The sequence below is a fragment of the Hoplias malabaricus genome, chromosome 10 (genome assembly GCF_029633855.1).
Source record: "Hoplias malabaricus isolate fHopMal1 chromosome 10, fHopMal1.hap1, whole genome shotgun sequence".
Taxonomy (NCBI): Eukaryota; Metazoa; Chordata; class Actinopteri; order Characiformes; family Erythrinidae; genus Hoplias; species Hoplias malabaricus.
Genome location: NC_089809.1, coordinates 16,474,837 through 16,751,976, shown reverse-complemented (window position 1 = coordinate 16,751,976; position 277,140 = coordinate 16,474,837). Strand labels below are relative to the sequence as shown.

The 277,140-nt window shown below is 38.5% G+C and overlaps 1 protein-coding gene across 5 annotated transcripts; it reads right to left on the bottom strand.

Annotated features, from left to right (window-relative positions):
- Positions 1–38,433: 38,433 nt before the first annotated feature.
- Positions 38,434–143,068, bottom strand: sugct (succinyl-CoA:glutarate-CoA transferase). 5 transcript variants are annotated; one of them, XM_066683955.1, is made up of 15 exons: positions 142,723–143,068; positions 142,311–142,362; positions 142,140–142,213; positions 140,822–140,907; positions 138,461–138,511; positions 138,211–138,331; positions 129,035–129,126; positions 128,520–128,663; positions 120,198–120,293; positions 105,956–106,027; positions 105,712–105,809; positions 103,635–103,737; positions 59,670–59,733; positions 58,850–58,938; positions 39,635–39,757 (listed from the first exon to the last, which is right to left on the bottom strand). In XM_066683955.1, exons 1-14 carry the CDS (start codon positions 142,841–142,843, stop codon positions 58,898–58,900), a joined length of 1,215 nt encoding a protein of 404 aa, XP_066540052.1. In that variant the 5' UTR covers positions 142,844–143,068; the 3' UTR covers positions 39,635–39,757; positions 58,850–58,897. The 5 variants fall into 5 exon arrangements, with proteins under 5 accessions (XP_066540050.1, XP_066540053.1, XP_066540051.1 ...); XM_066683953.1 differs by lacking the exon at positions 58,850–58,938 and having other exon boundaries at positions 38,434–39,757; XM_066683956.1 differs by lacking the exon at positions 58,850–58,938 and having other exon boundaries at positions 38,434–39,757; positions 142,953–143,050.
- Between the last annotated feature and the right edge of the window lie 134,072 nt (positions 143,069–277,140).

Sequence of the window (277,140 nt, the reverse complement as noted above, 5' to 3'; positions counted from 1 at the left end):
TACAATGTTTCCTCACCATTTGCTAGCTGTACATTCTGTTTGCATGCTTGAAACTGGTCTAATGTGTTTACGAAGGCCCGCATATCTCAGTATGATATGTTAGGCTCTCTATCACTCTCAGTGCTAATAACTGAGGTATCTGGAGTTTTTTTAGACATTAGAGAGAACTCCAAATGTTGAAAATAATGACTCTACATGAGGATATTGCTATATTCCTGCTCCAGACTTGGGTAATTATTTTTGTTTTGAATAAATTAAGGTGGAATTTCTTCAGACAGCTAACTGGATAAAAGTAAACACAGACACAAAATGCTACAAAACTAAACAAATCTATTTAAAAATGAGTTTCTGTGTTCAAATAGTGAATAAAATATTTCAGAAAACTTAAACTTCATTCATTCTCTGTAACTGTTTATCCAGTTCAGGGTCCCAGTGGTTCTAGAGCCTACCTGGAATCACTAATGGACACTTTTGAGTAGCCAATCTACCTAACCAATGTGTAGTTTTGGACTGAAGGAGAAAGCAAAGCTTCTGAATGTAAAAAAACAGGGAGAACAGTGTAGACATCACCTATAAAACACACAAATGTATGTGAGGTCAGGTACCAATTTGGTTTTTTAGTTCTGGATCAAAATAAAACACTCCAACTCGAACTCTGGAAAACACAGTTCCATTTTTATAGGCATTAAGTATAATGATTTTAGGAACATGTGCAGTTACTTGAGAGGGTGTTGCACATAAAGTTAATTTTCATGTTGATTTTATTTTTTTTATGTTTCTACCGAAACATTTGCAAAATATTGCTTTGTGAAAAGTGTCTGTGCAGTTAAAGAGGTTGTAACCCTATAATTAATTGGAAGAAGTTAAGTAGGCTGGAGAAAGGCAAAACCTATAGGAATTGCAAATTAGAGAGAGGAATAAGAAAGTATGAAGGAAAAGAAAAAGGAATAGAAAAATAAATTGTGATAGATAGATACCATTGAAAGGGATCTAACTGAGGTCATTATTAATAATATCACTATTAGCCACTGAGGAACCATGATGGCTGTAGTATGAATGCAATTATCAAAGGTAAACTAAAGTAACTGATCTGATATTTTATGGTGTTCTGGGAGGCTAAGGATCAGGAAAAACTGCAGAGAATGGAAAGAACTTTCCTGCTGTTAAATTGCTGTTTAATGACAGAGATTTGAGGTTTGGGACTTCAGGTTTTGCCATAAATGGCTTTTCCAAAAAGCATTTTGAAACTCTCAATGGCTATTATGGTTAAGAGTATGAATAAAGATTATGGCTAAGTATTGTAAAATATAAAGTATTCCAAGTGCTTAGAGAATGATTATGCAACCTTTGATGGCCTTCACCCTTCAGGCCTGTGAGTACTGAGGCAATTAGTAAATGAATGCAAATAGTTAACCATAATGATATTTTGATTTATTACTCATAATAGCCATTCCTATATCATGCAGATTCTGGTCTGTTTTGATGTACAGGTTCGTTGCAAGGTCAAATATGATTTTCCATCTGATTCTGAAACTTTTATTTTTAATATTTCAATTAATAAGATGTAAACAGTCATTCACACTGATTTGATATCAAATGCTTCATTCTAGAAAAATATCACAGTGACGTCTAGAAAAGTAATAACGCCTTCCACCAGAGGCTTTGTCACATGACTGCATCTCACCAATCAAATGTAGCCACTCATGACGTTTGACTCAGTTTCACCAAACAAACAAAGCCAAGCTATCACATGACCACACACAAAATCAAACAGGCAGAAAAGAACACTGAAGGACAATACAATGGCAGAGACTGTGTGCATTTCGCAACAACCCAAAAAGAAACAGGACACCTGGCCCAACATAGAATAAGTTATTGTGGTTAAATTTAATTTATGTTACTTTATAAAGATTTAATGTATTATTAATTTTGTTTTTTAAGAGATATTCTCTAGCTCTGAATTTGTTCATTTGTTCATGTCTGTGGGGCTGTCCGAGAAGCCAGCCTGGGCACAGCTCTAGGGATCGGCCCCAAAGTCCTCGGGGCTGACCTACGTACACGACTTGAAGCGGCCGGGGCCACAGTCATGGGTGCAGAAGCGGACGGGGGAGCCACCATCACAGGAACTGGAGTGGTGGTTGCCGCCAACACGGGGACAGAAGGGTCCGTGGAAGTCGCCAACACGGGGACAGGAGCAGCCGTGGAAGCTGCCTTCTCGTGTACAGGAGCGGCCTTGGAAGCCGCCTTCTCGGGAACAGGAGCGTCCATGGAAGCCGCCTTCATGGGGACAGGAGCGGCCTGGGTGGCCGCCTTCACGAGGACAGGAGATCCTGCAGCGACATCCTCAAAAGCAGGGGGACCTGCAACGACTTCCACGGAGGCAGGAGCTTGTGCTGCTCGCAGGGCACATGCTGGAGCTGTAGAGGGTTTAGGGGGTCTGATGGGTGCACTCTTGAGAGCTTGAGAGATTTCTTCAACCATGGATCCCCCAGAGTTGCGCACCTGTTAGCCTCACCTCCGTTGTCCTGAGGTTGGAGGCTAACAGCCCCTACCCTTAACACCCCCCCCCCAAAAAAAAAAATTTCACTCATCAGTGATTCACTGAATAAAGCCCATTAAGCTTCTTCCTTTCAAATGCTTTGTCTACTGCATCCTCAAATGGAACGGTTAACTATATGAAATAAACTATCAATTTACTTTCAGAGTACAGCACCATATCTAGCCTCAGTGTAGTTAATGCAGTGCACTCTGGGACCTGCAGTTTTTTACTTACGTCCACCAGCAATTTCCGATCACATGCTTTGCCCCATCTACCAATATTTATAGCCTGTGTACGCTCTCAAATACATTCACCCTCATGCACAAACCTAATCACTTTCCTACTACAACCACTCGTTAATGCATTTACCTCAAAGCGTTTGCTGTCCAACAAGCATGATAAAACACTTTGCACCTGATTATGTCTCCATGTATACCTTCCCTGGGACAAACTAATCTTACAAGCTGATAGAATATGCATCAGCATGCCAACCCCTATACATAATCTACAACTAGGGTCTTCACCTACCCACTGTCCAAGATTTTGTGGAGTTGGAAGGACATCATATGTTGCTCCAAGCAAAAACATAATACGACTTGCCTCCATCACCCACACTTCTTGCCAAGTGATCTTCCGCTTCTCTAGTTTCTCCCAGCAAAGACACTGGCCTTGTTTTACCTGTGATGCTGCTGTTGCGCAGCATGCCTCTTCTTCCTGACTGTGAATAAATCTAGTCATCATTTGCCGTCTCTCTGGTGATGTAGCCTTGCTAAATGCTTTCCACAAATCACCTGACCCAAGGCCCGTTCTTCCACGTTGCACTTAGCCATTAGTTTCCCTTAACTCTAATGAGCTTCTGGCTACCATCACTGCCACTCGTAGTGCCACAACTTGGTCAGTGTCATTTAGCGCTGCACTATACCATCTACCTAAACTCTTCACTTGTCTCTCTAGTACTGTAGGAATCATTTCTCCTTTCATCCTAAAAATTTCCTTTACAAGTTTTCCTTTGACAATTGACAGACTTCAAGACTTGCTCAATTTAACTTTCAGCCTAGCCAATCTTAGATTATCATTTAATATCCCCAGCAACTGCAAAGCAGAGTACTCATGAGATGCTTAGATGCTCTGATTACTACCTCCATCACCATTGTCAATGCTAATGGTGAAATCATACAGCCAGACATTATACCTATTTCTAGCCGCGGCCAAGATGTAACAAATTCCCCTGTACAAAAGCAAAACTGAATGTCCTCAAAATATGCTTTAATAAGCCTAGTAACCTTATCTGGCACCTGGAAAAATTCAAAGGCTTTCCACATAAGTGTATGTGGCACTGAACCAAATGCATTCTCTAAATCTAGAAAAACGACATGTAGATCTCTACCCTCTTTCTTTTCTAATGCCATATCATGCTGCTATGTTCCAAACATCCTGCAAAGCCAGAAACCCCTGCCTTTTGTACTGATATATCAATTAATTTGTTTGCTTTCAAATAATCAGCAAGTCACGTTAACACACTAAAGAAAATCTGCTCATTAAGAAGACTAATAGGCTAAAAATAATTTGTACCCACAGCATCTTTCTCCTTAGGGATAACAATAGTGCCTGCTCTTCTCCACTCTTTTGGAATGATCCCTTTCTACCAAACTATGACCATCAACCTCAAAAACCTTAAGACCTTAGATGCATACTTGTACACCCAATACGGCATACAATTAGGCCCTGGAGGAGAACCTGCCTTTTGCGTGATGCACCACATCTTGAATCTCACTCCATTTTGGTGGGCTAGCCTCCATTTGCCACTCTAGTGGTGGAAAATCTTGTGGCAACTTTAGCTCTTTTGCTTTATCCTTATCAGTGTACACATGATTGAAATGCTCCTCTAATTTCCTCTTTCCAAATTTTAAACTCCCAGACTTACCAATAAAGGTCCTCACAAAATAAAAATTTACAGGAGAAGGAAAAAACCTTCTTAACTTTCAATGGAAGAGAATGTAAAAATATTTTTTCCCATGATTATTCACACGACAGCTGCTATGTTCAAATGATGTAGTAAACTAAAAACTGACAAAAATTGAGATATATGTTTTTAATGGGAAAACACTGATATACTGCTTGATTAATAATAAATTGCTAAATTGTGCTGGACTTTTATTTACAGTATTCTAGTAAATGGTGTAAGGGTGCATCTTTAATAGTAATTTAGCCTACCACATCACATGGTTCATTTCTATATAGTGAGAGGTTTCAGTTTTAGATGAATTTCCTCAGTAGTCTAAAAAAAGACTTCAAACTTGCTTACAGTCATGTTTTGGACTATAATGGTTACCTCTAGCATGTTTGATTTAACATGCAAGCAGAAAAACAAGGTTGCACAATACTATTGACCTTGCACGATTGTAAAAGCTCTTCCTGAGCCAACACAGTGATCAAAACCCACCACAAATGATTTTAACATGAGCAAGAAACAGTTACAGTCAACAAAATGAGAGTCCTCTTTAAAGGAATGTAGACTTGTGCTCAATGCTATGGCATTATTTACCTGTTGCCATGGTGATCTAGGGTTTGCCATCTCAAAATATCAGTAAAAGAAACCCTGCTTAACTCATTACAGGCCTTGTGTAATTCAATTAAAATATGTAAGTTTGTATGAGGTCTTTGAGGGCACTTTCTACACCAGATGGAGTGATCAGGACAGCAGCATTAAATTATAATGCTTCATTAATTTAGACTTTAAAAAAGAGTTTATCTGAAACACAAGCAGAATACCTTGGGTCTCCAAAATTTGGAGATCACTTTACTTAATTTCCAGTCAAAAGAGCCTTTGTGTACAAGTTATTCATTTGTATCATTAAAAAAAGAGATTCATAGATTTACCAGAAAATTAAACAACAAATATATTTAACTATACAAGAAACATACACAAATAGGTCATAACCTTAAAACCACATGCCTAGTAGTCTGTAGGTCTCCTGATACCAACAAAAAGACCTCTATATTTATTCTGTAGTATGTGGCACACAGACATTAGCAGCGGCCTCAGTGGGTCTGACTTGTTTGCCGAAATATCCCACAGATGGATTGAGATCTGGGGAAGATTTGGAGGCCAAGTCAATACCTTGAACTCTTTGTCATGTTTCTTAAACTATTTCTGAACATTTTCTGCAGTGTGGCATGGAGCATGGTGTACTTGGTCTGCAACAATGTTTAGATAGTTGGTACACTATGTGTCCGTGTAACATCCATATGGACCCATGGTTTCCTAGCAGAACATATCCAGAACCCTACACTGCCTCTGCTAGCTTGCCTTCTTCCCATGGTACGTCCTTGTGACATCAGTTCCTGGGCCATTCGCATGGTATAAAATACAATTACTCAATTTTTGTGGATTTAGTGAAACAGCATCACCAGTGGATGGGAGCTCACTTAGTAAATGTAATTAGTCATAAACTGCAAATATTAGGGGTGTTGGGGAAAAAAAACTACAACAATATTCTACATTAACCCGAGAGACAGATCAGATTTAGCCTTGTCAATTTTTTTTTCAATTTTTTCACCTACATAGTCTCAATCAGATTTAGATGTTTGCTATTTGTCCCTGAGTTAATATGATATGATATGATATGATATGATGTGTTAATGCTGGTTTTCATTTGGCTTTTTCTAATCTGTTTTTTTTTTTTTTTTTTGCATAAATACCATTTCTTTAACTGATTGCTTATAGTTTTGTCACAAACAATAACTCTTAATTCTGCTTGTTTGCTTGTCACGCCCGGGCCTTGTCCTGTGTCTGTTTCCACCATGTGCTCACATAGTCCCGCATTTGTTCCTCCTCCTCGTCAGTGTTATTTGTAATTCTGCCCCCTCGTTATCAGTTTCAGGTGTCCCTTGTCTGTGTTAAGTATTTAAGTTCCCATACGTCACTTCCTGTTTGTTGGACATTTGTTTCCACTGTCATTGTAGCAAGTCTGTCTGTTTCTCTACACCGTTGTTTTGTTGCTCTCAAGTCTTTGAGACACATTAGCATTTTTAGAGTTGTGTCAATATTTGTTTTAGAAAAGCTAATTATTTGGTAAAAAAATTCTCTGCTTTATTATATTTATATTTATATATAGAGTAATTATGCAAATATTTCAAATTGTTTAATAAATATGTTTAATTTTCATATATGCTTGACATAAGTTTTAAAACGTCAGAATATTCAGCCTGTTTAACAAGTATTTCTATTACATTTTTTATGATATATAATTAATTTGTTACAAAGTGGAAATACCTGGATGTACATCGTCTTAGAGTAATGATTTAATAAGTTTTGCCAGCACAAGTAATCAGTGTTGCAGTGATCGAATGAGGTGGTCGTTCTCATGTTCTCTGATCACCAGCAGAGGATCACTGGTTCCTCCATGGTTGTTAACTGTGCCATTTTGAATATAACATTGTCTTCTGACTTTCCCTTTTGCAAGTGCATGACTTCTGAAATCTGTGAAATCATCTCAGAAAAATGAAAAACTTCTGCTTTTGAATAGAAATTAAATTAATGAATGGGAGTCTCAACATTTTGCACAGTACACACTCTGGAATAAACATTTCCCAGAGAACAGATTTTAACTGGTTATGAGTCATAATAAAAAGAGTGGAGAGTGTCAGGAAGGAAAAGGAGAAGTCAACCCAATGCGTACATTTTCTGTGAGTATCTGTTGAGCAGGTATATTCCTCCTGTGTTCCTCTTTCTCTGAGTGGCAGCTGCCCTGATAAGCTCTTAAAAAGCATAAATGGGCTCTTCATTGGAAGGGCAATGATGTCTCTGTATTTGCATAACTACACAGTGCCTCATCTTTGAGGCCAGCTTCAAACGCATTATGAATATAAAATGTGTAGCATTATTTTAAATTATGTTTCTGGTAGAAGATAATGGCTAAGGATGGCAAATATCAGAGAGCTAAATCTTCCAACATATTACCATTGAGTTACAGTAAATGTTTTGTGCATGTTTATATGATAAAACCACAGATAAAATACAGTATTGATCTGCCATAAAGCAGTACGTGTTCACACACAAAGTACTGTAAAATTGACCTTAACTAACAATTAATAAAATGAAAATGTTAAAGAAATGGACTGGGTTTTCCAAAATCACCTTAGATCACAGAAGATTCCTTAGCGGTAAAATGAGAATCACACGGAACATCCTCTCTCCTTGTTAAGATAATCTTGACACTAATGCACATTCGGATTCGAATCAGTTCCAGTGAAAAACTAGAGGAAGCTGGAGTTCCTGAACTATGTCTCATGATCACACGCAAATTTCAAGCTTTTGTATTATATTAAATGAATGTAAAAATAACACTATATATTTGCAGCTGTTATTTTAATCACTCTTTTTTTCATCACTCCTGCATGATATCCCTTATTGATTGTTTTCTAGGTGAAGTGCAGAAAATTTTAACACCTAAACCAAGTAACTGTTTAATTTTTGTATTGTTTCGCTGCTCTGGAAATATTTTCTGGGGGTATCTATAGAAATGACTAAGTACCCAATGCCCAATGTTTTATTTTATCCAATACTAGGTGGGATCTGTCTGTTACAACGCGGAGATTTGCATCCGGACAAAATTACAATTATCAGACGACAGCTGAGTTCAGTGAAAATAGTAGGTAGCTCGTCCTGTAATTTTCTAAGAGGACATTGGGGAAAAACACAGACATGGTCAATTTGAACAGAAATAAAACTACAGAGAACCTACCGTAAAAAAGAGAATGATCCCAGGACACCATGGGAATTTAATTCCATCCGGATAGGGCTTAAGATGTTTTTCGGAAACTAGGCCATGCTTTGTAAGTCGTATCATATTGATGCTTGCTGGGACACGTCCTCAGTGAGGTTCCTTGGGTCACTTACACCCAGGTGAACCAGCCAGGACCTTCTAGAAGAAGTAGGCCAAAAGTGTTCCTTCTTAACCACAAGAGTCACCTTTGAATGAACTGATCTAATGTTCTTAATGTTAATCTTAACTTTGTTTGAATGCAGAATGCAAATTTATAATTAAATACATTTTCAATAATTCATTGTGATATACATTTTAAACCATTTTTAACATTTTTAACAGTTTTAACCATTCGAAAAACAGATATTTTTAGTGTGTAAGCCAAGCTCCTTCAGCTGAAATCAGAGCCATCCTTACAGGAAAGTTAGGCTTATTTTTTAGGGCACTGACCGATCTCTCTTCATTGTGTGTGGGTCATTACCTGGTAGCAATTAATAGCTGGTAGAGAAGATTCTGCAGTCCAGATGTGGTTGGCAATTTACTTTGGATACAAGTATGCATTCCCATGAATCATTTGCATCAGCAGTGGCCAGGCTGGAGAGTGAATGACGTAGGTAGTCTGGTTCCTGGCGAGCCTGATTCTCTTTGGACACAACAGCAGTTTTAACACACGAGGAGAGATGAGTTCATACTAACAGTAACACAAAGACTGATTATAATAACTGCCATGATGCAAGGCCTCAGAGCATCCTCCTGATCAGACCAGAATTCTGGATGAGTGTAAGGAGAGAATGAGAAAAAGAGGTGGAATGAGCACATGGGAAAAATTTTTGTTTATCAGTGATGAATAAGGGATGATGTCTCTCACTGCTTCTTGCTTAAAATGACCCTTAAAGTGAGAAACAAATAAAAGGCCTTAAGTCAATGTCAAAACAAAGTTTAATTGTATGATAGGCAATGAGGTGAGAATATAATTATTTATTCTCTCTCTCTCTCTCTCTCTCTCACACACACACACACACACACACACACATCTATGTGAACAGGAGGTAATTTGCTGGATGATAACAAGGTTTTGTAAACATATATAGTGACAAAGAACATGTGTTTAAGTCCATTCACAAGCTGAGACGTGTGTTCATAGGGATATGTGAACAAATCTCAGGAATGTTAAATATGTTCCAGAAATGACAAGTGTATCCATTTCCCAATGCCAGGGGCTGGAAAACAAACACAAACACACACACACAAATGTATAACACCCATGCATTTTTGAGTTATTCAATTTGTGGAGAATTACCCTTACCTAAAATTAAATGAGTTTCATTGTAGAGACCAGCTTGTATTTGTATTTGAGTTCATATACAATATGTACTGTATATTTTCTGAAATTCCATTGTACATGAACTGTATTATTTAGCCTTATTTTTACCTAAAATTAAACTTCATTTAAACCTGACGCCAACTTTTTTAATTGTTTGAAAATTATTTTTATTTAAATTTTTCTTATGGTAAATCAGATAATAATAGGAAATTATTTTCCTATTATATTATACATTTCCTATTATTTCTTATTAATAATGTCATCACTTTTAATTTTTCAAATAATAGTAGTCGTAATTTGTATAGTTGAATTTATGTAAGAATATTGTTTTTCTTGTGGTTTAAAATACTTTTACATGGCATTATTAAAAACCACTAGACCAGATGAACCAATGAATCCAAACTTTTTTCCCATCTGCTCAAGGGCTTTGCAGTACAGAACAAACTACAAACTACATTTACAACTGACATCTGTGATCTCCTAACCAGTTTATTTTGATATTGGAGCTGCAGACAGTCTTGATCTCATCAAAACAGCCACTTGAAAAGAGCAGCTGAATTTCACAATTAACACTTCATTCTATTACAACATAAGACTTTAAGCATACCCAGTAATACAGGGAGTAACACACTTTAACCCTTTAATAAAAACAAAAACCCTGCTGTATTTCTTTTGTTTAATCTGGTCTTTTTGTAAACAATATAATTTTTGAAATGGAAAGAATGTCACATTTGACTTTTTTACATTTTATGTGACATTTACTGTGTGTCTATCATCAACTTTCCTTTTAGGCAAGATATATATGAACAGAAATTCAAGTCACTCCCCTTTTAATCTTACTCTGATGAAACAAATAAGAAGCATTTATGCAGTTTAAAACACTCAAACATTCACTTTACAATCTTGTGCATAGTTTATATAGTATAACAGAAATAAAGCAGCTCACAAAAGACTCCAGTTTTACATGCTAACCCATTTTGGTATAACCAAGGACAGGCACCAAATACTCTGTAGACTTTAAGATTTTCAAAGGGGCCAAATACAAAGTCCTTGAGAAAGAGATTTTTGAAGTCTAAAATTTCAATGATGATGATAATGATGGCTTTGATTTTACTATTTTTCTTGCTAACTACTAAGAAACTTGCATTTATTTATGCAGTTAGTAGATTGAAATAAATGTTATCTGTTATACTTCTTATTGATGTGAACTGCCTTCTGAATAAATTTACATGATCAAAAAATACATAAATAAACCACAGTGCATCCAATCATAAAGAAGCTTTGTGCACTGCATTTAAGGGTGTTTAAACCAAATTCAAGTCTCTTGGTTGGATGTTACTATAGACACCTTCTGTCTGAATGAAATAATTGTGCCTCTATAGCCCATATAAGGGCCTTTTACTGTAAATGCTGTAATAAATAATTACACAATTAACCTCTAATAATAACACAACTAACCTCTTAAACAATTAATTAATCAAACTGACATAACTCTTCTTGTCTCTCTGTTGGTGAGCTAAGTGGGCCGCCAGTGTGGATTGTGATTAATACATTGGGAGAGTGTATCAGCTCACTGTCAGGCAGCCTGTCAGAGTCAGTCCTTCCAGAGATCCGAAAGTTCCCTCCCTGGGGACAAATATTCTGACAGCACTAAGGGCTGTGAGTTAATCGCTCATTTGTCTGAGCCACGCGCTTATGGCTATATTTGGCTTAATAGATGGGTGTGTGTCAGTGAGAGGTGTGTGTCAGCACTCGAAATGGTGGGGGGCATTGGCCTAGGATCCTCGCTGACCCATCATCACTGGGATGAGCACACGACTGCTTGAGTACGTCAAGCTATTCTGTATGTTTGTAAGTGTGCAAGAGTGTGACTCAACTTGCCCACTGGATATGACTTCTTGCCCCACCCAGCTACTGTCTGGAGGAAAAGGGAAAAGAAACAGAAAAATCCTGCATTTCCTCAAAAAGAAAATGGAGCAGATCCTGCACTAAATCTACCATGATGTGGTGTAGAGGTCAGTCATTACAAATGATATGTGAGAAAAAGCATAGACAGGCAGTGTTCTTTAAAGTGGGAGCAAACAGTCAAAACAGATGTTATTTGCTTTGACTGAAATCTTGCAGTGACAAGATAAATACAGGCCTCGCAAATATAAACAAACATTTAGAATGAAATCAACAGTGAACGCCTGGAACATGAGCCACTGGCAAGACACACGTGTGTTATGTCAGACTGTCTACTGTCTAGTTAAAAATGTGCCTATAAAACCAAAGGAATATTAAATAATAAAAATACAACATGGATTGTGTTTGGGGAGAAAAATGTATGCAGAATTCATATTTAAAATATATGTTTACATTATGATGCCCTGCATCGATGTCTCCACTCTACGCTGTACAACGTCTTATTAACAAAATACAATTTATATTAGACTGGCGTCCCCTCCAGGGTGTATTCCCGCCTTGCGCCCGATGATTCCAGGTAGGCTCTGGACCCCCCGCGACCCTAAATTGGATAAGCGGTTACAGATAATGAATGAATGATAATGAATTTATATTACATCAGGCAAAACAGCCATAAACATTTCATATGAAATCATTTGAATATTAGATTTTGTACATTTTTACATATTAACGTTATACATGTAATTATAATCATACACAAGTTAAGATGTAAAATAGGGCAATCCATTAGAGATTCACAGGGCCTACCACTCTTCCTACCTGCAGCCACCAAAATTCCTGTTGAAGCATACACCTCAACACTAAGTGTGCTGTGGCTGTTTATGAGCCGATCAGCAACCTGGTATTCCTAACAACCACGGTTATTCAATGAGCCCAGCCCATGAGTACACAAACCACCCACTGTATCACTAGCTCTTCACAGGGGTCATCAGGTAGGCACCTCCTCTTGCTGATTTAAGCCCACAACACCTCCAGATGGCTAAGCAGTGAAGTCTGGTGTCCCAGACCCACCCACATCCAAGCCAGCTTTACAGTCCTACCTTATCCTTTACCATCAACAACCATAAATCCACACTGGCCTCCTTGGTGACTAAGGCTGTACCTAGCCCCACTGGTACCGTTAATGCATGCTCAGTGCCACCAGTTCCATGTGAACTTTACATGCTACATCACCAATAATCACAATATCTCTATTGAATAATAATAAAAATAATAATTACAAAAGAGGATTATGACAAATATATTAATAATAAAAAAGGGAAACAGTGAAACTATCACCACAAAATAACAACATTGATAGAACCATCATATCCAGCACTGTCAAATATTCCTGTTCTCACACAGCTGATAAACTGTAAACAATGGATTAAGCCAGCTCAAACACAAACACACACACACACTTACACACTTCCTTGCTTCTAGCAGACAGACAAATTTTAAGACTCTTAGACAATGCCACCTTGTGTCTGAAAAAAAAAGCCATTCCAGTTGAGATTTCCCAACCAACCATCCATCAGGTCTGAGCCAGCACCCACACACCTATTTGTTATGATGAGGACATCAAGAGAGACCTAATATGGTAACATAGTTGGGATAAGGACCATATGATTCATTCCCAGGGAAAGCCTAATAGTGGATCACTCAGGAATGGCTGGATTTGTCTGGAGAATGCTTCCTTTACAGTTGTCAAGGTAGAGGTTCCAAAACAAACATAGAATAGATGGGATCACAGTTGCTCAGCATGCCTTTACCTGTTCACTCCAGGATTCAGACACCTGCCAAGGTGTGTAGAGATGAGCTCATGTTTACAAATCACACTCATATAGGCCTCACTGTGATGATAAACTGCAAGACTGACTGAAGCATGTCTGGTAATGGTGCATTTGTGGAGTAGGCAATGGAGCGATGGGGTCATTATGATTTTGTAGAGTAACTTTTTTATGCCTGTCATGTACAAAACAATTTGATACGGAGAGGTACTGATAATACTACACCTGTGGGCATCATCCAAACTGTAGCATTTATTAATATACCAATGTATTGGTACACAGTTAGGTCCTCAAATCTGTGGCCTAAAGATAAGAGAAGCAGGCTTGTGATCTTGGGAATTATCACCAGATTGCTCTCCTCCTTTTAATATTAATACATGCAACATAACTAGAGAAGAATGTGACAACTAATATAAGCGAGTTATATAAAACCACAGTCCTTGTTCTTGTATACATTTTTAAGTCCAATTAGGAATCTGATTCTAATCACAGCAATCAAAAAAAAAAAAAAAATTAAATTAAATAAATTCTATTTAAAATTTTGGACTGCACTGATTTCTGTAGGGGTGACACAGTGGCGCAGCAGGTAGTGTCGCAGTCACACAGCTCCAGGGACCTTGAGGTTGTGAGTTCGATTCCATCTCCGGGTGACTGTCTGTGAGGAGTTTGATGTGTTCTCCCTGTATCCATGTGGGTTTCCTCCGGGTGCTCCGATTTCCTCCCACAGTCCAAAAACACATGTTGGTAGGTGGATTGGCGACTCAAAAAGTGTCTGTAGGTGTGTCTGTGTTGCCCTGTGAAGGACTGGCACCCCATCCAGGGTGTATTCCCGCCTTGCGCCCAATTATTCCAGGTAGGCTCTGGACCCACTGCGACCCTGAACTGGATAAGCGCTTACAAATAATGAATGAATAAATGATTTCTGTAATAAAAATGACTGAAGTGACAAGGTCAATGCAAAATGTGTGATAGGGGAGTACCCCAGCAGTTTTAAATCTCTCTCCCTCTCTCTCTCTCTCTCTCCATTCTGTGTTAATGTCGAGGTCTGGCACCTCCCCTGATTCTCCATGTATTTGATCAAAAGCTTCAGGCGTCTGATTCCGTCCAGTAGAGTTCAACGCTGGAAGTTTGCTGTTTACAAGGTTGCACCAGTCCAAGACAGAACAATGCATCTGTTGTTTACAGAGATCCCTTTAATAAGCGCCACATTGAGACAAAGAGGTCTGGCCAAATAAAAAACCCCAGCCTTCTATTCCATAACCTTTGCTACCTCACTGTAGAATCCATGGTGAGAATGTTTCAACATTTAGAGAGTGGTAATGAAGCTGGGCAAGACTATGATGTGACGGGTTGTTTTAAAGATTTTAATATTGCAAATGTATTCATCTTTCCCCTGGAAATATAAAAGGGCAAACATGAACCGGGAAAACTAATGTACTTTAAGATTCTTAAATATTTAAAAAATATTTGTGATGCCCAAGTCCACACAAAGACTGTGTGAATTAAGATGCCAGGTTCATTTTCCATTCTATATCAAGTTCTTTTATTTAAAATATTACAAGTTGCTTACTATGTTGCAGAATGTAATTCACTTTTACAGCACTGTCCTAGAATCAATGTGAAGGGAAGAGGGAGGGGGTGGTTTTCTTTCCTCCTTCAAAAGTTACATATTATAGTCTCTGAGCACAGAGTAGCAATGACAGAGGATCTGTTCTTCCTTTTTCAGGTCAGTGTACAATCACTTTGGTGTAATTTTAAGGTGAAAATACTACTAGTGATGCTTTAATGATTGAACCTGATGGATAAATACATTTTACACAGAGTGGATTTTTGGATTTTTTCTTAAAAAGAAAAAATGAATATACACAATATTTTCCTTTTCTGTCTAACTTTATCCTCCCTGTTCAGACTGAAGTTGAAGAGTGTTTCTGCCTGGACTGCTTTTAAATGAGGCACAATTCAGGGAATTAGAACAAAGGTCATTTAAGGCACAGCAACAAGAACAGTCTGTTTTATATAACAGGAGTTAAGCATGTTTAAATATGTTTTCATAAAATGAATGGTTGTTGTTTTTGGGAAACAAAACCACAAAAATAAAGCTTGAAAACATGAAAATTATTGGAAATTTTTGTTTAAGGTACATTTTGTCAGTAATTTTTTTAGAAATCTGAAGTCTAATGGCTTTTTCAGACTGTCAAATTTGTTTGTTGTGACACTATTGGAAGAATGATCTTTATCTTTCATTCTTCAGTATATCCTTAAATCTTATGCTAACATGAGAGCTCATGCTGAAAACTCAGTTCTCTGCACATGCTAATGCAATGTGGATGAATGGAGATTTGCAATGTACTGTACAGACCTAGGCCTTGTGGGGAGGAAATGCTTTTTATTGTAGATTAATGCTTGTGTTTTTGTTTCCTTCTTTCTTTCTTTTTTTTTCAAAATAACTGGAATACAAAAACTCATATGCTGACATCAACTAAGTGACTAGACAGGGATTAGCCATGGGTGTAACCTTAGCAAGTCTGATTTGAAGGATTTGGGTCTGATTTGAGTACTACATGGTTAACAGGAGGATATGGTGGATGTTACTTAGCCTGGCCTTCACTTTCCTGTAGCCTGTTTTAAAGGGCCGGAGGCGCTTGTGAATCAGATGATAGGCTGAGGGTGGTTTCCTCCTGTTTGTGGCCATTTTTTGTGTGTGCGCACACTTAATCTCCGGCCTTTAAAACGTCTAGACTTTGCTGAGTGGGATCCAAGTTTGGCCCACTCACCACTGACCCAACTGCTGTGATGAGGGGTGACTTCACAGAGGTTCAGTGAACTTGAGACCTGAAGGTCTGTTAGCACTAAATGACATCCTGAAAGCTTGTATTCCCAACCCAATAGACTAAAGTCAAAAAGGATGGATTTCCGATTTTCAGGGGAGGAACAAAATCATTTGGTGTCATATGCAGAGCAGATTTAGACAAGAGAAACCATATCTGTATGAATTTTGTCTCTGCTGGCCTTCAGCATAGTGTCACTCTGTGAAGATTGTTAAAAGGCAAATATTGTATATTACATTGGACCATTTGAAGTTCAACATGGAAGACATTAGTGCCTTTGGAATATTCACATAAGATAAAGAAGCATAACTGTTTGAAGTACTTTTGAAGCTACTTGTTTTGGCAACACTATCTCTACTGCAAAACAGCATGGGAACAATGAGGTATACACCATTAAATTATTTTATTGGTTTTGCAGTGATTTGGTATTGTGCTGCCATTCTCAGAGACTAAAACTCTCCCATGGCAAAAAAAAAACAAACTTCCTTTTGTCATCAAAATTCTTTTGAAAGGAAAAATAAAAACAAAAGCTAAAACATGGCCTGCATACATGTTCCATCAAGCAGACAAGGACATCTGACCGAACGAATAAACATGAATGTTTGATCGAAATCAAAACTATACATAGACCATTTCATTTCAGGGATTTTACTGAAGCATTCCTAAAGCTCATTAGGTGCTCACCTGGAGGCTGTATGTTAAACAGTCAAGAACCCATTCTGTTTTCAAATTAACTGAAACACACACACACACACACAGAGAGAGAGAGAGAGAGAGAGAGAGAGAGAGAGAGAGACTACAGCGTCTACAGTCAAAGACTCTAAACACCTTGACTAATGATTCTATTTTGGGATCATCAACTCTGAAACATTCAAACATTCTCCATCCACTTTGACCTCACTTTCCACAGCTCTGCACTCACTCACTTTAGATATGAACCTAATACTAACATATAAAAGCCCTTAAACACAAGCTAGCACTTGACTTACTTACATTAGAGAACTCCACTGGCCCTCACACCATGCTAAGTCATGCTCGAGGCTTTTGAGAAGCTGGTTGGACTCTTCCAACCAGAGAGAGAGAGAGAGAGAGAGGAAAAAAGATGGTAACATCTAATACATTGCATTAAATAACAAGCATTGTGGGTTCACTAGAGGGACAGAGGGTCACTTTGTAAAATTAAGTGCTGTGTCCATAAACATACTTCTGCCAATTTAGCTTTCACTACACAAGCTTGTTTGAGTAACAAGCCAAAACACATTGCAGTTTATCACTCCCAGTAGGTTTATATATGTGTTTATGTGGGGACACATTGAACTAGATCTGTGAACCAATGATTCATTCATTGGGAGCCCCTAAGAGAACAAACACTGCATTTACTAAACTCATTAGTAATTGCTTGATGACATTGGGGGATGCTGTGCTAAAGCAAATGTCAAACAATCCTGAAGGATGCCTCTGGCTAAAGCAAGAGGTGCTGGCTTGTTAGGCCACTCGCAAGAAATACTACAGGGAGAGATCCAAGTGTATGGCACTGTCATCATAACAGATCATATTTTATTGATTCCTAGGACTACTCATGGATAAATACTTGGAATGCCACTGTGTTGCTCTCTCCCAGAGAGTTATGCTTTATATTGTAGGTATTAACACTGGACGCTGCAGCACAAGGCTGAGGGGAGGAGGGGAGGAAAAGCATGAGGATTTTCCATCCTCTCTCGAGCAGGAAGCAGAGAAAATCCAACTCCGAAGCAGCAGACAGCAACTAATGCAGGAGCTTGTTCATGATGAAACTAATCTATCCCTCTGTTTGAGTTCTTGGTAACCGTAAAATAGATTGGCTATAGTCTATTTCAGATTTTGCATTTTTTATATAGGAACAGTTATAATGTTTTTACACACAACAAAATGATTCATGATTCATTTTCAAAACCTCTCTTCACTCACAAGAATACAAACTAATGGATGTAATTAAATGTTACTATTTTTTAAGGCTGATACACACCCCTTTAGAGAGTTCTACTACTTTAACAATATTTTTGGGAGTGGCTTTTGATTGTGATCCAGAATTAATAGCCCAACATCAGTTCCTGACCTTATTCATGTTCACAGGAATTTTGCAACATCTAGCCAAAAGCCTGCTTAGAATAGCTACTGTTCCTGCAGCAGAAAATCTTTTAACTTCAATATTTATGACACAGTTTAAGTTAGCACACAGTACAGAAGGCATATTTTGTAGACCTAATTCCCTTATGACTGTTCAAAAGCAGATGAGAGAAACAACAAGCACAAAGTAATGTCAGTGTTTCATCACGTAGTTACAATGTGTTCTTTGTGTTGTGTTCACATTGCTGGAAAATGAGCACAAGATGGAACCAATGGCCATTAATATTCAAAAATACTTAACCTTCAAAAGATGTGCGTCCTGTCAAGGATGAAAGCCCTCAGGTTATGATGCACCGGAACACAACAAAGGCAAAGGAATTTGGTTGGAAGCGGACAATGAGGTTTTTAGTCACCTACGGCTAGATCTATTGGGAGCAATCTGGGCAGATGACAGGTAAAGTGTAGACGCACAGCGGTTGATGACGCAAAAAAAAAAAAAAAAAAAGTAAAAATAGTAAGTCATCCTATCACCCTATGAACCCAGAGAAGTTGTGGGATCTCATCTGCGTTCTTTATGCCATTCATCTTTTGTGTCATCTGACCCTTAATCCCATCTGCTTAAAGAAACGGAAAGCAATTGTGTGCATATTTAGAAGATAATTGTTTTAATATACAAAAGGCATCGTTGAGAATAAGAAAAAGAAAGAGGCTTTTATCAAATGCTCTTTCGTGCAATTGTTCTTTCCTGGGATGAGTCATGTTATGCACCTGTCCATGTGCTGGGAATGGTGTAGAGCAGCATTTAACGCCACAGCATTCAGCTTTGACACTTTTAGCACAAAGTGACCTTTCTGATGTAAAGGCACTGACCCGAATGCAACGTGCCATGGAACAGTATTAACGTGAGGCCAACTTGTTCACATCACTGGGGCCTCAAAGGTTAATGCTCACATTAGAGTCATGCATCATAAGTTTCAATGCCAGTGTGACGCATACAAATGTATTGTTATATTTTGTGTTAAAGTTAAAAGGGGGGCGGGGGGTATAATTTTGCCATGTGATACACTTGCATATGCAGTTTTCCAACTGTGCCACTAGAGGGGGTTGTGTAAAAAAGGGAGTGTAAGTAGTTAATAGAGACATTGAATGAATTTTATAAATTGACAATACATGATTGCTGATATAACTTCACAAAATGTCCGTCAACTATAAACATGTATCTAAGTGGTAGATGCTAAATTGCACTTGCAGGGAGTGAGGAGAATGGCCTTTACCAGAGACAGGATACAGAGATGCATGTATCGAGTTAATGGGAGATAATGCATGAACCCTCCTACGTATTGGCCAATTCTAGCTCTGGCTCCACCCACTCATTACAACACACACATATATATGCTAAGTATATATGTAAATAAGTTTTGGAAACGGCCCATGGGTGTGAAGGAATGTGTGGGTGGAGCACAACAGCAAGAAAGACTGCTGTTAACTGGGAGAGTCCATAAGTGCATCCTGCCTGAAAGACGTTATTATTATAGGGCCAGTTTATCACATTAAGTGGGATGGAACATCATAATGAGAAAATTAGATGAAGATCAATGGAAAAAAAATGGGTAAATTAAATGAACAAGTATGCATGTAATCACAGTCAGATAACCAAAATAGTACATGTTAATTTGAGTTAATGCAACTAATTTTCATGTTTTTAATTGGAGAAAACCCATTAGTGACATAATTTTGCTTCCAAAAAGCAGTGTACTTTCAAAACCCAGTGGAGGGTTCTCTTGTATTTCCAAGAATAAAGGTGATGAAGAGAAAGCATAGCAGGGAGTTCACCTTCCCTTTGGACAGCCAGGTGTTTACAGCCATTGGCAGTGTTTTGATTGACCTCAGTTTTCATCTCTCAGGACGTGAATGAGAAAATGAAGACACACATCTCTTTAGAAACACGAACACACACACACACACACACACATAGAAACACACATCCATAAAACCCACACTGTGAGTGCTGAGTGACAGTGGAGTGATATTCAGAGGTATGACTGGGGAATCCAGATGTTTGTGAGAAAGTATGTGTGCTGTGTTCTTGAACTTGCTGTCTGTGGGTGTGTGTGTCAAGAGTGATAATGTAATCAGAATTTCTGAGCTAGTCTCAGTAGCATTTGCATTGAGCTCCACAAGGACATGTGATCACTGGAAAATGTTACTGTGGAACTGAATATAATGATACCTGGTTGGCCGTGATGACTCCCTTTGCTTGTCTGTCAATCCTGAAGTCAAAAAAGTACCTGAGAAGCAACAACAATAGATATTAAATTAAATGGACAGTTTGTATCTGAGCCATACTAATTCAAATGCCTAAGTAAACATCTGTTTAAGGTGTAGTTCACATTATTATATATGAATAATGGTAAAACTTGACCTATTTTGTATGACCTATGCTGTACGTAATTTTGGACTAACAATCTGGGCTAAATTCTCTTAAATCCCAGACCTAAAAAGACAATGCTTCCATGTATACATCATCATTATCATCATCTTTTCTGCTTGTTCATTTCAGGGTTGTGGTGTTCCATTTATGCAGTGCAATACAAATAACTGACTCAGAGCCAAAACATGAGAACAACTGAATGGTGCGTAGTTAGCAGCAGACCCTATAGGGGATAAATGAATAACATTTTTTACAATGCAAACCGTTTTATTATTTAAATCATTTAATTAATTATTTAATCATTTTTATGTTTATTTTATGCAACTTACAGCCTTGCAGTATGAAATAATTAAATTTGTCAACATCATCCATCAGTGGGCGGGCCTAACTCTGATCCAGTCAGATTGATTGGCTAGATTGTGTAGTAAGGCAAGACAAATCGATTGATTCATATTTCCATCTACTCATGATAGTTTTAAGAGGACAAAATGTCATAATAAACTGTCCTGAACTCTTAAGTGAGGCTGCAAATTTAATTGATGAGGCATTAAGAAGACCCCAGCTGCTCCGTTATCTTCCACTCCATCAGGTTCCACCCCAGCACCCAACAGACAGTAAGTTAGTTAGCGCTAGCTATGTTAGCCAACAGCAGGCTATTGATCTGACTGCACATTTATATAACAATTACCTATTGCAAAATGTAATTTATTGCAAAATGTAATTATTAAATGAAACATTTAATTATTAAATGAAACATTTAAATAACTATTTCTTTATTCATTAAATTATATAATATTGTCAGAAAAAAAACACTCAATTTTATGAAGGGTGAGTGTGTTCCGGTTGAAAAGTCAGCTCCAAATTGGACCTCCTCCCCTTGTATTGTGGGTGGCCACTTGTGTTACAGAGGTACTATGTATTTCTGAATGGTCAGTGGAAGTGGGAGAGGGCAAGTGAAAATCATAAATGTAACGCAGGGCTCATGTTTTGATTAGTAGCTTAGTAGATGGTGCTGTACTTTGCAATGATCCAAAAACATGGATGATTTTCAGGATCAAAATAAAGTATTTCCATTTTGGCTGACATTTACTAACATTTCAAAGTCAGATGTTTAACTATTTACTCCACTACATTATGAAAATCTGCCGTTATTTTTGGTTTATGTTTGGGTAAAACCCTAACATGTCTGAACATATCTCCCGGCTCCGCACAGCTCTCCACACAGCACCATTGCCCAGAAATGGATGGATACAGTCGGATTGCTAAAACAAGCAAACTTCATGGTTCGCCGCCTAAAACCAAGTAATAAGAAAGGCAGTCATTTTTATTTTAACTGTTATGCATAAGTGGGCGGCACGGTGGCGCAGCAGGTAGTGTCGCAGTCACACAGCTCCAGGGACCTGGAGGTTGTGGGTTCGATTCCTGCTCCGGGTGACTGTCTGTGAGGAGTTGGTGTGTTCTCCCCGTGTCCGCGTGGGTTTCCTCCGGGTGCTCCGGTTTCCTCCCACAGTCCAAAAACACACGTTGCAGGTGGATTGGCGACTCGAAAGTGTCCGTAGGTGTGAGTGAATGTGTGTGTGTGTGTTGCCCTGTGAAGGACTGGCGTCCCCTCCAGGGTGTATTCCCGCCTTGCGCCCAATGATTCCAGGTAGGCTCTGGACCCCCCGCGACCCTAAATTGGATAAGCGGTTACAGATAATGGATGGATGGATGTTATGCATAAGTAATCACTTGTTTCAGTTCTTAGAAACATTATGTGACAGCAGTGACTACTATTCATTCATATCACATGGTTTACGGATCTGTAGATGTCATTAATCACTCCAATCAAATGGTCAGAATAAGTTGCATGTTTAGTTAACCGTGTTTAACCATTTACAGTGTAAATTAACACCATAATTGAAGCAAAATCATATCCAGAAACATCCCAAAACCTGAAAATCAGTACAGCGAGATAATAATCAAGTCCAAAAGGAAAATCCAGTAAAACAAAACCGAGCATCAGACAAAAAGTCAGAAAGACTAAAAACGTATTTAAGAAAAAGAGAGCCCAGAATTGCAGCAATAGCTCGAACAGTAGGTCTACTTTGCAATGAAGACAAAACAAAGTTTAAAAGAACAGTTTGTAATATTTTTTACCCTAAAATTACAGCAGAAACTGAAGTTTTTTGTTTTTTTTTCCTGAGACGTCCGTATTTTTCCTTTGTTTAACATTTTTATTTATTCTGTGATGTCCCAACCAATGTCTGAGGAAATCTCTGGTGGTGAATTTGTTGCGGTCTGCAGTCTCTGTAGTGTGGAGTAGTTCATATTTTTGGACTTCCACTTGACCCATCTTCATCTGAATGCGGACCAGTCGCGGACCATTGTGGTCTGCGTCGATACGACGCAAAGTTAGTTATATTTTATGAAGCACTGTTAATGACAAAAGACACAAGAGAGTGAAACTGCGCGCAAGAAAGTTAAAGCAAAAAGAGTGAGCAAATGTATGCGTGAAACCAAGTGGAAATGTACCAGTGAGTGAAAGTGCATGCGAGACCGAGTGAAAGTGCTAAGACAACCACTTGTGCCAGAATAGGTTTTGAAGGCATTAAAAATACACAAGTGTTTAGAACTCAAAAATTATTTGTACATCACTACAGTTAATCATGTAAAAAGAACAAAAACTGACCAAAATAAAGCATAAAAATATCTTTTGTACTCCCATGTTGACAACAGTTTATAATGACAATGGATGACATGTGTGTTTATAGATCAGATTTCACTACGCTACTTTAAGTCCACCCATCTTCTATGCTCTTCAAAATGAATTACATGAATTACATCTGAATCAGGATGAAATATTCACACATAACATGACAACATGAAGCTCCTCCCCATGTCAAAACCTTCTCGTTGCTTTTCATAAAGTCTATGGGGATTTCCAGCCACTACTTGCAAAGGACATTAATTTTAGTTTAATATAAGATTATTAATTTGTCCCCTGATATTAAATCATGATAGCAAGAGATAAGACACGAGAAATATTTTACATGTTTACACTCTTCACACCTCCTCAGAGATCTCCCTCAGTTCAAGAGGTCAAAGGTGTATGAAATGCATTGCATTATGTCTCAGAGACCCCCTCAGCCCACCCCATCACCATGGGGAGCACAAATCAATGACAGGCTCTTTTTCTTCTTTTTTCATCTCTGTTCCTTTGTGATGTTAAATTCACCTTCAGTCAGATCAAGGTGTTCTTTTTATCTCCATCTCCATCTCTTTCTCTCTTTGCTCTCTCGACGTCTCCCGGTTTTATTCTGACACACCGCCTCATGGCTTCTCATGTGCGCCTATATATGTGCAACACATTTGCTCACACACTTCTTCAGCGAGCGCGTTTGTGATTATGCGCTGCCATCAACGTATACCCACACCACCAATGCACTCGTTCACCTCGCTCCATAGCTCTCTCCTCTCTCTCTCACTCTCTTTTGCTCTCTACATCCTCCAGCTTACGATAAGCCTGGGTGCATGCCACTCTCCTCCCTCTCCTCTGTCATCAGCATGCCTGAGGTGACAGCTCCTCCATGAGAGCTGCTCTCCAGTTAATTAACTAATTAGCGGGTCCACTAGGCCTGGCCGGTGCACCGTGACTCACCGCCATAGGACTGCCACTGTCGCTACAAAAGAGAGGAGCTGGGCAGAATGCGCCCAAGCCACAAATTACCTCCCAACACTAGGGATAAAAAATGAGTGTGTGACTGGTTGAATGTGTGTGTGTGCGTGTGTATGGGATGCACTCACCATACAATGGTGGGTCGCGGATGGGCTGAAAGGTCACTGGGAGGTAGCACTTAATGAGCTGCACTCAGAGGGGCCAGTGAGTTCTCAGCTAAATGCTTTTCATTCATAACATCGCCTACATATGCATGCCCTCCTCAAACTCATGCATGCAAATAAGGCAGTGTTTTAATTAACCCCTCCACCTGACAGTGTTGAAAAGCAGCCCACGGGAACGCAACCATACGAGGGGTTTCTGCCATTTTTCACGAACCTAGGCCCATCTGCAAGGTCCGCTGCAAAAGAACTTGAACGATGCCTGAAAAAAGCCCTGATGCACTGAGTAGGCTTGGTCAGCTTTTGTTTCTGCCCAGGGGGCAAAGGGGAGTTTCATTCATGGAAAGTGCAGCCATCCATCACAGCATGAGCAAATGTCTCTGCCACGTGATTGAGCCACAGAAATGATGTATGGAGTCGGGCTACAGAAGCAGCCATGATGCTGGAAAAACAAGGATGTTCACTTATTTCAAAAAGACGCAGTGTTTTTCGTTCACTTGGATCGAGGGGCAGCCAAGTGTACCTTCACTTTAGAGCTTTCTCTTTCCTTTGTAAATTATATTGCCATGTTTGCTGCACTTCAATCTCCTTTGAGCAAACCAATATGTTAAGTGTGAGCTATTCTCTTTTGCTTAAGTTGCTCCTCAATGAACAATGAATGGACCATTTATTAAAGTGATAAAAGAATTAGACATTCGTTAGAAACCAGATTAACTTACTCTAAGCGTTATGACAAGACACAAAATTAAACGTCTAGTAAATAGACAGGGTAAGAGTCACTTGGCTGACACCAACTCATATTTTTCCTGGAATACTCAACCTAATGATGTATATACACTGCATCCACTTCATTACAAAAATAATTAAACAAATCTAAATACCTTTTCACTGTGTGCCCAATTCATCAAGAGGTGCATCCTCTTGTTTGACAGGCCACACTGCTTGGCTTGGACAGGTTTGGAAGCTCAAGCTGTCAGGTGGAGAGACGAGTGGCCCATTGGAGGCAAGCATTATCCGTCCTGGCTGGGCTTAAAGACCACACAAGACAAAGACATATCCCTCCACCCAGGGGAAACAGTGTCATACTGAGTCACTGTAATGAGGAATAGGATTTTCCTCAAGAGGTGGATGTTATTTCGCTTTGGAGCCAAGAAATAGAGGGATGTTTCCTTATGGTGGATGTCCATGTAAAAAACAAACAAATAAATAAATAAATGCACCAACCGTGAAGATGTACCAGTGGTTGAAAATGAAGGAATATAAGTATACTAAATATTAAGGATGCATGTTGGAATCAATATTTGCCAGTTTGGGTTTTGCATTTACCTGTAAATATCTTTCATCAGTTGTCTGTGAGTATACCATAACTGTCCAAAAATAAACATGTATCCCCAAAATAGTAATTTTATAGAAAGAAAAAAAGTATTTTATTCCCATTCATTTTGGAGCATTTCTATTGGACAGTTCATCATGAATATTTCACACAATGTGAAAGACAGATGCTGTATTCACATGATGTAGCAAACAAAAAATCTACAAAAATGGAGATACATGTTTTTCTTTGGACCTTGATGATATTATGCAAAACATACACAGCAGACATAGGAACCATGGGGAAAAATAGGAAGCCCCTGCTGCAGCTGGAAAAGGAACAGTTTGTAATCACGTCTGCGCCACGACACATCAGGAATGCAAGGCTAAAATCACTTTAGGTCCCAGAGCCTCAGAGAGTTCCCCTCGTGGAAGCAGAAGCAATAAAAGTCCTCATAGGAAGTGCTGTCGGCTGACAGAAACGCTCAGGCCGACGGCCCTCATTGCCCTTCCCCCTGTTACAGCACTCAGGGGGTATCCGGTCTCTGTCCTAATCTGGCTCCTGCCTCTGATCGGAAACACACATGAGCGCACAAACACATACAAACGACCCTTTGGAACTTAAGTTTTCCGCATTTTTTTGACAACAAAAAAAAAAGCCCAGCCTCATTAGTTTCAGTGACGCTGCTACACATTCCCCCGAGAGTTCTACAGGGAAGGCTGATGAAACTATTTAATAAATGAGCATATCCATCATTAACCAACAGGGAACGGCTTCATTGCGGTGATATTCACTTCTGTAAGTGGAGAAGCCTTTTGGTTCATTCACAGCGCAGGCAGAGACCCTGTGACAGCCTCCCACGGAACGCTGATGAGTTCGTGACCCCGGCAAACAAATGTTCAGCCTGCTGCTGTGTGCACATGCAGGAGAGTGAGTGAGGAGTGTCAGAACGTGGGAAGGCAGCAGTGCGGGATGCTGCATGATGTAACACTACGCCTTTTGGCCCGTGCAGCGCCCCTGCAGCAGCTGGGCTGGGTGTTTAGACTGCAGCCGCTCCTCTGCTGTCCGAAAAGAACTGTTCCCGGTCCCGGCCCACCCCTCATTTCCCTCATCTCCCAGTAAACAAAACACACCCAATGGCGGGACTTCAGAGGGATTGAAACAGACAGCCTCACACACACTCACAGACACATGCACATACATTCCCTGACTTGCTCTCTCACACATACACACACACGCGGGTGGAAGACTCAAGAATCATCGCTGCAGTGTGAGGTCCAGTGAGACCCAGACTGCAACCACACAACATTTTATTTTTCCAAACCATTTTTTCCCTCTTTTATCATTCTACAACACCACAAGGCAGTTATTCATCCTCTAAAGCTACAGCACTTTTACCCTAATGTAAGCAGGGGATATCTCCTCCATTAGTGGAGACATTAGGGAATTTAAAATGTTTACAGGACATGGTGGAGGAATTTTTATGGAACCACCTTTGGAGGCGCTTCAGAGTTTGGGGGTGGGGGAGGGGGGTTGAAAGAGTTGGACTGAACATGTGGGGTTCACTAGCCACTATCTTCCATTTAAGCCCACTCCACATACCTTGATTAACCTTAACATGCCAATAACATTCACAAAAGAATTAAGTAGCTGGAACATTACGTTCAGCCTCACTTGTAAAACAAACCCAAGGGGGAACGTTTAGATTATAACAAATTTGGATGAAAGTGAATCAGGAGAGAGAGAGAGAGAGAGAGAGAGAGAGAGAATATAAGAGAACAAGACATGCTGTGCCCATACCCTTGTAAAACTTTCAAAATAGGCATTTCACTGTGTAAATGCATGCATGCAAGAAATACTGAGTTGCTAAAGATGTAGTAAAGGATAAATGCCTTCTAGAAATCTAGGTGTCCTTGAATAAAACATTCTTTTCTATTTGTCAGATTTTTAAAGATATCTGTCATTGAGTATAATATATCAGTATATAGATGAGGTAACCATGTGCCGTTTATTTGAAACCCATTTAGCTATGCACAGTGTATTGGAAAATGGCTCAGGTGAAAAGAAAAAACCTCTCTGTAAATTACCTTTCAGTGCCAAGAGTTGATTGCATCCTAGGGCAACTAAAACTAAAAAACTATTAAATAACCATCTCTATATCAACAAGCTATTTAAAAATCCTGACAAAAGAAAAATCTGCTTTGATGAGCCTATAAACATAACAGATCAGAACTCAGCTAACATTACTGGAACTTTGGAATCAGGTCCTATTCAGAAGCTAGGAAAACAGGTTCTTGGAAATAATTTACAATGGCTCCAGGTGTTTTTTATTTTATTTATTTATTAACACATTCCAAATGCCCTGGGAATCATGTTACACTACATATCATTATAGCTGCTTCTACCAGAAAATGGGTCATGGCTGGATCACTACGCAGGATTCATTGATCCAAATTTACACAGAAATGGTTCACTGACTACAGAATCAAACTTTAGCAGCAGCCATTCAATCCCTTGGCTTTGACCCCACTGGAAAAAAAAATGTGGTGAAATCTAAATCTAAAAAGACAACCGCAACATTAAATTTATGGATAATCTGGAGAGATTTTGGATGAAATGATGTGTTCCCATCTCTCAGAGCATAATAAGAAACAACTCTGTGTTGTTATCTTGGTAAACATGAAAGTGTATACTTTTTAAGGCACATATCTTCGCTGTTCAGTGAAAAACATGTAACACATGTACTTACAAACATCATGTGAACACAGCAGCTGTCCTTCACATTGTGTTAAAGTTTCATTATGAATGGACCAATAGAAATTCTCCAAAATAAGAGCAAAAAATTACTTGGAATGTTGACACCCATTATAAAGACTTTTTTTCCTTTCCACTTTTTGTATGAGAGAGACAGCAAGAGAGAAAGCAAGAGGGAGATTTCTTTGACCCTTTTCGTGTTTCTTAGTCTCCAGTGAGACACATCTGGCCTGTTTTACAGTGACATCGCCTGCCATGCATGTGTCGCTGTGAATCATGAAAAGCGGTCTGTAAATCCAGCCTATATCACAATTATGTAATGGGATCTGTTCATACAAAAAAGAAGCAAAGTGCTTGCCCCAGGCTACTCCTTAGCTCACTTCAGATGGCTTTGAAACACCCTGCATGGTCTACGATTACACTGACCACAACATGCCTGGGAGGTGTTAGTCAGGAGAGATTAATTATAAGCAAGCTTCATCTGTGTCTTGAAAACAAATTCATTGTTTAAATAAAAAGGAGTGATTTAACAACAGTTGGAGGGCCTATGGAAACACCTGTGTACAATTCGATTGTGAAATAACATTGATTCGTCCAGATCAAGTTTCTGAGTGACTGCACCGTGGCAGTGGATGATCAAGGACAGCTGCGGAAAAGCTCACTGAATGTGTTTTGGAGGAGTTGGCTCTTTTATGTATGTATATGTGGGACCGGTGACCAGATGTTCATATCACAAGAAAGGGCTGCACATGCCAGAGTGGCTGGGTGGACCTTGTGTTAGCGCATGTTATGGGGCTAAGACTGAGACCGATGGCAGCTGGCACGTGTTTCCAAAGACTTTCATGTTCACATGTCAGATCTGTGGAATTCCTAATATTTTAGTATTATATCACTCTGTAACCAATATGGCTAGGAATAACAATGAATGCAACTGATAAACTGACAAAAAAAAAATGTAGTCAGTCAAACTAACATAAAAGGTCATCCAGTACTGCCACTGACCTTGAATACATAGGCCTTCTGCCTGAAGATGGAGATAGGAATCATGCAAATATTAGCTCTATTCAGCAGAACTGCTTCTCGAATGTGGGTTAATAACCATAAATCACTAAACTGTTCAGAGATACAATTATCAATGTCTAATGTCTACAACTGATTTTGTTAATTATATCTTTATTTGACAGATTCACAAGTTGCCTTAAACATATCACATACACTAGTCAGCCATGACATTAAATCAGCCTACTTGTATATAAACACATTGTTCATTTTATCAGCATGAAGTAGCACTTAAAGACTGTAAAGGCAGAATATGAACATGCCACCACACTCAGTATTACTGCAGTGCTGAGAATGATCCACCACCCTGATCATACCTGCCCTGTGGTGGTCCTGACCAATGAGGAACAGAATGAATGGGGTCTAATAAAATATGCAGAGCAATCGATGGACTACACTCTGTAACTGTAGAATTAGCAAGTACACCATTATGGTAATTGGCAGTTAATAACCATAAATCACTAAACTTTTTAGAGGCACAATTATCAATAAATATTCCATAACATCTAGAAAAAAACTATTACTATATTAATAGTGTATTAATATTCTAGAAGTACCAATTTATTACCAATCTGCACATGATCTCTAAAATATTTGTAAATGAGAAACCAACTCAAAATTTTAATGTTTTATACATTTAATTTTGTATAATACATTTCTATTCATTTAAGTTGTTCACAGTTTAAAAAAATAAATCATCAATAATCTGTTATTTTCTTGTTTGTTTTACCACTGTAAGGCAATTTATTTTCACGTGTATTAATATACAGCATTTAAAGTTATTATGTTAAAAAATGAGTAAAAAATGTAAATACGCATCACTCTGAGATTTTCAAAAGAATTCAAAATGTCCACAGATTTTAAACCTATGTTATTCCAGGTAAGAAATAAAGCATTTTATCGATGTCCTACCGTCTCTTTGTTGTTTTTTTTCCCTCTTTGTCTCTACCTTTTTCTCTCTCATTTGACCTCTGTCTAATGTCTGCTGAGTTGAGAACCTGTTACCCAGACGTTCTGCACCCAAGGGAGCCCTTAGAGCTCTAAAGTCAACTTCTTTTTCCTGTTTAACCAAATAATGACCTCCTCTCCAGACAAAAGAGGAACAAAGCTTGGCCACAGAGGCTCGGGTGAGAGGGAGTCCATTTAATGAAAGGCCACACTTGTTGCATATCTCTTGGTTTCCTAATGACCAGTGCAAAGGAGGACGTATACAGGAACTGCAGGACACCGTGAAAACAAAACAAGCACAAAACAACATGCCTGTTTCATTATATGATATCAGAGGGAACCACCACAACAAGGAAACAATGCCTTTTAAAGCAATGAAAAATAGAGGAAGGACTTGGCCTGCAAGAATGGATGGAGGTAAAAAGTCCCAGCTTGCGGCGTTTCATGAGCACACTGGGTTTTGCGGCCATGCTCAACGCTATCCCAGTAAACAGCTGGATCAGTGCAAGGTCAATGCTGCTGAACCACTCAGAACATGGAAGTGCCATTCATCAAAAGGATGACAAGCAGGTGATGTCGGATTCTAAGTAAATGAGCATTTGTGCCCGTAATCTTTTCAAAACAACGGAGTGACAATAACAACAAAACATTCCAAGGAAGGTATTAGGTTGGGCTTGTATATGTATCATGTGATTATCCAGCCACTAAGAGAAGATGTGACCTAGATCATTGAAACAACATTCTTAATCTATATCCTGGGCTAGGATATAAGAGAGGATTCAAGAGTAAACCACCTCAGGTGAGAAAAAATTATAACCAGTAGAAAAAAGAGGGCCATTTATTTAGCTGCTATCCTTCCTTAGAATTCATTCATTATGTGATGTCTAGTGTCTACAACTGACTTTATTAATTATATATGTATTTGACAGATTCACAAGTTGCCTTGAACATGTCACATACACTAGACAGCCATGACATGAAATCAGCCTACTTGTATATAAACACATTGTTCATTTTATCAGCATGAAGTAGCACGTAATGACTGTAAACACAGCCGTATCTGATCCATTCTTACCAGAGCAAAGCCCACTAACATGCCACCACACTGTCAGTGTCACTGCGGTGCTGAGAATGATCCACCACCCAGATCATACCTGCATATATGCAGAGCAACTGATGGACTACACTCTGTAACTGTAGAATTAGAAAGTGCACCATTATGGTAATTGGCGCTAATAAAATGGACAATGAATGTTGAACCAAGTAGGTGGAGACTAGTTGGCACAGGAGTAGCATCTATCTTGCTTCAAGCTCCTAAGGTTAAGTATGATACTTTATTTAAGGGGACACATTATAGCCATTTTCACAAGGAACACTTTGTAGTATTTTAATCCTTATTATACTTATTTGGTACTACCCTGTGCTTTTTTGTACTCTCTGTGCATTATTTTGTCTATTATAGTTTTCTGTTTTTATATTTGTACTTCAATATTAAAATCTATTGTTTCATAACAAAAAAAAAAATAAATACAATAATAAAAAATGTATTGCTTCACTGACCTGTAATAGGGAGAATGAGCTCCCAGAAGACACATTTTGTTGTATGTTGTATAATGGCAAAAAATATTAATGCACATTAAAACGCTTTCATAGTTTATGCCCAGTACATTTATTTATCTGAGCTATTTGTATATTTTACTCCTTTAAAAAAAGATGAAAAATTCTTACTATATTAGTTTGGGGTGGTTTGGAGTAACGTCTCACTTGCACGGTTCTTGTACTTTCTGAACATTTACAGAAATGGCTCCCTAATCACTTATTAGTATTGTGCTATTTAGTGATGCACTATTTAGTTCACTAAATAGCGCTAAGAAAAACAAATGAATTCGGACACCTGCCCTGTCCATAGATGTCAAAGATAGATTATATTAATTAACAGATTTTATATATATAGATAGATACATACATAGATTAAATTGTATTAAAATATTGATTAATTATGTGTGCATTTTGGGAAATTGTTGTTCCATCAGAATCATGGACTCTCAGAAATCAAGAAAAATGGCAATGCACTAAATAGTGCACTAAAATGTAAATAGGGAGCCATTTTGGACACAGCCAAGGTCTGTCACATCCTGAGAAAAATCTAATGACAATACCAGAAGTCATTAACCTGTGATATCAATACACCATAAATCACAAACCTAGACACTACCTATTACTCTTCAATATTGTCACTGTTCAAAAAAAATAAAAAATAAAAAAAAAGCATCTCTAAAATAGCAACTTTATAGGAAGTGATAAATATATTAATAGTTAATAGTTAAGAACTAGCTAGTCACATTCTCATTTGCCCCATCCTTCCTTCAACTTCAAGAGTGTGCTTTAGTAGGTGGATTAAAACAAAGAAATTTCTAACGTATTTGGTGAGATGCTATGAGGATGAATGACATGGAGAATTGTGCAAAACTTTCCATTCTGCCTTTGTTTAAGTCAAATTTATTGTAACCTCTGGCACTAAACTAGTTCTTTTGAAATTAGTGGGTTGAAGCATTTTAATTTGTATGTTAAATGAAAAAAGCTGGTGTTTTTTTTTTCCATATAATGCTGCATATATTTCATATGACGTGCAGTACAAAATGGGTCTGGCATGTGTTTGGGAAAACGGGCATCAAAACGTTCAGTAGAGCTGATCTTAATGCAAATTAATCCATCAAATATCCAATCAGGAGGTGGCTGGTGTGTGCGATTATACAGTCTGATGTAGCAGTGAAGCATGGAAGGGAAATGTTCATCAGGTATATCCTCTTTGACCCATCTCTGACAAATTACTCTGAGCAACAAAACAATGTTAAATAGAGTAAGAGAAACCATAAAGCATACCATTTTCTTAGAACACCGAGCTAGTGTCTTCCATTATGCTGTCCAATAACCTAGCGTATATGATGAAGTGTAGTCAAATTTTTGGCACTATAAAATTTAAAATATTCACAGCATCACTTAAAAATAACAATAATAAAAAATTGTATATCAAGACTTTTGAGCAGGCCTTTGTTAATTTTCTGGTTGCGAAGTTAATATGACAGATGCATTTACCTCTGTTGCTGTAGGATGAATATAAATGTAGTGTCTTCCCTTTGAAATTAATAATAAAAAAATATATGAATATGTGACTGACTACTTTTTTTGGGGTACTGTACATCCAGTGAAGCTATTCATTTCAAACGCATGCTTTTGACATCTAAACTCTAGACAGAAAGGATGGTCCTATTTAGTTTTTGAAGCAAATCCAAAACACAGTCCTCTGCAACAGCTGTTGTCTGTCTGGAACGTTCTGCACACCTCACCCATCAGTGGACATGAAGTTACACTTACCAGACATTTTTCAATATCAAATACATCCAGGTTACTGTGGTTAGAGGCCAAATAATGTTCATCACATCCAGATCTTATTGTGCACAGTTCACACCTGCCTTTCCTCATTAGAGAACCACCCCCTGTGGTTCTGGGGTGGCTTCTCCCATGAATGAGTTTGTCATCAAGGTTGATGCCGTCCGGGCCGTAACCATTTCCTCTCAGCACTCCCACACTCTCCTCTTATATTACACACTCACACAGACTCAAACACTTTGTCACTTGACTTCTTTTCACTTGTTTCATCTGTCTCTCCAGAGCTGAGCTAAAGGATTCCAGTGCATTAGCAACTGAATGAGAACAATATGTTACAGGATAAATCGGCTTTACAACAAATTATTATATATTTTTTTCTTAGGCTAGCATTATACTTGATGTTATATATGAGATCAAGTACGCATGAACGGGTATCCCACATCCATTTGATACGTTGGTTGTTCATGTCCTCAGAAATTAATGCTAGACATACAAAAGGTGCAGTACATATAAAAAACAACAGAGGCAGTGCAGACACTGAGCAGCATCCAAATGGCAGAAAACACTGAAGGAATCCATGGGTTGCAGTCACATGATTATTATTATTATTATTATTTTGGCATGGGCACCATATTGAGATTGTCTGGTTTCAGAATGCAGTACTAATGTAAACAAATGGGAAAGACTGATAAATTTCTCATACACAGCTCCCTGTGCTGGAGAGATTCTAAACACTCAGAAATAGAACCCACTGACTCTTTGCATCACAGGCATAAAGGATCCCACAGTGTGGCATACTTAAGAGGAAAAAAAAACATTGCCAAATTGCATTAGCCACATTAGCATTTTCATCATAAGATCTAATGGAAAAGTGTAAGCACGTTAGACTCCAATGCATTTCTGCTTTTTGTGACTGCTTTTTTTATTCATAAACATATCATGTATACAAGTTTCAGTAGTTGTGTTATTTCACTCGTGTTTTGTTTTAGTCTGTAAGAGACTACAGAGAGCCAAGTATATTTTTTTCTCATGTTCTCCCCATGTTTACTGGGTAAAAAATCTGATCCCACTGTCCCAACGCTCTGAGTGTAGAACAGATTTTCGAGGAAAATGTTTTATTAAGGCTGTCTACTTAATTTATTTCTCTGGTTTGGCTTAAAGTTCAATATAGTAGTTCTCCTTGTCTTAACAAATGTGAGTCATCAGTGATAGATGTTTCCACTCTGCAGCGAAGCCAAGGTAGAATCACAAATATCTCCCTACACCCTCTGTAGGGCAGAATGTCTTCTGCACTCATGTATTGGGTTGTATGCTGAAAACAATTTTAATGAGCTACAAGGTTCAAGTTTCCCTCTCAAATTAGAGTCTAATTACTGTGTGGGTGCAAGAAAATTAGCTTTATTATCTGGGATGTGCACTGTGTAGGGATTATGGCACTATTTAGGGATGTGGGCTGTACTGAAAAACAGAGCTGTTTACTAACATGATGTGGAAAATGGGGCAGGGATCCATATTTTATTTAAACAAAATTTGAACGTAAAAGTTTTTATTTGATTTGTGTGATTGAGTAATGAGTAAGTCCCCATTACGGCGGCTAGCAATGTGACGTCAGAAACACATACACGCCATTGTGACAATGCCATTGATTTAGCAGCCTTTTCTATGTAGGTGCCACTATTATTGCTTTTTTTTAAGGAATAGAATTATCCAAAGGCTAATCTCATTGAGTGTGGCGATGTTTACATGGCATAAATCTGAAAGTTCTTTATGGTCAGTGTTCAAAAGTCTGGCCTCTAGTGGAAGCCTCCATTAAATATTGTAGTACATAGGAAAATATGTAAACAGTTATGTTAACAACGCAGCCAGTTACCCATGCAAACAAATGACCAAACAGTAAGTACATATCTAGCCTTGGGGAGATTATTGTACTTGGCCACTTAACCCCACCTACCAAAACTCAGGATGTTCCTGATTTGAGAAAACGAGGGGCACAACCTCGTCTTTTGCTTCCCATTTGTCATAATAAACACTGTATAGTGGCCATGTGGTTTATTGTACGAGCTGGGTCCAAATGGCAGAACTCTCCAAGCTGAGTAACTAAGCCGGACCTTTTACATAACCTAATTTATGCAACTGTATACAGCTGTCAGAAAATGTCAAACAAAGACATTGTGTGCTTGTGGAATAATCAAGTGACATGGTGCAGTTTATGCAAAAGCAATTTCAAGTTTGAAATACAGCAGTCACAGTAATGAGATCAAAATCCAGAAAGATGTTCCAAGCTTCACTGTATTATCATATTGGTTAATGACCCCCCCCCCACCCTTGATGTTGTAAAATGCAACAAAAGTCTAAGATTTGTAATGTGTTGAAAAATATGTCTTTATAAGAAAATGCAGGATCTATAACCAAAGGTGGATGCATGAAATACTTAACTTTTAAAATCTAATTTAACTGTTAAGGCATCTGTGGAATTTTCTGTTAAACCTGTTGCTTTTTTTGCGGGATGCTACGCAATAAATAACCTAATGAATATTTTACTGGAAAGTAAATAAATGAAGGGTGGTCCTTCATTTTTGAATTGTACTGTAGGTGATGATGGGTCCCCCCTCAAAAAGAGGAAGTGCTTTATAGAAGTTATGACCCCCATATGTTAGAGATGCACAATAAAACTTTAGGCCTCTTAGGTCCTGTTAACACAGCACCGGTAACTGGGTTTGGGTTTAAGCTGGAAGGCTCTTACCTCTCCTTGTGCAAAGCACTGTGTGAAGGAAAACCCAGAGACTGCCACAGACACTTCAGCAGCAATGCAGATGGCTTTCCCATCCCTCCTCTGCCTGCTTCACACACACTCACTCTTTCTCTAAAACTCTGCTTATTTCATCTCCTCGCTTCACCGGTCTCTCCTCCGGAAACTCTAAGTTGCCATGGCAACAGCGTACACACGCACAACTGGAAGTGACGGTGGTATGGGTCACCTCCCATTGGCTGGAGCTGGAGAGATACAGCGTGGGACGCAGGGAGGGGGTTAATGTCAAGTGCAGCTGGCTGTGCTGGATAAACCGTTTCCTTCTCTGAACGTGTCAGCGGAACCCAAACTGAAAACAGGAAAGCACTTCCCAGTGCTCTCCCAGGACTCCATATTTCTGCATCCTGAAATCCCTCACAGAAAACAAGCAAGCAAGGACCTGTAAACATAAACAAGTGTCTCCCAAGTAGCTGATTAGGAGCAGTTATCAAAGTCAGACACATCTCCTCATTTCTTCCAGGGGACTCATACTGACATTTACACTCAGTTGGCAGACCACATATTTGACTGTCAGATTGATTTGTTTATTTAGAAGATTTTTTTTTTGCCAGTGCTCTCTGGGGAGAGCAGCTGAAGGCAGACACAGACCTAAAACGTTGTCTGTGTTCACACAGGCTCCACTCACACAGAAAGAAATATTTCAGGTACTGCTCACTGTCACTTTGTAGATTCACATGTGTTATTGATGCCAATATCTCAAAGTCTCAGTATATTATATCATATATGCCATATATAGCAGGGTCTGTCTCTAAAAGCATTTTTCATATGGTTATAATCTCTAAGGAAGCTGAGAATATCTTTTCTCTGGTATATCACAGACACTTTGTCACAACACATTTAGCAAATCAGACCTTAAATCCCAAAATATACCTGGGCCAGCAACAGCTTAGACACTTGACACCTGAATGCTTTAACTGCCCGATTTGAGAAAAGTAAAAGACCTTAGGGCTAAAAACCCCATGTAAGAAAGCAGATTATGATTTGAGCTTTACTTCATCCAGGAGACTTATTTGAAAAATGTCTCCAGCGACATGAACTGGAACCGTATAAACAGATGACTCATTCAGGAAAACTCCCTTTAACTCAGAAGTGAGCTGAGCAAATTCTCATGGAGTATCAAAAGCAAGCCACAGATCCTCAGAGCGCTCGGCTTCATATCTGAAGAAGACAAAGTCTCTAAGAAAACAACCTGCTACAGCCAATCATGTCCAGTACTTAATAAAATCACATGACAGGCGTGATCCTGATGGACTTTTTCCACTAATAAACAATCAAAAGCAGTTGGGTTTCCTCTGTTGCAGTCAAAGGCATGATGCTGTCCTTCCATGACCTAGTCTGTGTTTGACATCAAGTCATTTGTGCAGAGCAGACGGGAGGAAATCAGACATGAAAAATCTGGCAATTACTGACATCCGAAACAATGCTTATTCCACTGAGGGGCTAAATAACTCCACTGTGGGCTACTGGAGACTCAAACTCACAGATCAGACTGAGCTGTGACCTTGGACCCTGCACCTGTACATATTCATCCATTCATAGTGAGGTGGAGTCAAACAATGTTCATTCAGTACATAAACATCTGGGTGTACCAAGAGTGCAAAAATAAGGCACAGTGAAATTTTATTTCATTGACATTCCTTACATAAATGTTACACCCGTTGTTCACTCTTGTTGTGCAATGAGCCCACACAACTGCAATTGTTATCCTTCAGGGAAAGCAATCAGAACAAAATCATCAGACATTACATGCACTATGTTTAGTTTGGTCTGGGTGTGGCTGAGATGTACTTGGAGACTTCTGCATGTTCAGATAAGCTATTTGTCACTGTCAGATAAAAATCTTCAATCTTCATTTTTAATTTTGACATACATTGAAAATTATTTATACAGTATTTTTTTATGAACAAATTATTCCGGAAATTTATAAAAAAAATAATAATAAGCCTACCTAAATGTTAAGAAACTAAATTACCTCCTGTTAAATTACCTTCTTGGCAAGACAAGTTTTGCTCTTACTCTGATGAACTGTAATTCTGTTTTAGGCTTAAGATCAGAACAAAGAATAAATCTGCTATTAATTGTAAAGCAAGTGCCAACATGTAGTAAGTCTTTCAAATTAATTTAATCCCATTTTACCAGTATTTGAGGCTACTGAAATGAGTCTAGTGAAATGAAAAGGAAATGTTTTGCTCAACTGACTGTGGGTCAGTTAGGTAAGAAAATGAATAATTCTGATGCTTAAAGAAAGGATATGATTAGTGATGGTCTTCTAGAGGGCATGTGCTGTGGGGTATTTCCCCACTATTCTGCATCCAGTAAAGACAAATATTTTGCCAATATGGTGATGGAAACTGTACTTGAAATTTTAAGGGGCTGCCTGAAGTGTTCAGAAATGGATTTTCCTTATTCCCATTACTGGGCCGACAGACCTGAAACACTTGAAACTTTATCTGGCGGTAAGCCTGGGTGCATTATTGATCAATCAAATGGTGAAAGGTGTCTGAGGTGATGTGACTGCAGGTCGGAAATTCAGACAGTGCTACACTGGACCCGCCAACTGGCAGCACAGGACCCCAGAGTCCGAACCGCATGCGTCATTATGTCGTTACTATTACATTTGCGGCCTGGTCTCAGTTGGATATTCAACAGATTAATTACAAAAACATAACCACTGAATCTGGGAGGTAGCACAGTATTTCTTTCATAGTATCATGGTAGTCTCTGTGTGTATTTTAAAGTATTTACTTGGTTAGACTCGTATTTGGGGACTTATTAGTGCACTGCATTTTGAAAGACAGTCTGTGAAGACAGAAGGTTGTTGATGACATCACTGCTATATCCCAGGGTGTCCCTCAGAACTTCAGTTGTATGCTGACCAATCACAGGGGGTGGAGTAGGCTTGTCAAATTCAAAACTGTTGAACCGGACTGCAGGACCTGCATGAAAAATATAATCAACAATTTTATAAAAATGTTCTTGCAAAAGTCATAGCAAAATATTAGCAATACATATAAAAAACCCCATTTCTTTACATTTTTGTGTAAAATTCAATCAAAACAACAAATTGTAATGTGCAAATTCTTTTGAACATTTATTTAACTGAATAAATATTTTAACTGAGCATGCCTGCAACATCCCACAATAAGCAGGTGAATTTTAAAGTTATAAAATGAGCATCCAGCAGTCCGTCAATGGTTGGGACCCCCACAGGACCACCACAGAGGAGGTATGATTTGGGTGGTGGATAATTCTCAGCACTGCAGTGACACTGATGTGGTGTTGTTGTGTTAGTGTGTGTTGCACTGAAATGAATGGATCAGACACAGCAGGACTGCTCAAGTTTTTAAACCCCCGCAATATCACTGCTGGACTGAGAATCGTCCACCAATACAAACTATACAACCAAAAGCATCCTGTGGGCAATGTGCTGATGAAGGACTAGAGGATGACCAACATAAACTATGCAGCAACAGAGCTACTGTCTCTGACTTTACATCTACAAGGTGGACCAATGATGCTCGTCTAACAAAAAAAAAAAAGCAGAAAAACTCTTATTAACACGTCAGTGTCACTGAAGAGCTGAAAATGGCCCATTTTGAAAATAAATGGCAATTAACACAGTCGGATGGCCACTGCATCGACAGTTGCATATGATAAATAAATGCTGCTAAATTCTCTGGGTCCAAGCTTATCTCTGATGACCCTAAAGACAGTGGAAACATATTGTGGTCAGATGAGGTCACATTTTAGCTTGTTTTCAGGAAAAACAGACATCAGGTTTCACCTGCATATGTGAGAATGTACCACTGATTTAAAGTTGTATATTGAGATTTTATATATTCTAAGGAAGTCCATGGCTAGTTCAGTAAGCCATGCCACATTCTGCACATGCTACAATAACCTGTCTGTGTAGACACCAGAGATGTTCAAAAGTCATTTTTTGCAAGCCCAAATCAAGTCTCACATCTTTGAGCTACAGTCCAAGTCAAGTCTCAAATCTCTCATCATGAGTCCAAGTCGAATCACAAGTCTGTTATGGTTGAAAAACAGAAGACATCTCTTCTGGCCCATACCACTGTATTGCTATTTCTTATGAGTTTAAACCATGTACTGTACAGACAATTTTGGCACACACTAAAGTATCAAAACTGATCAGCTGTATGATCACTTTTAAAAGTGCATTTCAATGCTATGTGAGGAAACCCAAAAAGCTTTAGGTTTACAACTGTAGTTTTGCAATATTTCAGCAGTTTTTCTTTCTGCACTTCAGCATCTTTGGAGCCCAGGCATCTCATGCATAACAGTAGTATGCTAAATTAACCAGATAATTACAAATAAATATACTGCCTGAAGTTTAAATCCAAGTAATACTATAAAAAAATGTAAATGTTTAATCTTTAATAATGGTTAATAAAGAAGTACCACAAAACCTCTAATATGCTATTTAAAACATTTACAAACCGTTTTACTTAATTCCGATGTCTGAAGAATGCTTTTAAAAACATTTAGTGGCAATAAATACACTTTAAAACGTTCTGTAACAAATTCCAGTCTGATGGTGCACCATAACTAAAAGCTTCTTTTTGTATTTCAGTATATACTGTACGAAGAATAATATAAATGACATCGTGTGTGGTTATTTTGTAAAGAAAACACAGGTGAGCTTAGATAAAGAAATGGTTATGTGGAAATGTTAATGCTGAAAGAGATTCAAAATGCTTATGAGCAAGTGAAAGAGAAAAAAACCCAGAGCATTAGAGGTGTATGAAGTTTATGCAGTACATATATTGACAAAACATTCGGTTCAGTAGTTAGTTTGTTGCTGGCAGGTCTAAGTGTCTGCCTGAATTAGCATTGCGGCTAAGTGCACTAATATACAAATTTAAGGCTCAAATACTGTCATGTATTGAGCCTTAAATACTGTCATGTATTGAGCCAAAAAAAAAAAAATTAATAAATTGGCCAAAGTAAAAGGAACTGGGAAATGTTTCTATTGCAGTTGTTTATGCATATTGTTTTTCTTGCTGTTCTGATTCAACTGTCTGATTCAAGCATTTGTCGGCCACATACGAAGGAGTCTTTGAAATAGGACAGCATAATCGCACTGCTAGGATGTAATCAACCTATAAATGTGTCCTTAGAAGTATGCAGTCCCTGAATTGAACTGGCATCCCTGCTCAAATCAAACCCAGACTTGCCCACCTATTATGTTTTACTCCAACACCAACCAAAGAAGTCTGGAACAGTGCCTGATACTTAAACAAAATTAGTATCAATCTGCTAGCTAAAGTGTGATGCAACATGTGATGTTTCACCATTTCCGGGTCCAATTGCGTCTTCGGTGAGTAAGACCTTGTCTGCAGTTTTAGGACCGTAGTTTTATTACCCTGGGTTTAGTGTATATACATATTTACACTGTTGTGCTATTTAAGTAAGTTTAAGGTGTCTATTCAAACTGTCCAGACTGTCCCTTTAACCCCCCAAAATGTGGTTTACTCATTTTTAAAAGTGGTTATATCCAAATGTTCAATTTAACTTATTAACCTCTCTTTTTTTTAATATAACAATTCAGAAGGGAGATCCCAGCCAGAATTAAAACAGTGCCCAACATGCTGCAAAGACTTTCACTGCCTGTTCTGCTGCTCTGCTTTTTTTCACCCAACAAAGTTAAGCAAATTCAAAATTAACTTAGACAACCATTTCAAGCAGGCAGCTCTCTATGATTGTAAAGTTTGCAAACGTTCTCTTGTAAAATGCATAATATGTCTTTGCATTAAAACAGCCTGAATATTATGATCAACTTCACCAGAAAAATGTAACTCAAACAAGCCCCCATCTGACTGTGTTGTTGTTCATAATTTACACTTTTAGGTAAGATGATCAAAAACATTCATACTACACTTCTTTGTTTTTATGTTTTAGGGTATGCCATTCATAGGTGTGGGTTAAAATGCAGACCACAATTACATTTTCAATGCATCCACTGACAGTCAATGCTTTTGCATAAAGTGGATTTCAAGGAATTTAATTTGATGGTTGTTATTGTTGACATAAAAAAAAGTTTGAGGCCATAATATATATTTTATGTGTCAAATATCTGCCTTTATTTTACACAAGTACACAACATGCTGCAACTCTTAGCAAAAACGTTGTACTCCCAATGTACAATGCCATATTTGGACAGAAAAAGCCTTTAAAATTAAACAGTTAGATAAATTGATATGTGAGCGAAATAAGCCCTTGTAATAAACTATAAGCAATTTAGGTTGAATAAGCTTTTACAACTAAACTATAAGCAGTTATATAGAGTATTTGGGTTAAATTACCTCTTAAAACTAAACTATAAGCAACTATAAGCTTTTAAAACTAAATTATAGGAATTTAGATAAAGTAGTAGGTGGTGGAATAAGGATTTAAAAGTAAACTATAAGCAGTTATATAGGTGGAATAAGCCTTTAAACCAAGTAGATAAAGTCTTATTTGGGCAGAATAAGCTTTTACAACAGCTATACAATTAGATAAAGTAGTATTTGTCAGAATAATATTTAAACTACAAGCTTATTCATGGGTGGAATAAGCCTAAAAAACTAAATTTTAAGAAGTTATGTCCATATAATTTATGTTTATAGGGTCCTAGAACTGTGGTCCTAAAACTGCAGTTTTCTTGCCTCCTGTACCATTAGGGGGCAGTGTCACAAAAACACAGGGTCTTAGAATTACAGTCCTGGAACTGCGGTCCTAAAACTGCACACTCCAGTACTGCAGGAATATAGTATTTTTTGGGGTGTGTGGCGTGCCTTCGGACTCTTGCCATACATTCATAAGACGTGTGTTTACTGTTTAAATCTGAATGTCTCAATCGATTATGCAATCTCAGTTCAGGACTTCAGAAAAGGGACAAAATTAAACTTAAAAAAAAACTTTGTATAAAAAGTGTCTTCGGCAGCACAATTGGTACATTCGCAGCTCATTCTGATGTGTGTGAGCTGCCGTGCGGACTGACTGGGTCGCACAGGGGCCGTGGAGAGAAAGAGCTGCATTTGTTCCGTCACTGGGAGCAGAGAACTGCGTAGAGAGAGCTGTGCCTCCCGCAGCTCTGTGTGTAGGAGCAGAGGTACCTCAGGGAGAGAGCTCTGTCTTCCGTCATTCTATCTCTGGAAGCCTAAGTACTGCGTAGGGAGAGCTGTATCTCCCATTGCACGGTCTCTGGGAGCAGAAGTATTTCAGAGGGAGCTGTATCTCCTGCTCACAGTCTGTCCCGGTCTAATGAGTCCTACTAGCAATATCTTTTATAACAATATCAAAGATTTGTACAGAAAGTCTATAGATTTGGTACTAGTCTGTTTTTTATTTTATTTAATTGAAAAAAAAAAAAAACTCTCCAGAAGGTCTGAAAAGTCACTAAATCTAGTGGCAAAATCAATAAGTTGGCCATACTGAGCAACAGTTTAGACCAGGACCTAACGTTTCACAAGGTCGATACATCACGACTTAACAAGCGTATAGAGACAGCAGAATTGTAAATGGCACTTATTGCCACACCATAAAAGTATGTTTGGAGGAAACAATCTCCTCTTTTCTACACAAAAGCACCAGGGTTTTCAAAACATCAATGGACCATGTTGATCAGAAATAGAGCCTGTTTGTTATTATTAAATGGCACACTGGAATGAAGTGTGTTTGAACCATGTGAATTGAGATGGGGCTCAGACAGGAACTTAAATGAAATTTGAGTTAGAAGCCAGTCAAGGAGAAGGAGCAACATCTTTTTGTCTCTGGCCTGGTCAATTCTAACTGATCCCTGATGTTCTTTTGTGATTGACTGTGCTTCTTATTTGACATAGGGAAGCATACTTTCTGGTCTAAATCTTAGGATGGTGCTGTTTGTGATTCTTAAATGGGGTGGGTGCCAGGAAGAAGAAATTGCTGGTAGCATTTTATTCAAACATTCAGTCAAGCAAGGGACTGTTCAAATAAATCAAGATGTCTAGCAGCTATGTGTACTCGAGTGGAATCATCTAAAGGAGTGCTCATCAACTGGTGGAAGGTGGTCTGGATTTAGACCCAGCAAACTGGTGAATGTGAATTGATGGAGAATGTGCTATAGATGTCTCTCTATAGAACCATTTCCTTGAATACAAAAACCTTAAGGAACCATAAATTCTAAGAGTGCAATAATAGAACACGAGCCAATAGTCCGATCATTTTGAGGACACCCATTGTGTCAATTCATTATGCTTGAAAAAAGTTTTTAGGTGATATCGATTTTCCTCTGATGATTTTTCAATTAAAAATTGTGAAGCATGTTTTTAGATTCAGAAAAAGAAAATAACAAAAAATCTGACAAAGGATTGTTGCATTTCAACTGATGCATATACAACTTAGCCCCCTGCAGCATTGGGTGTTTTCTAGTCATTTTTCATTGGTGTGATTTTTTTTGTTTATTTAATGTTTGTTTATTTATACATTGAAAAACAAAAAACTTTCAAAGCTTTTAAAAATATCCATATGCATGTGGACAAGACCAGAACAAAGTATCTCCTATAATTCATACCACCAGTTCCCATGTGCTGTAACCAGCTCCTGGTCTCTTCCACTGTGCTCACAATTCATAATTCAATATATTGTAGAGTTCGCCAATTAAAAAAAAAGTACTGTTTTGCAAAAGCAGGTGTTCTATGTTTTTTAGCTGTTGTTGGCCACAGGCATGCTTTAAACTCATGGAGTTTCCATGCAAACATGGTTCTCTGTCTCCCTTTCTCTCTCTCATGCAGGCCGGCTCCCATCTCCCCCCTTAGCCAATTAGAATCCAAGAAAATTAAACCACTTCTAAAATGCTCAGACCTCAACCCAAAAGTAATAAACTGAAAACATTTTCAAATGATGATACAATGTTGTACAAAAAATAAGAGTCAACATCATATTGCGAGAGTGTAAGATTTTTTATGGACAATCAAACTGTCATATGTTTTGAGACACGTGTATTTCCACCAGTATATTTTGTAATAAAACGCTAAATTGAAATGGCACAAAAACAATATATATATATTCCAGACAGTTGATCATGTCACGCACACTGGAAAGTACTGTGTTTCAAACACGTGAACTGAGATGAAGAACAGACAGAAAGACTAGAGAAGCCATTCAAGGAGAAAGAGCCACAATTCTCTGTCTCTGGCCTGGTTATGCCATTTATAACTGTTTCCTGATGCACCATGAATCAATAAGACTGGGCTAAGCAGCCGACTGAATGCAATCCTAAAAAGTATGCTACATTAAGTATCTTATTAATGATGTTTTACATAAAACCAAACTATTGATATGAGCAAAATTGGTAACAAATACACCTTCAGACAAAACCAGAGGCTGCTGGGCGATGCAGATGAGGATGAGACAGCCATTAAAATAGAAGACAGAAAAAGGAAGGGAGATGCCAAACTCGAACATGATTGTGTGCGTGTGTGCGGTTTCGCAGCCTCAGCAGTTAGGAGCGATGCCTTAACCACATCCTCCATTTTCTCCCTCCCTCTCTCCTCCCCTGCTCCTCGTTACTCTGCTTCTGCTCACAGCGCCACGGGCTCTTCATTGTCTCCAGCACTAACATCTGCTTCTCCTCAGCCCAAAGCCTGGCAAGGGAGGGAGACACTCCTCTCTCCTCCGCAGGCATGGTTCAAGGGTTTCCTTTCCTTTCCTTCTTCCGTAACAAAGCCTTCTCTGTCCTCTCCACCAGCTCGGTGCTGGATTCGTCCACTGTCACCGGTGTTATTTTCTACACCATAACACCTAACCTAAATATGCAAATCACTAAGGCCTACAGACTACAGTTATTGAATATTTTCTCCCCATGTTTGTCAGATTTATAGAGTATGCTGAACCAGCCTATATATTTATTTTTCATTTTTATAAAATGGATATTCATTAGTTCATTCGTGTGATTTTATGTTACTTATTTACTTATTTTTGGAGTGATATGGAGACTTGCATTCTGTGGGCCTCTGATTATATGTAAATATTCTAATTCAACCATGAAGCACATTCAACTGCTTCCTGAATGGAAATGCCATGAGTGTAGTTTTCCGGTGTTTCCATGGTGATTCCCTGTGGCAGTAGGGAAGCCATTACTGGACTTTTTCCTGAAACACTGGCAAACACCAGTAAAGACTTAATCTGGTGGAGGTCACCACCATTTTCCTTTGCCTAATCTTCCTACTGCCCATCAAATCTCGACAAATACCTGATGCCCAATCCTGATGTCTCGCAACCTGGAATCCTTGGGTCATGCTTGGCTCAGCCAACAATATGGATAGCATCCAAAATAACATAAAGAGGCAAACTAGAGTTTAAGCCAGGACAGATCATACCTATTTCAAACTTGAGAGAGAGAGAGCAAGAACATGAGATGTTTACTTTCCATTAGAATAATTCATACCTGATAGTTTTGGGTATTCATGGAACATTAACAAGGCTGAAGACCATCAAAAGTGAAGAAAATTGTGAGGAAATTATTCTTGGAAGTGATTGAAATGAATTCCCCTACCATTATGTTTGCTGGCTGGTGCAAGTAGGTGCACAGATACCACAGATACAGACTCACCTCCACTTCTGTGGAGTGTGAGGGGATCATCAAGAAATTGGCCGAAATTTTGACTAAGGCAAAAAAACCAGAGTATCAGGATCATTTACATGAATTTACATGAATTGAATATATAAATGGTGGCAGGGTGGTGCAGCAGGTAGTGTGGCAGTCACAAAGCTCCAGGGACCTGGAGGTTGTGGGTTCAAGTCCCACTCCGAGTGAGTAACTATGAGGAGTTTGGTGTGTTCTCCCCGTGGGTTTCTTCCGGGTGCTCCGGTTTCCTCCCACGGTCCAAAAACACACATTGGTAGGTGGATTGGCAATATTCAAAAATATCCATAGGCGCAAGTGTCTGAGTGAATGTGTGTGTCGCCCTGTGAAGGACCAGCACCCCTCCAGGGTGTGTTCTTTGGCCTTGCGTCCAATGATTCCGGGTAGGCTCCGGAACCACCATGACCCTGAACTGGATAAGCAGTTACAGACAATAAATTAATTAATGAATTAAGATATAAACCCAGGGAATATCTTAAAGAGAAAAAAAAAATAAACTCTTTCAATAAATACTAGTACCCTGAAATATGTTGAGGAGGGTAAAATTGCCAGAAAAATATGAACACATCATTTAACATTTAAGCCATAAGACTGAGGTCATTTTTCCATGTAATGTGTCCTTACATTCCACAGAGTCCTAATCCTTAGATAATTCTCTTACTCAGCCCATTGGTTAGGATTTAGACTTTTGTTTGTCTATCTTACAAAAGGTTTACAGTCAGTATGCTACTTTGATTCAATCTCTGGAAGTGCTGAGGATTACTGTCCTACAGGAAAATTCAACACTGACTAAGTTTTAGGCTCATGCTGCAGAGTGTAGTTTTTGTTCTACAATCTTCTGGAAGTTCAAGGAGTCCATGATATCATGTGTCCCAACAAACCACGGCATTTGGAAACAAAACAACCCAAGAACCGCTTATAACCGTCATCGTTCTTCACAGCAGGGATTAAGGGCTTTCGGCACGACCATATTTCTTTTTGTGCCAAACCCACCTCTAGTTTTTGTGGCCAAACAGCTCTATTTTGGTCTCATTTTATCATAGAACCAAGTTGCAATCAAAGTTCCAATGACGTTTAGCAAACTCCAGGTGTTTACGTTTGTGGTTTGAAAGAAAAGGCTTTTTTCGGCCAAGGCTTCCAAATAGGTGGTTGGCATGGAGGTGGTGTCATAATAGATTTAGAAGTTTGTTGTTTTTGTAGTGCATATACTCTGCACCAAAGGTAATCACATTTTTTAAACAAAGGGCCAGCTCACTGTTTTTCATTCTTTCAGAGAGGGTGGACTGCAGCTGGAAAAAAAAGATAATATATAAATTATTTACAAATTAAAGTTATATATTTTTTAATTGACCTGGACTCAAGTGGCCATAAAATGCTGTTGTGCACCATGATCAAATGTGTTTTTTTTTTTTTAACATTTTTTTTTTTTATCCAATATAGCTAACATTAATACTGTTAGTTCAAAGCTGTACAGTGGCCAGACAACATGCATTGCTGCTGTAGATTCAAGGGGTCACTGAAATGAAACAGGTGGAGGTCACCACCATTTTCCTTTGCCTAATCTTCCTACTGCCCATCAAATCTCGACAAATACCTGATGCCCAATCCTGATGTCTCGCAACCTGGAATCCTTGGGTCATGCTTGGCTCAGCCAACAATATGGATAGCATCCAAAATAACATAAAGAGGCAAACTAGAGTTTAAGCCAGGACAGATCATACCTATTTCAAACTTGAGAGAGAGAGAGCAAGAACATGAGATGTTTACTTTCCATTAGAATAATTCATACCTGATAGTTTTGGGTATTCATGGAACATTAACAAGGCTGAAGACCATCAAAAGTGAAGAAAATTGTGAGGAAATTATTCTTGGAAGTGATTGAAATGAATTCCCCCACCATTATGTTTGCTGGCTGGTGCAAGTAGGTGCACAGATACCACAGATACAGACTCACCTCCACTTCTGTGGAGTGTGAGGGGATCATCAAGAAATTGGCCGAAATTTTGACTAAGGCAAAGAAACCAGAGTATGCATTGCTGCTGTAGATTCAAGGGGTCACTGAAATGAAAGCAGAAGGCCATATTTGGAGAACCTACAGGGAACAGGGGGAAATTAGGGGAATAAGCTGAGATCATATCTCAGCTAATGCATTCATTTGAGTGTTTAAATAGATCAATAATTGTGACATTTTCATAAAAAGCTGAAGGTCAGAAATCCCTAGATTAGATTTATTCCATTAAGTATTCAATTTTGTCATTTTTATGTTAAAGCACTACAAATACATTTATATTAAAATTAAATAAATAAACAAATAAAGGACACCTAAATATCAAGACCTACATAAAATGTTCTCCACTACAAGGCAACGAAAACAGCATTTCAGAATATTCTGCACTAGATGTCTTTTTCTTCTTTTCACTGGCTCTTTTCCCAGCATCAAACAGCAGAGGGACAGGAGAAGGGGAGGGGAGTGTGTGTGAAGCTACACCGCGATCCCCCCACAGCCTTCGGTGATGACTAGAGCCGTCAGTCCAGGGTGAACATCTTCATCAGAGGTGCTTTGAGCCCACGCAACAAGTCGCCCCTCTAAGTCTCTTTAATCAGCTACCCTCTCTTTTTAACTGCTCACTGGATCTTTAATGGGCGCAAGTGAGTGCAAGATGAAGAGTATGAGAAAGACAAGTGCGGAAATGGATCAAAGGGGCAACAGAGGCGTAAAGAAATAAAGAAAAAGAAGAAAAGACTGGGGGCTTTCAAAAAGTCAATTAAATGATGCTGTTCAACACATCAGTTTAATTTAGCATTGGAAGATTAAAGTATCCGTGTGTTATTTTTTGTGAACCAGGTTCCAAAGTAAAGTATATGTGTAGGTGTTGAGGATGTAAAAATTAGAACCACATGAGTTCATTCATGATCTGGAAATGGTGAGTCACTGATACTTTTTCACAAAGGTTAAAACAGAACTCCATTCATTCAAGCTTATGTTTGTGTGTAATGACTCCAGAAATGTGTGCCAAATGAGAAATAGATGGAATCAAACATTTCCACAAGAGTAAAGTCCAAAATAACTCTAACACCCCTTTTAAGCTTTGTGAAGGAAAAGCGCTGAATGGAAAGTCAATATGGAGCACTGTAGCCCTCAATACAGGGAGAAAAGAAACAAAAGGTGTTTTATATCTCAGACAGATTAATCCAAAATGATCTTTGCCGAACCATTCAAGTTAGAACTGTTTTTTATTCCTATAATACACATAGAAACATAGAAAACGGAAAGTAAATAGAAACTAGTGGAAATAAAAAAGCAAAACAAAAACATTAAAAGCTAGACAACACCGTATCATTGTATGTCTGAGACCCTGTATCATGACTAATACATTTCCTGTGAGAAGTAGATGTGGGATGACCTAAATTCTCCTAAAATGAAAATAGCCAAAGGGGAAAATGAAAATGGAATTATAGTGAGTCTCTACATTGGATCAGCTGCTCGTATTTGGTGACATCAAGATGTCTACATGAAGATAGGAATATCTTCTATAGGAAGATAGAGTTTTTGTGGTTGGGCACAGGGTTCATTAATAATTCTTGTCAAGAAAAGCCTTTCTTGAGGCGTATAAATTACTACACTGCCTTGTTACAACAGAACAATGCTGTGATCCAGAAAACTGACAGCCAAATCAGTTACAGGTCATCACTTAACATTTTAAACTAAAATGCAGGTTCTATATATACTGAATGATCACTCATTGTCCATTTTATCATCCCCAGTGACCATACAGGAGCATATAGTAGTTCTACAATTACAGACTAAAGTCCATCTGTCTCTCTGAATACTGTCCTATCCCACTTCACTCTGCTCTTCAATAGTAAAGACTCCCACAAGACCACCACAGAGGAGGTATGATTTGAGTTGTGGATTATTCTCAGTGCTGCAGTAACACTGATGGGGTGGTGATGTGTTAGTGTGTGTTGCACTGATAGAAGTGGATCAGACACAGGGCTACTGCTCGACTTTTTAAACACTCTGGCACTCGCAGTCCACTCTCAGACACAACTACCTCGTTGGTCCGCTGGGTAGATGTACATTCAGAGACAGCAGCTCATCTGTTGCTGCATAGTTTGTGTTAGCCATCCTCTAGTCCTTCATTAGTGGACACATGACACAGGATGCTGTTGCCTGGATATTTATGGTTGGCGGGCTATTTCCAGTCCAGCACTGACACTAAAGGCTTTATTGAATAACTCTAGCAGCCCTGCTGCATCTGATCCGGTCTCTGATTTTACATCTACAAGGTGGCCCACTAGGCGTGTCTAACAACGTAGGTGTGGACAGTGAGTGGACACTAGAGGTGGGTGGTATACACATTTTTCAAAATGTTATACTGTATTACAGTGGGGAGTTGGGCTGTGTGAACCTTCTATCTGTGAGCACAAAGTCGACTGAAGGGTTTACTGAGAGTTTGTGTTTTGCAGTTCAGTTCAGCCCAGCCGCACAGCGCACAATGACACGTGTTGACAATAAAAATCTGAGAGAGTAAATTTCAGCGACTGGTGCTGGAGGAAGAGAAAAGTTTGAAAATAAGAGGAAAAAGAGGGACTCTACACTGTTTAGAAGCATAGCTGGCCAACTATCAGGCACTTGTGGTTTAGCACACCACAGCAGATAGTTTTCCAGTGAACTCCAGTTCAAATGACACATATTTACAAGAGAAAGCCTCATGAGCAGAAACTCGAGTGAAGTGTCTTTTGAATATTTTGTCCATTTTCAGCTTCCTTACCAATTTTTTTGAATTAATGCATAAATGCATAGACAAGTTTAGCTTCAGCCACGTACAAACAACAGTTGTTTTTCTCCTCAAACATACTGTTTTACCTTTTGTGGGCGACACGGTTGCTTAGTGGTTAGCACGTTCGCCTCTCAGCGCTGGGATCTTGGGTTCAAGTCCCATCTGGGTGGAGTTTCCATGTTCTCCCCGTGTCTGTGTGGGTTTCCTCCGGGGTCTCCGGTTTCCTCCCACAGTCCAAAAACATGGAGGTTAGGTGAATTGGCTTCTCTCATAACTGTCCTGGTGTGAGTGAATGAATGTCTGTGTGAGTGAATGTGTGTGTGCCCAGATATGAATTGGCGCTCTATCCTAGGTGAGACCCTAGTGCCCGAAGCAGTCCTCCAGGTGGACAGTCATTCCTGGTTGTGAGTACGCTGTCCGTTTTTGGCTGCCACTTCTTGCCAGTGTGTGTGTGGATTGAATGTTGTGTTGATTGTAAAACGTCCTTGGGTCTCTAGAAAGGCACTATATAAGTGTAACGTTAAATAAAAATAAAATAAAATAGATGTTCCCTTTAATAATCCATTCTAAACATATTTCTGCAGTTATCTGATTATTCATTTGGTCAACAGCACAGGTTCTCGCAATCATATTATGACGATAATCAGAGAAATCATGTATAATCAAACCCTAAGTTCTTTTGGATTTCACAGCCTGCGCATACACACAAATGTAACTGAACTAAATGTAGATCCATCTCCGGCCCACATTTTGAAGTTCTACCACTATTCTATATCTGAAAATTCACAAAGTAACACTAGTCCTTACTGCAAACACTACTTGTCCAACACCTCAGGTCTCTCACTGTAACTGAGGGACATGCAATGTGTCCAAGAACAGATGCTCGTTTAAAAAAGTTTGACACATTCTGAGCAACATTAGGGCTGTCAGAAGAGCAGCACTCCAGTGGGTCCATGTTTACCAAAGCCCACAGCAGGAAGTTAATGTCATGTCTTTTTGTGATTTGTAAACTTTTGAGTTTTCCCATTATCTGATTACCAAAGTGCATTTAAATGTGTTGATCGGATTACTCAAAAAATATGATTATGATTTAATTATTATAACGTGCATGTAAATGCTTTCACTGTGACAATGATTGTAACAGACACGTTCTACTGGGAAAAACATGAGTACTTGCTTGACATCTAAAAATGATCTTATTGAAAGAGGAGAGAGATAAGACAATGAACAACTAATACTTGCCCATTCCAACAGTAATATGTTTTGGGATGTGTCTCACTGACTGCATTGATTTATAATTTAGTTGTGTTACTTTTTTTAGTTGTGTTTTTTAGTCCTCGTGAGGCTTAAAGTTATGTAAGTGAAAAAGTAGATTGGATCGGGTTTCCTTGAATCTCCTCTCTGACTGCGCGCCTACTCCATTTTCAGCTACCCACTTGTATCATCACAGGCAGACCCATGTGACGTACAGTGAGCCAAACCGGCACAGTGCTGACACTTTGAATGCTGAATACCTGATGAGAGTATGAACTGTGCTGACAAGTGCTGCAACTTCCCTGTTTGTTTCTTGTTTCTAAATGAGAAAAAAAAATCCCTTGTCTATTTACATGACATCCCAGCGTGCAACAGGGGAGAATGCCCATGACTTCTGGCTCTCTGACGTCAGTTATGATATTCTCTACCCAAAGTTTTTGTTTTTTTTTTTTTTTTTTTGCCACCTTAAGACTTTCCAGTCTTCCTCCTGACAATTTCCCATAGGAACAGATTAATTTAGTCCAACTTTGAGGTCTTCTGCTAAAAACAAGGTGGTTGCTGCCTCCTTGACTCCATGAAAAGGATAAGAACAAATTTGTTGAATACTTATTTTTGTTAAATCATGGCAAAAAAAGTAAAATAAAATAAAAATTCAATCACTAATAATAAGCAAAATGAATAAATCTGGCTGCTACATAAAATAAAAACTGAATGCACCTGTGGTATATTTAACACTCCTGAAAAATACAGCTCAATTATTGATGAGGTTATTCATGTCGGTCTGAGCAGATTAATGTCTCATCTTTAATTCATTGTCAGATCGTCCTGGATGAACATTTTTCAAACTAAAATGGATTTGATTTGTCAAAGACATCTCTCACTAATAATAGATCTCGGTCTAGATTTCAGTTTATTCTGCTTAAGTTTTAACTTCCATGTTATTTTTCTTCTATACCTGTATTACCTAAACAATTAATTATGCTGGCATAGTTCTTACTGAAGCAGCATTATGTAATTTATCTCATAACGAACCTCAGCAATGTTGTTCAAGGCGAATGTCTGATAAAAGCATATGGCATTGTGTAATTTAAGCTTGTTTTTTCTTGGACAGCTGCTTGTTGGGTTAAGTTTCAATTGTTTAAAAACAGCTATTATTGTTGTGAGGCTAAGACGTATTATCAGCTGGCACTTTAAAAATGTGTTGTATGGATCATGAATTCATTCTTTCACCAATAAAGTCTTTTTAATGCCTTGACAAAATGCTCTGCTTCATCATTTAGCTCACAACTAGCAACATCTAAGTAATATTCTGCGATACTTTATTTTATATTTGGATTTTTGACTTTGTTAGTTGGAAGAAACTGAGTGAAGCTTTTTCATTAATACTCTGTGAAACACTTTTTTAAAGTTGGTTCAATGTTTAGGGGTGGAGTGGCTAAATGAGTGCATCAAGAGAATTTCTGGTGGGCTCAGAATTTTGGACTGGTTGCTACAATCTAACAAATGTATTTATAAAAATAACTCAGCATGGCTGACCATTCTTTTCCCCTATTATTAAAAACAAAAGAAGAATATATTCTGAGTATGTAAGCAATGACAAATATGAGTTTGACTAGCATGTTTTCTGTACTGATTGTTAGATTTCACCGAAAAAAAAAAACAGTAATATGTGTTTGTCTGCTGGTTTGTGTGTTTCTGGTTATGATGCAAGTAGCCTGGTCATGTACAAGTCCTAATATCCTGCCTTTTCCTGTATGCTTGTGACAATAATACAAGGCCACAAAATAAAAAATAAAAATAAAAAAAAAGTCAGAATATCAGCCTCACACTATCCATGACTGTGGTGCACAAGGCTCAAATGGTCAAATTAAAGCCAGTTAATAAGCATTTGCTTGGTAAATTAATTGAGGCAGGAGTGACAAGCAAACAAACAAGCAAAAACCGACAAACAAAAGTGTATTTACAGCAAAGCTGCTGTAAATATGTACAGACATACAAATACTAAACATTAAACTTGCTGCAGTCATGGCACGCTCACCTTAGCTGTGCACATTACAAGCAGGCCTCACACGGAGCTGCAAACCCAGTTAACAAGGTGGCTTCTGCCAAGGCCCTTCTGTTAAAATAAAAGGGGTTTATTTTGGGAAATGCCTCACAATAAACTGTTTTGCACACTCACTAATGAGGAAGCTTCTCGTAATCAATGGCCCAAAACATCTTCGGAGAGCTTAATTTTTTTTTTTCTCAAGCCATTTCCCCACCGCAGACTGATTAAAAAAAAAAAAAAAAAAAAAAAAGATAGAAAATCACACTGTCTTCAACAGGTATTGCCTGTTCCCTTGAAAGTTTATCTGGCTCACTTATTATTTCCATTGTAACATAATCAGCAAATCCGCTTTTGGAAATGAATGGGTTAAACAAGTGATTATGTAAACAAATATTGAATTATCAAACTGTCCTGGATAAATATATTCACTCTTATTAAATCTAAGCGTCTGCCCCTTTACACCCATTACATCATGTTAACAAACGTATTCCCTCAGGCAGCTAATGGCCAACTTTGATGTGTTTTTGTTTGCTTTTGTTGTGATTCGATTACTAGGTTCTGGCTTCCGAAAGACAATGAAAGTGTTCTTTGAGAATACATGTTTTTTTTTTTTTTCTTTGAGAAAGAATGAATGCAATTCACATTGTCTTGCTCATGAGACTGAAAGTGACAGATGACAGAGAGAGAGAGAGAGAGAGAGAGAGAGAGAGAGAGAGAGAGAAAGAGAAAACACCAAGCCAATTACATTGGGAAGGCTCTCAAATGAACAGAGGCATGCTTTTCTGGGGTTTCATCCTGGCTGTGTGCTTGAAAAACAACTCGCTGCCAACATGTGCAACAGGCCTGAACTTCAGCTGCACTAAGAGCAGTGACAAAGGAGACATGATTGGCTGTTTGCTCCTATACAAATAGCTATGGAAGATTAGAGGCTCTGCGTAGGTACTGGAGTGTGATGTATATGTTGGTGGGATGATGGATCAGAGCCTCTGGGAAGGAAAAAGGTGTTTGTTGTGGTTTGTGCCCATTACTTTGTAGGCCATTCTTCACAATCACTCTGGAATCTGTCTGGAGAACAACAACATTGTGCAAACTTCCGAAATAGTAAACAGAAGGATCACTGCCATCAAAGAGCCCAATTGATTGCTCAGGATATAATTCTAGAGACCTGTTGACGCACAGTGCATGTGCCTTGTACTTCTGGAAGCAGTTGGAATTCATTGGACCGCTCTTTTCATTAAACAACTCTAAGGGCTATTTTGGTACAGAGAGGAAGGGCAACGACTCAGAAAAGGTGAAGGGGGTACGGTTTGGGCATGAGGCTAATCTAAAAGATAAGTCAATGCTTCAGAGAAAATCAGGAACCAAAGAGTACTTGAACAAGGAATGATGCAAGTAGCCATGGCAAACAATTAAAGGTTTTTCCTGTCAGTGTTTGCTATTGAGTCACACAGATCATTAGCACAGTTCAACCCATGGCATCTGCGCAAGTACTATATGTTTGTGTGTTTGCAGTTTCCAAACGTTCACTCAATCTGTGTTATTAGTAAAACCACCTGTCTGCATGGAAGATTTACACTGGAGTGCTCAACAGAGCGATTCCTTAGGAAGCTCTATGTCTTTCAGGTTACTAAATTAAATGCATTAAAGGTGACCTTCACAATGTTAATAATAATGAAAAAAAAAAAACACTTTTAATAAAATCCTGAGGATGTTTCCTCAACATTTGCTAGCTCTCCTGTCTGGTTGCACACTGGAAACCAGTCTTGTCCGTTATTATAGGTATTATAGGGTTTCTCTCTGCTCATTACAGGTAAACATTGTTTAGATGGCTAAGAGGTCACCAAATGTTGAAAAGCAAGACACAAGTAGAGGATATTGCTCTATTCATGCTCCACAGGAGTTCTGCACTTTCCATGTTTTGCTCTTTCTAGGTATCAGCCTTGGCCCTTGTTCTAGCAGTGTCTGTGCTCAAGGGAATTTTGGACCCAAACCTATTTCTACTAGCTACATTCTGTCTGGACACTAAGCACATTTGTGAGTCGCACTGGATAAGAGCATCTGCTAAATGCTGTAAATGTAAAATGTAATTTGTTTGTTGTTTTTTGTTTGCTGTTTAAGATTGCATAAGGTAGCTAAGAAAGTGCTACAAAACTAAACTCACAAAACAACAGTCACAAATGATTTTCTGTGGTAGTTCACACAGTGAATAAAAACTTATTAATCTTCAGCCACATACAAATATTTCGATTTTTCCTCCAATTAACTGACAGAGCTTCGGAATGTAAACAAACCAAATTGAACAATGTTTCCCCAGAATTGTAGACGTTACCTTTAATTCTAGTGCTGAAGCTTAAGCTGCATATCCATATTCAAGCAGCAGATGTCACTGAGTATAGTGACCTGCATATTGGAGACTTACTCATTACTAAAACTGTACAAAAACTGTAATATTAAAAATGTTTTATTATTTCTTTCAACACTTTTAGTCCTCATTTAGACATTTAAAGAAATCTGTCAGTAGGTAGAAAAGCATGGGATATGCCCAATAAAAATGTCCACCATAGACTATACATAGTGCATCACAAATAATACAATTAAAAACACTGCACCCAATGCCTTAATTTGACAAAGAAACTTGAACCATACAGCTGAATAAAAAATTATTTGTGACATGCAATGCACTATGTGAGCGCAGGACCATTATTTAACAGAAACTGTGCCCTACAGAGTGTGTAGGGATAAAACATCTGATAAAACATTATCTGTCACACTCTCAGTGTGTAGGGACTGTGGGATCCGATTATTACTACTATAAAGAATGGGAAATCAGTGAGGCAAAAAAGTGTCTTGTGCCTGTAGGGTCTTACATGCTCAAAAGTACTAGTGAAATAGCGAGATTACTGAAGCTTCTACATGACCTGTGTATGAATAACACACAGATTCTGTCACAAGTGCAGAGAAATGCATTCTAACGAGTCTAATGTGCTGGCAGTTTTTCATTAGATCCATGACAAAAATGCTAATGTGGCTAATGGAAGATAACAGTCTTTCTCCTCATTATGCAACACAGTGTAGGTTATTTTACAGCCCTGACACAAAGAGGTAGTGGGCTTCTGTGCTTATGAGTGTTGTGAGACTCTCTAATCAAAGGGAGAAGAGCTGTGTATGAGAACTTCATCCATCTGTCCTATATGTTTTTCATTAGTGCTGTGCTATGAAACCAAACTATTGGTCCCCAATATGATGCCCAGGCCAAAAAAAAAACAACATAAATAAATACAATAAATAAACAACAAAAATGCATATCAATGAATACCTTATGTTTTCTTTGTGCTTGTCAGTGTCGCTAGTTCAAATGTAAATATTAGCACAGATTCCAGGTAGGCTCTGGACCCCCCCGCGACCCTAAATTGGATAAGCGGTTACAGATAATGGATGGATGGATATTAGCACAGAGTTACCAGCATCGACAATAAGCCAAAGATATTAAAAGTTTATCTAATCATCTGTGAAATCTGTTGTATCTATTACCAATATGAACCTATCGGCATGACCCACATCTTTCCCGATGGCAGATGCAAAGTATATTCGAAAGCCTAAATGCCATTTCAACATTCTCAACTGTCCTCTGACTGCCCTTACTCCTGGGGGTCACTTGTTAGAGAAATTAATGTTAGAAAAGCCACAGACCAATAATGCTTATTTGGCATATGTGAATGGCAGGAATGAAAAGGGTAACTTCACATAACTGTCTCACTGGGACTACTAAATCCAAGTAATCCTTGGCTTGACATACTTGCTAATAGGAAATGCAGTTCACTTCCACAGAAAAAAACAAAACAAAACAAAAAACACTCTATTGTTCTGGACATGAAAGATAAAACGTGGTAATACATCACACATTCAACCGAACAAAGCAAAGGATGACAAAAATCCTTTGAAGTAAGAAGTTCATGGGTGATTGGGAGGTGATACAGCATGTTCGAAGAATGGCTGCTAAAGGAGTTAAAGGGATCTCAACATTCCAATGCTGAACAGAGATTTCACACAGTTATTGACTGACCAAAGTAGGCCAAAGTGGAAAAAATGAAAATTACCTGATATAGAGGATGCTGCATACTACAGTCTTTACTAACCTGGCACTGCAATCCTTCCTGATGTTGGGTGGTCCATCTCCAAAATGAGACCATTATAAGCAACCTGAGGGCAGAGGGAAAAAGTTATATATAGGATGGTGTTAGTGAAAGGTGTCATGAACGACAAAGTGACAAAATACACACACACACACACACTTATACATACACAGATCAACCACCCCCTTGTTTCTACACTCTCTGTCCATTTTCTCTGCTCCACTGTCCACAGGGGCACTTTATAGTTCTAAAATTACAGAATGGAGCCCATCTTTACCTTTGCTTTGTTTGCCCCTTTCACCCTGTGCTTCAATGGTCAGGACACTAACAAAACAGCTTTGATTTGGGTGGTTGATCATTCTCAGTGCTGCAGTGACTCTGATGTGTTGTGCTGTTGAACCTGATCAGGCACAGCAGGGCTGCTAGAGCTTTTAAAGCCCTTATAGTCACCGCTAGACTCAGAATTGTCCACCAACTGAAAATGTTAAGCCAAAAGTGTCCTGTGGGTGGTGTGCAATGTCTAAAACACGACATACACGAACTGTTCAGCAACAGATGAGCTACTCTCTATGAATTTACATCTATAAGGTGGACCAATGAGGTAGGTGTGTCTAACAGAGTGGACAACGAGTGCAAACAGTGCTTAATAACTCAAACAGCACTGCTGTGTCTGATCCACTCATACCAGCCCAACACACACTAACACACCACCACCACATCAGTGTCACTGCAGGGCATAAAATGACACACAAACCAAAACAAACCTGCCCTGTGGGGGTCTGATCATTGAACAGCAGAATGAAACGGGGGAGAAGAAAGTATGCAGTATTACAGTCTGTAATTACAAAGTAGCTACAGTTACAGTCTGTAACTACAAAGTACTCCTGTATGGTCAGTGGAGCTTTTAAAATGGACAATGATTTTAGATCCCAGGTAGGTGTTCTTAATCCAGTGACTGTTCGGTATATACAGTATATGCGTGTGTGGGTGTGACAGACAGTTATTTTTATTTGTAGTGTGCTCCGGAAAGTTAAAGCACCTTTTCTCATATACAACGTAACATCTTAGCCCTGCTGTGATTTTATCCAAAGAAAACAGGGTCAAAATGACACAAATAATGACAGCTTCTGCAACAGCTAAGAGGTAAGATCCTTAAAAACTCTCATGTTTGTTCAAATCACTCTGACCTTGTTAAAAGTGCTTTTTATAGAAGCTTAGTTGACGTCAACATTACATTTCCACGTCATCATGTCTGATTTGAAGAATACAACACTGCATATCGTTTTTCTTCACCCTATGACAGTTATCTCTTCATGATCAGGGAGGAAGGAAAATTCATTAAATTACTAACAGCAAATTTATCACGAGAACAGATCCTTCATTAGATGACATGTGAAGGAGCAGAGAAACCGTGCAGCTCTGCGTTTCTAGAAATGGGAGGGGAGAACACAATCCAGGTATGTTCCATTATTGCTGACAATAACAAAAGTAATTTCTGGACAAAAAAACTTTGAAATCTGAAAAAATGCAGACCATGATGTGCCAAAGCAAATCTAAAATGTAATGCAATTCATTATGTAGTTCATTCATTCATTCATTCATTCATTCATAACAGTGGGACCAGAGCCACCAGGAATCAAATGGCACAAGGTTTGGGGTGCCAGTCCTCAAAGGCCTTCAAAGACTCATATATCCACACCAATGGACATAAGAATATGAATAGCCAACCCACCTACCAACATGTGTTTTTGGACTGTGGGAAGAAACCGTAACACCTGGAGGAAACCCATGCAGACTCAGGGAAAACAAACCAAACTTCATAGAGAGTGATCTGAAGCAGACTCTGGAGCTGTGTGATAGCTACAGTAGCTGTTGTACCATGTATTTAATTATTCATTTACATTTCAATAATAATAACCATATAAATACATGTGGATAAGGAGCAAGAGAAATAAGATCAATTTAGTTCAGAAATGTACTATTTAAATTTAAACTATTTAAACTAAAATTAAAACTATTTAAAGTTTTACTTTTCAATTATTTTCTTCCCTTTCAGAGATCCTGAATATAAAAGAAACAAATATTTGCAAACAAAGATGGGACATGGCTCTCAATTTGGGCCAATATTTTTAAGAGAAAACAACTATTTCAAACAGTCCACAAAGAACATTTCTCAAGGCAAGATTGTATAGAATTACAGCTTTCATTTTCTACCATAGAAGATGTTTGCGAAAGTATTCACGGAAGCTGGATCTCGTTGACCCTTCAAACAGCACTGCATCAAAGTCATGATACTGTAACAAACACAGCCAGATAGGCTCAGAAATCATTTGAAAAACTGCACACCAATGTATTAACAAAATAATCAGAAACTCTATTTGTCTAAGAAGAGAGCCATACGTCAAGCTCTATCAAAAGTTCTGTAAGCTCAAATCTGTCATGTTATGGCTGACCCTGAAGAAATCTGAGACTGGTGGAACAGGGAGGCCTTGCCCTTAAAGCAAGCTGATGCCTCTCACCCTGTGGAACCTCGAACTTGAGGAACAAGGCAACCAGGCCCTTGAGTGAGGGGATGCCTTGTACCTTGTTGAACCCGAAATCAGAAAAACAGGGTGACCTTGTCCTTAAGCAATGGGATGCCTCACACCCAGCAGAAGAAAGTGAGATAATTTTCAATCAACATGTTCATGTTCTATCCTTGAGTATGATTAAGTGAACTAAAGAGTAAGCGAAGAAAATAACATAGGTACAAAAATAAATAATTAAATAAATAAATTATATTTTTACATTTCCTATTTGAGATAGCTGAGAATATTAGATTTAGACCCCTAGCAACACAATTAGTTTCCAAACAAATTAGTTTTTACTACTACTACTACTACTAATAATAATAATAAAATAGCAAAAAAGTAGGGAAAAGATTTGTTTTTATTTTCTTATGAAAGATATGTTGTCACATCAATATAAAAAGTACAGGGTTCAAAAAGGTGAAAAACATTAATTTGCATGTGCACTGATAATCACGCTCTCAAATGGTCTTTTTCATTCTGAAATTACCCTCTTGATTTCCGGGAATTTCCAGGATCGCGTTTTGAAATGGGAGGGTTTTTGACATCTTGGGGACAGGGTCAGCGCCATTTCTCTCAGTAAATACTATTAGCTGATGTCTCCTGGTTCTGTGATTGCCTGCCTACAAGGAGAAACCTTCATGGTCCACAGAGCTGCTGTTTTCCTCAGGACAGCACTAGAGCCATAGATAAGTGTCGAGAGATGGTTATAATCCACTGTTTACAGTGGGTTCAAATCACTGTAATATGTGATATACATGTGGAAATGTTCTCTGCAAGAAGGCGTTAGAAAGTTTGAGTCGACTCTGAAGTTTGATTCGCTGAATCATTTGCCAAGTGTAGATTTGTTCGGGAGTCAACTCCTGTTCATCAGCTACATTGCAATCTGTTTACTGTGCATTCTACCAACTTTCACTGCAGAGAGATGGTTTCACATTTGTGCTCACGAGAGGGATATTTACATTGCTGTAACACCATAGAAAGTCCTCTATAGGCTGTAGCGAATGTTGACAGAAAGGATTGAGAGAAAAGATTGGTAACATGGGGAAAAAGTGATACACTGTCATTTTTAAACATTCAAGAGAAATGAACAGAGATGAGGGAGAAATATGAGGTGAGATTGAATAGATACAGACAGTAGACACAAGAGAGCAGGTTAGATGTTACAATGTGTCTTCAGCAACAGATGAGACCCCAGTGAAAAAATCTACTGGCTCTGTGTCCTTCAGGAAAGAAAAACAGCAATATCTCCAAAGCTTCATGCTGAGGAGGAATCGAGTCACAGACAGACCCCCAGAGGCAGTCTAACCAACACATGAAACACACCAACCCTCACAGGCTTTCAACATGGCTTTATCAACCATATGCTGGAACACTTAAACACTTCTAACTGTTCATAAACAGTATAGTGATGTTTGAATAGTCAGACAAGGTCACCATGCTTCAAGAGCAGTGTATTTATTCAAAATAAAATATGATACAGAACAGATTTAAATCTTAAATCTTGCAGAAAACATCACTGACACATTGAACATCAGATGTTTTTTTGTTTTTGTTTTTTTTTTAAACCCGGCAATGTTGAGAGAGAATTTGCACAGAAGCAGGCTTTGGACATTGATTAAAGACCGAAATTATTCATGCCACAGACAGGAGTGTGCCCAGGGGTTAAAGATAAATGGTGGCAAGCCCTCCCAAAAGCAGATCAACACCATGTTCACAAAGCAAACACTTCACATAAGAAAGAATGATGATTCTTTCCATCCTTCTCTCTTCTTGTGGATGCTGGAGAATATATTAGGACATGACCTGCTGAGTGATATCTCTTTCAGTGTAAATTATTTGGTCGGTCTGCCTCAGAATGGGGGACGTGCTGACCTGCAGTAAATCAAAAGCTTGGATGTTGCCTCAGTTGACCAACATTTGGTATGGGGGGAGGAGGAGGTGAAACTGCTTTCGTGGAATCTAATCAGAACACTGTCTGTTTTTTGAAAGAAGAATATGAAATAAATAAAGAAACAAAGCTTGTGTAAAGAGCAGGGTAGTTGGGTTCAAATACATCAACAGGAAAAAGGTATCTACATTACAACAGAGAATGATTTAAAAAGATAAAGAACTCCTCATGAGAGAGTCCTTGGCAAACAGCTGAACACAGCCTTAGCCTATATGAATACATCTGAGATTTCAAACTTACGTAACCCAATTGCCAGAAAGTTTATTAATTATTATACATTCTGTAACCACTCATCCAGTTCAGGGTTCAGAGCCTACTCAGTATCACTGGCACAAGGCAGTAACACATCCTGTATGAGGCTTCAGCACATCACAGGGCACAACACATTCACTAACACACTCACACCTATGTATAATTCAGCATGGTGAATCTACCTATCAGTGCCTGTTTCTGGACTGGGGAGGAAAAAACCACACCAACATGGGGAGAACACCTCATATCAATCAAGCTCCTCACAGACACCGAACCGAAATGGGGTTCGATTTGGGACAAACAAAATCTGTGATCTGGGTTATATCCCCAGGTACCATAGTCACAGAAGCAGAGAAGTATTCACCAATGCCAAATGAAAAGGTTCTTTGTTTAATATGAGAGATTAACCAATCAAGAGCCGAACTCTTGACTCCAACACAGTTTTCCAAATGCTCAGTGAGTATATCATGGTCAACAGTAATGAATGCAGCACTCAAATCCAGAATCAGTTTTAAATAAAAAGGTCATTATTTGCTTTGAAAAGATTCCCTAAAGTCAGAATGAAAAGCCTCCTAAATTTTGTTACTGTCAAGAAAAAAAATGCTAGTTAAGGTCAAAACATTATTTTCTAGAACTTCAGCCAAAAACAACTTTTGTGACATGAACCTGTATTAATTCATAAGTCCCATCTCCGGGTTATGATTCTTGAAGTATGGCTAAACAAATGCATGTTTAAAACAAGGCAGTAATTCTGCAGAAACAGACCATCTTCTGTTTATATACCCACACATATTCATTCACAGTGTGCACTTGAATACCTAGATTGGGTCAGTTATATATGAACACATTCTGATCACAAACACTATTACACTTTTCTTTTAATTGTGTATACTGACAACATCTGGATACAATATTAATTTAATGCCAAGTGCAAACTGCACCATCAAGTGCTTTACAGCCCCATTTGAATAAACATGCCTCCTTAAACACTTTTCAAACAAAACCAACTTTCAAAGCAAACAGTCTCTGCATTAAACACTGCTGTGTAATGACATAACTAGCAAGCACACACTCTTTAATGATTGAATGGGCTCTTTAGAGTAAGCTGAACAAGTCAAACATTTATGTTTTCTTTCTATACTTGGGCCGCCAATGTGAAGTTCTCCACAGCATAGAGAGGTACACCCTTACCCCACTACCTCCTCTGAGACAGAAACAAACAGTGGTCATAAGTTATAAGCCCAGGTTTGCATGTCATCGCTGTCCAATCAAAAACATCTCGCAAAATAATACATTTACAGGAGAAGGAAATCACTTGATGATGTAGTAAAATAAATTCAACAGAAATGGAAATGCATGTTTTTTTTGGAAAGCGACGATGTGGATGGTAGGAACATGTTCTTACCGATATTTGAGTGAAATCTTCGGAGTGGATAATTTCGCTCATGCCTTCTAGAGGCTCTGCCACAATGTGCTTTGAAGAGATTAAGCCAAAGCTGAATTATTTGGGCACAGTAACAGAAGACAACCAGCACAGCATTTGACCACAATATCCCATACCAACCGTGAAGCAGGAAGGTGGAATGTCATGGTTTGGGGCTGTTTTGCTGAAGCGGGACCTGGCAAGCTCTCCATCATAGAATCTACTATGAATTCTTCACTGTATCAGAGGGTGCTTGAGGAAAATTTGAGACTACCCTTCCAAAAACTGAAGCTGAAGTGAACCATGAAACATTCCACTAAATTCACAAGTAATGGCTCAAAAGTAAGAAATGCAGAGTTCTGGAATGGCCAAATTAGAGCCCGGATCTTAAACCTACTGAGATGCTGTGGGGTGATCTGTGCATTCAAGAAACTCCTCAAATATCACAAAGCTGAAGGAGTAATGGGGAAAAACTACCTCCCAGTCAATGTCGGATGGTTACAGGAAACGTCTAATTGAGGTTATTTCAGCCAAACAGGGAAATACCAGCTATTAGGGCAGAGGGTGGCCTAACTTTTTCCTCACAAGAAATGTGCATTTTTGTTCATTACATTTTACAACTTTATGAAGATTGAGTGTCTAACTACTAACTTTTTATAACACACGACTGTGTGTGTGTGTGTTTGTAAATATATATATATATATATATATATATATATATATATATATATATATATATATATATATATATTATAAACAGTTCTATATAAATAACATGGTTATACATATGAGGGACAAATAAATAAATACATAAACAGTGTGAAACCTACACATACAATATTTGCAGTTGTGTTTAAAAGGGTACAGAAAACTATATTAAACTGGAATAAAAATGTAAAATATGTATTCTTTAATACAGACATTTGGAAACAATTCAAAAGGTGTCTAAAATGTGTCCATAACCCCAAACACCAAAAAGAGAGACCTAATTAAGTAATATAGAAAGGGGTACTGAGGTAATAGCCTTGTAAATCGTTACATAATCATAACCTAATATAAAATGTGCCAGCAGCTTCCGACTTTTCTGGTGAACAGCATTAAACAATCAAGTGTAATCACTACAACCGCACAGTCAGACTGAATAAAACTTGAACGAGACATGTGGATAGCAAAACTGCAGCCTGGAGCCTGTGACTGTGTGTTAACCTCTTGTTCTGGAGAGCAATAAAAGCCCAAATGCCAACCAGCGACAGGCACAGCAGTAGCGCAGCCACATGTGTCCTGCCCAACAGCTTAAAAAACAGATTGCACTCAGGGCCTCAGCGTCTGTGTATGGTAAAGCTATGTTTATTTGCATTTCTTGCACGTTTTAATAGCTGCCTCTGAGAAGGCCTTCCATCCAACAAGTTGCACTATGCTCCCTATTCCGTAACAGCAGTAGAAGCTGGCAAGCTGTGCAGCTGCGTAGGTGGAAGAAGAGGGTTGAGGAAATTAATAAGGCCTCCACATTGATGGATGGCTTTAATTTTAATTCCATACATGTGGTGCTTAAAGAGATATATATATATATATATATATATAATTATTATTTTTTATGGCAGCTAATTCAGTACTTTGTCACCATAAGCAAGTTAAAGCTATTACAACAGTCATCATAGGTGGCTCTACACAAACAACACAATGTTTCTGTGGCAGGCGTCATATAGTAAGCCATGAATATCAACAAAAGCATGCAGTGGCATTTGGGAGGGTGCATGTGTCTCCAACACTGAAAGCACTGTGAATGTGACAGATTAATTGAACCCAGATGACCGTGTGACTCATGAGTTGAATGTGGTCTAGAAAACAAACTTCAGATCAAAAGTACGAATTCAAACATGAAAGACGTTGTATGGAAAGTTTGAAACCAGAAGTAGAAAAAGCGAACACAGTGAAGAACTGCTCTGTTTGACCATTCACTGGCAAGAGTTTAATTCCATGCTGTGAGATTGAAATGAATCCCAAATGAATAACTGAGTCAGAAATGTAAAAATTAAAATGAAGTATATAGGTTGTGGCATTATGTTTCTTACTTATGCTCAAATGCAAAATAGTCAGCAGCAACACACAGCAATTTAAAAACAAAATTGTGACTTTTATTTTTTTTTTTACATACACCTAAGCAATCATAGTATAACATCTTTTGATTAACCAAAAACTAATAGTTTCCATCCAACAGCATATGGTATTTAACTCCACTAATCTGGCTTTATGGTTAAATCTTGTGAAACATGTGGTTTGTCTTCTAGTGAAAACCTCAGCTTCCAAAGAAGATTAAAAATAGTACTTAGAAGTGCAACAATGGAAAATACAGCAGATTTTTTTCTTTAACAAATAATGTTCATCATCTCAACACAGTCACATGGAGCTTCTGGTTAAAAGACAGGTTAAATCAGGACACAGCAACCTGTTATTATACACACCATCAATTCCTCACAACATTTAGTCTAAAGCCTTCCAAGAAGAGCAGAGTCTCCTACTGCAAAAACGGATGGATGAACGCCCCATTAATACCCTTAATAACATACTGCAATGTTGCAATTCCCTTTGAGTTGATTTATTGATCTCTCTCTCTCTCTCTCTCTCTCTCTCTCTCTCTAATTTTAGAATAAACATTATATAAGTGTTTACTCACTTTTGGACATCCACACAGATCGGCCATAACATTATAACCACCTGCATCCTGCTGCCCAAACTGGCTTTGGCCATTCATGGCATGTGGACTCCACAAGACTTCTGAATGTAATCTTATGGTACCAGGGACCAAGACGTCACCATCAGCTTCTTTAAGTCCTGTAAGTTGTGAGATGAGGCCTACATGGACTGGACTTGTTTCTCCAGCACATCCCACAGACGCTCAATCAAATCAACACTGGTGAACATTGCCCAGAGCCTCATGCCGCCTATATGGCTTGCTTTCTTCAAGGCTCATTCTGTTGCCATCTTTAACCCATGTAAGCAATGCATGTGCATACAGTCATGTATATAATATTTATTAGTTTAATAAAAAACTGATTAATCAAATCATGCTATCATCCAAGGTTTCATTGTCCAGTTTTGTTGTTTACCGGCCAAACGTAGCTAATTTTAGCAGTGGACAAGTTTCAGCTTCGGCACTCTGACCAATCTGCCGCTACCCAGCAAGCTTCAATGCACTTAACTTTTTCAGCATTTTGTATAAGAGTAGACTTTCTGTGAGACTGGACCACACAAGCTAGCTTTCTCTTCCCTCATGTAAGCTTCAACTGCCACGGTTGACCCTAATGGAACATACCACAGTACCTGCAGTGTTGGGGATACCCTGACCCAGCTCTCTAGCCATCACTACTTGACCCTTGTTAAAAGTGGCTCAGCTCAGCTTACATTTGCCCATTTTTACTTCTTCCTATTTATCTAATTCTGCAAATGACTGTTCACTTGCTGCCTAATATATCCCACATCTTGATAGGTAATGTTATTCACTTCTACTGTCATTGATCAGTGTATATTGCATGCTCAATTCTTCAAAAATAGTTAGCGTACATGTATGAAACTACCCATAAATTTAATATGTCTCCATGACAGGAATAAGAGATCGAATAACAGAAAAATGAATTCAAGTCTTATTGCGGTATATGGAAGTCTACTGGCAGGCACACAATATCAGTCCTTACAATAACAATGCATATTCTGAAGGGTCAAGCACAAACTAGAAGATCATTCTAGAATGCATTGAGCGTGGCTTATTTAAGAGCAGCTCTTAAACTATGAGTTATAGTAATGAAAGTCTAATGCAACACAGATGCACTCTTTCACATTCCAGATCAGACATATTATACACAGCTTTTATTCATTGAGACAAAGCAGCAAAGGGGAGCTGTGTTTCCATATTGGTGTTCAAAGCACTTGATAATTATGGTAAGCTAAACATGATATGTTAAGATGTAGAGGTGATTTAGTTACTAAAATGAAAGGGCAGGCCTAATTTTATATTATTCATGATATGAGATGATTTCTATCCTTACTCTGCAAATAAAATCCAAATTTACATGAAGACACAGCTAAATAAATTATAGGTGAAAGCAGTTTCCATTAATCTCAAAACTCCACCTGATCCACCCCCCCCCCCCAAAGCACACACACACTGACACACGACAATTGTCACCTTAATGAACACAAACGAATCACATTTACAATAGTTTAGACTGTGATTACACTTTAATCCAAGCTGAAATTTGAAACAAATGCTTGTCTCGATGAGTCTTATTATATTTCTTGCAGATGGCCTATTTAAGCTCCTGTTGCACCTAATTGCAACCTTATGAATGTGTCATGAATGCATGTGTTCACGGTGCAAGTATTTGCTTTTACAATTTGTTTCAAAGCTTTACGCAAAAGCTTTGGGATGTGTGAGTTTCATGTCCTGCATCCAAATCTAAGGCTGCAATGCCCTCACTCTCCATCTTTGATGTCAGTTTCTCAATATGGGATACACCATCCTCAAAGAGAAACACAAACAGAAAACAACGAGGAAGGGAGTGCAGAAACATTGCTGTTAATATAATATGTAAATACAATTCAGCACAACCATTCAAGGGAATGTCTATGATTGTGGGGCCCTGCAGTTCTCTCTGATTTGTTTACGGTTATGTTTGAAAAGAAAAATGACTGTTGATTGTACGTGGCTGAAGGATAATTTTTAAGTCTTTATTAACTGTTTGAATTATCACAGAAACTAGTTTAACTCAAGCTGTTTAGTTTTGTAGCACTTTACTTTCATGTGAATTTCGAGTGACTTCCTACCTAAATAAAACAGCAAAAATAAGTAAATATTACCCAACAAAAAAAGTAATATCCTCAATCTCGTTTTATGATCTTCAACATTTGGAGGGTTCTTTGCCATTTATTTTTTACCCATGTACTGACACCACGGCTTTGTAAACACATGAGACCAGTTTACATTGCAAAAACAGAATGGAGAGCTTGCAAATTGTGAGGAAACATTACCTGAATTTTATAAAAAGTGTTTTTAACTACAATCATGAATGTCACATTTAATTAGACACCAACAAATAAAACAAGCAAATCAACAATTATACTTTTAGACAAAATCGTTAATAAGGCATTTGAAAAAGTGCAAAAAGGTAACACATCTGTGTTCTATACATGTGCATTAGGTGCGAAAAGTAGAGGTATACCAAATCCTGGTGTTCTCCCTCTCAACACTTCGTCTTCCACAAAGTGTCAGCACCCACTCCTGTGTAGAGGTCATACTGAGGTCCTCAACACGCTGCCTTAGATGAAAGTGGATAGTGGATAAGTATGTTGCAGCCTTGCAAGCACACTCATTGAGTTCCCTTTGATTTCTGCTCATTCCTCTGGCTTAGACGCCACCCGGGCTGGGTGCTGGCCTCATCAAGGAGTGTGTGTGGTGGGGGCTAGTTGGAAGGAGCAGGCCCAATCACCTCCAGGTCATTGCATAACTCTCTCTTTTGTACATCAAGGGTCTGGGCACACCATTGGTCTATGCTCCATGCAAGCTAATGAAGATGGGTGAAACCAGGGAGTTGTCATGAATAATAGAACACATGGAGGGAACATACAAGTATGAATTCACCTCATGCTGCCATGCTGGACACGAACAAATAAACACAGGCTGTTGTTTACTATGGCATAAAACCAAAAAGGAAATTCTTGTGGACGAATGTGTTGTTTCATATTTGGTCATGAATTATGAGAAGAGCATACAGGATTATGGAGCTGTAGCACATGCTCAGGGCCGCAACATGACTCACGGCTCACCCACTTTATGGCCAAACCATAACAGAGAGCAGACTATATGATGGGGTGTGTTTGTATATAAACTTTTTTCAAAGAAGTTTTAATATGCTAGGTTCACCATAAAAAAAAAATAATCAAAAATCACCATTTTTCGATCGTGTAAACCAAATCTCACATATACTTTGCAATATTATCTCAAAGAACAAAACAAATCGTTGCACATACTTTTGCAGCACTTTTTCCTTGACAGAACTCATAACAAAAGCAGTGACGAATAAAATTATTTTCTCACTTGCCATTTTTAAACTGCTTCAAATTTAGGGGTTTAGTTATTTTTTGTTTAATAAAATGACAATTAATTAATTCATTGTCTGTAACTGTTTGTCCTGTTCAGGGTCATGGTGGGTTACTATTTTTGGAGATACATGTTCCATTGAGATACATGATAACTCTACTAACGACCTAAAACTTTCAGTGAACATACATGTGTCATCTAAGTAGTTGCAGATCAGATAGATCCATTGTCTTTAGGTGCTATTTTGCCTTACATTGCCCTGCAGTAAATGTATGCCATTAATTAATAACATATGGACCAAAACATTATCTCAAAACTACAGAACTATCTCAGACATAAGGTGGTATGTTGTTAATTAATTCCTGCAATAATTTTTTGTCAAGAAGCATTAAACTGTTCAGGCATCTGGTTCCTATCACTTCCAATGAGGATAAAGGAAAAAAAAAGTATAAATACAAATAAGTATAAATAAGCAGCTCTACAACTAATCCTGCAAAATTTGTGAAAAAAATGGGGGTCCCTCCTTTAAATGAAAGGTATAAAACATGATTTCTACTGACATTGCTTTGGCTGAGGTAGTTCAGTTAGAGTGTCAACATGACATATCCACTTTCTGATGACAGCAAGCGATACTTCCCATTAGGTTTCTATGATGGCCTGTAGGTCTTGTGCGGTTCAGGTGTATATTAAGTCCTCGAGCTGCGGCTGAACTTTGACTCTGCGGTTAAAACTTCCCATGCACTAGACACATTCCTAACGCTTCTTGTTTCAAAAACAGCAATGGTGTTAGTAGCTTAGGGACTCGTGCTGTGACCTCAGCAGGACGTGCATGGGTGTGAGGCATCCGGGAAGTCCGACCCAGCTCTTGTGGGACATGGAGAGAGTATTTCACAGGGTTATTGTTATGGCTAAAATATGACTTAAAGAAAAGGGCAACTGCAAACAGAACTGGCTACTAGGTGTGTGTTTTTGGAGCATGGTATAGTACATATGGCTGACTGGGAGATGACTGCCTGCAGAAATGTCAGTTCAAAGGCACCAAGCTCCAAGAAAAGGAAGAGAAAAGGTGTGTGGGGGGAATTGAAGGCTACTGTTGACTAATGACTGCCAAAACATCATCTGATACTACTGCTGCCTTCCAGATGGTTAATGATCCATCATCAGTTAGGGCATCTGCTGAGCTAAGACTACGGAGAAAGCTCTGTAGTCGCAGGTTATATGAGGCATTGTGAAATCCGTCATCTACAATTTGACACACTGAGCAAGCATGTGTGGATGGATCTGAGCCATAATACACAAAATGAGATTTGACACTGAAGTTAATGATGCATGCGCTCCATTCTATAGAGAGCATGATAAATTTATATTAAATGTAGTCTGACTATATAAGAGAAGAGTATTAAGGCTATTAAAGTCCACTATGATCTGTCAGTCAAGGCTGAAAGATGTAAGAGAAGGGGTCATTGCTTATTAATATTATTCTTGATGAAAGAATGCACAGACATTCCTAAAGGAAATGAAGCAGTTATTCCTAGACATGATTCCGATATGAACTTAATTAAAATGAGCTAAAGAAAGAACATTTCTGAAGATAAATGTTCCTTAAGCTGGGCATATACATTTTGTGCAGCAGCAATGACAATAAAAATCATGTCATTGTGGACATTTTTTTAGTGCACTGGCATATAAATTTGGGAATCCAGAAATCTGCTTGAATCTGAACACATGGAAAAGAACAAGTTCTGATTTTGTCCTATATCTTACATAGATAGCACTTCAGAGTTTGATCTTTGGCTGATTCTCTCCAATCAGTTATGGACCTATCTAAGTCTCCCTAATAACAATGATGCTGAATGAGCTTAAAGAGAGCAAAACAAACAACGCAGGTTAATTCTTTCCTCCCATTGCTACCAGTAGACCACATAACTTACACATACATGCAATACATTTCTACAATATAAAATATTGCAGCATATCATATCATATATACCAATATGCAATTAACTTTTATATGGGCAGTATTATTGATTTTAGTTTCTATTAATATATATTGTTACTATTTTATTTGCTACCTATTTTTTGTGCCTTGCTATCACACTAAATTTCCATGCTAGGGGACTATTAAAATATTAATTTATCTTACAATGAGTACAGAGAAATACGTTTATTTAGCAAATATGGTGAAAGCGAGAATGGTGACTAAAGAAAACAAAGTGAAATGGCTAAAAAGCAAAGCTTCTATTCCACACACCTCACTGCTGGGTGCTTTGTGTTAGCGGAAAACAGACACTTGTTCTCAACAGACACAGAAACCGGACATTCTGAGCAGGGCTGTTTAGAAAGGGTCAGGAAAGTGCTGTGCTGTTTGATCCTTGTGGTATATTGACCAAATGCATTTTATAGATGTTTCATTAAGAGCACAAGGAACGGTATTAACCGTTAAAAAAATAGTTGGGGGGTATCATAGAAATTTGCCCTTTAAAACAATGTTGCAGATATCACTGTACCATGTTATTGAAAAAGAAACAGTTGATACACGTGAAACAGCAAACATGTGACAGCAAAACTGTCACAATCTGAAGGAGGTCTCCTAAAAAAAAAATTATGTGTTTTAAGGGGGCTCAACATTGCGGTATGCTGTATTACTGCCCCAAATGATTTCATTTATCCTGATTCTGGTGCTACACTCCAAACTGTCACCTGGAACTAACCTGAACTGTTCCTTTTGAGGCTGCTCCATGACTTTGTGCTGGTGAAGGCAGTTAGACTTTGACAACTGGATGATAGGTAGCTGGATGAGGTCTCAAATTCACATTTCCCCATTTCACAGCAACCTTTCTGGCACAAAAGTATGGAGTCAAAAAAGGGTCAAAAATATTTTGAGTTTGTAAAACAATATTTACAAATGTAATTTGTAACTGGGTTTGAGCAACTACATACACATAATATTAAAATCCACAATTATATTAGAATGCACAAATTTATAACAACAATTATATTAATTTAAAAATAACAAATGTGGAAAAAATATATGTAATGTATAGAAATAATCAGGAACGGAACTGATTCAAGAACCGGAGTTTGTTTGGTGGAAAATTGCTATGGTTGACAGCAACAAATCAATGTTCCGATTGGTTAGCAGACCTTGGGATCAGATTGGTCCAGCTAAAGTTTTCCTATTGGTCCAACAATTTGCCGTCAAAACAGGGTCTTAAATCTTCAAAAGCAAAAAGAAATTCGCACATGCAGCAGAGAAGGTGAATGTATGGGATTTTTCCACCACATTCAAAAACTCCCTCTGCCACATTTGGAACCTCAGATATGTTTGCTCTGGCACATTTTAAGCCATTTGAGAGGTACTGATTCACACATTCACAACATTTGATTACAAATGCCAATCTTTTTTACACATATAAACATTATTTCTATACATTACAAATATTTTTTTTCACATTTGTGAATTTAAATTATTATTATTGGTGTTGTTTTAAATTTGTGCATTCCAATACATTTGTGGGTTTGAATTTTACGTGTATGTAGTTGCTCAAACGCAGTTACAAATTCCGTTACATTTGTGAGTATTGTTTTACAAGCTCAAAATCTTTGTAACCCTTTTTGACTCCATACAAAAGTTGCATATTGACTTAAATTGATATTTAAATTGCCTGGTTCGCCGTCTTCATTTGGCTGAAACGTGAAATGCCCCCAAACTTGTGAAGTTGCATTTGGTTTTGCAGCTAGGTTTGCTGCCATTGTGTCCATTTTATAAAATAGCACTTAACTGTTCAGATGCAGCAATTCAGATGCCAACAGTTGGGAATTGTTATTATTTTTTATTATTATTATTTTTTTTTATAATATAATAATAAGAAGTGTAAAGAACAGTGATCTACAACAGATCCTTAATGAGCGGCAAAACCATTTGTATTGTCTATATGATAAAAGAAAGGGTGGGAACACCCTTAGTCAAGCTAAACTTCCTCAACTTAACCTGCCCAAGAAGACAGAAATGAGCAGTCATGTCAAAGAGGCCATAGCAGAGACAGGATCTACCTGGTATTTATACAGGTGGGCTTCCATTTAACCATATGGTTGGCAGAAACAAGAAGGGAAATCTGGGATGGAAAAGACCAAAAACAAGATGTCACAGTGAGCTAAAGCGAGATGGGAAGGTGAGAGACAAGGCCAGACAGTTACGGAATAAAAACGGAATGTAACTAGGAGCAGAACACAGGCAAGGCTTGGAAGTTGGGTGGAGGTAATGTCCCTGAAGAGAAGAACCCTGGCCTTTTAGCTCAGTCCACAAAAGTGGCTTTAGAGGTCTGCTCTAAAGCCAAAATGTGTGGGTTATTACATTTTTTTCTCTCTTTAACCATGATTGCACTAAAGGCATTGGAGACTTCATACTGACAGGAAAATGTGTTGGTATTTAAGATATGGACATCTTTGCATTCTACCACCGTCCCCACTGTGACCGCACTCCCACGCCAGGCTTTCAAAAGTGGGTGAGTGTAAGTGTTTAGGGGTTGCAAGCCAACGCCATGTGTCTGCAAGTTACTAGTGTGTGTTTGTGTGTGAGGGAGACTATGTCTCCTCATCGGTTGGCTGACTGTTAGTGCAGTCTCTAATTACTTATAGAGCATTTGGTTCACATAGCCAATTACAAGCAACCGTTGTCCATACATGTTATACTGTCCAAATCACATTGCTTCTACAGTTTCAATAATGGCAATTCTGGTACTCAACTGAAGAGCTCAAAATGAATATTGAATATGTTTAAAATACCCACTTAATACAAAAAATGCTTTTGAATCAAAATGATGTCATGCTATATACATAATTTATCCTAGAGATTAATGAGCTCACAGATTTGTGTAACACAATAACGACTGTACAGTTTACTCTAAAACTCAACGTAGGCTTTAAACAAACTTCAGGACAAGCCCTGTGTTCTATGGTTTCTCTCTGATAGAACCATGGGTGTTTCGTTTGTAATGTGCAATTCTGTAGGTCGCTGCATGGTGCATGCATTTAAAATGAATCCTGGTAATAAAGAACTGAGTGTGTCACTGTGCCTATAGTTCTGTGGTACAGAACTTCAAAATTACAACTGGAATCTTTAAACTTCAAAAAGTTTCTACACATAATTAAATAAATAAAAATAAATTAGAAAATATAGCCGCAAGCGGCAATTCCCGGGGTCCAAGCTGATATTCGCTGGTAGAAGAACAATGCGCTAGCATACGAGCTGTCCTGAGATAGAAGGGGATTTTTGGGGAAGTTTGTGTAGTGTTTGTAAGGCAGTCCTTGCTGTTCGGGCATCTCTTTGGAGATGTAGCATGAGATGGAGGAGTAGCGGATGACAGAGACAGCATAGAGCACAGAAGTCACTCTGGAGTGGCACCCTGGTTTCTCAACCTAATGTTCAGGACCCCCAAACAGCAGATATGATGTGGAGTTGCTTGTACTGGAGTCCATTATCAGTGGACACAGGACACTGTCTGCTGGATGTGTTTGATTGTGGACTATTCCCAGTCCAGCAGTGATGCTGAGGGATTTAAATCTCCAACACCTGAATCATACCTGCTGTATGGGTGTCCTGACCATTGAAGACCAGGTTGAAAGCAAGAAATCTGTTGCAGAGCAAGAGGTTAGCATATGACATTTCCTGATACAGAAGCCACAATTTAGGATAGATTTTGTAGTGCTTTTATGTATGATCCTTGGGGTTCTGGTGTCTCAGCAGAGCAGGATTTTAAGAGGGAATGGTAGTGAATGAGCATAGATGAGATGTAGCGGACATATATTTGATCAAGAACTAGTCCTTGGATCAAAACCCAATATAGACATATGTGGTATCAAGAGAATCGTAAAGAACCTGAAGTGTAATAATTATCAAAAAATGTGGAACTTCCATTATGCTGTGATTGCAGCCTCTGCTTAAATAGAGATGTGCAGCTTGCCTTCGAAAAATTGCATAAGAAACAGCTGTAACTCACAAATGCTTTAGTCATATGTTATGAGTATGCACAAGCTCCTTTCCCGTGGTCTTCAGAATATATCTACCTCATCCTGCTGGTACTGCATCTCTAGGTGGCGGTGTAATCAATTAATAACCTATATAACCAGTTGCTGTCGAATAGTAGCGCCCCCTTTCTGTGCAATGTGGTCACATTTGGCACACTACTTCAGAGTAATGAATTACACATGTGTACCAAGTTTTGTCTGATTTGGGTGAAGTTTGTTTTAGTTATAGCTCAAAGAGTGCATTGAGGCCCGCCCATGCATATTTGTTAAATAACTGCTGCAACAGCGTGTTAAAAGTTCCAACTTTTTTTGATAATTATTTACCTACAGTCTATAGAGATTTCAAAAATACCAGGGAATTACAAAAATTCCAGGGAGGATTTCGAAAAGCTCCATTTTCACATACCTGACTATTGTGAATAAACTATTGCAAAGTTGTAAGACTCTATGCAGAGTATGCAATAAAACTGCTTGTCGATGTTTTATTTTCGCTGAGATATTCCATATTTTCATGTTGAAATTTGAATTGCGCCCCCTAGTAGCTATCATTATGAAACTTTTTACGTGCTTAGGAAGTGCTGCCATGGACATACCATGCAAGTCTAATGATGATAAGACCTTGTTAAGTTCATGAAACAGCTACTGAAATTGACTGGCTGATGGTGGCCATGTTTATTCAAATATGACATCATCCTCATAGAATCTCATTCAGGACATCCCCCACTACATGCATAGCAATCGGCATGTCAATCAGACAATCCTGTGAAGCGTAACAATTTTTTTGTTATAGCGCCCTCTATGCTTGCAGTTGCACAACCAAGTACTTATGTCTTCCAATCCATATAGGGATCAAGCATGTGAAGTATCATATCATTCGAAGAAAGCGTTTGCGAGTTATAGCTGTATTTGTCTGATTTTTGGAACGCAAGATCCAGTCCTGTATTTGGGCGGAGTCTGGAAGCCGAGCAATGATAAAATTCTAACTTTTTTTTGAAATTATTAAAGTTCAGGTCCTTAGGATTCTGCTGATACCACATACGTCCGTATTGGGTACATTTCCAGAGACTAGTTTGCGTTCAAACATGTGTGCGATTTTGCATATTATGCAAATTAGCTCAAACTCTAAGTAGGCGGAGCTTATGGGTTCTTGAGGCTTTTTTGTAGGGTCTGACCTGAGGAATCAGGGAAAAAAAGAATTTTGTCTCTACACCACACAGGGTAGGAGATACAGGCAGCGACACGTTCTGCGTCGCTATAGCGCCACCATCAGGCTAATCAGGCTGATTCTTTGCGCCTGAGTAGCGGGAGGGTTTACTACCAGTTGACCAAACGGCAAGTCTGTAGGACCTATGGCTTGGGCTGCCCATCGCGTTTCATCGGAGAAAAAGAAGAAGAAGAAGAAGAAGAGGAAACAGACCAAAAACAATAGGGCTCCAGCACTTGCAGGGTCAATAGGGCTCCAGCATTTGCAGTGCTTGGACCCCTAATAAAAGAACAAAAAGGGGCACATTGATGTATAAAATATATCTTAGTGCATATATATATATATATATATATATATATATATATATATATATATATATATATATATATATATATATATATATATCAGTGGCGGATGTCATAACATAAATTCTACCCTCAAGAAAATGATCTGTGACCCTGTCGTACCAATAATGCGTCTTTTCCAGGGACTTGACTAGTGTCCTCTCAATGGCCAGTAGAGCTATGCTGCTTAAACGGCCTTGGCCCATGTGATGTGTGTCCGTCTGTGAGTGCTTTGTGACGGTGGAGGGGCTCAGCACCACTGGCTGGACAGAAACTGCGATAGAAAGTCAGAAAGAGTGATAGAAGTTGTCTCTTTTTTTTGTCGCTAGTCGTTTTTAACAAAGAAAATGCCGCTAAGAGGATTCAGAAATTCTCCGGTTCAACTCAGAACAGAATGAAAATGTAATGCTCCCACGGATCTCTACACCAAAGGATCGCTGATTCGCTCATTTTGCTGTCAATCAAAAAGGGATTCAGCCTCAGACAGATCATCCAATCACCATGCAGAAGCTGAGCGTCCGGGCCAGACGAGGCCAGCCCACTGCCCCATAGACCCCCAGAGACGCTGAGCGTCCGATGGGCGGGACAAAGCCCAGCATTTATCCAATGACTCGTTTCGTTTCGCTGCTTCGCTATTGAACTCTGTGGACACTGTTTAAAGCACTGTGAGGCTGCGGGAATGATTGAGAGGAAAGCCGTGTCTTTACCAGTGATAAGAAGCTGATTCTGAACAAAAGTTGAGCGCGTTGTAGTGCATATTTATTCAATGACATGTACACACAACAGTAAATATTTGATCACTTATTTTTTGACATTTTAGGGGAAGCTGAGCTTCCTTAGCAGTCTTAGAGCAATCACCTCTATATATATATATATATATATATATATATATATATTAATATGCTGTGTTAAATACGTACAGATAGAAAGCTCTAAGGAGTGGACTCTGCTAATAGAACAGAACTGAATATTTCCAGATAATTGAACACGCCACACCCCTTCTTAAGACCATGGTGTCATCTGTGCAAATTTACTAACTGTCCTTGATCTAAAGTTCTAAATTCCTTCTGCTGTTATAAATTCATATAAAATTTTGGCTAAACATAGTAAAATATTTAGATAAAAGGGTTACTAGATCCTATGTTTATTATTTAATCAGCATTTGATCTGATGAAAATGTTAATTATAAAAAAGTAACAAATTAAAAAATAGATAATAATAAAGTACTTGGTCCAAGAACTTGGATACAAAACTGATTTTTTAAATAATAAAATGTTATAACCAGAAATTCTATATTCTATATAAAATATAAGTATTTATGTTACACTTCTTAAATATTTTGTTCATATTTATAGTTAAAATATATACATATCCTTTACAGAAAGCACTTTTATTCATATCTATTTGCTGAATTTAACATTGGGAGAAACACACACCCACACAGACACACAAAATAAGATTCCAATATAGTAAACTTAAATTTAACACACAGACAAACGTAAAATCAGCACCAAAGTCCACATCAAGCAACTCTCACACACAGACAAGTACAAATTCATTCTCTCCACTGGCTCTTAGACAAGGTCAGCAGGCTGCTAGAGAGATTGACGACAGGGAATGTGAATGTGTAGCAGATCATGAAGGTGAGCTAAGGACAGAAGGCTGACCCAGATACAGATTAATGCTCTCTGTGAGGCCACTTCTTGCTGGGAGGCACTCCTGGAGTTTTCACTGACTGGCCCTTGTTCAATGCAAGAACTCTTTTTCTGAAATGAATGAGCTACCTTAACCTGTTGGGTATTGAATAAGCAGTACAAGAAAACACCAGAGATCCTGTTATGAAAGAAATTACCACAGATATTCTCTTACTTTCAGGAATGACATTACACCTGAAAAGCCCTGAGTTCCCAGGAGGGAAACCCAATTTGATGTATTTAAACTATTGAAATAAAAACACTTTAGGGAGTGTAGTGCAAAAACTACATTTTATATTCTTTCCTGGAGTCAGATATGCACACACACCTGTGGCAGTAAGACTTTGGCACTCACATCACATATCATCAAAATTCAAAGGAACAGCCACAATAAATTGCTTTCTTAAACATTCCATTGCCGGGCTCTCTTTTGACTCTGAACTGTGTGGGGGAGACCTGCTTCTGAGAGAGAGAGAGGGGCCCAGATAGGAAATGGCTAATTGCTCATAACTAGATAGGTTCTAAATGAAACCGTGTGGTGATATGCTGGGGTTTATGCAATAGGTCCAATTGGATAACGACTGAGGTTAGTAATCTCCAAGATCAGTCAGAGAGCGACCCATGAGGAGCCTTAGTGGTCTGAGCTGTGAGTGCAGGATCTGGCAACCGAGGCCCACATCTGCAGCACAGCACAAAGGCTAGGATGATAGCTAATGCCCCCAGTGTGAACTTAGAGTAACACTTTGAAAATCCATATATATGCTGTTGAATAATGTATGCTCATGCGATGCTGGAGAAAATATGGTAACCACTTTATGGCAGGGATAATAGATGAATATGCCAAAGGAGTTGCAAAGTAAAAATAAATAAACACACCATGAATCAGTGTGAATATCCCAAATGTATTACACTGTAAATTTCTGTACATTGAAGAACTAAAAGCAGGTTTTTCACATAATTCAGACTCTGAAGTAACACTTTATATGTTAATGTATGCATGCATGGTGCCACTTAAAAAGGGTTTGGTTTCTGCAATGCTTAGGCTTATAACAGGTCAGTGAAGCATCTCAATGATTTTGAAGCTGAAATGCTAAAATGCTACCTAGTGTTCCTTTAAATATTTAAAAAATGTGATAATGTATTTGAGGTTTCTTTGTAATTTTCCATTCAGTACTGTGCAAATTTTAGGCATCTGAGAAATTATAATATATATATATATATATATATATATATATATATATATATATATATATAGTGAAGACTATGATGATCAGGAAAGGAGGAGTGCTGTATGTCTTTAATAATGCAGTCCTAATTAAGGATGTCAAATGAACAAGCAGACCACCTATAACAGGATCATTATTATCATCATTCAAAGCCTTCTGGTGTTAAAATGGGAAGCACATTTTACTTTATAGTCAAGATATTAAAGACTTCTATTCCTGAATGTGAACTTTGCTAAAGCTCAAATGAGTAATCTGAGAGCCACGCATGGCTCACAAAATCCCAGAGTGGGCTGAGGTTTGAATGACTCATCCAGCAGAGTATATGGGGGCACCAGCCAGTCAGAAATCTGTTGAACAAAGTTGGTTTGCTGGCACAATAGATGCTGGTCTGATGAAGTAAACTGCAAAGGACTAGATCTACAAATAGCATGTGTCCACCAAAGCATGAAGCTAGATTACTCCATTTGATAATTAGAGCATGAACGTACTAGGACTCCATTTTAAGTAAACAGACATTGGAAGCTGCCTCTGCTCATAATTCTGGTTCAGACTCGTCTCTGCAATCAAATAACATTTCTGTTTACGTGGTATCCCATGAAATGAACCAACCTGGACTCATTTCTTGACCACTATGCTTTTGCAAACTCTACATATGTGGTCAAGAATAGGGATTCAATTACTAACTCTCCACAAGTTCCCAAAGGTGAGGTTCTGTTGAGGAGGAAGACTGACACTTCAGCTCTCAGTCTGAAAATCTTTCCTTCTTTTCCTGTGCTGTAAAAGAATAGGAGTCTATGGGTCATTTGGGGGACTCTCATTGTTCTCACCTTCATAGAAATCTGTCTCAGGGCACCACATCTCCAGAGCCTTGTTAAAATTTTCTTCTACCAGAGAATGGTTTCTCAGTATTCAGAAAATCTGTATTTCCAGCTGTATTTTTATTCATGCAGCAAAGGATAAGATCAGTATTAGCTTAGAACCAACTTTGGAATTCTCTACACTGAGGAAAATTCAACAATTCAACGCGGCTTCTTTTTTCTTTTACCCACAACTATTAGATCCTTGTGTTCTTCTATGGACAAGTAGAAGGGTGAGGGAAGCATAGATAGTTGATGTCATTTTGAATGTTCTGCCCAGCAAGAGGGCATTGACATTGACAGGTTCTGTGAGAAGGGAACTGGACCAATTCTCTCATAACTGCCTCTGCCCTCTTCCCAGGAGAGGCTGCATGAACATGTGACCAGCTTTTAAGTGCCTAGAGCTCGTGTAAGATTCATCCCTCAGACCACAAACATTTGGGACAGAGGGAGAGTGAAGCAGTCTAGAAGTGAGGACATGGAGGAGTAGCGAGACATGTATGTATCGGGACTCTAAAACTCCTGCTTTGTGATGAGGTTAAATATTGAGATTTTTTTTTGTTTACTGTTTTACATATAAAATATGTTGCAACTAATCACATACATTTGTGAAGTCAATCACCATTAATCATGACGAAAGCTTTTGTTTAAAATTAAATACTAAAAGATTCCAACCCTAAATTTAGCTTTTCCTGTTTAAAATAAATGCATTTAAGCGTAGACATGAGAGCGGAAACAACAAGCTTCATCTGAAAGAATTTATAGCTTCAGAGTGCAGCCCTGAGACTTCATTAACGTCAGCAGTTTATGGTTCTTCAGAGAAAATAATTCTTAATTTCTGTTGTAATAGCACACTGAAATAGTGAGGGACTCAATATAGAGATACTTTCATTTTAAACATCAGTGTAAAGGTATAGACCAGTGGAGTTGGCATATTATTGCATATTTTACACACTACATTGTGTAATACATTTTAAATAAATAAATTTGGATTTAGACATGGCATGGCTCCAATAAACAATTGATTTGTGACAGAAAACAAGCTAAAGATAAAGGACTTATACCGCAGTCTACATCCAATTTTTTTTAATTTATATTCACTCAGCAGAGGTTTAGTTCACTTGCTCGTCCCCTGTTACACTGTTTGAATTACCACAGACTTATTTGTTATTTAGTTTTGAAGCACAGTTTCACACAGGTGGCGGTCTCCTGAATTTAGAGTCAGTTCCACCTTAAGTAATCTGAAACAGCATTGTAAGTAAGTATGGAGCAGGAATAAAGCAATATCCTCATCTCAGCTCATGCTTTTCAAAGTTTGGAGGTCTCTCTGTCATGAGCAGAAAGAGAAAAATCCTAGATTTTTTTAAAACACATTTACCTACACTGGGGCTTCTTCTTATGGCAGAAAAAGGCATTTTGCAGGTTTTAGACAAAAAATAGACTTCTAAACGTTGAAAAGCAGGAAACAAGATGGGGATATTGCTCTATTCCTACTCCATAGGTGAGTAATATTGACTTATATTTGCTGCAGTTGAAACTGACTATACATTCATTAGAGAGCTAACTACATGAAAGTAAACACAGACCGAAAGTGCTGAAAAACTACACAACTCAAATAATGAGCTTACAGAAAGTCCTAGAAAGTCCTAGCTTACAGAAAGATCTTTTTTTGTTTTACATTTGTTGAGGTAACATTTATTGATTAACACACACGATTTTGAGTGCCCGCTTGATGACATAGTATACTTCTGATAGAAGGTTTGTATAGATTCTTAAAGATAATGTTATAGCCGGTGTGGATGGCGGGTGGGGTTTTGTGGTGGTGGGTGGGAATTTGTTGGTAGGAGGTTCTTTTGCATGCTGTTTTTAGCTAAATTATTAAATTATTAAAGTTTATTGCCTTATGCTCTTGAACATTGCATGTTGTTGCTGAAAGTTTATGTAGGCCTGTTGCTTATTTACAAGATATTTTATCTATTAACAAACTGGTGTGAATTAATTTATACTGTACTGTAATTTTTAATTTTTATTTGGGAAAAACTAACAAACTATTAAACACTAAGTGTAGTTGTTTTTTTCACAAACTGTGCTGCACTCAGTCCAATTAAACAGAATTCAATTCTTTGTGTAATGAAATGTGCAGTTGGTACAGTATTCTTTAAGCGCTGACTATATTGTCACTGTCCAATGAAAGACAACTATCCCCCTCAAAAAGTAACTTTACAGTAGAAGAAAAAAATCATTTTTTAAAATGTTTAATGGAAGTCATATTATAAACATTTAATTAATTTTGGAGCTGTTCTTTTGGTCACTTTGATCATGATTCATTCACATTTTCTTGTTCATACAAATAATTTCAAATAATAAAAAAATATTTTTAAAGATAACTGCCACCACAAAAATGTCAAAGTAATTGTCGTTGTTCCTCTATAGAGAATAAATTAAGGCTCATGTATTCTTTTATTGTATTTCTTCTCAAGAACACTAAGATCTACACAAAAGATTGGATCACTCCAACTCACTTAGAGTTCGATTCCAGTGCAAAGGAGACCTCTATGGACAGAAAAAGACATTACATCACAAAAAAATCCACTGGAATTGTCTCCATGAAAACTGAGGAACAACACAGCACTCTCCTTTTAATGCATTGTTGATGTCACAGGTTTGAAATTTGTTTTTCATTTTCATATTGTCATTGCCCATTTCTGTCAAATTTTTAGATTACTACACAACTTGAACACAAAAGCTGTCCTTAACATTGTGTGTAAAGTTCATGATGCATGCATCAAAATAAATGTTTCAAGATTACTTGGAACAAAATATTTTACATTGAATTCCATTAAAATATAAGGTTTTATCCTTCTCCTATAAAGTTACTGTTGCATGTTTTTCATTTGACAGGTGACATTCCTATAATGGTGTAATTGACCAGAAGAATGTTACAAGTCCTTATTGTTCATGACAACAGCATGCACAAAACTACACACCAAAACACCAAGATAATGAAATGAAACCCTTCTTCAACGAAACCTGACTGCCTCTGAAGTTACAAAATAACTTGAGGGCTAAAAGCACTGAAACATGCAATAAAGATTATATACATGCAGACAAACATAATATAGTACTATATCCAAACGACTCCTTGTCCAAATGTTAATAGACACCTGTTCATGAATTTTTTAAAATGTATTTTATTTTTTATCATTTCCTGAAATCAGGACAATATTTAGGGTGTGTCTCCTCCCTTTGATGAAGTGACATGCATCTTCTCATCTGGAAAAGCTTTACACCTTATGGTGAGAATTAGTGATGTCAAGTACTGATAGTGTTTAGTTCTGGATCTGGATCACAAACAGCACAGCATGCTGCTTCATCCTCCAAAGAACACAGTTCCACTGCCATACTGCCCAGTGCTGAGGCTTTATACTACACTAGCTGATTGTTGCCTCTGGGTAACTGAAGAACTGAATGCCTGTGTTAGAAATGGATGTTAAAAATAAATAAATTAATAAATAAATAAAAAAGAGTAAGAGCGAGAAAAAGAGAGAGTGTGTGTGTGTGTGTGTGTGTGTGAGAGAGAGAGTGAGAGAGAGAGAGAGAAAGAGAGTGTGAGAGAGAGAGAAAAAGTTATGTGGATAAAAAGAGAGAAACTTCAGCAGATGTTTGTCGACGGATGTAAATGTTTCCCAGGTGCCCTGAGAAACAGTCATGAGAAATAAAAATGCAGTGGCGGGGCAGCATTGACTGAAGGTCATTCAAGGACAGCTCCCATGAACGCCCAAGCCAAACAGCATTGCGTGTTCATGGATTGTAAACAGAGGAGCACAAAAACACTCAGCACATCCATCCATATGGCAAAGAGGATAGCGTGGATGGGTGTGTTTATTTGTGTAATATGTGGAAGAGTCACAGCATGCACTGAATGACAGCAAAAGCCATGCTCCTCTGGGAAAAGGATACCACCTTCAATCCATCACAAAAGTTTAACTCACTGTCACTCTGAACATGAGTTACAGGCTTGAAAGTTACTGAAGATTCGCAGAGGAAAATCTATTTTTAAGAGCAGGGAGAAAATAGATTGCAACATGAACAGTATTTTTAAACTTCTGAACTGCAAATCCTTATACAGATTCAAGTTTTTGACTTCTCATATACAATCCTGAAGACACAACAACAACAAAACAGTCCAGAATTTGTCAGCATGAAGTGCCTTAAAAAACGTGCACGTCTGGCCCCAGCTATGCTTAAGGTTTATGTCATTCAAACAGGCACTACCATCCCCTAATGCTATATTTAATCTCACTGAATAAATGAATTGCTTTTATACATGTAATATGGGATGCATACACCACAGATGTGCAGAACTGTCTTGAGGAATAGAGACATTAAAATTTATTACATCATAGACACTTATTCTTGTCTTTTGGTTCTATAAGGCACTCCCCGCTGGCTACATTTCTTGTCTTGCAGGCCCTGCTGCCACATGGGACATGCCACAAATCACACGTGTCACCTCATAGCCTTAGTCAGTTTCCCACTGGCCTTACAGATACATTTCACCTACAGATTTGTGCTTTACTGTGAAAATATCTTAAAGATTAACTTTTTAGTGGTTTGAGCCAAGATGTGGGGGTGGCATGTGTTTTGTGTTTACGAAAGAGTACAATATGTCAAAGAAACAAAAATGGCAAAGAAAAAAAAAATATATATATATACACACACACACATTACATATCCAAACACACAGGGTTGCCAGGTCTACAAACCAGGTATAGGTTATGTACAAATTCAAAGGTGTAAGGACTGTGTTTTGTGCATTTTATACATAGAAGGTGAACAAAATGGTTGAAAGGTGTATGTACCATAGCTTGTTTTATAGAAATTGAGGTATATGTTTCTCCTTGGTGTGTGTGTGTGTTTTAAACAAATTAAGGAGTGAGAGTATTGTTTGAAAAGCCTCACATATACGCTTATTTAAGGTAGAATAGAGAATTCAAGCTCAGAAATGCACCTAAATATAAGAAATTAATTTGTATTTATATGTTTTATTAACATGATGTACACTTGGTTGTTTGTTTTAAATGGATATAGTCAAATAACTGTTGGTTCAAAAAGTTTCAAAAGTTAGCTCTGCCTTCAACTTCAGAACAAAGAATCCAAGAAGCTGGTGAATAATGCAAATAAGACTTGTAAACAGACAAATTTAAGGTGGAAAGAATTGTTTGAATATGCCATAAAAACCTCTAGGCTAATTGTTTTTATTCCATGTCACATACAGTATAGGGCTAAACCTTACACACACTTCTACATACCACATGTTTAGACACTAAAAGCATTTTACATTCTGTGGAACATTAGGGAGTTGCACCTACCACCACCCACACACAGCATTCACCTGGATGATTCTACACCAGCCTCTTCGCACACCACACATTACCAGTCTACCACAAGGCATCAAAACCCCAGCCACTCAGTCACACTTATATTTGTGGACAAATTTGCATAGCCAGCTGACTATAAAACGTGTGTTTTGAAACACACATTAAAAATCTAATTAAATAAATAAAAGAATGTTCTCTTTGTAACAAAATACGTAGTTGGTCAGTGTATTTCAAATATACTCTAAATATATTCAAGAGTTCTTTATATAAATAAAAGGTTGCATCTAGAATCATGTGTTCAACATAGAACAAATATTGTGAATGGTATAATGCATGATTGAAATAATTGATGAAATGTCAAATTGATGGACAATGCTTTATATGCTTCTATATAGAAACTAAGTAAAAAATGGCTGTATATAGCATCAAAAAGTGGTCCTCGGTTGTTATGATTAGTGATATCCTTAAAAAAAAACAAAACAAAAAAAAACTGTATAACCATCATCTGTCACAGTACCCACTTCTAAGAGAGTGTGACAGATCATGAGAGAGAATGTGTATGAAGAGAAAGAAAAAGAGGACTATTTGAAAGAAATTAAACAAACAGAGAGAAAATGTAAAAAAGGGGGAGAGACTGGCTGCTGAAGTCTTCCACCTGTAGCTCATCATGAAGCAGCCACACACAGCTGTGTTAGTCAGAATCATTAAAATAAAGGCCTTCATCTATTATGCAAAGGCTGTGGGGATTGGGTAAAGAAGGTTGTGAAGCAAAGGCTTGATGAAACACAACAGACGAGACAAAAACCCTCAAAATCATTAGAAAGAGAACGATTATGTCCAAAGGTCTTGTGGTTGGAGAAGACACCGCGCTGAGGGCCTAGCACATGCTGGACACGCACTGACATTTACAGCACTATGAAGACACACAAAGTCTACTTCCAGAGCACAGTTTCACTGTTTCCTCCACCCTCTTTTCCTCCTCACGGGATGTGGGGAATGTTTGAGGGCCACTTGGACATATAAATGTCCTCCCACAAGGAGGAGGGGGGGGCATAAATTATTCCATATCACAGTCGTCAGTATCTATCAGAGGCTGCTTTTAACTCTCAGTCTAAACTCCGGCGTGTCCTTTATCGGAGGGTGGGGGGGGCAGGCCTGGGAAAAGAAGCCATTGAGAGCCAACTGTGTGCTGATGGCTGACCTTCAGTGACCCATTAACTGCTGCACTGGTGTCTGTTGGCACTTTAGAGTCATCATGTGACATCACATAAAATGAATAAAAAAAATTTCAGCAGAGAATGGGGGACACAGCTCCTGTTGTGGGGGGCGCACCCCCTGCACAATGTAGTGTTTTTCTTCCATCCATTCTGACTCAAGCTTTACATATTCTGAAAGACTTCAGTAATTCAATTAAATATTACAGATAAATAAATATTATAAATCTAATTTTATGGTAGTGTGCTTCCAGACTTCATTCTTGATATTTGTTTTAAACTAATCAAATATTTCATTATTTTTTTAAGCTCAAATATTGTAGCCTAAACTTCAAAAGCCTTCAAATGCATTTAAACAATATGTATCACTTTCCATCTGACAATGGAGCTCGAAGTACAAAGATGCCTAAGAAATCACACTGAGCATTTTCTTTCTTTATTCACAATAATTTAAAGCAGTTGTAGTCCAAATTACTAGAAAATAAGAAAATGCTCAGTGTAAAATGTGCTACAGTATTAGTAGAACATGAAGGCATAACAAATCTGATGGACCATCTTAAAAGGAACACTAGGTTGTATTTTTTTTTTTAATTCTTCCACTGACATAAAATAGGGAGAATTGAGTCTCTATCATTGCAACTCTGGGCTCAGTACTGCAGAAACTACACTACTGCTTTTGGAGAAGGGTAGGAAACCACTCCTCCTTAGTGCCCCTCCCACTTAATTTCAGGACAGTGCCGTAAAAGTTAATTGCACTCTGCATATGGGGGAGCCCATTATCATATCGTACCTACTGTTTATTTAAACTCTGAAATATAAGGCTATCGGGGGAAAAATAAATACCATGTGTAAAAACTTTTGGCACATGGTTTGTACACTCAATATAAACTTAAACACTGAAGAAATTGTATTACAAACTATATATACTTAGTCTATATTATTTTCTTTTAAAAAGCATGTATGATTAATGAGAACATGCATGTAGTCCTTGTTCGGAAATGCAAACAAACATTTTAAGCTTAAATATTTAGATTAAAAAACAAACAAACAAACACAATAATTTTTAACACAGCAGGCCTCAACAACCAAAACCTCATACATCACTTTTACACCATCTGATTACATCCAGCAGCTGCTCAAGTTAATTGAGTATGACCAGCTGGGCGGGCCCTGCAGTACTGTTCACAAGAGAAGTCACCCCTTCACAATTTTCCTATTCATGTTTTTTTTTTTCATTCCCTCATCCTCTCCAGGAAGCACTGAAGAGCACCTTCCCCTGACAGCCAGAGCAAAAGGCCCCATGTGCCTGCTGTCACGCAGTCGGCAGGGTGACTCACCAGACAAACACATGGATGGAGAAAAGAGCATCGTAGGGAAAATAAATGGGATTAAAATGTTGGAGAGTCGTGTGAGGCCTGGCGCATTGTTTCAAACTGATTAATGCTGTCAAAGTACAGTCATTTTATATAATGCAATATTACAAGTGATACGGTAGGAAGTCCCAAACATATGACTTATACAGCACATCTAAATGTCCCTTAAAGACACAGAAAAACCAAATATCAAATTCAGCAACCTGAACCAAATTATTACATATATATAAAATAATAATAATAATATTTAAAATATATAATTAAACAGATCTTGCAAAAATTACTTAAGCAGGTTCACCCACACTTTTCAGTTCTAATCCAAAGTGTTAAGTGTTTAGAAAGTCTATCTATTAGGCTGTTCACAGAAAGTAACTCAATACAACAATATCACAATCAGGTGGATTTTGGATACAGTCCTTGGGAAAAATGGTTACTTGGGAATTCCACTTTAATTCACACCAGATTCTCCTCTAATACTCATGTAGCCTCTGCAAAACATCCCTTCACTTTATGCTTGTATCACGTTCTCTGAAGCATACCGCTTAGTCCAAGAACAACTACAATGTTTGAAAACTAACACCTAGAGGAGAAAAGTCATTGAGGTTATTTAATCTGAAATGTATCCTCTGTAAATCTCTCGCTCCACAACGGCCTTTTTCTTCTATTATCATTTAGCTACAGTTTATTTTGATGGTGTAATGAGAAATATGATGGGTATTAGGAACGTCAGCTGAACACAGAGCACATTTTTTGTTCTGGACTGATGAAAAAACCTGATGTACATCCGTGAAAGCATTTATCAATGCCGAAGATCGATTTGTCAGCCTTTTCTCCTCTAAATCTCTCTCCTACAATCCCACCTATAACTTTCTGTTATTGTTGATGACACCGATTGAAAAGCCTGATGGCCCATTAAGGTCCCTCACAGCTTTCAGCTATTAATACCCTATTGAGAAAACTGAAACTTATTTTCTGATTTCTGAGAAAAGTGAACTTTCTCTGTTTAGTCAGAATAACCATGGCCCTGAATAAGTATGAGTGCGTGAGAACAGAGGGAAAATGTGCCTTGTTGTCCTGGACACAACAATCCAAAGTAGGATGAAAGTCAAATCAAGCTGTTTAAAACACATTTTCACAGGAGCTCAAGACCACAGAAATATTCTGTACATGATGCCTTTGGCTAAAGAATAAAACAGCACCTGGCTCTCACAATACATCTCCACAAGACACATCTTCACTTATTGACATAACACTTAAGGGAGGTTCAAAGGAAAAGAAAATGCAAAATTGATACAATATTCTCTGAATATGCTACTTGTTGTAGTTGACTCATGGAGAGTAATACAGCATAAAATGAACATCAAATATACAATATTAATCAAGAAACCACTACTACTAATAATTAGTAAATTCAACATAACAGGTGAATATTACAACTGAGAAATAATTCCATTATTACTTCTATTATCATAATTATTATTACTTTATATACACTGAACCATCAATGGATTAGGATAACCTACCTTGCGTCCATACTCATTGTCCCTATTATCGGGTCCACTTACCATACAGGAGAACTTCGTGTTTCTACAATTACAGTCCAAAATTTTAATCCACCTGTTTCTCTGCATACTTTATTCTCATTGCACCCTGATCGGGCCCATAAAATACCCCAACAGAGCAGGTATGATTTGGTTAACAGATCATTCTCAGTGCTAAAGTGACACTGACATGGTGGTGGTGGTGGTAGTCTGTGTTGTGCTGTATGAGTGGATTAGACACAGCAGTGATATTTCTGCACAGTTTGTGTTGGTCTTCCTCTAGTCCTTCATCAGATGAAAACATGATGCCACCCACAGGATGCTGTTAGCTGGATATTTATGGTCGGTGGGCTATTCACAGTCCAGCAGAGAGACCAAGGGGTTTAAAAACTCTAGAACCCATACCAGCACAACATCCACATTAGTGTCACTGTAGTGCTGAGAATGACCCAACAGCCAAATAATACCTGCTCTGTGGTGGCCCTGGCTATTGAAGATCAGGAAAAAAAAGGTTGCAGAGAGACAAGTGGACTACAGTCTGTAATTGTAGAATTACAAAGTGCGCTTATATGGTCAGTATAGCTGATAAAAAGGGCAATGAATGTAGATACATGGTAGGGGTTCCTAATCCAGTGATAGTTCAATGTATTATTATTGAAAATAAACAACACAAACCTATAAATAGTAAAAAATGGACAAACAATATATATAATGCTATACAATCGCTGACTGGAGATAGATGAAGCCATCAATGGGGTCAAAGCCAGGCCTGAACTAACTGAAATAAAAGAACATCGAAACTTATTCAGCAGTGCCTGCAACATCTGTTTAAACTCGGCTGCTTGGCTGTTGGCTCATTTGGGTGCATTTGAAGGTCCGCGGGGCTCGGAAACATCTCTTTGCTTGTAAACGGTTGGTGGAAATGTCGTGAGACACCACCAAGGTCAGTAATTATCTGTTATTGTGTGCAGCTGCATGTGTCCAAAGGCTCCTCTCAAGCTGGCTAAAGACAAGCGTAAGAAGAAAATCCTACAGGCTTTAGACTTCGGCAATCATTCAAATTCTGCAATATTCTCACCTTCGAAATTATGTGTATTGACAAATAGCAATCTCAAGGATACTCATATCAGTTTGTTGCATGCTGTTCCAAGGAAAGTGTAAAATGGGTACTGAGTAAAGGTAACGTTACAAATCCATTCCTCAGCAATAAATATTTTCCTAAATTATTGTGGAGGAAAAAAATAGTTTAATCTCACATTTAAAGAAAAACAAAATCCTTGTGCTCAGGTTTCCTCAAATAGTCAAAAGAGTCTGTGTTTGATTGACTGTGTGAAACTGCCAAATGGTGCAAGTGTGTATGTGAATTTGTTAACATGTGACGCCCTGTGTTGGACTGGCACCCTATCCGAGGTGTGTTCCTGCCTTGCGCCCAATGACTCTGGATTATCTCAGAGCCCACTTTTAACCTGATCAGGATGAAATGGTTACAGAAAATGAATAAATGATTGCGGGCCAAATAACATGAGAGCTAGGTTTATTTTAAACTTCTTCAATATTACTCTGGATTTAAAATAGATACAAGATAATTCAGGTGTGAAGTTATTTTTTCATGCCCATTCCTTGATTTATAAAGTGTAATGAAATTTTAGCCTCTGTCGAACTTATGCCAGTGAAATAGGAAGTCATGAAATACAACTTAAAAACTCTGGATGTGAACAAAATGGCTCTGCAATCACTCATTAGTATTGTGATATACAAGGAGCACTTAGAAACACAATTAACACTAATCCCACATTAGTATTTTTATATATAAGCACTGGTTAGAATCACAGGTACGCAGCAGTGGTTTGGTAAATGGGAAACAAACTAAGTGTGTTCAGACTTGTCAGTTTTTGTTTGATTCAAACGAACCCTTGAGCAACTGCTCCGTTAGTGCAGTTCAAGTTTGAACGGTCCCTTACGAACTCTGGTGCATACCAGACAAACAAAATTTGGTGCGGTTTGTTTCAAGCATGAATGCTACAAGAACCAAAGGCATTGAAATGAAAAAAAACAGGATATGATGTCCCAACATGTAAAAATATTTCAGTTTTTTGTACAGGCAGAGAAGGGATTTCTGGTGCGTTTTATCCGTTTTACCACCCCTTAAATTTGATTCCATTTGGTAAAACCAAAATCAGAGGTCTGGTAAAACACACAATCCCAGCCCAGCGGACAACCCAGACAACTGGTTCACAAAAAATAAATAAATAAAAATAATAAAATAAATAAAAATAAATACATACGTGCATCATATGTCCCTTTTTATATTTATTTTGGTTAGATTGTAAAAGTGTCAATGTGAACTCAAACCAAACCTGGACTACAATGTATCATTTTCCTATTTGGTCTGTACCAAGGGACCAAACTACAGGTTTACTACTACCAAGTGGCTCGCTCCAAACTGGTTCAGACTCAGAGCTTCATTGCATTTCAGGCTGAGCCATGGCAAAGAAAGAATATCTGGACAGTGAGGAGAATTCCGGCTCCATTATTGGGTAATACTGACTTATTTTTGCGTTGTTTCAGATGTATTATTTAAGATGGAACTGACTCTGCCCACTTACTTCTCATGAAGTGTAACACATAACCAAAGGGCTACAAAAATAAACAGCTTGAATTACAAGTGAGCTTCTCCAGTAATTAAATAGTGAATAAAAACCTACAGACAAGTTAATCATCAAACACTCAGAAGGTACAGTTGGCTTCTTATGCAAATATACTGGTCCACCTAAAAAGATGCAGAGCTTCTGAATGAAAACAAACCTGAGGTCTTTTGTTTTGCAGTGAGAACAGCAGTTCTCCAGAATCAGCTATGTTCACTTTAATAGTGCTCTAAAACATAAACAGATTTGTTATTCCTAAATATACTGGTATAGTTTGCTTTATTACTATTCCATCTTTTGAGGCTCAGAAGAGTACGAATTGAGAGTCTTGATTTTTCTTGAGTTTTTTCTTCCCCTCTGCTGCTCCCTTCCTTTGTTTGCTCCTTAGACTAGATCCAAATTTCTGGAAAATTGCTTTGGGACAAAAAACAAAATCAAGATTTCCATCCACAAAAAATGTTTATATGTATTTTGGCTCACAAGACATATAATATTAATATATATTATATATTAATATCATTATCATTCTATATTAAATGAAACTCTAAAAACTTGAAAACTCACAAAAAAGTCACTAGTGTGGCTTGATGATGCTACTAGGGTAAACAGACATTTTCATTGCTTTAATTTGAAGATTATAAAAAGGTACAAGAATGTACAAATATGTATATTTCCCCATATAACTATTTATTTTTATGGATTTTTAGTTTACTGCATCATTGGAACACAGCAGCTGTTCATACTGTGAATTCATGATGACTGGACCAATAGACATGTTACAAAATCTCTTGAAACTAAATATTTTTACATTGATTTCCATTGAAATGTTTTTTATTCTGTAAAGAAACATGTTTGTCCTTGGAAAGCGTCTATTTGCTGGCCTTCAAGTGCAAACACACACACACACGCATCAAAAATCAAAAATTAATTCCAGAGAATTTCTAGAGAATGTACTGGAGTGGTTGTTCACACATTCAGTGCTACATTCACCAAATTTTGGTCATTTCCTTCAAAATGACACAGGATTTGACACAGTTCTGGTTTGCATTTGTGGTTTAAATAGTCTGAGAGACCAAGGAGTACCAGTTTCAATTAAACTGATTCCTAAACGCCATTTTAAATGGATATAAATTAATTACTTTTTTTTTTTTAATTAACTTACTTAATTTGAACCAAGACAGCAGCAAGGCATATCTCAAAGCAAGCTCATACCAGTCACTGAAGAGATGGGGGGATTAAATGTGTCATTTTTGCAGAGCTGTTTTATAATTAATTTTTTGTAGGGTTAAGCAATTAGGAGCAAATATGTTTAACAATGACAGTTACTATAATTTTGTTTTTTTTCTATAACTAGTGAATGTTATGACTAGTTATGAAAGGGGGGGATGTATCAGAAAATTTTTGGGAACCACTGCTCTAATCAGTTTGTCCTGCATACCATGCTACACACACTTGTTTCATCTCCTTTTCAGAAAACAAGGAAATACTATCATATTAACTAACATATGTTTTTTTTGTGCATTTTCTCTTTGTGAAAATATTTTGGCCCTCAACACCACCATACATGCAGGGTAATGAGTTTTCTCTTGTATTAATGGAGCATATGGAAGTGTAGTTGTCACACTTTTGGCCCTTTTCTTGTTTTTCTGTCATGTTCCATGTTACCCTTGTCTGCTAGGAGCACATGGCTCTGGTTTTGTTTTGTTCCAGTCTCATCCCTAGCCCCGCTTTCATCCTGCCTTGCCATCAGTATTTCCACCTGTGTATCCTTTGTATTCCTGCCCCCTCGTTTCCCTTCTCAGGAGTTCCTTGTCTCCTGTGTATATTGCCCCTTTGTTTCAGTGCTACCTTGTCTTTTCTTGTGTGTAACTCAGGGTTTCAGTGTCTTAGTGTTTTACATTTGTCTACACCAGTTCACGGTTGTTTTCAGTTTGTTTCTGTGTAGTCCAGTTCGTGTTTGTTTTCTCTGTTTGTTGTTTGCTTTGGTTTGGTAATAAAAGTGATTCTTTGCGTGTATGTCCGCCTCCGTCCTCCCTCCATCCCTGACAGTAGTTTAAATGCAGAATTATTATTTTGCAAAATTTCAGTCTTTATTTGGAAAGGTCTTATACTTTGAGAGTTAAGGGTGTTCCCTTAAAAAGATCCAAACTGGGGCCTCTGATTTTTATAAATAGTCTTGATTATAATATGCCAAATGCTTATTTGAAATGTTGAATAAAAAATCATTTATGAACTCAGGGAAAATTACCCCAAACCTTCCGTCACCACATCTGGTAAAGAAATTTGAGATTAAAACCCTGAGATTTTATTTTAAAATTAAAACTTTTCTATGTTTTCAAGCTAAATGAGACTTGTTTCTGCTTTTCTTGTTTCATTTTATAGGCACTGATTATAGAGATGTAGGTTTATGTACGCTGCTCTATGTTTACACTGAGTAGATATTTTATCATAGTGCCGTACTGGCTAATCAAGTGACTACAAATTGTTGATTGTTTACTCACCAGTTTTCTCTATGAAAAACTACTTTGTTTTTATTAACCATACATACACTGATTCAATCTTTCTTATCATAATTCATAAACCTATATTGGTTTATTACATTCATATGTTAATTGTATACATCAAAAGCTGACAATTTATGGTTTGTGCTCTCTAATAATGTATCCCCACTGTACACACAAAAAGAGGAATGCAAGCTTTTAGTTATGTTGCACCACCAGACTGGTATTAGCTACAAAGAATTTAGAAATTGAAAGAACTTGAATCAATGAGTAGATTTAAAATTAGTATTTACACAACAGAAGTGAATAAAAACGGTTTGTAAATAATTTAAATAAAAATGATTACATCAAATTATTGGGGATAGTTATTTAAATATTTATTTGTAATTAATTTGTGGGAATATATGTATATGTATCCGCGACCCTGAAATGGAAAAACGGAAAAGACGATGATGATGAATATGTATGTATGTATCCATCTTGGCCTGGACTCTCTTGTAAATTAGATTTTTAAATATCAGTGCTATAAGTTATAATATAATTTAATATATGTAATATTTAATAATAATAATTTAAATGAACAGATGGACACCTGGCTACTAAAAATCTAATTAAAATGTTACATTTAATTTCATTAAGTGAGCAGAAAAAATCCCTTTGCAGGGATCTCTTTTAAACTGCAATAAAAGTTATCATCTACTGGAAGCTCAATAAAGGAATATGTGTTTTCATTTTTTTTTCCATGAGAATACCTAGTCATTCATTTATTTCACATCTGCTAGCTATTTCTATCAGGTCCCACATCTGTGCAACATCCAATATTAATATTAATATTTCTGAGAGCCGGATACAGGTGTACTGCTTGGCACAGAGATGGTCGATAACCTGCTCATTTGTGGTTTTATAAAGTCAAGACACTGATCGACGATCCAGAAGCCCGGAAACGCCAACTGCAGCACAAGACCAAAACATGACCTCGCTGTCACCACTATGATTTATGGAGATGAAGTATGAGCAATGTGATACATTGCACATGCCAAACACAAAAGAAAATGTAAGTGCAAAATAAATGAGCATTATTAAAAATCATTCTTAGGAGAAGTTTTACCAAAGAAATATTATGGTTTATACATAAATTCAAACAGGAATCCTCTGAAGTGTGTAAAAACTAGATGACAGACTTCTACAAAGACAGAAGCAAATTAATAACAATAAACTTATTAGTTCAGCAACTTAGTTCGACTGAGCAACAGATCAGTCTGAATATATTTCACACTTCCAACAGTTTTTTAAAGAGAAGTTCAAAAAGCCAATCATGAAATTCCTTATATTTAACAATTCATTCTTGATCCTCAAAGCCACTATGAGAATATTATGGTGGTAATAAATTCTGCTAACTTTAAAAAGATGGCATCTTAAATACAAAAAATAACTAAATATTAAGATGAAGCAAATAAAAAAGAAGAAAACGTATTATTCTCACAAGCACATGTCATGTCATGTCTGGAATATACTATTTGGGTACAAATTGTTTTCAAAGTTTTACAGTTCTCCTAGACATTGTGTCAGACACGTGAGAAATTGGCAAGTGTAATAAGTCTACTTTTAGGACTAAATTGTCTCCATGTCAAGGGGCAAGCTCTCTGGGGTGGAACTGCCCCAACCAGCAATAGCAAGCAATGGTGCTCAGAAGAGGGACAGAATTCCAACTTAACACAGAGCACTGGTGCCTAAGGCTCACTGATGTGTGAGGGTGACAGAGACTCAACATAAAGGCAGAAGCGGTAAAAATAAAAAGTAAAAGTACTTTCCATCATTTCATTCCACTTACCTGGTTTCTTTAAACCTCTGAGGAGTCAGGGCAATTGAACCTAAATTCTGGTGATGGAATTACCTTTTCTGGACATGAATTAACCACCCCTGTACAACTACCTTAGTCTACTTTGATATGTACAGCCACTTAAATAAAACTGTTCGCAGGACATTTCTATATGCTACAAGTAGAACATCGGAAAATTTTCCCAAAATATGCATAAGCAGGAGATACACATAGCCTAAATCCATGTATGAGGGTAAATGTAAGGTAATCATTTTTAATTATTTAATTACTATTCCATATTTGATTCACCATTTACAGTTTTAGAATCATTGTCTAATGTAGCAGAATAAAACAGATTTACCATGAAAGATACATGAAAGAAATGAACAAAGTGTGGGACTGAGCATGCACAGAGCCACTTAGTAGGAAAAATCGATAGGTAGCACAAGTTATCAGGACAGTGGCACAAGTAACAGTGTAGCAGAAGACAGTCCAGTGTGCTCATGCTGACCCCTGTTGAATTCACCTACGCTGGACTTTGAAACGTCAGAAAAAGTTGGACTGGTTGCATTTTCTTTATCATCACATGATAAGCCGGGTACATTTTTCTTCACATCTATCACTTATAAAGAGATTTACCTGCACTGAACAATCACTGGATTAGGAAAAATGTATAAGTGTCTATACACTTAATATCCACTTTAACAACTCCACTGCCCATACATGAGCTCTTTGTAGTTCTACAATTACAGACAATAGTCCAAGACCATCACAAAGTAGATATGATTTGGGTATTTCATTCTCAGCATTCCAGTGACATCTTGTAGATGTAATGTCAGAGACAGTAGCTCATGTTTTGCTGCACAGTTTGTGTTAATCGTCCTTCATCGGATGGTGTGGGCTGGATATTTTTTGGTTGGTGGTTTATTTTAAGAAAGCATGCAGATAAAGAGGTGGACTAGTGTCTGTAATTGTACAACTACAATTTGTCCAGCTCCACTGACCATACAGGAGCAATGTGTGTAGATACAAGGTTGCTGTCCCTAACCCAGTGATCATTCTGTGTTAATAGCAATTGTGTGCACATCGGAATGAAAATGTCTTAAAAAACATTTGGGAATTCAACATCCTTGGATCTAAAGAAGCCTGATGTGACAGGAAAAAAAATTCTTAAATAACACAAGTTCATGGAAGATACTTGATCACGTCTGACTTCACAGGGAGAAGATGCACAAGAGAAAGGAAGCACCTTGAAGATTAGGCTGTCTAACAAGCTGAATTATAGTACAGATTTCAAAAGGCTGAGGTTACCAAACATCCAGTTTTAAGAGGATGTATCCAGAAAACATGGCCACAGTCCAAGATTTATTAAGTGAGTTCACATTTCAAGTCAGTGTATGGGGAAAGACAAGAATCTATTATGATAATCTAGTGGTCCAGTTAATCAAGCCAGATAAATAAGCTGTGTTCTAGGACAACATGACCTGAACCTTCACTTCTGTCCTCAACAGAATTGTCTGCTTTCCTCGTTTTTCCTCATCTTGACCTTCTCCTCTTATGCTCCACCGTCTTTCCAGCTCACTCTCTACTTCACCTCTTAACCTCCACCCCTCTCACTCACACTCTCCATCTGGTTTTCTGTCTGCCACTGGTGTGGTCTTTCTTCTGGACTGTCGCCTCAGCTTGTTCTTCAAATCCGCTGGCTAATTTCCTCCTTTCCTCTACAGCTAGTGCTGATTTCTCCACAGAGCCAGGCATATTTTCACTTTCCTTCCCTGAGTTGGAGAGGAGACTGCATCAGACTCCTACAGACATCATCACCAGATGTAGACGTTACTGGAAGGTGCCAAAATTCCACAGGGCGTTTCTTGTTATACATCACTCTGTACAGATAAATATTGTCTTACATGGCACAATGTGAACAAGTCAGTAAGGTACACAGGCGGTGTCATAAAAGCCAAGAACAAAAACACAAACAAACAGCTCTTATTTTAACAAATTTTCTCAATGAGACTTCATGCCAGTTTTTATGTTCTAGTTGCACAGTCATTGCTAAGTCTGCTTATAATTGGACTATTCTTTGTATCTAGCATACTCACAAATACAGTGTGAGTAGACGCATTATGAGATTTTTTTATTATTATTTTAAATGGGAACCCTCAATGTAGTGCTAACAGATCAGGAAAAAAGTTACAGTATAACAATAATTCTATAATTTAAAAAAATGGAAAACATCATAATTTATGAATATACACATACCCCAATCTGCCACATAATTATGACCACCTCCTTGTTTCTATACTCACTGTCCATTCTCTCAGCTCCACTAACCATACAGGAGCACTTTGTAGTTCTACAATTACAAACTGTAGTCCATCTGTTGCTCAGCATATATTGTTTACTGCCTTTCACCCTGTTCTTCAATGGTCAAGACCCCCACAGCCCCAACAGAGCAGGTATTATTTGGTTGGTGGATAATTCTCAGCACTGTAGTGATACTCACATGGTGGTGCTGTGTTGGTACAAGTGGATCTGACACAGCAATGCTGCTGAAGTATTATTTATGAAGTGGACCATTTTAAAATAAGGAAAAATGTTAATTGATCTACCACTTTGCTACTTATATATTTATATACCTATATATATTTTCATTTCAATACTGATAGAATAGAATCGGAAATTTTTTTCAATTTCAATGTGCAAAATCAGTAACAGGAAAACAATGTTTGCTAAAAACTATATCATTTGGGATCTAGTTTTCAGAAATTCTGTGCATTTGCATCTTACTGTTCTCCTGTCTGGGTTGCCATCAGCTGCATTCACACAAATAGCACAGGTTATGGCCTTATGCAGCCTAAATGAAAGAAGTGCCAACAGAAGAACGTTTCTAATTAGCTCCAACAGACACACAGAAAACACATTGAAGACAACCCCCCACAATGTCTGTTCATTTTAGAATTTAGCTATAGTCAACATGAGAGTGTACACAGCATTTGTATAGATACAAGCAAATTTGCTTTTCTTACCTTCATATGCTTTGAATTAAACCACCAATGTGTGTAATGAACCCCTGCATCTTCTCTTAATGTTAGCAGGTTCACATTCCAGCGGTGCCCAATTACAGCCCCTTGGGCCAGGCATGTCCAATAGCATTTCATTGACTTGATTATATTAGCAACTAATGTGGAAGAAAATGAGACACCTGACTCCCTCTTAACTCTGCTTCTTTGACCACTAAAATAATATAATAACAATAGGCAACAGACACTCTTCCACCAAGGTTCATGTCTGTACTGAGTTTAACAAAAAGACCATATATAGATAGTGGCTGTTGAAGTGAGAGGGAAATAAAAAAATACTTTCTGCGCAACAGTGTGTTCATATCTATTATATTATATATCTATATATATATATTCTATGAAATTTGTGAACTATTTCAAAAGGCATACATTTCTGTTCTATTCCTAAGAAGTAATCGCTTAACATTATTAGCTAATTGTTTTTGGCTGCAAAAACTGATAATATGCAAAAAACATAAATTACCTTTTGGTTTTCATATTGTGAAAAAGTGAGTAGAATGCCTGTACCTCATTTGTGCCTAACTAAATGAATGACTAATTATTTGACCAGTAACCCCAAATACCCATCTGCATCAAGGAGATATTAAACAAAAATACAATAAAGAAATCTTTAAATGAAAAATTCTGGCCCAAGACCATTGAATATTGTAAAATATTTCCTTACCAATTATGTTGTGATTATAATTATGGGTAGTGTGGTCTGTATAATTTGGATATGAATCATGTGTGAGTGTCACTCCCTTTGTAGTTTGGGTTTGATAGTGGGTTGACTGACCTGGGGGTCAGAGAACACCTGCTGGATGGTGTTGATGGGGCCGCAGGGGACTCCAGTGCCTTCAAACCGTCTGAGCCATTCAGTAGTGGACTCCTCTAAGAACCTGGGGGAAGAGACCACAGAGTGCACACTAATAACATGGCTTTTCAAAAGAACAAAGAGGGGGGAGAAAAAAAAAAAAAAAAGCACAGACACAACAACATGCCCCTAAAATGCAATGCATATGTGGCTCTGGCACATCCAGTACCTGCACCCTTCAGCCCTGGAGCACTGGCATCATACAGTCACCCAAACCACATGGCCAGATGCTTGTGCGCGTGCACACAAACACACACACACACACACACACACACACACACACACACACACACACAGTGACCTCGAATACTCAACTATCTTGGGATTCAATCTGAGGAGCCTGATTCGACAGTTATCCCACAGTCCAGTTGTTGCAAAATGTAATCAAGGATCATTCCATTCCAGTTAGGGAAACACTGTAAAGGGGATGTAGCATTCCAAATTTCTTAATCCAAGTTCATGACGCTCATTTATAAAAAGATAAAAACTGGTAGTTTTCCTTTAAAAATAATAAATTAATAAAATGGGAAAAGACCTCTTTCTTACATATACAACAATTTAAAATTTTTCATATCGGGTGGCACGGTGGCACAGCAGGTAGTGACACTGTTACACAGCTTCAGGGTCCTGGGGTTGTGGGTTTGAGCCCCACTCCTAGTGACTGTCTGTGAGGAGTTTGACGTGTTCTCCCCATGTATGTGTGGGTTTCCTCTGGGTGCTCCGGTTTCATCCCATTGTCCAAAAACACACATTGGTAGGGTAATTGGCAACTCAAAAATGTCCATAGGTGTGGGTGTGTGAGTGTGTGTCGCCCTGTGAAGGAGTGACGTCTGCTCCAGGGTGTGTTGCTGCCTTGTGCCCAGTGATTCCAGGTTTATATATATAAAAACAGTTTTGTGTTCTATTCATACTGCCACACCAATAACACCAGCGGGTCACATACAATGAAAAAGATAATATTTGGGCCACTTTTATGTCACTTGTCTGCTATAAAAAATATTGAAGCCAATCTTGCAAAAGGTAAAATTAATTAATGAGTATTGAGTAATGATCCATTAACTATAGACAAGACCTGACGAATTTGAGTTGACTATGGAAATTCTTTGTTGGAGACACCCCTAACACATACTGTTATACGTGTTATTATTAAATAGCTAATAGCTAATAGCTAATAGTTAAAATAGCTGATTCTGAACTTAAGAAACCTTTAAGCTATACATGAATTTATAAGACAGTGGCAATTTTAGTTTAAAATGTGAGGAACACATTGTACACACGGGTATGTTTGATTTTAATAAACAGGCCAAATCAAACTTTATAAAGAAACTTAGTACATAACTAGGGTTGGGTAGTAAAATGCTAATAATGTATACAGCCATGTTTAAAAAATGTGGACATTGGGTGGTATTTCAAAATTATGACTTGTCAGATACTTCTATCTGTGACTAAACAATCATTCAACCATATCACTTCAACACAAGGGAGTTATAGAAGCAATAGAAGTACCACTTAAGAAATTGGTTTAAACTTTTCACTAATAATACAGTGAATACAATCTATCTGCAATAATTCTCATTATTCTATATTTCATTTTTGGCATTCCAAACCTGGTGTCTTGTTGCAAAGTTTGCCACCACTAATTTTTTTGTCAGCGTTCAGCCATGGGATACTAAGATTCTTACAAGAAGCCTGGGTGCTGGTTATTCAGAATGATGAGCTGACGCCTACACTCGATGACATGCCTGTGTCTGGAACTTCAGCCTACTTCCCCAGTTCTGACATTTTGACCTTAGAGGGGAAACACAGTTACAGCCTAATGAGGATCACTAGTGCTCAGAGAGGAGAGAAGGGGAACATCTGTTCACTTGCTGGCTTTTGCTATGTTCCTGGCCAGACATGGAGGAATGCTTGCATTCATCCGAATCCTCTGGGCAACTGCATGGTTGTCATATTTGCCTGTTTTGGTCAATAGATTGGGCCGGAGAGTGGGTCAGCTTACCTTTCAGACAGAAGCTGCAACAGCTCTTTGCGGTGCTGCACTCGTAAAGTGTTGGTTTTGTACTTTGGATTTTCTGCCAAGTCACTCATGCCCAGGACCTGAATGTAGACAGCGTAAAAGGAGGGTGATGTATTCAGAAATGTAAAAAAAAAAAAAAATGGAAAGCTGAAATAAGCAAAGGCCTTTTTAAACACAGGTATGTTATTAATCCTAAGATGTGAAAGATGAGAGGAAGCCTGCCTACTTTGCAAACTTTGAAATATTGTTGGTCATTTCCAGCAGCAACAACAAGGTAGCCATCTTTTGTTTTGAAGCCCTGTACCAACATATAAGAAAAACAGAAAATTATGAGAAGGGAATTATAAAAAAAAAAAAAGACCCGGTTCGTAAGTGGAAAAGTTTGTTTCTCAAGTCAATTTTCCCCATTTAAAATAATGGAAAAGCAATTAATGTGTTTCAGCCCAGCCCGAAAGTCACCCGTTTTGCACTGATATATGTTTACAAAACTCTCAAATTAGTAAAAAAAAATACAGTGGTAACAGTAATAAAAAAGAAATAATAAAGTTTTGAGAGGTTACATATCGCTACCTTGAAGGCGTGACGACTGGCTGGAGGAGTAACACAGGCACTAGCTGTATGACGGGAGGTGGGGGGTGGGTGGAATAACGGAGAGTAGGCGGGTGAATGTGGGGAGACGAAGAGTAGATACGGCTTAACTTAGCACAAATTTCGATGTCTGCTATTTACACTAATGCTAATTTGCTAATCTTAAAAGCTCACTCAAGTCTGGGCGCGCTGGGAAACTCTCCTATTGGGGTCAGTGGCCATTTCCAGCCGCCGGCTCGGGTTCGTTTCTAGAGTCATGGTTCATATCTTGGAAAGTTCATTAGTATAGGCGTTCGTTAGTAGAGGTTCCACTGTACTTTAATGTGCACAAAGGTATGTCATAATCACAATTCCTTGTGATTAATATATTGTCCCAAAATTGATTGCAATAAACTTATGTTACTTATATAAAAGTAGTATAATAGCACAATGAAGCAATTACACCCTTTTAAAGAGCAATGAACTTTGAGCAAAATTTTCTTTGATATTAATAATTTTCAGACATAGGTATTTGAAAATAATAAATGTTTAAATATATTGAATAACTAAAACATCAATAAAATAGAATTTTAAACAAATCACATAACAGTCAGAATAGAGAGAACAGAGAAAACCAAATAACAGAGGAAGTGGCATTTATTCTGATGTAAACAAATAAAAGGTCCTGAAAATGTACTGAGGTAATGCCCCCCTGTACTGTGTGATAAGTCAATAATATAATTATCATGAAAGGTCTATGTGCACACATTGCTGACAAAGGTCAGATATTACATATACACTGATCGAGTCCAATGTCACAATATCCATTACCAAGCACCAGACAGAGAAGCATAAAATGTTAAAAGCAGTGGAACAGCATTCTGGGGAGTAATGAAACTTAATCCAAAATCACTAGCATGAGTAAGAATGGCATTTCTAATGCAAATCCAATCATCCAACCTCAGGACCTGATCTCACTAAATGCAACTTCAAATCCTTATTAATACAAATGACTCCAGAAATAATGTTGGGTAGGTGGTTATTTGTTATACTTGTTTTGTTCTTTAAGTATCCTACATTTCACAACATTCCGTTATTTTGACAGGACTATTGAAAACAGATTCCTCACTCACTTGGTATACAGTTTTTCCACTGTAGGACCAGAGGCCCCTGGGCATAAATCCAACATTTGACGTCTGGATTCCTTTTTAACTGACAAATATAAAAATTTGTACTTGCTTCCAAACACAAACTGGCACTTGTTGGACTAGAACATATTAACTTAACAATCCACACTCAAAAAGCTGTTTCAGATAAAACTGATTTGCTCAAGTTTATCAAAAATTCCATTATTAAAAGCATACACAGTGACACTAAGTAGTATTTTTACCTAAATTCTCAACTTCAAAATCATTGTAGTACTTCACTGACCTGTAATAGGGAGAACAAAGTATCTGATGTTGATGATCCTAGCTAAGCACTGCAGAAATTGAACTATGTAACTTTTGAAGGAGGGTAGGTGACTACCACTTGCCGCCTAGTTTTTTTAATTAACTGTGGGAATATATTGCCCTGTTATAATAAAATACACGAAACCTGCTTAAAATTTTAACAAAATTGTTTCAGAAATTTTCAAAATAATATTTTTTTGTGGTCAGTTCCACCTCTGCAATCATCATCCCCAAGTACAATGACACTAAATCCCCCGCCCCAGTCAGCCATAACTGACTGAGATCATGAGCACAGACATACTCTCCTTCCTGGTTGTTTGTGCACATTTAAGATAATAAAAAAATGAATATGAGAAAGTTGAAGGAAAAAACCTGTTAAAAACAGACTAGCAGCATGTTAAAATGTTTTTCAACTAATATTACCACTCCCCTGATGACTCCCAACCAGTGTTGCTCTCATATATATCAGAAGCATATAAGCCTGTAGTGAGGGAGGTTTTCATCACAATTTTGGATTGTAATGTCTCCATACCATTTTCCCCATTTTAAATGTTTTTTTTTTTTTTTACAGGGATAGCTGAAATCTGTGGAGTGTAGTTTCTCTTTAACCCAAACCACTCCTCACCCAGTGCCTCCTGTGAGAAGCTTTATTGATGTGGTTAAAATCATAGATGATGTGCCTGAGCTTGCAGCCCATTGTCTGGCCTGGATTAGCAAGCAAAGATTTGGCATGAAAGAACAAACATAAAGAATGTAGATTTTGGAAAGATCTTTCTTTACTTTGATGAAATAAGGTTAATTAACTTTGCAAACCTTGCTAAAGTTTCACAATGTACAGTTCACTTCTCAGTTTAGTGTATACATGGGACCTGAACTGCAAACAGAGCCTGTTTTAAATTTAATTCATTTGATGTCAAACTGATGAACGCTATTAAACATGACCGCTCAAGCCACTTACAGCTGTTCAGCTCGCACATTCACATTGAAGTGATAAAGAGTGTTATTACTTCCAACAGTCTGTAATGGGTGGAATAATTAAAACCCTTGCCGGTTCATGGATTTTGAGATGCAAATTTATATTGAATCCCTCCAAAAAAGCACATGTTTAAATGAAAAATTAGTGTCTTCACCTCACATATCAATGATGATTGGGTACCCATGACCAATGTTTCCTACATAAATGAATACATTTAAAAAAGAAAAAACACCAATAAATAAATATAAAAAAATCACCTCTTTGTTGCTGAATTTTGGTCATATTTTCTATAATTAAAAGAAAATAAAGTCCTTCCCAAGGATAAAATGCCAATTCATACCACCCTCCTTAGATTCAATTTATAAATTTGTTTTTATATTTCATTGGGTAAATTAAGACATCAGTAACCATCTGCAGGCCATAGAGGCACATCTTTAAACAAAGCCTCCATTCATGGCTCTACCCTCACATAGAAAATGTCCTTTTCTGTGTCTGTGTGCATTTATGCTGGCGCCCCCACAGGCAGAACAAAAGGGTGAGTAGGGAAGAAAGTGCACACACCACAGTTAATGAGACAATGTTTTGACAAAATGTAGCCCATCAGATTAAATGATTTCAAACGAAGGAATCAAGCACGGGCCATGAGGCAACATGGCCAGGCACAGATGCCCAGGAGCAGCAGGGAGGGAAAGCCTTGTGTTCCGTAACACAATCACCTTTTGAACTCACTTACACACGCTTGGATCCTGGCACAGCGTGGATCCTGACTGACCTGCAGAGAAAGACTACGCCACAATCACCGTCATCCCACAACACCTTCAAACTCATGCAAAGTAGCCTGCAGCTGGGAGCAACAGAGCAGCATGGTTCCAACTGTCATTTCAAGCTGAGCACACTCACTCAACAATGCTGGTTACTGAGAGCAGCTGACATTATTTTAAGCATTTAGACCCATTTCGGTCCAGATATAAAAATAAATAAATAAATACATTTTTTAAAATCATCTTGTAATAAAATCACTTGCACAGCCATTTTGTTTGTACCTTTAAATAATTGTATACTCCAATTTTGCAAATTCTTTTTACCACTACCTTTTTCCTTTGACTTTGATCGTTCCCCTTCCTAAATGTGGACAAAACACATCTGCAGGAAAAAACTTAATGGCCATTTTTTTCGAAATGACATAACTAAGCTCTATGCATATATCATGTGGGCCCACCACCTGCGTGATCCAGAGTATGGGTGCAAAGCAATGTCCATCAACCACAGAGCAAGGGCCAAGGGGCCCCTGGCATCATGGAGCTTGGCAGTGAAAACTGGCTCTTGGCACATGGGCCATAACCTCACTGAGAGGGAAAGAGCTGGAGCTGATGCGGGGAGGTTGAGAGATTCAGACTAGATCTAGTTGGGCTCACCGCTACACAGTGTGGAATCTGGAAAAAAACTCCTTAATAAGGGTTGGTCTCTCTCCTACTCAGGAGTTGCACATGGTAAAAGGGACTGGAAAGTGTGGGGATACTCAAGTCCCTGGCTTATTGCTGTACAGTTGGAGTTTGTCCTGGTAAACGAGAGGGTTGCCCCAATGTGGCTTTGGCTCATAGAGAGGAAAACGTCGACTGTGGTGTGTGCAAATGCACACAACAGCGGCTCAAAGTATTCAGCAGTACTGGAGATAGTGAGTGGCCTGCTGGAAAGGATTCCATTCACTGACTCCATTGTTTTGCTAGAGGACTTCAGTGCTCACTTTGGCAATAACTGAGAAACCTGGAAAGGAGTGATTTGGTGGAATGGCCTACCGACATCAGTGTGATGTCATTGGGCTTCTGTGCTAGTCATGGTTAGGTGGTTTGGGCATCTGTTATGGATGCCTCCTACAGGACGTATAACTGGCACCAAAGACACGCTGAATCTCCCAGCTGCCTTGAAACACCTTGGGATCCGCCAGGATTACAAAAAATAAATAAATAAATAAAATAAAAAATGGTCTCAAATGTAAAGGGTAGGTCAGCAGTAATTAAGATGACTTTCAGCTATTGGTTTAAATTGCTTTCCATGTACCCAGTTTGTGCCTGAGGTTTAACCCTGAATCCATCCTTTTTTGTTTGGTTCTTGTGGTCTGGAGAAGCTTCATTTATACAAACTTTGCTTAAAATGAAATGAACTCAGGCAGCACGGTGGCGCAGCAGGTAGTGTTGCAGTCACACAGCTCCAGGGACCTGGAGGTTGTGGGTTCGATTCCCGCTCCGGGTGACTCTCTGTGAGGAGTTGGTGTGTTCTCCCCGTGTCCGCGTGGGTTTCCTCCGGGTGCTCCGGTTTCCTCCCACAGTCCAAAAACACACGTTGCAGGTGGATTGGCGACTCGAAAGTGTCCGTAGGTATGAATGTGTGAGTGAATGTGTGTGTATCTTTGTTGCCCTGTGAAGGACTGGCGTCCCCTCCAGGGTGTATTCCCACCTTGCGACCGATGATTCCAGGTAGGCTCTGGACCCCCCGCGACCCTAAATTGGATAAGCGGTTACAGATAATGGATGGATGGATGGAAATGGACTCAAAGAGTCGATTCAGTTGACATAGGCAACAACAGTCAAGATTCGTAATCAACTCCAGAAAAACTGAGTCATTAATCACAGAGTGTTAGTGTGAGAGATCATAGAAAAAGGAAATCAAGTACAAAATAGCTCAGAATGTCTTAAAACATTCTTGTGAATGACTACATCCTCTTTTTCCATTGTTTCTCAGGCTGACACACAGTGATGAATGACTTTTTCTATGGCTGATTCACAATACTGAGTCCTGCTGCCAGTATTGATGAAATAGTCTACTAGTTGATTGGGCGAGTGTTTGTCTTTCAGTGTGTGTGTGTGTGTGTGTGGAGGACCAAACCTGCCATTAATTAATAAATGAATAAATAAAAGTGGAAGGAAAAGGGATATGAGGAATATAAAACATAAAACAAATAAATTAATTCAGGAGGGGGTAACAATATAATGTATAATTTGTATATTTATGCATATTTTTAAATTTTGTGCATTTATTTAGTACACAATATATTTATTACAGAAACTAGCTGTATTATTTGCTGTTTTATATTCATTCATATATTAAATGTTGATTTTTTTATCTTTTTTCTGTATTTATATTTTAACTTGTTTGATTTACTTATTTATTTACTCCCCATGTAGACATTTATTTATTTATGCATTTCCTCCTCAATATATGCTAATGAAGGGTGCATGTTTTTTCACGTTCAGCCTTAGCAGTCAAGTCTAGAACGGGTTGATGTCAGATTTGCTCAGAGAGGCAGCTGCTCGACCTCAATGAAATGCAGCATGTTTGTATTCGCTTGTTAAGTGGGATGACACACTACTTCATGGGTCCAACCTCACCTTTGGTCCCATGTCATACATTTATAGACATGTTTTTAATGTTTGAATAAAGTTGGATGCCTTAATCAATTATGTGATCTCAGTTCAGGAGTTCAGAAATAAATTCAACATAAATTTAAGCAAATGTGTTTTGGCAATCCTTTTTTGCACATTCACATCTCATTTTGATTTGTGTGAGCTACTGTGCGGATTGACTGTGCTGCTCTGTCTCTGGGAGCAGAAAATCCGTATAGCAAGAGCAGTGCTTCCTGTAGCTCCATCCCTGGGAGAAGAATAACTGCAGAGAGAGAGAGCTGCCTCTCCTGCACACAGTTAGTCCCGATGTTCCATCGAGTTGTGCTATGGCTATATTAAAGATCTCAGCATACTTCTCTTGAAACCAAATTCATGAGGGCTGGTCGAACTGAAAGTGCCTTCACAAGCTTTGCAATGTCGTATAATTTCTGCGGTTTCATTTTGCCTAACCAGTGAAAGACTTGGTCGTGTAGAGTTTATGTCCTTGGAGTTTGCTTGGCTGCAGTGTACACGACATGCATTGCAAGAGATGTATAGTTGAAATACTATATGTCAATCAACCAAGAAGAATGTTTAGACTCTCTGTGATATAATTGATGAACAGTCCCCTTATTACCATATAAGAGTAAGGAAAAACTGAAAATATATGGGAAATAAATGAATGCAAAAAAATAATAATAATACATAATAACAGAAATAAATTAATAAATAGTAAATATTAAAATGAAAATAAATAAAAACTCAATATACATGCAGGAAACAGACATTTTAATTTATGTAAGGTTTTCTTTATTATTTCTTCTGAGTTTTTTTTTTGTATATTTATCATCATTATTTTTGGAGGAAATTAAATTTATATATGACTCAATAAAATGTTATTTATTTTTAGTTTTGGCAGGTTTGGTCCACCATATATGTGTTTGTGTGTGTGTGTGTGTGTGTCTGTTTATATTTTGAGTGTGTTTCACTTTGTATGCATGTTTGTAATTGTGTTCAGGTTTGTCATGTGTTATGCACTTACAGGCCAGTGTAGGAATGTCTGGCAGGTGACATCAATGGCCAAAAATACCACAAAACAAAGACACAATGTTATTTTAGACACAATACGTTCTACATAATATTGGTAATGTCTGAATTGTTTAAGGTCACAGGACCTTGCCCAGAGTACCTCTGACAAGCAGGAAATTTAATACACTATATTTGAGCTTTTATTTGAATGTAGTCTAATTAAAGTTCATTTAGAGTTTTTTGGGGGGGTCATTTTTGTTTTTCTACCAAATACTGGCAGTTTGCACCAGCCTTCCGCTGACCCTGATTGATAAACACATCAGAATAATGAGCTCAAACTGAACAAAGGGCTTGGGGATTCTGTAGTCCTTTCATTCCCATCTCATCTACAAGATACATAGCATGGAAACAACAAAACACATGCCAGTGGAGGGCAGCAGGCTGGCTGTAGGCCCAGGCTGGAAAACGTGCACTGTTATTTGGCAGCACAATGAACAACAGAAAGGTCAAGATATTTTAATATGGATTCTCAGCTCTATCTAACAACAGGCAACTGGGCTTAATTTAGAGCAGTGAATGAATGAACGAATGCATGAATGAAGAATATGAAGATAAGTATATGATATATACATTTTCCTTCAATGGCTGTTTATTTCAAATGCATTAAATGTGGTAAAATATTACTACAGTTCAATGAATCATTGTCTCGCATGGACAAATGCTAAATCTGAGAGAAAACATGACGCTGTTGTTTGTTGCAACATTAACAAGTGGGATTCAACAGGGATTAATAAAAAAATTAATAACACCAGGAACTGGGGAAAAAAAGGTTTTTAAATAAATTGCACCTAATCATGGTGAAGTTTTTAACAGTCCGCTATTTTTTAACTCTACCTTCAGGCTTCTTATGATTATACATTTTCACACAATGCTGGGGTCTTCCACAAGTCTTAGACTGCCAAGATGAACTAAACCTGAGTATCTAACACTCCCAAAATCCAGGACTGATCATGTGCAGTCAGACCTTTAGAGAATGGAACTAAGGAAGACTGCTAAAATAACTGAACCCAGAAACACTATGGGGGAATAGCCTCAAGTTACATCTTGGCCAATAATCAGAAAGCTTCTTAAAAAGTACGAAGTATGACCCATAACATTTTATATTTTGTTCAAGATTAGCACAGACAGAATCTGATCTAATACATAAGCAAAATTTGCCAAATGGTTGAGATCATCAGCAAAAATAAAACTGTTTATAAACTCCCGAGCGGTACATTAGTCTAAGCATTTGCCTTAATATCAAGAGAATGCTGGTTTAATGCACAGTGACGTTATAGACATCTAATGGTAAGAGTCCTGGAGAACACAATTGGCTCAATCCTTGGGTTGGTAGAATGTCACTAATGAGTACTACATATTAGGGTAATACTGGTGACAAATAATGATAGGGGAGAAAACTGAAATGGTAAAAGGATGGATGTATAGATGGCTGAATTGGTGGATGTATAAATAAACATCCAAAAAGTAAGAAAGCTTCTTGGCAATGAATCTTACCGTTTAGCCTGTTTAATTTCCCTTTTAAATGCTGCTATATTTGAAAGAAGCATGCATTTGTGGGATGAGCATAGAGCCGAGTATGATTGGCACATGACTGGCAGCACCTGTGAGCATGGGCCCTGCTACTGTGGTCAGTAGGTGTCTGCTCCAAGAATCGTTATGCCATGTTTGACTGATCTGGATAGGGCTCGTGCGATAGGGCAACTTCAAGCTAGTTTCTGCAAATCTCCAAATTAAAGGCCAAGTTCCATATAATGGGGGATGTCAGAGACAGGCAGCGAAGTGGGCATCCCATGAAGACAACACCACAAGAAGATCATTTCCTCACCCTGTCAGCATTTAGGCACTGTAGGCTTCTTCTACAGATTTGCAGTCAATGTTTGCAGGGTGATATATCCGACTCCTCTCTGCCCAGACAATCCGGAACAGACTGCACGCATCCAATCTCCTGTTTTATCGGTCTGCCATAAGGCCTGCCATGACTGTCCTTCACCATCAGGCCTGTTTGCGCTGGTGTCTGCAACACGTGCACTGGAACCTGAACATGTGGAGGAACATTATGTTCAGCGATGATCCCAGATTCTGCCTACGGCAGTTGGATTATGGAGTCAAAGTGTGGACAAGAGAATGCTATGCTGACTGCTGCACAGATAGAGTAACATCTTTTGGTGGAAGCAGTGTGATGGTGTGGGGCGGCATTTTCCTCACTGGAAAAATTAGGCTTGTCATCACTGGAGGCAATCTCAATGCAGAGAGAGATATTGAGATGAAATTGTGAAACAAATGGCAATGCAATATCTACACAGTCTGGGACCAAACTCTATCCTCCAAGATGGAAACTCTCCCCCCCACAGAGCAGGGTTTATCAGAGACTACCTCCAGAATTTGGAGAGGATGGAACTGCCTGCCAGCGTCCTGACCTCAAGCACATTGAATACCTGTGGGATCAGTTTGGGCGTGCTGTTTGTGCCAGAGTGACCAACACAACCACGTTGGCTGACTTGTGACAAATGCTGGTGGAAGAATAGGATGTCATGCCAGCAATGGGTGACCAGGCTGGTGCCCAACATGAGGAGGAGATGCCAGACTGTTGTGGCTGTGTATGGTTCTTCCACATGCTTCTGTGGCTCTTGTTTGTTAAATTAATAAATTGTTAAATTGCCAACATGTCTTGTTTCTTCAAACTTCAATCATCCAGTCAATGTCAAAAAAGGCTGTTTGGCATTGGCAGAAAGGATTTGGCTAATTTTTCATGGGCACAACCCACATACTCAGCTCTACTGCTCATCCCACAAATGCATGTTCCTTATAAATGTGGCCCCATTTAAAAGGGAAATTAACAGGTTTTCCAATAAAAATGCTCCAAAATAATTGGAATACATTTTTTTACATTGACATCCAATTAATGTTAAGAAGGTTTTCTTCCTTCTCTTATAAAGTTACTATTTTGGAGATAAATGTTTTTTTTGTAGAGTGACAAAATACATAATAAGGACAACAGGTACAATTTGTATGTATAAACTAAAAACAAAAGCCTTAAACAAATTAATATTTCTTAAACATTTCTAAAATATTTTACAGCATACACTTTTTCAACAATTGGCCTTCTGGTGACTGTGATTGTTGACTGATTTCACATAAAATGCTTTATTTTATTTTTTGTTTATCCATATGCTTTGTGTTGGGTGCTGACGAGAGTATAAAACACCCTACGTCCCTGAAAAGTCACTGAAAGTTCTATAATGGCATGAACTTTCCTTGAGGCCAACAGTTCACTCCAATAGGAGGTCCCAGAGCGTCCACGGCCACGGGACCCAAAGCAGCAGTGTAACCTCTACACTAAAGTCTTGGTTAACCAGCATACTTCCGCTCCAACGGGAGAACCCAGGCAATGCCTATGGAGCTCAAAACAGAAAACAGCCATCACCCAAACCACCACTAACCTTTCACCCAAACAGAGGCTGTAGGGATACAATAGTGAGAGCAGCATGAATGGGCTGTCAGCACTGAAGCCACTCTTTTGAGTGATGAATCTGAGTATGTCTGCCATGTCTGAACACAACAGACAAAATTGTTCTCTAAAAGATTAAAAGGAGAAAAAAAGTGTGTTACAGAGAATATAAGACCATATGGCAATACCACTAAATAGTTCAGTGGTGTCAAATCATGCCTGGTGGCCATCATGTCAAGACTTATGCACCAATCCATCACTTAAATGCTGCCTACAAGTCCAAGAACTAAAAGGAATACATGATTTTATGGCAAGAACAATGAAGTGTTTAATACAAATTCAGTGCTTGACCTGACCTCTAGTGTCTGTTATTGTATTAACTGTAAATGCAAACAGATCTGCAACATTAACTAAAGATTTACACATCATAAGTGAATAAAAGGGTTAAAAGTTCAAATGTTGATTTAAACATACATATATATTATGTGAATAAACACAAATATAACATTGATATGATCGTCATGTTTTTAAACTCAATGTCTAATTTATCAGATCCATTGACCATAGAGGAGCACTTTGTAGTTCTCCAATTAAAGACTGTGGCCCATCTAATGTTTTGCATATATTTTAATCACTTTTCATTATGTTCATCAATAGTCAGGACCCCTACAAGACCACCACAGAGCAGGGATGATTTGAGTAGTGTATCATTTTCAGCACTGCTGTAAGACTGACGTAGTGCTGGCATGTTACTTTAGGTTGAACTTCAAAAATAGTGCTGCAGGAGTTTGCAAACACTGCTAACAATGCATACAGAGCAATACTTGAACTACACTAATTGTAGAATTGGCCCTATATTGTAAGTGGACCTCAAAAATAGACAATGTGTGTAGAAACAAGATGGTCATTTTGCTGACCTGGCTGATCAGTGTAGTAATTAAAAAATAAAATAATAATCAGAAAAAAAAGAGGATATACATAGGTCATCACAATTCCCAGAAGACATTACATGCATAATGGCAAAATAAGAACATTGCAAATACAGCAGCTCTTCAAAAAAATCTGTACATCTCCACCTGGGAGATTAAGCTAACTAACCATTAAAAAATATGTGAAGGTCATTACTTTTAAGGCAGAATTTTTGTGTACTTTCTATCAGAACACTAAATTAATTTCAAGCTTAAACAATTAGGATGTTTTGACAGATCAAACCATTAACCATTCTCAAAGAAGAAAAGAGAAAAATAAAGACAACAGTTTACTTCTGGTTTTCATGGAAGGTGTACAACTGTGGCTACAACATGTTGAGAGATTTCAACATGTGTTTTGGTAGTGTTGTGCTCGATGCGCCTTCATCTACTCAACAGTGTTTATGCTTTTAACTCAAACCAAAAACCATAAAAAAATAAATAAAATTATTATTTTTTTAAATAAATATTATCAAGTGAAATGAGAGCGCAGCTGCTAATGAAGCTGAAACCCAGCTGTCTTTCACACGCTCTTTCTCAAGTTCTCAGGCAGCTAAAGCACCAGACTTCGCCAGCTTAAACATTGCAGGCTAAGAGACTTACGCACATAGCTCACTGTAATTCTGTCAGCTTTGCTCTGGCTGAAAGTTTCTGCTTATTCCTAAGTTAATGGTCCAAGCAATGCAGGACAACCAAGGCAGCCAGCATGGAGACAGACAGAGTCAACAAGAACACAGGTGAACCACTGAATGACAGTGAGAGTGATTTACAGCTAATGTGAAATTATTATTAATGGCAAGGATAAAATTAATCATTATAAATAAATCCTTAGCAAATATTTGAAAGGTGCTTGTCACAGGAGTACACAAGGTAAAGCACAGAGTTCCAAAGTTGAAATGTCTGAATGAATGTGACAACTGCTCTAGTAAAATCAATCAATCATCTCTTTATGTGTCCAAATAAAAGGCAGCCAGGAACAATGTGTTATTTGTTTTTCTGAGTGATTAATTTTAAATTAAATTCCATTCTCAGAACAAAACTATCAAATAGCAAAACTCATTTAATCAAATGAATCACTCATTTCACAAAACCTTAAACAATATTCATTCAGTTAGCACAGATTTCAGATCTGAAGAAGAGTTCTAAAATAGGTTCTGCAAAATGTTGCACTTTGATCTCACACAGCACACACTGGTCAAGAGGTTTAAAGACAAATGATACATTGGTGTTAGCACACTATAGAAGAAAAGAAAAAGAAATCTGCACCTGTCCATCTGTCCATTCGGTCATTGGCATGATTGTGAGTGAAGCACAGTGAGTCAGGACGTTAAGAGAAATAACAGGTAGAGTAATGTGTGTTTGGTACCTGACCATAACTGTAAACGAATAAAGGAGAGTGGCTTAGTGAATTGCTCGATCAATCCTCTACACAGGAGACAGCCTAAAACATTAGAATAATTTGCAGTTTCAGTCTTACCAGACATAGCTCTTTAATAATATTAACTAACAACTATTTGGATGGCTAAGAGTGGACAGATACATTGTTTATATGGTAGCAATCTGACTGTATAAAACACAACAACTGCAAATACAGATGAAACAACTTACAAAATACCACCAAAGAACATTTCGTAAAGAATGAAAGAGCTATGAAATCAATATGTGAAAGTAACGGTAGATGTAAAAGAGAATTACACTACATAGTACTGTAGCATATACACGGCACTGGATGTAAAGCAGCACGTGTACACACACGTAGTCTGTCCTACTGTGTCAAAAATAATTATTTTGTTTTACTTTCACAGTGTGTTTAGAGAATGTTTGGAATGGAACCCATGGAAAGATGAGAAATATCTATTTGGATGAAGCTGGGTTCAGTCGAATGAAGAATGAATGACTGACTATTTAAAATACATTATACAATTATATTGCAGTTCATGTGTTTATTTTATGCTGGTTTTCTTGTATACATATAAAACTTTAAATACATGATTTCATATATGCAAAAACATGTAAAATTCCAAAATAAATGTCTTTTGTTCTGCTTCGCCAAAAGCACAAAGTTTGCAATTATTATGTATGTGTGTAAAGACCATTGTGTAATGTTTAGGCATTGGCTGGCTTTGTGTGTCATCTGTGTTTTGTTCTGAACTATCTGAGTTGATTTTGTGATTCTGAAAGGTTTTAAAACATGTTTTAATGGAGCTTGTCACAATAGCCTTTTTTTCAATATATTTTCTCAGAAATAACTGAGACAAAAAACATATTATTGTGATTTTATCACAATTTTAAGCCACTGACATAATAATAATTTAGAAATAACCATATAATACAATATAAATACTAATATAATATGATATAAACATTTTTCATGTGAAAATAAACACCAGTAAAATGTCCATATATTGTACGTGAGAAAATGTAAGAAAAAATGTTTTATCAGTTCAGGAAGAAAAAAATATATATTATAAAAATAACTGTTGTTGTGTTATTATTTTTTTCTAAGTAACCTACTTAACAGATTACTTTTTTTTGGTTTTACTTTGTAAATTTCATTTGGTATAGACAGTCAGCACATTCTCCTCATACCTGATAAGGAACAATACTCTCATGGGCCGTTCCCCATCTTTTTGCTTCTTTTCCTTCATTGAGGTAGTTTGCAGCAATGTGAGACAGACAAGCCACCTGAGGGAGAGAGAGGGAGAATGAGAGAGAGCAAGAGAGAGCAAGAAAGAGACAAAGAGTTAAACTTCTGCATCTATCAATACACTCATTTGTGAGTTCAATGAACACTTGCATGGCTGGCATGTTAGTTTCATGTGGTTGTGGCATATATGTATTTAAATTATAAATAAATTCATAAATATTTTTTTAAAAAGCTGCTGCGCTTGGAATCCTTAGGCGTCTTTTGTAAAACCAAAAGTTAAAACAACCACCTCAATACCCAGGAAATTACTATGCTCAGACCTCTGGAGCTATCAGAAATAAAGGCTTACTTTTCATTTATTAACTTGTAACTGTCTAGTTATATGGAAAAAAGTACTTTTGTTGCACTGTATGATTTTTATGATGCCCAGGTGAGAGCAAGAAAGAGAGGCTAGGCAGCTGAAATAATATTTTGCAATGTGAACTGAAGCTCTTTAAAACGTGCAGAGATTAAAGCAGGTTTGTGATGGTTTGACACAGTGAGGGACGATGAAGTATCCAATAACACGGCCCATCTCCAGCTCCTTCTCAAGGCCAGCCAGACCTCCAAAGCTAGACGGTCTGGCATACAGCCTTGCATTAAAGCTATTCATCACATCACAGCTGCTCTGTTCCACTGAGCACCTAATATTCAGGTTTTTGTTGACCATCATATTCATCTCTGTGTTTAAAAAAAGCTGGCCACTTTATATATTCTTTCATCTTTTATTCTAGTTATTCCAAATACTGTCAAATATGAAAATGACAATGATGTGTGTTATGAATATTCAAAGCTTCCTTATTACACACTTCTTTTACATACATTAATAGATCATGTATAATACTGAAAAGTTACAGCTGGTGCAACGATGAAACCTCCAAATCTCACTTTGGTTTGAACCTACTGAAAGATTGCATTCAAATAGCATCATTTTATTTTACTATCACACTGCATGGCAATGTCCACATTCATTGAATTATCACATTAAAAAGATTAGCCTTGATCTGCAACTGCTTTTTATTCTACCAAATGGGAGCAGATTTCTTGTTAATGCAGAGTGTACTTTCAAGCAAAGCAAAAGTTCACAACCTTTTCACTCAACCTGTATTAAGACAACCAGCCAAACATTCACAATATCACAGCTTCCGGAATAGGACTCTTCAAGAAGCCAGGAGTCCGTCCATTCACATTACACTCAACACTCCATGTGCAACCCAAGTTTCATATGATATCAGTGCTTAAAAAACATACTACACACATGTATTTTGAAATATTTTATTTGCTAATAAGGATAAAAACAGTAACAAAACTGCATAGATATTGGCATTCTCCAACAAGCTTCAAGCTAATATCGGGAATTACATCTAAGGAGCGGTAAAACTTTTCACACAGTTTCACACAATGACAAATCCACCTCAACTTTAAAAATGTTTGCTCAAATCGACATCCAACTCCATTTCCTTTGTTCAGTAGCAGCTGAGTTATCAAATTAAAATGTAAAGTCAGAAGCAACTATCCAATATTTTGGATATAAGACCAACCATTTACTTTATGAATCCAAGAATTCAATTATAGAACACTCAAGTTCCTGTCAAGGAATACACTCAGTCCTTCATGACACCCGTATGTTATTAGTTCATTCATTCATTCATTCATCCATCCATCCATTATCCACCGCTTATCCGGGTCCGGGTCGCGGGGGTAGCAGTCGGAGCAAAGAAACCCAGACCTCCCTCTCCCCAGCCACTGCCTCCAGCTCCTCCGGGGGTATACCGAGGCGTTCCCAGGCCAGTTGAGACATATAGTCTCTCCAGCGTGTTCTTGGTCTGCCCCGGGGCCTCCTCCCCGTTGGACATGCCCGGAACACCTCTCCAGGAAGGCGTCCAGGAGGCATCCGAACCAGATGTCGGACCACCTCAACTGGCTCCTCTCGACGTGGAGGAGCAGCGGCTCCACTCCGAGTCTCTCCCGGATGTCCGAGCTCCTAACCCTGTCTCTAAGGGAGAGTCCAGACATCCTGCGGAGAAAACTCATTTCAGCCGCTTGTACCCGCGATCTCGTTCTTTCGGTCACTACCCAAAGCTCGTGACCATAGGTGAGGGTTGGGACGTAGATTGAACGGTAAATCGAGAGCTTTGCTTTTCTGCTCAGCTCTCTCTTCACCACAACGGACCGGTACAGAGCCCGCATTACTGCTGACGCTGCACCGATCTGCCTGTCAATCTCCCGCACCATCTTTCCCTCACTCATGAACAAGACCCCGAGGTATTTAAACTCCTCCACTTGAGGCAGGATCTCACTTCCAACCTGGAGAGAGCACTCCACCCTTTTCCGACTGAGTACCATGGACTCGGATTGGAGGTGCTGATCCTCATCCCTACCGCTTCACACTCGGCTGCAAACTGGTCCAGCAAGAGCTGGAGGTCCCGGCTCGATGAAGCCAACAAGACCACATCATCTGCAAAAAGCAGACATGGAATCCTGAGACCACCAAACCGGACACCCTCCGCCACTTGGCTACTCCGAGAAATTCTGTCCATAAAAATTGTGAACAGAACCGGTGACAACGGGCAGCCCTGACGGAGTCCAACTCCGACTGGAAACCAGTCGGACTTACTGCCAGCCATACGAACCAGACTCCTGCTCTGTTTGTACAGGGACTGGATAGCTCGTAACAAAGAGCACAGTACCCCATACTCCCTGAGCACCCCCCACAGAATACCCCGAGGGACACGGTCGAATGCCTTCTCCAGATCCACAAAACACATGTAGACTGGTTGAGCAAACTCCCATGCACCCTCCAGGATCCTAGCGAGGGTAAAGAACTGGTCCTGTGTTCCACGACCGGGGCGGAATCCGCATTGTTCCTCCTGGATCTGAGGTTCAACTATCAGTCGGACTCTCTTCTCCAGTACCCCCGCATAGACCTTACCGGGGAGGCTGAGGAGTGTGATCCCCCTATAGTAGGAACACACCCTCCGATCCCCCTTTTTAAAAAGGGGAACCACCACCCCAGTCTGCCAGTCCAGAGGCACTGCCCCCGATGTCCACGCAATGTTGCAAAGACGTGTCAACCAAGACAGCCCCACAACATCCAGAGCCTTGAGGAACCCGGGGTGAACCTCATCCACCCCCGGGGCCCTACCGCCAAGGAGTTTCATTCATTCAATCATTCTGGGTAAGCTCCAAACCCACCACAACTCTGAATTGGATAGGCAGTTACAGACAATACAGAATGAATGAATGAATTCATTCATTCATTCTGTATTGTCTGTAACTGCCTATCCAATTCAGAGTTGTGGTGGGTTCGGAGCTTACCCAGAATCACTGAGTGCACACACAAGGCAGGAACATACCCTGGAGGGGGCGCCAGTCCTTCACAGGGTGACACACACACACACACACACACACACACACACACCCCTACCTTTGAGTCACCAATCCAGCTACCCTCTGATTTGGCAAATAGGAGGAAACCTGAGCACCTAGAGGAAATCCACCTAGACAGGTAGAACACTCCAAACTCCTCACAGACAGTCACCCGGGGCAGGACTTGAACCCACAACCAACAGCAGTGTGACTGTGACATTGTGCTGCCCCACCACATGTTATTTAAAAATTCATTCATTCATTCATTATCTGTAACCGCTTATCCAATTCAGGGTCGCGGTGGGTCCAGAGCCTACCTGGAATCTTTGGGCGCAAGGCGGGAATACACCCTGGAGGGGGCGCCAGTCCTTCACAGGGCGTTATTTAAAAATAAATAACTAAATTAATAAAATAACATTTTAAATAGAGGGATGTATTAGTAACAAATGCTATCTCAACCTGCTCTAATTTCTCATTATCTAAGGGATAATGCATGTACAACATCCTCCAGCATGGTCACCATAAAACAAAGAAGGTTAGATTACAATGACCAAAAGGGAGTAGCATGGAATATGTAATGTTGGGCAGGATATGGTGGACAAGTCACTTATCCTTTGGGTACACAGGGGTCTCACCACAGCAAGCGTGATTCCACAGCTGGACGAGACCACATATTAAAGTGATGCATCCTACACTTCCTTTTGAGCTATTCTAAGACGAACAGAATGAATAAACAAACAACTATAATAGGCTTCTCTTCATGGCACCAACCCTCAAAGCACCAAACTTCAAAATCTAGCACAATGATCCAGACAAAGCAAGAAAAAAAAAAAGGGTAGACAATTAAAAACTCATGAAGGGTAAAAGGAGAAGGGGGGGGGGGTACCAAGAAAGATTCACACAAACCACAACAGAAGAGCTACAAACAATCACATTATGGGAACTGTTTCCAAAAACCGCATCCTTCATTTGAACTAGTATCATCCAAGGGGCAAGGGCTTTCAGTGGTTAGTTCTGTACAATGGTTCAGTGGCACTGTGTCAGTAATGTGACAAGAACATGGAAAACATTGATCACACACTTTTCAGCACCTCATTTTTATTTTATTATATTTTCTTTTTATATGAAGGGTCCTGACAGCAGAGCTATGACCGATACATAAACCTCAGTATCCGTCCTTCCAAGGGCATCATCTTCAAAGGGCAGCTTTTTATTTAGATGTACTTACAAAAACAACACATTATGAATCATTAGGTACCTTATTTAGAGGTGATGTAGAGTTGATACACAAGTTCAAGAGCAAAATGTTTGCTTTATGGCCATATAAATGTTAAACACATCACTAAAAAAGTATGTGTAAAAATGTCATCTTCAAGAAAGATTTAATACTTTCAAAAACATCTTGACAAGTGTGTATTTGATTAAAAATGTCTAGAATAAAAATAAAAAAATACCACTAAATTGCTGGTAGAAGAAAACAGGGAAAATCAATTAATCTAAAGTGTCATGCTGTCTTGGTTACATTAGAAATATGGCATGTATTCAATTAAAATTATTGGAAAAAAATATTAAAATATGAAAGCATATAGTAAATTGAGCTATTGATTTTCCCTTTCCAAGTTCAAACTAAACAACATTTTAAATTATTTTGACTCTCTTCCTATTTCATGTCAAACCTAAATGCATTCAGATGTTCTGTGAAGAAAAAATATTTTCAGTGTTCTGAAAATTAAGTATGCTTCTGTGTGTGTGCATGCTTGATTTAATGTCTGTGTTGAATGAATGAAGTATGTATGTCTATATGGAAACAATAAAAGTCAAATGAACATGAGGAATGCCGGCATTCATGTATGATTCACTTTAAGACCGGTGCAGAGCCCTTCAAAATATATCAGTACTGCAAATTCATGCAAACTGAATTTCTAAGGAGAATCAGTTTTCTTTAATGTTCTTACTTTCCACTTACTTTCATGAGAAAGTCATCATTAGATTTCAGATGGAATCATTTGACTTCAGTGTTACCAACTGGTTTCATGAGAACTTTGTCATTCAGATGTCTCTTTTAAACACTGCGGTTAGTTTTTGGTCAGCTTTGAAATCTGTTTATTTCTTTATTTTCCTAAGCCTGTCAGACTGCATTATATTTTCCCATTTGGTTTACATTCACGTTAGACATAAGCGTCAATCAGCTGCAGGATTATTTTATTGTTGTTATTAGTAGCATTAGTAGTATTAATAATATTAATAACAATAATAATACAATTTCAAACTACTGAAATACTAACAAGGAAACTAACAGGATTAACATTTATTAACAGGAATAAACACTGCTAAAGCCCTAGAAACCAAAGATTTCTCACAATTCCCTAAATCAATTCATTGATACAAATAACGACATATGTAAATATATTTAAAACAACCATATTTGCAAAAATGTTTTAAGCATGATGAGCCCCTGTCTAAAATAAAGGCTTCACATTTCCATTTAAACGCATGCTCATGCTGAAAACTATATCACTTTTGATAAAATCTGAGCAAGTGAGCAGTGCGATTAAAAAAACCCCACAAAACTGGCTGATATACATAGATCAACCACAACATTATGACCACATCCTTCATTCTACATTCACTGAGCATACAGGACCATACAGGAGCACTTTGTAGTTCTCCAATTATAGACTGTAGTAACATGTGTTGCTGTGCACACACTGTTTGACCCTTCATAAGTGGATCAGACACAGCAGTTCCAAGCACAGGAATTTTGATTGTCCAATCTATTAGACATACCTACATGGTTGGTCTATCTCGTAGATGTAAAATCATATACAACACACAAAATTCAACACTTGCATGCATATTCATTTGCAGAGACCGACTCTGTGGTGGAACAGATACCCCTTCCAGGTCCAAGCTAATGAGCAGAACTGGTATTGACTAAACTAAAGAAAACCTGTTATTTCAGGGTTTCCAGCAGTGCTTTAAAGTTAATGGTGGCCGCCTTGACAACATCATCCACTCCCTGCCCCCAACCCCACAATTAGTTTCGTGCAATTCGTTCAGTTTCGACCCATGAACGGATTTAGTCTGTGAGTCCACTCTAGACTCAACCCATCGTGTCAACAAAGTTACCACCTTGACTAACCGATTTCCTGTGGGAAACCATGTATTTAAAAAACAAAATGTAAACAAAGAATACCATTAGCTAAAATAAGCTGCAGATGGAACTGAAGTTTCCTAAGCAGTTCAACCAATACACAATTCTCAGTTACAGCCTGAACAGGTACATGGCACATCCTGTTTATAATGTGCGAAACACACAAACAGAACATAAATTCTTCACCAACTGCAACAGTGTCACCTTTCTGACTCATATTGCTAGAGCACCTAATGAAACTGTGCTTTAAAGCAAATTCTTATCCTGGATCATGGCAACATACTGTCAAGTGATGACCATTTCAGCCAATGGACATATAAACCGTGTGCTACTTAACACTCCACTGTTGATTTCACTGTCAATACAATGTTGGTGCCAGATTTGTCTGCTTGCAGTGCCTGGACAGACAGAATTAACAGAGAGTATGTGTTTTTCCACTTATGCCCTTTCCAAGGCACAGTTTTATACTTTCTAACTTTCTACCCACAAGACTGAAAAGAAATCTAATGTGTTTATGTGTATACAGTACTGTGCAAAAATTGTAATAGTATTATTATTAAAGGTTTTAGTCAGTATTACATGATGATCATTTGATTCTTTTTGTTCTTAAATATTAGTCCTAGGTACAGTTTATACAGTTTTATAAAGGCATCTGATGGTAATTTTAGTGTCTTGGAGAATCTGCCTCATTTTTTTTTTATTGAATGAAACTTGTTTTTTAATAAGTCGCTTTCTTTACAGACATTATTATTATTATTATTGATAAAGTAAGTCTAAAATATCTGTGTACTCACTCAATAATGCAGAAATCTATAATAGAATTTTTACAAAAAAAAATAGGGTGAATTTATTTGAATAGACCAACCTTTTTAAAATCACACCAACTAGCCCCACTGTCCACATTTATGTTTTATGTGCCCTACCACTCACCATCATTGTAAAATATATTTATTAATATTTTGTAAACTTTTCTGAAAATAAAAATAAATACATATTTTTAAATATAAATAAATAAATAAATAATAAAACAGGCAACAGCAAACTACACTGGCAACAATTATTTTTAAAAAATGTTCTATAATTCACTGAACAGCAGAATTAACATAAACCAGAAAATTCAAATCACATAAACAAGAATATAAACTTCAAACTCTCATTCTCAAAGATGCTACATACATTGTAACATCTGGAGCTTTCACTTTGCCATTTCCTTTATTCATCTGAATGTTGATTAAGTGTTGATTTTGTTTATCACCTACAAGCACTGTCCGGAGTCATCTGCTAAAGAATTCTCCAGATTATGGCATTAGTCATTTTATTGCAGTTCATATAGTTAGTTCATAATTAATGCCATATCTGCCAATAGGGCCACAATCATGGAAAGAAAGGTAGTAAAATGTAATTGATTTCCTAATACATTTTATTTTAGATATATTGAGGCTGGCACTCATAAGAGCGTACCACAGCATATGCCGGGTCACACGAGGGCCACAAATATTAATGAAACAATAAATGTGACACAGCAGCTGAAATGATCTAAAATCTAAAGTCTATAATCTACAGTCATAAACTGTAGTAAATGTTGACCTCATGTCGGTGAACACAGGTTTTCATTAGTTGTGTGTAAAACAGCCTAAAATAAGTTTACTTAATGTTTGCAGAACTTGGACAAATCACACAACACAGAAGTGATAAGACTCACCTGAGAGGAGAGCAGGTTGCAGTCAATGTGCAGGCCTCTTCCAGTCTTCTGTCTCTGAAGAAGGCCAGCCATTACTGCTCCCTGAGCATACAGACCAGTGGCCAGATCCGTCATAGCAACGCCAGGTCTTACTGGATCCCCATCCTTTAAAATTAGTCGTGCATTTAACACCATGCCATATATAATAAAAAAGCTAATGCTCAGAATATAAATGTATGATATACTGGAGGTGGTCATAATGTGGTTGATCTGTGTATGTATAAAGGTGTGTATACACACACACACACACACACACACACACACACACACATTTATTTATTTATTTATTTTGTGAATAAAAATATATTTATTATCTTTAAATCTATGCAACAGTTACCATAAAATTTCAAAAGACTGGGAGAATGTTTGAATTTTGAATTACAATTATATGTTACACAAAAAAAATTGTACACCTAATACATTAATATATTAGGGGTGTTAATTCACTGCTACTAGTGAAATACTGCTGCTCTCACCTCAGGGCCTGTGATGTGCATCATCCCAGATACAGCAGATGCTATAGAGTCATACCCAGGCTTGTGTGACTGGGGTCCTGCCTGACCATAACCTGAAATCACAGAGACACATTACTTGTACAACTACCTCATCTATAATTAGGGTGACACCTAGTATCGAAGATAAGTTAAAAGATCTTGATACTCCTGTCTTGCTATAACAGTTAAAGCATGTTATCTTAAGTTCTGAGGAACTGAGTCTACAGAAATGAATGTTCTAGTATTGCATTTATTGCTTTGGAAAGAGTATGAGTTTACTCAGAACCTGAGCTGCCCTGCCTAAATCACTGTGTGTGGGCACTTGGTGTTTATTTCCCCTTCTTTTTGTTCCATTTTAGTAGGTTTCACATCACGAACTCTTTCAGTAAATCAGATTCTGTTATTTTATAAATGACTAGTTTCATACAAATATAATCTGCCCCTTTTGGCTATCTTAGGCTGCATACTTTAGATTGTAGATAAAAGAAGTCACCTAGGGTTTTCATGACAACCTCAAGCTGTAAGCTTTTGCACATCATCCAATTTTATATAATTATATTACCAATTAACAAAATCAAATATAGATTCATTAATATCCATTTCCAATACCCAATATTATTTATACTCTATAACTAAAGTTGCTACATGAAATCTAAGCAACTCCCGAAATAAGAGATCTCCATTCAAGAAAAAAGACAGAAAACCCACCACTCGAAATGTGCTAGTTAAGCTAAACACAGAGAAAGAAAACAAGCCACTTTTTTTCTTCACGGCCTACAGAACAGAACAGGGCTGAAGCCAAGGCTGCCAAAGCAAAATAAACCCTCAAAGACTACAAGCAAAGCAGAGTTGCAGTTTGTTTTCCATGAATCAGATGTTTGAGAGAAAAAAAAAAAAAAAAATATATATATATATATATATATATATATATATAAGAGAATTAGTCCTCAACCTAAGCTTCATTTTTTTTCTTCAAGGCAGTTTATTCAGACAGGGCCAAAATTAGAATCACAAAGGACATTAGTTACATGCAACAGTCAAGATGGAATAAATAAATATATATATATATATATATATATATATATATATAAACTGGACTCATGGGTTAACCAGCTTTATGGCACTCACAGTTTATTCCTTCAGCTCCACTGACCATAAAGAAGCACTTTGTAGCTCTACAATTCCAGTAAAGCCCTCAGTGTCACTGCTGGCCTTAGAATGGTCCACCAATCATAAACATCCTGTGGGCAGAGTTGATTGACCACTGATGAAGGACTAGAAAACGACCAGTACAAAGTGTGCAGCAACAGATGTGCTACTACTGTTTCTGACTTTACATCTACAAGGCCGACCAATAATGTATGTATGTTTAATAGAGTGGACAGTGAGTGGACACTGTAATTAAAAACTCTAGTAGCACTGCTGTGTCTGATCATAATGTCAGGCACAGTTAAACACCACCTTTGTTTATTGCATTTTACAAAATGTCCAAAAGTTTCTAAGAAATGGGTTTTGAACCACCCCCCCCCCCCCCCCACCCACACACACACACACACACACACTATGTCCACATAAAATCCACACAGTTTTTTTTCACATTTTATTTATTTTAATGCTACACTTACCATAAACATGTTTTGTAGGTTATATTGACTTGAGACTTGATTTGGACACTAGCCTAAGTAACTGTACTTGCCTTTGTCTTCTAAATATCTGTGCTGTAAAATGCTGTTGGAGGAGCAGTAAAAATGCAATACATTTAACAGAGACAATAAGAATTCTAAGATGGCTTTGACAATGTAATAACACCACGCAATTATATTTAAGACCCATTTCATTTATATAAAAAAAAGGCTCGTAGAATTTTATAGTCCTCATAATCTATGTATAAATATAAAAAAACAGGCTAAAACCAACTTATTTGAGGAGCTGGACAATATGGTCAAAATTTATATCACAATATATTTCTTAATGTCAGTTGATACAATACATTTCCAATATTGATACGAACAATATTATAACCACAGAAAAACTGCCAAGAACAAACAAGAAACATGACATGACTGTCAGATTCTTGGTTTTGTCAATATTACTATATATTTAAACTAACTTTAAAACTGAGTGTAATGAACAGACGGCAATACACTGTAATGAATAATCAGTAACAGATGCTATGAATGTATAATGAAATATTGAAAGTGTTTTTAAAAATCATGTCATTGTTATTGAAACATTTTATATTGTGATTCATATTGTTATTGAATTATTGTCCTGCTCTATATATTTGCATCAAAAAAAAAGAATAAGCAATAACGGACAATCCTGCCAATGTTCATCAAACATGGTTCAGGTCCTGCTGTGGCAACTCTGACACAATGCAAAAGGAATCCTAACTCAAACCACAGTGTGTTTAAATGTGAGGCTCTTGCTAACTAAAGACACGTGTCGACAATCATTTGGGTTCCTAGACGCCACTTAATTCTCTTTAATGTGCTGTAAAGGAATTAAGCTTGAATAATGAAATGACAGAGAGGGCATGGTTGCTTCTGTGGAGGAGGAGGTTTTAGTCCTCATGGGCCCTGAGACCTCAAACATACAGAAGAGACAATGAAACAGTGTGCGGCATCGCGTTCTGTAACCACACACACGCTTAACACCCTGAAACTCATGTGTCGCATGGTGTTTTTCTGAATGTGTGGCGCTATTCAGACATGGTGGTGAGTGCCTCATGCTCTAATGAGCACCTAACTAGAAAATAAATAAATAAATAACCACAGAATAATCAGAATCATTAAATGACTGTGTGGTTAAGTTATACAAGATTTAAAGGGTCCACATTATGTGAACAAAAAAAACTAAAATGTTAATTACAGTGATGTTATGTTGGTTTATCATATATTGAAACCGATGCATGCTTAGTCATGCCCTGTCTGACATGCAAAGATTAAAGAAGACATTAAACCCATTTGCAGTTCACTTGCAGATTTCAAGTCTACACAAACCAAGAAATAAGACCCCTCATTTCTGTGGGCTGCATTAATTATAAAACATGGCATAAGTGAGCCATTTTGAGTGTGCTCCCCTTATTAATAGAATTGTGTGCATGAGGCTGTTTCCTTGTGGTATTTTGACCAATGTTTGTCATTCACTAATTCATTGTCTGTAATTATTTATCCAGTTCACGGTTGGGGTTGGTCTGGAGCCTACCCAAAATCGCTGGCCGCAAGGCAGGAACACAATCTGGTCGAGACACAAGTCCTTTGCAGGGCACCACATACTCACACCTATGGACAATCAACCTCCTGGTTTTTGAACAGTGAAAAAAAAAATCAAAGCATCCAGAGGAAACCCACACAGACATGGGGAGAACACACCTCCTCAAAAACAGTTACACAAGGCAGTGCTTGAACACAACCTCAGGCCGCTGAAGCTGTGTGGCAGCCTGTCAGGCCACCGTGCCTAAAAACTTGTCAGCATCCACAAAGCTTGTCAAAGACATTTGTTTTTTATAACTTAACTGTGTTCACATTTGAATATAACCATTAAATTAAATCAAAGACAGCGAATATTGACTGTATTAAGGATGGGTATGGTTATTCAATTATATTAATCAATTTTCTGTATATGTATTAAGCTAAACTTTTATAATTACACAATAAAATGAGGGAGTGCTATAACATAAGATATTGGCACTGGTGTGCTGCGGCCAATTGCCGAAGATCATTACACCAGCGCCAACATATCACGTTATAGCACGAACCTCAAGTGTATTATTGCAATTATACCATAAGTTATCGCCGTTTATTATTATATTAGGTTTTAAGATAAAGAAGTTAAAATTGGTTTGTCTGTTTATCAACCCTCCACAAGCAAAAATAGTTCCATTCCGTCATGCATTCCTTTTTGCTTTTTTCAACGAACTCTGGATCTTTAACTTGTGCGATGTTAAACCCATCTAAATCAGGACAGAAGCAGAGACAAACACAAGTCAATATAATGTCAGACTTTAACCATTGTTTAAAGTGGATTCAGGCCATAGTGATATATGTCATACACTAAAAAATGTGAAGTAAAGTGAGTATTTTAGAGTATTGCTCCAAAGCTGTTCCGTAGATCTGGTGAACAAGTGTAGCGGAGAAAAATGATACACCTCGACTTGAATTAAACACAATCACAGAAACCACATAGACTTAGCAATTTTCTTTTGTTTACAAATCAGAAAGCAGAGTCTACTGCGCCACAACTCTTTTTTCTGTTCAAAATAAGGCACACAAATGGGAAAATTAACCTTGTTCCCCGTTGGATGACAAAGTCCAGGCACAGTCTTGTAAGTGCTGGCGTCATTGCTAGGTTACATGTGTTTTGTGGAGTGACACCTGAAGAGCTTTGGTCAGAGTGCAATTATTGTGTAATAATGGCACTCCTGGAACATCTTTCATCCAATCACATTGCAGGGTCATATCTAACTCTGGTATAACTAGAAGTATGCACATACACACCAAATAACCATAACATTTTTACCACCTCCTTGTTTTTACATTTACTATCCATTCTCCCAGTTCCACTAACTACAGGAACACTTTGTAGTTCTACAATTAGAGACTGGAGTAGGCCTGTTGCTTTCATTACACTTAATCTTGTTTTTCCAATGGTCAGGACCCCCGCTTAGCATGTATGATCTTGATGGTGTATTATTCTCATCACTACTGTGACGCTGACGTGGTTGGGGTGTGTTGTGCTGTTACGAATGTATCAGACATAGCAGTGCTACTAGAAATTTTAAACCCCCCAGGGTTGCAGCATCAGAAGAGCTACTGTCTCTGACTTTACATCTACAAGATGGACTAATGAGGCAGGTGTGTCTAACAGAGTGGACAGTGATTAAAAACTCCAGCAGAACATAATATCAGAACATAAGGAAAAACATTTCTCAAATTCAGTGACCCCAAGGGCAGCCTCCCCTAACTAGTTAACCTCCCTCCAACCATGACTGTATCAGACATAGCAATGCAGCTTTTGCTCTTTCATGGAAAGAGGAAAAGAAAATCTTAACTGGACAACTATCTTGCCCCTTTGGAGCTGAAGCAATCAACCAGGGGTTGAAAATAAATCATGTGAAGACATCCTGATATGGGATTTTTCATTAAAGCTGTCAAAGTAGGTGAAACATGACCTGCCCCTAAATAAATGTCTTCCTTCATTTTTCATTGTGGCCTGCAATTAAACCCTAATTAAAACACTACTACGTCAACAAGCAAGACTGGAGTGTGTGGGTGTTGTTAGGGGAGAAGTTAATGAGTCTATTTCCTCTACCTGCATATGGCTATGCATTGATTTTATTGTCATTGCTGATTTATAATTTTGTATCTGCGAATATGTGCATAAGTCATGTGCAGACACTTCAGCTATAGGTGTCTGCCAACATACCTGAATGTGACTTTAACCTATAGAGTAAGGAGCAGCAACTAAATCAGAATGGTACTAAAACCAAAAATGAATTATGTGATTTTACCTCTCTCTCCAAGGATGCGTACACATTTTAATGCTTAATAAATCACATTAGAAAATAGGTTAAATAAATGTTTATAACGTGGTCCCCACCCTGCCTACTTGTGCACAAACTAGCTGATTTCTCTGGTACTGTTATTTCAAGGTGCAACTTCCACCTAAACAGAACAAGTGTAAAATAAAATGTAGCAGTGTTTTCAATATTATTAGGTGTGCAAGTAAATTTAAACATTTTTGGTATAACAAATAATTGTAACGGTGGCACGGTGGCGCAGCAGGTAGTGTCGCAGTCACACAGCTCCAGGGGCCTGGAGGTTGTGGGTTCGATTCCCGCTCCCGGTGACTGTCTGTGAGGAGTTGGTGTGTTCTCCCCGTGTCCGCGTGGGTTTCCTCCGGGTGCTCCGGTTTCCTCCCACAGTCCAAAAACACACGTTGCAGGTGGATTGGCGACTCGAAAGTGTCCGTAGGTGTGAGTGTGTGACTGAATGTGTGTGTCTGTGTTGCCCTGTGAAGAACTGGCGTCCCCTCCAGGGTGTATTCCCGCCTTGCGCCCAATGATTCCAGGTAGGCTCTGGACCCCCCGCGACCCTAAATTGGATAAGCGGTTACAGATAATGGATGGATGGATGGATGGATGGATTTTAAACATTCTCCTGTTCTTTTGTCATTTTATGCTAACTGTGTTATGGCAACAGTATTAAAATGACAATTGTTATTTTATTAAAAAACAAACAAATGGAAAAAAAAAAAATATATATATATATATATATATATATTTCACAATAGCTAATGTTGGAAAAAAAAAATCATCTGTAAATCTTCTAAATCAAAACTCTAATGCACTTTTGGATACAATATAATCCCTAAGAACAGAATAAATCAATGCTCTTTTTCCTCATAACAAATGCAGTGATTATTATTTATTTATTTATGTTCTTCAATAAAATTTAATTTTTAATACTTACAAAGTTACCTTAAACTGACAAAAGACTGGGTGAGTGTTTGAATTTACAGTTTAATTATATGCTACACAAACAGAAGAGGAGGAGGAGAGGGGAAAAAAAGCTTTAAAACTTATTTGTACACCTAACATATTTCTATAATATATTATTATTTATTCTATATTATATTTCCACTGGCAAATGTTCTGGCCAAATATTACTGAGCAACTGAATTATTTTGAAACATAAGAGAGAAGGTGTTGGCTGATTAACAAAAGTGTGTATTTCTTATGGACAACAGTTTTAGAGAGTATTTCTAGTTATTTGTACAAAGTACTGCATAGGATTCTGTGAAAACTAAACATAATTTTTATTTTTTAAAAAAGCACCATGTTCTCCCCTGCATCCTGTGTTTATGAACTCGAGTCTGCATATATTTCAAACAATGTAATAAATCTAGTCTTCATACTTTGTTGTTTTTAAACTTTGCCAACATTCAGCTTGCTGGCTCCTCAAACCACTAATAGCAGTATGTGTTTCAAAGTATTCTTTAAAATCCAGAGAATGCTACTGATTAAAAACATTAATGATCACAATCATCCTAGCCATCAGCTGTTAATAAAACAAACTATTAGTCCCTTTAGATTACAGAGTACTGACTGTGGACAATGACAGATATACACAATATTGTGCATGCATAATTTCTATTAAAAATAAACCTGCTCTTGTTGGGTTGACTTCACATCTGGCTAAGGTCACAATCACGCTCGTCTCAATATTCTACATGGGTTACAGACCCACATAAAGCCAGCATGAAAACTTCCCCCAAGTAGAAAAATTAAAACAGGTCAAGATGAGTAAAGTAAATCACTTCAGTTTAACTGTCCACCATCCACAGTTTAATGAGGTCTCATGGGCCATGCCTCCAGGTCTTTAAGTGGGAGGAGGGGGACTACAGAATTTAGACGTAATTGTGACCTTCACATGAAAAGAAGCAAAAATGGAAATGGAAATCCATGAACAATTATTTGCATGCATTCTACTATGACACCACGAGAAACACTGTCACAAACCTGACCCAATGTTAAGTGAGAGTATACTGTACTGTAAGGCCAATATATTTTAGAGTTAATATTACATGATTCTCACTAATACCTTGCAAATCAACTAATGCATTTTTACGGCAATTATTTTTATTATTGCACATCTGCATACATCACAGATATAAGCAGTAGTATTAAGATAACAATTGTTTAATAAAAAAATAAAACATTTCTGAAACCGTAACAACAACAACAAATACCTTATGCATATTCTGTAGAACTGTACTGTACACTGAGCAGTCACTGGATTAGAAACACCTCTTCTGACCATACAGGAGCACAGTAGTCCTGCCCATTGAACAACAGGATGAAATGGGGGATAAGAAAATATGCAGAGAACTATGTGGTGCACCTGTATAGTCAGTGGAGCTGATAAAATGGATACAATGTAGGTGTTCCTAATCAAGTGATCAATTTACCCATTTTGTAATAGCAACTTCCAGCATATGACACCATGTCTCAAACGAGTTTAATGAATGTGATAACGAGTTCCATGTTCTTCAGTGGCTTTTCTATCATCGGATCAAAATCAAACAGAACAAATCTGATATGTGGTAGCACTGGAGATCTGCAGGAACTGCTCATTGTAGTTCATATTTTTAGAGAAAAGGGAGGTCCCACTCACACTCACCATCAGAGTGAACTGACACGCCACTATTTGTAACTAGAAATTAACTGTACTGTTTCACTAAATTTTTCCTTAAAAATGTAAAAACAAAGTGGAATGACTCCTGGAGTTTTCATGTGAGCATTTTGTATGTGTGACTTCAGATGTGTGCAATGTGGACAAAAAACATGATCTCTCATGTGTGTCACTTGACCCTGAATTTATGGGTGCAAGACACCAGAAACCAGTCCCATGGCAGCCATTATAATGACAAATCCCATCCGCACCAAATTAGCATGGTAACAGAACAATTTTAGCCTGGTAACAGAGCAAGAAAATGTTGCTCCTTTTCAATGAAGACGACATAGAAGCAGAGAGAAAACTTACTTTTCACGTTTCACAAACCCCAGGTGCATTCAAACATCAATATGGATGGCTTCCAATAAAGCCAATATTAGGGTATCACAGTTGTGTCCTTTTGAACACTTTTCCTGATTAAGTTCCCTAATTCAAGATTTACATAACTGATTGAATATTATATTTTTGTGTAGCCACATTCTCTCAAGAGTGAATTTAAAAAGCATTCCCAATCCATATTCCACATCTGTTTCAGTGGCTTTTTAAGCCAGTATACTCTTTAAAATATGCTGGAGAGAGGAGGGTGCTGAACCAATCCATGTAAACATAAATCATTGTTACCTGATAGTTCCCTACATTTATCAAATCTCTGTGTAGAAAAACAGCTTCTTCTCCAGCAATAAATTGAGCTTTAAGTACACCAAATCTACCTCCAAATAAAACAATTCTCCATAGTAGTGTGAAAAACTGTATGACTTACATTTAATGTAATTATGACTTACATAATTACATTATGCAAATGTTTTTTTTTTACATCTCTGTTAAATGAAATGTACTCTATAGTTAACCTTTTACTGTAAAATTATGAACACCACACTGTATGTTTAAAATGTATTTTGTTCAAATTACAAGTATGAATACCTGAGATGGAACAGTAGATAAGTTGAGGGGCCACTTCATTCAAATGCTTATAGCCCAATCCCATCTCATCCAGCTTCCCAGGAAGATAGTTCTCCATTAGAACATCACACCTTCTGGCTAGCTGACGAACGCAGTGAAACAATAAAGACAAATTGTGAGTCTGCAAGTCTTTATCCATAAACAACTTTGCAAATAAGTAACAGGCAAACTATATTAGGCTGAATCAATATTAGCAGTGTCAAACATTTACCTCTGTTACAAGTTTGGCCCCTTTTGGATCCTTAAGATTTACAGCAATGCTCTGAAAGGAAATCATCATATATTACATGTAAAAGGCCTTAGTGTGCTTTTTGTGTTGACTCTTAAATGGTGTGAAGTTGACAGTAAGTTAACCAATGAGCCACACAACCAGTGCCCAAAAACCACTTGTGTCCATGGGGGTATACACCAAAAGAACAAATGTAAATTTTACTGACATTTGGATATACAGGAACCAGAGCTAACCACATTTAACCTAGATTTTGTGAGCAATAAAATTTGATGTAGTGCAGAGTTTCTTCAGCTAAGAATCGTAGGCCCAGCTAGGTCACAGACATGTTTATTGAGGGTAACTCCTGGATGAATCATGTGCCAATAGTATGCCATTACACCTGTCACAGACATGATTTACAGGGCAAATACATAGAAACCAAGAAGGTCAAAGGCTAATTGTGCATGACCTTTTGATATATACCAGGGGTCCCCAAATTACTTTTCTTCAAGGGCCATATGCAACCAACATCGCAAAGGCAAGGGCCAGTGTGTCATTCTCAAACAATTCCATACAGTACAGGACAAGAGTTCCTATTGCATTAATCACATTATTATTTTTACAATGATTATGATTATTAACTCTATGTATATAGGTAAGTCTATCTACAGTTATTTGATTTTACTCACCATGAGAGAAGTGACAGCGGTGGGTTCAAACAGGTGGCCAGAAATAGGGGCAGCACTCATTGATTGGTTTGCTTTTTTTTGGCACCAGTAGCATTAAGCCCCAGTCACAATGGGTTTATACATTTTACATAGGTTGTTTCTCAATATAAAGTACAAGTACAAACTCCCGAGGGCAGGAGAACGCTGTAGTCGTTCTGTAATTGGAACGCCAACGTACTTGATGCGTCACCGTCTAAGTGGCGGGGGAAAAAGCCATTACGCTGAGGTTGGTGTGAAACACTTATTAAGTACCAGCTTTAGTCTGGTGAAATGGGTGTGGCTGAGTACGAGGCCAGCAATCTGCACTGTAAACCCTCCTGCACTTTGTCTCAACAATTTCACATCTGAAGAGCGCTGGTATTCTATCAGTAGCGGTGAAAAATTAGGAATTCCCTGTGCAACAATTAGAAGACAAACCTCAAAAGTTTTAACTCTTGCCTGTTAGGGAACCCTGATACACACACACACACACACACATACACATAAGGATAACTGGATTAAGAAAACCTACCTTGTATCTCCACTCATTGTTTTGATCCTGTATCACCCTCACTGACAACACAGGAGCATATTGTAGCTCAACAAGTACAGACTGTAGTGCAGATGTTTTTCAGCATACTTTTCTTCTCCCCATTTCACTCTGCTCTTCAATACTCAAGACCCACACAGGACCACAAGAGAGCAAGTATGATTTAGGTGGTGGATCATTCTTGATGCTGCAGTGACACTGACTTGGTCGTGGTGGTCGTGTTAGGGTGTACTCACAATAGGCAATCCATACCATACCCTGGCATGTTTGACCCCAAACTCCAGTTTGTTTGACTAGTGTCAAATGGGTCCAGTGCCCGGGCACAGAATGTAATCAGTGCTCCGATATGCATTGGCTCTGTGTAAAAGAGCCTTTACAGAAATATAAAGCCAGAGTCTGATGACGAAACCATACTCGGAATATTAAAGTAAAGTGTGAGCACAGATCAGTGGGGGGAAATGGGGAGGGGGAACAACCGTGCCCCAGCACAGTTCACTTAAACCAGGCCTAGTGTAAGAGCTGGATTGAGAATAGTCCATCATCCTAAAATATCCAGCTCAAAATGTCCTGTGTCCACTGATGGAGGAATAGAGGACAACCAATACAAACACAGACAAGCAACACAAATACAGATGAGCTAATCTCTCTGACCTAACTTCTACAAGGTGGACAAACAAGGTATGTGTGTCTAACCAAGTGGACAATGAGTGGACACAATGTTTAAAAACTTGAGCAGTACTGCAGTGGCTGATCCACACATACCAGGGCAACACACACACTAACACACCACCTGGATGAAAGCACTGAAAATGATAAACCCCCAAATTATACCTGCTTTGAGATGGTTCTGTGTGGGTCCTGACTATTGAAGAACAGGGTGAAATGGGGATAGAGTGACACAGGGGGACTACAATCTGTAATTGTAGAACTACAAAGTGTTCCTGTATGGTAAACCTAGTGACTCTTTAGTGTGTGTGTGTGTGTGTAAAAGAAGGTTTTTGTTCACTTCTGTAAAGTTGCTATTTTAATTAGACAATGATGATATATTACATGCAAAATTAATCCCCCTTAGACTGTGACAGTACTAAAGTACAGCCTCATTACCTTCTTATTCCTGTTCACACTGAGAAAATAAGCACTCTCTTCACCCACAAATGGAGGTCCCCAGGCTCTTGTATCATCCCCAGCTCCTGTCACACATACACACACAGAGGAATTACATTTTTAAAATAAAATGCCTTTTAAGGAATGGGACACTGAATTTTTGCTTTCAACAGCACAATGAACCAGTACCATGTTTCTCTCCATCTACTTTCAATATTTAAATCTATTATTATTTTTTATTAATTACTCCACAGAAACATGTATGAAAGACATTATTTTTTTATTATTGTGCACAGTGCTTCCATCCAGTGGCACATAACAATATTACATACTGTTTAAACAAACTATTCCATGACCAACTCTGGACTGGCCACCTTTCATATCATCACTATTGGACCTTCTATCTCCAAAATGGCATCCATTGAAAAGAAAGTTAAACATTCTGAACTTTCAATCCCAGTGAATGTGTTAGGCTTAATTATGTGCAATTTATAACCATTTCTGCTGATTTATCCATCATGAAATTTTCATACATTGTAGAGTTGTGTTCTACAAATTAAATTTAATAAAATGGAAAAATCACAAAAATGAAAATAAAAGGCTTTGTTTAGTAAGTGATAATATATTAGTTCACCTGTATGTCTTTTAATTAACTGGTTGATTTAACATGATTAATGAAACCAATCTGTAAATTTTGATGTTAACTGGGTGCCATTGTAGGTCTTTCCTCTTAGAAAAGCTATTATGGGGTTTTACAGCTGTTACACTTTCTTTGATGACTATCTTTAATCATTAAAAAAGCAATGATATTTTCAGGGAGATAAGTCATTATCATGTACCAATATAAACATTCAAAAACTATTCTAAGCTCTGCATCTTGTTATAAATTTAAATCTGTATTATTTAAGTTTTATTTTTTAATTTGCTTTTACATGTATCAAATTATGATACTGTTTCAGCGAATGTCTCTTGAAAAAAATACTACAATGTAATAGACAATAGTTTTGTTCAGCAACCCCTCTTTTATAAGAGGCCCTGCAACAAGTAATCTTTAATTAAGTGCTCTTAGAATGGCACTAGGCAGGAGCAAGTGCCCCATGATCTCCCCGGCCCCTCCGATACTCAGCACCACCACAGTATTTACAGTGATAGCTGGGGAGGAATGAATGGAAGGACAGCTGTTCTACAAATTGTAATTATGTTTGACTTGATTTCTTCCTTCTAATACTTAATGAATGAAACTACATTTGTACACAGTCATAGATAAGGATTTAATTAAGGCCTGTACTTATCCTACGCCACCTGCAGATAGACTTACCTGGTCGCTCCACTTTGATCACTTCAGCACCTAAATCTCCCAGGATCATGGTGGCAAACGGACCAGCCAGTACTCTGCATTAAAACATATTTTCAGATTATCAGATCTAATCTGCTTCTTGTCCCTTAGGTTTTAAAACTGGAAATGCAAAATGACGTAACGCCGTGTTACCTGGTCAGATCTAAGATTTTGACGCCATCTAGAGGTCGTATCTGTTGACTGCCTGAAAATGCACAGAGAGAAAGTTATTCTTCTGTTAATGAATAATTATTTTATACCTGTGCGATGAAATGGTTTATTTTGTTCTTTGTACCTGCACAAAGAGCTGTCCTGCCTCATGCCATATGCCCGTATGTGGATGATTATCAAACACACTGTCATTTAAGCTATAGCAAGTTACTGCTGTGTGCTGAGTAGTGTCTAAAATAGAATCAAGGCATTTTTTCTAAAGTAAATTTAGTTTATTTCATTGTATTATTATTATTATTTATTTCCACTAACAGTCTGTGGTCAAAAAGCACGAACTGTGTATTCAGCACGAACACTAACGTTAATGCAGACATTGAACTCGGTGTTTCAGTACCTTTTAGGTCGGATGAAAAATACCTTGTCCTACTGCAGAAGTCAGTGTTAATATGAAGCAAACAGGGTCGTATTCGAGTTAAACGAGAGAAGAGTTTAACGCACGTCTTTATAACCGACATGTTGCAACAGCACTGTAACGTTATCTGGTCAGAAGAGGGCTGAGAGCATCCTAGTAGGAAGAGTAGTCCCGTTAAAGGAGACACTCAAACAAATAAAAGGTTACTTTACCGCATGTTTTCCTCACAGCAGATTCATTCTATAAAAGTCCCACAAGCCACACCCTAGCAAAAACAAATATGACAACGTGAGAGTAAGCAACAGATACTGTGTGGAAAACTTTTCGGGAGGACTACATTTCCCAGGATGCTAATGAACACTGAAAATAAATCCGCCTCCAGCAGCAAACAAACCCTCCTGCTCCTGTCCACAAAACCGCTGGAAGCCTACAGCCTTGCGCACTTAAGCGAGCACATTACCTGGACTTCAACTGAGCATGTGCGAGTATTGGAACAAGAGGCTTTAGTGACGCATATCTAGTCAGAGACGAAGGGGCGTGATCAATGGAGACGGGGATTTAACCACCAACCAATAATCAGTGAAGAGGTTCTATACACTGGTTAGCCATAGCATTAAAATGACCAATTATTTATACTCCCAGGTGCACCTTGTAGCTTTACTATTAAATAATGTTGTCAATGTTTTGCTCTGCATACTTTGATAGCCCCTTTCCACACCAGAATGGTCAGGGAAATTTTTTATTGCTCATAGGTTGCTCTGTAATGGCTCAGGAGATAACGGTGAGTCTCCCAGAATGCTTAGGAGAGTAACAAAAAGGAAACGTGATGCAAAAGAACTAAATATGGCCCTGTCCACACGGATCCGTTTATTTATTTATTTTTTAAACAGAGATTTTCCTCTCTCATTTTCTGAAAATATCTCTGTCCGGACGAATATGAATTGGCTGAATAATCGTGCCAGTTCAGTAGGGGACCATAGTACCTCTTAAAGGGAGGCATTAAAACACCACAATGCAGGAGAGGATAGGTATTAATCCCAAATCGCTCCATACTCCCTATGTAGTGCACTAAGTCATGGCATTACTGAATGTATATAATAATATAATACTATCTTAGTAGTGCATTATATGGTTCTAATACAGCATAATTTATATTATTCATATGTGGGAATAAAATCTAATGACAGCTGCATGTACATTGTAATGACGTATGTACTTCACTATATAGGGAATGAGGTATTTGCATTCCAGCCAGAGACTTCAGTGTTTCCAAAAAAATCAGTTTTCTTTCGTCCACACAAGAACAGTGACCACAGCATTTTCAAAAATCTCCAATTTGGAGAGCGTTTTCAAAAACCTCAGTTGTCAGTGACCTAAAACACGGTTAGAACACAATGCAGACAAAAACCTCAGTTTTTAAAAATAAACCGATCAGTGTGGACAGGGCTTTAGTTCATCTGCCAAACTTGAGCAGTTTGGGACTTTACAGAGATCTCTACAAGAGGACATGTGAAATTACTGAGGTCCATTGTCTTTCGTTTTGATGGGATATCTTTCAGATTTTTTTCCTCTGAGTGGAAAATATTTAAAGAACATGAACATAACATAATTATTCTGAATAGTCACTGTTTGTGGATGTCCTGAATGATCATTATTCCTAGTCAAAACACAACATATAAAACTGTATTCAAGGGTTGCAATCAATGGTCTGTATCTGTTGTAAGCCAAATCTAATTCACAGTTTTAACATGATTCTTAGTTCTGCTACTTGTGCTTGACAGGAGTTAAAGTGTTAACAGATGATTTATAGGCTGCAACAAGATGATTTTTCACCATCCAGTACAGCAAGTTAAAGGAGTCAGGACAAGCTACTACTGGCCGAGTAGCTAGCTATCACGTTATGTCAAGATATATTTATATTCAACTGTCTTAGCTTTTGGGCCCTAGTCATTATTCTAGCCAATCCACCTACCAATGTACCCTGAAGCTGTGTGACAGTGACACTACCTGTTTCGCCACTGTGCCGCCCTCTGTATGTTCAAGTAAAGTGATTAAACCTGCTTCCAACCTTAAAACAAAATGTCTTATTTTAAACAGAGAACGTAATTTGCTAGTCATGTTTTGTCTGTGTGTTTCTATTTTTAGGAAATGATCACTGATCAGCAGAGGCGATTGCTCTAAGACTGCAACGGAAGCTCAGCTTCCCCTAAAAATAAGTGATCAAATATATATTCTGTTGTGTGTACATGTCATTGAATAAAAATGCACTACAACGCACTCAACTTTTGTTCAGAATCAGCTTCTTATCACTGGTAAAGACGCCACATTCCTCTCAATCGTTCCCTTCACAGTGCTTTAAACAGTGAGGACGCTGAGCGTCCACAGAGTTCAATGGAGAAGCAGCGAAGTGCAGCGAAGCGAGACGAGTGATTGGATAAATGCTGGGCTTTGTCCCGCCCATCGGACGCTCAGCGTCTCTGGGGGTCTATGGGGCAGTGGGCTGGCCTCGTCTGGCCCGGACGCTCAGCTTCTGCATGATGATTGGATGATCTGTCTGAGGCTGAATCCCTTTTTGATTGACAGCGAAATGAGCGAATCAGCGATCCTTTGGTGTAAAGCTCCGTGGGAGCATAACATTTTGATTCTGTTCTGAGTTGAACCGGAGACTTTCCACGTCCTTTTAACGGCATTTTCTTTGTTAAAAACGACTAGCGACAAATCGAGCTTCTATTTCTGGTGGGGTTTTTGTAGCTGCTTGTGTTTAGAGACTGACTTCTATCGCAGTTTCTGTCCAGCGGGTGCTGCTGAGCCCCTCCACCGTCACAAAGCACTCACAGGCGGACACACTTCACATGGGCCAAGGCCGTTTAAGCAGCCTGGCTCTGCTGGCCATTGAGAGGACACTAGTCAAGTCCCTGGAAAAGACGCCTTGTTGGTACGACAGGGTCAAAGGTCATTTTCTTGAAAAGGAACAGAGGGTAGAATTTACGTATAAATAAACCAACACATTTTATGATGTAGGCCGAAATTGAGCTTCCCCTCCTTGAAAGACAAGCATCCGCCACTGCTGATCAGCCATATAATGGATTTTTCGACACACCCGCCCAGCCCTCCACACAGGCGACACGGATCTCCATGCCCACCACGACCCTGAACAGAATGGGGTGCATACAGAATATGAATGAATAAAAAAATCAAGCATTCATTCATTCGTTTTCTGTAATCACTATTTTGCAATGGGTCTGGATCCTACACTGAATCACTGGGCCAAAGGCAGGAACACACACCACACCAGACAGGGTGCTAGTCCATTTCAGGACATCACACATTCATGCAATCACTCTCACACCCACAAAGAATGCAACTTTATATGACCCCAAATAGTATTTTACTGAAAAAATATCTCTTCTATTCTCTAACTAATTTACAATGACAGACATTTTTGTTGTAGAATAGAGACATTCGATGCAGTCCATACTGACAGAGTTGTGATGTCAGAAATGGCTCCTCAGGACAAGGAAGACGCAAAGTCCAGAAACGTTTTTACCCTACAATTCTACTAATGTTCACACGATGGCAGCAAAGCACTGCAACATTTTATTTCCCATAGCCCTTATTAATCCTGTCCTTATTTACACCCGTTCTAAAATAACCCCATTCTTTATACAGAATTCCCAATTTTATGTATCCTCGAGCTCTTGTTATCCGTCTGTTAGCTGGATTGTGTGCTATTTATTCACCAGTGTTTGATAAGTGTCTGTTAAGATTTAGTGTCTGTTATTGTCTGTCCCTCATTGACGGCTATTAACCATTTCTGTGGGTTGCTACATTTTTCCATAATTTAAGTAAACTACATGTAACTAAATGAAACATGGGTGACACTACTGAAATAATCAAAGTGGAATTTGCTAATAATTCCACTCCCTTCTGCCTGGAGCCATGTAGACCACAACTGTACACTCTCCTGATATATTTATGGGAGTACCATGATAGCAGTGACAGGAGCAACGAGGATAATGGAAATTAGGTTCCTACCTCAGGGTAAGATATTTACACCTTTGGAAGGTGGGCACTATCTTAGAATATCGTAGTAGGGAGCTGCTGATGCAAGATACAGTGCAACCCCTCGGCAATTACCAGTCACCAGAAACTTTCCGGAAAAATCTGACTCTATCATACAAGCAGCGGAGCTACTGCAGTCAAGCCAACTTTATAACTAATTATGTTCCGTGGGCCTGCAATCATGTTCACAACATAGCACAGCATAAGATATGCCTGAAGGTTTTCTACACTTGTTATGACTTAAATAAATATTTTAGCCAATGTATATATATATATATATAAGGCATAAATAATAGATAAATAATATTTATTTAAGGCATAACAAGTGTAGAAAACCTTCAGGTTAGTAAACCTTCAAGTAAATTAAAGCAACAACACATTTTGTCCAAAATTTAACTGAAGCTGGAGAAGCAGCTAATATTGTTCACAGACATTATAAAGCAATTATCACCCAAATCGTACAATAAATAAATCCAATGAACTTTATACAGCCTGATAAAAACAAATTTTTATTAAGTTAGCACAACCATGATATTGTTCAGGACATGCCGAAATGAACTATATTACATAAAACATAAACGTAACATAAAACATAAAAGGAAAAAACAATATTTCAGTGTAGAGAAATGCTACATGCAGCCATTTGAGACAAAAAGTGTATTGTGCCAAAATTCAGAAGTTGATGGATGTATTAATAGGAATTATTTGGGTGACTATATTAGTCTCCTAGCTCAATTTTAAACTGAATAGACAGAATGGAAGGCCAAACATATCTCAGATGACTGAAAACTCCTGGAATATGTGGAATACTGTGTATAATAATTTGCTGAGCCAGAGTGTAGTAGAATAATTATATTTCCTCATGAAGATAGGAAGATTGGAATATGCAATACAAACCTTTAAAGCAAATTCACAATTGTTGCTCATCCACAAAAATTGCACAGAACACCAGAAATGGTAAAAAAGCCCAGTCAGCCAAGATAGTAGGCACATCTAAGGGCGAAGTGTCATAAGCAGTGCTTGATTTTGGTTATGGCATGTATTGTATGGGCCAGACGCATTCCAAATATCAATGTGGCCTAGATTTGTTCCACATATCACCTGACATCTGGCCCATATACAGTAGCCTTGTTTCTGAGTTGAGGCAGCCAAACTCATCCTGAGTCCACATTGTCATTCAAAGCCAAATGTAGACCATTAAAGAAAGTGCAGATGTGCCACATTTGGGCCCAATATTCACTGCTATCTGGGAAGCACACAAACACACCTGAGGAGAGGGGCTGGAGCACAGTAAAAATACCTAGCTGGTTCCTTTAGCAGTACCTCAGAATCAAAAAAGTAGCTTGTATCTCAGTTAATGGCAGAGATAATTCACATTTATTTGACCAGTGATAATGATCTCTAGGTTTGCCCTAGAAAGAATCTCTTTAAATTCTTTCACTATCTCTGCTAGTGTGTATGATGAGACAGTTTGTAAGGCAGCAAAGCTAATAAGAGAGCCAATTCTCACAGCAAAGAATCGCTTAGAGGTCATGATCAGTTTCACTGTGCTTCAGCCCCTCTCCTCAATGAGCTTATTGACAACCGTCTTCTTTGATGTATAATTTCTCAGTTGTAGATAGTAATTCTTTTCAGCAGCATTTCAAGTTCTGAAATGAGAATTATAAAAGCTGTTCATATCAAAGTGTTTCTCATATTTCACTCATATTTCAAAGAAAGTTAATGTGACTATTACTGACCAGACTAGACCTTGTCTTAGCTATGTGGATGACTGGATTCAGCCACGAGAAAGATAGTGAGGTTAGGTAAGGATATTTGATGATTAGGTCTGGATCCCATACACCACTCCAACTAAGGACAGAGGTATTGGTGTTTCATTACTCCAAACAACACAAATCCACTGGTCCACAGCCTATTGCTGGGGGTCTTTATAACACACATTTAATGGTGCATCTTAATAATGCATTTAATTTGGTCCCAGAGTCTGTAGGAAGAGTGGATTGGCACACAGTCTAATCTGCTTGAGTTCTAGTGTAAAGTTTCCACAATCAGTGATGGTTTGGAGAACCATGTCATCTGCTGGTGTTGCTCAACTGTGTTACATCAAGTCCAAAGTCAGCGCAGCCATCTACCAGGATATTTTAGAGCACTTCATGCTTCCCTCTGCTGATAAGTTTTATGGAGATGCGGATTTCATTTTCCAGGACTTGGCACCTGTCCACATTGCCAAAACTACCAATACCTGATTTAATAATAACCACAGTATCACTGAGCTTGATTGGCCAGCAAACTCACCTAACCTGAACCCCATAGAGAATGTATAGGATATTGTCAAGTAGAAGATGAGAGAACCAACAATGCAGACGAGCTGAAGGCCCCTATCAGAGCAACCTGGGCTTCTATAACACCTCAGCAGTGCCACAGGTTGAGTAGTATTGAATAAAGTAGTTAATTCATTACATAGAGAGTTTTCTGATACTTTTGGGTATATGGAACCTACATGGCTTGGCTCGGATTTTATGATTTTCCATTAAGCAAATCTGCTACAAATCTGAAAGCGAGTACGTTTTTAGTTTCTGCTTGCACATGGTTCCAAACGAGCTGAGTAGGGACAAAATATGACATTAAAACATTACAGAGCACTGATTGGCCAGAGAGACATGTCTACACTCTGAAATGCAGACCTCCAACACAAACTTGTAAAATCTCCAAGCTACAGTAACAATCACGTAAATGTGCGCTGTGGTGTTTTGAAGAGGTTCAAATTCGTCATGGATTGATGGACCATGAAAGAATCCAGCAAGGTCCAGATGGAGAAACAAGGAAAGGAAAACCTCTATTGATTTGTCTGAACTGATGCACAAAACTGTGTTCTGTCCAAAAAACAACAGCATGCGAAGCCACGATGAGTAAGCAGTGCTTAACAATTATGCCACCATTGTTGTAGTTTCCAAAGCCCTCTGCTATATTTTGGGGAATACGTTACATACCAAGGACCAAGTGAGCAGAGCCGAGCATGTAGAGTCAAGCAGGTATGGAAAAGCATCAATACTGTATCTGCAATCTGAACTTTTAAACCTTACAGTTATTAATTATTTCAAAGCATATCTAAAATATCATTCACATGACAGCCACCTCATCACACAATTTACCATTGACTTCCAGGCCCTCTCAGATCAAATGAGATCCTTCAGCTCGACAGAACCCTTTAAAGCTTCTTGGCCTGTGAGTGAAGTGGTGAGTTTACAGTCAAACTGGCCTGGCTGTGTTATGGGGCCAAACTTTTCAGTCATGCTCCCTGATTAGGGAATACGCTGGGCCTAAATATTGTTTATATAAGGCTCATGCTGCTTTGGTTGGACAGCACAAAGAGCCTTTGGTGGTTTGTGAGGTCATGCTGTTTATAAAATCTGAATCTGCTAGACTGTAGTCATTCTTTTCTGTTTATGCTTTTAATTCCATGCAGCACCTCCTTATTACATGCCCCATTCATTAGAAATGTAAACTTAAATTTTAAGCAAATACTGGAAAGTCCAAATGACTTCACATGCAAGTGGAAGAGGAGACACTAAATAGGCTGTCCATTCTACTGTGTATGGAATGTTTGTGATAAACCCATATATTTCATGTAGCCACGTTTCAGATAATGCTTACATTCAGAGAAACCTAAAGAGCTTAGCATAAGTACTCTGTGGATGTGGTAGCCCTTAACATCATCTAGATATAATGCATACTGTGCAAATTAAAGGAGCACCCTTTAAAGGAAATTCATAAAAATAAGCCAAAAACTGTAATATTTAATTACACACAACAACCACATAAAATTACTCTACCAGATTCTTCATCATTAAAGAGGTTTAGGATGTTTAATTGTGTGAAAAAATTATACCCATCGTAATTCTTTAAGAATTTAAACAAATTGTTGATATAATTTTGAACAATACTGTAGCATTTGTAATTCACTTTACAAAATGACTAAAAGCACACTTGGTACCTTCAGCTGTTAATGCGCTGATTGATCAGATTAAAGGGTAGAATAAGGACTGTGTGGACTTTGTGCCAAAAGCAGCTGGACACAGGCAGCTTACATCAGACTCTGTTAATCTTTCTGTGTAAAGTGGAGAGAACATGGTTTCAGTTATGCTGAGGTGACCCTTCGAGCCTGGCCTTTGAGAACTTTATATATTAACACACATGCATGCATGCCCTCTCTCACACACACAAAACACTAGGCCCAAAGACCAGAAAATAGTCCCTTGCTGAGTCTCAGTCTCAGTCTGCCAAATGCACACTAGAGCCAGATTATTTTTACAAGAACAACACTGGGTCATACTTTAGAGGACTTTAGATAGCAGTGCAAAACAAATTACAAAATGAATTCACATTTTATTCTTTGGCATCTGATAGGATCAGTGCTTAATTTGTAAATCATGAGGTAAGGGAACACAGAGACTGGGGTGATCCAGCAAGTGCACATGGAGTATAAAGGATCCGGAATGCTCTGACTGTTGTATAAAAACAAAAATATAAGTCAATTCAAAGTTGTTTTTTTATATGTAATATCAGACCTTAATAGCAGTAAAAAAAAAAAACATTTGGTGAAGTCCACACTGTGTGGACACCCGTGAACACCTGTGTACCTGAAAAGATGTTCCACCTTAAGTGCTGCTGTGATATTCACACAATCACAGTATCACTGGCATATTTTATGTTTTCGTAACACCTTAAAGAGTGAAGCAGTTACAGGCACCTGGACAAAACTACTGCATCATTTAAGGTGACAGAAAGCTGCAAGCTGGAGAATAAACAGCTACTTTTGCTTCCTCGCCTCATTTTGTTCTGTAGCTGTTTACCCTTAAGTCAAAATAAGGATGGAGAATACTAGTGGAGAGTCAGGTGCTACTGTCAAAAATGGTCACTATTTGGCTAACAGAGTTCAGGTAGAAGGGTCCATTTTCCAAATTTTGCCTAGGGTCCCAGGAAAGTCTGGACCGGCTCTGAACACAGCTCTGGCTCAGCATCCCATTTCTTAAAGTACTTGGATTTGGCATCTTTTTGGCATCAAAGCATACATTTTTTGCAATCCACAAGCTAAGATTGTAAGCTGTTACTTGGGTAACTGTATTCTTTATTGTAAATGTGCACTGTTTCAGAGCTTTAAGCTGATATTTGCCCACGTTTTTTTTTTGTTTGTTTGTTTTTTGTAAGACACAAATTAAATACATTTAAACAGAAATTCTCTGAAATTGTAATATACACATGAATAATTGATGTTCAATTATTCAGTGAATTTCAGTGAATGTAGTAAAACTTCAGATTTCTTCTGGTGTACCTCCGGATGCTTTGCAGATCACCAGTGGAACACATACAACTCATTAAGAACCACTAGTTTAAAAATTAGCAGAACCTATATAACTATAAATCCACAAGCTCTATTTACTACTCTTTTGGAAAAGTGTTAGAACTTATTTTGAAAATTTGGTTACATTCAACCACATAAACATTAGTGAGGTCAAGTACTGATGTTGGGTGATTTGTTCTGGATCACAAACTTCACTCCATCTCATTCTAATGGTATTTGTTAGAGCTGCACCAGACCAAAGAACAGGCTTCATCTCTCCACAGACCAGTGCTTAGGGGCTGTCTTCCCCTAGTGCATGGCAACCTTGGGCTCATATGTGGCTGTGGTTGCTGCAAAGTCTTTCGAGATGTAGGCTGCCATATGTGTTGGCAATGGGTGTCCAGTTACTGAATTTGAATTAGAAGGGGTGTCAGGATATTTTGGTATGTATAGTTGAGCACTTTGTAGATTTTTAATTACAGACTACAGTCCATTTGTTGCTCTGTATACTTTATTTTTCAGACACAACAGTGCTGCACAGTTTGTGTTGGTCTTCCTCAAGTACTTCATCAGTGGACATAGGATGCTGGTGGCTTGTTAAATTTGATTAGTGGATTGTTCTTACTCCGGCAATGACACTGAGGGCTTTAAAAACTCCAGGAGCACTGTTGTGTCTGATCCAATCGTACCAGCACAACACACACTAACATACCATAATCACATCGGTGTCACTGCAGAGCTGAGAATGATCCACCATCCAAATCATACATGCTTTGTGGTGGTCCCGACCATGGAAGAACAGAGTGAAAGGGGCAAACAATGTATAAAGAGCAGCAGATGGTCCACAATTTGTAATTCTAGAAACACAAAGTGCTCCTGTGTGGTCAGTGGAGCTGAGGGAATGGACAGTGAGTGTAGAAACAAAGAGGTGCTCATAATGTTACGGTTGATCAGTGCATTTCTTTCCCTCGTCCCTTTTTCTCTGTTCTTCCAGCAATTTTTTTCATGGAATATTGTGAATTTTACCTATTGAATCACAGGGTAGTTAAGCAAAAGTTAGGCTGATTTTTAGATCTGTTTTTCAATCTTTTTCCTATTGCATATTATAAATGCCAGAAAATACCCAGTACAGTGTGCTCTATTTACCCCCACCCATCTCTACCTTTCAGCACTCTCTCTTTATTTCTCTCTGTTCCTCCAGCAGCTTCTGACATTGAGTATCACTGAATAGTTTATCTAAACACTCACACAGTAGTTAAGTGCAAGGTAGGCTAATTTACTGATCTATTTATCGATCTGCTCCACATACTGCAAATGCCAACAAATGCCCATTAGAGGGAGATTTTCTTTTAGCACTCTCTCTCTCTCTCTGTGTCCCCCTCCCTCTCTTTTCTGTTCCCCTAGCAGCTCAGGGCACTGACAGCTATTACGAGGCTCATTAGTGTGCTGCAGTGGCAGAGAGGCTCAGAGGAGGGGGCCAGAGTCCCCGTCAGCGCCCCAGCTGTCAAGACCCGAGACAGGGAGTAAGAAAAAAAAAAGGCTCCACTCCCCCTCCCTCTCCTCCCTCCACCTCTACCAGTTCATCACGGCTCCAAACGCAGGGCCAGGGCTCCGGCTGCCTAATGAGAGAGAGAGGGGAAGGTGATTTAATACTGCCTGGACCCTGAGCCAGAGAAACACTGCTGAGGCAGCCACACAGCACTTCCACACCATCATCTCAGGACACACTATGGAGCGAGCAGCATTCTGACATGTTTGAAAAGCATTCAGCGACATTATTTCCCCTCTCTGTGCTCTCTAATGCATGTTAATACAGATATTTACATGCCTCCTCAGCTCGGCTTGTTTAGGCCCAGTAGTGGGAAAAATGTGCAAATTGAAACAAGCCTGCTTTGGACGCTCTTGACATTTTAAAAGTGAGAGGAAAAGGCAAACACCAGCAGCATTACTCGCCGGATAATCCAGTCTCACCTCACTAACTGCACAGCTGGAGACGGCCTAATGAGGTCACTGTGTATAGACACATCGTTTCGTGTCAACAGCTTACAAGTAGCATGTCACTCTGCAGTTCCAAATATCTTACTGTAGCTGCAAATATGGCCAAAATACAAAAAAGAAATCCAGTAGTAAATGTCTGGTCATATTTAACAACGGCAAAGAAGGGCTGAAGGGAATATGCTTCAAGTCTATATTTTGCTTTTGCTAAATTTTTTAATAATTCACTTTGCACAAAAAAAAATATTAAAAATGTTTAGTGCTTAATTCACAGTAAGAGACTTGGGTTTTAAACTGAGGTTGACATTAGACGTATTGTAAATGTTACATTACAATGCTTTGGGAATGGCTTCCAAATACAGTTTGTCAGGTTTCATGTTTCATAACAGGTTTATTTTAGCATGATTAGGCGTACAAATTCATTTTAACATTTTTTTTTCATAACGTATTACTTTAATTCAAAACTCAAACATTTTTGTCTTTTGTCATTCCATAGTATTCAAAATGACATTTGTCATTTTATTATAAATTTTTTTAAAATTTAATTATTTTGAAAATGACAAGCCCGAAGTGTGTATTCATTACTGCAGTTCCTTGAGTTCCATCAAGGAAAAAGATCTGCAAAAGCATGTGCAAAAAAAATTGTTCTGTTCTTGGTGATAATAATAATATTGTACCCAAACTTATGTGAGTTATGTTTTAGGCAATTTAATCATGTTTGCCATCTTGAATGTAGTAATTTTAGGTGGGTTTGCTGGTTTGTTCTTTATAAAATGACAACCGCCATTTTTAATACCATGCAACGTTTACCATAAAATGAAAATGAGTAGAAGAATGTTTGAATTTTGAATGAGTTAATTACAAGTTTTACAAGCTTTAAAATGTATTTGTACACCTCTTCTTAAATAAAGCAGGCTGTTTTTGTTACAGTGTTTTTAAGGCTGATAATACACATGGTGGGACTGGCTGTCCTATATTATGCCTGACTAAAATGGCAATCCAAGTTGAAGTGTACAGAACAAACTGTTAAGTTCAGCCCAAAATACTGGAGAAAATAAATGTGGATTTTCTGGAAGGCTGTAAAAATGCACTTACTCTTTGACAGACAAGAACAGCATAAAATCATATTCTCCACCTTCTCTACTCCCTTAACTGTGTTTCGGAATCTCTGCAGTAACAAAACTGCAGCACATCAGTATAAATATCTAGATATGTTCTAAATATGTTCATGGCAGTGATGTAACAACTGCAATGTAACCATTAAACCTTAGTTTTTCTGTTAATTAGATGTTAAACTCTAAAGTAAAATTCCAGTTACAGCTGTAAGTTTATATGGTGAAATGAAATTAATTGAAAGAAAAAAAATGTATACAGTGATCATGATCAAACTCAGTTCAGCAGTGTAACCTAGCTGTGTGTATTCTCCTGACCTGGTGATGCTTGGTTGGCTGTAGCCGTACACTGCTAGTCAGACACAGGAATGACTTTATCACAGTGCGACTGAGGTGGGGGGAATCCCTCCAGACCCATGCAGACCCCTTGCTCCATCTGCATCAGCCAGGCCTTGGCTGCCCAGGCTTCTGTTTGAAAGCATGATGGATGGGGCTCGTAAATGTGTTTCAGTTCTGGGCGCCGCTCTCAGGTGGCCCGTATTTCAGCTTCATCCGGCCCCAACCCCAGCCCCAGCTTGGACAGGAACGGCATGTCCCCCCCTGTCTTGGACACATGCCAGACCAATCCATCAGGAGAGAGAGTTTCCAAGGAGAGGTGGGGATCCATTGCTTTTACCCCTCTCTCTCTCTCCCTCCCTCTCCCTCTCTCTCTCTCTCTACTAATACTACTACTAACTCACTCTCTCTCTCTCTCTCTCTCTCTCTCTCTCTCTCTCTCTCTCTCTCTCTCTCTCTCTCTCTCTCTCTCTACTAATACTACTACTAACTCCATCCATCCATCCATCCATTATCTGTAACCGCTTATCCAATTTAGGGTCGCGGGGGGTCCAGAGCCTACCTGGAATCATTGGGCGCAAGGCGGGAATACACCCTGGAGGGGACGCCAGTCCTTCACAGGGCAACACAGACACACACACATTCACTCACACACTCACACCTACGGACACTTTCGAGTCGCCAATCCACCTGCAACGTGTGTTTTTGGACTGTGGGAGGAAACCGGAGCACCCGGAGGAAACCCACGCGGACACGGGGAGAACACACCAACTCCTCACAGACAGTCACCCGGAGTGGGAATCGAACCCACAGGCCCCTGGAGCTGTGTGACTGCGACACTACCTGCTGCGCCACCGTGCCGCCCTACTACTAACTCATTTTCCATTAACATGTTTTAATACAGATTTTGACATAAATAGTAAAAAAAAATACATGTATAATCGATTACATTTTTCAAAACAAGGGAGTGATTATTGTTGCTAAGTAGCGCCCCTTGTGGAGTGCTTGAGTGTGATGTCAAGGTGCTTCACATGCTAAAAAAATAAATAAATAATTAAAAATAACTGTAACTGCTCATCCAGTTCAGAGTTGCGGTGGGTCCAGAGCTTACTAGTATTCACTGGGCGCAACTGACTGTAAAAAAGAAACTGTTTTCCTGAGCAGTTACATGCATCATTCTTCACATTTTGAGTGTTGTTGCTGGCCAATGAATTTCTTTTTTTATTATTATTTATTTATATTTTATTATTATTTTTATTATTTTTTTTTTTTTGTTAACCGCATTATTTAAACACAGCAGCTGCCCTTCAAAGGAAAACAACGGCATAGAAAAGCTGCTGAACATTCAAGTTTCTCTGTGTAAATTTGCTTCATACATTTAATGTTGACTACTGTCCCTATGTCTTTCAAACTTAGTCCAATCCCGGTCCCTTTCCTTTGTCTGAGGTGACCTCACCATACGCTAAACGCATAGAGCATGATTAGTGTAGAAGGAGGCTGCTAGTGTGCATTTGGACCCTGCATGCATGCGTGTGTATATATGCTTGTGGATTGTTTGTGTGCGTGTGTTTGTATGTGTGCCCGTGTGCGTATGTGTTGAGAGTCCTCTCGGCGGGGTGGTTGAAGGCTGTTGACATAACTCCAAGCCACTGGCCAGGCAGGAGAATCTGCTATCTGTATCAAGTACGCCTCCCGGAGGATCTCTTCCTCCGTCTTTGCCAGCAGTGCTGCTCAGCCAATCCCAGCGCGCCATCAATCTGAATTTAGCCCACCAGGATCCACCACCCCGCGCAACAACTCCTCTCAGGTTCCTGTGCATCCCCGCTGGAGTCCACGCAAAGGGGGAAAAAACAAACACCCGGGGCGCGCAGCTCCAGCAGCTGGGAGATATTAAGTCAGTTTTCCAAGCGCGCTAAGCCATTGGCCTCTCTATTCTCGGCCACTAAATCACAGCCATGGCAGCCTGCACCTCTGTGTAAACTGTTTGCATGCCGGTGGGGAGAGGTAAACGCACAGCCAACCGCAGCACACTTGCACAGATGTACACATCTGGCCACTCATGCTAATCACTTGGGAAGGTGATGACATTAGAAGAGCCCATCGTTCCGCACTCATTAGATCAGGATGGCCTTCAAAGTCCCAAGACAGATTCAGCCAGGATTTGAGATTTCAAAGAAGTGGTCTGACATACTTTGGCTGCTAAGCACAAAGGTATATATACGTTCGGAAACACCTTTTTTAATGACATTTTCATGATTTCTAGGTGAAAATAAGGCAACGTAAACTAACATATGTCATCTTTCTGCAATGTTTTTTAGCTTAACATTTATGATCATCCCAGTAGATCATGTGTATCTGGGAAATCAACAAATCCTGTCATTTGATTCAGGAGGTCAGATTTCTACATACATTGCCAGCACATTTGCATAGGCACTCAGCAAACCACAGTTCTTCATACGTCCACTAGGAGGAAGCAGAACACCAGCAGAACACAATGTTTTGCTTCAACCGTTCATGACGTGTTGTTCAAGCACCATGGACAAAGTGTTAAAGCACTGAACAAGTTTTATAAAAGTCTCTTACTTACATTGGAAATATCCCGAAGGCCTTTGCTTAAACACAAAACGAATGCTACATTGATTCAGAGGTTGCTTGTTTCCAATGGCTCTGATAAAAGATGATTTGGTTTGTATAAGGCCAAAATACTGTTTGTCTCCATATTGAGGCCACGTTCCTCACTTCCTGCTTGAAATTCAGGCCTCAGTGAGACCCAACAGTGAGCCTTTCTGATTATTCGATATGAAGGTTTTAGCCTCAAACCCTATGGCATTCCCAGCAACAGGCCTCTAGCAAATCAATACATTCAATGGTAGGGGCTTCGCTCGGTGTGAGGGGCAAGGGGTGGGTGAAAACCCAAAGGGTGCACTATTTGTTGCACCCTTCAGTTGTATTATTAATCATCTCCTTGAAACAAACTGAGAACGAACTGCCACATGTGTTTGGAATGCTTAAGAAGGGAAGGCATTATTTATATTTATTTATCATTTTCGTAGATGGTTTTATATTAGGAAGAAACCATTTGTGTTTACACCATCATCCAGAGAAGGAAATATTGAGGAGTGGTTAACTGAAGCGGACCACATTCTTAAGCACTGAAGGTGCCAAAAACGAACCACAGTAAAACAGGTTTTCTTGGGCCTGTATAGAGCGTTTCAATGGATGGTTCTTTACAAAAATGTTTTTTATAAATGGCATATGAGAGAATTATTTTTAAAGAAACTTCAGAATGTAATAATGTATTTAAAAATGGGTTCTAAATAGTATCTAAAAAGCTTAGTAAAAAGCTTGGTTCTATATAGAACATATTTTAAAGTTTATTTAAAATAATAAATTCCAACAGATTTTCCATCATGGTGAAGAATTGTTTTACAGTGCAATGTCAAATTAAGCATATTTATATATGTTTACATATTCTATGTAAATCCATAAAAAGTGTATGGAACCTTTACACCATACTTAGGGGATTCTGTAATGAACCATGTGTGTGTTTTTTACTCTATAAAACCACCATTGGTAAAAACACATTTATTTTTAAGATCTTAAACAGTCAGATTAGCCTTTCTGCTGTCCCTTCCTGTGGATAATGTTGTTGTGCTGCCTTTGGTAGATAAAGAGATAAGGTGAAATGTAATAATGTGGCATTTGAGAGGTGTGTGGATAGAGTCACATGTTAGAAAGATTCATGAGGTCAAGCATGGTTTCTCTCAGTCTGGTATGTACAGAGGCTTGTTCTGTCATATCAGTAGCATCTAGATGTAGCAGAGATGATAGCAGGTCAGCAGAAGCCCAGGCAGATGTGCCATGTGCTACACCATAGGTTCCAACCACAAGAAAAAGCCCTTGGCAAGGCCCTTTCTTTGCCCACACTTACTTATTTGCCATATGATCATCCCCTGGGATATTTTAAAATATTTATGATTATTTGTATGCTAAATTTGTAGTTTGGTGTCTCTTTTCTTAATCAGATATGTATTTTTTTCTTTTTTACGGGACCTGTGTTTGCTTTGGCTTACAGCTCTCAGTGGTGCAACAGATGGAATGCAATGTCTTGTCCATCAGCAGTTCAGTGCAGGCCTAGCTGTTGTGGGTTTTGGGCTGAGTAATTGTGGGCTAATCTAAACATGTCAAAAGCACTTGTCAAGCGTACTCAAATTAACTCAAAACAGGTTGTGTTCACCCCAGTGCCAGAGGAAAAAAAGACAAGCATGTGTTTGCCTTTTCAGGTGTAATTTGTTCATGCTTTTTAAGTGTATAAATATATATTTCAAATGTTTTAAATCACACCTGAATCTCACCACTGCAAAACACATGTCTACACATCCTAGTTGCTTTTGGAAGTGATACAATATGACATTTTAAAAATGGAAACATGTGAGGATAATCAGACTTGGGCTGAAACGTGAAATTTGCATGTCACTAGGTTTTAACTTTTGGGGATCCAGAGAAATTTTACCTCAACATTGTTGCATAAAGAAGCTACATTGTTGGGCTAGAACAACAGTTAATTGTTTTAATAGTTATGTAGATTAATTTGGTGTGATGGCCTTCTAGGTGGGGCAGCAGGTAGTGTCACAGTCATACAGCTCCAGGACCCTGGGGTTGTGGGTTCAGGTCCCGCTCCGGGTGACTGTCTGTGAGGAGTGTTCTCCATGTGTCCTCGTGGGTTTCCTCCGGGTGCTCCAGTTTTGTCTTCATTTTCATAGTAACTTATTGAAAGATAAACATGTTTTCAAATCCATAGTACTGAGTCATTCTTTTCAAAGTGGAAAGCACATTTGGATTTGTTCAGAAGGTGCAGCTTAATTTTCTGTTTTCTACATTCCCACATTTATGTGAGTAGACTATCTCATAATTAGACTACTGGAAATGTAAAAAAAAATTGAAAGGCAGTCTATTACCCTACACGATGCTAGTGCCATATTGTTGAAGCATGCTTAATAAAGCAAGAAGAAAGTAGCATTGATTAGCACCCTTTCTGTGCATGGGGTTTAGAAGGTAAAGAAACACTGCTGGAGTGCATCACCCCACTCTTACTGTGATTGCACTGTCAGGTAGAAGATGAGCAGGACTAAAAATGTGACCTCTGTCTAAGCTCAAACTTGGCAGAAAATGTATCACTGTGGCCTCATCAAAGCTCTGTCAGGTCCCCCTCCATAACACTGCCCACTGCACTGGACAATGTGGCACTCTTTACGACATCTGCCCTGTCCCGCTAACCTGGTTATGGCAGCCTTTTGGAGTTCAGCTGCTTCTAATGTGACCTCTTTCAAAAACATGAACAAAAACAGATTAGAGAAGATTGAGACACAAATCTGATCAAATGCTATAGATCATGTCCCTTATCTTCTCTCACAATAATGAGTGTTTCAAGGCACATGACTGTTAGTCTGGTCTTACTGTATGCTCCAAAAATTTAGTACACACCTCTTCCACTATTTTAAGGTCCACACATTTCTGCTGTCCATAGAAAAACACTGAAAAATAAAATGTGAGGTCTTGGGCAGCAGCACTTGAGCCCAAGTTCACCATGCTCAAAGAGAAATGTGGGGTTGTGGGAGAGCGGGGTGGTAAGAAAGCCCCCAGGATTGGGCGGCAGTGCAGTCAAATTGTGTTCTGTGGATCTGTGTGATGGCACACCATCCATTGCCTTTGGGAATAATTGGAGCCATGATTTGTGGGTTAGAACTGATCATTTAACATCAGCTCCTGACCTCACTATTTTTATGTAGCTGACTACAATTATATCTGCACAGCAATCTTTCCATAACTAATTTAGAATTTTAGTAACTGTTACTGTATTAAGTGGGAGGGGCACACTACTTATAAATACCCTTTATTACAAAGGAAACGATGGCCAAGCAGGTGTCTGCAAGTGTGTTGTTCACATACACTGATCAACTGTAATGTTATGACCACCTCCTTGTTTCTACACTCACAGTCCATTTTTTCAGCTCCACTGACCAGACAGGAGCACTTTGTCACTCTACATTTACAGACTGTAGTCCATCTCTTGCTGTGAATACTTTGTTTGATGTTTTTCAATGGTCAGGATCCCCACAGAGAAGATATGATTTGGGCGGTGGATCATTCTAAGCGCTGCAGTGACGCTGCATTGTTGAGAATGATCCACCACTCAAATCATGCACTGTGGTAATCCTTTAGGGGTCTTGACCTTTGAAGAACAAAGTTGTACATGGCTAAGAATTTATGCACAGCAGTAGTTGGACTACAGTCTGTAATTGTAGTGGTGTAGTCAGTGGAGCTGAGAGAATGGACAGTGAATGTAGAAATAAGGAGGTGGTCACAATGCTATGGTTGATCGATGTAGTATGGTAATTCATAATGTTTTTCAAAATGTAATTTAAATACAGTGCTTTTCTCAAGTAATTCTAGACTTATTGTTGTGCTGTCACTCCAGGATACACATATTTAAGTCGGCCTTGTATTTCCCGTAAGTTCTAAATATGGCAGCTTGCATGCATCTGATTCTAAACATAATCTTCTCATTTAAATGGAGTAGGACTCTCTTTTTTGACAGGCATAGGTGGTATTTTATCATTTCATTTCATTTTGTCTGTTGGAGAGCTATAATTACTCACAGAGGCTATGGAAGCCTCTGTTTAAAATTACATGTCTCTCCTACTGTAGAGGATAGTGTTTCCCCAGTGTATATTCTTACTCTTCTATTTAAATCCTATGTTATTATTTTTCATTTTGAATTCTTTTCTGTAATCATTCCTTTTGGATCCATGGTGTAGTCCTTGACAAAGCTAACTTAACTAAACGCTCACACAAAAAAAATACCTTTTTAACTTTTTTAAATGTATGATACCAGCATGTTAGAAAAGATAAAAAATATCCCTTTTTATCTTTCTAACTACTATTTGGTCTAATTTAAAACAAACTGTATTATTTTTAACTTAAAATTTGTTTCAAAATTATTGTAAATCTGTAAGGAGAATCCAGGAGGAAAAATACAACAATTTACCTAATGTTCCTTTGAAGACCACCAAACCCTCTAACCTTTCATTAGTGAGCCAAGAATATTGTATTTGAATCACAAAACCTTGACCCCATAACATTTGCTATGATGGATAAGAACTGTGGGTAATTTCTCTCACGCTGGCCAACTAAAAGTCTCTAAAAAAAATGAAAGAAAAATCTGGCAAAAGGAGGAATTTTAGCAATGGCATATGGAGAGAATAAAAACGTAAATAAATAAATAAATAAAACATTTCTAAAGGCTTAATGAGCAAGCACCTCATCCTTTAAATGTTTAATCATAATCAATCATAATAATTGCATCACAACCTGAGGACGGACTCTATAATCTTGTCTTGAAAATTTCTTAATTACAAAATTACTAATACATTTCAGATATCCTAAAAAATGATCTGGATATAAAACAACTATGCAGCAGCATTCAGACACAAGTAGTTGTTTACATAGTTGCATCCCAAATGGAAAAAAAATAAAAATAAAAAAGTGGACAAAAAGAAAGTGTGGTTTTGCCTAAAGTACTTTGAAATGACCAGGATGAATAGTGTGGAGCAGAGTGATGAAAGGAGCCTCTTCTTTGAATTGAGAGGGGAAAAATGCCATATTTCTGGAGCTCCTTCTACTGGCAGCACAGAACTTGGAGAACATGTCTGTCTTTTTGTTTACAGTCAAGCTTCGTCTGCACTTGCCACAAATTAAGACGGGAACTCTGTGTAAACAGACTGACCAAACTGCCTGTGGACTGACCTACCAAAATAAAACAAGGTCGCTGCTCCGCTCTACCGCCCTCTCTAATTCTAATTCTGAGTTTGAGCCCAGGCCAGGCTGGCCGTCTGAACCCAGCATGGCACAACACACTGCCCTGGGAGGAGCTTCTCTTCAGTTCCCGTAATCAGGGTGCAAATTATAGGGACATCTCAGAGTGGGTGGGGTTAAGCCCCAGCCCTCCCCCCAATTAAGGCTTTAACCCCTCAAAGGAAGTAAAAACAATACGTTGTGTAAGGCAGGTTCTTAATAATTACTCATGGTTATTGCATGGTGTAAACGAGGTTGGTTACCTTTACAGGTTCAAACACAAGTAAACTTATGATGGTTTTGAACATTCGCATGTATTAACTTAAATTCTACATAATTCAATATAAATACAGTTTATATTGGGTTATTCATTTTAATGCCCATCAATGTCCATGACTTAAGTGACTGGCTTACCGTCAAATCCAAAGAATTTCTATATCTCCGCTTTTGTGGATTTTTAGTTTCCTACATCAATTGAACAGAGCAGCTGTCCTTCACATTGAGTAAAAGTTTCATGATGAAGGGACCAATACAAATGCTCCAAAATTACTTGGAATAACAAGTTTTTACACTGACATCCACTGAAAGGCACTTTAAAGAGACATTTGCTGCTGTCAAAATAACATATTTTAACCCAGCTAAAAGTAAACTTCTAGCTACAGCCCTGCTCTGTCCAAGCTTTTTCAAGCATGCTGCAGTTATGAATTTTTAAATCTGTTTATATTTACTAAATACAACCAAGTTGTTTAGTGCAAACTTTGAAAATCTGAAGGAAAAAATATTTGTGTTGTTTTCAGTTGAATAAATCTTCAAGAGAAAATAACAACTCACATTTTTTATTGCATTTTACAAAATGTCCCAAGTTTTCTGGAAATTGGTTTTGTTTATAGCTAATTCATTTAACTGTACATTTTAAACCCTGCACCTTAGTAGTGAGGTAGTGGGTGAGGCTATGGCAAGCTTGCATTATATACTGCAGTCTTGGAAAATCGAAAGTTCTATTTAAACATATTGTGGGTGCATATTATGGACACATCAAAGCACAGTTTTGTTCCTATTCTCATATGTGTGTCTTGCTAGAAACCTCTTCTGTGGTCTAGTAAACTGTGTAATGGTTTGCATTTATCAGACTGCAGTTCACTATGCGACAGTATCATTTTATACATCCCTCTTTAATCACTATGGTGAAAATAGCTGGACACGCCCACAGATGCTAGTGTATAATACACAGTCTGTAATTAAAAACAAAAAGAAAAAAAAGTGTATCAACCTCACATTCAAACACATGCACACATACATTTGCATATACAATAAAGTACACACACTCTCACTCACAAACACAGAAACACATGCACTAATGCACTGCCTCTCACATTCACTGATAATTACACGCCTCTCTGCTTCTCCTTATATTAAAAGCTTCCTTTGTTGGGGGCCGCCCACTAAATAGCTTGCATGTGCAAGTGTTTTCTTAGCTTTATCATGCGCAGCTGTTGCTGGAGTGCGGGGAGTGAATGGAAACCATCATTACATTAACCTGCCCATTAACCCTGCCATCAGTGGGGCAGCTAAACACAGGTGCAGTGACAGAGATGACTGTGTTATCAGTCCCATCACTGCAGGCCTGCCACACCATTCATCACAGCTGCCTGCTTCCAGTGAACAGATCAAGCTGCAGGAAAAAAACAACCTAACAAAAAAAAAAACAAATTATGTAAGATTCATGAGGAGATATAAGCAAAATCACTTAATTTCACATGAATTTGTGAACATGTGCGAGTGTAATCATGTTGTAAGTTGAAGGAAGCATTGGAGGCAGGAAGTAGGTGCAAGCCAATACTCTCTTTAAAAGAATGAAAACACTAAACCAAAACTACATAAAAACAAAGATTCTAGAATTACATGACAGAACTGGTTAAATACAAACAGGAAAACTACACAGGACCAGACAAAGGAATATGGAAACAAAGGGCATTATTATGCAAAAAAAAAAAAAAAAAGATTAGGGACACCTGGGGAAAGACAGGTTGCAACCCATATACAGGTGGGAACAGCAAAACTGAGGCATCAATAGGGAGAAGAAATTGGACCAAAACAAAAGCATAGAGTCAGAAACATTCAAAGAGGTAAACGGTAAATATAACAGCAAAAATCAGCAAGTGGTGCAGTTGTCTAATTGTTGTTCCTACCATCATTCACTCCCTGGTGATACCTCAGACATTCAAAGCCAGGAGTATGAAAGAGGTCTCACTCTCTGAATGGGTAGGATAGTAAGATGGCCGTGCAGGTATTTGTCAGCTGATATAACAGATCTGGGGTGTGTTTCCCATATGGAGCCTAGCATTGAACTAACATGGTACAATGTATCGTTAAACTAACCAACATCTGAAATCCATATTTTGTTAGTACCACATTAGTTTGAACCATGTTGCTTTAAACCACCGCAGTCTGAACTAATGATTGCAGATGTGTTTGGTCTGACTTTCTCAGTGGGAAACTTGCAAAATAACTTTACTTGAATTAAAAATAGATGCATATTAAAAATAAAATAATAGTCATAATTGTTATTTTGTAACAAAAAAAATATTCCAGTGTGTCTATTATAAAATAGATATCAAGTATATTAGAAAAGTTTATAAATATGCCCGCGAGGAATCTCAGCAGTGTTCCTAAGTGGCACAGTGGGCTACACCTGAAAACCCTGCCTTTCTGTATCGTAAAATTGTTCTATATAGAACCTTGAGCACTTGAAGAACCTTTGCATGATTAAAGGTTCCTTTGAATCATGAAAGTCTTTTTCAGATTGATGGAGAATATTCTATAGATGGTTAAACGTAACCTGCTAACGTAGTTAGCATCTATGCTTTTAAGAAACGCACCCCTGGGTAGTTGTTGTTCTTCTCACAACTGTGTGTTGAATTGTCCAGTGGGGTTGTGTTAGCAGCAGTTTGAAAAGAAGTGTATGTTGCCTTCACACTAGTTAGTCAAGGTATTACTGTATTACACAATGACATTTTTGAATTACAACAAATAGTGGGTTCTGAGGTTGTGGTTTCAAGCCCTGCTCTGGGTGCCTGTGAGGAGTGGGTTTCCTCCAGAGGTTCTGGTTTCTTCCCACAGTCCAAAAATGCACAGTGGTATGTGGATTGACTACTCAAAAGTGTCCATAGATGTGAGTGAGTGAATGTGTGAGTGTGTGGTGCACTTTGATGGTCTGACGCCTCATCCAGGTTCCTGCCTTTTGCCCAGTGATTCTGGGTAGCATCCGGACCCACTGTGGGTGGTTACAGACAATAAATGAATGAACTTTGAATTATTCTAATATTTTTTGCTACTCACTTTACTATATAATAAGTACCATATCATGCATCATATAATGTCTTTATATTATTAGATAAGAATGTAACTTTTTTATATTCAATAAATTTAATAGCAGCATTTTATTACATTATGAGGTATTTGAACTCTATGTCTTTATTTAATTCTACATGATGAGGTTCTACAATCTTGTTATAACGTGCACTGTAAATGTTGGCCTGGGGTCAATGCAGCATGCAGCACCTAAGAAATAGAGCGCTGATCTAGAAACCTTGTCTCACAGCCCATTAAAACATTTTCATGCAAAACATGCTCAGACCAAATCAGCACATGGCAAAAATCTGAAGTAGTGCATATGTACAAAGGTGTGTTAACATTTACAATGCACATTAGGTGTTTATTAAGTGAACCTACCTTGTGAACCTAAATTTGTAAAAAACTATTGGCTGCATTGTAGCATTCCAGGAAAAAAAAACCCTGCAGTTTGCTGTACATATACATTTCCATTTTGTGGAAGTATATACAAATTAAAATCCCTTTTTTTCACCTTTTTACACATTTTTAAGAGTGTACCTTATGTAATTTGGTGATTTATTTTTGTGCAGTTACTCTGGGAAGATGTGCAACCCATGGTGTTCCTAGATGTCTAATGTCTAAAAGTCTTTATGTAGCTTCTGCAATATCATCACAGGCAATTTGAGAAAACCAAGTCTAAAACAGTTGACATTGGTCAGTCATATTTCATGGCCTAGAGTTTTTGTGGAAAGTGGGTGCTGTGTTTGGCTCATAGCCAAAGTTCTACAGGTTTCCCAGAGTAAAGGCATATGGGTGCAGCTGAACTGAATACAGACAGATGTCAGCCAGCACCCCCACCCCACATTTAGAGGTCTGTTTCTGAAGCCAAGTGTTTAGCCAAAGCCATCAGCCACGTTTCAGTGTGGAGAAAATTGCTTGGCTTGGGAACAGTGTGGCTCACATGAACATGAATTTGTGAAGCTTACCAAAAAATTGTCATCAATTCCAGTTACAGACTATGTGTTTTATTCTGAATAAGCCAAGCATTTGTTATTTGATATGTTTTGAACATTGGTAAATTGCTATTATTTAGCTGCAAATGATTAGGGGAGAATTCGTTAGATTAGAGCTATGTAATAACCTATGTCTGTGGTTCAGAATTGCTGGTGGATGACATATTTTAGTACTTTTCTCTGCTTTAATGCACCATTCTTGACTTATAAAGAGCTTGATAACTGAGGAGTTGAATCAGGTGTTAGAGCATAAAAAACACAACAATGTTAAATTCATACACTTTCAATGACGGGATTCCATCCTAAAGGATCATGAAATGCATTAGAGGACAACCTGAGAGGATGGTATAGGTTTTTTTATATAATACGACATAGGGAGTAGCTAATAGAAGAGGATCGTTAGGAAGAATCTGAAATCTGATGTCCCTGCCCTTCGTGGCAAGGGTTATGTATATTCCCCATACAGCCAGCTCTTGCGTCAGCCAGCATGGCCCACACACAGCATATAAAAGGCTGTTGGATCGAATATCATGTGAACGTAAAGCAGGAAGCCAGAGAATTAGACTCGAATAACAAGCTTCACACTGTCACTATGTCCTGTAATGGCCTTAGTTAAGCTTAATACAAACCTCTGAGCAGAATTGCCAGAAAAAGAAAAAAATGGAGCAATGAGGTATTTTAGCTGCTGAAATTTCAGATATGCTGATGGCTGAGAGATTAATCACAGTAATATAGACCTGTCAGGCCTTGAGTACACAGAATATCTACTTTTGGATCGAGTATCATCTAGCCATGACTGCATTCTGTGAAAGATCCAGAAATGATCCAGGAACTGATCCAAATCGAACACTAGGGGGAGTCGCCAGACACTTAAACTGATACACAGCAATCAATCACAAGTTTTAAAGAAATGCCTGACCCTATTATTGGTGGGATTGCTGTAGATCTTGTTAGAGATATCACTGAAGTGTAACACTCTAGTGACACTTTGAAAGTGACAGTGAAGGAGAGATTATTTATTTATTTATTTATAATTTAAGTCAAACCCAGTAAGTAGTGGACAGTATCTAATTAGATGGAACTGTAAAGCAACGGTGCGTTTGTACTTCTCCATAATTAGCTTCAAGAGAACTCCTTCTGAAGCCAAAGTCGATACAGCTACACTGCTCTTTGTTTATTTATTTTATTTATCCCACTTTTCTTCTGCTTAGCAATGTAGAGTAGCAAGTGTGTTTTTCCACAGATTTCTTGGTTGAGTAGCTCTCCAAATTTATACGGATCCATAAAGCAGGCTCTTCCTCATGTTTCTACCCCAAGGAGCTTGTCGAGTATTGATCTCAACATACATAATTGAAGGGCTTAGGAAAAGCAACTCAATATTGTTTGTATGGCTGGTGCAGAATACTGGAGCAGCGTTCAGGGCCAGCAAGGCCTTTCCACTGCTCCTAATACATATCACTTTTCAAATAGCAATTACTTCTCTGCCTATTGGGAAGAGTTAAACAGGTTTCTCAGTGAAATGCACATGGAAGGTGGAACGCTCTCCCATTTTTGGGAGTGTTTAATGCATTTCCCAAATCCCCTCTTGGAGCAGGAACGTTCGAGGTGAAGGAACTGACAGGAGTCCATCTCAGAGCGGCGCCTGTGTGGAATGGAAAGGAGGGGAAAAAAACAAAGAAAGAAAGACAGAAAGAAAGGGCTATAAAGGAGCCTATACTAACCTTCTGTCCCATATACCAGCTTGTCCACTTTTAAGAGCCCTGCGTTAACACATGGCATATAATTAACCGAGGGTTAAAATGTATTAATTTACACCATTTCCTGGTGTATGCACTCAGCCTACATGTTTATTGTTTTATGAAACAAGCACATGACTGTAAGGTAATCGCCCAGGCCTCTCTTTCCCAGGCCTCTACTCAAGCCTGCTCCTAGAGGGACTTATTAAAATCCATATTTCTCTAGCAGACCGCGTGAAAGATTTACACTCACAGGAACACCTGGTATTCCTGTGGCTGAGGTGGTCATTACGGGTCACACTGGGTTGTTTGTTGAGCTGGACTTTACTCACCGCCTGTTAACATATGCATTACATTTGTGTATAGATGTGGGAGCAGTGCTCTGATAATCATTATATCATTCAAAATAAATCTATTATGTGACCAACAGTGTCGAGATATGCCTTATAATTAGTGAATTCAACTCATTTAAGGTGCACTCAGGGTTTCAATTACACACAGCTTCTATAACCGCCATAGAAAAGCAGATATTGAGGCTGATATTGTTTTGTTTTGTATTGTTTAATTTAACCTTTATTTTAACCAGGCAAGTCACTAAGAACTTATTCTTATTTATAATAACAGCTTACAATTCACTTCCTCCGCAGTAGTCTTTAAACATTTTCATATGCATTTGCAGTTTTAATAAGATTTGTAATAGCTTTAGTCTCATTTAAAGAAACAGTGGGTAAGAGTTGCACAGGGTTACCTTTTAATGTTAAATGCACTACCTCATGCAGGTTTTTACCAAACAACACCATGAATTATGGGTGATCTGCTACCTGCTAACGTACATGGGATCTATACTAGATTTTGCAGTGCATTGTGGGATTGTTTGACTGCACTGAAAATTGTCCACTATGTTTTTGGACACTACTACAAAGTGGTGGAACCCCAAAATACTGACCTACATAGTAAACAAAACCCAGTTTCAGACACAGCGCTAGTGTTTCATCAACTGCAGCACTTAGACAATTTAAGACAGCTTTAGCAATAAACATCTGATATACATTTTGTATTTAACTTTTGGTGATTGTGCTTTGTCACAAGAATTTCAATGTACAGATGCCTTGATTTACACTTCATATGATTCTGACCCGACTTCCACCACTGATGTGATGAATTTTTGTTTATCTTTGAAACATTCTGAAAGCAGGCTTTGGCGGAGTAACACTTGTGTTCTCCTCTTATGTGTCTTACAGACATCTAGCACTAGGATGAGCTCTGACGGAATCAGGTTAAAGTCTTGACAAATACCAAGATAAACATCCTGTCCAGCTCAGCTAAACAAACCTCCTACGTTCACCTCACCGTTACAGAGTCTGACCACAGTATGTCCTCACTCTCTTGTCCATCATGCAACCGTAAATTACACAGCTCTAATGCCAGGTGGATACAAACTAATCAGAACTGCCAGAACTGAGTACTACTACAGCATCTGAGATTTGCTGAGTTTATGAACCTTAATTTAAAACTTCAAAAACAAAGAAAGATAGAGAAGAAGCTTCTGAAAAATCAAAGATGAAATGTAACTGAATTAGAGTTAAATTAATTTAAAATGATCTCTTTTAGAAGTGATCTTTCTCTTCACCTTCGACTCTCCTTTCACAGGCCCCACTGTCCCGCACACTTCAGGCAGATGCCTAATAGGAGAAACATCTGTCAGAGCTGTAACACGAAGCCCCAAGTAGCAGTTGGTGAACTGAGAGTAGAAAGATACTGTTTTTTTACAAGCATGCCTGAGACACCTTTGACCCCTTGCAATTAAAGACAAACTTGCACATTCAGTATAAAGGGCTTACTGCTCAGTATATAATAGTTTAGCCAAGGTGGATAACTTCTGGATTTCACTCTATAAACAAGTTATAAAATGTAATTCTTGGTATTGGTTTTTGTTTATAGTTTTAGCTACATTGCCATAGCATACATTCATGAGCCTCTTCCTTTATGCTCTTAATCAGTACATGTGCTCTCATTGTCAGAATGTATAATAATTGCATTGTATATGATATTTCTATAATGCTGCAAATCTCACTAATAAAACATCTATGATCTATGAAAGTGTCACACTGCACAACAATCAAGAACGTGAATCAAGAACAATTTTGAACAACAATCAAGAACATGTACTAATGTTTGTAACTATGAAAAAGCTTTTAAAGTCAGAAAAAAGTGAATGAATGAATGGATGGATAAATATATAAATAAATAAATATACCCTCAGGTCCACTGAGTTTTTAAACAGAGCAAACACTCATTGGTTTATTCTAATTAGATAGCATAGTGGACAATATTAAAACTTACTGAGCAAGATATCAATATTTGTATCTCTGGCAACAATGCTTTTTTTATTTTATTTTAATTTGTATTATGACATTCACATTTAGGGTCGCGGGGGGTCCAGAGCCTACCTGGAATCATTGGGCGCAAGGTGGGAATACACCCTGGAGGGGGCACCAGTCCTTCAGAGGGCAACACACCTACTCACACACTTTTGAGTCGCCAATCCACCTACCTGTGGGAGGAAACTCCTCACAGACAGTTACCCGGAGTGGGAATTGAACCCACAACTTCCAGATCCCTGGAGCTGTGTGACTATGACACTACCTGCTGCGCCACAGTGCTGCCACATTTATGGTGTGTATATTTTTTTTTTAAGACCTTGCCCCCTCGAAATGCATGTGCATAAGTCTGTTTTGTAAAATAAGTGCACACAGACCACAATGGGCCTGAGTCCTATTCCAACCTTCTCTGGACCAGGAATTAAAACTTTCATTTTCAGTTGTATTAATAGGATCATCTGTCTTAAATCAACTAACATTTATTAAATAACGTGCTGCACCTGACCTGCAGATTAAGTCAGTACACACATGCAAATTCTCAGCTGCAGAAAATAAAGACAAATTAATAATTTAATTGAGAGTGGTGATACCCTAAGTGACCCATTTCCAGCACTGTAGGTTTATTGGGGTGATTTATATCAAGTTATAGGCTGCTGTATAGCACAGAGTAAGTTTTAATCATCTACTTCTACCCAACACAGGCTAATAAACCTGTCCAGTATTGGCCTGCACCACAACTTGGAACAGATTGTATTCCTTTGTATAGAAGCAGTGAAGTTATATAAATATATATATTTTAGTGTGTCCTTGGGTTTGGGAAAGGTGCTATATAATAAATTATTAATATTATTATTATTATTATTGGGATTTTACCACATAGCAAGGAAATTATTCAGGTTTTCTAAAAGGGGGGAGAGGTGGGGTGGTGGAATATGTAATGAATTGTATTAAACTGATTTCCTGATAACTGACATATATTATTTATATTTTTTATTTGAATTTCTATAGTTGAATATTCAAATAAAAGCCTGAGAAACGGGTATAAAAGGCTTAATAGGACTAAGCAATTCTCCTCTTTGAAAGCAAATGTGAATAAATATATTGTTGCTGTCAGTTGAAAAACATGTACCTTCCAAAATAGTAATTTACAGGAGAAGGAAAAAACTTTCTTAACTTTCAATACAGGACCATGTAAAAATGTTTTATATAATTTATATTTTTTTTATAATTTTGGAGCATTTCTATTGGTCCATTCATCATGACATTTTCACACAATGTGAAAGACAGCTACTGATTTCAATCAATGTAGTAAGCTAAAAATCTACAAAGTTGAATATACATGTTTTTAATTGCCCAATGACTGTATTTATATTTCAGGCATCCTCATTGTTTTACTTGCTGTTAATAGGAGTTTATTGGATGTCTGTGAACCCAAAAACCAGCTTTGTCCTATCACTCTTTGTCCAGTGCTCTTGTATGGAACAAGTGGAAAAGATGTGATGGAGCTTCACATGTCCAAGAAGAAACATGTCCAGTGTGTGATTTGCTGCCATATTGTATAGTAATACAATACTCTTGTTTTTCAGGAAGCCATGCTGAGCGTATAGGACAAAGTGCAAATTTAATGGAATGTCCAAACGGACAAACTTGAATAGCAAATGACATATTTAGAAAGCACGTCTGTGTTTATTTGGCCCATACATGTAAACAGATGAGCTCACTGCCCAAGGATCCATATTGATAAATAACATCTGTTTCTGTTTCTCAGAGTTGTAAACAGTAGCTAATGGCCATATGACGATGTGCCATGGTTTACAAGCAGGCGGAATTTCCTTCTTCCGTAAATATAAGGTTTGAATGACAGCTGGACCACAATATATTAAAAAAAGTATCTGACAATCATGTGTTGGACTCTTGTGACCTATTGGGCCTGGTGGATTTCAGAAGACAATATAGCCTATTTAACTCCATACCAGATGAATTTCTCGTAGAGTAGCGCAGTTTCAAATAATGTCATGGGTGGGGCATAAGAAGTCTGCTCGCTGCTTCTAATTAGAGCATAAATATTCATAGGGCTGCAAGTTCTCTGCATTTTGGGGGAGGTTAACCCCCACACAAATCATCTTTGCTTGTTCTGGGACCATCTCCTGCTAATGTGCATTCTGCCCTTGGACATACACACACACACACACACACACACACATATGCACACATGCATACAATCACACCCACCTTTGCTCAGGGGGCACTTTTACATAATTCATAAATATGGATAACTTTCTCTGAGATTCTTTCCTTGTAATTGCCTTTTTCAAGGTTTTATTGTACCGTTCCAGGTCATTACCTATTAATCTGGTTGGTGCCACCATAGTGTTCATGTTTAGGAGGATTATGATTGCTTGTTATTATGTGTGCAGTACTCATGCAAGATGGGATTTAATGTCATATTCATTGTTTTTACTTACATTTCAAACACAAATATATTCAGAAATGCTATTTTTTTCTTTTGTGCAGTAGAAGCATATATCAGCCCAAATATCAAGTGTCGCCAACTATGTATTGACTAACCTGCCTTATCTGATTAAACCTAAACTCTTCTAAATAGACACGTAATAGGCAGCACATGCATTAGGCAACACATGTAGAGATCAATTTTCTTCCAGTCCGGCACTCTGCAGGAGACATTTGATTTGTATGATTTTTTTCTGGACAAAGCAAATGCCCCTTTTCTGAAATATGATAATTTCCCCTCGTCAATAGGCTATATGGAAGCTTTCTATCAATTTGCAAAATGACCACCTAGAAAACCAGTTGCAAACAATCACTCTATTCATCCCAATTAAGGCTAAATGAGTGCCATTGTGGATGGCACTGCAGTGAATCATTGTATCTCTCTTTTTTTTTATTATTTTTTGGCATAATTAGAATCTGCATTCAGTGTTAATAATAGACAGTGACTCTGAGACAAATTGAAATACAGGCCAATAGCTACATTAATGCTCATCTGAGGACAATACAGTTGGCACTGTCATCTTTTTTATTTAAGGAACAAAACTATCTCAATTTATATGGACTTCTTTGACAAAAATATTATAGTTGACTGTGTACTGACAATTCAGAATATTTCATAATAGGAAACGTTTGCCATTCTCGTGTATGTATCTGGTCATCTGAGTGTTTTCTGAGTGAAAGGGAATACTGATAAAGTCTCCAATTCAAATGAACATTTTCCTTAAGCTCTACAATGACAGCAAAAAATGATAGATTAAATATATCATGCTAATAAAAACAACTCTGGATTGTAATAAATGTAAGAGCTTCCAGCAGTTTAGAACAGTTATATTATTAACTTCTATACCTAGTACTAACTGTCTCCCTTCGGTACTTCAGTATCTAGTCTTAGGTTGTCCACTATAGTTTTTATCTACATTTTCTTCCAGCTGGTGCAGTAGTACTCTTGGACTTTTAATGCTATTTTTTCACTATACTTTCCTTGAGCAGCAGCCTTGGTCCCAGAGCCCTAAACATCTGCATAAATAAATCTTAAGCTTAAGTGGTGTAGCTTTACATAGCTAGCTAGCTCCAGCTCTAAACCCTTAGCTCTTCTGCATTAACTTCAGTTGTGTGGCTCTAATCAGCAAGCCCTAGCTGTCTTTCACAGGGTTTCCTGAACATTCTTAGGCCGAGACACACAAACAACAGGTAGTATGTATTTTCAAGAAAGTAAAAATATTCCATGAAGTAAAATTAATATTAGTATTGTAGTGAAATAGAATAACATGATAGAAGAATGGACTGTATACTACATACTTAAAAGGCAATGTTTGCTCACCATTTACTAGCCATCTGGTTGGTTTGCTTGTTGGGAAAGTGTCCACTGTTTGTACACTGACCTGGCTTGGGAAAGGGGATAGGGGAAAAAAAGTATTCCGTCTGAAATGACTCAGGCTTTTCCTCTGTGTATCGTTGGCTGAGCCATGGCTGAGAAATGGCATCTGGGGCATTTGGACAGTGGTTCTTGCTCTATTTCTGCTTCATTGCTAGGTTAAACTGACTTATGCTGTTCCAGATGTATTTCTTTACTTAATATGGAACTAACTCCAAATTTAGGAGTATGCTAACGTTCCATGAAAGTAAACATATACTGAAAGTGTTACAAAACTAAGTAGTTTGAGTTACAAATGGGTTTCTGTGGTAATCTTGCATTCTATAGCAAAGTTGTCAAATGAAGCACTGTCCAGTAGGAACAGAAAGGGAGCTGCCTTTTATAAAAACAATTTTATATATTACACTTTGTTACATTTGTAACATATGCATATTTCATCCCCATACTGCAACATACCTGCAGGTCAAGGCACACAGTTTGAAAATCACTATTACAGTTAGTCTGTGTTCTTCAGAATTAGCTTTGTCCCTCTGAACATCAGAATCTCCAGCACATAAATCTCAGCTTATCTGCAAATGGCCTGTGTGTCTACTACTTGTCAGTCCACAAAAAAAAAAGAAGAACATGTATGCACCTGCTTGGCTGGAGTGAAAATCTGCAGCCATACTGAACTTTTGTGAATAAGATTGGACATCTCTGGCATAACACTTTCACTTCTAAAAAATTCAACTTTCAGTTTTGTAGCTCTAGACATATCCAGTTGGGGTTTGTGTACTGTGTAGTTCAACCAGTAGCTGATGGAATCCGGGATGCTGAGGCAGGCACTAAGCCATGTTCTATTTATAGAGATGTGCTGAATCAAACAGCGAGCACCTGCCCATAGTAAATACCATCAGGTATTAACGCAGTCTTCTCAGCTTCCCCTAGCACCAACACTTATCTCCAACACCATCAACACCCTCCTCTCCATCTGGATGCTCTACTAACAAGCAGCTGCCTTTTTATGTGCAAACATGTTACATTTGCTTTAGCATTGGTTTTAACATGCACCACACTCATGGGTGGGGACCAGAAACACAGCACGAGGGAGAAAGCTTAGAAACTGCTGAAACTATGAACTCATACGTGACTTGGCCCAAGACAGGAAAAGACTGTGTAAAATGTGACAGAATTTGGGTCACTGCTTGGCTTTTTTCAGTCTTAGTTAACTGAATAGATTTATTAAAGAGACATTTTCAGTAGGTGTCAGTCTCCGAGGACCAATAGAGCTGCAAGAATGTCAGCCTTTTAAGCCGCACTACCACTAATCATGTTCTTTTCTGTATAAGATGACATGTGAGGTTAGTGAGGGGTGCATTCTGGACACCTGAGCCTCGGGGTGAGAGCGAGGTGCTGTTCGTGTGTGCATGTCTGTGTGTGGATTTGTGTGTGCATGAGCAGAAAGTTTGGGTAGTAGAGAAAATGTGCTTTGGGACGAATGCCATAACATCCTTCAAAGAAATGTCTTAGCATCTAGTTAAAAGCCTCCCTCAAAAAGTACAACTTGTTACTGAAAAAAGGGATCAAATACAATGCCATCATTGCGGGGGTATAATTCTACCAATTATTATTATTTTTTTTAAATTCAGAAGATGTTTCTTTAACTTTTTCTAGCTCTACAGTCTGTTTGCTAACTGGAAATAGGTCTAATGTCTTTACAAAGCCCCAGTATCTGTATATGGGTAAAACAACAGAGGGTCTCATCCTGATGCTAGGTTTTCTCTCTCTGCTCACAGCAGAGAAACTGCAAGTTGTTTATACAGCAAACAGACCTCCAAACTTTAAAAAAATCACAAAAAAATTAGGATATTGCTTTATAAGTGGGTTATATTAACTTCTTTTTGCTGTTTCAGATTACTTAAGGTGGAACTGACTCAAATTTGAGGGACCCATAACTTCCTGAAAGTTAGCACTGACTGAAAATGCTACAAAACAAAACTCAAGTTACAAATGAGTTTCAAACAAGTTAAAACCTAGCCATGTACAAAAAAAAAAAAAAGTTGTTTTTTCCTCCTCAAACATACCATTTTACCTTAAAAGATGCGGAATCTTTGGACGTAAACATATCAGTGAGAACTGCAGTTCCCCAACATCGTTGACATTGCCTTTAACAGAATGCCCCAGAGGTCTTTAAGTTAGGAATACAACAGATTAAAAAACAAAAAAACACAGCACACTGGGGGAGACCCAAGAGCAAAAAAATCATATCTTACCTGGTGCGCCTTTAAATCAGTCATTTTCAATCAGTCATTCTCACCACTGACTCTCCTTTATGTACTGAAGCAGCTGTTATACTGACACAGAGTGGCCTAGACTAAATTAAAATGGCTGCCCCATGCAGGGGACCCTCTCTGTGAAGCATGAACTGTTTCATCCTAGAAAGTAATTTGATTACTGATATGTGGATTGCACGTAAGAGAAAAGATGTAACAATAATAAATAATACTGTAATAAACATTGTTTGCTACAATTTGTGGCAAAGGTTTGCTGATGATTGTGTACAATCCCCCCAAAAAGGTGCTGTATTATTTGCAGAGGTTTGGGTGTGTGCAGCAAATGCAGTGAATACACACTGGTGAATGACTGCCTGTGGGGAGGGCTTGGTTGAGCTTTCAAACCAAATCACTCAAAGATACATCATGGCCAGGCATCAGTGCTGAGGGATTTGTGGCTGTAACAGTTATTCTATAAATCGGACAGTCAAACTGAGTGTCAGCTATCAGATATCAATCCCCTCTCTCTCTCGTTTCCTTCCTGTCTCTTCCTCTTTCTCCCTCATTCTTTATGTCTCTCAGGGATTCATCATGGATGAACAGGCACTTGGTTACATATATCTCTTCATTTGACGACCTCTCGCTCTCTTTCTCGCTCTCCCTCTCTCTCTGTGCACGTCAGAGAGGTGTAGAAGAAGACTGACAGCTGATGATGAAATATGAGTGAGCGATTGCTCGCCCCTCATCCGTGTGTGCGAGAGTCTTTAGAGGCCATGGTGTAGCAGAGGAACAGATGCTGGGAAAGATTTGTTACAGCTCGTAACTCCTTCTCCTACGCAATGATAGGGCCGAGTTCTCTCTGAGTCAGCACACCCTGCAGACCCCTGAACTCAAATAATTGTTTAGTGTGCTAAACTTGTGGGCTTATATTGTGCTGAGCAGAGCCAAGTTGTGACTGCTTGCTGTATACAGAAGGAATTGAATAAGAACCGCAGAAAAGCCCAGTTCTAGATGTATACATAACTTCACTGAAAAATTTAGTCAGTCCTCCAGGATGCGAGCAGCAGTCAAACTTTGCTCACCATCACTTGCAACACTCTAGATGGTTGTGGGGGCAGATTACACTCAAGAGCAGGTGGGCAGCAAGTCTGAGTGTATTGGGGTCTTATATAATCAATATTAATAATCAATATTTAAAGCAAATATGTGTCTAAATCAAATAAAGTCTCAGCCAATCTGTCCCAGGAAATCAGATTACAGATGTATTTTTGAAGCATTAAAACAACTAATATTTTCATAGTGAATATTACTAAAATATTACTGGTTCATTACTGAAGACATTTTCCTCTCACACACCTTGAGTTTTATTGAAACTCTTGTTCATGACGCAGACTGTAAAGCTGTGAACGCTGTGTGTATGGCACCACATCAATGTCAATAGTAGAGGGTGCAAAAACATCTGTTGGAAAATATAAACCTGTATCTTTTAAAATATCACGTATATAAATATCCCCAAATGCAAATGTGAAACTCGCGAGCGAAAAAGAAAAAGCACACTGACCATAATCTCACTCTAAACGGCCTTTATTTCATTCTCGAATGGTTTATACCCTCTCGATATTAGGATATTAGGATAAGGATATTTACACAAATGAAACGTTAAAACCTGCAGGTTTATTTTTTCCATCTGGTGTTTTGCGCCCTCTACTTTTGAGATCAATGTGACGCCATATTCTGGGGGGGTTCACAGGAACAAAGCTCCATGCATTCCTGACTTTCTTGCTTTTGATGGACAGCCATTCATTCATCATATCTTTGTTGCAACACATTTACCTACTGAAAAGCTGAACAAGGTTGTTGCTTAATTTGCATCACATTTAAATGAGACTATAAATCACCTGTTTCAATAGGAAATAATTGGCCACCTCTCCCTCTGTCACCTTGCAGTGTGAATGGGGGGTAACCTCTGGATAGCTTGTTGCTTGCATTTCTTGTGCTGTACATGCACAGTCAGGATTTCCAATGGTGCTACAAAGCATGGGGAAAAAAGAATCATAGTTAACAATGTGCAAGCTCCATGACTAAATAATAGCACTCTTCAATTCATCTCAAATGCAATGATGTATGTTGCCTCTAACCGTGTGTGTTATTGATAAAAGTACAGACTGATCACTTTGCATTTGTATTACTTGTAACAAATTATTACGTGTATGTGAACTGACAGTAATTAAGGCAAGCACTAATCAGGAAATAATGAAGCATTGAACATTAATATGTCATGTATTAATAAATGTAAGGCTAATTTACTTAACATTAAGTGGTGCATGTACCAGAGAAGGTAAGTTAACAAGATGGTGGATTAGAAAGATGAGGCACTTAATGCAAGTGTAACAGAGTTATAAAAAGAAAACAAAATAAAATACTCATATGTGTGAATTTTCTCAAAATTATAGTCTACTAAACATGTGTAGGTTTTATTTTTCTTTATAAGAGCTGATATATATATTGAAATTGTTATTTTTCACGTTAATGTAATATACAGGTTCCATGTTGAGATTGAACTACAATTCCGTGTAGTACACACAAAAGCTGCAAAAGCTTCAGTTTTCCCCTTTTTGTCCTTACATGCTTCCAATCAGTAGCGGTTGTGCATTGCTGGAGGTAAGATGTGTTAGAGAAGCTCTGCGTAAAGTCTCATATTTTAACAAAACTATATGTACTAATTGAGTGAATTGTTGCAAACATGATGTATAATATCAATTATAGCATTTACTTGCTGTGTTTTGATGAGTATTAATGCATTTTTTATCAAAATTTTTACTTTAATTCCCCTAAGTGGGCGGCGGCATTTTTTCATTTTGGCGCCATTTGCTCTCTGCTGAACAATGAGTTAGGAATTAAAGTTTAAATACTTTTCATTTCTCCTATTTTTGTAGAGCTTTTGTGCAGTTGCGGAAAAAAAACATAAGCTGAGAAAGAGATTGTGTATGTGTGTATACAGGTATGTTGTAGTTGTATTGTCTTTAAGTTGGAAAATACATTTTGTTTAGTGAATGTCTCTCTCCCTCTCTCTCTCTCTGTTGCAATTCTATATTTCACTATACGATCACAGTTAAGTCATTGTAATAGTTGTTTATTTTAGAAATAAAAAACAATACAAGACTCTGTTACTGTAAAGTCAAGATTGTCATTTAATATGAAATTCATGAGTAAATCTGATCTACCCGAGTAGCGGTTGTGCATTGCTGGAGAGCTTATGTGCAGCTGCGGAAAACATGACCTGAGAAAGAGATTGTGTATGTGTGTATACAGGCACAATAAAGTCACACAGAGAGAGAGAAATATCTTGAGCCGGTCTTCTTCATTCCGTCCACAACAAAGAAGCAGGGACCCGTCACACAAGGTCCTCCTCCCAATGTTCAACACTGATTAAATTTGTAGTATAATGAATTTAGAAAATTTGGGACAATCACAGAAATGTGTGTGTGTGTGTGTGTGTGTGTGTGTGTGTGTGTTCATGCATTAGTGTATCTGCTCTGTCAGAAGTACGAAGTGGAAACTGGGAGAACAAATTTATGAATTACTGGAAAATGTGCTCTCTTGTAAAATGACTAATGAAGGTAGTGTGAGTCAGGATTACCCATCTCATAGTAACATAACGTTTTAGCGGAAATGTTCCGCATGCCACAATGAGTGGCTTCTTTCATTCCTGACAGCAGTGTCTTGATTTATTTTCTCTGAAACAGGTAGGAATGTGAAAATAAACAGAGGTGCAGTGGCTGTCAGTGTCATGGCTGAATAAACATGGCCTGGCTGGCAATTAGAGACACGTTTCTTACGTTCCTCCAAGTTCCTCAATTACTGTGCCTCTGGAATGCAACACAGCCTCCAAGGAATTTGATTTGAATTGATTATATTCATTAAACATTTCATTAAGCACTATTTATGTGTCCATGCTATGTCTGCTTCACAACATTAGTCACGTTTCCTCTAAGTAGCATTACAAATGTCAGTGGAGCTATTTTGTAAATGTTCATGTCACTCCTGTGGTTTCAATGAAGCTTTTATTCCCTGGAGTGAAAACAAACCAAAGGAAACAAGCACAGGCAGAGTATGGTCCTCGAGCGGATGTATTAAGACTTTTCCTGAATTTTAAAAGCAGGCTTGGGGTAAGCAGAGGAAGGATAGTGTGAAAAAGCCTGTGTTTAATTCCAGGGGAAATTTGTGATGTGCCACAGTAGCTGACCTACTCTAGGACAGGATCTGGAGCACAAGTCTGGATCAGTTATGGCAGAGCTGCTTTTGAAATCAACTAATTTAACATCTGGTAGAAGAACTTCAATTGCCTTATAATAATACCTTACTTTGGCAGGGTAATTCAACGTCTCCTGTATATGCTGCTAGTGGTTGCTTCAAGGCGTAATGAAAGTTTAGTGAAAATGACCATACACCTTCTCATCTGTGGGACTTTACCACTGGGCTTTGAAAACTAATCCGTGATGAGAGTTAAAGATGTTTTTGGTCGGGGATTTAAAAAAACAGTCATAATCCTGAGGTCAATGAGGCCTCTCTGATGTCCAATTAGGACTCAGGACTAATGTAAAGACAATATGACAAGCAAATGATGAGGAAAAAATGTAAAAAGAAATGCATTGCACATAACAGATGCTTTGTTCCAATGCCCAATGCATGCTTAAAATGAAATTGTGTGAAATGAAATGAGATTTGATTTATTGTCATTGTTGTTTACAGCTTCAGAGTGTAGGCAGTGCCTGGTATGCTTGTCCATGATGCAGGAATAATTTTCTATCTAAGTTTAGAGCACATGACAGGAAGAGTTATTGCCAGTGCCTTTGCCCAAGGAGTGAACAGTGGTCAGGGTAATGACTGCCTGGCATCCATTGCTGGAGCAGGCATTTAACCCAGGGACAAGAGCCAGCTGGCTGCTTACCTGACGTGACTGAGAATATTAACATACTCTGGATAAACAGAACACGAAAGTGAAATCCATCATCTCTGTCCACAAAAAAACCGATTCATATATTCGGCCTGAGTTTCCTTTTGGTTCTGGCCACACGTCTCACTCAGTTATGGAATAGCACTTCTTAGAGAGCAGCTGGCTTTTAAGATATTTAGACTATAGAGCATATGGTCCAAATATGGAAAGGGCATGAGAAAGAGCATCCAAATTTGTCCAGTGAGACTGTGATACACTTAAAAAAAAAAAAGGTTCAGGGAAAAAAAAAATCTGACCCCAAATGTGGTAGATTTGCCAGGACTAGTTTGGTGTTTTTCAGATTTGCACTGAAGCTACTTGATGGATGGAAGCTTAGAGCCCAACAAATGAACAAATTCCATGTGTAAATGATCATACCCTTGTCAGGTCAGTAGTATAAACTCATGTAGATTTGATAAAATATTTCTCTTCCTCTTCTTTTTTTTCCATTTCCTCCCAATTTTCTTCTCAATTTAGACAGATCCCCAATCACATACTATCCCAACCATGCAGGAGGGTGAGAAACACACGCATTGGTTCCTTCAAGACACATAAAGAATGAATGCAATTTGTTAAAAAGCATTGGGCGTAGATATTTAAATACAGTGCCATAAAATGGTAAAGCTCCGACTGGACACTCATGTTTACCTACTCTGACTGCCAGAAATGTTTTTGGAAGAAATAAACCTGAAATATACTTTACTATTTTGTTGCTGTAGTCTTAGTTTTGTTACATCGTCTATTGGTAGTGCTGCAAAAATATCAGTAATTTTTATTAAATTGAATAGCACACTGCCTCAAAGGATGCTGTAGAACATTATAATGCTTTGCTGCCTATGAGGCAGATTCTTAAGAAGTACATTTCTGCACATTTGAGTTATGACAATGTTATATGATAATACATGTTGAATAGCACATGGTTGCAGCCCATGAAGCAGAGGTTAATTGGTTGTGATTCTGCAGCGTTTTCAGAGGCAGCAATCATAAATTGAGTGTGCAAAATGTACTCCTTTAGAATGCTTCAGAGGCAGCAGAAGTTTATTGGATAACATTCTGCAGCTACCTTTGAGGCAGCAGTCATAACTCAAATGTGCAGGAAAGTACTTTTTCAGAATTTGCCTGCGGCAGCACAGCATTCTGCAGCTTCCCCAGAGGCACAGAGTTACATAATCCTCCATTTAAGCAAAACAAAATACTGAAATTTTTGCAACCCTTCAAACAAATTATAAAACAGATCTAAGTGTACAGTATATTGTATATTTATTTCTTATAGAGTCATTTCTGGCCATCAGAGCAGGTCAATTACAAGGGTCAAAGCAAAGCTTTATTGGTTTATGGCACTGTATTTGAAAATCTTCCCCAACATGTGCTAACCAATCATGTTCATCCCTGTCTGTGGGCTGGAAATCAATTACATTTATTCTGCCTCAAAGGCTGCGCTGCCTCCAGAGCCATATTGAGAAGTGAGAAGCCTAATAAAATGTCCCTGGACAACTCAACACACTGGGAAGAGAAAACAACTGAAGTTCAAGAGGGAAGAGGGAAGGTCCAATTCAATTAAAATTATTTAGAGAGCACTTTTTTTACAACAGGAGCCATGACAAAGCAACTTTACAGAATTCCGAGTCTTGGACCCAATTGAAAAACATCCTCAGAGCATGAGGAAGCAACCATGAGAGTAATCAAGACTCAAAGTGTGAGCCTAACCTCCTCTGGTCCACACCAAGGCAAATCTAAAAGACAAATATGAAAGTACATCCTACCCACTCAGAAAGTGAGGCCAACCCTACTTTCTTGAAATGCAAGCCTTCGCTGATGTTTCTGCCTTTCTGATGTTTTATTGTCAAACTAATACTGGTTTACATTCACATTACAACACATTTAAACTTAAAGGAACATTAGGTAAGATTTTTTTGCTTATGGGGCTCCCTTACTGTAATTCATCTTTGCAGCATTGTGCTGAAATTAATGTAGAGGGGGTAGGGTTTTCCTACCCTCCTCCAACGTTACATATATTTTTGCAATGCTGAGCCAAGAGTAACAATGTCTTTATCCTCCCTATTACAGGTCCATGAAGCATCACAATGACTTTGATGTTGTAATTTAAGGTAAAGATATTACAAAGCATTCCTTTAAGTTTTCTTACTCCGAAATTTTTAAAAAAAAATTTCATCATACATTCATTCATTGTCTGTAACCGCTTATCCAATTCAGGGTCGAGGTAGGTCTGGAGCCTACCCGGAATCACTGGGAGCAAGGCAGGAACACACCCTGGAGGGGGCGCCAGTCCTTCACAGTGCGACACACAAACACACACACTTACACCTATGGACACTTTTGAGTCACTAATCCACCTACCAATGTATGTTTCTGGACCGTGGGAGGAAACTGGAGCCCCGGGAGGAAACGGGGAGAACACACCAAGCTCCTCACAGACAGTCACCCAGAGCGGGACTGTTTTGGGGGATGTCACTTGTAATGATTCCACTATAAGTGTGATTTATGGTTTGCTAAATAGGAACTTGCCTATTTGAATGAATTACAATGCTGAAAATGAATTACAGAGGAATTTTAGAACCAAAAAACCTATGTGTGTGTTTTGGAGTGGTTTGTCTCATTTACAAGACGGGACTTCAGAAAATGTTTGGAAACCACTGGTTTAGATCCTAAAACCTTATAATGAAAGGGGCACCTGTTGCTTTAGAAATACACCTCAGACTACGTATTGTATATATTCATTCATTCATTGTTTGTAAACGCTTAACCAGATGAGGGTCACGGTGGGTCCGGAGCCTACCCGGAATCACTGGGCGCAAGGTGGGAACATGCCCTAGAGGGGGGTCAGTCCTTCGCAGGGCAACACACCCTCACACATCCACTCACACTCTCACTCTTATGGACACATTTGGGTAGCCAGTCTACCTGCCAGCATGTGTTTTTGGAAAAATTAAAGCACCTAGATGAAACCCATGTGGGTTTTTTTTATGTAGTTACTTAACTAAGCACAGAATTCAGGTAATTTGAGACATTAGTGATTGACATTTATCAAGTATGTTGGCACATTAAGAACAGCATAGAAAAAGGCTCAGCCAATCACAGTAACTGTAACTACAACTCACACTCTAAGAGCTGTGATGCAGTGTGTCTCACAAGCCTACAGCCAGACAAGTGGCAGGATATCCTGAGGGAATATTTTGTCTCTAGATTGTTTTTCAGCCGTATCCTGGACGTCCAGAAGTGTGACCAATCAGACCCACAGATGTCGCAGTGAGTGGAGCCTCAGGGTTTTCCTGAAATACACATAAGCTTACAAAGGTCTAGTCTCTTAAAAAGCTATTAGATGGCTGCCATGACTAATGTTTTGTCACATCTTAGTAAACCGCTCCAAACAGACTTTGTATAAATGTGTTTTCAATATACAAATATATAGGAAAATAATCCATGTCAAACAGTGAGTATCACAGCTAGACCTTTAATAAATATCAGTCAAAAAACAAGACCACCCCCTCTGTGTGATTAAATTAATTTCAGGTAGTATCATCTGCAGTGTTTATAATGTTACAGTAAACTGTTCCAAGACTTACAGAAGGCCCAGAATGACATTATGCTTATAATTAGCCTTACCTGTGGTCAGCCAATATGTGATTGATTGATTGTGGCAGATTGTTAATTACTGTTGATTGATTATTTGATTATTGTTAATTCCTAATTATATGATATAATATATAAGGTTTAACATTTTACAAGGGAAGATGTTATATGTTCCTTATAAACAGAACCTCTTAAATCTCCTTTTTGGAAGCTCAAAAAAGTCAATCAGATTTTGCTGAGAAAGTCTCTTCATAGACTCTATGTATTTCTGTGTGTTTGTGTGTGTGTTAATGCTTTTTTGCGTGTGCATGTGTGTGTGTGTTGACAGAAGCCCTTGGATGCCACCCACCTCCTCAGTGTCTCTCGGCTGACAGGAGTTTGAAAGGGGAGCAGTCATAATTAACACCCCACCCCACCCCAAACGCCTAGTCCCACTACAGTAAACAAGCACCCCACCCCACCCCCCACGGCAAAAACAGCTCTGTACATTTTAATAAATCAGTGCACTAATCATTGGAGGTGCTGAGTGTGTGCCACTAGAACTTCCCCCTTTCCTTTGAGGATAATTTAATTAGGCTCCTATTCCATGAAAAAAAAAAAAACAAAAAAAAAACACTGCCACACAGGAAAAGCAGGTAGAATTGATTTGTATTTTTGCATACTCCTCTGTCTCTGGGTTGTGGTGCATAATGTCTGAACAATGGGGACAGAAAAGCTGAATTTAACGAGGATAAACCGTGCAGTGTCTAAACTGAGGTCGCAGGAGATGCCTCTGGTTTCTGTACTTTTCAAGCTTCTTCTCAGGGTAATTTTTTCAAGGTTAGGGAAACAAGGACTTTACATGCATAACTGATTTTGCTTTTAAGTAGAGCCCATGCAATAATCCTCACTCCATACACATATTATTTCATAGGATGCAAATCATAATGACCTCACTTTTTTCATAATTTCAGTGAGATTCAGGCATTTAATGGTCAAACAAACATAAACAGAGTCTTATTTCCATATAAACGCATACAAGCATGTATTTTTATCCTTTCAGGTTTTGTCTCTCTCTCTCTCTCTGTCTCTCTCTCTCTCTCTCACACACACACACACACACAGACAATCTTTTTTTTTCTACATTAGTCTATTATATCAGCTCCAGTTAAAGGGAATGTGTGTGACTGGGGAAATGCAGTTCTAACCTCCGCATATTTAAGGTGGAACGAAAATAACGTTTGAGGGAAAATAACGACTATTGTTTGTACATGGCTTACGTTTAAATTGTAAGTTTTTATTCACTGTTTGAAATACCACAGAAACTCGAGTTGTTTAGTTTTGTAGCACTTTCACTAATGCAGTTAGGTGTCTCCCAAGTTTGGAGACATTTCCACCTTAAGTGATATAAAACAGCAACATTAAGTCAATATCAGTTCATGCTTTTCAATATTTTGGGTTCTCTTGTTTAGGGTGGTGGTTGTTGTGGAGGGTGAGGGGTTGCAAGCAAAAATAAAGTCAATCGTAAAGTGACCGATGCCTTTTCAAAATAAATTACAGGCTTTGCTTAAAAAATGTAATATGCATTTTTTGGTAGGCTATACTGTACAGCTATTTATAAATGGCTATGACCAAAATATGAGCTATCATTACATTTTCCCTTGCGTGACTTTCTTTTAAATATTTACACCTTTACTCCTTGCAAAAATACCCAGCGTAAACTGGGATTTATGGGAAATGTAGTGTCTGTATGGGATTTGTTTTGCTTAATCTGTAGTTCTACTCAGCACTATGAGATAACACGTTTTACCACAGTGATTTTAGTAGGGTGCACCAACATGCCTCAGTAAACTGGGTTTAAACACACCCTTGCTCATTACACCCCATGACTACCACAGAGCAAATGTTATTTTATTATTATATTATCCCTAAATGATACTGACTTCACTTTAAAACTGTAGGTTGTGGGGAAGTCCACACATTATGAGTGTGTAAGGTTTTGAACCCCACAACATGATATATTCATGGTACACACACACAGTTACTCACATACCAACTCTCTCACACAACACACACACACACACAACAGAAAATGTGTGTTGTATAAAATGTATCCCCAGGGCTTGGAAACAAGCATTCGGCCTGTCAGTTTGAACTTGCCATCAATTTGCACTCACTCACAAATACAACCCTTAAGGAATGAAATGCAGTAAGCAGGACCAATTTCGGCTCTTCATTCCCTGCACTTCATTCTGTTTTTGCCCCTCACTCTCCTTCCACACTCCATCTGCCACTGGCTCAGGGGCGTCTCCTCTCTGCTCTGAATGGTGATCACACTTTAGCCCAACAAGCCTCGTAGAAGGCGTGACACCTCGGCGGCTAACTTACTACAGCCATTCCTCTCCCTATCTTTGGAGAACAGATCAAAAATTAACTTTATTTCATTATATTCTAAACATGGCCAAGGCTGAAGAGCTGTGGCCTGCTCCATGCTGATACACGCCTGGGCAATTTAATGCTTGGAAACCTCTCCAAACCTTTTAGTTCATTATTTATTTATTAGAGCTTGTTTGCCTTGTCAAACTGTGGCCTTGCTTCTGGAGCCAGAGAGTGCACCCTCCATTTGCATTTCTGCATCTCACAAGGCTAACCTGTATTAATATTTCACATAAGCAAGGCAACATGCCCCTGCCAGTGCATATCACCATCCATCATTCAGAATATTGATGCATTTTGTTGAGCAGACTTTGTTTAACTTGAAATATGCACAACACAAACCTTTTGCAGTTTAATTAAATATTTCTTGTTTTATTCAGGCTGGCTTGGGTCTTCTTCTTAATCTGCACCACAATATTTTGTTTGACTTTTGATTGCACTGAAGTATTTTCTGTATTTTTAGTGTTTTTCATATCACTTGTCAATAATGACAGACAGACAGACACTGTCCTTGTGTTCTTTTTTTGATCCCAGTGGTCTCGATTGCAGATGAAACGTGTCCAAAAAAAAAAAAAAAATTTGGAAACACTCTAAGGTCTGCCTCTTAACAGTTTATTAACTATTAGAAAGCAGTTAAATACTGATTGTATTTGACATGCAGTTAATCGTTAATAGATAAGATTAACATATTTGAAAGAGAGCTTACAAACTTGTTATACATGTATTTATATAATGTGCTGAATACTGGGAACTGAACAGACATTCAGAGAACCACTTTATTACTGTTTAATAATGATAATAAAAATAAGCTGCAAGGCATATTCACTTTTATTGTAAATATCAAGATAATGGTGTTTATTAGTGTTGTGGAGGTAGTTCATAAAGAACAACCTACAGTCATTAAGGAATTTGCAAGAGCATAAAGTGTTACTTATTCACCTTTTTAAACTACTAACTCAGCTTATTAATGCTATAGTTCATAGCAAAACTACAATAATGCAGTTGCATACTAACTTAGAGTTTGTTCATTTATTTCTGAAATCATATTTACAAGCAAGAATGAGCAAACATTTCAATTTGAAAACTACAGTAATAGGTCTCCTCAGTTCCCAAATGATTACAGAATGTTGGTAAAAGAAGAAACGAAACCCAGTCGTACTGAGGTTTTGTAAAAACAGGTTTGTAGTAAGCAACCTTTAAAATTGAAGTGTTATTGTTATTTTTGTATTGGCCTACTGAATGAGTGTCCAGTGAATCATCCATTACTTCAATACAAAATACATATTATCCATGAGTTTTTGAGCTTCTCAAAGGTCATAATTACTACATCTGCATGCACAATGCCCACAGAGGAAGCATGGCTTTCATTCAGCGCAAAGCAAACCAAACAAAACACTGCTTTTCTCTTTCCACCGAGATGTCTTTGTTCTGGGAGGAAATCTATCTCTGTGTGGTGTGTTCAGCTGGATGGGTTAACCCCCGGCTCTAATGTTCACACCATTCAGCTCAGTGAGGGAAGCTGAGCGATGGGATTTGGGCATATTTTGTGGTAAACCACAGGGAGGAAATAACCACACTGCATTGTTTAAGCACTCGTCTTAATCAAACTTCACCTTGTCTGAGGATGGGAAGTGTGGATTATCACTCTCTCTCTTTGCCTCTCACTCTCTTGTTCTGTAATTTCTGTTTTCTGCAGTCTTTCTGCTTTTTTTTTTTTTTTTGAAAATCATATAAAGCTAGTGGACGTTCAGTAAACAGCCTAAAGAACCTGAGAAGTATCTTGCCTATATTTATTGCCATTTATTTATTGTTTTGTTCTCACAACAATTCTGTTTTTATTCGAGCTTTGCAAGAATCAAAGATAGCTGGGTGAAAATGGCTTCATCAGTCGACTGAGAACAGTGTTATCTGTCAGACACTAATCCCTCCATCACAGAGCTTCATGACGACAGTATCACAGCCGTCTAAACTCCAATCCTGCCCCAACATGCAGTACACGCACACACACACACACACACACACAAAAAGACAGCTTCCCTTCCGCAGTCCAAAATCACACATTGGTAGGTGGATTGGCTACTCAAATAGTGCACGTAGGTGTGAGTGAATGTGTGTGTGTCGCCCTGTGAAGGACTGGCACCCCCTCCAGGGTGTATTCCCGCCTTATGCCCAGTGATTCCAGGTAGGCTCTGGACCCACCACGACCCTGAACTGGATAAGCAGTTACAGATAATGAATGAATGAATATTAGAGAAAAGAAAGTGTGTTTAGACTTCAATAAATTCACAGCTGTTTCAGATATCTACGATATGAATAAAATTGCATTTTAAACTAGACAAGCTGGGTTTCCCTTCCTGGATCTGGGCACCCAGCCCCTGGGCATGATTCAAGAAGCATCCCTATGAACAGCCTAAAAGGATTAAAGTGTACCCTGCTCAGGAGGGGGTTTCTGGGACCTACCCCTGGAGCCAGGCCTGGGGGTAGTGTCTGAAGGTGAGCACCTGGTGGCTGGGCATCCCACGTAACTTGGCCGGGCTCAGCCCGAAAAGACAGCATGGGAGGAGCATGTGGACTCACCACATGCAAGATCCAGTGCAAGATGCAGTGCAATGCCCGTCGGCCAAAGAGCGGGGAGAAGGGGCCTCTGGCATCATGGAGTTTGGCAGTGGATTTTGGTTCTTTGTACATGGAACGTAACCTCACTTGGTTACCAGAGCTGGTGTATGAGGTTTAGAGATACCAGCCAGATACAGTTGGGCTCATCTCAAACCAACTACTCAACAGGGGTTGGTCGCTCTCCTACACAGGAGTTACACAGGGTGAGAGGCGTCGGGCGGGTGTGGGGATACTCAAAAGTCCCTGGCTGGTCTGCTGTACAGTTGGACTTTGTCCCAGTAAACGAGATGTCACCTCAATGCGGCTTCGGCTAGCAGAGAGGAAAACTTGGACTGCTGTGTGTGCATATGCACCGAACAGCAACTCAGAGTATTTGGCCTTCTTGGAGATGAGTGGAGTTCTAGAAAGTATTCCATACACCGTCTGATAATTTTGCTGGGGAACTTCAATGCTCACATTGGCAATGACTGGGAAACCTGGAGAGGAGTAATTGGGAGGAATGACCTATCTGATCTGAATCTGAGTGGTGTGATGTTATTGGACTTCTGTGCTATCAATGTTTTGTCTGTAAAGAACACCATGTTCAAACACAAGGTGACTCATAAGTGTACTTGGTACCAGAGAACCATGTGCCAAAGGTAAATTATCGATTTTGTGATCGTGTCTGAGGCCAAATGTTTTGGCACTCGGGTAAAGAGAGGAGCTTAACTGTCAACTGATCACCATCTGGTGGTGAGTTGGATCTGATGGCAGGGAAAGCTGCCGGACAGACTGGGTAAGCCCAAATATATAGTGAGGTTGTGCTGGAAAAGTCCCTTGATACTTACGTGCTGTCTTGGCTGACATATCTCTATAATTTTGCATGAACATTGGGAACAGTGCCTTTGGATTGGCAAACCAGGAACCATTTTTTAAAAAGGGGATCGGAGAATGTGTGCCAATTAATGGGGCATCACACTTCTCAGCCTCCCTGGGAATGTCTATGCCAGGGTGTTGGAAAGGAGAATCCATCCAATAGTCGAACCTAGGATTTTGGAGGAACAATGGGATTTTTGTCCAGGCCGTGGAACTATGGACCAACTACTTTATCACAGATGATTGAGGGGGCATGGGTGTTTGCTACTCCATTCTACACATGCTTTGTAGTTTTGGAGAAGGCGTATGACCGTGTTCCCCAAGAGATTCAGTGGGAGGTGCTCCGGGAGTATGGGGTGCCTGGGTTGCTTTGCCGCACTGTATGGTCCTTGTACTCTCAGAGTCTGAGTTGTGTTCGCATCCACTGCAGTTAGTCAAGCTTGTTTGGTGTGACCACTGGACTCCGTCAGGGCTGTGCCTTGTCTCCACTCCTGTTCCTTATATTCATAAGGGGGTGGTGAGATGTAGCCTGGGACAGAAGGGCTTTTTCTGGCTTCCTCGCATGGAGGCCTCCAGCATTCACTTTAACAGTTTGCAGCCAAGTGTGAAGCGGTCGGTATGTGGATCAGCACCTCCACAGGCCATGGCTGTCTCCTGGAAACAGGTGGTATGCTCCCTTCAGGTAGGAGGTGAGAACCTACCCCAAGTGAAAGAGTTCAAGTATCTTGGGATCTTGTTCACAGGTGATGGGAAAAGGGATCGTAAGGTTGACCGTAGGTTAGGTGCAGTGTCTATAGTAATGTGGTCACTGTATTGGACCATCGTGGTGAAGAGGGAGCTGAGTCATAAAGCAAAGCTCTCAATTTACCAGGCCAAAATAAGTTTTCTCTGGCAGGTTGCTGGGCGAACTCTCCATGTTTGTGTGAGTAGCTCAGTGATTAGGGAGGAGCTCAAAATAGAGTCGCTGCTTCTTTGTGTTGAGAAGAGTCAGCTGAGGTGGTTCGATAAGGATGCATTCTGGACGCCTCCCACTGGAGGTATACCAGGCACTTCCAACTGGAAGGAGGCCACGGGGTAGACCTAGGACACGCTGGAGGGATTATATATCCTAGCTGGCCTGGGAACGCCTGGGGATCCCCAGGGGGAGCTGGTCGAAGTTTCGGGGGTCAGAGATGGCTGGGCATCTTTACTCACCCTGCTGCCACCCGGCCCTGAAATGGATTAAGCAGGAAAGAAGATGATGATGATGATGAAGCTGGGTGTCTGAAAAATATAGTGTAACTGGTATTGGGTTTCATCTATCCGTATGAACTCCCAGAAAAATCATCAGGTTGAGAATTTTTGTAGGACTGCTGTTTATCTTCTGACCAAACAGGCTTCAGTTCAAATGGTATCTTGTCAGTGTTATGTTACATAAGCATTCTATGTTTTGTGTATTTGTTAAAGTCAAATATTATTAATTGTTAATTGAATGTTCGTCATAATTTAGTAACCAGCCCCCAGAATGATAGTTATTGTGAAAAAAATGTTGGCTATTTTATGGAAAGCTGACATATGGCCGTATATTCACATTACATAAAGGCACTGGGCATATGTTTCAGAACATTTGTGTGTGTGTGCGTGTGTGTGTGTTGCGTGTATTAGTTACCCACCTACAGCAGAGCTACCGTCTGTCTCCATCCTACAGCTCTTTATTTTTCTTGTGTTATGAACCCATATGAACGATCCCTATCATATACACTTCTGCTTATTTTTGGATGAAGGTCTTCAAACAGAAATGAAAGATGCTGTCAGTGCCTGTCTGTGGCTTCTCCGTAGGTGGTCCAGCAACGCGCCGGCATTGTATGTTATGTTTACCAAGAGGGCATGAGAAATGACTTCCCCAGAGAGTAGGGAAGTGCACATCAGGCCTGTGTGTGGGGGAACACTCAAGTGTGTGTGTGTACTGACAGGTCACCATGGGGCAAACTCAGTCATCACTGCCTGATTGACATGCCAGGAAATGAGCAATCACTTCCCTCCCTTTCCATGTAATTGTGAGGACTACACAGAGGAGGTAAAGAGAAGTTGATGAAACATCTCTTATTTTACAATATTTGCCTAGCATGGTTACATGCTATACAAAGAATATTTACAGATTGAACACTTATGTCATGAATTAATGCTTTCTAAATATTTCATATGACTGATCTATTGTAGATCCTGGTTTCCTGCAGTTTACTGACCTATGGGAAGTCATATATATGGCTTTCAGTGGGGCCGCAGTCATTCCATGGACACATCCGACAGCAAATTCTGATCTTAAAACAGGTCAGGAACAAACACTGAATGGAGTTTGATGTTACAGAGTTAAAGGTTCTGGGTCTCAGGTGTCCCCAAACCTTTCATCAAGTCCTGCTTTCGGCAGGCTGCATATTTTCTTTTCCTGGCTGACCCAGGTGGGCGGAGCTCCAGGAAAAGGCCAGACTCCCCCTGGAGGAAATGTGGTCAGCTCAGCAGTTGCCAGGGACAACGGGCCTTTGACGCTGTCCGAGCTCGAGACGGATGTGGCAGGGGATCCCGGCCAGGCTTAACCTCCGGCCGGAAGGGGTTTGAGACCCCCCAGCACCACCCTTCCTGTCAGAGATGGATCAGACTGAGCTTGTGGTGTCCTGACTGCTTCACACCCCAGCACTGTGTGGCCTGACAAATGAGGGTCTGCAGAGGCCACAGGGTCAAACTACAGGGCCCATTTAACATGGAGTTAAGGTCTAATTATGTAAATAAAATGCCACAGAGTTTGTTTGACAGTTTTGCTCTGACTGTGAGAATATAACCATTCAGAATATTTTATTTTGAATCAAGCAAAGACAGCAATGACCTTGAAATGAAAACTATATGCCCTACGAGTCACCTCAGATGAAGGGGGATGGGAAAAAAACTATCAAAAACAGATGTAGAAAGGTAAATAAATTAACAAAAGTTTTTTGATCAGTACCTTACCTACTTATTAGTAGTTTTAGTTAGAATGGATTGCTTGTAAGGGCAGCGTGTTGGTGCAACAGGGTCCTGCTCTGGATGGCTGTTTGTAAAGAGTTGTGTTCTCCCTGTGTCCATGTGGGATTCTTCCAGGTGCTCCGCTTTCCTCCCACAGTGCTAAAAAACACCCCCCCCCCCCCACACACACACACACAACACATTGGTAAGCGAATTGGCTGCTCAAAAAGTGTCTATAGGTGTGTGAGTGTGTGTCGCCCTGCGAAGGACTGGCACTTCCTCCAGGGTGCATTCCTGCTTTGCGTCCAGTGATTCCAGGTTGGACTGCATAAGTTAGATAATAAATTAATGGTTTTAGTACTACCAACAAGAAACTGTCTACATCTAATGATAGGGATTGGTCTCTAGTACTGATGAAGTACTAGATTAATAATTTGCAAAACAATTAACTCACTCATTACAAATAATAATGTATTTTAAGTTCAATTGAAACAGTACAGCAAAACAGCACAAATAACACAGTTTAAACCATGTACATGGTTCAATAAAAACTGACCTTGGTGCATTTCCTCTCCATTACAATACCTCTCCTTTGAGAGATCCCCATAACTGTCGGTGCACTCTCCCTGCATCTTGTGGTCAGGAGCTCTCTCTCTCCCTTACTTGCCTAGTCGCAGTAATAAAAAAAAAAAAAAAAAAACGGAATCTAGAGGTGTTTGAGTGGTGGGCAACTATGAATAATTTTTGCTAAATAAAAGATTATGTGTAAAGAACAATTAAAAAAATGAACAGTTTGGCTTAATATTTAAGTCCACTCTTCCACCTTAAAAAAACAAACAAGTTAAAAAATCACTCAAGGTAGAACAGACTCAATATTCTGGGGACCATATACACCTGCATAAAAGTACACATACCGAGTGCAGTAAAATATTAAAAAGCTTAAGCTGCAAATTAATTTCTGTAGTAATTCAAACAATGAATAAAAGCTTAAAGGCAAGATTAACTTCAACTAGCTACAATCAGCTTCTTATTCTAATAAAATAGATATTTGCTTCTGAATGTGTCTGCTGATGAATTAAGAAATGCAACCTGAAAGTGTTTTATGCTAAAAGGATGCCATATATTAATTTTGTGTAGAAACACCAGTGTTTTCTGTGGGTCTGAAGTCATCTGAAAGGGACTGAAATACAGTGGAAACATACTGTTTTTAGTCCACGTTTCAGCTACTTTGTGTGAAAAATGGATACTGTGTCTCCAATGAAAAGTACAAAAATAGCATTTGTCATTGTGTGGGGGTATATCAGTGAGGTGATCGGCATATATATAAAAAGATCATACATGATAGGTTTACATTTGTACATTTTGGAGTAAAATGTATATGCTGCCATCAAAACAAATTCTCAGGAATTATTATATCTGGCCTCATTCTGCACAAGGTACAATAGTGTGGAATTTTAGTTATGGTATGTCCTTGACTGGCCTGCCTGCAGTCCAGGTCTTGCTCCTATTGAAAATGAAAGATAAGAAGAGCAGAATCAGACAATAATAACTACAGACTACTAAAATCTTGATGCGCCAAAGAATGGACAAAAATTCCACCTGCAAAACCTGCAACAATGAGTATCATCAATTCCCAAATAATTAAGTACAACTGTTTATTAGTAACAAATCTGAAAGCAAGAAAAAAAAAACACAAGCAGAGACAACCCAGATAATTTCAGAGGACATTCAAAGAAAGACCTAAGATTATAACTATTAACAGAGACAGAACACAACTATGAATAAAATAAAAACCAACACTAAGAAACACTGAATAAGGATGCTTAAGAGGCTACATACCAAACAGACAAAAAAGGCTGAAACACTACATACTAAGAAACTATGAGCTAAGACCAAGCTAGATTAGGAAAGACTAAGGACTACAAGTAACAGACCAAAGTAAACTCCAACGCACTACACAAAACAAAGATAAAGAACTAATGCTCAACTAGATGAAAGTAAAAACAAGACAAATGGACACTAAGGAAACTAATAAACTCAAAAATTAGTCCTGTGTCTACAGTCCTAAGGAGGAGTCAAGAGAAAAAAACGCTTAAACAAGGAAGACTACAAACTAAGGAAGTAAGCAAAATAAAGACAATACAGAGAAACTCAAGAAAGAATACAAAACTGAATACTAACTGAAATTATTGACAAAGAGTGAAACAGGCGCCACAAAACAAGACACACCTGGAACCTAAGCAATACATGGGACACAAGGAACTGGAGGAAAGACTGATCACATGTCCAGGGGAACACAAGTGCTGGAAGATCACATGACAAGGGTAACACATGAGCTGCATTCAAGAACTAGGCTGTGGCCAAGGTAGGATTTGTCCTTGGTAGGATTGTCCTATGAAGACTCCTGCTTAGTAACCTAGGTCACACAACTGGAACAGTCTAAGGAGGCTGCGTCATGACATAACCAGTAAGGGCTTATCTGCCTCAAACAGGCCCCCAGGATTTGCTTGACAAAATGTTGCACAGAAAGTAAGAGTAAGTGCTACGAAAAGACCATTTGAGAGTAGCTCTCCATTCAATCCCATTCATTTTTTTGTGTGTTATTTAACAAACTCTTTACAGTTTAGAAATTTTTCAACAGCATCGCTACAGCTGACATGATAAAGCTGTGACCCTAAACACCATTCTGCAATGTTTGAAGATGAAGCTCAGTATAATTCAAAAGTATGGAGAATTGTCCAGTGCTCAGTGCTACTCAAAATGGTTTGACAGGCTTTTGAGGTTGAAAAGTATAGCCGAGAAATGCAGCCAAGCTCAGCCACAGCCTAGGTTTTGAAACGCAGCTATGGAGACCACCAGAAACCAAAACATGACAAGACACAGGAAACAAGCAATGTCCTTTAAAAAAAATTATAAAATTGATGTGACCCAGTGGTAACACGTTGTTTTGAGTGTGTTGCAATGAACCAAATTTTACATTTGTTTATATCGAACCAATAAAATTATTTTGGTTAAAATTTCAAGTGGATTAACAAATTACAGATTTCAGTTTTTATTGCAGGTTTTAAATGGTGGCCTGACTTTTCCTGAAATGTAAATTTGTTTATTGACTGTGTAATGGTCAGAACACTGACACTCAAACCTCCAGGACTCCTTTTTATTGTTTGATTTAAACAAAGAATAAAGTTTTAGAATGGAAGATCTAACTTTGTCGTGAGTTGTCACTTGTCTAACACTTTCTGCCAGCATGTTGTTTTGCAAGTGATTAGACAAGATCAGACAAGATCAGACAAGATCCAATGATATCAGACTCCCCTCTGGGTGAAACAATCAGCACAGCTTCAGCTACAGCTACAAGAGTGCTGATCCACATAGAGGAATCAGAGGCTGTTTTTAATCGGCTCTAAATGATTTCATTACAGAGATGAGAGGAGTGAGGAAGACTGTCCTTCACCTTCATGTGGCGAAAATACCGTCCTTCATGTCCTCAGTTTGAGCTCTTTCTCTCCTCCTCTGCTTCTCGGCTTGTCCGCCGGCTCTTATTCACGCAGAGTCTGCAGTGATGAATGCGATAAGGCTAATGTGTCAGGCGAGAGATGGTTGAAAAACTGCTTTAAAGTGCCCTCTCCGTGCCTGTGCTGTGCTGCTTTTATCGCCACTGTGTTTACATTCATTAGCACTTTTCTGAAATGTGTCACGTTCTCCCTCCCTTCCATTTCAGGCCATGGCCTTGGCTCTTCATATCCATTTAACAAGGACCATTCTGCAAACAGATGCTATCAAGCAAAAAAAATGTTTTGTCTGCCTTCCATTAGCAAGACAAACGCTTCCTTCAGGATTTCACATGTCTGTGCACAGGAGAGCATTAAACAGGCCAACAGAGCCAAGCATGTGGAGAGATGTACAATCAGAGCCCTTCCAACCACACTCCACTTCTGTTAACTCTGCTAAAAACGCTGTGATATGTTTATCTTTCATCTCAGCTTCAAGGACAATACATGCACTGGACGATAGTTTAGCTTTGTCAGGCTCTAAAAATAAACTAAAAAGATATTTTATAAAAGTTTAAATTTGCTTACAATCCATGGCCTTATAGAAATTGTCTTTACTAAATTATTATTAATTTAATTTGTCAGGGACAAACACTGCCCATTAACAAAAAGTTGGCCCAAGAAATCTCTGGACAGATGTTATAAAAATGTTTTAAGTACCTTAAAAGAACTTGTACTGAAAGAGGATTTTAGAGTTTGGTGAGAAAAAGCAAACATACCAAGATTTTTTTGGGGTTTCAATTTTTATTTATATACCTCCCCCTCTGTTGGGATATACCTTGTTGGGAGTAAAATTCGCACCTAACATAAATATAAGTATGAGATCTGAAGTTTAATACTTCAGTGCTAAAAAAATCAGAAGTTAAGAAATTCATTGAGACTAATGCATATTTAATTCAGTTAGTATTCACTGTATCTGAGAGGGGGCGCGAGCACAGCCCCTTGCATCATCAACACTTCTGCAGACAGCAATGTAAATTCTGCACATTGGCAGCAGCAATAGAACAATTCACTTGTGTGTAAATTGGCAGGCAGCCTACCATTCAGAAAGACAAAGCAATGCTTGTTATGCCATTATCTGTAAGAAACATTTCAAAACAGTAACCTGGTACAGCATCTTGAGTAAAGGCTGCTGCATAAAAGTTATTATATATGATATATGCTTACATCAACCATAATAAAGACCAAGCTATTTCTGTCATATTAGAAGCTAAGCAAATCGTCAGACACTGATTAAACAGAATATGCAGGAGATGGTATTAATAATAATGGGCCTATGAAACATTTTGAACAAATATATATTTAAATAAAAATTCTATATTGAAAATTGAAGAACCCTTTACAAAACTAAGCCATTATTGCAGTCTGCTCTGTCCACAGATGACCCCGGGGTGATGAGGAGTAGGGATAAATGGGGAGAACAGAGGAAAAGTGTAATCACGTTTGTTAACATTTCACCAGAGAGGAGCACTATCCTCAGCCCTGAGAATCCTGACTCAAAAACGCCTCTAATCCAAACAAAGGCAAAGCAGAGACAGTGGTTTATTCAGAATAATGGCCTCCATTAGACAGCTGTGTGCACATGCCAGCTGCAGCTCTCCTGCCTAATTGAGAGATGGACAGAGAGCACTTGTATCAGTTATGTTAAGCTGATGGTACTGATATAAATTCATTCAGCTGGAGTCTTTTCCACACTGTTCTTTCCAGTCGCACTATTTTCCCATCTTTCAGCACCACCACCTTCTCTAAACTCAACTACTCTGTCAAACAAACTGACAGTGGTCTGCTGATGGAAGATTTAAATATCTGTTTGAATGATGACCTCCTCGGTCGTGAGTGAAGCCTCTCTCTCTTCTCCCCACATGGGACCCATTACTGCTACAGCTTTTAACTCTGGAGCCTCTCCTCTGTCTTCTGAGCCCACTTTCTTTAAGAAAGGGCTACTGGTATTTGAGGGGCCCAACTGCAGGACTTAGCGCTCTGCATGATTATGTATGGATGCTAATGAATGGTAATGTATGTGCTTTAACGAGCTGACTTAATCTATAGGATTTCCCATGGCCTGAGTTAATTGTCCAAGTGATAATAAGATGCATTGTGAATGTAAATGGATTACTCAAAAATTCCCTCTTCAGTTGTAAACGTGCCCCTCTCCATTGCCTCTTAAGGCCAATTTTCTGTCATTTTTCTTGCATTTGATTTTTGTTCCACTTCTGACATTTATGTGGTTTGCAGACCAAAAAATATAATTCATTTTTACTATTTTACAACTGTTCTTTATTCAGGCTGTCACTGTGCCATAAGACTGATATATGTAAATGGCTGGCTGATGACTGGCTGCCACATAGTGAGTCTCATTTTAAAAGCAGACTGGATAGGTTTTGATTCCAAATATCACATTCATTTAGCTCAGGACATTTAAGCCGAATGGGTCCTTTACTTTGTACTTTGTGCTGAATGTAATGCAAGGGTATTCACTTGTTCATTCATTCATTCATTCATTCATTTTCCTTCACTGCATATTTGCTTGACATGCATGATTCCTATGTTTGATTTAAATAAAAAATGAAATAATAAAATACACACACTCTCTCTCACACACACACACACACACACACACACACACACATATATATATATATATATATATATATATATATATATATATATATATATATATATATATATATTTGTATAAATTGAGAAATCAACCAGCAGAGCCAAAGCATCAGAGCGGAGACGTGAAGCGGAGGAATGTTATTACAGCTGTTTTCTTTCGTATGGCAGAGGAAGTGAAACAGCAAATCGTCTCATGAAGAAACAATTAACAGTCTCTCTTTGTGGACAGAGGAATGAAACAGCTGAATGACAGGAAAATGAGAGAGAGAACACGCGCGCGCAAGAGAGAGATTTAGAGAATGAGAAAGAGAAAAAAAGTCAGATAGATAAATAGTTTGATTGGACTGGTTGGATTGTTTGGATTGCCTGGACAGATTGACGTGTGTCAGACAGTGTACAATATTCTGGCTGGAGCTGATGAAGCTGAGGTTGATGGGCATTTCACTGCAGGCCTTCAGTCAGCTCAGCTCATGTCACCTCCCCCAGTGCCAGCTCCCATTAGATCATACCGCTGACCAAATGCTGCCTGTCAGCCGGCATAGTAAAGCGACATCTCGCTGAGCGGAGCGCCGCCAGCTTTCCAAGCCACTGACCAGGATCAAGGCCATCCGGCCAGGACTGCCCGATTCCTTCTGTCACTCCAATCATGGCTCCAGAGGACAGGCTTCACGCCGAGGGAATGAGGTGACAAGGAAAGTCAACTTGACCTTGAGATGAAGGGGCTGCCACTCAGCAATGTTCCTCCTCTTCTTCTGAAAAAAAAAGACAGAAGGGGAAAAATACACAATTGGTAAAGTCCGGATTGTTTACATTAGGCATGCTAGCAATTCTAGAGGAGTATACCTTACATGTTAGAGGGGTGATGTCACATGCAGTGAAGCAATAACCAACAGCCCTTGGCTTGCTCATAGGAGGCTTGGCCCTGGACTTCTGTAAAGCTGCTTTGTGACCACTTTGTTGTGAAAAGTGCTATATAAATAAAATTTGATTGAATCTGATTGATTGAATTGCCACCTAATATATTGCCACCAAATGGCCAGAGTTTAATGGCTAATTTCAACAGGGGACTCCAATCAAATGTATGTTCATGGTAACGTCTTAATTTTTTAAATATCAAAATCATACATTATGTATCTCCTTACTCAAATTGAACACATCCTTTGGTCAAAAATGGATTTACGTAAAATCCAGATGTTATCATTCATTCATTATCTGTAAGTACTTATCCAGTTCAGGGTTGCGATGGGTCCAGAACCTAACCTATGGAATCACTGGGCACAAGGCAGAGATACACCCTGGAGGGGGCGCCAGTCCTTCAAAGGGCAACACACACACACTCACACATTCACACCTACGGACACTTTTGGGTTGCCAGCTACCAACGTGTGTTTTTGGACCATGGGAGGAAGTCGGAGCACCTGAAGGAAACGCACGCGGACACGGGGAGAACACACCAAACTCCTCACAGACCGTCACCTGGAGCAGGACTTGGACTCACAACCTCCAGGTCCCTGGAGCTGTGTGACTGCGACACTACCTGATGCACCCAAGATGCCGCCCCAGATGTTATCAGATCACCAAAATTAAAATAGACTGGATTTTTGGTGACTGCTCACATTTGGGTTTAATTTGACTACATGAAATATCATCAACACACCCAGGATGCCGAGATTGGATTAGGTTCAGATCCTTCAAACCCCATAATGGTTGATGAGATTCACACTAAGTATAAAAGGAATGTGTATAAAAGGAATTGTTCATATGGCTATGTAACAACAGTTTGCAGACACAGTCTTATCTAATAGGTCTTTTGACATGACATTACACTACAGGTTGGAAAATTGCTATGGGGATTTGGTGGCATTGGCAAATATTAGTCAGAGGTCATTAGAGGTCAGATATAGACTTTGGACATATAGTTCCAGATACCAACTCCAGCACCAGGCTCTGCACCCACTGCGACCCTGAATTGGATAAGCGGTTACAGATAATGAATGAATGAATAAAAGATTGGAGAGACTTCAATTTTTGCATATTTTTAAACAAGGCAGAAAAAAATGTTTTCTATGGGCATTGCTTTTGAAATTTTATTTATAATAGGAGCACTAGCAGCAGTCACTGATTCAAAGCTTACTAGAAGAGATGTCTACAAACCTTTGGACATATGGAGTATTTAGCCAGAGGTTTATTTTATAAATTATTCCAAATTATTCCAAGTTTATTGTTCCCCATACTACCATTAAGTCTATTACCATCTATAGACTAGTGCTCTAGAAATATGTAGATAAACACATTCATATTTTACTATAATTACATTACAGCAAAAGCACACATGCACAAAAACATAGTTTAACATTCCTCACCGAAAGACAAGTCTGTGACAACTTTCCCATCTGTGCTTTCTGCTGTCTGCATTTTGCAGAGGCCAAATAAAAGAAGATGAAGTCTTCTAAATATTTATCAGCTCATAAGGTCTGAGGACAAGCCAAAACAAACTTGGGAGGGAGAGAGAGAAAGAGAGAGAAAGAGAGCTTGGTCACATTGTAGAAGACAACACTGACAGAACGCCAAAAGTGATGCTCCAAGCTTCAGTCTTCAGCACAGGTAATCCAGACCCTCTTTCTAAACTAGTCTGCTCCATCTTATGTATGTGCTTCCCTTAAATCCACAAATAGTGGCCAAACACGTACAGCGCTCAGCAAATCAACAGTAATCAGTTCTGCTGGTCTTTAAAAAGAACCTGTTGACCGGTGTCCAGTCTCAGTCTGTTTAATGACACGGCTGTTTACACAGTCTGTGTGGTCTGGGCTGTAAACAGACACAGACTCAGAGAGAAGGAGACAGGGTGAGGACCTGACAATAATAATTGAGTTCCATTTGAAAGGAAAATAATCAAATGTCTGCTAAGTTTCAAAAAGTAATATTTTCCTTGGGTCCTGTGTGCACTGAGCAAAGCCTGGGTATACACAATCCACTATGCTTTCATATTAAGTTTACATTCTTTTTTGACATTGTCAAATATACACTATATGGCCAATGGTTTATAGACAGTTCGTCTAATTAGTGAATTCAGCTTCTTTAGAGTGTAACATTTGTGGATACCGATGTTCAGCTGCACACACACACAGAGTATCATCTATATAGAGAGGCATGAAATTAACTCCAAAAACACGTAGGTAGGTTGAGTGGCTACTCATAATTGTCCTTAGGTGTGAGTGAATGTCACCCTGTGAAGGACTGGCGCTCCCTCCAGGGTGTGTTCCCATCTTGTGCCTAGTGATTCCAGGTAGGCTCCAGACTCCCCGCGACCCTGAACTGGATAAGTGGTTACAGACAACGAATGAATGAATGAATGAAATTAACTGAGTTGCTCTGTAGCAGTTGCAGATGAGCATTTTCACACATGAAATTTTGCATCAAGTTCTGAACCATACTTTGTTAGAATGTATATACAGTGGAGCCTGTAAGTTTTGTGAGCACACTGCAATTTAGCGAGCAGACTTAAAAATGTTCCTACATCCTACATCCTTTCCTCTAACTAGTCACCCAACATTAGTATCTGACCTCGTAGCTGAATTCCATTAAATCTCCATAGCAATGTTCCAAGATCTAGTGAAAATGTTTCCAGAGTAAATAGGCGGTTACTGCTGCAAAAATGAATGAAAACTACCTACTGATACTCCTTCAAATAATTTCAAAAGAAATGTTGACTACAAAGGCATTCACAAATATATCTAGTAAATCATTGGTGTCCAATTAACAATGTCTCTCCTTTACAGGAGAGGTACAGGAGAAGAACAATCTTCCTACCTTTCAGTTGAAGTGATTGTAAATTCAATGCCGTTTTGGGTACATTGGTCCATTCATCATGAAATTTTCACACAATGTGAGGGACAGCTGCTGGGTAAACAAAAATTTTACAAAAATGGAGATACATGTCTTTAATTGGACAGCATCTAAATATAGTCTAGATATGTGAGGTGCAGGAGTTGGAATCACACAGTTTTTGAATCACTATGTGGCTTCAACTTTTTGAATGAAGTGTGATTTTAACTGCTTTGTATGGACGGGCTGGATGTATAGCTGCTTCACTCATTGCTGCCATAAGTGCACAGGTTGATGATACAGAATGTTCTTCAGCTAAGGGAAGGGAATGACAGATACTGCACGGCTGGAACACTCTTCAGCATCATCTGCAGAGAAGCTAAGTCTCGACTCTGGTGACCCACCACCTGCCAAGGGCCAACTGTCAGCAAGTGGCCCGTAAATGTTTTACGAGGACAGATTTGCAGTCCAGTGTTCTCCATCACTCTGATAACTCAGAGTTCTGTTGATTCCCTTGATAACTGCAACTGTGAGAAGATGTAACAAGGTGTTGCAGCCAAAGAAGAGCCTGTCTGGAGCAAAGATTATCAATCCACACCAAGGGCAAAGTTTTTTGGTCATCTCTGAATGCTGTCTGGGATGATGATTATTTTAATAAAATACATTTAGCTCAAGATTCAACACAGGGGATAATCATGAAAAAATTAAAAGTTGTATTAAAAGTGTATCATTTTAATATTATGCCTTAGCTCACTGAACAAGGAAGACAAATAAGTGCCTCATGCCTCATCTGCATGTAATTACATTACTGAGTAATTAAGATGTTTTATTGTGATTTGAATTTAATGAATAGCTACTGTGGTGTGACATATTTGTAAAAAAGTAATGTCACTTTTGATATTAGTTGAGACATGATTGATATATGATTTTATCAACATAGCAGAGGTAAACACAGGGATGGTTTTATTATAAACAAAATACACAAGGACACAAGAGACCAAACAAGGGGATACAAACTAATCAGCTAATCTTAAGTACATGAAACTTTGGAACATAGAGCACTAGACATAACCCTGTAAAGGATGAAAGTAAAACAAATAACCAAAACATAAAAATACTAATTGAGAGAGTGCGAGAGAGAGCGAGAGAGAGAGAGAGAGAGAGAGAGAGAGAGAGAGAGAGAGAGAGAAAGAAAGAGACAATGCAGCCTAAAATACTTGAGTCAAAACATAGACAAGATAAAGGATACAATGGGCACAGACAAAAGAAGTCAACATGAAGATCCAGACTGAGACCTACAGGGTAAACACAGATCCAGACAATAAACAAAGTGATCTAAACAAAGAGCTAACTAAACAAAAATGTCAACAGAGAGCTACAGTGCGACCTAAACACAACAGAGAGCTAGAGAGCAACTTAAACAGAGACTTAGTGAATTAAATTAGGACAACAGGGCGCTAGATAAAAAGAGAAAGCCCAACATAGAAGAACAATAGACTGAAACTGGTGGACCAACACTGGGACTGAGGAAAGGGCTTATAAACTATCAAGGAATACAAAAAAACTGGAATTGATTGAGACACGTAACAGGGGAATGGCCCAAGGAGCACACGGAAAAGAAAACAAAACCTGTGTATGTCTGTGTGGGGGGATGACGACAAAATGATTGGGCAGAGTTCTGACAATTTTCCTCCCTTTTCCTCGTTTTTAAAAATATCCTTTGTCCAGACAAATATGAGTAGGGGGCTACAGTACCTCTTTAAGCGATACATCAAAACACCATGAAGCATGAGAGAAACCAAGTCACTCCATATTCCCTATGTAGCGCACTACGCAAGTTATGAATTTAATGAATATAGATCTTAATAGTGCATTTTATACTTCTAACACAACATCATATATTTATTTATATTTAGTCATATGTGGGAATCTGAAATCTAGACATATCTGAATGTATACATTGTAGACCTGCATAATTGCCTATATATAGAGTGAGGAGTTGCTTGAATTTCAGCCAAAGACAGACACTCTGTGTGATGTCTGTCCTCCATTTTCTTTCATCCATACAAGAACAGTGACAATGGCGTTTTCGAAAATCTCCACCTTGGAGAGCATTATTGAATACCTCTGTCTTTAGTGACATACAATACTGTTTTCTTATTAACCGGAGGCCAAAATACAGAGATAATCCTACATTTTCAAAAATAAATGTGTCAGTGTGGGCCGGGCTTAAAAAAACTGATACATATATTTGTATTTTAGAGATCTTGATCCTAAGTTATTGTTCTGTTATGTACAACAATCTCCCTAGATTATTTTGTTTAAACCTCATCCATGGGGAAAAGATAGATTCTTAAAAAAACGGGACAAATATCTTTTGATTGAAATTCATTCATTATTCATATCCAGTTCAGGGTCGCAGTGGGTCCAGAGCCTACCTGGAATCACTGGGCACAAGTCTGGAACTCACCCTAGAGAGGGTGCCAGTCCTTCACAGGGTGACACACACTCACACACACCTATGGACAATTTTGAGTAGCCACTCAACCTACCTACGTGTTTTTGGAGTTAATTTCATGCCTCTCTATATAGATGATACTCTGTGTGTGTGTGCAGCTGAACATCGGTATTCACAAATGACAATTTTGAGTTGCCAATCCACCTACTAACGTGTGTTTTGGACCTTGGGACGAAACCAGAGCACCCGTGAGAACACACCAAACTCCTCACAGACAGTCACCCGGAGCGGGACTTGAACCCACAACCTCCAGGTCCCTGGAGCTGTGTGACTGCAGCACTACCTGCTGCACCACCGTGCTGCCCTTGACTGAAATTAAACTAGATTTAAAGCAAAACAAGGATAACTGTACACTTCTGTAAGCTGCCATTGCATTAGCATCCTTAGTCAATTGCTCCTGTTCCATGTATGAATTGGGAAAAATTTGCCCTTCTCTCTTTTCTCTGTGCAGGGGAGTGTGTGCAGCGGTTAAATAATGTCTTCTCCTCTGATTGGGAACGATTCATCTTTTGTGGCCTTTTTGCACATATCTGTGGGTGGATAGTTTTACTTGGAGTTTGAAAAAATCACTTCAGCGCGTAAGTGGATTAGCGGTGGAGGCTCCCTGGCCTTTTAAGGTCACACTATATCATTTTCATGCCAATGGCTAAAGTTACTCGGCAGAATGTTCAGCGCACAGCGCACGATTGGGACACATCATTCTGCCTGGCATTCCTGACCCCCACAACATAACACCCTCCCTCTCACCACTAACTCTCCAGGGAGGGAGATTAATTAAATTCAAATTAAGCACTAGGCCCTGTTCACCTTTAATAACAGTCTTAAGCTCAGGACAGGTGAGAGTTAGAGAGTGGAGGCCAAACCCCACAGAAATCCCTTCTTTCATCTGCGCAGACACAACCAAGGATTCCATTAATGTGACTGTTTAGCCTTATGGTAGCCTTTAGAGCCCAGAAGATTACACAGTAAAAAAAATACAACAGGAATGCAGATGGGAACAAAGAAAAGACTAACATCAAAAAGGGGAAAATTGCTGGAAAGGGGAAAAGGTTGTAAAGACTCTTACTTGTAAATGTAATTATATATTTCTACAATTAATTATACATTAATGAATTTATATTCATTTTACACTGCTGACTTTTTTGATTCGAACATATATCTCAAGTATGATTTTATTTGACATACACAACAAATAGATATGAATGTGGTATGTATTAAATATTGAAATGGACACCTCATACTTATTTGTAAATAAGTTGCTTGCAGATTATGTCACGTCACTGTGTGAACTTCACATAGAGGGAAGTGATTTTATACACAGGAAACTCTATATCTGCGTTCCAAAATCCTAGGCTGTGACAGAGCTTGACTGCATTTCTCGGCAGCCTGTATCATAGAAGGCTGTTCCAGTGTAAATGATCCTTCATGTACAGCCTAGAAATGCAGCCTATATTCAGAGCGATTTCGAGGATGCAACAGATATATACTTCTTGGCACTCAGTTACCCACAATTTTCTGCACACGTACGGTGCATTGAATACAATAAATAAGACAATTTCAGGAGCAGACTTCTAAAGTTTACATTCTAAAGTTTAAATATTTGATTCATTTAAATATTTGTCTCTATATCATATTTAATCATCAAGCTTATTGGCACATTACAGTACCATAGATAGCATATGGTTTCTTTAGTAGTTTTATTTTATTTTTAACCACAGTTGACATTCAAATGTTTAAAGTTATTTAACCCCACCAACATCCATTGATTATTGAATTGCTCCCACCAGTATTTTGATCCCCTCCAAAAAAAAAAAAAAAACATTTTCCCTGCTTTCACATGAGTATTACAGTGCAAGGCTCAGGGGCATCGTGGGTAACACATGGATGGCAAAAAAGAAAGTGGACATAAGGAACTATTTTTTAAAAAAAACATGCAAGTCACTTAAAGTCAAGTTTGCTAATGAAATGAGTCCATCATTATCATTGGGTTGAAGCATGAGTTTTAGTAAAAAATTTAAAATAGAATTGCCTTGCAGGATAATATTAATAAGCAAATACAACCTATTTTAATCTACAGTCATGTAGATGCTTTGAGGCATTTAAGAACTTTCCGGTGACATCATGACCCAGCATCTTTAGGATAGAAAAATACTGTTAACTACGTGTTCATATATGCATCATGGCTGCCTCACATATCCTGCATTTATGTGGTGCATAGGTTGTTTGTGTCTTCAGAAAATAAACACTATGCGTACGCAAAGTGCAGTACACACATTTATGGTAAGGGCAGTCAGTGCAGGCGATCCACAGCATCACAATGGCTGAAAGTTTTGAAGAAGTTTGTGTCAGATACAAATTACCCACATATGGTCTGCCCTCTCAAGAAAGTCTCCAGATACATGTGTAGCAGAAGCATGTGAACAGTTAGCCAATGGTTCGCGTTGTTTTACAATTGCTCAAAAAAATTAAACTGATAAATCAAAGGGGACATGCATCAAGCATTAAAAATTGTTGTTCATGAGGGTGAAAAGTATAAGAAAAAATGTTTATGAGCTGCCACATGTGGGCAGGACAAAATTTAAGGCAGAAGCTTTTTGTTTGAAGTTGTGTTACTTGTAAATCTTTGTTACCGAGGTTGACGCAGCTGCTAAAAGCAAGTAGTATGTCTCAATACTTTTGCAAGCTTTCATGTGTGTTCTTCGGTTAAAAGATGTCACCTAATTTTACAGTTCAGGTAAAAAGTGCTCTTTAACATCACCTGTTGTGATATTTTTATTTAAACATTTCCCTGGTTATACTGCCTAAACTAACACAGTGCAGGCTGCTTGTATCCATATTCTCCATTATTTTTTATCTTCCTGCCTTCCTTCTGCATGTTGTCAGGATCATGTGACATACAACAACCTATTCAGCTACTTGAAGGTTCCCCATTGCTAACACAGATTTTGTATATTATCCATGAAGCGAAAACGGACCATTTATGTCCATTTAAAAATGGACATAATGCTTAATGTCAAGTGTCAATTAGAAGTACAAAGTCCCCCCAAGCCTTACATTCTTTGGACAGATTGAACTCCATTGAGTATAAGGATAAGTTTTAGTGGTGAACGTAATCAAGTCCTCACAGCAATGTCCCATTAGCAAGTGTAAATCCTTTATATAAGAGTATTTTGGCAGACAACAAGTTGTTTAACTGAGTTTTAGACAAAATGCCACATTTTGCCACCGTTTTTGTTCACTGTCCAATTAGTAAATCATTGTAATCCACACCGTGTTAACATTTTCATTCGTTCATCCATTCATTCATTCATTATCTGTAACTGCTTTTCCAATTCAGGGTTGCAGTGGGTCCAGAGCCTACCCAGAATCACTGGGCGCAAGGTGGAAACGCACCCTGGAGGGGGCGACACACACTCACATCTATGGACACTTTTTTGAGACGCCAATCCACCTATCAACGTGTGTTTTTGGACCGTGGCAGGAAACTGGTACACCCGGAGGAAACCCACATGGACACAGGGAGAACACATCAAACTCCTCACAGACAGTCACCCGGAGCAGGAACCGACTACCTCCAGGGACTGAGACACTACCTGCTGTGCTACCGTGCTCCTCGTTAACATTTTCAGCATAATCAATTTATAACAGACCTATTCATTCTACTATCCCTTATAGTTGTTGGTAATATTTGTATTAATTTATAATAAAAGTCTTTGTGAATTTTGTGAACAGTTTGTGGAGATTAAAAACTAGTTGGATATTGTAAACAAGACAGTAATCTGAGCAGTACTATGGTTGACCAGCAGTGGCCTACAGAGCCAACTCTATAGATACTGTAGCTATTCATGGCTTGAAGTGATGTAATATTTTTGGCATGGGCACATATTGGGGACCGATTGTCTGGTTTCAGAGCTCCTCTTCCTGAGCTAGAGAGAGGCACAGAAGCACAGAAACCAACCTCCTCTCTATGTCAGGGGGTAAAGGATAGTAACTGTAGTATAATGAGGAGAAAAAGACTGTTCAAATCGGTTAGCCACATTAGCATTTTCATCATAGGATCTAATGGAAAACATGTCTCTTATGTGTTTCTCTGGTCTTCTGTCTGAATCTGAGTGGGTTATTCATACACAGACCTTATACAAGCTTAAGTAATCAGCTTATTTCACACGTTATTGTGTAAGAGACTGCTGACACAAGCCACATTCTTTTGTTTCAGTCTTCCCCCTTATTTACAGGGTAAACAATCTGATCCTGCTGTCCCTGTGCTTTGAGAGTGGAACAGATTCTTGGAAGATAATGTCTTATCATGACTGTTGGCCTAAATATTTTTTTTCTGGTTTGGTTTAAGTTTAATAATATAGTTCTCCTTGTCTGAAAGTTTGAGTGATAAGTGAAAAATGTTTCTATACCACAGAAGAAGAAGCTGAATACCAAACGTTGGTCATAAAATAACGGTTTGTGCACTCACACAGTGCATTGTACATCCACAATAATTTTTAGTGAGTAATATAGTTCAAGCTTCCTTGTCAAATTAGTGTCTAATTGTGGTCTGAATTATTTGTTTTATTATTTGTGATGTGCTTTATGTAGGGAATATGACGCTACTTTGGGACCTGACCCGAGCTCCTCTACTGACTGACACAGATGAACAGAGCTCTGTTTACAAACAGAGATCCATACTTAAATTCCTTTCATTTTAACATCTCAAACAAGTGTAGACAGAACAATAAAAAAAAATTTAATATCAGTTTTTATTTGTGTTGTGTGTTTGCGTAATGAGTAGGTCCCCAATATGGAGGCCTCAATACTGTGATGACAGCTGCAACCCATGAATAGCCCCATCAGCAACATTCTATAGATACTTTAGTTCTACTACAACGCTCTGTAGATATGGTAACTCTAGCTCTACCCACAACTCTATATGGATACTACAGCTCCACACACAGCACCCTACAAAAACTATATAGCTCCACCCACCATACTAAATACATTGCTTTATAGTCTGACATACAACACATTACATGAGTGCAGAAACCATTACTTTATGACTTAGAATGCGCAGTACATAAAGTATAGAGAGACATTTGAGGTTCAGTTTCTGTTTCTCTTTTGCATGAAAACTGCTTTATTCAAATTTGACTCAAAACGAAGAAAGAATATAGGTAGACTGTCATGACAAAATATTATCCTTAATAATGGCTAAATTCAAACGCAAGGACAGGTACAATAGCTCCACCCACAACATTCTATATATGATGTAGCTATAACTTCAGCCGCAACAGTATACAGATAGTTGGGTTATAGCTCTGTCAGCTAAAACACTATAGATACTATAGTTGTGTAGATTGCACAGAAAATTCAATTAGGATTGGATATCATATCCCAGATATCATAGAGAAATACAATAACATGCTTTGATTTAAGGACACAGTATGTGATATGTAAAAATAATAGTAATTGTTTACAGTGTATTTGAACTTAAATGGAAACATACTGGATTTTTCTAATCACTGGACTGAGTGCCCTTTGGTTTAATTATCTTATATGACCACTTTGTACACACAGAAAAACAGTCACCGTCATGACACTTTCACTGTCACTTTGGTGGTAACCTCAAGGGTACCTCTATATTATCCTTAAAAAAGAACAGAATTATATTCAGTTTTAAATGTATATTTTAAAGTTCCATTTATTTCAAATGTCCCATTTCAGCTCACAGGTTAATACTTTGTTTTTGTATTCAAAATAATCACATCATGTAAACATACCAATAGTCATTATCCTTTCTGGAAATGAAAATGCAATGCAAATAAAAAGTACACAACTACACAGTAAGACTAATATATTACAGGTACATTTACACTCTTTGTATTTATTGAGGCCTTTTTTTAAACTTGCAGTGTAGAAGGTAGTCTTCATTATGTATGTATTAGTGGGGGAAAGTAGAGTAAACCAACTGCATGAGTGCAGAGCTGGTTTTCTCACAGCAGTGTGTGAAAGAGTGAGTAAGACAGAAGAGCCCTTTGGTGACCTGATGAAAGATATGTGATGAATATGATGGCTGGCTGGACGGAGCTGTGGCCTGGCTGCTGTAACCGTACCTTCTACACATGTTTTTGCTGAGGAGTTGAAAGATGGCACTCCCAGGGCCAGAATGCACTGCTTGTAACCTTGAGCAAACATTAAACTGATTTACCTTTGTGAGCCACGCTGCAACTGTTTTCCGCATAAGAGCCTCACAAGGCACAAAGGAGACGCTGGCCCAGAGCAGCATTGTTTATTTATTTTATTTTCATTCGGACATTCCTGCAGCTGACAGCTACTCCCCTCCGCACCCCACCCCACTCTGAACACCCCACTCTTCCACACTTCTCCAGACGCCAGGCGCCCCACACTTCCACTGCTGTCTTCACATGTTCTTCCTGTCCTGCCTCTTTTCCACTATAACAAACCTGCTGTGAGAAAGGAAAGCCTCACTTACTGCTATATATTCTCAGCACATCTTTACTTTGCTGCTGTTTTTCAACAAAATCTCAATACCTGCTTAAAAAAAACTGTAGTGTAAATTAATGCAAAAGTATTTATGCTTTTTGGACGATTTCCATTAGTCTGATTACCATATTACCATATTTCACTCAGTGTATAGGGTCACTGACATCAGTAGTTGTAATATGTAACTTCAGGTTTTATTCCCAACTCGACCCAACTCTCTCTCTCTCTCTCTCTAGTTCTGTCTCTCTCACAAACCCTCTCTGTGAATTCTCTTCATGGCTGTAAAGTGGCTTTCTACGAAATGTCAGACTAGCCAGATCATTAAACGTGCGTGTCCAGTTACACCTCCATTAATGACCCTGAGGAGCAGTGGCCATGCTGTCGCTGGCTGTTGAAAGCCGTCAGCTGTGTAAGAGTAAGGGTTTCTTTTTTGTGACAGTGTTTTTCGGCATTAATTAGAACAGGTTTCACCAGTGTGTATCCCCAGTTTGTCTGTCTGTGTGCCCTGTGTGCTTAATCTGGGGTCAGCACTGTGCTGTAATTCAAACTAATTTGACATATTCAGATGAATTTGGGGAACTATTTTGGCATAAGTGCCTTGCCCACTAAAAGGGATCCTTGGGGAAATAGACTTGTCACTCAGCGATTCTAGAAGGCAGTGAAGAAGGATCCCATCCCTGAAAGGCAGCCTCCCAGTCATCTGGCTTCCCAGTGTGAGGAGAAGGAGGGAACAGCCAAAGCCAGAGTACAGGTCAGGCCTCAAGGGTCCACTGCCTTTCACAAACTCACTGCCTCTGCTCTCCTGCATCACCATATTTCACTCTCTTTCTGTCCTGAGAAAAAAAAATCCTAGTGCCTTGACCTTTGTCTGTCTAAGGGCTGTTGAGTTGATCACTTTCAAGGTTTTAGAATAATGACAAAAAGCAGACTTTGCATGTAAGAAACACCTGGGTCTTATTTATTAATATGTAATATAGTTGATTTCTATGCAGAGCTTAGTATCCTGCTTGGGCACATCCCACTTGGATGAGCTCCACTAATAAGAGTCCTTGGGCAAGAGTCCTAATGTTGCATTGACCAACATCTGTAACATAATCAGAACTGCCAGTTACTCTGCTTGTATCCAGTAGACAGTACAGGAGTCCTAGATTCCTTCTTAGGATAAGTTCTCATACATACATTTTATAAAACATACAATTGGTTTATAAAACCTATACCACAGTGGTGTCGGATTGGTAATTTGTCTTCATGTAAACATTTACATAGTTCAATGCAACTAATATAACAAGTAGTTTCTCCAGATTCAAATAAAAATGCCATGTTTTATGACTACTGCAGTCTCAGAACTATGTAACCCCCTGCATAGCATCCCTCCTAATTTAACACATTTGCAAATCAGGTGTTGTCTCAAGCACACCTGATGCAACTAATCAGCTGCATCTGGTATATTGAAACAAAACAGCACTAATAACTGGACTTGGGGAGTATTGAGTGTGATATTTCACTGCATGTTAGCAATATGGTGATGAGAAATAAGTCATGAGTTGTCCAACAAAGAAAAGGATACAAAAAGGTACACAGATGTAACAAAACGAGGGAGCTATTACTGGCTGCCACAAGAATCAGGTGGTCAAAATCTCTCAAGTGACTGCAAAAGACCTGTAGCAAGATTTGGTGGCAGCAGGCAGTGAGGTTTCAGTTTGGTGCATACAATAAGGTGCACATAAAATGCTGCATTTACAAATATCTCCATGCACAATAAAATAGGCTCAGTACCACACAAATAAGCCACAGAACCGGAACTTTTCAGGCTTAAGGATCAGTAGTATGGATGGAAGACAAAGAATTAAGCATACACTGAAAACAGCACCCTGCCACAAAGAAACTGAATATTGGGAATCACTGGACCTTCCAAAAGTCAATCAATTCAAAATAATTCTGGAAGACCCCAATGAAAATATTTGGTGGGATTTGAAGCAGGCAGTTGTGTCATGCTAACCAAAGAATATTAGTAAGGAATGGGCTAAGATTCCTCAGGAATACTGCCATGGTTAAGCATCATGTTCGTAGCAGGTCATAACAGCAAATGGGTGTAAGTCCCACAGAAGCTTGTCCTGGACGGGGTGAATAATTCTGAGACTGCAGTAGTCATTAAATTTGGCATTTTGTGGTGAACCTAGAGAAACCACTTGTTACATTAGTTGGTTTGAGCTATTGAAATTGTTCTTGTTGGATTGGTTTATTTAAAAACAACAGAATTTGTGTTGCTATTTTGCTGCTAATATTCCTAATTTACAATGGGAGATTAATGATTTGCATTCCAACTGTAAAACCAAAACATCTTCCATAAGAGCATTTTTAAAAATTTTTAAGAAACAAATTCAAAGCTATGCATTTACATACATTAAATCTAAAATTGTCACAAAGGTAAAGCTGCACTTGATAACTTTTGCTGATTTGGCGATTTGGAGACTACTCTTTTTATCACAAACTTCAGTTGTTGTTGGTTTTTTTTTTCTTAAATTCACAAGAAAGTCAAACTCTATCAGACCTCAAAAAGAATAAACTAAAACACAGACTATAAAAGAAAATGAAAACATCAAAAAAAAAAAAATACAAAAACATAAGAGAGAGTGAGAGAGAGAGAGAGATAGAGAGAGAGAGAGAGAGAGAGAGAGAGAGAGAGAGAGAGAGAGGTGGTGGTGGTGTGGCCCCTGCTGTGGTCTGTTCCCATACACTGTGTTAATTTGTCTGTTTGACAGACTCAGCGGACAGCCCCCTGGAACACTGCCCGGACCACTCAACTATTTCCTGAATGGGGCTCCATCCTGAGTCACCCCCCCCCCCCCCCCTCTCTCTCTCTCACTCTCTGTAATTTCAATCTGTTTTTACTTGCCTTCTGTCTTTTCCTATTCTATTACAGTCTGTTTTATTTACCTTCACTCGTTCACCTTATTTACATATACCCTAAAATAGGTTTTAATGACCCTTTGTTTTTAGACTGAATAACAATACAAAGTGTTATAGTACAGCTAATAAGACTAACCATCGTAATAGTAGTAATACAAACAGTGCTATAATGACATTAATAGTTTATTATATTTATAATATATTATGGAGGTGGCACGGTGCAACAACAAATCTCACTGCCACAGAGCTCCAGGGTCCTAGGGTTGTAGATTCGAGTCCTGTCTTAAGACACTTGCCTCTGAGGAGTTTGGTGTGTTCTTCTGTGTCTGTGTGGGTTCTCTGTGGGTTCTCCAGTTTCCTCCCACATTCCAAAAACACACATTGGTAGGTTGCCTGGCCATGTTAAATTTTCCATAGGTGTGAATGTGTATTTCCCTGCGATGGACTGGTGCTCAGTCTAGGGGGTGTTCCTGCCTTGTTCCCAGTGATTTCAGGTAGGCTTCTGACCAACCACAAACTTTAACTGCATAAGCAGTTAAAGACAATGAATGAATTAATGAATATTATTATTATTATTATTATTAGTAGTAGTAGTAGTAGGTATAGCAGTAGAAGTGGTACTAGTAGTAATTGTAAAAGTAGCAGTAATATAGTTAAATGTATTAAAGTAATGGGTGGGTCAAGGAAGTAGTAGTTGTAGTTAGCAGTAAATAGTTAGGAGTTACATTTTTTAAAACTGAATCTGGATTGGAGCTCTTATGTATTTTACACTGAGAACCTGTTTGCTAATACATTTGTAAAACCTGGAGCAGCTGTCACTGCTGTAATACATTGGTTTTCCCGGTGCGTATTTAATGATTTAGTGCTGTCTGCTTTGTGCAGCAGAAACCACAGTGTGTTCTGACCCAGGCTTGACCGTCCCGCAGGAGCCAGACCACTTTGGGTCATATAGCGAACTGCAGCTGACCAATGGACATTTGCTCTCTCTCTCTACTGAACGCTCACTTTCATTCACTCTCCCCAACTCTCTCTTACACTGACTCTTATCCCATCTTTCTGTCTACTTTTATTTGTGTTGTTTTGCTTTCCTTCTCTCTTTCTTCTTCTTGCACTCTTTGGACATTTACACAGCTTGCAGTATTTCACATAATGCACTGGTTTATAGGTTTGCTATTCTGAGTATCACTTTCTTAATGTCATAGCACTGCACATGTATGCTATGTATATACTGTACACAGTCACATATACATTTATTTGTATTGCTAAACAAACCTGCTACTTTACACAAGCTGCATTATTTGTTTTATTTATGTAATTTATGTCTTTGTGCCCTTATCTAAATCTGTTAGAGCTGGTCTGTGTGCGCACAAATTGTATAGCACTCATATTTATATTACAAATATATTGCTTTATATTTTTTTAATGTTTTAAACACACACACACACACATTTCTTTACTCTTAACACTTTTTTAATATTATTATATACATTATACTATTATATTAGTGTTTATACACACACAGTACACAACACATTTTTGTCTGGGAAGTAGTGTAGTACATAATAATTCCATGGTTTTTCATTGTAACTCTCTGCATCTGTGTGCACATCACAATGAAACTAAAAAAAAACAACTTGATTCTTGAAACTGACCACTGATTACATCAGTACTTCCCAGTTTCAGATTCGAGGATTGTTTTTGCTTATACTTTGGTCAACATTTGCTAATTTAGCTGTGTTTTTAAGCTGGATCAATTTTCCTAGTGCAAGAAAAACAGAAATGAGCCAAGGTTCAGACAGAGGTATCCTGCAACACTGCTCTCTTTTTAATTATGGAATTATTAATAATGTAAATACCAGTAGGGATATTCATTATTTTGTTGTGTTTTTCTCATTCGGTTCTACAAGCATTCAGGATTAGAGAGTGTTGAAGAGTGGACTAAACAGTGATCAATTAAATTTAACTGCACAGGTTAATGGACAAAAGGCAAGCCTACATATTTTATGAGACAAATTCTCAGTTACCAAATGCATTTTATTTAAGGGAATGTGCTGAGGGAGAGAAAAATTTCCCCAGGCTTCAGAAATTATCTCATAGCTTCTGCACACCACATAGACATGCAAATTGTCATACATACACTGTTGTGTTTAGTATAGTGGACCACAACTGTCTGTATGGCAGACTAAACTTCTCCAGCAGGAAGACTATGCTAGGTATGACTAGGAATTATGTCAATGTTTTCAGTAGACTCTGTAAATATTTTCAGTGATTTACATAATCAGGGGCATCATTAGACCCAATATACAGTGCCCCAGTAATGTGGCTGGGCCTCATTAAAATCACAGGGGTAAAAATTCAGTTTGAACCTGGATTGCTGAGCAGAAATACAGAACATATCATGTAAATTTACTATAGGCACTATACTTCCCATAATGCCCCAGCACATTTTCAAAAGCTTGAGCCATTAATATTTTAAGTCAGTGCCAGTTTACGTCTTTTTGCACAGTGTATCTGACATTTGTAAATATTTAAAGAAAATCAGCCACAATACCAAGGTAATCATATCTCATAATATTTATATATAATGAGCTATAGTTATAAGTTTGGATTATAGTTGCTTATAAACCAAAAATACATATTACACCATTAAAGCAAACAGTCCCTGTACACAGAAAGTAATCGTAAGAGTCATTCTATTCTAGATGTCATACTAAATAAGGTACTGCAGGAGGTAATTACATATTTCTCTCACATTTTCAGTGAACCCCATGTGCATGTCAGAGGAAGAAAGCAGTTTTGGAAAATGGTGCAAATCTGAGGAGAGTTATATAGTTCCTGTCATGTGGAGTGGGACAAACCGAGGAGAGGGACAATTGGGGAAGTGGAAGCATATGCTGGGCTGAGAAAATGCTTAATTTAAACACCGAATACAGAATAGACAAAAGCCATGAAGGGTTTAACTTAAGGCATACCCTGTGTCCGAAATGGCTCCCTAGACTCTATTCCCCGTATTATTCACTATATAGGTCACTATTATAGGGAACTGAATTCAGGAAGGTAGTACATTATTTTGGATACTACCTCATGTGGGTTTTTACCAAACAACGCAGTGGATTATGGGTAATCTAATATTTGGGTTGTCCACTACACTTTGCAGTGCATAGTTGGACTGTTTGAATGCACTGAAAATTGTCCACTATGTTTTTGGATGCTACTACAAAATGACAGAACCCAGACATTAAATAGGGAATATAACTAAGATAACCTGTGAGTTTGGTCACATGACCAAGATGAGGTGCAGCATGTGACTAAAGGTAACCATAGGGAAAACAGGAACAAGACCAAAACACAGTTAAAGTGCACATAAATAACATGCCTACAACAAATAAAAACTATATATCTTTAATATTAGGCTCATTTATTTTTAATTTCTCATCCATAGCAGAGTAATCCACTTATGTTTTCACAGTTTATTTTTTACTAGATGCACAAATGTGCCTGTACGAAATATTGGCAAGCGGAGGGGTGCTGCTGGGCCCCTCTAAATTCTGTGTGCGCCCCAGTACAACAGGTAGTCTAGAAACACCACTGTACATAAATGTTAACTAGCTGTTCAGATAATTTATTTAAAGCTTCAAGAAATTATCCCATCCATATAAAATTATTCTCCCACCCATATAGAAACAGGAGTAGGAAAACATTGTCTTCCTAAGGCCTCAGCACAGCAAACAACAGTGTTTACTGGGCTGAAAGATAAAAGTAAAAAAATCCACAGATTAAACCACACTGCATTACAACACAGAATTACAGCAGAATAATAACCCCTAGTCCAAACCTGGCTCAAAGCCCATCAATACAATACAATAAATACTACCCAAAACATCATAATACAAATATCTAAGCGTATCAGAACATAAGAAAAGCAGAAGTACCATAATGTGCACTCTATATGTAGGTGAATATAGTTTTTTAGGTTTCACTGTATGTTTTATTGTATATTTCTTCACATTGCCTTTCTACAATTAAATAACCCCTTACCCATGTTAAAATTACAGTATGGCAGAGCAGTGAACATTGTTTTGCAAGATGCATGATGTGTGTCTGCCAAATTGCACTGGTCATTTCCTCAAAATCATTGAGGGGATATTTATTACTGGTTCAGACTGGGACTGTGCTCAGGCATTTCTATTGAAAAGCTCATCACGTGTGTCATTTTTTGTTTCTGATCCTCCACAGTGGCAAGCAACTGTCTGTCTTCCTACATTAACACATTTTTACTCTGTCTCTCTCTCTCTCCCTCCTCTCCAACTCCACCCCCACCTCCTTGCTCTCCTGCTCTCCCTACTTGCCTGTCTCTCAGTTCTCCTGCAGTTCCCAAGCTGTAAGCAGCCTGAGCAATGTCAGGTAAGGTTAGCTTAGAGCCTGAGGCAAGACGGCACAGCAAAAATACAGCAGGAGCACACACACACACAAACATACACATCCAGATTCAGACCACCTAGCTTAGGACAGGTAGGAAAATAATTACCCTCACCTGGGCCATCTTGCAGCCTATAAAAATCCCTGCTATTCTTAAACTGAAGTGTGAATGATTAAGGCAGAATACACAAATGTGTTGCATCAGCCCCTGTGTGCTGCGACCTGTCAGCTTAGAGAGGTTCATCTGATCGAGAGAGCCCGGGGCCAGTTTACCATAAGTGCTTCCGTTTTCCAGTGTTCCATTCAGTTGTATTCCACTCCATTCATTCTCTCTCTCTCTACAAACCTGACCTCATTTCTAGGTCACTCGACACCCGACACCAGTTTCACCTCTTTGTCAGGAGTCACAAAAAAAAAAAAAAAAAAAAAAAAAAAAAAGGAGGGGCAAAGGAGGAGTCTTCTGCATTTTAAAGCAGTAAACAATACACTACAGCCACACTTTCCCAAGATAAACTCAGGCTGTCAACACTGAAAAAATAATCTTGGCAAGTAAAATTATTTCAGAGTGGCACTCAGCCTAGAACTAGAATTTAATACATTTATTTGTGATGTTGTGTAATATTCTGTAGCACAGCACAGCTGCATCCTTCATTCTATTCCTATAAAAAATAATAACATTTATTTTGCTGTATTGTGTCTCCTGTATTTTCTCACTACAATAACCAAGATGCATCATAAATATTTATAATCATTTTGGAATTAACCATTACATAACATTGAAATTTTATATTCAGCTTCATTAGAGTAAAGTGAGGAATCTCCCTTGAGTTAAAATAAATAATAACTTTTGGTTTTTCAGATGTTCCTCTGATCAGTGTGCATGATCAGATGGTGGTTTTGTTGCCTTTAAATGTACAATTTTAATTTAGCATTTACTGCAGTAAATAAAAAACTTGGTGGGCCAACATTTTTACAAAAATAAGATTTTTTTTATGCTAGGAACAATGGACTATCATATAAATAAATCTAATACATTCATTACAGGACTGTTGTAATATAATAATAAAATTATTTAACCCTTTCAGGCATTAAGAAATGGAATAGTCCACCAAACAAATGTATGCAGCATTGTATGTATGTTTCTGACCTCAGATCTATAAGGTGGTCTAAGAGTGGACGGCGAGTGGGGACAGTTTTTTAAATCACCACCAGCACCACAGCAGTGCTAAGAATGATACACCACCCAAAAATACCAGCTCTGTGGTGGTCCTAATTACTGGGGAGTAGTGTGAACAGAGTGAAGAACAGGGTTTATAATGTTATAAATGTAAATACAAAAATACATTTTCAAAAAGCATTAGTAGGTCAACTAATAAAATGCATTAGGTAGTTGTAACTGTCAGCTACCAAGACAACAACAAGATGGGTGCATCATTTTATAGGCCAAGAGATCATTTTTTGGTGGTGAAGTGAGCAAATTAGTTAGACCAGAATGCAAATTAGGCTCAGAGATAAGGTAATTAATTCTAATTGAGCTATTTCCTGAAGACTTTCTCATCAGCAGTTGTGTTTGATGGGGCTGGGGGTCCATATGTTGACCAGTGGTATACATCTGTGCACAAGGACAAGCCCCACAGCAGAAACAAACCTGGTATTTCTGTCAATCATCCCACAAAACAAGCTTACAGCCAGAAATATTCCAAAAAGCAAATGGTTTGTAGAGGGATTTGAATTATTGGATCCCAAAAATTCCTGACCCCTCCCTCCCAGGACCAAAATCTGCCATTCAAATAAAATTCTTTTTGTCCACTATTTGGGCCCCAGTTTTGGCTGACTAATTACAAAGGGGGAAGGGAAAGTGGGACCAAAAAAAAAATAAAAACACCGAAGTACTTGGAGTTGCTCCTCTTGAAATCTTTTAATTGAGTGCTCAATCAAAGATGAGAGCTTCATATTTACTCCTTATGAATTCCCTGTCCTCCTCCACACTGTCCCACACTTAAAAAAAAAAAAAAAAAAAAAAAAAAAAAACACTATATTACTCCTACAAGCAGTAAATGCTCACAGTCTCTTGTGGCCTGGCTGCATCTGAATGCTACGTGTTGAATGAAGGCAGCAGTGTGGCTCGGGATCAAGGCCAAAAGACCAGCAGCCCACCTGGAGACAGTCATCAATGGGACAAAATTAGATGCACTGAGACAAAATGAAATGCTAAGATAGACATTGAAACAAGGGTGAGACACAGAGAAGACACACAGGAAATGAAACATGAGCCAGAAATGAATGAAAATACACAGGAGGACAGACTGTGAGGACAGGGGCATACACACATGACATTAGGAGACCATAAGATGTGATTATCATGCCTGAGAATTCAATTAGTGTTAAACATTTAGTATCAAAACACCCTGAAAGCATTTTTTTATTCAATTCCCACAATTTAATTTTCCAGAAATGTTGTAGGAAAATAGTGATAAAATGTCTAAGAAGGAAATGCACAATAACAACCTTATAGATCACTTATCGGTTTGAGCTAGAAACACTTATTAAAGTAGCTTAGGTATTTACAGTAGTATATTTATAAGAAAGACACTCGTTGGTTACATTTTAAAATAATATTTCTAATTTAATTTTCAGACTAAATTAAGTTTTAAACTGAAATAAAAGCAGTGTTGCACAGAACACTTAAGTCTTATTTGAAAATCACCCATGCAATTAAAAATGAGCTGTAAAAAGAAACTTATAAAAACACATAACATTCCTTTGTTAATTTCACTGAGTCATTAATTTCATATTTTAATGTTTGCAGCAGACTGGCCCATATTTTAAGCCAGTAATATTCCAACAATGCAGAACCCTAATAATAAATGTTTTTTTTTATGCTCTATAGATTTATTTAATGTAGTCATGCCATACTACATTTACAAGCCAGGAATAAAACAGTATTATTTCATTAAAGAAAAATTTATTAATAATAAATGTTTGTTAGTTGCTAGGCAAAAACTAAATTTAAGATGTTCCTCTTTGAAAAGTACCATGCAGATCACTGGAGCAGGAGAGTAATATACTTATAGGAACCCTTTCTTCCTTTTACTTGTCAAATTATTAGTAATAATCATATTTACTTTTTTATTTTATGCAGCACATCTGCAATTTACTTGGATTAGACAAGTTGGAAGAATTGTGGTGGGTGTGTGTGTGTGCATGTGCACAAGAGAGCACTTACAGCATGCATGACATCTCAGTGAAATTCCTGTATTAAACTGTGACAGCTATAAACTTAGCAAAGTGACTTTGCGACTGTTACATTTTCTTCCTGTGCAAGTGCAGAATTATTATTCACAAGGGAAATCCCATACCGAATCGAGCTGTGTGTATGGAATGAATTAGAGAGAGAGAGAGAGAGAGAGAGAGAGAGAGAGAGAGAGAGAGAGAGAGAGAGAGAGAGAGAGAGAGAGTGTAGAATACATTCGTCTTTTACGTTGGCTGTAAATCCGGGCCCAAAGTGCTTTCAGCCTGAATCCACCAATACACTTTGCCTTCATTTCCACGTGGACTTTGAGGCTGACTCGAAATTAGTTCTGGGGATCCCAGCCCTCTCCAGCGTCCCAGCCGAATTTGGAGCAGGCGTGGGTTGTTGGCACAGAGACGGAACTGAAAACACGTGGGGCACTGCTTAATTCTGCACCATTTCATTCTAGGGTCAACATTTAATGAGCTCCTTTTTTTCCACACTAGCCTCAGAAACAGTGTTGATACAAGAAATAAAGAGAAAAAGAGGGAAAGGAGAAAGTTTACATTCAGGAGAGCTATGCCAATGTATTTTCTTACGTGTTCCGCTCACCTTTTCACCTGTGTGAAGTCAAAATACAAAGTATAAGTCTGTCATGCTGGAAATACACTGACATGTAAATTTAACAGTGAATAAGCTAACCACACCAACCTACTGAGATTAGAGTGCAGTCATACATTATTGTCCAATTTACTCAGTGCTGGAAGCAGGATTTAATCTCAGGGCCAGTAACTCCTTCAAAATAAATACGAAATACCCTCAGCTTATTTTCTTTGGCTAATGTTTTTCTTATTCTTTTACTCGCACGGTTCGCCTGATGAAATGGCAGGGAAAACTCCCATGGGTAAGTATGTATGACTTAATGTTTCATACAATTCCTCCATTCAGTGAGGTGCCTGTTGAGTGCAGAGAGAGAGAGAGAGAGAGAGAGAGAGAGAGAGAGAGAGAGAGAGAGACAGAGAGAGAGAGACAGTGAGAGCCTTGCGTGTGACTGTGCCACGTACAGCCGAGTCAGAAAGAGGCAATGAAAGCAGCAGTTAGGTCTGTCTTGTTAAGGTAACTACAAGCATTTGAGTACTTCTTCCCATGAAATACTGAAGTGGCTTGGGCTTCCTAATTAGTCTGCTTCCATGGTAGTGGGGGAAGTTACTGAATTGGGAATTGTTGTCTTAAGATGAGTTAGAGGAAGGAGGCATTTGTATGCATGCGTGTGTGTGTGCGCCCATGTACAAGTTTGTAAGTATATGTGTGTATGAATAAGTCGCGCAAAGTGAAAAAGATTCTCGAGTGGTTCTCACACTCTGCCCTTTTGTGGCTGGTCTCCTTTGCTAGGAATGCTCTATGTGAACACTTCCATAACCAATGTTAACCACTCATTTTGTGAATGAATGAATGAATAGAAATAGAGAGAAATAATGGTCATCAAGACTTCAGTTCAAAATATGTTATGAATATCTTTGCGTTCCACTGCCATATTTCAAATTGAATTTCTATTAAGACTGCACAACTCAAATGGAAATGAAACTTCCATTGAACTTTTTCTTGGAAGAATAAAACATGGTATCTAATTAAAATAGATAAAATAAAACTGACGATGATTTTCTGACCAATATTGGAATCACCTAAAACTTATTGTGAAAATATCTTTTAGCTGAATACATCAAAAATCAACAAAAAATATATAGAATATACATAAATAGAGTTTTCACATGCTACTACCATATTCCAGTCTCCAGTGCAACATACCAATAAGTAAGTGTATGCCAGTCACCTCAATGTTTTGAACAGAATAATTAATCCCTAAGTTATGTGTAAAATATCACATACACGCGCACCTATCCACACTGTCCACCTGTTCCACTGCGTACTTTCTTATTCCCATTTCACCCTGCTCTTCAATGGTCAGGACCAGAGATGGAAAGTAACAAATTACATTTACTTGTGTTACTTTAATTGAGTAGTTTTTTTGTGTACATGTACTTTTTTTTAAGTAGTTTAAAAATCTGTAACTTTACTTTTACTTTAGTACATTTTGCTTGAAGTACTGTACTTCACAACATTTTAAATCACACCCATTACTAAGTAAAAATATAAATAAAAATGCAAGAAAAATATAAAATAAAATAATTGTGCACTGGAAACTACCAGAGTGAATGATGGGCTGGAGAGCAATCTACAAAATCACAGACAAGTCCGTTACCAGTGAAGACCCAGCTGAGTTCGAAACCCAGTTGAATTCAGAGTTGGAAAGAAATTAACCCCTGGCCATTTTTAAGAGAACATTTCGGCTTCAAGTGCAAGAAAGGCAACATCTTTATAATGCAGTGTAAGCTGTGTTTGCCAAGAGAAAATTAGCAGCTTATAAAAAGCCAACATCAAACCTGCGTGTGTAGAGCATGTAAAGTTACGTTAAATAAAAGTTGTATCTTTGTATTGGTAGTTTTAAAATACATTTTCCTGTTTTAGTAAGAGGCTCAAAAAAAAACAGTTTGTTGATATTATTGAACTGTTACTTTTACTGGCTTTTGTGTTATGACTCAATCTGCTCCAACTAATATATCTCCCATACTTTTGTATTCTATGTGTGTATTAACATATCTCACTGAACGTTTTTGCACATTTCTCTATTATGGCAATGTAATTTTCCTCAAGGGATTCATAAAATTCATAAATTTAGCAACCTGCTGGTAATGTGTTATTAAACTAATTATACACACACACACACACACATTTTATATATATATATATATATATATATATATATATATATATTGTTTTTTTCTGCCATGAGAATAGAGTGAAAAAAAAACGAGCATACCAGACCGACCATACAAGACACATTGTTTTTTTACCCAATTACAGACACTGGGGTTTCGTAAACACTTTAGCATGCAAACAGACTGCAGAGCTATCAAATGGTGAGGAAAGATCCTCAAAACTTCATAAAAGGTGCTTTTTGATTTAAATCGTGAATGTCATATTTAAGTTTATTTACAAGTTACTCAGCTAATAGAAAATCATCCCGTTAGCAAGTCCAAAAATGACAGCAATTATGTAGTGTGAGCTAATGTGCTGCACAAGGTCACAGCAGTCATTTCCTGATCAGGATCTCATGTTGGTCACTGTTGGAAGCCATTTTGGTTTGTTTACTGGAGGTGGCAGTTGTGTGAACTTAAGTATCTCCCGCTTTTTTGCAACACGGCTCTCGTGTCAAGACTTGAATACTAAAGTGATGCCAAGATGATAAAGTTTCATGTTCCACCAGATGATTGATTGGATTCAGTCCCAGCTTGACTCTTAACAGGGATTAGACCGTGTCATTGAAGCCTGCTCTCCTGTTGGAAACTGATACCAGGATTAAATCTGTGCTCTCAATGGCCAAAAATGTTGGAGTTAAAATTCAATTTGTAATTTTCTCCCATCTCTAATGAGATACATTTAACTTTCTGATCTGCTGACCTTTTTTTTTTTCCAATATCAATCTGACGGTGAAAAAATTATGTATTCGCAAGCCATCTACAAAAAGCTCCTGGTGGGCATCTGAAAGACAAACACTAGTGGCAATGTTAGACCTCTGAGTGTCAAAAATCCATATGAGGTAAAAGATTTCCTTCACTAATTGGATTTTTGCAAACACATATGATAAACAATGTGGATAACTGTGTGTTTGTTGTGTTATTTATTTAAAGAAGCAATAATAATAATAATGATATGCTTTTCCGAAGCCTGGCAGGTGGTGTGAGCCATGTTTTATTTGTTTTGTCCTTTGTGAAGGGTGAAAGGCAGCCCTAGGCTCAAGATCAGGCCTTGTCAAAACTTATGATGCAGGAAGGGCTGCAGGGCAGTGTCAAAAGACCACTGGCAGTTGTCTGGAATAAAAATTCAAGGCTATTTTCTGGATTGCTCACTGTCTACATTTATAAATTTGAATATGATGTAAAAAATAATATAATGTCGTGGCTGCTACTCAAAACACTAATCCAATACAATTTACTACTAACATATCACAAAGTGTAATGGCATTACTTAACATTAGTGCTGTCAATGTTATGTGATTAATCTGGAAATTTTAACATGTTCATTTTTATGCAAATTAATCATATTACAAAATTTAGCCACAGCATTATTTACATATTTAACAGAGCCTAGTGACATATTAGCAGTTTTTTTAGGTGATGTAAACACACACACACACACACACACACACAGCTGCTGTGAAAAGTGCAGCACATTTTCATAGTACCTGGCATATATTGTATAAAGATTTTAAAGCTGGAATATTGAGGTGTTTAATTGTCTGAGTTGTAAGCTGCGAATTCAAGCTTGTGTCTGAGATTCATTGTGTTTGATGCCAACTCTTTCCCTGAAACTTTAATTAGAATTAAGAGATTCTAATTCAAGTATCATAAAATCCTGGGTGCAAATTATACAGTGACTTGGGGGGGTCAATGTTTTCTTCAGGTCATAATGGGAAACCAGAGTATAATCAAAATATGTCAGCAGTTTTCTTGCCCTGAAAATGAAATTAATAATATACAGAATCTCTTGCACGGGAACCATGTGTTAATTAATTCTGAATACATGGGAATAATGTCGCTGAAAGTCACTATAGCTTAGGCTTTTGTCCTGTTTCATTTATTCATACTGGGACCAATACAGCATTTACAATGTGAGATGCTAAATGGGAGAGTGGTGGAATGCCTTTATACAGAAGCTTGGCTGTTGTTAATCTCCAAAGTAAACTCTCCTTTAGTGAATCATGTTAAGTGAAACAAGTTTATATATATAAAAAAAAAAAACATTTTAAGCAATGTGCTTCAGCCATGTACTTGAAGTTTATACATCAATGTATTGATTCATTGCAGTAATTTTTGTGTTTACTTTAGAGCTACTCTGACCAACTAACGCCTCACTACTACAGCCACCAGATTATGAAGTTTTTAGGTCTTGTTAAATTTTTCCCTTCCACCTTAAAATTGTGCATACATTACATGGAGCTTGTAATAGATGTTAAGTTCTTGATTAGTTTTATACATTTCAGCTTATGTTGTGCAGAAAATAAACAGTCCACATAAAAATAAACCTGGCTTCTTATTTGGATGTTCTGTTACACATTAAATGCCAACTTAATTACATTCAAAGCGCCTAAAAAAACACATCTTCAGCCTGAAACCTGTGTCACCAATGCAGCATTCAAATGGAACAACCTAACAACGTCATGTGAGAGATTTACTGAAGGCAATAAAGTGTTTTTAAAACTCTAAATAGCTACATAAACCTAATGCCTTCTCTGGCTAGTGCAGGTGGTACCTTAATGAGGATGCAACCCATGTGCCCAGTCATCTGTAATGTGAGAGGTGTAGGTTCACTCTAGTAATGTTTGAAATTGTATTTCAAGACTCTTCCAGGCATGGATATTGTATATTTTTTGTAATATTTAACATTATAGGTAAGACGCTGTGAGTTGCAGGATGTTCTAGTCATAATTGTGTGCCAAAGTGCATAGGCACATTGAGCTGAAAGTTTTGTCTTGTCTATATGCTAGATATCTGACAGTCTTTTGCCACCACAATCTAACCGTCCATTCACACAAGTACCTTACAGCTATCTAGATTAGATTCAGTTTCCTAAAATAAAATAGAATCAAAACATCCACAGGAGTCTGAAGCCTCAGACAAAAAGGAAGCAATCTCGGATTGACTGAAAATAGAAGGACACCATCTCTATTCTTCCTGATGTCATTGTGTGTGCGTACAGTGGGCAGGGCAGCGCAGGCTTTCTGGATCAGGGCCGATGAAAAGACTTTGATTCTCCCAGGCAGACTGACCCGACAGGAGCAGGTGTGCCAGAGATCAGGTTGCAGGCCTCCCGGAGCGCTAACCACCTGCCTCTAGTCACCTCTGCCACTGCCTTATCACCTCAATCAATCCTAACAATCACTCGAATTGGATCCTGTTCCAGGTTTGGATCGCAGAGTTTCTTGGCAGTCGCAGATTGTGTCTTTCACTGTGTAAGTTTTGCTAAACCTTGCCATGATCCTGGCATCCTTGCAACTTCTGCAGACTTGTTTTTGCAATGTCTAGGGTGCCTCATCTCTCTAATGGTTTCCATCAACTCCATGACATTATGAATGAACAATGATGAGCAAAAAAAAAAATGGTAGATCATGTTTCCATTAAAACAGTGAGGTTTCTTGGCTTTGAGGGCAGACACTCGATCTTTTCCTGTAAACGGACACAGTCAAAGGAAAAGGTGAGATTAGGCTCCTGTTTGGCAAAAAACTCAAATCAGTTTTTTTTCCTCTGCAAAACAGGTTTGTCCCTCACTGTATATGGTATTAAATAATACATAATGCAGACAGAAGTGTAGAGTACACGGAGAACAAGTTGGGTTTCAAATTCTCTCTCTTTGTCTATTCACAAATAAAGGTATAAAGGAAGTATGTGTACTTCACTGTTTTATTTTGTTTTTTTTTTACTTATTATGTGAAACTTCCATTGAATGCACAAGGTTGTGAAACCTCTTCTGACTCTGCTGTCCCTGCTAGGTCTGCAGCGCATCAATCTAAAACGGCTTCAAGTGGAATTCCTCTCTAAATCTTAGTGTTGTGTCCCACTTGTATTGACATGTCCCTTAAGCACAGAAGCACCCTTGAAGTATCAGAGGCTCAGCCTTGTGTCTAAAATGGAACCAAAACAACACTTGGGCATTTGTTCAGCCAAACAAGCCTGTATGAAGAGCAGCAGGTACCCTACGCTGGGTCATGAAGCAGTCTCCTATTCACCAGTGCATACCTTGTATCTTAAAAATGGTAATTCCACAGTACAAGAAAAAGTCATTCAGTAACAATGTTCTGTTTATTTATAGATCCCCTACATAGGTTTATGTAGCCTACATAGGCTTCTGATATAAACATCATATAAAATCATATATAAAAGCTTGTTTATCAGCTGTCTAACTATGTTCAGTAGTCATTTGGCGATGTTAATGATTTTAATCAAAAAACACTTTATTATGTTTTGAGGATATTTCCTCACCATTTGTTAGCTGTCAGTTTGCATACTGGAATGTCCTCATGTGTTTATACACATCCATAGATCTGTAAATGAGGAAAAAAAACAAAGTGGCAAACTCCGACCTGAGAAACTGTATGTGGAAGCATTTGGCGGAGTGAGAAACCTCAGAACTTGAAAAGCATAAAAAGAGATTTCTGCTCTGGTGGGTATATTGACTTACTTATGCTCTAGTTTTCCTTAAGGTACTGAAAATGACATTCGGGAGATGGCTAACTGCATGAAAGTAAACACAGACTGAAAGAGCTGCAAGAGTTAAAATTGGGTTTCTGTGGTAATTCAAACAGTAAATAAAACATATAGACAAGTTGAATTTCTTAGAACAAACGTATAACAAACAGTCGTGTTTTCCCTCAAACATACCATTCCTCCTTGAAAGATGTGGAACTAGAGAATAGCAGAAAAATCATATACATTACCTTTAATAAAATAGATTTTATGACTATTCACACTTACCAACTGACAAATCCCTTTATCTTGAGGCTCCACAGAGTTGCAGGTGACAGGATTGGTGTTGTTCCTGTCATTGCGAGGTCACTGGTTTGATCCCTGGTGATGTTTTGGCCATCTGATGCAAGGTTTCTGAAGCTGTTTTCACATATGAACCCCAGATAATGTCCAGAGTATCTAGTTCAGACTTTTTCCAGAGTTGTCTTTCCAGACTTGTAGTGTACATCCAGAGATTTTTCATGTCAGATGCGTTCTCACAATGTTTGGTTTAGGCATGGGTCAATGCCTGTGCAGTAGGTGCAAAAGGCATGGCATGAATTCACTGTGAATTCTCTGGAACATTTATTCTTTAATTTATTTTAACTGCTTATCCAGTTCAGGGTTGCTTTGGGTCTAAAGCCTATCTGTAATCACTCGCATCGTAAGGCCGGAACACACCCTTGATGGGGGGCCAGTCCATTAGAGGGAATCACTCACTCACACCTATGGAAACTTTTGCATGGCCAACGCACCTACCGGCATGTGTTTTTGGATTGTGGTAGGAAACCCATGCAGACACATGCACACCTCAAAGTGACCAGAGACAGGGCTTGGAGCTGCAACCCCAGAATTCTGGAACTGTGTGACAGTGACACTAACTGTAGTGTTCACTTAGACATTACCCAGACTGTGTACTAGGGGGGCTGGCAGGACATTTGCATTCATACATACATTGGGCTATATCTCACCCATCAGTCAATATTTGTTGGCCAATGCAGTCATCTGTTAGCTGGCATAAAATATCTGGGCAGTTCACACTGCCCTTCAAGTGTTCTAAGGTGTCTAGTTGTGATATGTTAGCAGTGGTTTGAAGAGATATCTTGATGGAAGGATGCGCTTGCCTCATTCGTTTCAGTGGGGTGTGCTTCAGAGAACAGATGGAATCGACTAAACTAAACAAGTAAACTGGTTTAAAAACCTTTGTACTATAGTTATTATTGTGTTTGTATTAGGTGTATAAGTGTAATACTTTATCACGCTTGTATTATTTTATGGTAACAATCTATGTCATTTAAATCTTTGTGACAAATAAATTATTTTGCTTGACATTTTCAAACTACTACATATTTAGGTTAGTTTTTTGTTAATAAATGATAATGTTCATTTTAAATACAAGAATACAAGAAAAACTATGCAACAAATACCAATGACAAAAGAGCAAGAAAATGTGTGAATTTTTAAATACAATGTGTTAATTATAAAAAAAAAACACTTTTTCAAACATATTTGTACACTTCCATTCATTCATTATCTGTAACTGCTTATCTATTAAGGGTCGCGGTGGGTCCAGAACCTACCTGGAATCATTGGACACAAGACAGGAATACACCCTAGAGGGGGCGCCAGTCCTTCACAGGGCAACACCCACACACACATTCACACCTACGGACACCTTTGAGTCACCAATCCACCTACCAACGTGTGTTTTTGACTGTGGGAGGAAACCGGAGCACCCGGAGGAAACCCACGAGAACACACCAAACTCCTTACAAACAGTCACCCCGAACGGGACTCAAACCCACAACCTCCAGGTCCCTGGAGCTGTGTGACTGCGACACTACCTGCTGCACCACCGTGCTCCCCTATTTGAACATTTAATATACACAAAGCAATTATAAACATTTGTATAGTTCCTATCTTGTTCCTATCTTGCACCCAGTGATTCCAGGTAGGCTCAGGACCTACTGAGATATTAAATAGGATAAAGTGGTTAAAATGAATGAATGAATGAATGAATGAATGAATGAATGAGTGAAAGACAATAGTAGACAAGGTGCATTTTGTAGGACTACAGCTTTAAACTCAATGATTGTAAAACAGTCACCACAGAAACACTGTGCAGAGTGAAAACACTAAATTGCTAGTGGCATTAGAATGTGCATGGAACCAGTGCGATTGTACCAGGCACAACCTTCACTAGTTAGTTAAGTACAGCCTGTCCACCAAAAATATCCAGCCCACAGTGGTGCTGTGGTCAAAAAACCACTGATGAAGAGCTAACATGAAGTCTGCATGGAAAAAGATGAGTCTGTAATTGTGCAGCAGTAAGGTGCACCACAGGAGAGGTGTGTCCAATAAACTGGCCAGTAACTGTCCACCTTGTGGCTGAAAACACCCTTGTACACTATAACTACTAATTTGGAGCCCATAATTCATACAGAGTGGAGACAAGTACTCAAAAAAATAATAATACTACTTTTTGAGTACTTGTATTTATTCAAGAGAAGAGAATGAGTCCTTAGGCATCTGGCAAAAAAAAACACCAATCCAGCCTGGCTTCACAAGCTGGAGGGACAAGCTGTGACTGTAGACTGAGACAGACCCTCTGCACCCATCAGTTCTCTCTCTCTCTCTCTCTCTCTCTCTCTCTCTCTCTCTCTCTCTCTCTCTCTCTCTCTCTCTTATTATGTCAGAAATGACCTCATTCCAACTGAGCTGTGCTAGCTGCAGTTTCACAACCCCCCGGGGCCAGGTGCACATGGTGCCAGTACTCTCTCAGCCAGTATAAGCTCCATCCCCAGGGTCTCTCTCACACACACACACACACACACACACACACACATACAGACACGCACACAGATACGCAGGCCCAAAGCCTTAGCAAACCTGCAGGGGGACCAGCCTGCAAAGCCTGTTAAAGGAGGCTGCCTGTGCAAACAAATCCCTCCAGTCTCCGGCAGATTGGGCCTACATTCACTCAGCCTCCTCACAGTGCTCCATTCATTTAAAACAGGGCCAGCAGAGCACTTATATGAAATGGAAATGCTCCAGTTGTTTTATTTCCTGCCCTGTTCTCTTCACACTACTTTGAACTGTCAGATTACGTCAGCACCAGCCAAGGCCCCAAGACCTGTAAAAGCCTGAAGTTCTTTATTAATAAGTTTTACAGTTTACATTGGAGAGCTGGCAAAACACACTGCAAAGTGAGACAGGCTTACATGTTGACTGTGGCGGTCCAGTTGGTAAACAGAGCTCAGAAAATGTATGCAAGCAACTTTGTGCTAATTAGCCAAACGCTTGAATAAGGGGTCTTTATGAGAATCTTTCCTGGAAAAATGTGCAGCCTCATTGCATCTGGTAGCTGAGTGTGTATTTCAGAATACAATGATTCAGATTTTAATTTTAATTTAACACTTTGCAAAGTCAGAATTATGGTAGATCCTTTTTGTCTCAGCTCAACTCCTTTAAAAATTGTTGGTTGTTTTGTCACACTTCTCCATCACTTTTGTCAGTTTCACTTTTTTTAATAAAAGATACACATAAGTGACTGTTGTAATAAGCAATAGTGTATAAATATATTGATAATTCCCAAAATAGCATGTTTCTTATAAACAAAAGGATCTGCTGAAATTACCTACCCCATATTGTGAATAGGCTGTAACAGGTTTTTAACAGCTGTATTTTTTCAAAGAAGAATATATTAATATTGAATCTCCTATATATCAATGTATGGAGCACTGTAAGGAAGCTGAGTTAGTTTAAACATAAACCTGTAATTTGTTAAGAATGATGTTCACGACTTTAATCAAAAAACAGTTTTAATAAAATTCGATTCATAACTGTATGCAAGTAAACACAGATTGAGTGTTACAAAATTAACAACTCAAGTTAAAATTCATTTCTCTGGTAATTCAAACTGTTAAGCTTAACAATTTAAACTTCAGCCATGTACAAACCTTTTAAAAGACATGGAGCTCCTGAATGTAAACAAACCAGAGTGAACTGAAGTTCCCCTGAATCGTCGAGATTGTCTTTAACTCACTAATATGGATTAATAACTATTGTGAGCTAGGCAATTTGAGCTTTATCCTTCGTTTTTTAGGGATGTATACATCTAACATGAGCTTTACGTTTGAAAAATGTTAGAAATGTTAGAAAAATAACCACATGTGAATGACTGAATGTCAACTAGTGTCAACAATACAAAATGTTACTTGGTTTGTGAACTTCTTACAAATCTCCTTGGTCACCTCTGTTTTCTTTACACTAGATTAAAATTTAGATCATTGTATTTTCAAAATCTAATTAAATTAAATAATAAAAAACATCAAACAGCATTATAATAATAATAATAATAATTATAATAATAATGATAATATAAAAAGACGTTTAGTATTGCTCAGGGGTTAATTTGCAATATTCCACTGTTTAAGCATGAACATTTGGCTTTAGTTCACCTCCTTTTGGTGGTTCTTATTTCTTTAACAATACAAGGGAATGTGTTTCATAGTATCTGTTCCAGGGCTGGCTGGCTCTAACAAACTGCTGCCCTTTAGAGCTCATAAGTGGCCAACCTTTTGACTCCTGTGTTCTGGCTACTGGGATTTTGGAAAGGGTGTTGTAAAAGCAGCAGAAACGGTGAGAAACGGTTTAGGGGAATATTTCCCTCATGCCTGAGAGGACAGCAGGGTTTCTCCCACACCCAGGCTGTAGGATAGAGATGGAAATGTGACAATATGGCACTAGTAGATGCTGATAGAGTCCAAGGCCCAAATTAATCTGAAAGCTCCTAATGTGGCTCACTTACACCAAATTGTTCTGATTTATGCTTTGTGCTGTGTCTCTGCCCCTTGTGGATTCATGAATGAATGGGAAAGTACAGTCATTTATAATATTTGTGCTCTTTAACAAAGAGAACTATGCTTTCCTTAGGCTCACTCTATGTACTTGACGACCTATGCGTAGGTGTGTCGTAATGTCATATAGCAGCACACTGACCTTTCATGAGTTGAGAATTAAAGTGCTGCTCACACAGCAAACTCAGCGTGAAAGCGAGCCCTCAGTATCGGCACTCGTTTATATTACAACAGACCTCACAGCTCTCCAACATTCTGGAAGCCAGTTAAATATTGGAAGAGAAGGGAACATTGGTGCGAGCTGTAGGAAAGGTTTCAAATAAGCTGCATGCTGAGAGCTGACCCTATTAAACACAACCGAGATGTGATTTTACTTTTTCTTTTTTCCCCAGCCCCAAATCCCCCCCATGTCAACATCAGAGTACTATTTCTTAGCTGGGAACTGCAAATCTGGTATAAGTTGTAGCATCTAAAGCTATTTGCTATGTGCTTTTTATGTTATTAGATGCTAAATGATTCAAGGCTGAATGAAAAGGTTAGTACCATAACATGAGAAGCTCACACGGATTTTGAAAAAGAAAAAAAACACACACACACACACACACACACACACACACAATATGTTATGCACCCAATTAGTACAATGCCATAGTTAAGTCATTCACTTCCAAAGAAAAGTCAAACTTTTCAGTCAAGCAGAAGCAGTTAAGAATATGGAGCATTCCCCCTCTAACCCTCCACAAAAATCACACCACACCCCCTTTCCAACCACACTCAAGCTGTCTAATTGTTTGTTTACTCTTAATCACTGCTGCAGCACAGCATGGGACTCCAAAAATCCTGCATACTCCTTCGCTTACAGACACTAGATTACTAATTTGCTGACCGGGCATGTCCAATCAATTCTATACGGTGTTTAGTGAGGGATGAATGCAGTACGCTGTTCTGGAAGAATGGCTCACAGGCTGTAGATAAGGCCTGGAGAGAAACAGCGCTGAGAGTAAAATAAATAAATAAATAAATAAATAAAATAAAATGGCCTCCAATCAGTGGGAGACAAGGCCCATGCAATATGCACCTGTCAATCAAATCACAAGGCACCCATTCAAGCAGGAAATGTGTCGAGCTGTCACCTCCAGGATGTAGTTAGTGCATTCGTCTCAGTTTGATTGGGCGTCCTTTGGGAACAGGACCCGTCACAGCCGTCTCAGTGCTCACGTCTAATTCTCGAATGTTTTCTTGCTCTTATCTTTGAGGATCATATTTGTAATTAACCTCAGAATCACCCAGTCATGTCGGGTTTAAACAGGATATCCATGAAATTGAACTGACATCCCTCTGGCAGTGGCTCTGAGCAGGGACATGGATAAAAGTGCTGATCTAGAGTGACTTTGACTCCAGCCAATATCAAATATGGATAAAGATAGTGTTGCACTCTTACCCTCTATTAAGTGCTGTGAACTTCACTCTGTGAGTTTTGGCAAGCACGTGATTCTATGGGCCCTGAAGGCTACACTTAAAACTCAAAAACCCTAAAGTCCTCCTGTTTTTTCATTTCCATGTGAGCCTCTTCTCTTGCTGGTGCTCGAGCTGGGATGCTCCATGGGTTTGAAAGCCTCAGTACAGTTATAAGGTTAGCAGCCTTTTGGAGGACGTGGGTTAGCACTGGAAAAAGATTGCTAGCTTTGGCTTGCTTAATCATCTATGAAATTGCCAAACCATAGGGAGCGGCCAGATTTGCACAGGTTTCAGAAGCTCTCATGTGACTGCTTGTCCTTCTGAAGAAAAATGGAGGAGAGGGAGAGAGAAAGAGCGAGAGCCTATGAGTTTAACCTTCATACGAGTCTTCCTGCTCTTTCTTCTTAGCTTCTTCGCTTGGGCAAACAACCAACTGGTGGTTTTTTAGTGGGTTGCTGTGGGAGATGGGTGCCAGGAGAGTCGTTTCTCTGCCGAGTGACTTTTCTTTCCACACGTTTGCAGAAGTAATGACACAAAGAGTGAGCGCTGTGTCCGGAGAAGGCTGTTTACCTTAGCAACAAGCACAGCTGCTGTAAAGCTCCCTCCTTCAACTTCTGTGAACCAGTCTGGAAAAGTGTTCACTTGGCTTTTTTTTTCCATCTCACTTTGGAAACTGTTCTAATATTCATTTGAGACCTTGATTATAAATTACTAAGATGTGTGCAGTTTAATAAATGAATTCATCACTGTCTATAAAATTAAAGGTACGTGCATTACCTCACGGACCAATTTTAGGTCATTAATATTTAGTAGCCATTACATTTCACATGAAATTCCCTTTTATTCTCCTTTAATTTTTTTACTCTTTTTTATATTGACCTTGTAGATATTGAAATAGGAAAGTAAGAATGTAAGACTGCATTACCAGCTGGAGAGGAACACTTACACTAAAGTGTCATTTAATGTGTTAATACAAAGTAAAGTATTTAAGAGCTAATGTCTGAAGCCATTCAGTCCTTAACAGTACCTGCCCATCAACACATGTAGACAATGTCCAATGAAAAATCCATTCTATTTTACAAATTACTTTTTACACATTTTTAAAATTTACTCAATATTACCATTTAGACCTAATGAATACAAATGCCTCTATATAAAACAAGTGTATGCTTATGTCTTGTCTGAAAAAGCAAACCAGCTCATTTGATTTTGAGGTGAATATTATTTATTTATTTGTATTTTCTTTTAAACTTTTATAATCTGGCAACCCACAAATGAAATAACTGGCAAAGCAGAAGAGACAGGTCACATCATGAATTTGTATGGCAATTAATTATTAATTTAAATTTCTAACTAGGTGTTATACTCCTGCCAATGTGTTTGGGATCGATAATGACCTTGTAAACTGACCAAGCACATAAACATTATTTGAAGCCCAAGCGCCCTTGGAATATTACATGCAGTGGATGCAGGATAAAAGAAAATACATGTGCTCAGACTCTCCCTGGTGGAGCTGTCTATACAGGCCGGTGGAAATATGCATGAGTGTATGTGTGTGTGTGTGTATGGTAGGATGGGGGTGGGCAGTTCTCCAGAGGAAAGCTTTGTACAGGAAAGGCTTCTGCAGACCTGTTGATTCACTCATGTTGCAGTAAATTTCTCTAATGCTTTGTGTCAATTACACTGACCCTAGGCGGAAACGAAGGGGCCCCTCTAGTGAAGAATTCTTCTTTTTTGTGTGTGTGTGTCTGCATTTGTGCATATGCATGTAAGTGTGTGTGTGCCTGTTTCTGTGTGTGCGTATGTGCAATTGCATATGTTCGCGCGTGTGTGTTGGCCATTGGTGAATAGAAGCAACACTTCCAGGAAGCAGAAAGGGTTTTACATTGAGATGGTGATATGTTCCTCTGCACTGAAAAAACATTATTGCTTAAGCCTTGCTTAAATAATCCAATCCATCATCTAGACATTTCCCTACTAATGAACATTACAGAGTAGTTTTATTACATCTGAGTGCAGTGTTTCAAATATTAAACACACATATTTCTTCATATAATCATTGTGTAAGCATGCCATATGACTTATTCACTGTATTACTGAAAACAATTTAATATGGTTGAAATTATATGTTTAACTTGATACTCTGACATTCAACATCTTTTGCCACATTTCCATTGCATGGTGTTTACTCAGCTCGGCTCTTTTGCCTTTCCACTAGGCAAATCTAGTACATTTTAGTCCTATTTTTAGTATGCTATCGGTTCCAAGTGTGCAGATTAGGGACTAAACATGACATATAAACCTTTGCCAATCGCTGATTAGCCAGAGAGACTCATCAATCACTACAAAATGCAGACCTCCAGCACAAACTAGCCATTTGTAAAATTTCCCAGCTAGAGCAGCAGTCACGTTTGTTTTTATCCGACTCACAACAACAGATTGCAAGGTTTTACAGTGGTCTTTTTCAATTTTCAAATGCTCCTTGGAGTTGTGGCTGACTAAAAACTGCAGTAAGAGCTGGAAGTGCAACAGTGAAAAAACTGCTGATATGTGAGAACTGGAGCACGGCGCCAAAAAACATGACACTCGAATGCACAGCACGTTAACAGCACTTAAATCTACCTCCACCTTTACTGTGGTTTTCAAAACCCATGGTTCCTGTTAGAGAAAGGGATTTGTGACGTCACTAGCTACATTTCACAGTGCAGTTGTGCTAACAGAAAAGCGACCTATGAAAAGTGTGTCAAACCATGCTGAGCCAAGTCGAGTTGGGACCTGCCAATGTAATAGCCATTTAATATAATTTAAACAGGATACACATTTAAAAGAGTACCAATGTGATGTAGCTTTAATTTGCCCCAAATATATCCAGAGAAACTAAGGAATGCAAAAGTGATTATAATACAATCTGAAAAATTATCAAATAAGAAATGTAGTCCAACAGTTATGTTCATTAGGCTTCTTGTGCAGTTATGTTCATTAGACTTCTTGGGCAGGCCAGCTGTAGACTTAACATGCAACACTTGTACTAAGTGAACAAACATTCAGCATCACTAACAGTTAGAAGCAGACCAAGAAATAGGACACATCTGAAACATATTATTAAAAATGATTATTTAAACTACTACAGTACAGCACAACACTGGAACTTGTTCAGAGCAACTGAGAAGATGATAAGAATGAAGTCCTGTTTAAACCTTTAATAAAGTTATACAAATTACGGCACAGATTTAAGTAATATGAAACATAATCTGCATGTCTTATGTATCTACTTGTGTATTCATATCATTGAATAAAAGCAAAATTAGTTAAATTGTTTTAATATGGTTAAAGCTCTTACCTGCCAAATGCTTATGAAACTATGGTAGAAGCACCCTACCAACATCCTATCAACCACCTGGTATATTAAAATAAATATATTTGTAGCAACATCCTAGCAATCACAGTGGGATACCATAGCGACTACCACCAAGACTATGACAAACCTTCTAAAGCACCATAACAAATACCAAACTTCCTAACAATCACCTTGGAATCACCAAGCAACCACTAGTAACACCCTTGCAATGATCTAGCAATGCTTTACAGTCAAGGAAATAAAAATTGCTAATAATGTAATATGGCTCTGTGATGTGTTATTTTTACTGAGGTTTAACCTCTGGTGTTGACCTCGATATGAACATCCAAGCTATAGTGTTACTATCCATGCTATCTTTGGAATTTTTTTGGAAATTACACAGATCTTACATCTTGTAAAAATCAGTCATTCAAATCTGACAAGATTCATAGAAGTTAGAATCCTTTGTTAAAATTAGTCAAAAAATGATACAGTTACTAAATTGAAAACAATATTGACAAAATCAGTTGTCTTTGTTTAGGTAGGTGACAGTTGATCTTTACATAGTCTTTACTACAAGTATTTAGAATCCTTTCCTAATCATACTTTAGTGCCATTCTGGCAGTCGTGGATTTAATTCAGACTGTAGGCAAACAGACCTCAGTGATTTGAATACTTCTGTCTAAAGTTCAGGCTAACTTTGTTTATTCCTTTGCTCGTTATGTCTTATTTGCATTTGTACATCAAAAATTCCATTTAATCAAAGTTCTCAAAAGAAATGCCAGGATGGAAGTGCAGATTCACTTTAGTAGGGGCTAAGAAACACTCATGGTCAAAGTGGGGGCAGGGAGGTAACCTTTAGGGGAATCCATTGTCGAACATCAGAAATCAAAGCAAGTGATGATATCAGGAACAACAAAACTCAGAACTCAGTCTAGAAACACAGAAAATGGTTAATGCATCCTGGAACAGCTGCAGGTGTGTAGGAAAATGAGTGGGTGGAGCCAGAGAGGAGCAAGAGGAGGGCTGAACCATTTCTGTAGTGAAATACTCCAAATTATATTTCCCCAGGCCGGAGAGAGACACTGTGACACATCAATTCTCGCTTAAGAGTAACATTCTGACATATAGATATACTTACATACTGTCACTGTACAATTAAAAACATGCATCTCCCAAAATAGCAACTTTACAGGAGAAGGGAAAAACCTTCATTCATTCATTGATTCCTTCATTCCTTCATTCATTCAACCTGATTAGGGTCATTGGTCATTGATCTGGAATCACTGGAAGCAAAGGCAGGAACACACCACATTACAGGGACAGTCATTTAGCCCTCAAAATTTTACATAGTCATTTGATCTACCTATGTATGTTTTTGGACTATAGGAGGAAAATGGAGCACTCGGTTTACACCAAACTCTTCAGAGACAGCAACCTGTGTCTCTGTGTGTACAGGTGTGGAACACAGAACCATGAGACCCTGAAATATTGTATTATTTGCTACTTTTTTAGGGGTCAAGATGATTTAAGGGTCTTTTACTTTTAGGAGTGTAGTCCATGTTTTCTACTCAGTTATGATGCCCCATGGTCACAGATAGCATCACGACAGCAGACCATATTAAAGAAATACAGGCAGAATTGCATCAGCATCATCTTTATTTTATTCTAACTCTGCCTCTTTCTCTGCCCTGCCAGTCGAAGAAATGTCACATTCTCTTCCTCAGGTTGCATCCTCTAAATATGAGATGAGAACTCAAGCAATATCCCAGAGTCTTTTTGAACGATGCATTCAGTCTCTGGAGATTAACGCAAACATGTGAGCATTACAGCTAGTAAAACGCAGCATGGTCTTCATTCTCTCTCTCTCTCTCTCTCTCTCTCTCTCTCTCTCTCTCTCTCTCTCTCTCTCTCTCTCTCTCTCTCTCTCTCTCGCTCACTCACTCTCTCACTCTCTCAAACATAGCCAAACATTCAATCTCCACAACATCCTCAGTGTCAGCTATGAATTATTGAAACACTCCTGGAGAACAAAGATTGATACTAGTTTCAGAGACAGATGTTCTATTCTCAATCTTATTGGAACAGAATTGTGATAAACCATCAATAAAATGTAACCTTATCAGTGGATTGTATTAAACACAGAAATGCAGTGAAGTTCCTAAATCTGTATACCCATGTTTGCTTGTTGAGTTTATGTGTATAGCTGACACCTCATGGAGGAGCTGTGGTGAGAGATGCACTGCTGTGTTCGGTGGAGGTCTCAGAGACTGCATCCCAGCATTCTGTGCTTCACCCTCTGTTGAAATGTAAGTCCAAAAATAATCAGATTTGACCATTGCCTAAAACTAAAAAAACACAGTAAGAAAACATATACCTCACAAGAAGTGATTATTTTTGTGTTTGTATTAGGTCCGTTACAATCTCCATTTTTTGTGGTCAATATTTTGTTCCAGAATAATTGTGATAAATGATAGTCATTTTATCACTGTTTTTTTTACCACTGACATAATGATAAAAGCATAATAATGCAATTAATTAATTTAAAGCAGAATTAACTTTTAGCAGCACATTTTAATGAAGAATATTCAGGCACTGGGAATGGAATATAAAAAATAATGTTTTCAAACTGATATATCAGCCCCAGAATAGAGAGGCCAGAGAAAAACAGAGAACAAAAGGAAGTGAATATCTAAAGTGTTGGTGGTGTTCTTTGTTATATAAACATACAATTAGGCCAGCTGAAATGATTGAGAAAATATACATATACTGTATGACAAATAGATAATATAATTATTGTGACAGTCCTCGTACATATAAAACAAAAACTCATTAATTCATTGTCTGTAACCACTTATCCAGTTCAGGGTCGCAGTGAGTCCGGAGCCAACCCGGAATCACTGGGCGCAAGGCAGGAATACACACTGGAGGCACCTTCACAGGGTGACACACACTCACACATTCATGACTAGGGGCACTTTTTGAGTCGTCAATCCACATACCAACATGTGTTTTTGGACTGTGGGAGGAAACCGGAGCACCCAGAGGAAACCCACGAGGACACAGGGAGAACACACCAAAACAGTCACCTGGAGCGGGACTCAAACCCACAACCTCCAGGTCCCTGGAGCTGTGTGACTGCGACACTACCTGCTGCACCACCGTGCTGCCCCTATTTGTAATATACACAAAGTAATTATAAACATTTGTATAGTTCCTATCTTGCACCCAGTGAAGAACACACCTCACAGCTGTGAGAATGCGAGAACTCCTCACAGACAGTCACCCGGAGTGGGGCTTGAACCCACAACCCTGGAGCTGTGTGACAACAACACTACCTGCTGCGCCACAGTGCCGCACCAACAAAAACGGATATGCAAATTACCAATATTCAAGTAAAATATAGGATTGATAGGTGGTATTTGGAGGCTTTGATTTGATAATAGGTGGTACTCTGTCTAAAAAGCCTGAGCACCACTGGGTTAAGGTAAACGAAAGTAGGTATATACAACCTATTACCCATAATAAAAGCCTAGTCAGCCTATCAGCCTAGTGTCACCATATTCTTCAATGGTGAAGACCACCACACAGCAAGTAATTTTTGGATGATGATCATCCTCAGCACAGCAGTGACACTGAGGTGGTAGTTGTGTTTGCATTGCTCTGGCATGAGGGGACCAGACAGAGCAGTTCTGCTCAAGTTTTTAAATGCCCTAATATCACTGCTGGACTCAGAATAGTCCACCAACTTAAAATATTCAGCCAACAGCATCCTGTGGAGAGCGCCCTGTGATCACTGATGAAGGACTAGTGGATGACTTACAAACTGTGCAGAAAAAAAGATGAGCTGCTGCCTCTAACTTTACATCTACAAGGTGGATCAACAAAGTATGTGTGTCTAATAGAGTGTCCAGTGATGGGCAAATTACTGAAAAGCTCCAGCAGCTCTGCTCTTCTTGATCCACTTGTACAAGGGCAACATACGCTAACATGCCAGCACCCAACTTATACCAGCTTTGTGTTGGTCCTGTGAGGGCACCATTGAAAAACAGTGTGTTAACCCATTAAGCAGAGCAAGAACTGAACCAGTCTGCAATTGTAAAACTACGAAGTTCAGCTCTGTGGTAAGTGGAGATTATGAAATGGAAAATAAGTGTAAAACAAGGGTGCCATTTTAATGTTAAGGCTCATACACATCCTTTGTGGCAATGCTAACAAACCTGCTTTTCTGGGCAGGCTTTACAGTTGACATTACCCCCCTCTGGCCCATGCCTGGCATTAGACATGGTATAGTCATGATGTAATGGCAGGTTTGACTTCCACATTGAAGAGGCTGAGTAATTAATCTGATCCTGTTACGTACAGCAGCATGGAGTACGAACTGGTGCATATAGAGCCATCAGCACTTGGTTCAGCTGGCGTGAGTATGTGTATGTAAGGAGGGGCCTTAGCCCCCTGGGTCCTACGGCCCCTGGCCATGCTGCCACACAGTGATTCACGGCTGGCTCCGAGACAGAAGGGGAAGTTCAAGTCTGCCCTAATCCAAACACTGAGAAAATGGAACGGGGAATCTGGGCAGAAAGAATAACACAGTTATGCAGAAGGGGAAAAGAGAGAGAGAGAGAGAGAGAAGGCTTGATAAAATTGTTTTAACATTGGAGAAATTACTTTACTCTCAGAGTAATTATAGTTGGGGAGTTCCACAGAAATCAGCATTCACAGATTTTACCTGTGGCCTCTTTCTCTCTCTCTCTCTCTCTCTCTCTCTCTCTCTCTCTCTCTCTCTCTCTCTCTCTCTCTCTCTCAGATGTTTGAATATTCTAAGTATTAACTGAAACTAAGTTAGGCTCTGATATTAGATATAGAAGCACTGAATTTTTAACATTAGCTCTAAATTAAAACAGCCTACTTCGCAGTTTATGACTGCGTAGGAAACTCATTTTGTAGCTATCTGTCACCAGTGCAGAGTGATGCCTTAGGCAAAAGAGCATATGGAATACAGCTCACAATTAATTCCAATAGAACTCAAACTATAAGCTCTGAAAGAAGAGCAGGGGACATATCATTAGTGAATATATCATCAGCACGAGGCTCTTCAGCAGCAGGGAAAGGTAACAAAAAAAAGTACAATGTCTTGTGAACTTCACAACAAGCAACCAGGCAAATATGACCAGACCATGCTGTGTGTGTTTTTGGGGAGACAATTTCTCTCAGGCTTGTTGAATTGCTGTTGAATTGCTAGTGCAGTCAAAATCAAACACATTTAAATAAAGTGTCTGGAATTTCGATCCAGATTCAACATTATTTTAAAGTGTTAAAATGCACATGTGTACCATTAGTTCACAGCACACTGGCCCACAGGCCCTTACCAAGCATCCACAAACGCCAAGCATAAATGCTTTGTTCCTCAATGTACTGACATGAAATAAAGACACAGAGCTGTCTAAATGGACCCTCAGGGATATTATCCCTCAAAAGGACATAAGAATGTTTGGCCATGATCCTGGCCTGCAGTGTTTTTGCCTCTCCTTTCCTTTTCATCCGGAGAGGAAGATAATTTTCTCTGTTATGTTGATTTGTATCTGTTGCGTACACCATCTCCCACCGAAGCCTTATCTTAGACACAGACTCTAAAGCCATTTTCAAAATGACCCTCATTCTCTTACTGTCCCTCTTTTTCAAAACAGAAGAAATTGTCAGTATAGAAATGTGTAAAATACAATAACATAATATAAATCCTGGAGATTAAACTGGGCATATGGAAATAAAAACAATTATACAATTATAATAAGTTACAAATATGTTCCCTAAATGAAGGTAGCCACCACAGTAGTACTCATCTAAAGTACAGTTCCACAGCCTGACACTGGACTCAACATGAGCATGGGACATCAACTATTTTTTATAATATTTTTACATGGTTTCTTCACCATTGGCCAAGATTTCCTCTGTTTCTCTGTAAGTGGTAAAGAAACTAAACGTCCTTGTCCGAAATGGCTCAGGTATTCTGTGTGCCTTGCGGGCTGTGCGACGGCTGCAAAACAGCATCTGGAAGTATTTGGATTGTGGAGAGACCTCTGAACGTTTAAAAGTATGAAAAGACAAAAGGGTGTTGCTCTATTTCTGCTCCATAAGTGGGTAAAACTGTCTTATTTTTACAGATTACTAGAAAACAGCTAACTGCATGTAAACACATGCTGAAAGTGCTACATAGCTTGAGTAACAAATGAGTTTCTGTGGTAATTGAAACTGTGAATAAAAACTTACGGACCAATTAAAAAGTTCAGCTACTTACAAGCTACAGTCTGTTTCTTAATGAAATATACCATTCCACTTTTAAAGATGTTGACCTTCTGTTCTGGAAGAAAAAAAAAAAAAAAAACAAGAGCAAAGAGTAACAAAGCAAGCCTAGTTAACCGGACCGCCATTAGCCATATAACCATTGTCACAGAGGTTTTTCTGACATTTCAAAAACAGGAAATACATACCCTTGTTATTGGAAGGTCTTGTGAAGCTTTGATGCTTTATATCAATGTATTTGTTTACAATAATAACAAGTTATAAACTACAAAATATGTTTATTATTTGTTTTTGAACATTTCTAAAACCAATCTAATAATAATCCAATAACATTTTATCAACAAACTAATCTATACTTGATAAAGGAACAGGGCATCGCTGGAATTAGATTTTTATTACTAATTTACATTTCTACATGGGTCTGACTGATAAAACACAGAGGGACAGACAAGATGACTTTCTCTTTGTTAAAAATAGCTATATTAGAAAACAAAAGGCTAGGTCACAGAAACATTCTCCAAATATAAAGAAGAGACGATGATAAATATTACCTCAACAACGTTCAACACATTTCTGTTCAAAGCTCCAGTAAAACACTGAGCTGGACCACGGTGGATAGAGGACCTACAGCGCTGAAGCGGCGCGACCGTCCCAATTCAGCTCTCAACTCTCTGACCATGCATATTTTGGGTGCCAAAAAAGAGTACTTGTTCAGGGAAATGAAGACCTCTAGTCACCGCGGAATGGTTACAAATTTAGTTCATGAACTGGAATGTGAAATAAGGCTGAACTAACAACAGGCGTTGTAGTGGCGCCACCTTAAGTTCTTTATGAAATACGGTTGTACCTACTCGCGCATGCGCGTCTCAACATTAAATGTCATTCAGTCAGTAAGTCCTTATGCCTTCTAGGCAGCAGGTCCGAGCAAAATAAAATAAAAAAAAAAAACAGGGTAAAAAAAAAAAACTGCTGTAAGAACAGCAGTCCAAAATCATTAATGGTGCCTTTTTAAAAATAATTTTATATTTATATTATTCTACGTATTTAGTGGAATCAACAAGCATTATCAATGAGCTGGTTATTACATCAGCACACCTCCACTGTACTTGAGCAACAGGATCTGCTGCTGTAATTTGTAAGTTGTCGTCTAGTAAAACCTGTCATATTTTATCATTGTTTTAAACATTTGTCTTCACATCTTGAGGTGGAACTATGATTTTTGCAGGTGCAGTCTCTGCAGGTTTTGGGAGATAGTTATGCTGAAATGTTTTCATGCTGTGCTGTTATTCCACGCCACCATAGTTACGCCACAGTCATTAAAACGATACAGTAAATCGAGGAAATCTGTTTTATTAAGCTCTGTGTGAAATCATTACAAGGCGAGTGTACAAAAAATAGTGCCATCACCATAAATACCTGGCCTGTGATGTGACAGAAATACCTGGAGACACTCTCTGCTGTTGTTGTTCTTTCCCAGAATGACACACCTAATGCTTACAAATTTCTCTTACTTTAAGTGTACCTCTCTATTTTTCTTTTGTCTCTCTCTCTCGCTCTCTGTCTCTCTCTCTCTCTCTAGAAAACGACAGCAGAATAAATTTGAAATAATTGCGGGGCAATGTGGCTGCTGTAGTCAGCGGCAGCTTGGGGGAGAATGAGGAGGAAAAATCTGCCCTTTTTTCTGTTTTCTCACTCAATCTCTCTCAACTAAGTTCTTCTTCTAGCTCTTCTCGCAGCTCTGGATCCCTTGTCATTGCGCTGCAGAAGCCGTTCCTGTTTAAAACAGAAGTAATTAAATCTCTCTGCTCTCATTAAATATACAGCTGTCTGCAGCGGCCTGCTCTAAGTGAATGTAAATTTCCATTTCATGGTGAGCTCTAGGGGAGAAGAGGACAGGAAAGGAGAGGAGGCTCAGTCTCAGGCTCAGCGTAGGTATCCCACACTGTACTGCATGAAAATTACAGCTCCTCTAAAATAATTGCCCTTTTGTTTCCAGCGGAACCATGTATGGAAATGGCCTCCGTTTTATATAATTCATGCATTAGGTACAGTCACAGGTCCCTCTCGACATAAGTGAAAAATTCCTGTAAAAATCTGCCACCCTCCTATTAAATAAGAAGGGGGTGAAATTTTCACCGGCTTCTTAATGACTTCTTGTCAGATTTGAATGGTCATGCTGTTCCTCTCAGATTAAAAGGACACCCAAGGTACCATAAGGTTAATCACAAACGTAATGAACTTCTTTCTGTGAATTGTTCTCTTCCTCAGCCTACCGTTGCGCTGATTCATACAGGATTTCAGGAGCGAAGGGGATTTCTCAGCCCCGGTAATTAGGAGCGATGTCTAGGCCACAGCCAGCTGATGAGAAGCTGACAATGAAGCTATAAGAATGCAATTAATGGATGGAGCTGAAGACTTGTAGCCAGTGGCAAGGTCAGGAGTACTGAAGGCCCTGATTCACTGGCAGGGTTTATCCAGTCACACACAGACCCTTAACGAACCTTCAGCTTCAGCTTCCCTATCATACGGACCAGACACCTACAGCATATTCCTCCAGAGAGTCAGCCCTTTATACTGCATACCCTTTTCAATTAGTCCCCATACACTTCACTTTCAGGTGTGCACCCTTACAAAAAATTGGATATATATAAATATCTGAACAAAACATTGTTCTTCAAACTCACTCATATTTACTTTATAGAAAAAAATATCTTACATTTCTTGTTTATTTCATACATACATACATATATATATATATATATATATATATATATATATATATATATTTTTTTTTTTTTTATTATTATTATTTTCTGTGATTATATATAATTTTATACAAGCACCACACTTACTGAGAAGGCATTAGTTTAAATATTTGGGGGAGGGGGACTATTATATGAATTAAGTCTGTTACAATACTCTCAAAATCTTGGAATATTTTTGTCAGTAAAATCAGCTAAATATTTCTGTTTTTTGTTAGTTAATAACACAGTGTACATAAAAGGTCAGGTTTTACAAAAAAAGTATACTTAAAGCAGATGGTTATACAGGTGACCATGCACATATTTACTCATGGGGCACTCCCAGTATCCGTAAGTGTTTATGAATTACACCTGAATATTGGTCAACCTCATATAAAAAAAGAAGCCTTAAATCTTTCCCTCAACATAACCCTAAACCTAATAGTAATCTTAAGTGTGTCCTTAACCTTAACCTGAAAACATATCTACTGTCCAGAAATATAGAAAAGCCGTGTTTAGTGTTTGTGTCACTGCCAGAGCTCATCCTTTTTCGTAGTTCTCCTTTGGGCACATAACAAAAACTTTGAGTGTATTTATTGAAACAGTGCCACCAGTAGATGTGGCCTGTCATAGTGAACATATAATAAGCATGAATTCTGATGAAGCAAAGTGTCCTAAACCAGCTAATAGCAGTGTTTTAGGAGGTGTGGTCTTTTAGTAGATTATTTTTACATTTTAGACATGATACAAGTTTGTATATCTTGATCAAATGTATAGGCCATTGCTGTATACCTGGTAGTATAAGCAAAATTTAATGGTGTTTAGAAAATCAAAGACAATAACATGCAATGTAAACTGAAAGCATACTCACACTAACAGCACACAAGTAAAATTATTTTGGAAGGACAACTCAAGTAAAGGGTTACATAAGATGTTTCCTGTGAAATATTTCCTTCTAAACTTGTAATCAAAATTCAGTATTGATTAACTTACTAGTCCCTGTGTGTGGTGTGTTATTGTTTGGGTATAAGTGGACACAGCAATACTGCTAGAGTTTTTTTAAACCCATCAATATCTTATTGTTACAATATCTTATTTGTTACTTCACAGTTTGTTTTGGTCATCCTCTAGTCCTTTATCTATTTTCACTAGATGCTGCCCAGACACTGTTGGCTGAATATTTATTTGGTTGGTGGACTATTCTCTGTCCCAGCAGAACTGCTCTGTCTGATCCTCTCATACCAGGACAGCACAACCTTACACGTAACCTTGTCACTATCAATAGAGCACTGAGAATGATCCACTTTCCAAATTGTCCCTGATCTTTGGGGGTATAATGGGAGTCCTGAGAATTGAAGAACATGGTGAAAGAGGGCTAACAAAGTATGCAGAACATGAGATACAGTCTGCAACTGCACAAAAAACAAGGTTGTTTTAATGTGTTGTATGATCTCTGTATATAACCAGTGTACTGCTGATTGTTTGGAAGAGGAGGTTCATGTTCTCTTCTTCCTCTCAGTGTTGTTGTGATTTTTTTGTGCTATTTAGAGGTCCAGACTGGCTCCTGACTGACCGCCTATCCACACATATCTCGCAGAGAATAAGGTTGTGTCTACCGCACTCTCAAATTCAATTACCTCACTGAGTCAGCGTTGTCTCTCTGCTGGCCACGGGTCAACACAGCTGTCCACAATTTGTCCATTTTGCTCTTGGTTTCCTCTAATATGCTCCACACATAAGAACTCACGTGCTTATCTCTGGATTTTCTGCACTGTAAAAATGTCAACAGTGAAGAGTCATCAGTCACTAGCAGAGCATCTACATCAGAGCATCTCAGCCTACAATTTAACTCTTGGCTGTTAGCAAGCCCTGAGAGCCCAGGGCTTTAAACACTGGGAGCCAAAACAGAACCTCTATCTCTATGCTATCCATTCTCTGCAGCATCAGTGACATTGATTCTGTCTTTTTAAATTATGGGTAATTTATTCATTCATTTTGGTGAAAAGAAGCTATTTGGATGACTTTTGATCACTCTGCAAAAACAGTGAGTACAGAAGGCTGCTTTAACTACAGACAGTGATGACTTAAACATCCAAATGAAGCATTATCAGTGTTAAAATGTCCAAACATTTGTGGATACCCTCTTATAATTACTTAATTCACTTTCTTTATGTTAGTGGAAATAGACATTTAATTGTCCTTATACAGCTTGTACAGGTTCTCCTGTAGAAAACAATTAAATTAAATAGGATGCTCTGAAATATATGAACACATCGTCCATACACTCAATGTCAAGTGTCAGCTAGAGGAGTAATAAGACCCCTAAAACTGGGCAGTGAATCAGTGAAACTGCAGTCTCTATAGTGATACATTTCTTTTTAACATAGTTGGGATGATTTGGACTGAATGTAATCCTGGGCTAATTGTCCTGCCCCAAGTAGCTGACTAATGTTTTTACTCCTAAAAAAACTTCAGAATGTGTGACAGAGTGTTTGGGGCCATGGCATTGAAAAAAAAAACATTCTGAATATAAAGACTTAATTCTGAGGATAAATTCAGAATAACTCAAAAGTCAAAACATTTAGAGAAACGCTGTTTAGATTATTATCTATTAAGATATTTAGACAGACAGACTCCCAGTCTTTACACCAGAGAGAAAGAAGCAGTCAAGTGATGTGAACAGAATTATTTATTATACGCTTCTATCCACACGACATGACAACAAAACCCATTAGTGCAGCCATTGACTGCAATGCATTAGGCTTTAGTTTATTGTACATAAGCCAATGACGTCTCATTGGCACTGAAGTAAACAGGGTCTTGCACAATCGATTCAGCATTCAAATACTAATAACAATTTGGTCTTGATGTGTCAGAGGACTGAGTATTTATTCCTGATATCGATATTATAGATATAGATCTATATCTATAAATAGATCTGCAACATTCCACAGCATTGCACAATTACACTGCAAAAGGTTATGTTTGCATCACTATATATATATATATATATATATATATATATATATATATATATATATATATATATATATATATATATGCAGCAAAATATCCTGACTTTGTTCTCTAAATTATTCTGACTTATTTCTCAGAATTTTTCTGAATTTATTTGCAGAAAATGATTTTGTTCTCAGACATTCTATTTTTTCAATGCCATGGCCCTAAAACTCCATCATAAAAATGGAATCTGGGTAACACTACAATAATTAATTAACAGAATCTAAGTACTAAGTAATAAACATTACTAAATGAGTAATTAAGTAATGACAGAAACAAAAACTAGCATTATAATCCTAAAATAATGCTAATTATTTAATTATAATTTGTGACATTAGGTATTCCATATATACATAACAATTTAGGTCTTGGGTACAATTAATTAACATACCCTTTTTGTAGGGCTGGGCAATTAATTGACATAATCTTGTCTATATCGTTTATATCGATTATTTTTATTCTGTTATGGCCCACTGTGTGTTCATGTACTGCCCCTTTAAAACCACGCTACCAAGCTGTAGTCACGTGATTCTGCCCGTATCTGCAATATGGAAGCAACTTACATGCTGAGGCTGAGCAAGTGACTCGAGCAGCTAGTACCAAAGAGAAATAAAGTATCTGTGGTGTGGATGTGCTGTGTTTTGACTATAATTAAGATGACACTGAACAAAATGAAGTCAAATGTTAACGCTGAGAACATTGGTTTCACCAACCAAAGCACAATCACACACCAAATATAAACAGTGCTCAAAAAACAAGAGAGGAACAAGCTCTCGGCAGCATTAGAAAAATTATCCCATATTTAATACTAGAGCATATTTACAGTACAAGCCTTGTCACTGAACTATGAAAGACAAAAATACAAAAACAAAATAATCGTTCATTAATCGTATGGTAAAAAGTACAAATAATCATGATATAGATTTGCGCTCATATTGACCAGCACTACCTTATTGTTAAGTGTTACTAGAATCGCTAACAGTGAAAATGGATGATGACACTGAAATTGACTTTAATTTCCACATAAATATATGAAATCAATTCATTTTTGCTAGCTAAACAATACTCAGAACAAATCAAAACAAAACTCTGTTGATGTCATATTTTATTCCTGTGATATTTATGTATTCTACACAAATTAAATTAACTTTATTTTTTCAGTGTTTAAATATGATTAATCGAAGGTTCCAAAATAAGCTGCAGTATGAGTCAGGCTGTGTTTTGTGTGTGTGTGTGCGTGTGTGTGGCATAAACACATTCTACAGCTCTTCAGGCTCCATAGCTGACCTGTTCTTGCACACTGGGACAACAGAATGACAAATGACCACACACAGAGCTGAACTTTTGTGGATGTATGAGTGTGTGCCTCTGTGTTAGTGAGTTGTCACAGTTCCTCATTTTTAAACAGAATGATCTATGATAAAATGGATGATATAAGATCATTGGTTAATCTTTGAAGCATTCATTTGATAAATACTGAACAAAGACAAAGAGAAATAATTAATTTTATTATGTATATATTATATACAAATAAGCCTAAATAAGCAATAGTAATTTATCAATACGGTTATTCATATTTTGTGAGATTGTTGCTATTTAGCAACAACAGATGTGGAAAACTTCTATAAATGAGAAAATAAATACAAGTAAAATCACAAAAGAAAGACCATTTGAACATCATGGGGTACATCCCTGTAGCATTGAGCGTTAGCCTGCCTCAAATATTGTATGATGGAGTGCAATAGTTGATTATGTGTGATGATCGATATCTGTCCCCATCATTCAACTATGACATCCTAGAAAGCCATGCAGCCACAGGAAGAACACACCAAACTCCTCACGGACAGTGATCCGAGTGGGACTTGAACCCACAACCCCAGGATCCTGGAGCTGTGTGACTGTGACACTAGCTGCTGCGCAACCGTGCCGCCCTTAACTACAAATAATTACAGTTAAAATCAAAATATGAAAAACTACAATTAAAATAAACAAAAAAAAAAAAAACAGAACACATTGACATGACTAAACTGGGGTGAAAATTAACTAATATTTCCACAGATTAACAAACAAATAACAATATCAATAATAAATAAATGTTTGTGCTTAATGACCCCTGGAAACAGCAAACAAGGTCAATGTTGACAATGTTGCCTGAAACTGGGCGTCCTCATAGTAAAGTATTGAAAAGCTAATCATTCAACACTTTCTTCCTCCAACGTCTCCTTCCTTCTTTCTGTCTAGCTAACGCACCTTCCAAAAATGAGTGCGTATTCTTTCCTGTCGTGTGGTGAATGAGGTTGCATGCAGGCTTATACAGGCCTTTTCTCTGTTTCGTCATGTCTACAGCCCGCCCACCAGACACAACACTGTCTTCTGAACTCCACATCACTTCCAAACTTCCATTGTCCCAATATGACAAAGCTTATATATCATACCAGAGTGGATCTTAAAGAAATAAAAATCAAATGTATGCATTTTTCCCCCATTTCTAATCCCAAGAAATAAACAAGATATATTTATTTCTTCATTTTTGTACTGGAGCCCTTAGGCTAAAATCAAATCAGCTTGTTAATCACAATGTGGACTATTCTATTCTTTTAAAACACTACATCTACATAAACACCATTCCTTGAAAACTCAACATCCTACTACTTGATGATGCACTTAGAAAGTTGGTTATGTAACATTTATTTGCTCTGAAATGACCTTTGCAAAGTTCAAATGAAATGCATACGTGGTGTATAATTGCAGCAGTGTTACAGTTGGGAGCATCTGTCTTTAATGACGATCCGCTTTGATAACTCAGGTAAGATGGAAAGCTCTAGTAGAAAAAAATGAAAAAAGATGTGTAGAAAAGAAGTGATAGCACTTCAATCACATATGTAAAGAAAGGAATGAATGAACTATCAGCCTCTTATCTCTACTCAGGAGAATTCCAACAAGAGCTAAAAACAGGTGCCAGGTGTTTAAAAAAAAAGAAGGTAAAGGGAGAATGGGCAATCTTTCTTGGCCCTGAGCTTCATGTGAAGCACCGGAAAACTCTCATTATGATTACGAGGGGAAAAAACAGCCATAACAAAAAGCAGCCAAGTGGCTTTGATGGTCCAACTGTCTGCTATCGTCAGATGTTTGGTCTCCAAAGCATCTGCTGTGACTGGTGCTAATCTCTCCAGCCTAATTTAAGGTGAAGTGCATTGTCTGTCGTATGACGGACAGTATTGAGTCGTCTGGGGAAACCTCACATTTTGTTTCAGCTGGAAATATTGCTGGGGTCACGCAAGATTAGAGGCCGATTATATCATTCACTAGTGTTGAGTGGTGAGGTTTGTATTGTGGTGTTTGGAATGTCATAGGAGCTGCATGTGTTGTAACTGTAAATCAGTCGTTAACCTCGCCTTCAGCACCTCTAACCTCATAGGTATTACTTCACTGTCAGGTCTGGACTTCTCTGTGTGTACCAAAAGGATTAATGGCTTTTCTAATCAGTGTGTCTGTTTCTTCCACCTTGTCTGGAAGGGCTGTTGCTTACAAGAAAAACAAGGGCAGGGTATTTGCAAGAAGGCATGGGTGGCTGTACTTTGGCAGAGTGCAAAATGCAGAGAGAGACGAAAAACACAATTATCCAAACAAAGTCCCATCCATCGCTGTACCGTGTGGCCTTCTAGTGGGTTCCTGCATCATCCAGCTTCAGCTTTATAAAAACACTGGGAGCCTTTGGGTTATTTTCAGCTTTCCCAGATTTCCTCGCGGGAGAACGGCAAGCGCGTTGCGGTCTCAGCATGACCTCTCTCGCGCGCGCGCGCGTGTGTGTGCATGCTCACTTTTTTTCTTATTTTTCTTCTCTTTCTTTTAGTGTGGCCTAACATGCTGCTTTATTAAAGCACAGTGAGGTTTGTAGAAGAACAAAAGTGACTATTTTGAGACACATATCCTCTTTGTTCCAGGTATTTGATACAATAGGGGTCCTGTGTTTATAATTCTGCCTTGGTCATTGACTTTGACAGTCAACACAGACTTCAAGAATCTTCAAGATTTTTTTTTTTTTTTTTTTTTTTGAGGATCGTTGACATTTCTTTACATAATAGAGTTGTTAAAAATAACAGCACATCACACCTAGTGCTGATTTGAACTGGGGGAAGTGCATCTTCCATTTGGAAAGTGAATAGAAGCAGAAATTTGAGCTTGTACCTTGTTGAAGTTTCATCACACAGGTGTTTCAACAAAAGCTTTTGGGTATCCATGCAGTGACCCAGACAACAGGTCAGCTAAAATGGCAATCTGCATTCCTCTTCAAAAAGGCTCTCTAAAAATGAAGAGAACATGAAGGGTCAATAACTTTCTCTGAGCATTCTGCAGACTATGCATACAACAACATTGTGTTGCGGATTTTAAAACATATTGAGAGATGTAAGTAGGATATGTTGACGTCTGCTTTAAAAATTTCTAAAACGTACATTTAGTTTATCCAGAATATAAACAATCAGCTTCATATATATATATATATATATATATATATATAGGCATATCAATATTGCCTTTATATTTTGCTATTTTAAAAGGGGCATATAATACCCTTTTTCCCACAAGTTAAAATAATTCCCTGGTTTCTTAATGGAATGTCTGTGACATACATGAAGGATCAAACAACACAGTCCTTGTTCAGAATTACTGATTTCAGCAACTCTTCATTTAAATGAGAATGAGTTAGAGCTTAATTTGCCATGAGAGCCGAAGAGTTAGGAGCGAGGAGCAGGAACGTTAGTTTTACATATTTCTCATTGTCACCATATATAATCAGTATGCACACTGTATTTACTTTGCTCTGTCTAACCTTTCTGTTGCACTTTTACATAAATGCAGTCCAGCTCTGTGATTAGAGATGCACAGGCAAGCAGATGGGACAACCCTTAAGACCACGCCATCTATGTAAGATGTAGCACAACAGCAGAATGTCTCATTTTATCTCATGTTTTCAGACAAAAACCTGACTGGGTTGTTATATTTCACATATTTCAGTTTGTTGGGTGGCAGGAACTCTAACTCTCCAAATTAACGTAGTTATTTAGATGTTATTGATAAGACAATGTTATAAGGGCACCATTCAGTTGTCAGGAAGCTAGAGAACATGAGCCAGCCTTGAAGGGACACACAGAAAGGCCAGGGCTTGAGTGTGGACTATAAACATCCTCTATTCCTTCCTTCTCGTTCTCTTTTCACAGACAAAGCCAGGCTGAAAGAAAGAAAAGGGACAGGAAGAGGAACGAGAATCTCAAAGATTTAAGAGTTTTATGGCGGTATTAACAGTAAATAGGCAGTTACACTGAATAAAGAATTTTTAAATTAGCTATCCTTAATTTCTGGCTATATCAAAACAAAACAAAATAAAATAATAATAATAATAACTATAATACAGCAAAAGAAACAGAAATAAATATTATGTACAAATGAAGCATGTGCCACATAAGACAGTGTGTTAAATGTGAATTAAGCATTAATGTACACATGTAATGGCTACACGTGTTCTCTACATCATGAACAATGAAATTTTTTTTGTTTGTTTTAAAAATAATCACTGTGAAAAAAATCTCCCTCCTTTTGTGGACCTGAGGTGCAAGTAAGGACCCCCCCCCCACCCCACCCGCCTCAGTTCTTTAGTTCCTTAAGCAGCTGGGCACAGATATTACACCTTAATGCACATACATAAAATTTCTCATTTTGACTCTCTCTCTCTCAAACTTACTAATCCTCTCTCTAGCTCTTGCTAACATTTTCTCCTTTAGCGCTCTCTGTCTCACCCCCTCTGTCTGTCTTTTGCTTTCTCTCTCTCTGGCTAGTAAAAATCATGTTTTGTTGGGTTGCTGCAGGGAGTAGGGTGTGGGGAGAGCTTGCTGGTTCCAGGATCAACAGGTTGCATTTCTCCTGGGAGCCACAACAAATTGGTCAGTTGAGAGAGGGGGTCTGGCCAGCGGCATCCTGATCTGATCAGACCTCAAACTCAGCCTCAGCTCTCAGAGTGAAACTGGAGAGGAGTGGGGGGTTGCCTTGTGAAAACACACAGACCCCAACATGGAGTGGAATGGGAAATTGACTGGGCTCTAAACTGATTGATTTCCTGTGTAAACAGGCAGCTGCTCAGAAACTGTGTGTAAAGAAGCGTTAGTGGTTTCCTTCTACATAGTTGCACTCACAGAGTATAAGCTGGCCAAAGACCACAGGCCTACTTCGAGAAAAGTGACACATCATTCGCGAATGCTGTTTAACCCTTAGAGGTCGAGTTGTTAATATTTTTGGGCTATATTATGTAAACAGTTATGGAATTACATATTACTTGCATAGGCTATTGCATAATTGGCCCTGTTCAGACCACTCTCCCTGAGATTGCATGTTTTATTAACTGGATATTTATCAGCTTTGTAAAAGCTATCCATGTTATCCATGTTATGGTATTCTCTGTAGCAGCTGCACACAGACCTAAGGTTATGATATAAACCATTTAAAACTTCTGGGATGTGGTGAAGTGATCCAGAACTAATCTTGTAACATCAGTACATGGCCCCACTAATGTAATTCTCACAGAAATGTTTGGGCAGCTAGTCTAAAGCCTTAGCAGAAGAGAAGAAACTGGACACAAAGCAGGAAAAACAATCAATATTTTCCATTAAAGGCAATACTGGTGATTTAAACCAAATAAACTTTGTATAAACTTCAGAAAATGTTTCCTGACCATTTGCTAGCTCTCCAGTCTTTTTGTGTGCTGGAAAAAGGTCTGTTGTTTATACACAGCCCTGACTCAGTGAATGGGGAAACAAACTAAGTGTCTAGGTCTAAACTGGCTCAGGCTTTCTCTTTCTTTAAGTTGCTTTCACACATGCAATTTAAATAAATTCACAATAATAATAATAAACCTATAATTTACACTCTTAAAAATAAAGGTGCTAAAATGGGATGGGTGATGCCATAAAAAACACTTTTGGTTCTTATATTAGATAATATTAGATAACTATAAGCTGATTCCTATGTATATATATATTCCTATATATATATAGTACATACTATAGCACATACTATTCAGTGTAGCAGTATGCAGTTTGGGACACGGCCAGAGGCTAACGTTAAATTGCTGCATGTTTAAAGCGATTTCTCACAACCTGAACACAGCTAATATTAACTTTAACTAGCTCACAGATCCTCCCGTTACCCTAACAGTTACATATCGCTTTCATAACTGTTATTAGCCGTCATTGTTATGTTGTGCTTTTGTTGCTGACCTCAATCCCAGAGCCAGTAAAAAATAACTTTATAAACCAGACTCTAAACCAGACTTTATAAACCAGGTTTATAAAGTTTATTTTATTTTATTTTATTTTATTTTATTTTATTTTATATTTTATAATATATATTATATTATATTATATTTTAATATATATTTTATATTAATGCAAATTTCCCCCGCGGTTCCCACTCCAATGGGCAGGTTAAACAAATGACTTTGCCATTATCACAGCATTAGTAACTGCAATGAGCCTGTTTCGCACTACACATCTTTTCAAAACGGGGCTGCATGCTTGATACTGTTACTCTCAAGTCATAAACGTTATACACACGTCTACTGCCCTGTTGTACTCTTTATATTGTTTGCCGCAGTTAACATGCCGATATCAATTAGTATTATTCGCAATATGGTTCCAGGCAAGATATATTTTTTTCTGGTCTCTTTTCTAATGTTCTTTTAACATGTTTAAGGGCTATTGATGAATCCATTGTGGGTGGGTGCTTTTTTAATTGACTAAAATTTATTGGCAAATCATAAAGGTATTAATAAACGCAGGCATAAAAATGCTAATTACTTCTGATTCCTTGTGCCCCACCTGTAATACACCACACTTTGAGAAACACTGGTCTATGGCATTGCTCAAAAACCCTTTGTAGTACCTTTATTTTTGAGAGTGCTTTAAAGAAAACTATCATAGCAGGTGAGCTGTAATGAAAACAAATATTGTGCACTGATTAAATGCACTGTCTCTCCACTGTTAAAGAGGGAAAACGAAAAAGTTTGTAAAGTTCTGTAATGAATGAAATGTTTCTTAATGCAAAATATATTTGTCGTTTACCGTTCAATTAAGCTGCTTTATTTTAGGGGTTTAGTGAAGGTGGGCCATTTCTGACCTTTAACTCAAACTGTGTTATAGAAGTGTTTGATAAGTGTGGACCCTCCATCTAAACTATATGTAGGCCTAACGTGAACATTGGTAGTATCTATAAAAGCCATGCAATACCACTTAAACAAAAAGATAAGAAGGCCTTGGTATGTGCCATTGTAGATCTAGGAGGGTTAACACGTGCATTTCAATCTCCTGTGTGTGTGTGTGTTTTGCTGCCATGGCAACTGACTAGCACATGACTTTAGTTATCATGTTTCCATTCGATCTGAATATAGGTGCTTTTTGCATTACAAAAGATGAACTAATGAAAGTTCGTTTGATTCCTTTTTAACTAATCGATGCATTGAAGATTTGTCATATTTGAACATCACACTTTATGGATGAACATGAAAGAAGGTGATTTGTTTGAAATGCACAATCTAATCTCTCTTCCTGCTTATAGATCTGTGGTCAAGATGAGACGGACATCTTAAATATTCTTTAGTATGGCTTTGCCGATGGCCAACACAACGACATCACAGGGAGGGCCCCTCTGAAAGGAAGCAACGGATGGAGAGGACACCTGATAGGTATCATTACACACTCCACTTCTAACAGCACTGGACACTGAATGACACCATGTTTGAAGATGTGATGTTTGCTTGAGATGTGTTTGATGCTTTTCAGCATGGTAATGTGTAGTAGCTAACATTTTTAGTTGTGGGACATTGTGTGAAGTGCCTGACCAATAGGACTTCTAAGTGATGATCAGATAAATGTGTGAGATGATTTACGTAGGCCATGAGGAGATTTTGCTAGCATGTGTTGTAAAACCTAAATTAAAAAGAATATAAGAATTTTATATCTTCTCCTGATATCTACTTCACATGGTGCTCTTTCTTATTGGCTGTCATTTACTGTGGCTATTTAAAAATTAAAAAATAAATAAAAATAAAGAGGTACAATGCTTTCGGCTTAAAAACTGTGGATATGTACCTTCATTTAAATAGGTTTAAAAAAAGATATAAAATATGATAAACATGCTTTTATTATTTTACTACATGAAATTAACTTTCTCCCAGAATGAACCCATCCATGGAAGTGAACATTCACTCGCCATGCCCCCAATTTCCTGTCAGTCTTGGCGATTGAACCCGTGACCTTCCAGTCCCAAACCCGCTTCTGTAACCAATGGGCCATTTCTACTCCCAAATGTTTTTTTTTTTCCAGAATGTTCAGAATTAGCTGTATTCACGTTTTATGGTACAGTTGCATGCACTCCTATCTGCCATGACATTTAAATGACCTCCTTATTTTGACCTTCATTATTAATTTGATGAGTTTCACTTACTGTATAGGTTCACTATGTAGTTCTATCATTACAGAATGTAATCCATATGTTGCTCTGCATGTTTTTTTTAGGCTGCTTTCGTCTTATTCTTCAATGGTCAGGGCCCCCACTGGACCACAAGAGACAAAGTATCATTTGTGTCCTGCCCAAGCGAAGAACAGACATAAAGAGTTTTAAAATTTATGTAGAGCAACAAATGAACTACACTCTGTAATTGTAGAAACACAAAGTGCTGCTGTATGGTAAACGGAGCTGACGAAATGGACAATGAGTTTGGGATTTTTAACGGTATGGCTGATTGGGTTTTTTTGCTGTTGTTGTTGTTGTTGTTTTTAAAATCTTGTTAAATTTAGCAAATAAACAGATTTCAGTAAATGCTACAAAAAAGCCAACTTATTTTATTGTTATGTATTTTGACCAAAGGTGTCCAAATATGCTACATTAAGTGTGAACATTTTTGTCTTCATTTTTAATGATTCCAACTATTTAATTTTTAAATTGGTTTAAATAGGCATTTCCAGTTATAATTAACTTTGTTAAAATATTTGTTTAAATGCTTGTTTGTAACATGGCCTACAAATATAAGGTAATTGAATTCACAAGGCACACATAAATGCTTTAAACACACAGAGCTATGAGACAGGAAAAGGCCATTTGATATGATCTTATTTTGTATCGTGCATATTTCAGTGCCAAACACATATCTGCACTGCATATATCTGACAAAAAATGTCTGTGTCTGAACATTTCATCATCATTATTATCTTTTTTACAGAAATTGGTGATGAGAAAAATAAGATAACATCATGTGAAAAAAAGCCAAAGTGACGGATGTAAAAACATGGCGAGACGAAACGTGCCGAGGTGTCGAGAGGAAAGACTCTTTTCCTTCACACCTGAGCTCAAGCAAGTCAGATACAGAGATGAGCTCAGCTCAGACACATGCATTAAAGATAAGCCACTGCACGGTTCCCATGCACGCAAATCTGCTCAGACTTGCCACATACAGAGGCAGGACTTAACTATGCTTTACAATAACTATTCATCTATTTATTTATTTATTTTAATTTATGGAAGTTAAGTAAAATTGGGCAGATGTCTTCCCATTTTATGCAAATGGTCTTGTGGTTTTCAATTCAAAACCATTTTAAGGTTTTCTGTGTTTGTTTGTTTTGTAAATTTGTTTTGTTTGATTCTAGTACATTTCTAGCTTCTGCATAACTCTGCACTCTGGTTTTCAAAGACGACCCAGTTCTGGCAGAGAATCAGTCACATGATGGTATTTTATCACATTAAACACAAACTGACATCTAGACTGCAGCTGTGGAATCCTGAGGATTATTAATTCATGTTTTATCATAAATCTAGAAAATAAACAATGATATAGTCTGTCTGTCCACTACTACACTATGACTTCACTAAAGAGAAATGCAGAGCAGTTGGCAGAGGCCGCTGTGGATTCTAGAGAGTTAAAGTTGTACTTTGGCATTTATTACTGTATTATCTGCCTCTGCTGCAACTGTAATTACAATTCCGGAGCCTACAAGGAATCACTGGGCTCAAGGCAGGAACACACCCTGGAAGGGGCGCCACTCTTTCACAAGGCGAAACACACATATGGACACTTTTAAGTCGCCAATCCACCTACCAATGCATGTTTTTGGACCGTGGGAGGAAACCCATGTAGACAAGGGGAGAACACACCAAACTCTTCACAGACAGTCACCTGGAGTGGGACTTGAACCCACAACTTCCAGCCTACCTGCTGGTGACATTGCTTCAGATAAACACCTTTATACAGAGTGCAGAAAGTACTATGTTTCCATCCAATTGGGGAAACTTTTACTAATAAAGCTAAAAACGATTACAAACGTAAGTTGACTCAGTAATGGTCTCTGGAAACAGGGTTTTGTCAAATTAAAGAGGAATAAAGTTAGTTTGATTGATGATCATTTATAAATCCTGAAACATGGAAAACAGAGAGACTGCTGTGAAAGCAGAAATGAAAGGCTTGGTGATGTGAATCTATGAAACCTTAATTGTTCACCCATTGGGGAAGAGATAAACAGCTATTATTCAGTGTTGAGCTGACCCCCAATAAATCAATGTACTGTTGACAACACTTAAGGGAAAGTCTTGAGCATTTTTAAATGATGTCAAAAGCCACTGTTTTATCATATTTCCCCAGTTGGCAATTTCATTGATATTTGTTGATTTATAACTACAGCCAATTAGATGTCTTTCCAGTTTACTACTAGAAGAAATGTTTTGTTTTTTCCTATCCAATGGATGCTGCTTGCTGTCCAACATCTGCAAAAACACTTTGACAGCATTATTAAGGGAATAATAATAATAAAACACACACACACATGCACAGCTGTAAAAGAAGTCAACATGGCAATGCAATGCAAGGCCTATGGATATAGTAGATGGAGGCCCACTCTGCATAATACACCTCCATTTGGCCTCAAAAATAGCAGTGGCACATTGGAGTGGAAATGTAATATATAAGCAGAGAGCTTTTTCCTGTCTTCCAGGCAGGGCCTGCTCTCCACTCTCCCTGGCTCCTCAGCCAGCTTCAAAGAGCAGGTATCCCACAAGGCCCCAGGGGACCCATGATTGAAAGCTTCGGAGGATGGACCAACTGCCAAAATCTTATAAAGAATGTAACAGAAGATACATACATTATTCAGATTAAATTTTAATGCACACAGTACATCCACACACACACAAGTGTTGGTGGTAGTGGGGAGAAGGTTAAAGTAAAAACAGCAGAAAGAGATGTTATTGGTCAATTTCATGGGAGTAAAGAATGACCCCAAAAATTTGTTGCCATATAAATGGCCATTAGGCGCAGTGAGCTTCTCTTTCCTGTTTTTCGTTTAAATATGGAAATCAGGGAAATGAGAGGAAGTGAGGGCCTTGGTGAGTCCAAAGGTGCACCGACACACTGCTGAATGACTTTCAGCTTCCACTGTCAGATAGTGGAAGAGGGAAAATTCAGGCTTATATGAATGGATTTCATTTCTATAGATTAGGTGTGACAACTTCAAATATTGGGCAAATCTCAGGCGTAAAATGGCTTGAGCGATTTGCCCTCCACTGGGAGGTTTCCAGATGTCAGAGCACCAAGCGATTAGCATGGCACACGCATTAATAGGAGGAGAGAGTGGTTGGTCCCCTGCGGGCCCGGCCGACCTCGCGCTCCAATCCACTCTCCGCTGGCCTGGAAAATCAGTTTCTCCCCCAGAAACGTCATGTCGTCTCAAGGATGTCTCCACATAATCAACTCCTATCAGACCTCTGGGAAATGATTAGCTCACAGCACCTTACTGGGCATCAAGGATATGTAAGTAGGGCATGCAGGTTTATCTGATGTTCACTACTGATTTGAACTATATTAAAAGATTGCAAAACATATGACACCTAGAGTCAAATATTGATTTGGTGCACTGGTGAAAAGTAAACGTGCTACAATAAACAAATGTAAATATGGATTTTTCTTTTTTTTTTTTTTTTTTTTGCTGTAAAGTGTAAAAATAAGTGTTTTTGTGTAACATATAACTGTAATTCATAATTCAATCATTCTCCCACTCGCTTCATAGTATTAAAAATAACTATTTTCATTTTAATTAAAAATTAAGAATTAATATACTACATTCATCAGCTTTAAACCTTTAAATAATCTAAATTTTGGATACAATGGGTCTGTCCCAAAGCCTAGTGAGCTGTCTAAATAGAGACCATTTTACGTCACAGTGCACGCTTCTGACACGTAGGCTGTCCCAATTCTTATATACCTCATTATGCTGTCTACTAAGATTAAGATTAAGATTAAGAATAACTTTTGGCCGACTTTTAAGGCAGTATGAACTCTTCCTTAGCCGCGAAGGCAATCCCAGGATGTAATGCAGTAACAACTCCCGTTCTCCCAGAGCAAAAATAAAAAAAAAACGGAATGATTATAATCCAACACGCTCAAACACTGAGATGGCGCTAGCCACCGAGGTAGCTAAGTAAACAGCGGTTACGTGCAGTGATCGGGAAAAAGCCGTGACGCAATCGCTCTCCAATTACAGCGTCTTAATTATCTGCTTCATGAGGACAGACGACCGTTAGAACGCTGCCTACCCAAACAGCTGTGTACGTAATCAGTGCCTACCTAGGCAGCTCACTATGTTTTGGGACAGAATCTATATTGCCCCCAAGAACGTAAAGAACAAATCAAATCACATTCTTTTGCAGCACTTTTTCTTGTTGAACTCATAATGAATGAAGGGAGGAATGAATTCTTCTCACTTGCCATTTTCAAACTACTAAATTTATACTGAATGGGCCATTTTTAATATTTTAAAATAGCTACCATAAAATAACAAAAAACAGGAGAAAGTTTGAATTTTTAACTACAATTATATGATACACAAAAAAACACACAAACACAATTTTGAATAATATATATATAAACCAAACAATAATAATAATCTTATTATATTTTTATTAACACATTATTAATATGTACTATGTCAAAATGTGCCAGAACCTTTTTTACTATTCACAAGCCACATTTTTTGATATGTAAAATTCAGTAAATAAACTTTCATTGTCTGTAACCACTTTACCATTTAAGGGTCACATTGTGTCCGGAGTGTATCCGGAAACACTGGGCACAAAGCCGGACTGGTGCCTCTGTCCCTCACTGGGCAACACACACTCACATATTCAGTTTTACACTCACACGTACAGACATTTTTGTTTACTCAATCCACCAACCAGCGTGGTTTTTTTTTTTTTTTTTTTTGCACAATGGGAGGACCCCTGAGCATCTGGAGGAAACCCACGCAAACTCCAGGAGAACACACTGAACTCTTCAAAGTCACCTGGAGCAGGGCTCAAACCCACAACCCCAGGAACTTGCGTATCATTAAATTGTGCACTTCTTGTGATATTGCAAAAAGACAGAAAAACATTCCACATGACCGAGGTCCAAACATTTACACAGTAACTGTATTTCTCTACATTTTACTTCTGCCAGTCATCTACAGCCCCTGCTGTGCCCAGGATAAGAAATGCCATGTTGGAACATCATTCCCAGTGCTCCTTGGAAGCAAGGCAGTAATTGCTGTACATCATGGATTACGACTTGTGCTTGTGTCTCTTATGGCCTCATCAGCATCACAGGTGTGGCCTGTGCAAAATGAATTTGTCATCAGCTGTAAAGCTTGCTCTGGCAGGCCCTCTTAAAAGTCAGGCTGGGTCCTCAGCGAGAGGGGCAGCCTCCCTGCTGCTGCATGCCTCTGGAGCCCAGCAGGTCTCAGGATTAAATTTAGGCTCCTGTCAGAGTCTGTGACAGGCCTTAAAGGAAGAGCAGGGCTTTCCCCCCCACTCCTTTACTCCTGTTATTATTCCCAGGGGGATCCCAGTTGTGGCTCTCTATTAGTAAGTGTGCAGCCGGTGGAGCTCCGGCTCCACTGACATGGTCTAATGCTCTTACTCCTGCTTGGCCTTGGGCTGGTGTTGATTTTCTGTGTCAGAGTTGCCACTCAGAGTCAGGAGAGTCAGGGGCTCACTCAGTCAGGGGGCATCTCGCTCATCCGGATTTCCTCTTACTGATGGCTGTGTGACACTATGCCTGAATTTGGAGAGGGATCGTGTTAAGATTTGCAAGACCGAGCTGGTGTACATCCCTGGAATTACAGGTCTTTTTTACACCAAAATCTTACTGTCCCACCCTCCCCTACTCCGTTTGGTTCGCTTGAGTGAAAAGGGGGAGTGGTGAAGTAGCCTAAAATCTTCGGATTCGACCGTCTGACTGTAGAGCTACCGTTATTGGTCGATAACCTTCTCTCCAATCATTTAATTGGTCAGCCCCCCCCCCCCCCTCAGAAGACGTGTCCTCTTTTTCACCATCTCAGATCTGGTCACCCTATTGTTGAGTCTCTTTTCATTTCAAGACTCAGCTACTGCATCTCCATTCTGGTTAGTCTTCTTGTGTATACCATGAGGTCTGACTTGTCTTCGGCGTTCCTAAGTTCAGTCATGTATCTCCTCTGCTGTATTCCCTTCATGGCCTTCCTGTAGCTGCCTCAGATTAAAAAGCCAGATACCAGCCCTTATGTACTTGATGCCAGTGTTGAAAACCTTATCTATACAAAAAAGCTCCAACTCAAACTCACATAATGCTTTACATGCTAGCTTGTAGTTAACTAGTCTTTTTCATTTTAGTAGAGAAATTTAATTCATTCATTCATTATCTGTAACCATTTATCCAGTTCAGGGTCATGGTGGATCCGGAGCCTACCCGGAATCATTGGTTGCAAGGCAGGAACTCACTCTGGAGGGGGCACTAGTCCTTCACAGTACAACACACACATTCACACCTACGGATGCTTGAGTTTGGACTATGGGAGGATACCGGAGCGCCCGGAGGAAACCCATGCGGACACAGAGAAAACACACAGAACTCCTCACAGACAGCCTCCCGGAGCAGTACTTGAACCCACAACCTCCAGGTCCCTGGATCTGTGTCCTGCAGTGGCGATTGCTCTAAGACTGCAAGGGAAGCTCAGCTTCCCCTAAAATGTAAAAAAAATAAGTGATCAAATATATACTGTTGTGTGTACATTTCAGTGAATAAATATGCACTACAACGTGCTCAACATTTGTTCAGAATCAGTTTCTTATCACTGGTAAAGACGCAGCTTTCCTCTCAATCATTCGCGCAGTTTCACAGTGACTTAATTGGTGTGGAAGCAGCGAAGTGCAGAGAAACGAGACAAGTCATTGGATAAATGCTGGGCTTTGTCCCGCCCATCGGACGCTCAGTGTCTCTGGGGGTCTATGGGGCAGTGGGCTGGCCCGGACGCTCAGCTTCTGCATGATGATTGGATGATCTGTCTGAGGCTGAATCCCTTTTTGATTGACAGCGAAATGAGCGAATCCTTTGATGTAAAGCTTCGTGGGAGCACAGGCCGACACACTTCACATGGGCCAAGGCCGTTTAAGCAGCCTAGCTCTGCTGGCCATTGAGAGGACACTAGTCATGCCCCTGGAAAAGACGCCTTGTTGGTACGACAGGGTCAAAGATCATTTTCTTAAAAAGGAACGGAGGGTAGAATTTACGTATAAATAAACCGACACATTTTATGATGTAGGCCGAAATTGAGCTGCCCCTCCTTGAAAGACCAGCATCAGCCACTGGTGTCCTGGGATTGTGGGTTCAAGTCCAGCTCCGGGTGACTGTCTGTGAAGTGTTTGGCATGTTCTCCCCTTGTCTGCATTGGTTTCCTCCAGGAGCTCCAGTTTCCTCCCACAGCCCCCCCCCCCCTCCCCCCAAAAAAAAATAAAAAACACATTAGTAGGTGGATTGGAGACTTAAAAGTGTCCCTAAGTGTGAGTGCGTGAGTGAATGCGTGAGTGTGTGTCGCCCTGAGAATGACTGGCACCCCCTCCAGGGTGTGTTCCTGCCTTGTGCACTGAACTGAAACAAATTTGGGACACTAAACAAGTCTGGAGGTAAGACACTTTAATGCCTGTGTCATTCAGAAAATGTTCATAAATCGAAGTATGTCGATCTACATATATATAGTTTTAAGTGTAATATATATATTAAACTTGATATGAAAATTTGCTTTGAATGAATATTTGAAGCTGCTTGAGAAGAAGATGCTTCTTGTCCTGTGGGGAAGCCACCAGTAAGTAGACTACTAGGTTTTAATTAGCTACAATACATCTACTTCCCACACTCCACGAGTGCATCACAGACTCTGGAGACAGAGTTAGAGCCCAGAAGTGCTTCTCTGCTGTAATTGTTAGCACAGGTTTGTATTGATTTGTTACTACATCTCAAGCATGGTTCCAAAGCCAGTCCTTTCCTCAAAACAAGACCACTTGTTTAGGACCTCTTCAGATGGGGTCAGACCACCTAAAAAATTCTTGGGAAAGTGTTTGTGAAGGGGGTTAATGAATTGCCAATCAGTGTTTACCACAAACACAAGGCTGCCAGCCACTGCACTGAGACCTTGAAGTTTGCCGCTGCAGGGTCTGATTTGGCTCAAATAGACACAATAGAGCTGATTGGAATGGCAAACATCAGCCGCTGGGGGAGAGAGAGAGACAGAGAGAGAGAGGGAGAGAGAGAGGGAGAGAGAGAGAGGGAGAGAGAGAGAGAGAGAGAGAGAGAGAGAGAGAGAGAGAGAGAGAAACAGAAAGGCTTGCCGCTCAGAATGAGTGGGTTATAAGACATGAATACTTCATGTATATTATTTAGACAGCATATTATATGTATGTAAGCAGTTTAGCACATCGAACCATAAGGCCATAGGGTCCCATTTCTGATCTGGCTGTTTAAAGAAGTGCTTATGTGGGCCTATGCAGACTTAGTGCTGCATTCAGAAGTAACAAACAGAGCCCTAAGCCCTGTGATCTTCCTTTAAGTGTATACTTTTACATAAGAAGAAAGAAATTAAAGTACAGTAAGAGTACATGGAGATATTTTTGAATTCCATAATACACCATATACTGCTACATTAATGGTCTTAATAGAGAATTGATTTACACCTTGCTTCAGCAATGACATCAACTCTTCTAGGAAGGCTTTACACTACATTTCAGAACATTTCTATTTTGAGTTTTTCTGAGTTTTATTTTCTTTTGAGCTATTCCACTGCATGTTACCTACTCTACTGGACTGTACTCAGCTCTACTAGATTTTTAGCTCATGGTCCCTGGTCGGTTTTCCACTACCACAGTTACCCCTGAAGTGTAGCCAGTGATATCTCAAAACACTCTTTAAATGGGAACCACAAGCTTTGGAATCCACAACAACATCAGTGGCAGTAATGTTAATCATTGTTTACTCACTGTTTTTTGCAAGTTGTTGGGGTTTTTTTTGTGATTGAACACAGCTCCACACATTAGTTCAGATATATCAGTATAGTTCTTTCGTTCCTTGTTGCGCTGTCTGGCTCTTGCCAGATTCTTTTGTCAGTCACCAATCCAAGGAACATTTGTACCTCTTCAAAAGCCTAATTTTACAAGCTGCTATTGTGAGTGGGATAAAAACAAACGTGATCTCTTGTGTAGCTTGGAGGTTTTTCAAATTGCTAGTTTTGTTCCGGATGTGAACATCTCTCTGGCTGATCAGTGGCTTGCTTGGAACCAGGGGCGAGCAGGTACTAAATAATACCAGGTACCAAATGTGCCTAATGGAACAGCAAAGAAAGCATAGCAGAGCTGAGTAGTGTAGGTACAATGCAGTAGAAAAGCACCATTTGACTGTGCCATAAACCAGAGACATATTTTATTTCTCATTTCTTATTAGGCTGGACAGAGAGCGTCTAATGAGAAAAGGGAACTTAGATGCCTGTGCTAAATCAGTCTGTGTCTAAATTCAATATCAGACCAAGCTAACTAAAGCTTTCCAGTAGGCTGTTTCATAAGAGCACTCAGAGGCCATTCTGAAGCCTAGTCATTTAACCTCGGCTTAGAACAAATGGGCCATATTGACTTTGTTTGAGTGAGAAAGCCTAGAGAAGCACACAAATCCTGCTTATGGAGAAAAAAAAACTTTAAAAGCAAGGGCCCATTAATTGCGTTTTAAATGTTGCCAACTCCCCCACCCCACCCCAACTCCAATCTTTAGTGACAGGGGCCCTTTTAAGTTTCATTGGCGGACAGAGACAAGGAAGCCTGGCGTACCTTAGTGTCCTCCTGCCCTCCATCTCCCCCTTGACGGTGTTGCAGACAATGAACAAGCTAAGTCCCCCCACAGAGGGCTGCAGTCCGAGGGACCTCACCGACTGCTCTAGGGGGCCGTCCTTTGGAAAAGGCAGAACAGAAAGGGAAAGTTGGGAGGGATAGAGGGAGGAGAGAGGAGTGTGGTAAGAAATGAGGGGTTGGAGGAGAAAAAGAAAGGGGGATGGATGGGAGGGAGAGAGAGAGAGAGAGAGAGAGAGAGAGAGAGAGAGAGAGAGAGATGGTGTGGGAACAGCCCCTCACTCGGCCGGTGGACAGCAGAAAGGCTCGAGCCCTGTACCATTTGCAATTCAGATCATGAGCGTCCGGAGCTGGAAATCAATGGTGCTGTATCAATCTGCTGACTGCAAATGTCATCTGCATTTTGATTCTTGACCCCCTTTTCTTCTGGCTCTCCCCACACTAGGGCCATTGTCCTGAAGGGGGCATGGCCACCCCCACCCTTTCTGTCTGTTATCCCCCTATTTTTTTTCCCCTCCTTTTACCCAGAGACCCATACTACAGCCCACAAGCCAGGCACCCTTTTCACAGCAGCTCGGGCAACTGTCATTTAGTAGTGTTGTTCAGCAGGTCTCACACTGCGCCGTAAAGACTGAGGGGCCAGGGAGACAAAGCACAGATACCAGCCTCTGTTTGAAAAGCTAAATGACGTTAACCTTTGTGACCATTGTGACAATGTAACAATTTGTGTCAGAAATCTGGTTCGAATTTAATGGTGAATCAAAGCAATACAAAATGGCCAAAAAAAGTCACAGCAGAGAGCATGTCTCACAAATGAATGAAACTGACACAAAAAATAGTGAGGGATAAAGAAAAATGAAAAAAATGTGCATGACTCTGGCATCCTTGTGTGTACTTTCACAAGGGGAATCTTGTAGTCTTTTTTGGCATTCTGCTGATTCTATGTAAAATAAATAAATTAATAATAAACTTCCAGAATTTTGATTAATTGTGTTATTTGTAAGTATTAAGTATTATTATGTAAGTATGTAAGAAATAAAATCTTATCTTATCAGTTAAGTTAAATGTTAAATTTGCATGTTGAAGGTTTAACCCTTTAAAACCAAATGTATGAAATATAATACATGATCTTTGGAGGTGGCGCTTTCATCATCTAATTGAGAGAAATACTGAAACAAACTTCCATCCTTTTGAGGCAAGTGTTCTGAGTTCTCTACTGAACTGTGAATGAAGTGGAAGCATTTCCACGCTTTTACCAAAGCATTACAAATTTGTTGCTATCATCATGAAAACACAGGAGAAAATCTCATGGCTACTTTTGTGTTAAAATGAAGCAATTCCAGATATGTTTTGTACGTTACTTGTATGTTACATATTACTTGTAGTAAAACTAATCATTGTTGTAGTAGTTTAGTTGATGTAGTGTATTCTACCCATCAAATGTTCATTAATTATTATAAATATACAAAAAATTCTTTAAAGCAGCAAAACACATTTAGACAATTTTACTAAGTATTTGCTTTAAAGGGTTAGCATCTCCTGAATTGCAGGCCTTGCTCTGTGTCAGTTCACCCCAACCTTCAAATATGAGAGAAAGGTCTGCTTTTACACTGCTATGTGCTGGAAATAAAATAAAGTAAAGGTTTCATTAGAAACACATTAGCAATATATTTACATTACATTATATATACATTTCTGAACCTAATCATTCTGCTCCAATTAAAGCGTGCACATTGTGCTCTGATACCTCATTACTTTTCATTACATTCTTTTGACTTTCAAGAAACAAAGCAAGCTTATCAGATCTGTTAGAAAATACACCCAAACCAATTAGCCACCTTTTCAGACAATTCTCAGCTATTGCTTTCTTTCATCTCTCCAGTAAAGACCTAAATTATCTAGGAGATTTTGTTTCTGACACAAACTAATATTCATCTGAGGCCACATGGATAGCACTGTCAGTCTTTTTCACTTTTGATGCTGTTTACCATCTTAACAATACAGAAAGAAATGACTCATTCTAATTAGCCTAGAATACAAACAGATAATATTTCTTGTTGTTTTTTTATGTCCTTTTATCTGAAAAATCAATTATATTTCTTCATGACAGCCATTCTTCAAATAACTGCACTAAGTTCAGGTCCATTGTCATCTAAAGGAATTATACTTAATTTATACTTCATACGTTGTAATAAATTAAACAAACTCCACATTTAAAAAAAATAAAGCAAAAGAAGTCCAACTGTCAGTCAAGTACAGTTGAATGAGTCAAGCACCACACTTTAACATTACCATTAATTTAATTTAGATATTTTTATTAATTCTAAAAAGTAAATAATTAACCCATGTGTTTACATACATATATGTATGTGTTTATATATACACATAAACACACACACTCGTTTCACATTCCAATATGCAGAACATTAATTAATTAATTCATTCATTCATTGTCTGTAACCGTTTATCCAGTTCATGATCATGGTGGGTCCGGAACCCAGAATCACTGGGCGCAAGGCAGGAACAAACACTGGAAGGGGCGCCAGTCCTTCACAGGGCGACACACACACATTTCCTCACACACTCACACCAATGGACACTTTTGAGTCCCCAATCCACCTACCAATGTGTGTTTTTTGGACCGTAGGAGGAAACCAGAGCACCTGGAGGAAACCCACGTGGACACAGAGAGAACAGACCAAACTCCTCACAAACAGTCACCCAGAGCAAGACATGAACCCACAACCTCCAGGTCCCTGGAGCTGTGTGACTGCAACACTACCTGCTGCGCCACCGTGTCACCCTGTGCAGAACATAATTAAGTAAAATGAAGTAAAAATAAATAAACCATATACAACTTCCATTCCCTGACTGCCATCTGCCTGCCTTTACAAAGATACATAATTTATTATTAAACAAGGCTATAAAAGTATTCCATATGCCTTCAAACAATTAGAGTTGACATTTTAACATAAAACTAAGCCTCTCAAAGACAACATATCAGTCATTTCTGTCAACCATCTGTTTACTGAGGAGGCTACGTTCCCAAAAAAAAAATGGTTTAGCAAATTGGTTTGTTAAAAATAATAATAGCACTGGACCAGGTTCTAGATTTAAATTCAGAATCTAGGTTTTAAAAAAATAAGCTTAAATCAATTTACATGATTTATTATTTTTGAAAAATGTGTATTTTCTTTCCTTACTGTTGGATACCCTTTGATTTATTATTATTATTATTATTATTATCATTATTATTTTTTTTTATTATTATTATTGCTGTTGTTATTGTTGTTAATATTTTGTATTCTTTTATGGATTTATTTTTTCAGATTGAGCATGCAAATACATTCAGGCTGAAGTTAAGATCATTAAGCACTTTTATCACAACTAATGTGTGTGACATATTAATGCATCTTACTGTTATAAAAGTTATTCTCTGACATAAACGATATACAATATATTAAAGCTTGTCGCTATGAGATAATATTCTTTCATTATCAAATAATATAATCGCATATATAACAGCAGCACTGAACAGAAAAAAAAATAATCCAGACATTTTTGCATTTTTGCCAGTGTGTGTTGATTTGCTTTGTTGGCTGAAATCACTATGAATAGAGGAGGAATGTGATTCCTGCTCAGCACTGCTGTTCTGAGACACTTTGTGAATTCCAGCTGAGTCTAAATTGGCTAAATGTGATTGTGAATAGCAGAGGCTGCCTCCGTCAAACAGGAGTCTGTTCGATTCCAAGGGTCATCCTGAGGCGACTCCCTGCCCCAGAGAGGAGGAAAACACATGGGTCTATTATGACCCTGGATCCCACT

Coding starts and splice junctions, on each gene's coding strand:
- sugct (XM_066683953.1), bottom strand. CDS start 142,843: ATGTCGGTTATAAAGACGTGCGTTAAACTCTTCTCTCGTTTAACTCGA. Junction 105,810..105,955: donor AATATTTCAAAGTTTGCAAA/GTAGGCAGGCTT, acceptor GTCTACATTCAG/GTCCTGGGCATGAGTGACTT. Junction 59,734..103,634: donor AGGTGTTCTCTGACCCCCAG/GTCAGTCAACCC, acceptor CTCTGCCCTCAG/GTTGCTTATAATGGTCTCAT.